Source organism: Podarcis raffonei, chromosome 13, assembly GCF_027172205.1.
Source record: "Podarcis raffonei isolate rPodRaf1 chromosome 13, rPodRaf1.pri, whole genome shotgun sequence".
Taxonomy (NCBI): domain Eukaryota; kingdom Metazoa; phylum Chordata; class Lepidosauria; order Squamata; family Lacertidae; genus Podarcis; species Podarcis raffonei.
In genome coordinates this window covers 9,623,511-9,910,139 of record NC_070614.1, presented here as the reverse complement: position 1 = coordinate 9,910,139, position 286,629 = coordinate 9,623,511, and the positions used below count along the sequence as shown (strand labels likewise).

Sequence of the window (286,629 nt, the reverse complement as noted above, 5' to 3'; positions counted from 1 at the left end):
CTGGACAAGGAAGTCCACATCTTGCCTTCCTTCAAGAAAACATATTGAGGGAGCTGACAGAGAGAAGAGGAAGGAGCCTATTATGAGAGGCAGGCCAGAGTGGTTTTCCTCAGAGTGGGAGACTCAAGAAGGAGATGTTCTCCCAGGTGGGAGGCAGGACGACTCAACTCTCTGAGGCCTACATAGATATATTTATAATTTTATGAGGAGCATATAAGGGCTATTATTCATGTATCTTTCTTTTTCTCTAGTTTTTTTCTGTTTGTTTTTTTATTATTCTTTTTAGTTTAGTTTGAATTTAATGGTCTATTAAATTTAATGGTCTATGTTTAGGGAAGTTTTTAATGTCTGATGTTTCAATGTGTTTTTAATCTTTTGTTGGAAGCCACCCAGAGTGGCTGGGGAAACCCAGCCAGATGGGCAGGGTATATATAAATAATACACTACACTACACTACACTACACTACACTACACTACACTACACTACACTACAATAATATAATATAGTTGAAAACCTTCAATAAAATTAAAAGAATTAAAAATTAAATGATGTGTGAGTGAGCTTTCCGAGCAAGCACTGACCTGGACCCAGACCCCGCACACTCTCAGAGCATCCCCTGGTTTCCTGCCATCCTATTTCTATAGGCTTGGCCCAAACACACAGCAGGGAGAACCAGCTAGACCTCATCCCCTGGTCTTGCCAGCCGAAGCCACCATCTTCTGCCCAGGCCAGAACTGCCACTCCAGCAAGCGTACCTGTCTGTGATGCCACACACGTTGAAGTACACCTCAAAGTACTTGCCGAGCCGGTGCAGACGGACCATGTCTAGCTCGATGGGCTGCCGGTCCACGCTGACCATCTGCATGCACCCATGGAAGGCCGTTTGGTTGGAGGCACAACCGGTACGAGAGGCTGGCTTGGGGCAGCCTAGGAAAGACGCAGCAACCATCAACCGAAAGGAAGGGGGAAAGTCCTCCATTACATTTCACGAAACAGAAACAAAAAAAGTGATTGGATGAGGAAATAACGTGATGCCCTGTGTATTATATGTGGGATGTGGGTGGGGCTGTGGGTTAAACCACAGAGCCTAAGGCTTGCTAATCAGAAGGTCGGCGGTTCGAATCCCCGTGACGGGGTGAGTTCCCATTGCTCAGTCCCTGCTCCTGCCAACCTAGCAGTTCAAAAGCACGTCAAAGTGCAAGTAGATAAATAGGTACAGCTCCAGCGGGAAGGTAAACGGCGTTTCCGTGCGCTGCTCTGGTTCGCCAGAAGCGGCTTAGTCATGCTGGCCACATGACCCGGAAGCTGTACGCCGGCTCCCTCGGCCAATAAAGCGAGATGAGCGCCACAACCCCAGAGTGGGTCATGACTGGACCTAATGGTCAGGGGTCCCTTTACCTTTACTATTGTACATTTAGTTTGCAATGCATTTTGCTTTTGGGCTTCTTCTGTCCTGTTCTTTTTACTTTGGAGGTGATGGCCCCCATTTCTAGAACAGTCCTCCTTAGTCTACGCTCCTCCTTTTCGTGACCGTGAGATTTAGCTAGGCCTCATTCCAACACCTTCAAACTTCAATTTGCACCTAGATTAAAATGGCTTAAAACAACTGAGCCGTTTGTTCCTCTTTTCATTTTTATTATTTATTAAATGTATGGTTCACTCTTTTCCCAAGGTAACTCAGAGCAGCTTACAATACATGTGCCTGGCTGCCTCCCCATCTCTTCTCAGGTGCCTCCCTTAATAGTTGTTCTCAAAACCAGTACATCAGCAGGCAGCTCCCGTGGACCCATAGAGCTTGCTGCTGTCAGGGGCTGGACTGAGGAGGAATGGTGGGGCTGCCCCACCTTCTCCTGAACCTCCCCGAGAACAAGAGGACATTATAGATTTAGAACAGCGGTTTGCAGAAGGTCACAGTTCAGAGGCTGCAGAGGGGAGAAGATGGGGAATATTGGGGGAGCAGCAGGAAGCAGCAGCACCAGGGGAGAGACAGCTGACAGACTCAGTGTCTTTGGAAAGCAGTCCTGACACCCCCCCTCCCAGGACCAGGCGAGCATTGAGGGTAGAAGAACAAAAAGGCTCAGAGGCAGAAAGCTCAGATTAGCCAGCGCAGGGGTGACATAGAATAGGAGAGACGTAGGGGGTGGGACTTTACTTGGAGCAACGCCACTATCTAGGGGAGACTGCATTCCTTCATGTCTCTCTGTGACTACTGAATAAATTACTTGGTGGGGGCTGCTAGGGGCGCCTTGGAAGATGCCAGACAACACCATCTCTCCGGCTCTCACGAGGTAATTAAGGGGCTGATGATGGGAGTAAATCAGCCTCCCGGAGTCTCCCTAGGGGATAGGGAGACACAGCCTTGTCCGCAGTTGCCAATAAATCACCCCCGAGTTCGAAAGAAGGAGGGGGTTGGGGGCACTGGACAGAAAGCCCTCGAGTGAGATTCTGGATCTCCCTGACGCTGCTTCCGAGAGCGACCTGGTTGCATTGCTTAAGATAATATAATCGGATGTAAGTAAATGCACATGCTTTGAGCGAAGGAAAGGGTGTTTTATCTGCTAATTAAATCTACTGATGAGAAGTGAAGAGTGATGGGATGGAACGAACAGAAGACTGCAGCAAAGAATCACAGCTATGTCGGTATGTGGAAACGGAATGGAAGGGGGAGGGGGAAAAAACTTCTTTCTTTTTCAATATGCTTTACTTAACAACCCCTCCCCTAGAAGAACCGTCACATGATGGATCGATAGCAAGTGAGATTGGAAAACAAACTGTGTGGAAATGAAAATATTAACTAAGGATTTTGTTTTGTGGAAGATCTGGAAAGAGAAAGTCTTTCCTCTTGCGCAGTTATGAGATCCGCCATTATGAGACAAACTTTGTTGCGATATCTATGGTCAAAGGGGGAGTTGGGCCACTGTTTTGCTACTATGTGAGGATTGTAAATCTGAATGGGCGAAAACTCCCCGGGAAAGACTAATTTATGGTGCAACTGGTCTGGGAAAATTAAGGAGCAGACGCTAGACTGTATTTCATCAGAACTGTCGAAAATGGTGCCTGCTGCTCGAACAGGACTTTTGGATCACGCTTGATTCAACTTGCTTGTGGAAACACTCGGAGGTTATTAAGAAGAAAAAGGATAACAGCAAGGAGATGGGAAGATGGGACTTGTGAATATCAAAGCAGCAGAAATATGAGATGATTAGACCCCTACTGAACTTGAAGCATGGGTACCCCCAACAAAAATTTAAAATTTGGCTAATTATTTGGAGTGTATTATGTATTGGTATAATTTGGTATAACTAATGTGATAAGATTGGTTTGTTAATTGGAAACTTAATAAAAATTAATTTTTTTTTAAAAAAGAATAAATTACTTGGTAAGAACTATTATTGTTTCTCTTCTTCTTGGCTGCTACATGGGAGGGATAGGATTCCACGAAGCCTGACGGCTGCCTATTAGTTAACCAACCATCAGCCCACCCTCTTGGGGAAAAAATGACCAGTTCCCCCTTTAACCAACCCAGAACGCACCTCCAAAGAAGTACTGGTTCCCCGTGCGCAGCTGAATGTCTCTGTCAACGCGGAAGCTGGCGTCATTCTGGTCATCGATGGTGATGACGGCCATGGTTTCGCGCACCATCAAGGCCACCGAATGCCAGAAGCCATCATTCAGGCGATATCCTGTGGGTGGAGGGACACGAGGGGATAAGATTCCTCAGACTCCTCACGTTGGAGCCACGGATCCCCACATCTGGGGCCACCAAAGCCCTCAATGAAATATCTGCTACCTTGAGTGATTCCGATGACACAATGCAACAGAATGCATAATTTTTAAAATAAAAACAAACCCAAATGGCACGCTAGGTTGCATTCCTCTGTTTTACCTCCAGGGCAGGCATTTTAAAGTTTCACCTCAAAGCAATTACAGTGGTACCTTGGTTCTCAAACTTAATCCATTCCGGAATTCCGTTCCAAAACCAAAGCGTTCCAAAATCAAGGCGCACTTTCCCATAGCAAGTAATGCAAAAGGGACTAATCTGTTCCAGTCTTTTAAAAACAACCCCTAAAACAGCAATTTAACATGAATTTTACTATCCAAGGAGGCCACTGATTCATAAAATGAAAGCAATAAACAATGTACTGCAGTCACACAATCAATCCATCAGTAACTGAACTGGGTTCCACACAGTCAAGAAAACAAAAGAAAGGAGCAAAAACAAAAATGCAAAATAAATAGCAAAAACGGGACAGATCTCAGCGTAACACTTGGAACGGAAGTGTGGCACTCAAATCGGAAGTGTGGCACTCAAAACGGAGCACGTTCGGCTTCCGAAAAAGGTTCGCAAACTGGAACACTTACTTCCGGGTTTGCAGCGCTCGGGTTCCAAGTTGTTCAACTACTAAGCCGTTTGAGAACCAAGGCACCACTGTAGAAGAAAATCGTCCCTCCTCTGTCCCCTCCTCATACCTGCCGCAAACTCCAGCTTCTTGGTCTTCGTTTTGGTTTTCGGCTGAGCGATGGTCACGTTGATCTGCCCGTCGCTCAGCACCATCTCGAGCCAGCCCAGGTCGTCTGCAAAGGACGTGTACATGAGCAGCCCCACAACATCCCAGGTGCGGAAGCTGAAGCTGACGGCCAGCTGATTGCGCCGCGGGTACCCGGGCACCTGCAAGAAGTTGTTGACCCCGGCAAAGGTGAAGGGGAACAAGAGGTTGTCTCGACAGTAGTCGCCCAAGTGGCCCTGAAACAAAGGAGGAGACAGCTAAGGAGGTGGCTTGGTTGCTGTTCCCTCACAGCAGGGCCATATGCTCCTGTGACTGCGCTGTGCGGCAGATGGACTTATTAACAGGCACGCAACTCTGCAGGTTGCAAATCTCTGGCTTCTTTTGGAATAAAATTAATGTTATCATGTTTTTGGTGCTAAGAACAGGGCAGGGCCTGAAGTAGCCTCAGAAGTAGGTAGAAACAGAGGCGTAACTCCACTCGGTGTTCTCATTCCATTTACTCCTTCAAATTTCTTTCCTTTTTTTAATAGGATTTTTATTACCGTATTTTTCACTCTATAGGATGCACCAGACCATAGGACGCATCTTGTTTTAGAGGGGGAGAACAAGAAAAAAAAATTCTCCCCCTCTCTGCTCAGCGCCCCTTCAGCAAAGCGGCAGGAGAAATGGAGCCCCTTCCATTTCTCCTCCTGCTTCGCTGAAGGGGCGCTGCACAGCTCTCCCTCTCTGCTGAAGCCAGGAGAGTCTTGCTCTCCGGGCTTCAGCGAAAGGAACCTGAAGCCTCTGGAGCGCAGTGGGAACTCGCGCTGCACTCCGAAGGCTTCAGGCGGCTATCCCTGAAGCCTCCGGAGCGCGGAGGGAGCGCTCCCTCTGCGCTTTGGAGGCTTCGCGTTGCTATCGCTGAAGCCAAGGAGCCTGCATTCGCTCCATAGGACGCACACACATTTCCCCTTAATTTTTGGAGGGGAAAAGTGCATCCTATAGAGCGAAAAATACGGTAAATTATATGTTTTACAATTTCAGATAAACATTTTACATACTTAAGGTATCCATGACTTCCCTTCTTCTCTTTCCGTGGTTCATTTTACATATCTTATATCCCTGATTATTTTACAAAAACTATACCAACCGGTTTGCCATCATTGCATCCACCAAAACTGTTACACAGTTGAATTTATCTTAATGCTGCCAGCGTTTTCAGCTGTGCATAATTATTTTCCATATATTCAAGAAATGTTTTCTAATCTTCTTTAAATGTATGTTCTTCTTGTTCTCATATTATATATGCTAAGTCTACAAGTTGTGCATATTTTGTCAATTTAAGTTGCCAATCTTCTTTGGTTGGGATCTCACTCATTTTCCATTTTGGGGCTAACAAAACACAGGCCACAGTTGTTGCATAAATAAATAACCTTTCCCGACACCTCAGAATTTCAGTCCTTTGACTTTCTTTCATCTACAAACTTTGTAAAACAAAAGCATCCAACATCCTTTAGGTGTCCTGACTTTGCAGGAGGTTTTCTTAAAAAACCTCCATCATCTCAGCGGGAAAATGTCAATGTCAACTGCAAGTCCTGCTTCTCAGCTGTTCAGAGCCTCAAACTTCAAAATGCAATTGCATCACCAAACGTGCAATCACAAAATACATGCAACATTTAGCACGGAATAAGGGTCCACCTTTCTGTTCAGGCATTATCCCTGCTACTTTTATCTTTTCTTACAGAAAAATGAGCAGCGGCCATACACTTTATACAACGTTGTCCTTTTCTCTCTCAGTTGCTCCCCCCTGAACAGCTGATGGGCAGCAGACCCAGAGGAAAATATGTCTGGGGGCTGAATATGCAGGCATCTCTATAAAAGTCTACTTGCTTCTGAATTTACTAGAGAGAGAAAATAACAGAAGTGCAGAGGGCTGCATGGTCAATGCAAGCCTCAAAATAGAATAAGTGTAAGCCGAAGAGCCCTACATTTGGACTATTATGGTGCTGGAGGAGACTCTTGAGAGCCCCATGGACTGCAAGAAGATCAAACCTCTCCATTCTGAAGGAAATCAGCCCTGAGTGCTCACTGGAAGGACAGATCCTGAAGCTGAGGCTCCAATACTTTGGCCACCTCATGAGAAGAGAAGACTCCCCGGAAAAGACCCTGATGTTGGGAAAGATGGAGGGCACAAGGAGAAGGGGATGACAGAGGACGAGATGGTGGGACAGTGTTCTTGGAGCTATGAACATGAGTTTGACCAAACTGCAGGAGGCAGTGGAAGACAGGAGTGCCTGGCGTGCTCTGGTCCAGGGGATCACGAAGAGTCGGACACGACTAAACGACTAAACAACAACAAAGCTGCTTCCGCAGTCTCAGCAAACATCTGCAACAGAGTCAGGGGCAACTAAACAAAGTTCTCTCTATTTTTGCAGACCACAGTAACACGTTCATCCTCACCTCGATCCTAATAGACGGTTTACGACGTCTTGCCAAGTTGCTGATATAGACCAAATTGTAGGCAATGTTTTCCATGCAGCCACGGAAGTTTGGCCGATAGACAAGGCGCTGCTTCTCATAGTTCATTATTCCCCCAAAGAAGATCTGCAGAAGTCAAGGAAACCCAGAAGGGATCAAATTATGTTAGGCTGGGAAACACTGAAAGGTACCACTGCCATGGAGAAAGGGAGAAGAACAGGGTTCAATTTGGGGCTTCAATTTAAAACCTCCAATCAGGGCATCGCAAGTGTAAACCCCTGGCAGAGCTGGGAGCAGCTGCCCAACATCCCATCCCAATCACCTCTTTGTCCAGGTCAAGCTGATCAAACTCTCCGTTAAGGCGGTACTGCAAGACCTCCCCGTCCAAGCTGAAATTGACAAATCGCCTGTAGCGGTCAATGCGAACTTGGTGCCAGTGTTGGTCATCCAAGAGACTTCCCAGTTTCATAATCGTCTCCCCTCCGCTCATGTTTAGTGAGCTGTTGCCTGGGGAGCAGAAACAGCATGTCAACAGGATGCTGGAGATATTGTCCCCAGAAGACAGCCAAAGAATGCTGTTTTTATGTACTGAAAGAGAATCCCCAGAAAACTGAGCAAAAGGTCAATTCTGAAGCTGCAACTCAGGAATGTGGGTGGCTGAAGAACACTGTTCCAGGAAACCTGCAGATCTCTGAATCGAAGGACTTTTTAAACTGATCCAACAGCTTTTAGGGCATTTTAAACTGATTTTTTTTATTATTTACATTATCATTAATTGTCATGTTTTTGGTTTCCTTTTTAAACAGCATTATTTGTTTGCCGTCCTGGGCTTCTCGGGGAGGAAGAGCAGGATACAAAATCAAATCAGTCAGTGAACTAAGGAAAAGTTAATACAATAATAGACCATTAATATAACAATATATTATTCTATTATTTATTTAATATCTGCAGGTGTGGCAGTGGATGTGTGATGGACTGCAGTCTTGCCTTGGTAATGGCCTGGACGAAAGCCAATAAACTGAAGTTCAATCCAGCTAAGACTGTTACACGTCCTCTGAAGGAGCAGATAAGATAGCTTGGGATCCTTTGCTGTTGCTTGAGGCTCAGTGGCCTCAGTGGCCCAGATTGCCTTCCATCAGCTTTGGCTGGGGGCTCAGCTGCGCCTCTATCTGAACAGGGGAAGCCTAACATCTGTTGTCTATGCTCTAGTGCAGGGGTACCCAAACTAAGGCCTGTGGGCCGGATAAGGCCCGAGGGACTCGTTTATCCGGCCCGTGGCGACCCCTGCTGCCCGCGTTATTTGCGCATGCGCAAGTGTTATTTCCAGTGCACATCTGGGTTGGACGAGGCTCGTGCACATGCACACAAGCTATTTCTGGTGCTCCTCCAACCCGTAAGTGCACTGGAAATAGTGTGAGCGCACGCGTATGGGCACACGCTCCCTGCCCTCCGCACGATCGGCGCTGGAGACACTGGCCCGAGGCGCGGTAAGTTTGCTGACCCCTGCTCTAGTGACCTCTAGGTTGGATTAGGTCTTCTCTTGTACACTATTTACTACAAAGCTCGATGACTAAGCTCTTTAGCAACGAAATGCCAGGTTACTGGAACAACGTCCGAGCACTGAACCACTGATACATTAAAAGTGGACCATTTATTACCACGTTTGCCATTGTTCGAGATAAAATCTATTTTGGAAAGAGAAGAAACGAGCACTGAACCGCTAACATATTACAAGGGAACTCTTTATTTACTGCGTTTGCTATTGTTTAAGATAAGACCTATTTGGGAAAGAAACTACTTTACCATTTTTGGGGACGTTTATTGTTTCTTTACAGAAACAGTGGTACCTCGGTTGTCGAACATAATCCGTTCCGGAACACCGTTTGACTTCCGAAAAGTTCGGCAACTGAGGCGCAAAGGGCAGTTTTCAATAGAGAAATTTGGAAAAATAACACAGCAGGAGTCGCTCGACTTCTGAGGCACATTCGAAAATGGAAACATTAACTTCCAAGTTTCTGGCATTCGAAAACCAAAATCTTTGGCTTCCGAGATGCTCAGAAAACCGAGGTACCACTGATATTAGGTAAAGGTAAAGGGACCCCTGACCATTAGGTCCAGTCGTGGCTGACTCTGGGGTTGCGGCGTTCATCTCGCTTTATTGGCCGAGGGAGCCGGCGTACAGCTTCCGGGTAATGTGGCCAGCATGACTAAGCCGCTTCTGGCGAACCAGAGCAGCACACGGAAACACTGTTTACCTTCCCACTGGAGTGGTACCTATTTATCTACTTGCACTTTGACGTGCTTTCCAACTGCTAGGTTGGCAGGAGCAGGGACCGAGCAACGGGAGCTCACTCCGTCGCGGGGATTCGAACCGCCGACCTTCTGATCGGCAAGTCCTAGGCTCTGTGGTTTAACCCACAGCGCCACCCGCGTCCCTTTACCACTTTACCACTTTACCACTGATATTATCTTGTGTCTATTCACAGGTGTGGCAGATGTGGGTTGCAAATTTTGAAGGGTCAAAGAAGTGTGGGGCCCTTACTCCAGCCAGCTTTATCCTCCGCAGACGCTTTCTCCCAGCTAAGCTCACTTTCGTTATCAAGAGTTTAGCTGAGATAAAAGTATCTGGGGAGATGGAAGCATGGGGATGAAGGGCAGCAGAAAGGTTTGGCGTGCACCCATCCACCCATTTGCATGCCCTTTAAATCTCTCACACAAATACACCCATTTCACATGCAAATGCGGTGCTCACATTTAAAGATGAAAGCCTATCAACTTTATGTCCTTTGAGCTCAAGATCATCTCTGCTTAGCCTGAGCTGCTTAGCGGGCTCAGCTGCCAAAGTCTTGCATGCAGACGTTGCAAACTGCACCACCTCTGCCAGAGAACTTCACAGGAGAGGTCTGCTAAACGAAATCTCAAATCTTAGCACCCTGAAACATCTACATGCATTGCTATGAGTTTGACTGCCTTGATTAATGTTATGCCTTCATTGTGCTTCTGTAGTAGTAGCAGGAGTAATAATAATAATAATAATAATAATAATAATAATAATAATAATGATAATTTATTATCTATACCCTGCCCATCTGGCTGGGCTTCCCCAGCCACTTTGGGCGGCTTCCAACAAAAGATTAAAATTACATTGAAACATCAATCCTTAAAAACTTAAATAAACAGGGCTGCCTTCAGATGCCTTCTAAATGTCAAATAGTTGTTTATTTCCTTTATATCTGATGAGAGGGAGTTCCACAGGGTGGGTGCTACTGCCAAGAAGGCCCTCTGCCTGGTTCCCTGTAACCTCACTTCTTGCAGTGAGGGAACCGCCAGAAGGCCCTCGGCGCTGGACCTCAGTGTCCGGGCAGAACGATGGAGGTGGAGACGTTCCTTCAGGTATACTGGAACGCCCACTCATTAGATGTCAAGGAGTTAAAGAACTACACAACTTTTAGAGCACATCTGAAGATAGCCCTGTATGGGGAAGTTTTTAATATTTGATGTTATATTATGTTTTTATATGTGTTGGAAGCTGGAGCAACCCAGCCAGATGGGCAGGGTATAAATAATAAAATTGTTGTTGTTGTTGTTGTTGTTATCAGTTGTTTACTCTCACGTCAAACAAGGATATTCACAAATCACCGTATTTTTCGCCCTATAGGACGCACTTTTTCCCCTCCAAAAATGAAGGGGAAATGTGTGTGCGTCCTATGGGGCGAATGCAGGCTTTCGCTGAAGCCTGGAGAGCGAGAGGCTTCAGGAGAGCCCCAGCGCCAGCCCCACAAGGTCGGGGGACAGAGGGAGGCAGAATGCCGCCATCCCGCTGTCTCCCGAAGTGGTTTGGAGGCTGACGGCGGGGAGACCCCGCCGCCAGCCCCGCAAGCTCCGGGGACAGCTGGGAGGCGCAGCGCGTCTCCCTGCTGTCCCCGGACCTGATCTCAAGGCGCTTCTCCCTGCTGCCGGCCCCACAAGCGCCTGGGGGGGAAATAATTTTTTCCCCCTTTATTTCCCCCCAAAAAACTTGATGCGTCCTATGGGCCGGTGCGTCCTATGGGTCGAAAAATACGGTAGTTATGTCACAACTACAGATCTCCACCCAGGTACCCAATCACTGCCTTCACAGCTTGTCACCATCTCCCACCAGTGTGGTCAACGGTCAGGGATGATGGGACTTGGAGCCCAACGACAGCTGAAGGGCACCATGTTGCCTATCTCTGAGTTGGGACTTGCATGCTTCCCCCCCTCCAAACTCACCAAGGCTTATGCTGAAGACCAGTTGGGCCTGCTGCAGTTCCAAGCTGATGTAATCGCCCTGGGCCCCCGCCGCGTACATTAAGATCCCCTCGCGTTCCATCGTCTTGAAGTTGAACCCAAGCATGTCTTGGACGGTACGGACCGTTCTGGTGCGGAACTTGTAGGCAATGGCATCGTCGCCATCAAAATATAAGACGTCAGACTCTGCGGGGAAGAAGAGCAAAGCAGATGCACAGCTGCTTCCAGTCAAGTCTCCTTTCCAAGTAAAGGTAAAGGGACCCCTGACCGAGCAACGGGAGCTCACCCCGTCGCGGGGATTCGAACCGTCGACCTTATGATTGGCAAAGTCCTAGGCTCTGTGGTTTAACCCACAGTGCCACCCATGCCCCCCCCCTTTCCAAGTATGACAGTACAATAGTAGCCAGTCCCATTGCCAATGCAATCTCATATTAGACCAACAGGATCTTGGCTGGTGCAAAGTTTGCTTGCATGTGACTCCTGATCAATACTAAGAGCCAGCGCCTCAGTTACTAAGCTATATTTTCATCTCAGGTTCCAATAATTTCCTGAATACCTTCCACTCTGAGAAAGGCTCTCCCTATCTTATCTAGCTCTCTCGCCTCAGCCCTAAATATGTCACACCTTGAAGACATCTGGAAAAACACACTCTTCCCCCTCCCCGCCCAGTTTGCTAAGAAAAAATAAACAAACCAATACATGCACCATATTTTCCTCTTTTAACCAATGATTGTGGGGGCCAATCAATTTCCAAACTGCTTCTCCACAAATACAAGTTTTTATTTTGAGTATGTGCTATGATTATGGATTTTTTTGTTAACGTAAAAAAAGGAAAAGAGAGTCATGTTGGTCCGTAATCTCAAACACTGTTTATTGTGAGAGTACTGGTACACAATACTCTGTCTTTGATGCTACTGGTAACTATTTTGTGATGATAATCAGCTAAATAGTTTGAGGATCTATACAACTGTGTAACATGCAGAAAACAGCATTCTTAGAGAAATCAGAGACTGGAACTGAGGGAAGCTGGGGGGGTGGGGGGTTGTGTGGGAGGGTGGGGGGAGGGAGGAAAAATGTGGGGGGGGGATAAGGATGATAGGTTTCCGGATAATATGTTTTGTTTTAATTTTGAATAAAAAAAAGTTTATAAAAAATAAATAAATATTTTGTGCTGGCACCCACAACACTTGGATTAAGATATGAATACCAGCACCTCATTCATTTTTTTCAATGAAAAGCACTGCCTATTAGGAAAACATATCGATCAAGGCAAATAAAAACACTGGGCATGTTCAAAATGTATTAACAAATGTATTGCCCTAATGCAGGAATTTCAGAGGGCAAAGTAAAATAATCTGACTAGAAAGATAACACACTTCAGATATTTTCAGGGTGTCCCCCACAAATCTTCTTTTACTTGGAAGGTATAAATAGCATCCAAGTATTTCACGTTTCTGCGAAGCAGTTGTTTTTAAAATGCCGTGGAATGTTAGCATGTGTTTTAATCTGGTTTTTGGCTTATTGTTGATACAGTGGTACCTCTGGTTACGTACTTAATTCGTTCCGGAGGTCTGTTCTTAACCTGAAACTGTTCTTAACCTGAAGCACCACTTTAGCTAATGGAGCCTCCCGCTGCCGCCGCCGCGCGATTTCTGTTCTCATCCTGAGGTAAAGTTCTTAACCCGAGGTACTATTTCTGGGTTGGCGGAGTCTGTAACCTGAAGCGTCTGTCACCCGAGGTACCACTGTATTTTTGAATGTTGCAAATAGGGTTTGTTAAACTATTTTTTACTGATAATGCTACTGCTTTATCCTTTTCGTAAACCGCTTTGGGATTTTTATCACAAGAGAGAGGCGCTGTACATGAATCTGAGGGTGGGGAAATAAAAATGAAATGAAATAAATGAAAGAAAGAAAAGTCGACATTCCCAGCTTGAATCACTTACGGTAGTAGCAGCCATAAAGGCCGACGCGTAAGCCAATGGAACCATGTGGGTTCCAGGCCACAGGGATGATACGGAGGTACCGAGCCAGGATGGGGTGGTGCAGGTTGTGGAGAGCCACGCCGCTTGCGTTCACATTGCCAAAAAATGTCTGCACAAGGGAAAACAAAGTGGTGATTGGAAGAGAAACTTATCAAGAGCAGCAGCACGATCAGCCACAGGGGGGCTGTCTTCCTAGGCACACAAACACTTTGTGGATTTCAGAACTAAGAGCCAAAGGGAGGGATGAGAAATTAAGGCAATAGAATGCAAAATCTCCAGGCAAGGGCATTTTTTTCTCCCCATGTAGGAAGTCCCAGGTTCGTTCTTTGCCATTTGCCATGGAAAGGAACTTGAAAAAAGCCTCTGCCTGAGACCTTGAAGGCACACAGTCAGTTGGGAAAAGACATATTTATATTCAATATTTACAAGCCACTTTTCACGGTAATGGCACAAGGCAGCTTCCGTACAGTATTAAGATGCAGTACAATGCAAACAAGTAAGAGCAAGCCAACTTACCAAGTCGTCCTACTACATAATAATAATAATAATATAACAATAATAATAATTTATTATTTATACTCCGCCCGTCTGGCTGGGTTTCCCCAGCCACTCTGGGCAGCTCCAACAAAATATTAAAATACGATAGTCTATTAAACATTAAAAGCGTCCCTAAACAGGGCTGCCTTCAGATGTCTTCTAAAAGTCTGGTAGTTGTTTTTCTCTTTGCCATCTGGTGGGAGGGTGTTCCACAGGGCAGGTGCCACTACCGAGAAAGCCCTCTCCCTGGTTCCCTGTAACTTGGCTTCTTGCAGTGAGGGAACCGCCAGAAGGCACTAGACCTCAGTGTCTGGGCTGAACGATGGAGGTGAAGACGCTCCTTCAGGTATACTGGGCTGAGACCATTTAGGGCTTTAAAGGTCAGCACCAACACTTTGAATTGTGCCCGGAAACATACTGGGAGCCAATGCACATAGGTCTTTCAGGACATAAAAACAAGCCATAATAGCAAAAGACTCCCTCAAAACCTGTATAGGGGCACAACACATTTTTTAAAAAATAGAAAGTTATATGTAATAGACAAGTCTTGAATGTCTGCTTAAGGGCCTGCAAAGAAAGAGCCACCCTCGTCTCACCTGGGAGGCAATTTCATTTTGGCGGGTGGGGCTACTGGTGAAAAGGCCATGCCCACTCCAGCCAAACTGATGCACTGACAGGTATACAAGGAGGACCTTCAAGGCTGATGTTAAAGAAGGGATAGCCAATATGGCAGCCTCCAGATGTTGTGGGCTGCAATCCCCATCGGGCCCAGTCAGCACAGCCATATTGTGGGATAACCAGCCTCATATAACCAACATGCTTAAGTCTAATTAATTCATGAAGGGGTTAATACCATAGAGTAAGCTGTCCTGCCAGGCTTAGCTATGTCCACTTCCCCTTACCTTGGGAAGGACTATGTAAACAAGCCTTTGTTCAACCTTAGTCTACCTGAGAAGCTCTCTGTGTCAAGAGGTTTGAGCTAGTTGCTCCAGCTCAACCGCATGGCTCTCACAAGCCACTCTTGACTTCCTACTCCAATAATTTAGGAACTTTCACCACTTTGTAGCTAAGCCAAGCTATACCGCCTGTGCAACTTTCTGAAGCACATGAATCTGACCTTTGGAGAGTTGATAAGTAAACCACTTTTTAACTTATCAACCTGTGGTCTTTTTCTATGCTAGTGGAAGAGAGAAACTTTGGAAGGAATTTGGAAGGGCATATTTTAAAGTCTGTATTTCCATGCTTTACTTTATGACTTTAAATCTCTGCTGGGATTCTCTCACCAAAGAGTACTGGCCCCAGATCTGGCTATTGGCATCCAGGGAATTCTCCTTTCTATATATGTATTTTGAACCAACACATATATTAGGGGTGGTGGGAACTGGTGGCTGAGCAAAACGAGTGTCTTCCTTTTTTGCACCATATAAAGATATGGGCACAGAATCTACAACAGGTGATTCTAGAGGATAAGTCTGGGAATCTCTACATAGCAAAGGATCGTTGTTTTCAGTAGCCACAAATCATGAAGAAAGCTGCATAGATCCCCTGCAAATCCACAACAGGAAGTTGAAAAGGCTGGTTTTCACCACCTGTGGTGCCCAAGTAGGAAAACACAGCAGTTCTGGAGCCAAGAAGCAGAATAAACGAGAGGGACTTTTCAGATGGAATTACCTAATTACCCTTCAGTATTGACGTGGGGAACCATTATCTCGTCAAACCCCTTATAAGCCAGGTTTTGGCAGGAAGGTGCCCACCCGCCAGTCACCTGATGTCACAATGCTGCCCCCTCCCTGTTGGAAGGTAGGGACAGAAACTCCTCTCTCACCCAATTGCTCCCTTGTTGAAAGTAAGGCTTCCAGTTGCTGGGATGGTCCCCGTAGAGCACAATGTAGCGTGTCACCCAGTTGTAACTATTGAAGGTCCCCTGAGTGGCGATGGCGTTGATACGGCATTTCTTGGTCAGGTCAATCTGCAGCCACGGTTGCTTGTCTTGTGGGTCAGGAGACCAGCCTCCGGCACCTGAAAGAGGGTGGGGAGGACAAGATACGGGAAACGGTTGCTTTCGTGGAACCCTAGAATTGTAGAGTCGGAAGGGACTGTGACGTTACCATATGAGAGTGCTGGAGGTGAAATAGTTAAACAAGTTACCCAATCAGAACCCAGGGGGTGGAGTCAGAAGGACTATAAAACCAGCTCTGGGAACCAGGGAAGTTCGTTGGGAGTTGGGTGGTTGGTTGGAGTGGGAGTGAATTGGGACAGAGTCTGGGGGTAGGTTGGGACCTACCACAGAGCCTAGGACTTTGCCAATCCTAAGATCGGCGGTTCGAATCCCCGCGATGGGGTGAGCTTCCGTTGCTCGGTCCCAGCTCCTGCCAACCTAGCAGCTCGAAAGCACGTCAAAGTGCAAGTAGATAAATAGGTACCGCTCCGGCGGGAAGGTAAACGGCGTTTCTGTGCGCTGCTCTGGTTCGCCAGAAGTGGCTTAGTCATGCTGGCCACATGACCCAGAAGCTCTACGCTGGCTCCCTCGACCAATAAAGCGAGATGAGCGCTGCAACCTCAGAGTCGGTTACGAGTGGACCTAATGGTCAGGGGTCCCTTTACCTTTTACTGTGGGTAGGTTGAGTTAGTGTAGCGAAATAAGCTGAGTCAGGAACAGTTAGGAGCTAGGAAAACAAGTAAATATCTGAGAGGTGGTTTAGTGAGTGGAAGTTATAGGTCTGGACAGGCACCCCATGATTGTAATTGACCGATACCATTTATGAAACCACATGCTTGTTAAACTGCAATAAATAAACAAAAGTTTATGTTCCAATTTAAACCTGACTGGACTCAGTATTGTACCAGGTAGGGCCTGGGTGGTGGCAGCGAGAAATAAAGTGGTGGTTCGAACCGCCGACCTTCTGATCGGCAAGTCCTAGGTTCTGTGGTTTAACCCACAGCACCACCAGCTTTGTGGGCCACATCCGATGGTTGGACCACCCTGATTTAGTGTGACAACCATAAGCACAAATCCAGCATTTAGAGACCATGTGCTTCTCCGGTGGCTGGATCCAGTATAGCAATCGTCGCCTACAAGTGACACATTTCACTGCTATGCATTGCTTGTGAACTGCCTTGGGACAGTGGGCCAATTTTGGAAGACAGTCAACAAAACCCAGTGGGCCACTGGCTTAGTCTTGCATCTGTTAATGCTACTGAGCTGGAGAGAGCGTGAAGTCTGTCCCTCCATTATGAACTCACCATAAATCCGAGCGAACGTGGCAGCGCGGAAGATGTTGGATCGGGAAGATGCTGCGAGATTCCAGGTGTAGAGGGGGCCAACCAGTTCATGGTCACAAGTCCCTGCAGGGAAGAAGGAAGAATAGGAGGAATGGAGTCTTTCAATGGGGGCACCTGTCCAAGGTGCGGCAACCTTGGGGCGGGGTTTTATTGCAATGTACGTATGGAAGTGAGAGCTGGACCATAAAGAAGGCTGATCGCTGAAGAATGGATGCTTTTGAATTATGGTGCTGGAGGAAACTCTTGAGAGTCTCATGGACTGCAAGAAGATCAAACCTCTCCATTCTTAAGGAAATCAGCCCTGAGTGCTCACTGGAAGGACAGATCCTGAAGCTGAGGCTCCAATACTTTGGCCACCTCATGAGAAGAGAAGACTCCGTGGAAAAGACCCTGATGTTGGGAAAGATGGAGGGCACAAGGAGAAGAGGACGACAGAGGATGAGATGGTTGGACAGTGTTCTCGAAGCTACCAGCATGAGTTTGACCAAACTGCGGGAGGCAGTGGAAGACAGGAGTGCCTGGCGTGCTCTGGTCCATGGGGTCACAAAGAGTCGGACACGACTAAATGACTAAACAACAACAACATATTTTCTTTTTTACATTATGCTTAATGCTCTTAAAAAGTTGCTTGGATGCTCCTTATGCTGAGAGTGACTTATAAACTGAAATCATCATCATAATCAGGGCGCCAACTTGAATTAAACATGGGAGGGGCCAGGTAAGCCCTGCATAACTGGTCACACAAAGCAGCACACATCCCCCCATTTGAATGGCAATGCCGGTCAACTTGGGGTGGGTGGGTGGCTCCCTCAAATATTTTATGGGGGCGGGCGAAGGGACCTCAGCGCCTAGGAGTTGGCTCCTATGGTGAGCTTGATGGACTAATGGCGAGACTCTGTTTGAGGCAACTTCCTATGTTTTTAAAGCCATCTAAAGCTGCAGTCCTCAACATAGCAGAGGGTTAAGTTCCACAGCGGGACTTACTTCTGAGTAAGCATCCAAAGCATGTCTACTCAGAAATGCTTGGAGGGCAGGAGCTAGTAAGCTTACTGCCACATGTATGTGTAATAGCTGTTGTTAATTATTTGATTTAATTGATTTATAAAATTTACCAGTGGTCTCAGGGTGGGTTTCAACAAATCAAATTACCACCATCCTCAGTTCTTCACTTGCCAAATGCCAGCCATAAAATATCTACACAATTCTCTGATTCCTCATTTCAAATTAACCATACCCATTCATTGCACTGATAACATTCCAAATTATAGACAGGTGCAATTCCTCATAGGCTTGGAGAAAGAGAAACATATTTACTTAGCGCCAAAATCCAGCCAGTGTTGACAACCGCCTCAGGACAGGAGAGGACGCCATGGTGCCATCACTGAGAAGGCCCAGTTCCAGGCTCTGGCCAACTGGACTTTGTTTACTGCTGGCATGGCCAACAGGACCTCCATGGCGGATTTCAATTCGCAGGCAGAACAGTTTAGGGAGCACCCCTCTTTGAGACAGCAGAGTCCCATCCTCTTCAGGGCTTTACAGTTTTAAGCCAGCGCCTTGAATTGGACTCAGCGATGAACTGAGTAGCCAGAACTAGCAGCGTATCACCACAGGCGGACCAACGAATTCGAACTCATGTCATGGCGCTCTGTACTAGCTGCAGTCTCCACACCATTATCAAGGGAAGCCCTACACAAAGCGCACTGCAGTAGCGAAGGAAAGGCACTCCAGACATGCTCAGATGATACGCTATCACAGGGGCCACCATCCCTCAGACCATGTGGTGGGCCGGACTATATTTTGAAGGGGGGAAAATGAATGAATTCCTATGCTCCACAAACAACCCAGAGATGCATTTTAAATAAAAAGCACACATTCTACTCATGTAAAAACACCAGGAAGGCCCCACAAATAACCCAGAGATGCATTTTAAATAAAAGGACACATTCTACTCATGTAAAAAAAAAATGCTGATTCGCAGGCCGGATTGAGAAGGCGATTGGGCCGCATCCGGCCCACGGGCCTTAGGTTGCCTACCCCTGCGCTATCACTACCTCCTGTGTAAAACAGGTTCCAGGGCAGAACCCCCTCCAGATTAAGCTGCATGCCTTTCAAGTTCAGTTTTCTTGGACGCCAGCGGCCAAGACCAAGCGACAAAGTGAGCAGCTCCTGTTTTCCTTCCAGAGATGGCAAGGCACACGCACATCAGGCAGGCAGCACACTGAGCCTGTCACCACTGCAAAATTGGAAGACCGTTTAACAACAGCAGCAGCAGCAGAGCTATCCACCGGCTCCCTCCCTCCAGGTTTATTATTTTTTCCCCCCTTCCACTGCAGAGAGTGGCTGGCACGCCCTTGCAGGCTCAGCTCCTGCCTGCCTCTATCTGCTAAAGAGCAAAATGGGGAAGCCCTCTCTCTTCAGCACCACCAAGCCAGCTATGAGACAGCAGAACAAGGCTTCGAGAAACAAATGGCCAGGGGTGCAAGGAAGTGGGACGCACTCGAGTTCCCTGAGCCAGTTCGAAAAGAGATGCACATTACATCAAGGACAGATGAAGGAAGCCATTGACCTGCCCAAGGGAGGAAAACAAATAACAGGCATCGCATCCCCCAACCTCAGGCAACCTTCCAGTAGCTCACTAGTGCAGAGCTCTCTGGTGGAGAGGAACCCCAAACTCCCCCCCCCACTCAACCCTGTTAAAAAATGAAGAGGGAAGCCATAGATTAGTGTAGAAGTCTGCAGAATCATCACACACACACCCCAAAAAAAAGCAGATGCAGAAGAAATGACCCAGACCTGTAACCTATTTTTGCAAGGCCCTGTATGGTGGGGTGGATGTGGGGAGCAGGGGGCTGGCTTTGTCCTGCCCTCCCAGAGCACCAATGTATGGAACAGGCTCTCAGCCATCCCCACAAACAAACTGTGCAGCCTAAGAAAAAGTGTGTATGTGTGTGTATGTGTGTGTTCAGATGGAAGAAACTACCATTCCCTGGGCCTCTGTCTTGAGAGGGCCCAAGATACACGCTCGCCCAAGAGCAAAGCCGGGATGGGGTGCTGTCAGGAAGCAGCTGATGAAGCCCAAATCTTTGGTACTGAGCCCCAGGTCCCTTGCCCCTATTTTGGAAAAGGCAGCAACAACTTTGAATGCTTTACCCAAAAACAAAAACAAACTTTGCGACCGCAAAGGGCACTGCTACCAGCCCCCAGCCCCCTTAATTTGCTCAGCGACCTAAATGTGCATCCACACATGCCGATCCGCAGGCGCAAAGGTTACGCCAAATGAGCGCCTGTGTCCCGGGTCTCCGGGAGACCCAGTAGCCGGGAAGTGCTGGATGGAAAGCCGCTTTCTCGACAGCTGGCCAGGATACCAACCAACCTCCAGCCCCAGCCCCGCCCGGCAGCTCCCCAAGTCGGGATTCCTTGCTAACACGGGATAAACACTCTGACCTGGGTGGCGGGGCAGGGGGGATGGGGGAAGAGACGGGGAAGGGGACCCAGGCGTCCTGTGCCAAACGACCCCGACGCAGAAGCCTCTCCCGAGGGGGTTTCGAGGGATGGGGTGGTGATGTCTCTCCTACAAGCGCGCGGCGCGAACCCCGCCCGCTCCCGAGGTCCCCAGGGAGCCGCTCCCCGCACCCAAGACGCCGCAGCCCGCGCGCAAACCCCGCGCCCTGCCGCAAGCCCCTCTCCCCAAACGTTGCGCGCTGCGCCGCGCGCCCCGGAGCGCAGTCCGCCTTGTCCCCGCCCCGTGACCTTTTTCCCCCTCTCCCCTGCCGGCCCGATCCGGGCTGCTTCTTCTTCTGCCGCAATGCAGGTGCCGCCACCGCCGCGCCAAGTCCCGGGACACTCACGCCAGAACCAGCCTCCGTGGCTGGGCTGCAGGAGAGCGGCGATGGAGAGGACGAAGAGCATGGCGCGGCCGCCCATGCTGCAGCCGCGGCGCGGGCTGCTTCAGTGCACTCCCGAGCCCAGCCGCCTGGCCATCGCCGCCGCACGTGCGCCCCTGCCCGCCTCCGCCTGCCGCTGGCCGGAGCAAGCCCGTTGCGCGCGCCTCCGACGCGGGGAGCGAGCGCCGGCGCGCCCCCGCCCGGGACCAGCCGGCGGCCTCGCTCTCGCTCTCTCTCCACCGGGCTGATCGTTCCCGCCCCTTAGGGGGTAGAGCGCTCTGCACAGGGTCAGAGGTAGGGTGGACACCTTTGTTTTGGTCAAATAGAAGGCAGGCGGACGCTTTCCCTTTTCATCTGGTGGTGCTGAAGTGACTTCAACGCGATCCATTACAATCTCTTGCAGCCTTGCAAGGGCGGCCCCTCTGAAATTTGTCACACACATATGAATTTGTAAATCTGTCTGTGCTGGCGACCCAGAGCTTAAAGACAGATCTTTCAGAGTCCTTTTTGTTGGGGATAATTCAGACGGAAATTCCCAGGTGTCAAAAAAGGTTATTTATGCATGCCACTACTGCGGCCTGTGTTTTGTTAGCCCAAAAAATGGAAAACTAGTGGTCCCAACTAAAGAAGAATGGCAACTAAAATTGATGGAATATGTGCAGCTTGCGGACCTAACATATAGAATAAGAGAACAAGAAGAACATACGTTCAGAGAAGATTGGAAAACGTTTATTGAAAATATGGGAAATAATTGTGCGCAGCTGAAAACGCTGTTTTCCTTTCCAGCAGATTTTTATATTTCTCCCAAACTCTATACAGATTCTTCCTAAGAATATGCTTCATAAAACTCTTATAAATTTTTGCCTTCCCATACCAAAGACATGCATGCCAGCCGAGTTTTAAGTCATGACCACCTAAGTCCAGGATGTCTGCATTATCCAGTGTAATCCATTCTTTTAACCAACACAAACAGAAGCAGTCTTTCTTCGCCAGGAATGGCCAGAGAAGATTGAGGCTTCGGCTCAGTCACAGCGATTGCTTCACAGCCGGCCCTTTCGTGGCATCGAACTAAAGGTCACCGGCGATCCACGCTGGAGAATCTGTGCGTCCCACGTTGTTGGACTCCATCTCCCGACAGCCTCCGCTATCACAGTCATGTCAAGGCTAATAGGAGTTGTAGTCAAAGCTGGGCTGCTGCAGGGCCTCCCTCAGCCATGGTATGTAGCGGGGTAAAGAAAGCATTTTACACATGCCTCACAGTACCCTGCCTCTTAAATTAGCCCAGGACTGAACGCTGCTGCAGAAGCCTTTAGGGCAGGAGTAGCCAACGTGGTGCTCTCCAGACAGTGCTGGACTGTACAGTCAGAGCCGGCCCAGCCATTAGGCAGGGTGAGACTGCTGACCCAGGCAGCAGAGGCCTTTGGGTGCCCTGCCTGCCCTACCGCCTCAAGCAGTGGTGGAGAATTAAAAGTTTGTTGAATATATTTCTAATACAAAAAAATTAGAAATTACTTGAAAGAAACAAATAGGCCCAGGATTAAACTAAGTTATAATTAAATAAATGGGATTTAGAATGTTAAGAAAAGTGAATAAGATGGACTATAATTGGAAATTGTTTTAGTTTAATAATGATATTGGAAAGCTGTTACTTTTAATTACAAGGAAACTCAGAAGGGAGGGACTTGAGGAAGTCAACCAAGATGTTTAAAAGGTTGGATTTGTGAAGAATTAAGTTTGTTGTTATTGTTTATCTGTTTATTGTTCCTTTCTCTCTCTCTCTTTCTGTTTTTGTGTATCATTCTGCTTTGTGGTTTGTGTTATCATTGTGGAAAATCTAATAAATAATAGAAAAGTTTGTTGAATATATTTCAAGACAGCCATCTGGATTTACATAATAGCGAATTAATAAGCCATTCATTACAAGCGGCGAGACACAACATAACCAGACACTGGAAATAACCTTTTTTGGCACAGCAATGGACAATTGGTACAACTGAGCTCTTCTCGAGAGATTAACATATAAATTATGGTTGACACGTGGACAGATAAAGAAATATGGCTTTACGCTGGTGTGACGTAATTTCAAAACATATGCCAGTATTCCAAGAAACGACCAAGTCCCCATGTCAGCATTTGCCTCAGTCTGGTTGATCTACAATTAAATTTAAGCATAAATCATTATCTTCACTTTGAACCCCACTCCCATGTTCATCGATAGACAAGCATTTTACATTGTTTCATTGGTAACATAAGGGGGGGTGACTTATTACTCATATTTAAGCACAAACTGAAGGGCTCCTGATTAGGCATTTAGCTACGCAATGCCGAGTGTTATCTGTTAACTCTGTTCTATTCTGTTTCCCCTTAGATTTAGATTTTATTTAAACCAATTCATGAACCAAGAACTTATACCAGGGGTAGGCAACTTAAGGCCCATGGGCCATAAACGGCCCACAGGGGTCGTTTAACCAGCCCACGAGCCACCCCCGAACCGAGCCGCCTATTTGGCGAGTCCCCATGCGCTACGCTAAACTGGTGCAGCGCGGCATGGGGACTTGCTTCCGCGGTGCCGGAAATCATGTCTGCGCATGCTCAGATGCCGAAAATCGCGTCTGCGCAGACACAGACGCCGAAAATCATTTCTGCGTAGACACCGGAAATCATGGCTACACGCACGATCCGATGCACAGAGGGATCTCCGCTGGGGTGAACCAGCCCAAGCGAGGTAAACCTTGCTGACCCCTGACTTATACCTGTACATTAACCACCAATAATGAACCGTGAAATGCTGTAGGTATTACTGCAAATTTATTTTTGCTATTTTTGCGGCGGACAAATGACGTGAGAAGGCTTGATCTATTTACAGTGGTACCTCAGGTTAAGAACTTAATTCGTTCTGGAGGTCCTTTCTTAACCTGAAACTGTTCTTAACCTGAGGTACCACTTTAGCTAATGGGGCCTCCCGCTGCCGGAGCACGATTTCTGCTCTCATCCTGAAGCAAAGTTCTTAACCTGAGGTACTATTTCTGGGTTAGTGGAGTCTGTAACTTGAAGTGTCTGTAACCTGGAGCGTCTGTAACCCGAGGTACCACTGTATTTGTACCATTTGTTATTCCTACGGCCCTTGTTTAGAAAATCCAATAAAAAGTTATTTTTTTAAAAAAAGCACATTTGTATATTGAAGAGTACACATGTTATCCACACTTACTATCATGTTAGCCATTTCCTAGAATGCAAATTGCCCCAATTTGGGCATTCTCTTTCACTTTATTACAGCCCCATAACTGGGGGTGGGGGCAGGGGGGGCTACACCCTCTGCTGTGTCTCTATTGTCACTGTCCATGTGTTGGAGGAGGGAGATTTAAAGCAGAGTGTCTGCATGTCACCTCCTCACATGATCACATTTCCTTGAACTTCTGTGCCCAATTAAAAGGGCAAGAAAAACAATCCCAAAAGTATCCTGGCAAAATCCAAGGTGAAATGGACAAAAGAGTTATAAACTGTGACATCCCAAACATTTGCTGGATCTGCCAGGAACCCACCTGGCTGGGTTTCTCCAGCCACTCTGAGCAGCTTACAACAGAATGCTAGGAACACGATAAAACATCAGACATTAAAAACTTCCCTAAACAGGGCTGCCTTCAGATGTCTTCTAAAATAGTTGTTTATTTCCTTGACATCTGATGGGAGGGCGTTCCACAGGGCGGGTGCCACCACCAAGAAGGCCCTCTGCCTGGTTCCCTCTAACCTCACTTCTCAGAGGGAGGGAACTGCCAGAAGGCCCTTGGAGCTGGACCTCAGTGTCTGAGCTGAACGATGGGGATGGAGGTGCTCCTTTAGGTACACTGGGCTGAGGCCGTTTAGGATTTCAAAGATTAGCATCAACACTTTGAATTGTGCTCGGAAACATACTGGGAGCCAATGGAGGACTGGTGTTATGTGATCTTGGCGGCTGCTCCCAGTCACCAGTCTAGCTGCTGCATTCTGGAATAGTAGTTTCTGAGTCACCTTCAAAGGTAGCCCCACATAGAGCACATTGCAGTAGCCCAAATGGAAGATAACTAGAGCATGCACCACTCTGGCGAGACAGTCTGTGGACAGGTGGGGTCTCAGCCTGCGTACCAGATGGAGCTGGTAGACATCCGCCCTGGACACAGAATCGACCTGCGCCTCCATGGACAGCTGCGAGTCCAAAATGACTCCCAGGCTGCGCACCTGGTCCTTCAGGGGCACAGTTACCATATTCAGGACCAGGGAGTCCCCCATACCTGCCCGCCCCCTGTCACCCCAAAACAGTACTTCTGTCTTGTCAGGATTCAACCTCAATCTGGTAGCCGCCATCCATCCTCCAACTGCCTCCTGGCACTCACACAGGAAATTTTGTCAGGAGTGTATTGCTTAGCATGTAGCTAACCCATGCCAAATATCAGACAGTTTGTACAAATCTATGGGGGGTTTATTAAGATTATTATTATTATTATTATTATTATTAATAATAATAATAATGTTTTATATATTTATTATAGTATTTATAGTATTATTATTATTATTATTATTATTATTATTATTATTATTATTATAGAATAATAATAATATCCAGGCTGTGGAATGCAGCCTTGACCAGCTCAGTTTACCTGTATAGGGAGTCTCATGCCTGTATAATTGCCATGACCATGAGGTAAAATTTGATACGGTGATATATATATTTAATCCACCTCAAATCCTTTCAGGGGAGAAAATCCCAAAGGAAGGGGAAGCAGCCTGCTTCTGGGATGAGAGGAAGTGAGGTCGGGGTTTAATTTGAGCCAGATGGAAGTGCTATGTCAACCACAGAATCCCATCCTGATGTCAGGTCTGGCATTTGGATCACAAGGACTTTTAATGCTGCTGAATGAAGGATTTGACATTTTGAAGCTCATCGTCTCGCTGAGAGCCACTGAGCTTGCCTCGTCACCTGCAGGAACAGAGGAATGGAGGGCAGTTGGTGTGAAAGGCAGAAAAACCCAACCAGTCACACGCCCTACAGAACAGCTAGGAGGTTCTCGCATGCCGGCTTCTTTAAAATGAGCATGAGATGGCCAGGACTGCTGCAATGGGTCAAGAGAGATGATAATAAACAGCCAGGGTGTGACAGCAGGGAAATAAATAGGAGATGTGTTAGTGCTAGCATCATCTGAGAAACCAGACAGGCTCTGGCTGCAGTGTGACAGATGTGTGGCTCGTTTGCAATCAACCAGCAGATTAAGCCTCGGGGGCTTTTAGGGGCTTGTGGGGTTTATTATCAGCTAAAGCAGTGAAAGCTACACGGAATTGATTCTGTTTCTGGTTCCTGTTGTCATTTTCACCCTCTCCGAGTCAGAGGGGTGGCTACGGTTTGGCCGGATGGCCTAGAAAACGGCCCCCAATCCCACCGCCCTCCACCAATGGCAAGGTCATCTACTGCCCTGGAACATGAGAGGGGGGGAGAGAAGGAAAGACATCCCAGCGTATTAATGGTTACGGAGCATGAGCCAAGTGGAAATCGTCACAACCCTGCAGTCCCTCGGGAGAATGGGGAGCGTCGAAATCCTAACAGGGGTTCCCTGGACCACTGTAACTAATTTAAATAGATTTTTCTACAGAGGAAAGGTTTTTTTTAACCACCCAGGGAATGGCCTAAATTCTATTCTTAGAGGTTTAGAGTCCCAAATGCATACTTCCAGAAGCAAACCTACAGAGAAAATGTTAGATTTCAATTTGTGTATCTTGACACGAGAGACGTCACCTTGCCAACTAAGGTCCTTATGATTAAAGCTATGGTTTTCCCAGTAGTGATGTATGGAAGTGAGAGCTGGACCATAAAGAAGGCTGATTGCCGAAGAATTGATGCTTTTGAATTCTGGTGCTGGAGGAGACTCTTGAGAGTCCCATGGACTGCACAAAGATCAAACGCATCCATTCTTAACGAAATCAGCCCTGAGTGCTCACTGGAAGGACAGATCCTGAAGCTGAGGCTCCAATACTTGGCCACCTCATGAGAAGAGAAGATTCCCTGGAAAAGACCCTGATGTTGGGAAAGATGGAGGGCACAAGGAGTAGGGGATGACAGAGGACGAGATGGTTGGACAGTGTTCTCGAAGCTACCAGCATGAGTTTGACCAAACTGCGGGAGGCAGTAGAAGATAGAAGTGCCTGGCATGCTCTGGTCCATGGGGTCACGAAGAGTCGGACACGACTAAACGACTAAACAACAACAACATCTTGACACGGTTTCTGTTACAGTAAAGGTAAAGGGACCCCTGACCATTAGGTCCAGTCGCAGACGACTCTGGGGTTGTGGCGCTCATCTCGCTTTACTGGCCGAGGGAGCCGGCGTACAGCTTCTGGGTCATGTGGCCAGCATGACTAAGCCGCTTCTGGCAAACCAGAACAGCGCACAGAAATGCCGTTTACCTTCCCACCAGAGTAGTACCTATTTATCTACTTGCACTTCGTGCTTTCGAACTGCTAGGTTGCCAGGAGCAGGGACCGAGCAATGGAAGCTCACCCCGTCGCGGGGATTCGAACCGCCGACCTTCTGATCAGCAAGCCAAAAAGGCTCAGTGGTTTAACCCACAACGCCACCCGTGTCCCATCTGTATTCTGTTTTAATATCCAGTTGGAAAGAACATTCTTCACTGTTATTTTATGGAGGGTGGAGCTGAACTTTACAACCCACTACAACTAGCGGCCTGATGGAGCGTCTCCACCCCTATCATTCAGCCCAGACAATGAGGTACAGCACCAAGGGTTTTCTGGCAAGTCCCCTCATTACGAGACGTGAGGTTACAGGGAATCAGGCAGAGGGCCTTCTCAGTAGTGGCACCCGCCCTGTGGAACACCCTCCCATCAGGAGATAATCATATGACTTTTTGCAGACATCCAAAGGCAGCCCTGTTTTAGGAAGCTTCTTATGTCGGATGTTTTGGTGTGTTTCTTTTTATTATTATTTCATATTCTTTATTGAAAAATAAAAAGTACTGGGGTAACACAGTCAGATGGGCGGGGTACAAGAAATAAATTATTATTATAATTCAGCTATTTGTTCACAACAGTTTCCTAGAGTTTAATTCATGGAGGGGTGGGGTATTTCTGAACCTCTAATAACCTATCTGTGGTATATCAGTGTCCTGTGGATATATTAAGCCCCCATGCGATACTCCCTGAAATGGTTAGCTGTATCCATTTATTTAATTTTGCTATTTTGTAAAAAAAAAATTATACGCTGCTTGATTGCAAAAACACCCACCCACACAACCACATATGAAAAGATAAAACAAGAAAATAAAGTGAAATTTGCAGCTGTACTTTAGAACATGCGAAAGTTGCAATTCTAAAACAGATTAAAATTACTTCAGCTTTCTAAGAATCTGGACAGAGTTGTCAAAACAAGAATGTTTTTAGCAGGTGCTGGAAAGAATACAGTGAAGAGGCCTGCTTGATCTTAACAGCTAGGGAATTCCAAAGTTTCAGTGCTGCCACACTCAACGACCGAGTTCTTACAAATGCGGAATGGGTATTTATATGGCAACTGTAGTTGTGGCAATTCCACCAATTGGAGCAACCGAGCGGGCAAATAAGACGAAATCATAAGTAAACTGGTCCCATGTTGTTAAGGACTGTATATTCTAATATAAGAGAACCGATGTTGTTTGATAACTATCCCTGCTGTGGTTGGAAATTATATTCATTTACTACTCGCTCAAGTTTAATGGTATCTGTTATCCATTTGTGTCCTAGGCGCCTGTTCCTCTTTACACAACTCTGCTCAGCCTTCAAGTCTGTGATGCTGTTGATATACAGTGGTACCTCGGGTTAAGTACTTAATTCGTTCTGGAGGTCCGTTCTTAACCTGAAACTGTTCTTAACCTGAAGCACCACTTTACCTAATGGGGCCTCCTGCTGCCGCCAGAGCACGATTTCTGTTCTCATCCTGAAGCAAAGTTCTTAACCTGAAGCACTATTTCTGGGTTAGCGGAGTCTGTAACCTGAAGCATATGTAACCTGAAGCGTATGTAACCTGAGGTACCACTGTATACCGTATTTTTTGCTCTATAAGACACACCAGACCATAAGACACACCTAGTTTTGGGAAGATGATAACAAGGGAAAAAATATTCTGAATCCCAGAAGCCAGGACAGCAAGCGGAGGCTGCATGCGGCTAAGGCTCCCCCAAGAGCCGCGCTCCCTTTAAAGAGTGTGTGAAGTGTGTGTGAGGCTCTTTAAAGGGAGCGCTGAGCAGAGCCTCCCGCCTGCATTCGCCCCATAAGACGCACACACATTTCCCCTTACTTTTTAGGAGGGAAAAAGTGAGTCTTATAGAGCAAAAAATACAGTAGATGGTTTTCAACCCCAAAGAAGCTAGCTCCAATGTACAAAATGAACCAAACAAGTGCTGGAAGTGTAAGGACAGTGAGGGGTCATTTTATCATATGTGGCAGGTGTGAAGGAAGTCAAAGGCCTTTGCAGAAGCAGAGCTAGCCGGCGGGTGTCCCAGGGGGGCGGGAGCGATGTCACCCCCCTCAGGCATGACACCTGGGGCGGACTGCACCCACCACACCCCTTTCCTCCGCCAGTGGTCCTTTGGGAACATGATATATAATGAAATTAAGAACATTTTAAAACTGACTTTTCTCAAGAGGGCCGAATCTTTCCTGCTGACGATATTAAACAGTGGAACCCCAAAGAAATCCTCAACGGTTTTTCTTTAGGACTGCCATAAGTCTGCATTTTCCCAGACTTTACTGGGATTTCAAAGGCAGAAATGATGCTTTGTCAATCGAAAAATTACATAATTTTTTTTGGCGTTTTTGTAAACAAAGCTCAAGAACCTTGGTTAAGGTCTTCCTTAAAATGTTCAATAATTTGGGGGGGGGTTACCTAAAAGAGGTTCAACCATTTTGGGGTCTTCCTTAAAAAAAAAGCTCAATAATGTTTCAAAATATGGCAACCCTAATTTATGTATGTGACCACAGGCAAGGAATCTCTGCACACAGAAATGGAAGCAGTAGAGAAGACCCTCAAAGGAAGATGGGTTAATGAAAATCCTGGAATACGCAGAGATGGCTAAACTGATGGTGCTGACAAGAGACACAAATTTAGAATCCTTTGAAGACAACTAGAAACCCTTTACTGTCTATTTAAAAAGGTATTTCCCATATGCGAAGACTACAGCAGGGTTTGAAATGTAAGAAAATAGCAGGTTTTATTAAGAAACATGTTAAAGCTGGGAATGTGTGTTGCTTTGCTGCTTCAAAATGTGCCAAGCCAGCTGTTAGGTACTGAGTTGAATAGGATCCAAAATGCAGCAGTCTGATTGGCCCTAGAACAATAGGATTCAGAATGCAGCAGTCTGATTGGTCCTAGAACAATAGGACCCAGAATGCAGCAGTCTGATTGGTCCACAGGAGCCACCCAATCCAGCTCCAGGTGGAAGTGAATCCGCAACCTGATTGGCCGACAAGAGAACCCCGGAATTAGCCAGTCACGTGGGGCCCATTGTGTATATAATGTATATAAAGTGGACATTCTGGGGGAACTTCCATTTCCTCCTCACCACTATGAGCTGAACAAAGAGCACGAAATCCACTCTCGACTCCGAGTATATTTCCCCAGCCTTGTTGCGTTTGGGTGCCATCCTGGCCGTGATGCTGAGGGCTGCAAAGAGTGGCTGTGGAGGTCTGTTCCAAAGTCCCACCTCCTCAAGCTGATACGTGCCAGACATCAATAGCCGCTTCTTTTCTACCCCTCCATTTCCACTGATGTTTCCTGTGCATTGATGGGGATGATGGGCCTTGAGGGTGAAAGTGAGAACAAAGAGTCCCAGGTGCTTGTGGTGTGTGATGGGGTGGAAGAACCAGCCGCTGTTCATGAAATAACAGCTGGTCCACAGTGGCGGGCAGAAATGCACTACAGCTCTCCACTTAGTGAATTGAATCAAACCTTTTAAAAACAACAACAACAACAATTTTACTTATACCCCGCCCATTTGGCCAGGCCTTCCCAGCCACTCTGGGTGGCTTCCAACAGGATACAGTGGTACCTCGGGTTAAGTACTTAAATCGTTCCAGAGGTCCGTTCTTAACCTGAAACTGTTCTTAACGTGAATCACCACTTTAGCTAATGGGGCCTCCTGCTGCCGCCGCGCCTCCGGAGCACGATTTCTGTTCTCATCCTGAAGGTACTATTTCAGGGTTAGCGGAGACTGTAACCTGAAGTGTATGTAACCTGAAGCGTATGTAACCCGAGGTACCACTGTATTGCAAACACAATAAAAGATCAAACATTAAAAGCTTCCCTAAACAGGTCTGCCTTCAGGTGTCTTCTAAAAGTCTGGTAGTTGTTGTTCTCTTTGACATCTGGTGGGAGGGTGCCACTACTGAGAAGGCCTTCTGCCTGGTTCCCTCTAACCTCACTTCTCGCAGTGAGGGAACCACCAGAGGGCCCTCGGCGCTGGACCTCAGTGTCCTGGCAAAACGATGGAGGTGGAGACGTTCCTTCAGGTATACTGGACCGAGGCCATTTAGGGCTTTACAGGTCAGCACCAACACTTTGAATTGTGCTCAGAAAAGTACCTGGAGCCAATGTTGGTCTTTCAGGACTCAACAATGAAATGTTCAAATGTTTCTTTGGTTGTTCCAGCCACGCTCCGTACTGGGAGCCTATGTAGGTCTTTCAGGACCGGTCTTATATGGTCTTTCAAGACCGGGGTTATATGGTCTCGGCGGCCGCTCCCAGTCACCAGTCTAGCTGCCTCATTCTGGATTAGTTGTAGTTTCCGGCTCACCTTCAAAGGTAGCCCCACGTAGAGTGCATTGCAGTAGTCCAAGCGAGAGATAACCAGAGCATGCACCACTCTGGCCAGACAGTCTGCGGGCAGGTAGGGTCTCAGCCTGCGTACCAGATGGAGCTGGTACAGTCTTATTAAATAAGACAGTATTGTAGATGATAAAAATGTAAATTACATTTTTTTCTTACCTGAACTGATGATAGTCATTGTTTGGATGGGGGGGGGCTTTTATCCATTTCTGCAGTCACACAATCAATCAATCAATCAATCAATCAATCAATCAACGAACAACAAGTCACAGACACAAAAATGAAAAAGCCACACCAACAAAAATGCAAAAAACAGCAAAAACAAAAGCACCAGATATCACCTCAGAACACTGCAATCAGAAACAGAAGGCTTTAATTATGATGGGAGGACTTAATTTTGCTGCTTAAGGGTAAAAACGGGGGTGGGGGGGAGGAAAGCTTATTACTATGTGGGGGGAGTTAAATTTGCTGTGCAACAGTAAAAACGGAAGCTCAGGAGCACGTTTGGCTTCCGATGTAAAGTTCGAAAACCAGAACACCTACTTTCGGGTTTGCAGCGTTTGAGTTCCGAGTTGTTTGGGAACTAAGCTGTTCGAAAACCGAGGTACCAATGTATATTTTCAGTTGTGAGCTTTACAACTTTTTTTGTGGATAGTTTTCAGAGCGTTTTTTTATAGCTGTGTAGATCTAGCCCCAGAGTGGATGGGGCAACCCAGTCAGATGGGTGGGGCATAATAATGATGATGATGATGATGATGGAATAGGATGTCCCTATTTTCAATGGGGGACACGGGCGGCGCTGTGGGTTAAACCACAGAGCCTAGGACTTGCCGATCAGAAGGTCGGTGGTTCAAATCCCCGCGACGGAGTGAGCTCCCGCTGCTCGGTCCCAGCTCCTGCCAACCTAGCCTTTATTCCATTATTATTATTATTATTAAAGGTAAAGGGACCCCTGACCATTAGGTCCAGTCATGGCCGACTCTGGGGTTGTGGTGCTCATCTCGCTTTATTGGCCGAGGGAGCCGGCGTACAGCTTCCGGGTCGTGTGGCCAGCATGACTAAGCCACTTCTAGCGAACCAGAGCAGCGCACGGAAACGCCGTTTACCTTCCCGCTGGAGCGGTACCTATTTGTCTACTTGCACTTTGACGTGCTTTCGAACTGCTAGGTTGGCAGGAGCAGGGACCGAGCAACGGAAGCTCACCCCGTCGCGGGGATTCAAACCACCGACCTTCTGATTGGCAAGCCCTGGGCTCTGTGGTTTAACCCACAGCGCCACCCATCTCCTTAATAATGGAATAGGACGTCCCTATTTTCATTGGAGAAATCTTGGATGGTATGTAAAGCTCTCAAGCAGAGGAGGCATGCCAGAAATGTTGTTGTTGTTTAGTCGTTTAGTCGTGTCCGACTCTTCGTGACCCCATGGACCAGAGCACGCCAGGCACGCCTGTCTTCCACTGCCTCCCGCAGTTTGGTCAAACTCATGCTGGTAGCTTCGAGAACACTGTCCAACCATCTCGTCCTCTGTCATCCCCTTCTCCTTGTGCCCTCCATCTTTCCCAACATCAGGGTCTTTTCCGGGGAGTCTTCTCTTCTCATGAGGTGGCCAAATTATTGGAGCCTCAGCTTCAGGATCTGTCCTTCCAGTGAGCACTCAGGGCTGATTTCCTTCAGAATGGATCGTTTTGATCTTCTTGCAGTCCATGGGACTCTCAAGAGTCTCCTCCAGCACCATAATTCAAAAGCATCAATTCTTTGGCCATCAGCCTTCTGGTCCAGTTCTCACTTCCATACATCACTACTGGGAAAATGCCAGAAATAAAAGGTGTCAAACCTGTTTTGTTGCTACTGGCAATCCGCACTGGTATTGTTTTCTCTTTCGGCAACAAAGGGGGGCCCATATGTTGCTCTGTTGCCAAAGCAGGGAGGTAGCTGGTTCCTCCCCCTTCGTGAAGCTGTTCTTTAAGGAAAGGAGGGCAAGGGTGGCGAGAGTGGGGTGGGGTTCATGCCTCTTTCAGGGACAGATGTGGGGGTCTCAGCCCTCCACTTGTTAAAAAGATGGAGGAAGAAACGCCTCCTTTATTTATGAAGGCCAAGTAGGGATGAGCTCTTTGGGGCCTGGAGAATGGGGGAAAGCCCGTCAGGATTATAACTTCCCAAATCCAAAAGCCTATTAAAATTAAAACCAAATTGATTTTTCAGCTGACATCGAGAGAAAAGGAGGGCTCCTCCCCACTACTGTTTAATCTGCTTGTTAACGGCAATGGATTTTTGATGTCTGTGTGACTGTTTGCTGGGGAAAGGTAATGATGCCCTCCCCCCACAAGCAAAACACAACCACTCTATAGTGAAATCTGAAATATAGGATTTACATCTGCCCCACATAGGGAAAATATGGGGCAATTCCTCACCTCTGTGATCCTCTTTCTTTGTTTTGCTCCGGTGTCAGGGTTTATCTGAGGAATAAGCACCCAGAATTAGGAGGTCAACATTAGACAAATGGAAACAAATATTGCAGTCCCTGAATAAAAATATTGTGGTTCACAGCTCCAGACAACTTGAAACAAAAGGTTTACAGTGCTGTTTGAAGCTCACTGAGAACGTTGGGGTTTTTTTGTTAGGAAAGGATATATAATGAACTGGAAAAAAAGTTTGTTTGTTTGTTTTTTAAAGCATTTTATTGAACATAACAACAATATAATATTTTAACAATAAAACATATCTTCCCCCCCAAAAAAATTCCCTAATTTTTTTCCTCCCCCTCCCCCAAAAAGAACCCCCCTCCCCTCCCCCCCCGGACTTCCCTCAGCTCCTCTCTCTGGTCTTCCGTACTTATAATTCTCTGCATATTGTAAAATTGTAAAGATCCTTAACTTATCTGTCTATGTATTATTCATAATAAATTTGTGGGTGTTTATTCAAAACCTGCCAAGGAGTCCAATTCATTTTGTTGTTTCTTTAAGTACTTTGCAAAAGGTTCCCATGCTTCTTTAAAGTCACAGTTGTCCTTGTCACGCAGTTTGTGTGTCAGTTTCGCCAGTTCCACGTAATCCATCAATTTCTCTTGCCACAGTTCTTTAGTCGGGGTTTCTTCATTCTTCCATCCTTGTGCTATTAAGACTCTTGCCACAGTTGTCGCATACATAAAGATATTCTTAAATTTCCTTGGCAGGTCTTTCCCAACAATCCCTAACAAAAATGCTTCCGGTTTTTTAACAAATGTTAATTGGAACATTTTCTTCAACTCATTATGTATCATTTCCCAAAATTTTCTGATCTTACTGCAATCCCACCACATATGATAAAAAGTCCCTTCTTTTTCCTTACATCTCCAACACATGTTTGAGCCTGTTTTGTACATTCTTTGAAAAAAAAATGTTTAAAATAACTTTTGTAAAAATACAACACCAGAAGCCTTCTTATTAGGAATTGTAGGTACCGACATCCCAAAGGAACAGAAAAGGCTCTTCATGTATGCGACAACAGCAGCACGGATGCTACTAGCCCAGAGATGGAAATAAGAAATAGTCCCTACCAGAGAGGAAGGGCAAATTAAGCTGTTAGACTACGCCCAAATGGCAAAATTTGCCGGAAAGTTCAGGGACCAAGACGACAAAAACTTCAAAAAAGAATGGGGGAAATTTATAATTTATTTAGGAGACCACTGTAAGCAGATGAAAACATTAGCAGGATTTTAATCTCACTTGTAATGTAACAAATACTATGGACAATATGGAGAGATATAAAATGTAGATTATGAAATGATATGCAGTTGAAAGAGTGGACAATAGGACCTGTGGAGGGGATGGGAGTCTGGAGATATAGAGGAATCTCTTTATATGGATATGTATTTGGTTTTGTTATAAATTTATATTTGTAAAATCAAATAAAAATGACTTTTTAAAAAAGAGAATGTTTTTTGGTGGTGGTGGTTTTATCTTTGTCACTGTTCTACATACAGACATACCTGGGGTTACATACACTTCAGGTTGCGTTTTTTTGGGTTACGGAACCGCCGAAACCCAGAAGTATGGGAATGGGTTACTTCTGGGTTTCGGTGGTTGCGCATGCGCAGGAGTGCTAAATCACACTTTGCACATGCGGAGAAGCACTGAATCGCAACTTGTGCGTGCGCAGACGCGTCGCTGCGGATTGTGAACGTGCATCCTGCACGGATCACGTTCGCAACCCGAGCATCTACTGTAGCATAGCTGTCAACTTACAAATTTGAAAATAAGGGACCAGCAGCCTCGAAAATAAGGGATCAGCAGCCAAAATAAGGGATTTTCAGGGCACAGGTATGTTCGACTTCTGACCCCCTCCGAGCCAAAGGCAGAAAGCCCAGCCAGCAGCCAAACGAAGCCTCAAGCAGTGGTTCCCATAGCGCAGCAACCCGGCAAAGGGGATGCAGCAAGGAAAACCACCGTCACCTCTACGCTGGGAAGCGCTGAGCAAAGGCGAGTCCCCAGGCAACATGGCTGATTTGATCAGCACAAGGCATGCAAGCTCCACCCCCCAGTCGTTCTTAGACTCCTTATTGGGTGAGCAACGCAGCCAAGCAACACAGTTGGAGCCTCCCTCCTCCCTGGCCGGCAGGGAGGGAGGGAGAGGAGCTGCTTCCTTTGAAACCCGGGAAATTTAAGGGACATCATCAATAAGGGACAGCAGCGGGACACGACACTGGGATAAGGGAGTTTCCCGCTAAATAAGGGACGGATGACAGCTGTGTACTGTAGTTCTAAAGGGATCTGTTTCAGGCTTTTTTGCTCTGTGGTGGGTGAGAACAGGGAGCATAAATGTTCAACCAGAACACATTCCTCTTACATCTCATAGTGAGAAGCAGCCATGCCTCTGAATGACAGTTGCTGAAAACCGCAGGAGAGGACAGTGCCTTTGCGCTCGGATCCTGCCTTTGGGCTTCTCACAGGTCAGCCACTGCGACAACAGGATGCCAGACTAAATGGACCACTGGCGTCATTTTTCACTGGAAAGAGACGCGATGTGATGGGTTTGAAGTTGTGTCTTCTATACAACATCACATTTTCATTAATCGGCCCTGAGGAGAGGGAAATTCCGCCCCATCATTCTGCACCCACAAACACTCAAAACAGATTTCATAACTTTGCTTACAAGCATGCCCCGAACAGGTGGAAACCCTCCCCCCCAACTTTTAAACTATGTGAGATTCACAACACTTTTGCAAATTATCTCCATCGCACGCACCATGTCGTATCTGCAAAGTAAGCCCAGGCTTGCTAGGTTTAGATGTGGTTAATGCAGCGCTTATTCTTGGCGTGTTTATCTCAGTATCAAGGAGGGGGCGAGCCCTTTCAGAATCAGCCACAAAATCACTCGGCAGAGCAGCCGGCGTATAAAAAAAACGAGACAGCCTTCAAGGATGTGACTGCGACACGATGGAGGGCAAAGAGCACGTTGGAGTTGAGGTAAGTGGGAGAGCGACTGGGGTATACTCCTTACAATTCCCCTTTTGAGAAAAGACAAGCAGGAGGAGAAGTTTGTGAAATTACGAGATAGTGGGTAGATAAATCTTTTCCTCCCTCTCTCGCAACCGTGGAATCTGTGGCTATCCAATGAAGCTGAACGCCGGAAGATTTAGGACGGATAAAAATAACTTATTTACACAGTCAAACTATGGGACTGACTTGACCAGGACTGTCCCCGACTTCGATGGCTTTAAAAGAGGATTAGACAAACTGTGCTAGCCATGATGGTTATGCTCTGTCTCCATCGCTGCAGACAGCAATGCTTTCGAATACCAGTTACTGGAAGCCACGGGAAGGGAGGGTGGTCTTGTGTTCGAATCCTGCTTTCCAGTTTCCCACAGGCATCTGGTTTTGCCACTGTGAGAACAGGATGCTAGACAAGATGGACCATTGCCTTGAACCAGCAGGGTATTATGATGTATTATTATGCAGCGGGTGGTGCTGTGGTCTAAGCCACTGAGCCTCTTGGGCTTGCCGATCAGAAGGTCGGTGGTTCGAATCCCCGAGACGGGGTGAACTCCCGTTGCTCTGTCAAACTAGCAGTTCAAAAGCACGCCAGTGCAAGTAGATAAATAGGTACTGCTGCGGCGGGAAGGTAAATGCTGTTTCCATGAGCTCTGGTTTCTGTCACTGTGTCCCGATGTGCCAGAAGCGGTTTAGTCATGCTGGCCACATGAGCCAGAAAGCTGTCTGTGGACAAATGGCGGCTCCCTTGGCCTGAAAGTGAGAAGAGCAGAGGGCCTTCTCGGTAGTGGCACCCTCCCACCAGATGTCAAAGAGAACAACAACTACCAGACTTTTAGAAAACATCTGAAGGCAGCCCTGTTTAGGGAAGCTTTTAATGTTTGATGTATTACAGTATTTTAATTTTTTTTGCAAGCTGCCCAGAGTGGCTGGGGAAGCCCAGCCAGATAGGTGGGGTATAAATTATTATTATTATTAACCCCATAGTCGCCTGACTGCACTTAACTGTTCAGGGCTCCTTTACCTTTACCTATTATGTTCCTATGGAATCCCAAGCGACAAGCACAGGACTATTCTAGATTAACCCCACCAGTTTATTCCTTGAGATCCTTCCCACCATCATAATACTTGTGTGTGTAACTGTTTTGTTTGTAACTATAGTTTGAATTTTTGTGTTTTTATATTGTGAAATGCTGAGTGGTCCTTGGATGAAAGGTGACGTATAAATTTATTAAATAGTGAAATAATAATCATCAGCACAAACATACCGGAATTACTTTGAAAGAGGTTGTTATTGGTAGGCAGTGGGGAGCAGAGGGATAGCAGCCCCACCACCCAGTGACTTGCAAAAAGGGAAAAATAAATCTACCACCATTTGAAATTAAGCATCCTGTTAGTCTGTACTTGTCGATACTTGCTGGTGCCTATAAAGCAATGTACATGAAGAGGTATCTAAAATGATGCATATTGTGGAGAAAGTGAATGGAGAGGATGTTTCGCTCTCTCTCTCTCATAATACTAGAAACTGGAATCATCCAGTGAAGCTGAATTGTAGAAATTCAGAACAGCTTCATACATCACAGAGTTACACTTTGCAATTTGCTACCCCAAGATAGGGACGCGGGTGGCGCTGTGGGTAAAACCTCAGTGCCTAGGACTTGCCGATCGTATGGTCGGCGGTTTGAATCCCTGCAGCGGGGTGAGCTCCCGTCGTTCGGTCCCAGCTCCTGCCCACCTAGCAGTTCGAAAGCACCCCTAAGTGCAAGTAGATAAATAGGCACTGCTTTATAGCGGGAAGGTAAATGGCATTTCAGTGTGCTGCGCTGGTGCTGGCTCGCCAGCTGCAGCTTCGTCACGGTGGCCACGTGACCCGGAAGTGTCTTCGGACGGCACCGGCTCACGGCCTCTAGAGCGAGATGAGCACGCAACCCTAGAGTCGGACACGACTGGCCCGTACGGGCAGGGGTACCTTTACCTTTACTACCCCAAGATGAGGTGGTGACCAGCAGCTTAGATAGCTTTAAAGGGGGGTGACACCAGGGACGGAGAACCTCCACCCCCAGGGTCAATCCTGGCCCGCCAGGGCATCCAAAGTTAACCCTTTTATTGCAGGGAGGGGGTGGAGGCAAAGGTGGAGACGGAGCATTTTCTGGGAGCATTTGTTCGGTGTGCACATCTTTATCCGTTTTGCAAACGAAAAGGTGCGCCCACGTCTAAGCCACGCTTTGCATGCATGTCACATGTCACTGCCCACTTTCGCCATGTCATCCACCCCTTAAAGCAGAATTCAGAATTCATAAAGCAGAGTGCAGAACTGAGCGGCCAGCTTGCTCACTGGAGCAGGACCGTTTGTGCATATTACACCGATCCTGCTCCGACTGTATTGGCTACTACTTAGTTTCTGGGCCCAATTCAAAGTGCTGGTTTTGACCTATAAAGCCTTAAATGGCTCTGGACCACAATACAGTGGTACCTCAGGTTACAGACTGTTAAGGTTATGGGTGAACATATCAGACGACACATCGATTCTTCAAACCGCTCTTGTTTATTCACAGGCCAGAACAGAACTGAAGTGAAGGGTTCAGCCAGCCTGCTTATATAAAGCTCCAGTACAACACAACAGTAACCATTTTCTGTAACTATCCAATCACTGAATGTCACTTTCAATCCCTTATTTGCATATGTGGACCTGAGTGAAAACTATCTATAGTATCCCCCTGCTGGCCCAGGGTGAGAACTTCAGTACATAACACAGATGCTTCAGGTTACAGACTCCGCTAACCCAGAAATAGTACCTCGGGTTAAGAACTTTGCTTCAGGATGAGAACAGAAATCATGCGGCGGCAGCAGGAGGCTCCATTAGCTAAAGTGGTGCTTCAGGTTAAAAACAGTTTCAGGTTAAGAATGGACCTCCAGAATGAATTACCGTATTTTTCGCTCTATAACACGCACCAGACCATAACACGCACGTAGTTTTTAGAGGAGGAAAACAAGAAAAAAAATATTCTAAATGAAATAGTGGATATATTATTTTTGTGGTTCATGCTGTGGCCACAGACATGTGATCTGACAGTGAGTTTGGAGTAGCCCAATGCAAAAATCCTGAGGATCCATGTGGATCCATGCTTTGTAACCACCGAGAAGGGGAACCATGGATCCTTTGCTCACGACTGCAGCAGATCCCCCCCGCCACCCGCAGGCGTTCGCTCCATAACACGCACAGACATTTCCCCTTACTTTCTAGGAGGAAAAAAGTGAGTGTTATGGTGCAAAAAATACGGTAATTTCTTAACCCGAGGTACCACTGTACTTCAAGGATTGCCTCTATCCATATGAACCTACTTGGACCCTGAGATCATCTTTCGAGGCCCTTCTTCATGTGCCTCCACCTTCAGAGGTCCAGAGAATGGCAACACAAGAAAGGGCCTTCTCTGTAGTGGCTCCCTGTTTGTGGAATGCACTCCCCAGGGAAGTTCGCCTGGTGCCTTCATTATATATCTTTAGGCGCCAGGCAAAAACGTTCCTTTTTAACCAGGCCCTTAAAAGGTAAAGGTACCCCTGACCGTTAGGTCCAGTTGTGGACGACTCTGGGGTTGCGGCGCTCATCTCGCTCTATAGGCCAAGGGAGCTGGCATTTGTGCGCAGACAGCTTCCAGATCATGTGGCCAGCATGACTAAGCCAGAGCGGTACCTATTTATCTACTTGCACTTTGACATGCTTTCGAACTGCTAGGTTGGCAGGAGCAGGGACCGAGCAACGGGAGCTCACCCTGTCGCGGGGATTCGAACCGCCGACCTTCTGATCAGTAAGCCCTAGGCTCTGGTTTAGACCACAGCGCCACCTGCGTCCCATCCAGGCGCTTGGCTGACCTAATCAACATCCTATACCCTTTACAATATGATTTTTTGTGGGGAGTGGGCTGTTGGGTTGTTTTTGTTGTTATTATGTATTTGTGGTTTTATATCTTGATATTATTTTGTGAACCGTCCTGAGATTCACAGGTATAAAGTGGAATAAAAATTCTATTATTATTATTATTATTATTATTATTATTATTATTACCATATTGGCCCAAATATAAGCTGCACCCGAATATAAACCACACCTTTAAAATTAGAGGGGGGAAGAAAAAATACCCAAATACAATCATACCTCGGGTTACAGATGCTTTAGGTTGCGCGTTTTCGGGTTATGTACGTGCCAAAACCCGAAAGTACTAGAACGGGTTACTTCTGGGTTTCTGTGCTTGCGCAAGCGCAGAAGCGCTAAATCATGCTTTGTGCATGCGCAGAAGTGCTGAATTGCGACCTGCGCATACGCAGACACGGCACTGCGGGTTGCGAATGCTGCGGGTTGCGAACGTGCCTCCCGCACGGATCACGTTCGCTACCCGAGCATCCACTGTATAAGCTACTCTGTTCCTGGCTGCATGCTGGGGGCGGGCCTGCGTTGACGACAGCCTTTTCCCTTCCTTGCTTCCTAGTCTTGGTGGAGAGGACGGGGGACTACACACCACCGCTTTCCTGTGCTACTGGCGCTATTTGCCGCACGCTCCTGGCTGCATACCATAGGGCTGTAAATATAAGTCACTCTTTTAACTTTTCATGGTCGGAATTTGGGAGAAAAGCAAAGCTCAGATTCAGGCCAATACAGTAATACAGTGGAACCTTGGGTTAAGTACCGTATTTTTCGCTCTATAAGACACACCAGACCACAAGACGCGCCTAGTTTTTGGAGGAGGAAAACAAGAAAAAAAAATATTCTGAATCTCAGAAGCCAGAACAGCAAGAGGGATCGCTGTGCAGTGAAAGCAGCGATCCCTTTTGCTGTTCTGGCTTCTGGGATAGCTGCGCAGCCTGCATTCGCTCCATAAGACACACACACATTTCCCCTTACTTTTTAGGAGGGAAAAAGTGAGTCTTATAGAGCAAAAAATACGGTACTTAATTCGTTCCAGAGGTCCGTTCTTAACCTGAAACTGTTCTTAACCTGAAGCACCACTTTACCTAATGGGGCCTCCTGCTGCTGCCGCGCCGCCGGAGCACGATTTCTGTTCTCATCCTGAAGCAAAGTTCTTAACCTGAAGCACTATTTCTGGGTTAGCAGAGTATGTAACCTGAAGCGTATGTAACCTGAAGTGTATGTAACCTGAGGTACCACCATAATAATCAAGCATGATAATAAGCACCCCCTGCTTTGCAGGAGCCGATTGCTTGGATGAATGAGCCAGCGGTCACCACCGAGTGGTACCCGTGGGAATACAACGCGTCGCCGCCAGACCTGCCTGAGTTGTGCGAGAAGGCGGCCCTCCGTGCTGTGGCTCACATCTACCTCCCCGTCATGGCCGTCCTCTTTTGTGTGCTGGGCGTCCTGGGCAACGGGATGCTGTTGCTGGTGCGCATCCGCTATCACACGGCCCAGTCCCTCGGGGACGTCCTGCTCTTGTACCTGGCCGTCTCCGACTTGCTGCTGCTCCTGACGCTGCCCGTGGGCGTGGCTGGGATGGTGGGCAGCTGGAGCCTGGGCACCGGCACGTGCCAGGCCTTGCTGGGCCTCCACGCCCTCAACTTCTACAGCGGCTTCCTGTCCCTCATGGGCCTCACTGTGGACCGCTACGTGGCCATCGTGGGCGCACCCGTCGCCCATCGCCTGCACTCCTCCGCCACCTGCTGGGGTCGGCTTTGCTCAGGGCTGGTGTGGCTGCTCTCCGCGGCTCTGGCGCTGCCCCACTTCTTGTACGCCCGTGTTGAGGACTACGGGGGCGTGAGCCTCTGCAGGGTGGCGGACGTCACAGCGGCCATCAGCCTGGTGCAAGTGGCCTTGGGTTTTGTGCTGCCGTTCGCAGTCATGGCGGCCTGCTACACAGCCATCGCACGCGCTCTCCTGGCCTCTCCATGCGCCCAGTCTCTCAAAGCCCTGCGCTTGATTTTGGCCCTGGTCTTGGTCTTCCTGGCTTTGCAGTTGCCCTACGCGCTGCTCACCGCACTGGACACGGCCGATTTGATGGGACACCAGGCGTCGAGCTGCAAAGTTATCCTCCGCCGGGACTTGGCCCTCCTCATCACCAGTGCCTTGGCCTTTGCCCGCTGCTGTCTGAACCCTGTGCTCCACACCTTCCTGGGCATGCGCTTCCGTAAGGACCTGCAACGGCTGAGCCGGGATATGGGCTGCCTGAGGCAATGGGCGTGCTGCGGTGAAAAACCCGGCAACTTCAGGCAGCAAGCATCGTTAGCCACCCATCTGGAAGGAATCTCAGGAGTGGCACCGTGAAAGAGCAGCACCTGAGTGCCACCCACCCGGGAAGAGTCTTGGCATCTTGCAAAACCCACATGCAAACACACACCCATTTCCTGCATTTTTTGACAATAAAGCCTTTATTTTAGGATGCTTTGTCGTTCTTAATTTCACTGTAAGCTGTGAAGACCACACGGGCCCTGGTCCTTTTCCCTTATGGGCCCGTATAGAGTCCTTATGTAGGTTCCCTATCGGTAGGAGAAAATGACAGAGGCCAAGCAGAGAATACCGTATTTTTTGCACCATAACACTCACTTTTTTCCTCCTAGAAAGTAAGGGGAAATGTCTGTGCGTGTTATGGAGCGAATGCCTACGGATGGCGGGGAGATCTGCTGCAGTCGTGAGCAGAGGATCCATGGTTCCCCTTCCTTCCCTCCTCCGTGGCTCGCTTTGAAACAGCAAAGCGGGAGAAGACACGCTGAGTGGGGAGGAGAGAGGAACAAAGAGCCTGCTTGTTTTAAAGGAGCAAAGCGGGAGAGGAGAGGAGCCGCTTACACAGGTCACCCCAAATTCACCAGCAGATCACATAGCATGTCCATGGCTACAGCTTGCACCAAAAAAATCACACACCCACTGTTGCCTGGGGCTGCAGTGGTGCAAAAACGTGGTTACAAAGCATGGATCCACATGGATCCTCAGGATTTTTGCATTGGGCTACCCCAAACTCACCGTCAGATCACATGTCTGTGGTCACAGCATGAACCACAAAAATCATACATCCACTGTTTTGTTTAGAATTTTTTTCCCTTGTTTTCCTCCTCTAAAAACTAGGTGCGTGTTATGGTCGGGTGCGTGTTATAGAGCGAAAAATACGGTATCATGCTCTACTGACTGAACTATCCAGGATGATTGTTCCAGTAATGCTGAAAATGGAGCTTGGCACATGTCCAGGTAAAATTTTTATTTAATATAATCCAAGGCTGGTATTGATAGATCCCCAACACAAATTCAACCCTGCTTCTTGCCCTTCTATAGCCTTCCAAATGACAAGTATTCATTTAGTTGGTGACAATACACCATAGGATGTAATGCAGATGCTTTCAAAAACTGTATTTTGCTGCCCCCACGTGGCCAGAGCTGGTTTCAGCTATTGCCTCCCTTGAATTCAGCTTTCCGAATTGACGCTTCTGAGATTTTGACTCCCTGATCCAAGAAGCTATGCTGCTCACCTCAGTGATTTGTTGAAAGCAGCTCCGTGTCCAGCAAGAACGCAGCTTGCTAATAACATGTCAGGTCATGCGTGTTCTTTTGGCATACTTATAATGCATGTATTCTCTTCAACAATAATGCATTATCCAGACTCGGGAGGCAACCCAACGGGTCCCAGCACAACTTCCGCAACTGCTTGAGGTCCCTCTTCCATCCGAATCCTTGATCTCTCTTCCCCTCCCTGCTTGGCTTCTCGCTGTTGATGTTACTTGGATGTCAAGATGGATGAATGATGCAGCGAGAAAACAACTAAAAAGGTGGCGCAGAATGCCAGCTGGTGGAGATACAGGTATCTGCTATGGCTGCACCTAACTCACTGCAAATAAGGACTGAATCTGGGCCCTTCTGTCTGCAAGGGAGACGCTTACCACGGAGCCACTTATAAAGCAGGAACATAGTAGTTAGGTTCTGTATGAGGTGGCGGCATAAGGCATGCCTCTCCCCTATGGCTTCAGTTCCCTCAAAATGTAGGAACCGTCGCCTTCACAATAAGTAAAGGTAAAGGGACCCCTGACCATTAGGTCCAGTCGTGGCTGACTCTGGGGTTGCGGCGCTCATCTCGCTTTATTGGCCGAGGGAGCCAGCGTACAGCTTCCGGGTCATGTGGCCAGCATGACTAAGCTGCTTCTGGCGAACCAGAGCAGTGCACGGAAATCCCGTTTACCTTCCCGCCAGAGTGGTACCTATTTATCTACTTGCACTTTGACGTGCTTTCGAACTGCTAGGTTGGCATGAGCAGGGACCGAGCAACAGGAGCTCACCCCATCATTGCGGGGATTCGAACCGCCGACCTTGTGATCAGCAAGTCCTAGGCTCTGTGGTTTAGCCCACAGCGCCACCCTTGTCCCTTCACAATAGAGATTGTCAAATCAGAGGGGTGTGTGTGTCGTCATTGCAAGGCTTTCCCCTAAGTACACTCACACCCTTGACATTATGGCTTAGAACACAGTTTGATAAAACTGCAAGGTTCTTTTTCTTCTTTTTTAAGTGGAGGAAAAGGATTTAAAAGAATTTTGAGAAAACTGCTGCTGCCAAAGCCCCCCTCGTTGAAAGAACAGGTAAGAGGAAGGAAAGATTTAAGACGACAAATTTCTAGTCCCAATGGGAAAATATGGTAAATATGGTAAAGCCAAAGTGGGCCATGTTTGCTGCACTGCAAGACTGCAGTCTCCTCCCCACAAGAGACAGTCTCCGCCTCTCTCTGTGTGCCATCTCTAGGATGCGTGGAATTAGGTTGTGGGCCTTGGGTTCTTCATCCCAGCTGTCACCTGCCTGGCCATGGTTCTCCAAAGGGTGGCAGGCAGCAGTTGCTCCCAGCCTGGCCTAGATATACAAAGGATGGACCCACCATTTTAGGCCATAGCCCAGCGCCTGTGGAAGCCCACAGGGTCAGTCCTCAGCATCCCCAGGTGAGGCTTGGGGAAACTCTGATCCCCAGGTGAGCTGCTGCCAGCCAGGCCAGAGAAAGACAGTCTGGAGCTCCCTGGACCCGGGACCTGGCTCCTGAGGCAGCTGTCTTTGCAGCCCAGTGGGTGAGGTCTTCTGCCAGGCAAAGGACCAGGCGCTTTCCTGCATGTTCACCTCTGGCGACTGAACCCTCCATGGCCGAGCTTCAATCTGTCTCTCTCTGCGCCTGTGTGGGGTTAGCACAGCAGGAGTGCCAATGCTTCTTGCATCCTTAGAATCAAAGAATTGTGGAGTTGAAAGGGACCTTGAGGATCATCTAGCCCAACCCCCTGCCATGCAGGAAGATGCAGCTGTGCCAGATGGGGATCAAACCTGCAAGCTGGGCCTTCTCATCCCCACACCTGAACCCAAGCAGGGAGTTGAATCCAAGCCCTTCTGGGTGTCCAGAAGATGCTCTGCCACTGAGCTATAGCTCCTCAGAAACAGAAACACAGGAAGGGGATTTAGGCCTTAGATTGCTCCGTCCACCTCAGAGCGGCTGGGGCAACCAAGTCAGATGGGCGGAATACACACAAACACACACACACACACACACACACACACAAATATATATATATATATGCAAGAAGATCAAATCGATCCATTCAGAAGGAAGTCAGCCCTGAGTGCTCACTGGAAGGACAGATCCTGAAGCTGAGGCTCCAATACTTTGGCCACCTCAGGAGAAGAGAAGACTCCCTGGAAAAGACCCTGATGTTGGGAAAGATGGAGGGCACAAGGAGAAGGGGACAACAGAGGACGAGACGGTTGGACAGTGCTTTCAAAGCTACCAGCATGAGTTTGACCAAACTGCGGGAGGCAGAGTGCCTGGCGTGCTCTGGTCCATGGGGTCACGAAGAGTCGGACACGACTAAACAACTAAACAACAACAACAACAACAATATATATGCCTACACTAACCAGCAATTGCTCTGGAAGGTCTCAGGGAAGCAGTATTTACACACACACACAAATTGTTTCCACACACATAAATTGTATTAGCCATTGAGGTTGTCCCAGCCACTCTGAGGTAGATGGAGCAATCTGAGGTTCAATCCATGCACGTTTTACTTGGGAGTAAACCCCATTGAACTGTTGGGATTTATTTCCAAGTAGAAGACAGCCTCCCGATCAGGATTGGAAACAGCCATTTCCCCTCAAATGGTGCCCCAATTGCTTCCTTTGTTTCTTATATATTGTATTTTATTGTATTGTATTGTATTTCACATTGAATTCCATAAAATGATACTCATTTTAAGTACAGTGGTACCTCGGGTTACAGACACTTCAGGTTACAGACTCCACTAACCCAGAAATAGTACCTCGGGTTAAGAACTTTGCTTCAGGATGAGAACAGAAATCGCGCGGGGGCAGCGGGAGGCCCCATTAGCTAAAGTGGTACCTCAGGTTAAGCACAGTTTCAGGTTAAGAACAGACCTCCAGAACGAATTAAGTTCTTAACCCGAGGTACCACTGTAAAATGATACTCCATCTTAAGTCTGCCTGATAGCTCCTGCAGTCCTGCATCAATTTTGAGCTTTTCCATCATTCCCGCTTTCCCTCCCCACTGCACCCCACCCTCTCTGCTTCCCCTCCACAGAAACATTCCTGGGTATTCCCAAATCTTATTCACCCCACTGTGACACTGTAGGTGGTGCTGATAAAGATATCCCCGAATGGCAGCTTTATTTCTTTCCCCCAAATGGACCAGGGCTCCTGCCCAGCCATTCCTGCATCCCCACGGCTGCAAGTATGTCCAGGAATCAGCATCCCAGAAGTTGCCTGCTTCCTCTTGCACTGCTTCCCAATTAGCATCCCTCTCTTTACACACGAGGTGTCCGAGGTGTTCGCTCTTTTAAATCAGAACCAGTGAGGGCGGTGAAGGTCCTGTGTGAGTGTCTGGAGGCGGTTGGAGGATGGATGGCGGCTAACAGATTGAGGTTGAATCCTGACAAGGCAGAAGTACTGTTTTTGGGGGACAGGAGGCGGGCAGGTGTGGAGGATTCCCTGGTCCTGAATGGGGTAACTGTGCCCCTGAAGGACCAGGTGCGCAGCCTGGGAGTCATTTTGGACTCACAGCTGTCCATGGAGGCGCAGGTCAATTCTGTGTCCAGGGCAGCTGTTTACCAGCTCCATCTGGTACGTAGGCTGAGACCCTATCTACCTGCGGACTGTCTCGCCAGGGTGGTGCATGCTCTGGTTATCTCCCGCTTGGACTACTGCAATGCACTCTACGTGGGGCTACCTTTGAAGGTGACTCGGAAACTACAACTAATCCAGAATGCGGCAGCTAGACTGGTGACTGGGAGTGGCCGCCGAGACCATATAACACCGGTCTTGAAAGACCTACATTGGCTCCCAGTATGTTTCCGAGCACAATTCAAAGTGTTGGTGCTGACCTTTAAAGCCCTAAACGGCCTCGGTCCAGTATACCTGAAGGAGCGTCTCCACCCCCATCATTCTGCCCGGACGCTGAGGTCCAGCGCCGAGGGCCTTCTGGCGGTTCCCTCATTGCGAGAAGCAAAGCTACAGGGAACCAGGCAGAGGGCGTTCTCGGTAGTGGCGCCCGCCCTGTGGAACGCCCTTCCAGCAGATGTCAAAGCGATAAACAACTACCTGACATTCAGAAGACATCTTAAGGCAGCCCTGTTCAGGGAAGTTTTTAACGTGTGATATTTTACTGTATTTTTGGTTTTTATGGAAGCCGCCCAGAGTGGCTGGGGAGGCCCAGCCAGATGGGCGGGGTATAAATAATAAATTATTATTATTATTATTATTCGCTGCAGCGGGCAAGGGCGGCCCTTCCCTGGGCACGCAGCAGAGAGCCATCTCAGTTGCGTTGACAGGTGGGGAGTCTCTTTTCTCAGCCAGCAGGGGGAAAGCAGTGCAAAGTGTGTGGGGGGGGGGAATAATAAAAAAATATAAGGTGCTGGAATGCCACCGGGACCATAGAACACCGGTCCTAAAGGATCTATGGTGGCTCCCAGTACATTTGCGAGCACAATTCAAAGTGTGGGTCCTGTGTACCTGAAGCAGGGTTGCCACCTGGTCCTTAAAAAACAGAGTTTTAAAATCTCATCCTTGGCAGCAAACTTGAAAGGAGAGGAATCAGGCTGCAAAACCTTGTGTTGAGCAAGTCCAGCCATGAAGCTAGCTGCCTCCCCCCCGCCCCTTTGCCCCACTTAAGAAAGAATCTGGTATCAACCTGGGAACTTTAAAAATAAGCTTCACTTACTTTATAATCATGCATCGGTTCACAACAAAATAGGCATTAAAAACTGTACAGGAAAAATACTGTTATACATTTGCAGGAGACTCCAAACCCTAGAAATTGATAAATGGTAGGATTTTGATTAATTGGGATATCAATGAAAGTATAGGCTTGCAGAACTGTGCCAGACAAGGAATCCCTGGGTTGAATTTTGCAAACCAGGCCGGCAGGTCTAGCAAAGAACAAATCTGTTAACACACCTGAGCTTGCTGGACACATCGCCCAAGGGGAAGTGGGGATGAGCCCCAAAGGTATGGCGGGTACACAGCCTATGGTTCCTTCCTTCCTTCCTTCCTTCCTTCCTTCCTTTCTTTTTAATTTTATTTTCAATGCATAATTACAATATAAAATACAAAAATAAAGCATAAATAAGAAAAATCAAAGGAAAAATAAAAATAAAGAAAAACAATATCAACAACAAAACATAACAATACATACATACATTTTGACTTCCTTCCACCCTTTTTAGACTTCAAATTTCCCATTTATCTTATTTGTTGTGTTATTTTATTTACATATATGTTACTTCTGGTTTTATGCCTTTTACAGCGGTTTCTTCATTTCACTAACCCTGCAAAAGTCATTCATTACATATCGATATATTTATTCCAGAACAATGCTTTTTCATGTACTCTTTAACACAGTCCCATTCTTTTATTAATTTTTGATCTGACTGTCCCCTCAAGACTGCCGTTACTTGTTGACTCTCCCATTCACATGAGAGCCCATACTGTATCCTGCTTCCTCCACAGGAATGGCGTGGCTCTCATATCCATGTCCTGAGGGACAGAGAGCAAAACGTTTCTCTCTCCCCTTTCTCCAGCCCAGGCAGAATTGCAAGGGGTCAGTGCATCTGGCTGGTAAGGAGATGGTTGGAGTTTGGAGCCCAGCCAGAGCTGGCTGTGGGCAGGATCCTGGCATTGCCGGGGGTTGGACTAGATGACCCTTGGCATCCCTTCCAACTCTACCATCAAGCAGCCAAAGGGAGGGGCGGGGGAGCAAGATGCAGAACCAGGGGAGGCACAACCACACACCCCAACAGCACCCTCTAGCCTGACCCACCGTGGCCTCATCCCAGCACACCTTGACCCCCTGATTTTATTTTTCTGAATTCATCTGCCTGACAACCCAGCATCCTGGCCCCTGTTTGCCAGCTGGTGTCACAAAGTGCTGCTTTGCAAGCAAGCCTTAAATTGCCCTGCAAGAGGGATGCCTGTCAGATGTTGGTGATAGACTTACGTGCCACCAACAAGGTTGAGAGGGATGAATTCTGAAGGTAAGAGGAGCTCCGAGGCCCATAGAAATAACATTATTATTACTACCATATGTGGTGGTCCTGTCTAGAGATACAAAGATTTTGGAATATGATTTATGAAGAGATAAAGAGATTGATAGAAACTACATTTAGCAAGAAACCGGAAGAATTTTTACTAGGAACGGTTTCAGATAATATTCCCAAAAATAAAACCAGGTTATTTATGTATGCAGCGTCAGCAGCAAGGGTTATAGTGGCAAAACACTGGAAAGATTAAAAAACACCCACTAAAGATGAATGGGTAGTCAAATTGTGCGAGTACCTGGAGCTGGCAAAGCTGACAGATGCAATAAGAGATAAACCTAAAAAGATGGTGAAAGAAGAATGGGAATCTTTAAATAATTATCTAGGGTATAAGGGTTCATCAAGGTTATGTTTCGAATGATACCGCATAGGGAAATGTTCTCTGATACTAAGATGAGGGATTCTATGGAATGCAGACAGAATTGATAAGAATAATGATCTGTTGTGACCTTGATGGAAACGTACAATGGACGAGCCTTCTTGTATTTTAGCTCATCTTCCCCCCCCCTTTTTCTGTTTTCTGTTTTCTTTTTTTCCTTCCTCCTCCTCCTTCTTTCCTTTTGTCTTTTTTCTTTCCCATAATGGCATATGTTCTATGCCATGTACTTTGATATTTTTTGTAGTTTTTTTTTTTAGCTTTTTTCATTATTATTATTAAGGATTTTTCTTTTGTAATTTTGGTTGTTTATATTTATCTGTATTTGTTTAAAGCAAAATAAAAGTATTAAATAAAAAACATTACTGTTATTATTATTACTAGCGTCACCCGTCACTGATGCGTGTGGCCTGGCTCCCTGGCTTGCCTTGTCCACAGATGTTGATAGCATGGCAGGTCCTCAGCTGTGGACCCCAGATGATATTTTCTGTTGTGAATAACTGGCTGGTAACTTCCTCTGTTTTTATTTTCCTTTCTGCCTCACAGCTTCTCAAAAAGGAAGGCGAATGCAGCGGCTGTGGCACCGTGGGGAACCACTGGAAGTCGTGGTATGTTAATTCCATGGGGAATCCATTCCCCACATGTGCCAAGGAGGGCTGGGCTGGGGGGGGCAGGCCCGTCTCACCCCAGCCCCTCGCCCCCCGCTTCTGAGCCAGGGGTCAGGCTGTGATGTGCCCAGGCAGGAGCAGCGAGTGTCAGCAGCCAGTGACGACGTGGGCATGGACAGCATGGCAGGGGTGCTTGTTCTGCCACCCTCCTTCCCTGGCTCAGCTGGCCAGGCACCCTTGCGGACGCTCAGGCTGTCCCCACAGTAGTTTGGGGGCTGCACCCCCAGGGGCCCTATGTCCCCACAGCAGGAGGGCCCTGGGGGAGCTGGTTCAGCTTCCCCTGCTCTGCTTCTGGGTCGCTTTGTGCCACGCAGGAGAAGGAAGGGTGTGGCTGGGGGGGGCAGCAAACTGAGGACGGGAGGGAGCTGGGAAGGCAGATGGGGGGCGAGGGAATATGGAGGGGGCTGTGCCCCAGAAGCAAACAATTGGGGAGGGCTCTGGGGACCCCGGTGCCCTAGAGTGGATGCTTGGCAGGTCCCCAGATGATATTTTCTGTTGTGCATAACTGCTTGGTAACTTCCTCTGTTTTTATTTTCCTTCCTGTCCCCCAGCTCCTCTGAGAGGAAGGCGAATGCAGCGGATGTGGCGCCAGGAAGCACTGCAAGTCGTGGTATGTTAATTCCATGGCGAATCCAGTCCCCACATGTGCCATAGAGGGCTGGGCTGGGGGTGGGCGGCAGTCCCTCCTCACCCCAGCCCCAAATAATTGGGGAAGGCCCTGGGGACCCCGGTGCCCTAGAGTGGATACTTATGCCAGGAAAATACAATGTCCTTCGTCTCTCCCAGGGCCATGGTTTGGGAGGAAAGGCTCCGGCCCACCACCAGAAGCAGCAGCCCAGCGGTGCAAGGGGGAAACTCCGAGTGTGCAGGTATGCTGTGATTTGATTCTACCAACCAGCAATATTAATAATCCAATTTTATTACGCAAATCCAAGAATATCTATGGTGATGCGTTGTTGCAGGGGCCGAGGGCCGGTGCCTGCTCTGCCCATTGGGCAATCTGGCTCTGCTTGGAGATGCATCCCAGAATTCTCCCCACCCCATACGTCCTTCCTTCAGACAGAAGCGGACATGGTGTGTGGAAGTGGACCAGGGGAAGAAGTGGCTGCTGGGGCTGGGGATTGCCATTTCCTCATGCCAGCAATGGGAGAGCCAGCTGGAGGAGGAAGGCTGGATTTAGATACCGTATTTTTCGCCCCATAGGGCGCACCGGCCCATAGGACGCACCTAGTTTTTTTGGGGGGGGAATAAAGGAAAAAAATATTTCCCCCCCAGGCATGGGGCTGGGGCGGGGGAAGCCCGAGCTTCCCCCGACCCCAGCCCCCAGAACAGGGGGCTCCTGCTGGGCTCCCACGCCTTGCGGATATCTGCCTGAAGCCCAAACCAGGTCGGGGGACAGCGGGATGGCGGCGTTCCGCCTCCCCGCTGTCCCCCGAGCTTGTGGGGCTGGCGGCGGGGAGAAGCGCGCTTCTCCCCACCGCCAGCCTCCAAACCAGGTCGGGGAACCGAAGCCCGGGGCACGCTGTGCAGCACGCCCCAGGCTTCGAGATGCAGGCTGCTATCTGCAAGCCTAGGGAGCCCGACGGGAACTCCCGCGGGCTCCCAAGGCTTGCGGAAAGCTTCCTGAAGCCTAAAGAGTGAGAGGGGTCGGTGCGCACCGACCCCTCTCACTCTCCAGGCTTCAGCGAAAGCCTGCGTTCGCCCCATAGGACGCACACACATTTCCCCTTCAGTTTGGAGGGGGGAAAGTGCGTCCTATAGGGCAAAAAATACGGTATTCCTGTAGTTTTACGGGAAGTGTTTCTTTGTGGTCCACTTCTCTTCCCCCCGGCTATTGCCTTGGGGAACAGCCCCTCACCCCCTGGAACTGACTCCATGACTATGGCTTCAGAACTGCATGAATCTATACCTGCTAGTCCATAGCTAAATATTTTGGGAAATAGATAATTCTCCGTGTTTGGGCTTCAGTTTAGGCATACAGTTGGCAGAAATATATTGCATTTCAGGTTCTTTCTTTGCCTTCTTAGCCCATATTTCTCCTAATTTCTCCAGGGATGAGGCTTCAGATCCGGCTCCCGGGACAAAGAGCAAGATACCATCCCGGCGGTTCCCGGCTGAGGACCCTCGCGCCACTTCCCCACTGCCCCGTCTCCGTGCGGGCATGGCTCCTCCCCGGCCCTGCCTGCCACAGAAGCAGCAGACAAGGTTTCCTCCAATTCAAAGAACATCTCGAGTTATTTCAGAGAGGGAGGAAACCTTGGCTGCTTCTTCTGAGCTAGGCCGGCCGGGGCGGATCCAAGACGCCCGTACGGAGGCGGAGGACAGGTTTGGGGAACTTGTAAGATCAGGTAGGAGGAAATGCCCCCTTCCCAGGTCCCCCACCCTCCTGCCCCAGACTGGGGCTAGCCTGGCTGGGAGCACCGGCTGATGTCTCCTTTGCTTTGCAGTGAGGGAACGACTCAGCCTGGGAGCCGCATCCCGGGAGGGACTGGAGCCCAGATGAAGGAGACCTGCCTCGGAGGTAATGGGATAGGGGAAGGAGGGGGAAGGAGATAATGGGACGGGGGGAAGCAGCCCTTAGCGTGGAGTTCTCCCCTGCTTTAAAGATCCCTTCTTTCTTGCAGGATCTCCCCCCTGCACCGCTGTGGCTGCTGCCCAAGCCTCCCCCCAGAAGACCATTATAGAAGATACTAAAATCTTTTGGAGGAAATATTGGGAAGAGTTGGGAGGAGAAAAGCTGACAGAGTGAAAGAAAGAAAGACAAGACTGAAATTTCCTACTACAAACGACGTGATTAACAGACTGTTGGGATACTGCCAGGGAGACAAAGTCCATCTGAGCCCCCAAGCTGGCTGCCGGACGTTCCATCGATCTCCCGTAGACAGGCAATATCAGCTATCAGCGACACGAAGCCTCAAGAATTTAGATTGCCACATTCTTAGGCTGGTGCACACTCTATCAGCAGAATTCACACAGCAAAAGATGCACAGCAGGAGAGCATATTTACAGTTTATTCAGCGTTGGTCAGAACAAAGAAACCATGACCGTCTGCTCCGGCTGCTCAGGCAACAAGAAGAAAACGAAAGCAACTGACAACATAAACATCCTGTGAACAGGAAATACGCAGACTCTGTGACTCACAAAGCCTGCTCCCTTTTAAGGTGGAACGGAAATATCCTAACACAGACATCAGCCTGGGAGCCACTGCATCCCGGGAGGGACTGGAGCCCAGGTGGAGGATACCTGCCTCGGAGGTAATGGGACAGGGGGAAGGAGGGGGAAGGAGATAATGGGACGGGGGGGAGCAGCCCTTAGCATCGAGTTCTCCCCTGCTTTAAAGATCCCTTCTTTCTTGCAGGATCTCCCCCCTGCACCGCTGTGGCTGCTGCCCAAGCCTCCCCCCAGAAGAAGACCGTAGGAAGTTCCAGCGGAACCAGAGACTTTTTTAATAGCTTTGATTGCTCAGCTATCAGTGGCTGCTGCCCAAGCCTCCCCCCAGAAGAAGACCATTGTAGGAAAGAGGTACCTCTGGAACGCCCTCTAGTGACGTACCAGCAGCTCCCCAACACACAGTGAGAGGGACCTGTTCCTTTGATCACCTGGGGCAGGGATTGCCCTACTGTTCTTACTTCCTCAGGTCCTTTGTGGATTCCAGGTCACTGTACCCATCCCTATCGGCCAAGACATGCGCTGGCACCAAGGCCTGTAGAATCCCCTTCCGGACTTTGCAAGCACCATGATGACCCTGACTCCGCCTCTACAGGCTCAGCAGGCTCTACAGGCTTGTCCTCTCCTCCCTTAAGTTGTCTAATCCTCTTTTAAAGAGGGACACAGTACAAGTTGAGCGTCAACGGGGAATGGGAGAAGAACCTTCCCGCATGAGAGCAGAAAGGAGATGCTCTCGTCCGCAAGTGGGTGGGCCAAGCTTTCTTTGGGAGCAAGGGCAGGGCAGGGGCATTGGGCATCCGTTCCCCACGTCTGCCAGGAGGATCCCAAGTCCTCCTTCCTCCACAGGGCTACGCTGCAAGAGATTGTTGTCCGTTGCCACTTCCCAAGCTGAAGGACAAGAGCGAAACTTTGTCATCCATGGTGTTCCAGTCCGGCCTTTCTGGATTGTAAAGTCCTTCCAAGTCGCTGGAGGAATCCATGCTGCTTGCATGTCTCCAGGGATGCCACGCATGATGTCTGAATGTGCCAGTCCCTGACAAGAGGAGAAGGGCATCACTGGCATTCTTTCAATAAAGAAATTGGAGGAAATTGTTGCTTTCGATATGCCGAGGATCAAATAATATTTATTAATAAATATTGTTAAAATGAAAAAATAATGAGCAGTTTTCTTTCCTTCTCTGACTGCTGCTGGGAGCTCTGCTTAGGAAGGCTGAAGCCAGCTGGTTCTCAAAAGCTCCTTTGTGTCCTTGAAGCTGCAAGTGAAGTCTCTCCACCATCTCCCCCTTCAGGCTGCTGTTCAGCAGGTGAAGCTGATTCCTGACCCATGACACTATTCGCTGCCCCAAGGAGCCCCTACTCCTGCCAGTTGGGTGCCAGCTTTCAGGGAGCAAGACGGTGGAAGTGTTGGACCAACCGGGGGGAGGGGAGGCATAGACATGGGAAGCATCTTCCCTGAGGATTTTCCATGAAGTCCATGTCCATGAAATTGGCCGTAGCCCACAATTTCTTTCTATTATAGCCCAGGTCTGTAGGGCTGGTTTCTCTGGAGGTGTTACAGCGGGTGGTGGACACAACCAGGTCCTTGGAGAGGTTTGTGTGAGGCATCTGGAAATTAGCAATGCTAGCCAAGCCCTGGCTCCATTGCCCACCAAAATCGAGGAAATTCTGTTTCTGGGCAGATTGCCAAAGCCCCAACATTCACTCTCCCTTTCCAAGTTGCTTGGGAAGACGGGAATCAGGCATAGCCCAGGTCTGTAAGGGGCTTCCCAGGCGCTTGGAGGGGGTGGTGCGAGGCATCTGGGCCTTAGCAGTACAAGCCAAGCCCTGGCTTTGTGGCTCACCTAAATTGAGGGAATTCTGTTTCTGGGCAGCTGGCAGAGCCCCTCTTCGCTGGGCATGGGACTGCCGCATGCCCCGGCCTCCACAGGAGACTCACAGTCCCTCTTCGTCTCTGTTCCTTTTGGGCCACTGTCAAACGAGGGCAATGGCGGCTGGACTTGTGATCCTAAGCTGAAGAGCTGTCCAGCCCAGCTTCAGGTCGTTCACCAAGTGCTCCCTTCTAGAACCCACCGTTCTCAACTGACTCAACTGCCTCCCCCCCACAACATTCACTCTCCCTTTCCAAGCCTCCTCCAATCGTCTCTTCCACCAGAATTCCTCTCTCTTCCCCCCTCCCTCCCTGCTTGACATTCCCTTGGGAATGCTAATAGCATCACCTTAATTGCACATCCCCGCGGCGGGGTGCGCTCCTGTTGTTCGGTCCCAGCGCCTGCCAACCTAGCAGTTCGAAAGCACCCCCGGGTGAAAGTAGATAAATAGGGACCGCTTACTGGCGGGAAGGTGAACGGCGTTTCCGTGTGCGGCTCTGGCTCACCAGAGCAGCGATGTCATGCTGGCCACGTGACCCGGAAGTGTCTGCGGACAGTGCTGGCCCCCGGCCTCTTGAGTGAGATGGGCGCACAACCCTAGAGTCTGTCAAGAATGACCCGTATGGGCAGGGGTACCTTTACCTTTACCTTTAATTGCACATAGATTATGGGGGGATCCCACCAAAAACTATAAATTAATAGATGGTAGGATTTGGGATTATTTGGGGTGTGAAGGGAGAAATACAAGCTACAGAGGAATTCCTGGGCTAGCCTAGGCAAAAGGACCTGGCCAAGCAAGGGCCTTCAAGAAAATTCAAGGCCTTGGAGAGTCTAGTGGGAAATGCCAGAGAACTCCGTCTTGGTGTGAGGTGGCAGAAGAAGAACGAGGAGGAGGAGGAGGAAGACAGTCTGGAATCTGACTTGGGAAGACTGGCTGCCCTGCTGTGGGGGTCAATTCCCTCCCGCTGTAAGATCTGGACCCCCTCCATGCAGACTGAAGATGTACACAGGTGAATAAAGCGTATTTCTTAAAGCAAGGACAGTCTCCGCCATGTCTCAGTTCTCTAACGGAGAGAGCCTGGAACCCCATGGGCTCTTGCCACCGCTTGGCAAGAGAGGGGAGGCACCCAACATATGGAACAATGTTTTATACACCCTGCTCCCTGAAACCACCCTGTTGGAAGTACTTGAGCTTTCCGTTCTTGGTTCCTAGGAAACCAGGGAAAGAAAGCTGCAGGTTCCTCATCCCTGTTCTAAAAAGCAGGTGTCTTCCCACAAAAAATCCTGGGAATTGTAGTTTGGTAGGGGTTCTGGGGATTGTAGGTCTGTGAGAGGGAAGCTGCAATGCCCCAGATTGTTTGTGGAACATCATGTGCTTTAAAGGCTCACTGGATGCCCTTTTCAACATGGAATTGTCGAGTTGGGAGGGACCGTGAGGGTCATCTAGTCCAACCCCCTGCAATGCAGGAGTATCAGCTAAATCATCTATGGCAGATGGCCATCCCATCTCTGCTGAAAAACCTCCAAGGAAGGAGAGTCTACTGCCCACTGAGGGATTTCTTCCCACTGTCAAACAGCTCTTGCTGTCAGAAAGCTTTTCCGGAAGTTGAGTCGGAATCTCCTTTTTGTAGCTTGAAGCCACGGCTTCAGGTCCTGGGAGCTTCTGGAGCAGGAGAAAACAAGCTTCCTCCCCCCTCCTTGTGACGGCCCTTGAGATATTGAGAGGGCTGCATGGCGCGGCTCTCATATCCATGTCCTGAGGGACAGAGAGCAAAACATCTCTCTCTCCCCTTTCTCCAGCCCAGACAGAATTGCAAGGGGTCTGTGCATCTGGCTGGTAAGGAGATGGTCGGAGTTTGGAGCCCAGCCAGGGCTGGCTGTGGGCAGGATCCTGGCATTGCTGGGGGTTGGACTAGAAGACCCTTGGGATCCCTTCCAACTCAACCATCAAGATGCCAAAGGAATGGGCGGGGGAGCAAGATGCCCAACAAGGGGAGACACAACCACACACCCCAACAGCACCCTCTGGCCTGATCCATGGTGGAGGCCAAGCACATTGACCCCCCTGATTTTATTTTTCTTAATTCAGCTGCCTGGCAACCCAGCAGCCTGGCCCCTGTTTGCCAGCTGATGTCACAAAGTGCTGCTTTGCAAGAGGGATGCCTGTCAGATGATGGTGAGGCACTTGGCAAGCCAAGTGTCCCCATCATCAATTATGAGAGTGAACTCTGAAGGTAAGAGGAGCTCTGAGGCCCAGAGGAGAGGAGTGGCATAGAAACATCATCATCATCATCATCATCATCATTATTAGCATCACCTGTCCCTGGCTTGCCTTGTCCACAGTTGTCGATAGCTTGGCAGGTCCTCAGCTGCCGTCCCCAGATGATATTTTCTGTTGTGAATAACTGGCTGGTAACTTTCTCTGTGTTTCCAGTGGTACCTCAAGTTAAGTACTTAATTGGTTCCGGAAGTCCCTTCTTAACCTGAAGCGTTCTTAACCTGAAGCGGACTTTCCCATTGAATGTAATGGAAAGTGGATTGATCCGTTCCAGACAATGAAAAACACCAGCTAAAACAGGAATTTAACACGAATTTTACTGTCTAACAAGACCATTGATCCATAAAATGAAGGCAATAATCAATGTATTGTACTATAAAATAATAAGACAGTATTTTAGATGAAAAAAATTGACTCCCCCCCCCCTTATATGCACTGATGGGGGGGGGCTTTTATCCATTTCTGCAGTCACACAATCAACCAGTAGCTGAACTGGGTTCCACACAGTCACAAAAACAAGTCACAAAAATGAAGTCACAAGCCACAGTCACAAAAACGAAGTCACAAGTCAGTCCCATAAAATGAAGAACTAGTCACAGTCAAAAAGCCACACAAACCAAAACGCAAAAAATAGCAAAAACAAAACGCCACCCCAATAAAACAGTACAAAATGAAAATGTGGTTTTTTCCTTACCTGCGCTGATGTTTGGATGGGGGCTCAGGGTTCTCCTCCACAATCACAATCAGCTTGGCTCCCAGCATTCGTGGTGGCCTCAGAGAGCTCCGTAGGGTCCGCGGATGTCGGGGCTTGGCTCCAGGCTTCTGCAAGCCCCACGGATGTCAGCCTGAAGTGAAGGCTGTGGGATGGGGAGTTGGTACAGAGAGGAGAACCCCATTGGAGGACAGTGGAGAATCTAGATTCTGCAGCCCAATGGTGGCCGACATGTCTTTGAGCAGCAGTAGCGGCAGCATTTGTCCTCCCTGTGCAGGAGGCTGAGAAGGTGACTTTGGGAGCTGATGTGGGAGGTGATATTTTGCATGGAGTGCCTCCGATTCAGAGCACTGAGGTTTCCCTACTAATTAACCCAAATCTGACTTTGAAAGGGTTAAGTCCTTGAAGCCTGCCAGAAGGATGGTAAATTTAGAAACCAAAACAGATAGATTTATTGCGGCCATTGGCCCATATCGAAAACAATACATCAAAATTTATCCATAAACAATACAATTTAAACAGTTCCAAGTTAAAACACCCGTATAAAACCAATTTTACTTCAGTTAAGTAAACACTATACACAATAAGCTCCCTCTATGTAAACCGCAATTCAAATCCATCAGATTTTGGGGGGTATGCGTCTTAGTTCTGGCACTTATTGATGGTTCTGAAGAAGTGTGCATGCACACGAAAGCTCATACCAAGAACTAACTTAGTTGGTCTTTAAGGTGCTACTGGAAAGAAATTTTTTGTTTTGTTTTGACTATGGCAGACCAACACGGCTACCTATCTGTGATGGTTCTTAAATTTAGCTAAGCTGTCAGAGTCATACAGTGATCCATTTCTAGAAACCAAAATAGAAGGAAGGAAGGAAGGAAGGAAGGAAGGAAGGAAGGGGGAGATAAGAAGAAATTCTGCTTCTCTTCCTCATGGAGCTTGGCCTCCAACATCCCAACAAATTTCGCATAACCCCTCAACCCCCTAGGAGCTCCAATATGGGAAGGTTATGGTGCTTTCATGCCCAGGGAATGGCAGGTGGAGGTGATGATTTATTAAATTTGCATGCCACACCCTTCATGCGGGCCATTTCAGCGACAGAACCCTCCAGGTCCGAAGGCCTCCTTTGCAGCCTCCATTCTAGAGGTGGAAAGGAGCCCAAAGACCCCTTAGACCCCCCCAGGGAGAGGCCGAGGGAGATGGAGCTTTGCAAGCAGAAGTTTCTGCTCCAGGAAAGGTCTGGCTGCTTCTGTGGGAGCCATTGGCAGCAGCTCCGCCCACCCCAGAAGAGCCTATTGGCTGATGAGCTCTATTGGCTAGCCTGGAGCGTCAATCAGCCAGCTAGGGAGGGCGCAGGTTCAACTTGCGAGGTGTCTAGCCAGGTAGGCTGTGCAAGACAAGCAGGTTAGGGTAAGGGGAAAAGCTTTTACATTTCATTTTTTTTGCCTTCAAAAATGTGACCAAAGGCATCCCAAAGGGAGCAGGGGACTCTGTGCCCCCAAAAGGGAACCAATCCATCTTTGGAAGGTGTTATGTACAGTGGTACCTCGGGTTCAGTACTTAATTCGTTCCGGAGGACCGTTCTTAGCCTGAAACTGTTCTTAACCTGAAGCACCACTTTATCTAATGGGGGCCTCCCACTGCCGCTGCGCTGCCGGAGCACGTTTTCCGTTCTCATCCTATTTCTGCGTTAGATGAGTCTGTAACCTGAAGCGTATGTAACCTGAAGCGTATGTAACCCGAGGTACCACTGTACTGAGTTGAATAGGATCCAAAATGCAGCAGTCTGATTGGTCCTAGAACAATAGGACCCAGAATGCAGCAGTCTGATTGGTCCACAGGAGCCACCCAATCCAGTTCCAGGTGGAAGGGAATCCGCAACCTGATTGGCCTACAGGAGAACCCCAGAATTAGCCAATCACGTGGGGCCCATTGTGTAAATAAGGTATATAAGGCAGACATTCTGGGGGAACTTCCGTTCCTCCTCACCACTAAGAGCATGAAATCCACTCTCGACTCTGAGTATATTTCACTGGCAACGAAGGTGGGATCCCGCTGAGCTGACCGTCACACACAGCACCGCAGTACCGCCACCTGCCGCACCGCTGCCTCACACCGTGTATCCAGGCTTCAGCTCCAGGCATAGCTGTCAACCTTCCCTTATTTGGCGGGAAAGTCCCTTATCCCAGCGCCGTGTCCCGCTGCTGTCCCTTATTGATGATGTCCCTTAAATTTCCCGGGTTTCAAAGGAAGCAGCTCCTCTCCCCCCCTCCCTGCCAGCCAGGGAGGAGGGAGGCTCCAGCTGTGTTGCTTGGCTGCGTTGCTCAGCCAGTAAGGAGTGAGCAACCCGATAAGAACGACTGGGGGGTGGAGCTTGCATGCCTTGTGCCGATCAAATCGGCCGCGTTGCCTGGGGACTCGCCTTTGCTCAGCGCTTCCCAGCGGAGAGGTGACGGTGGTTTTCCTTGCTGCATCCCTTTGCCGGGTTGCTGCGCTGTGGGAACCACCGCTTGAGGCTTCGTTTGGCTGCTGGCTGGGCTATCTGCCTTTGGCTCGGAGGGGCTCAGAAGTTGGACATACCTGTGCTCTGAAAATCCCTTATTTTGGCTGCTGATCCCTTACTTTCGAGGCTGCTGGTCCCTTATTTTCAAATCTGTAAGTTGACAGCTATGGCTTCGGGACCCAAGGAACTCAGAATAGCAACCGACAGTAGCTTCTCGCCGTTCAACCCAGCACCAGGAGACTGGGAAGTGTACGCCTCCCGTTTCACCTTCCTCCTAGAAGCCAAAGGGGTCACCAATGAAGAAGACGCCAAGAAGAGGGCGATATTCTTCAGTGTCTGCGGAGAGGAGACGTTCGAAATCACCCGGGCTCTCCTTGCGCCTGAAAACGTCGCTACTGTTCCTTACAAAACAATAATGGAACGGCTGAAGGGGCACACCTTAGCAGCCCCCGATTCTTCAGGAGGACCTCTGGGCTCCCTGGCCCTTCTGACCTTCTTCCGGGAGAGGCTGGTTCTCCATCCTCGGCCACCTGGGCCTTGGGACCTCAGCTGGAGTCCCCCAGGAAGTGGCAGAGCCTCCCTCTGTCTCTGCACAGCTTCTTCCTGGGGCGTAGACTCTCCAAGCGCCCTTCTTTTCCAGGGACTGTCCTGGATTTACAGAAGCCATCTCGGTTCCTGATTTGACCCCAGAATGTCCCACTTTTCCTTAGGACGTTCCTATTTCCATCAGAAAAATGTGGGAGGCTATGGAATTATGTGACCCCTGAGCCACGGAGCGAAGTACCGGTAACTATACAGCCTTTACAAGAGATCTGAAGGCAGCCCTGTATAGGGAAGTTGTTTAGTGTTTAATGTTTTAGTATGTTTCTATATATGTTGAAAACAGCCCAGAGTAGCTGGGGCAACCCAGTCAGATGTGAGAGTATAATAATAATAATAATAATAATAATAATAATAATAATAATAAAGTGGTACCTCACATTACATACGCTTCAGGTTACAGACTCAGCGGACCCAGAAACAGTGCTTCAGGTTAAGAACTTTGCTTCAGGATGAGAACAGAAATCGTGCTCCGGTGGTGCAGCGGCAGCGGGAGGCCCCATTAGCTAAAGTGGTGCTTCAGATTAAGAACAGTTTCAGGTTAAGTACGGACCTCCGGAATGAATTAAGTACTTAACCTGAGGTACCACTGTAATAATAATAATAATAATAGCCCAGAGGTCTTTGACTTTTTTGAGTCCACGGCTCCCTTGACCAACTACAGTCATACCTTGAGTTGAATGTGCTTCGGCTTCAGCGCGTTCGAGTTGTGCTCTGTGGCAACCCGGAAGTAACGGAGCGCTCAAAATGACGTCACGCGCATGTGCAGAAGCAGCAAAACGTGACCCGCGCACGAGCAGACGCACCGTCGCGTCTTGCGTTCCGTTCGGGATGCAAATGGGGCTTTGGAACGGATCCCGTTCGCATCCCAAGGTACCACTGTACATTCTTTCTGCGGCAGCCCTGTGAGGCTCAGAAGCCCAGCTATGTCACCCCTTGCCAGCAGAGCTGGCAGCCTCTCGTCCTTTTTCAAACTCCTTCCCTTGTGGAGTCTTCCCTCTTCCCCTCTCCCCTCTCCTTTGGAGTCCTCTGGACAATGTCCTCTGCTGCCCCTTACCTAAAGAGAGGTGCCTCTTCACACTGCCCCACAGGGGCCTTGGAAGCACCCCCAGGCCAGATCCAGAGGCACCATGTGCCTGGGGAGCTTGTACCCAGGGCTGCTACAATAAACAGCAGTGCAGGACTTTGGGAGGCAGAGACGCAAGAAGGCATTAAGGGGGGGGGGAGAGGGACAGAGGCCAGTGTTGTTTGCGGCGCCCTTGACCATCATTCAAGGCACCAAAGGGTGCCACAGCGCCCTGGTTGAAAACCACTGCCCACCCAACAAGCATCAGACATACATCACAGAGAGAGGCAGTCTTGTCTCCTGGCTTGTCTCTTGTCATGATACCTGACAATGCTTGCTGGTTGCCCTTTCCTGGCCAGTCTGAGCCGTTCCCTGGAAATGGTAAATACCTCAGTTCTTGAATCGATTGTCACAGATCTACTCCTATATATGTGAGAGGTTTATAGCTTGGGAAGGATTTGTAAGTGAAAAGAACTATTGGGAAAGGTATTTCTTCAACTGCAGAGTAAATATCTGGGGTCATTAAGAAGAAGAAGAAGAAGAGTTTGGATTTGATATCCCGCTTTATCACTACCCTAGGGAGTCTCAAAGCGGCTCACATTCTCCTTTCCCTTCCTCCCCCACAACAAACACTCTGTGAGGTGAGTGGGGCTGGGAGACTTCAGAGAAGTGTGACTGGCCCAAGGTCACCCAGCAGCTGCATGTGGAGGAGTGGGGACGCGAACCCGGTTCACCAGATTACGAGTCCACTGCTCTTAACCACTACACCACACTGGTCAAGATGGCTTCGGGATTGCTCTGTGAACTCAAAGAAAGTGTCTCTTTTTTCAGGGAATATTTTATCATTTTTGAATGGTGAAGGATTGGTTTTTCTCTAGGGTGCGTGTCTGCTATGTGTAACACCCATGCCAACTTCTGTTGCCCAGCACCTGCAAGTCCCCTACTGTGACATCATAGGATGCTTGCAGTGTTGTTGTTTTTCAAAACCCACCAGCGTCTGCTCAGCAGGAGCAGAACTGAGCAGCTTCTGTGAGTGAAGTGAAGGGCTGTTTCTCAGAAGGGGAAACCCTGGGAGAGACTAGGGTTCAAATACCTCCTTATTAAGCTGTGAAGCTCACTGGGTAACCTGGGGCCAGGTTGTGGGGATTAAACGAGAAGGCGAGAACTATGTATGTCATCTTGAGCTCTTTGGAGAAAAAGATGGGATATCAATTCAGACGCCCTCAGAATGTGGTGGACTCTCCTTCTTCGGAGGTTTCTTATATACAGAGGTTTCTGCTGTAAACTGCCTCCTGTGATGTATGTATGTATGATTTTGGGGTGGTCTTTGGCTAAGGGGCTGGGCAATGTCAAAAGTCTTTCAAGGTTCCTGCACGCTTTGTTTCAGGGTCTCTCGCACCTTGTAAGGGGGGGAGGGAACTCTGTTGCAGCAGAAAAATAAAGATCTGCCTTGTTTCCCACTGGATCCTGCCTCCATCCATTCTTCTCCGACTGATCATGGACTTAGGGGACTCAAGAGTCCCGTGGGGAGTTGGGCAGCAAAAGCCAGAAGCCAATTTTTACATCATACTGAAGTCAGAAGGATGACTAATATGCCCACATGGTTTGGGTGGCAATAATAGTAGTTTTTGCAATGTGAAAAGAATAAAATTGTGTACCACACAACTAGCTTGTTGTATTGCTTGCTGGCTGGTGGCTGCTTAAGCAGCTGGAAACGATAAATAATAATAATGTCAGAAAAAACATAATTGTGGACCTGACTGCCTATGATAATACAGTACTGGGCTGTGTGCAGTGTATTCACAACAAAACACAACACGGTGCTAACACAGACAGACAAGGAATACTGAACACAGCTGTAAAAAACAACTTACAAACTTTACCTAAACACTAAAAGCCAACGGAGTTTTCTGTATCATTTAGGCCACATATTTATTTATTTAAATATATTTAAAAGCATTTATAAACTTTTCTTTTAATCTCCAAGTAGTGTGCAACATAGAAACAAGTTCATTAAAGCAAAAATACAACACTATAAACACTTACGTATCCCTGGTATTTGCAATGTTTTGTACTAGTAGTGTAAGATTAAGCACACTTAGGTGGAATTAAGTCCGATCAAAATAAATAGGACTCCTTTTCTAAGTAACTATGTCATATAGACAGCTTGGAACTATAGCTGACCACAGGAAGAACTCAGTATCAGTAAATATAATCCATTTGCCCCAACAGTTTCTACCAGATTATTGCATAAATATGATGATAAACCCTCAGTCTCTAATTGATATGAAGCCAATCTGTGTTCCAAAGTTCTCGCCATCACGGACGTGAGAATAGAATTTATCAGGGCAACATGATGTACAGACAGTTACATTTTGGTTCTGGTCTGTTACAGAGTCATCCTGTATGTTCTGAGGCAGAACCCCTCCAGTCTCCAGAAGAATACTAATAAAGAAAAAGAAAAAGGGTGGTGGATTATTAAATTGACAGTTATTAAAGGGTAGTTATTATATATACACAAGATATTACTTCCAATAGCTTAGGGTTAAAATCTTTTCATATGGCACTAAGCCCCAAGACCTTCTTCCACATATATTGTGTTTAAAATTGGGAAGCTTTGATTTATAGAATGGGGATCATAAAGATAACATGTAACCTTAAACATGTAATATTAATATGGGAGAGTATATAGTGGGGGCCTCCGGCTTCTTCCAAAAACACCCCCAAATGTGGCAAAGGGGTGCAATGCTCCTCACTGCCAGAGAGGCCGAGATTCAATGCTGACCACCAAGCATGGCTCAGCAGAGCATGACTCTTAATCTCGGGATTGTGGGTTCGAGCCCCACTTTGGCCGACAGATTCCTACATTGCGGGGGGTGGGGGGTGGATAATCCTTGTGGTCCCTCCCAGCTCTACAATTCTTTGATGCTAAAGGAAAAGTTAAGAGCCTAAGCTCTGCCACAAGCTCCATAGCGACAGCAGCACCCCTTCTGCTATGCTTTCGTTGGGACTCCTAAGCGGTGGACATACAGTGGTATCTCGGGTTAAGAACTTGCTTCGTTCTGGAGGTCTGTTCTTAACCTGAAACTGTTCTTAACCTGAGGTACCACTTTAGCTAATGGGGCCTCCTGCTGCTGCCTAGCTGCCGCCGCGCGATTTCTGTTCCCATCCTGAAGCAAAGTTCTTAATCCGAGGTACTATTGCTGGCTTAGCGGAGTCTGACATTACCACCTTTCTGACACCAGATTGTGGTGGTGTTACTTGTACTAGTGGCTGCTAGGTTGCCTTTTGATTTGGTTTTTCCACAATCCTGCATTTCTGTTGTGCATACAGTGGTACCTCGGGTTAAGAACTTAATTCGTTCCGGAGGTCCATTCTTAACCTGAAACTGTTCTTAACCTGAAGCACCACTTTAGCTAATGGGGCCTCCCGCTGCTGCTGCACCGCTGCCACACAATTTCTGTTCTCATCCTGAAGCAAAGTTCTTAATCCGAGGTACTATTTCTGGGTTAGCGGAGTCTGTAACCTGAAGTGTCTGTAACCCAAGGTACCACTGTACTATCAATGGCTCATTGGCATGGATATCCAAGACCATCGCTATCAACAACGCCCTTTGGAAAACAGGACAGTGGATGGGAAATGCTTCCTTAGAGGGCCGTATGGTAAACTGGATGCAGATAGTACAGATAGTCAGAAGTGGCCCTTGGTTGTACAACTGATTAAAACTGTGGTGCCTGATTCAGCCAAGGAAAGCAGAAGGCTGCTTCTGCGGGGAAAGGGATTAGGAGGGAGACGAAGAGCCCCACCCTCTTCTTCTTCTGTAATGGGATCCATTAACCAAAAGGGAGCAAAACACACAGAGTGAATTTTTCACAGCCCCACATTTGTGATGTGCCAAACACCAAGAACTCTCCCAATTAAGAATAAGCAGAAGCAAGCTCACCGCGTTGCTCTTCTGAGGTCAACGTATGGGGTTGACGATTCATAAAGTCTTACGCACTTGGGATCAATCCTAAGAAAACTTTTTGCCGATTCCCGAGGCAGTTTAAAGCAACAGGGCCCAACCGACGGCCCCAGGACCACAAGGATATCCTTCACGTCGCAACCGTATTCAGTTACCATCGCGTTAATGACAGCCATCGATACTCCTAACAATGTGCCTTGCCAACCTTAGAAGCAAGGAAAGAAAAGGAAATCTTGCAGCTTTTAAAATTGAAAAGCAAAAGAAAACCCAACCTACAAAAGTTGCATTCAATGTATGTGAACTTTTAAATAGGTGTAAGCATGCAAAATAGGGCATGGAAATATGGGGTGATGGGCAGGCATGATGGAAGCAACAGTATTTGTTCTTTAAGGGTCTCTGCCACATTTATATATGATTAAGCCAGAAACTATCAACAGAATAGATAGCTAGCCACTATGGTCTGCATTGCTGACAAACATCTAAAGAAGCAGGTAAGTTTTGGCACTTTGAAGTCAGTGTTTTTTTATTCACACAACATTCCCAGTTGCGCCTCAGCTGTGTCATATCTATGGGAAACTGCCAAGAATAGACCCACATCCCATGTCATTCTGGCCTCCTTCGGGAGAAAGGGTGAAATATAAATTCAACAAATAAAATAACTATATTTTGATTCTTCAGTTGAACGGGTTAAAGATAGGACACAATCCAGTGGTAAATATTTTTTAAACCCCAGAAAAGTCAAAGGGTCTTATCTTTGGCTGCATCAGTCCATTAGAAAATACCATTACAGTGGACGCTCGGGTTGCGAATGTGATCCGTGCGGGAAGCATGTCTGCAGCCTGCAGCGCCTGCAACCTGCAGCGCCGCGTCTGTGCACACGCGGATCATGATTCAGGACTTCTGCGCATGCGCAAAGCGCGATTTAGCGCTTCTGCGCATGCACCGAAACCCGGAAGTAACCCATTCCAGTACTTCCGGGTTCGGTGCGGTGCACAACCTGTAATCACATAACCTGAAGCATCTGTAACCCGAGGTATGACTGTATAAACGTTATGCTATTAAATAGAGATTTAGGATTAAATAGTGAACTGAAAACAAAAAGGTACCGGCTCAAGGATAGCCATACCTGTATTTACCGTATTTTTCGCTCTGTAAGACGCACATTTTCCCCTCCAAAAATTAAGGGGAAATGGGTGTGCGTCTTATGGAGCAAATGTAGGCTCCTTGGCTTCAGTGATAGCAACTTGAAGCCTCCGAAGCGCTGTGGGAGCGCTCCCGCCACGCTCCGAGGCTTCGTATTGCTTTTGCTGAAGCCTGGAGAGCGAGAGGGGTCGGTGTGCACCGACCCCTCTCGCTCTCCAGGCTTCAAGGATAGCCACCTGAGGCTTTGGGTTCCTTTCGCTGAAGGGTAGGTGCCCCTTCAGCTAAAGCGCAGCGCCCCTTCAGCTAAGCGGGAGGAGAAATGGAAGGGGCTCCATTTCTCCTGCCGCTTCGCTGAAGGGGCGCTGCGCAGAGAGGGGGAGATTTTTTTTTCTTGTTCTCGCCTTCTAAAACAAGGTGCGTCCTATGGTCGGGTGCGTCCTATAAGCGAAAAATACAGTATATGGAATGAGGGGTGGGGTGGGGACTGACGGGAAAATTCAGAGCAAGAAAGCACACCCAGGGCAGGGACAGAGTAGAAACAGAGAAATGCATAAAAGGAATGATGGTTGTCCAGTGGGTTTCTTGACCTTTGCAAAGCAAAAAAAGGAGTCGTGTTACCTGAATGAGCAGCACCACATGCTTTCTTGACAGGATCAGCGAAAAGCACAGGGATGCAGTCTGCTCCAGGGGCAGCGAGTGTAACACCTTTCTGGTTAGTTACTATCCCATCATAATTCTCCGGCTCGGCCTTTCCCATGACCCAAACATCACTGGCGTGGTTGACCTGTTAACACCAAGGGAAGGCAAGGCAATCTGAAAAACTGAAGTCAGGAGTGCTCTTTTGCTCCTGTATTTCCCGAGGCAACACTTCTGCCTAGCAATATTGAGCAAGTCAAAGTGACACAACTGACTTCCGCAGCCTCGAATGGTCTGCAGCCAGGATATTTCAAGGACTGCTTACTGCCTGTTCTTCAGAAGTCCTTCTGTGTTGAACCAACACCAGCTCAGGTATGGTGGGGTGCACGAGGGTGGGGGAAAGTGGTGTCAATACTTTGAAATTCCTTTCCTGACGTCTACTCATTAAATTTTCACAGGTCTGTCACATCCTTTTTCTTTATGGAAGCGATGAAATACGGTAGACGTCTAAATAAGACTCTTGGACGAACGGAAAAACCCACATAGGACTACAAATTTGTTTCAACCCGCTTGTGGAAACTATCAGAGGTCACAAAGACAAAGAGAAAGGAAAAATATATGAAAACAATAAGAGATGGAAAACAACAAGAAAGGATTGGATAGAATTGTGAACATTATTTGGACAGATTTGTGGACATTAAAGCAGCAGCAACAAGAGGATTGGATCCCCTTCGGAACATGAAATGTGGGTACCCCCAACAAAAATTTAAAATTCGGCTTTGTAATTTGGAATTTCTGTGATTTGATTTGATTGGTCTGTTAATAAAAATTATTTTTTAAAAAAATCCTTTCCTGAGAAAGCTTCTCCGCTTTCGATTTTAATCAATAAATTAACCCTTTATGTGGCAGCCAGCCATTTATTTTGTAAACCCATTTAGTTCTGCTCAGTGGCATCCTAAGCAGAAGGACGTTTCAGCACAAGGACTGCTGTCACCGAGACAGGATGATGAGTTCTCAGATCTTCTAAAGGCTTTGTCGAAGAGGAGGCAGAAGGATATATCCTTACCAGGCAAGAAGCAGACTGGGGCATTATCGTTTTTTCCCCGTTTCATGAGAAATCTAAAGAACCATTCCGCTTTATCAATGTTATTACCACGAATACATTTGGGTTATTTTGGGTTAACTGCGTCAAATACCTGGGGTAGCTCAGCTGGTAGAGCATTAGACGCTTAATCTCAGGGTTGTGGGTTCGAGCCCAACGTTAGACAAAGGATTCCTGCAATGCAGGGGGTTGGACTAGATGACCCTCCAGTGTCCCTTCCAACTCTGCAATTCTTTGATTCTCATACAAATGCTGTGAATGGCATGTATCTGAGAGGCTGCGATAACCCACTAAGTTGCATCCTGCAGGGATAAATGCCCCACCCTGAAGAGAGACTGCTTCCCATCACTCATTTAGAACTCTAAGGGTTTGACAACCAGGAAAAAATTCTGGAAAAGGATTAAATCAGATGTTTGAGGCTCTGGGTGGGGATCTTAAAAAACCGTGTCATGGGTTGTTGTGACCCTGAATGGACTCCTGTGCCTTTAAGAAAAGCATAAACAGAAGAAGTCACACCTCATATTTCCCCCTTAAAAGTCCTCCCCCAGTTTCAGTTTTCTTTGCCTTACCTTTACCCTATGATATGCATCAGGGTTGAATCCAGCAGCGGCAGCTAGCCTGCGAAGGTTTTCCTTAACCACAATGGGTGGGTCACGTCGTTTGGAACTACTGAAGAGATTGAAAGAGCTCAGCGTCGGTATATAGGAGATGCCGCCCGTTCTTGTAGTGAATCCATGGAGGAAGATAGGATCTAGCGAAAAGAACAATGGGGGGAATCATGGTTATGCAGGCCTAATAGCACCCAAAATATGCTTCAGGGGAGCAAGAATTTGACTGAAAGCTGGGATGGGGGAGATAGGTTGGCGTAACTCTGGATGAGCTGAGGAGGAGGGAATTAAGCAAGCACTGGGAACCTCCTGAGATTCACTGAACCCAAACCTGCAGCAGATCCATAGCTGTCAACTTACAGATTTGAGAATAAGGGACCAGCAGCCTCGAAAATAAGGGATCAGCAGCCAAAATAAGGGATTTTCCAAGCACAGGTATGTCCGACTTCTGAGCCCCTCCGAGCCAAAGGCAGAAAGCCCAGCCAGCAGCCAAACGAAGCCTCAAGCGGTGGTTCCCACAGCTCAGCAACCCAGCAAAGGGGATGCAGCAAGGGAAACCACCGTCACCTCTCCGCTGGGAAGCGCTGAGCAAAGGCGAGTCCCCAGGCAACGCAGCTGATTTGATCGGCGCAAGGCATGCAAGCTCCAACTCCCAAGCGTTCTTAGACTCCTTATTGGGTGAGCAATGCAGCCAAGCAACACAGTTGGAGCCTCCCTCCTCCCTGGCCGGCAGGGAGGGAGGAAGAGGAGCTGCTTCCTTTGAAACCCAGGAAATTTAAGGGACATCATCAATAAGGGACAGCAGCGGGACACGGCGTTGGGATAAGGGACTTTCCCACCAAATAAGGGACGGTTGACAGCTATGCTGCAGCAGATCTCAGTCTCCAAATCTCTTCCCATCTCTCTAATACACAATCTGCTTTAAAACCAGCTACAGATAACTTCAACCTGCCAGTAAAAATTCCAGCAAAAAATCCCTCCAGCTCAAAATTTACACATTACTCTCCATTATTTTGTCCAGAAATATTTTGCTCTATTGAAAACACTAAAGAAAATGCAAGATTTTGAATCAGGCTTCTTCTCATGACCTTTGCCACCCGCTTTTTATACTCAGAACTTAGTGCCACCTGTAGGCAATAGTAGGCAAAATAGTAGGCAAAATATACAATTACTGGGGCAATCTGACTTTTCTTGCTGCAGAAAGTCCTGGTGGTTGAGGACAGATTGAAGTGCACGCACAGTCATGAATATGAACAAAAGCTGTTTTTCTAATGAAATGTGCATTTAAGAACCAAACAATTATTCTTTATTGAATGCTTCAACTGAGTAGACATGCTTGCTTTTTTTGGTGGAGCCTGACATTCAGAAGTCTGTTTTTTCCTCCACAAGCACAACCAGGATCATACCAGGTACTGAACAAGAAAAAAGGACATTTGACAAAAAGCAAAGGACTGCAGTGCTAATAATATGATTCTTGCACATATTTTTGTTACCTGGGATCAATGAAGACTTGAGAATGGTAAGTTCCCCTTTCAGACTAGGAAGGCTCTTCAAAAATATCGTTATCTCAATTTGGATCTTCTCTCTGTCTTGGTCTGCAAGTGGCATTAATTCACCTTGCAGTTCTGCAGATTTTCTGAGGTTGTTTTCTTCACAGTTCATCTGAAAATCTTTAAACTCAAACTGGTAAACACTAGTAAAAAGTTGATTCACGTACTCTCTCATTAACGGTTTTCTTTGCGCCGGCACAATTACTTTAACAGTGTCGATGTCTTTTTCATCGAGTTTTTGTTTAATGGTGTATAAGACAGCAACTGTATTTTTGGCACACACAACCTCAAGTTGTTTCCCTGGGCCATGAAAGCCTCGTATTGCTGTCTGAAAGACATCTCCACAATTCCCTTCACTTCCAAAGGTTTGGCAACACATAAGGTAAACCGGGTAGTTCTCCCCCAGAGTTTCTAATGTTCTGATCACCGACGCCTGGGTCCAGTTATTCCATGACCTGGGTCTGAAGATGCACAAATCAATCAAGACTGCCTTCGCCATATTCTATGGACAACACCTGATGATGGGAAACGTGGGGTGATTGGCTGGCTGGTGGAAGGAAAAGAGTAAGAGAGAGAGAATGCATTATCAAAGATCTGGCAGATCAAGCAGATAAAATGAACAATCCAGAAAGGGATTCACAATCCGATGACACAGAAAACAGCAGCAGCCTATCACTGAGTGCAGAGCAAAATTTTATCATATTTCGAGACCCACCAAGGACTTAAGAAGGGAAACGTCTGAATCAAGTTTCAGCTCCTTCAACTACACTGAAGGACTCTCTTACGAAGCTTAATAAAAGGAACAGATATTGTTTCTTAATGCAGAGGTTTGTGATGAAATCTTTTTGTTTAGGCAACTTTATCCAGACATGCGGATGTTGAAGCATTTCCATCTATTTTTAGTTTATGGCAGATTTTGTCTTTAAAATGTTTTTAATTACTAGGTTTTAGCTGTTTTTATTGGTAATTTTAATATTTCCTGTAAACCTCTGAGAGGTTTTGTTACAATCAACCAGTGTATATATATATATATATATATATATATATATATATATATATATATAGTAAATAAAGAATAAAATGAAAAACTCAGAGGCTAAATAGTATGCCTGCTGCTTACCTGGGAGTAAATCCCATTAATTTCAGCAGGGCTTACTTGCAGGGATACATGATGCGATCAAGCTGCGTGAATATTTGCTAGGATAAGACCCTTTTCTACTGTGGAAAGGAATAGAAAAATTCAATAAGCTGAAGCAGACCTAACTTGAACAGAATCTAATTTTAAAGAAATTATTACGTGAAGTCTACTAGGGCTGTCATCGTATGTGCATTATAAGATCCTGCTCCCACCAGAAACAACCAGTGCGGGGAGAGCATAGATAGGATGCATAGTTGAGGACAAGATCTGCCAAAAAAAACCAAAGAATCTTGCTGGCTAAAAATTGGAAAACACAAGAAGTGCCAACAGTGGAGGAATGGCAGATGAAGATGATGGACTTTTGGGAGCTAGCCGACCTGACCGGAAGAGTCCGTGACCAGAAGGAGGAGCAGTATCAGGAGGAATGGAAGAAATTTAAAGACTATTTAGCTAAATATGCTAAGATAATCTAAATAGAAATACTTGCAAGTACCAGATAGGCCTAGGATTTAAATATGTGATGCAATAGAATAATATGTCTAAAGTAAAAATGAAAAGAAAGATGTTAATTGACTAAGTAAATTATACGTGAAAATAGTTTTGGAAAACTGTTACAATGATATACATTGAAACTCTGCTTGGGGGAGTCGAGGTCATCCAAGAATGTAAAGAATGTAAAGAAAAGTGGAATTATTACACTTAAGATTTATGTTTGTTTGTTTGTTTGTCTGTTTGTCTGTTTATAAATATGAAAAATCAATTAAAAAATTGGGGGGGGGGGGAAGAATCTATTTATGTACGCTACAACATCGGCAAGAGTCTTGTTAGCGCAAGGATGGAAGAATGAGGAAATCCCAACGAAAGAACAGTGGCAAGAAAAATTGATGAGCTATGTGGAATTGGCTGAGTTGACATACAAACTGCGTAATAAGGACTACCGTGACTTCAATGAACCTTTTTACAGATGATCTAAAAAGACAACAACACGATTTGGACTCCTTGGCAGGTTTTGAAGAAACATCCACAAAGTTATCAGTTGACTATATGATAGATAAGGCAACGATATGTACAATTTTATAATATGCAGAGGATAATATGTGCAAAGAAATCAGGGAGGGGAGTTGAGGGAAGTCCTGGGGGGGGGCGAGAGGGAGGGAGGGGAAAAAAGGGGGGAATGTAAATGGTTATGTTGATTGATAATCTGTTTGTTAAAACCGTTCAATAAAAATATATTTTAAAAAATAGGATGCCTGGCTGCAATCTTAAACACAACTAGGATCTCAGTATCAATGACACGTTTAAGGGAACTTAGAACTGAAAAGAGTATATAAATAAAGCCATTAAACGCCCCCCACCCCGTGAGATACAGCCCCTATAGGAAACTGATGCATTTACTTACCGATCGGGAGAAAACAGTTTGCGCCTCCCCGAAGCTGCGTCCTCTTCGCTTCGTATAACGTGAGAATGCAAAAGCCACTTCCTGAAAATGCCAGATTGCAAAGGCCCGGGGGAATTCCAAAGTTTGCGCAGGGAGGCGCTAACCCAATTAATTTCCGCCAAGCGGCTGGACCAGAAGAGCAGGACTTCGCTCCCCAAAAGGGCGGCGAGCAGAGCGGGCCAGGATCCGCGCTTCTCCCCGGAGAGGAAGGCAGAGCTGCAGCCCGCAGCCCGCCGGGAAGAGCGCTGCAAAAAGGAGGGAGCCTCGGGGATCTTCTGCAATTCGGGCAAAACACACACACACACACACCAAAATAACCACCAAACCCGTTTCGTTTTGGAAGCCTGGAACAGCTGCTCTGCAAATGCTGGCGCCCCCGGGCGCTCAGCTGGAGAAGGAGGGCCGGCCCCTCTCCTTCCCAGTGGGGCGTCCCGACCAGAGGGCGCCCCCAGCGGCTCCTGGAGGAGCTGCGCCAATAATAATAATAATAATAATAATAGTAATAATAATTATTATTATTCTTGGCGCAACTCCTTGAGGAGCAACTGGGGGCGCCCTCCGACGACCGGGGTATATGGGCGGGGTAATAATAATAATAATAATAATAATAATAATAATAATAATAATAATATATACCCCGCCCATCTGGCTGGGCTTCCCCAGCAAATGCAGAAATTAATTCAATAGGGCTTGTTGGTTTGTTGTCCAGTGCCGGGTTTTACGTACAAGCTAGACAAGCTATACTTTAGGGCCCCACTCTTTTGGGGGCCCCCAAAAAAATTAAAGGGGAGAAAAAAACCCTGGATGTACATTTGCAAAATATAAGATAAAAAACAAAATAAAACCTACCTACAGCAACCGTGTTTTGTGTTGTGTAGGATCCTATGATGTAAGTCATGGGCCCCGCCTGCTAGCCTGCTCCCTAAAACTTTCTTGTGGGGAGTGGGGGGTTATTGGGTTGTTTTTTATTTTGATTACATATTTTGTGGTTTTATATTCTGATTTTGTTCTGTTGAAGCGCCCTGAGACCTCCTGGTATAGGGTGGTGTATAAATTCAGTTAAATAAATAAATAAGCAAGCCACAAAGTAACAGCCTGAGGTAAATACAGTGGTGCCTTGCAAGACGAAATTAATCCGTTCTGCGAGTCTCTTCGTCTTGCGGTTTTTTCGTCTTGCAAAGCACGGCTATTAGCGGCTTAGCGGCTATTAACGGCTTAGCGGCTATTAACGGCTTAGCGGCTATTAGCGGCTTAGCGGCTATTAACGGCTTAGCGGCTTTAAGAAAAAGGAAACAAACTCGCAAGAACTCGCAAGACGTTTCGTCTTGCGAAGCAAGCCCATAGGGAAATTCGTCTTGCAGAACGACTCAAAAAACGGAAAACCCTTTCGTCTAGCGAGTTTTTCGTCTTGCGAGGCATTCGTCTTGCGGGGCACCACTGTACGCCATTTTAACTGATCGCTGAATCTGTTGAAACGGACCCACCTGGGCCCATTTCAAGTGGTATCTTTTGAACAGCCGTGGCGACATATTACTGATTTTTGCTGAATTTGGGGTGGAAGAATTTGGGGTGTGTTTGAAGAACATGTTAAGATATTAACTGAGCCAAAATAAAAATAAAAATTGAGCCTATAGGCCCAAGGAAAAGGGGAGGAAAAGAGGCCACATTGGGAAAAATACGAGGTTTTGTGATGACCTCCTTAAATTTAAACTGCCACAGGCCTCAACTGGCTGCTCTTTCTTTACATTTATCGATGGCTTCATTTTACGAGGATAAGAGTACATGTGGTCACCAAAAGACAGATAATATTGTCAGGTTTTTTGACACTGCATTGGCTGAACCTCTTTTGCCTCTGAAATAAATGGCATGCAATTTTATTTCTAAACCCATGTCATTAACTGAGTCAACTCTTTTCTGTGGTTTTGCCACCGTGAGGAAGTCTTTGTGAAAGAAATTCTTTTTTCCTCCCCTCAGTCTGTCAGTTTTTGATGATAAGCTATTTTTCAGTTTACATAGAAGGTCTTGCCAAGTACTATTCTGTTGTGAGGGAATCATATTCCCACACAGAAACTGAAGAAAACTCACTCATGTAATACTTGTGCTGTCATATAGGTTGTGAACTATCTCAGCTAAGGTCTGGTTCAAATAGTCTCGGAAAGGCATTGAAAATCTATTTAATGTTGAAAAGTAATTTCTATTTGCATTCATTATTTTGAATCTCTCAGTGCCCTCATCATTGGATGTCCTATCATTATATTTGCTATTTTAGCTAGCTTGATAATATAAAATTATGAAATTAACAGTTAGAAGACCAAACAATGGCAAATTAATAATGCAATTTATTTGACAGAGATAATCCTGGAAAGTTTCAGAACAAAATGGAGGAAGGGATAAGCAATCAAAGGAGCCTCTAAAAATGAGTACTTTATAGAAATGTGCACTTTGTTTTTTTTATAAGATATTTATTAAAGTTTCCAATTTTTTATACAAACAAAAAACAAAAAGATTAAAAAAGACGTATAGTTCATAATACTTTTCAATAACATATTTCTCTGACCTCCTCATACCTCCCCTTCTTGTATTCCATTTCAAATTATTTGTTCAGCAAATCCTTAACTTAAAGCATTACAGCTTATAATACCACCTTATTTCCTATCCAAACCTTTTTTTCCATATTCCTTTATATCATTACAGCTAGAAACCACTCAATTTCAATCCAACATCATTCAACATTCCTTAATTTTACAATATTTCTGTAAGTAGTCCTTAAATTTTTTCCAATCTTCTTCTGCCGACTCTTCTCCCTGGTCACGGATTCTGCTAGTCATTTCTGCCAATCCCATACAGTCAATCAGTTTCATCTGCCATTCTTCCAGAGTGGGTAAATCTTGCGTCTTCCAATACTTTGCGATGAGTATTCTTGCTGCTGTTGTAGCATACATAAAAAATGTTCTGTCCTTCTTTGGCACCACTTGGCCGACCATGCCCAAGAGAAAGGCCTCTGGTTTCTTCAAGAAGGTATATTTAAATACCTTTTTCAATTCATTATATATCATTTCCCAGAAAGCCTTAATCCTGGGGCACGTCCACCAAAGGTGAAAGAATGTACCTTCAGTTTCCTTACATTTCCAGAAATGTGCACTTTGGGATCCAAGCCCATTTTTTCAAGAAAAATAATGTGTTCCTAAGGTTTCTGCAAGGAAAAGTCAACTTGCTAAACCCATCTTTGTGTGCATATGCACAATACCTTTAAAGCTTGTTTGAAGCTCATTTCTCTGCCTCAAAGAATTCTGGGTACTGTAGTTAAACCCTCAAAGAGCTACAATTACCAGCAAACCTTAACAAACTACAGTGCCCAGAATTCTCTGAAGGGGAAAATGTGCTCTGAATGTGCACAATGTATAGCGTGTATACAGACATGCTTTAGCATCTTCCCTCTGCAAAGGGATTTCTTCTGGAGAGGGTTTTCAGAGTGTAGGGCTACAGGGAGGGGGACAGGAAGAGAAAGATGAGTTGGGCAAGCTGCTTTTTGGATACAATAGAACATACTTTCCATATCATATTAAAATATATGCATATTTAACATTTATTCACAGGGTCCTACTTGTATGAACTCAACTTTCAAAGCAGCTCTTCAAATAGCAGGACTTATGTTAGATGTAGGGACGCTGTGGGTTAAACCACAGAGCCTAGGGCTTGCCGATTAGAAGATCGGCGGTTCAGATCCCCACAACAGGGTGAGCTCCCGTTGCTCGGTCCCAGCTCCTGCCAACCTAGCAATTCGAAAGCCCACCAGTGCAAGTAGATAAATAGGTACTGCTCCGGCAGGAAGGTAAACGGCGTTTCCGTGCTCTGCTCTGGTTTCGCTGGCTTAGTCATGCTGGCCACATGACCCGGAAAAACTGCAGACAAACATCAGCTCCCTCGGCCAGTAAAGCAAGATGAGCGCCGCAACCCCAGAGTCATTCGCGACTCGACTTAACTGTCAGGGGTCCTTTACCTTTTTATGTTAGATGTAGTTTTCAAAGCTGCTTCTCTCCAACTCTTTCTGTCTTTTCTTCTTCTTCTTTTAGACATGGCTAATCCAAGTTCATCGTTGTTAGATGAAGCTGTGCAGCAAATAGCAGAACAACAACATGCCCAAGCCTCTGAAATAGAAAGCAACAAGGCTGTCCTTATCAGGTTGCAGGTAATATGACTTTTGGGACGTGGGTGGCACTGTGGGTTAAACCACAGAGCCTTGGACTTGCAGATCAGAAGGTTGGCGGTTCGAATCCCCGCAACGGGGTGAGCTCCCGTTGCTCGGTCCCTGCTCCTGCCAACCTAGCAGTTTGAAAGCACGTCCAAGTGCAAGTAGATAAATAGGTACCGCTCTGGCGGGAAGGTAAACGGTGTTTCTGTGTGCTGCTCTGGTTCGCCAGAAGCGGCTCAGTCATGCTGGCCACATGACCCAGAAGCTGTACGCCGGCTCCCTCAGCCAATAAAGCGAGATGAGCACCGCAACCCCAGAGTCGGTCACGTCTGGACCTAATGGTCATGGGCCCCTTTACCTAATACTGTATGACTTTTAGAAAATAACACTTGAACAAAAGGAAATGCCATCCTGAAACTCTGCTCAGTTTCAGTTCATATACATGGCTTAGTCAAGAATTGTCCAAGAGGGCAGTTTTTAGGATTCATCCAATTGAAATTATAGTGGTACCTCGGGTTACATACGCTTCAGGTTACATACGCTTCAGGTTACAGACTCCGCTAACCCAGAAATAGTACCTCGGACTAAGAACTTTGCTTCAGGATGAGAACAGAAATCGTGCTCTGGCGGTGCGGCGGCAGCAGGAGGCCCCATTAGCTAAAGTGGTGCTTCAGGTTAAGAACAGTTTCAGGTTAAGAACGGATCTCTGGAACGAATTAAGTACGTAACCAGAGGTACCACTGTACTTCTGTATGACCAAACACACTTTGATCTGGTTGTGTCAAACCCAACCATAAATATGGAATGAATGTAAGCTCGTAATGAGGCATCTGATCAAGATCTGTATTTTAAAATGAACTTAAAAAATATATTTGCAGATGCTTGTTTCATGCCAGGCATTAAGCAGCTGGCTGAGTAGTCTGGCAGCTGTTTATCTTTTTTTTAGAGTGTTACAAAATGAAAAAAGAAAAAAGAAAAATACAAAATAAAAATAATTAAAAACAATTCCATCTTTCCTTTGCTTATCTTTCATTTGCTTATTTCCCGGACCTCCTCACACCTCCCTTTTTTGTATTCCAATTCAATTTATTAATTCAGCAAATCCTTTCCCTCTTTATTTATCCTAATCTTTCATTGCATTACCTTAATCTATTTTCATCTTATCTTGTAAAAAAACCTTAAAACTTAAAGCTTAAATCTTATTTTTACCAACTTCTCATAACCATAATATTCTTACCTAATTCTTTAAACATTTTTGCTAGAGCCAAGCAATTTCATTTCAACATCTTTCTAACATTCATCAATTTTATAAAACAATCCTAGTAACAAAAAAAGAAATAAAGACAATCCAATCTTCATCCAGCGTCCCTTCCTCCTGGTCCCGGGTTTTGTCAGTCCTTTTTATCCCATTGATCTAGTGCATTAACCTGGTAACCTTATATCCGAGGCCCTTAAGTCTCTTCCATGTCCCTTCCGCGGCTCTTCTTCATATTCTCCTTTCACTCGTGGGAACTCCAGCTTATTAATGTTTTTGGCCCTTTTCAACAAAAAGTCTATGGCCATACTACCCTGAACACGCCCGATCTCGTCTGATCTCGGAAGCTAAGCAGGGTCAGGCCTGGTTAGTACTTGGCTGGCAGCTGTTTATCTTCCTGCTCAGGGACCCCACTGATCTATAGCAGTACCTCAGGGTTGTAAAAGGAAATTACAGGCTGGGAGCAAAAGGTCATATTGACCATACAAATTACAGAATACAATCAAGCTGCAAAAACACTAATTAAGAGTTGGTAAATAGTAAGAATTATTGTGCCTCCCATCAGACTCAGCCACATCTTCCTAAGGTTAAAAGGGCAAGAGCTAATGGAAATAGCAGCTGGCTAGGGAAAGAGGGGTTGTAAACCGAAGAGGCTTCTCTCTGAAGTTGCTTTTGGAAAGTGTTTTTAAGTTTCTTTTTACTTTGAAAAGGCCTTTCCTTTCCTTCTAAAAAGCTATATATGTTAATGTATGAAATATATTGGCTTAAATGTAATTATGCAAAGGATTTAGAAAGTAAGAAATGTTAGATTCTTACGTTAGATTCTTATTTCATTGATGGTGTGTGAGAAGGTGAACCCAAGATCTCTGTTTAAAATGAAATTAAAAACCATGCACCATCTGTTTTAGCCATCTGTTTTGCAGTGAATAGGGCAATAGGGCAAAAGGTGAAATGTTAATTAAGGTGCCTTGTCGAGGTAAATGTAAGATATATGGCTACTTGTCTGCCATTTATGGATAGAAGGAAATATAGCTCTTTGTCTCCCATAAAAGGTAATAGGAAATGGGTGTATCTTTTATGATTGGTTCTAGCAAACAGCCAATAGGAATTTCAACCAGGCTGATTGGACAGAGGCAGCCAAAGGAGGAGCAAGGGGGCTGGGCTGAGGAAGTATAAGTGCTGGCCATCAGGGCTGGAATGGGCAGAGCTTTGGTAACCATATACCACTGTGTCTCTCATTTATTTGTCTGACAAATAAATTATTATTTTAATTTCTCTATTGCTGCGTTGAATATTTCATTCCAGCTAAGCGTTAACCACAAGCAGGGTGCTACAGTACGAAGAGCCTCCTGGATCAGGCCAGCATCCTGTTCTCAAAGTGGCCAAGCAGATGTCCTTAGGAAGCATGCATGCATGCAAGGCGCAAGGCCATCTTTAGCGGATGCAATGCTGGGGTGCAGATATCTGCCCAGTACCCCCAAATTAACACGGGTAATGTTGGGGTGGCTGTAGCTGCGCACTGCCGGCCATCTGGGGTGGGGACGCAACTCTCCCCCATGCCGTTGCGAGAAAGCGATCCCCTCAGAGGCTTGGGAGTGAAGTTGCACCCCTCCCAAGCCTCCGCGGGTGGAGAGCACAGCTTCCCTCCGAAGCCTCCTTGGGAGGAGAGCGATCCCCGCAGAGGCTTGGGAGGGAAGCTGCGTGCCCACCAGCCATATGGTTGGCGGGGCGCAGCTGACGGGTGTGCAGGGAAAGGGGAGGCCACCGGCAAAGCCGCGTAGCTCCCCCACTTGCTGGGGCGCTCCTGAGAGGCCTGTGCCCTGGCACAACGCACCACTAAGCCCTATGGGAAAGACGGCTCTGCCAAGGCATTTACAGCATTTACTTCTTTCCAGTTGTCTGTAGCGTATGGAGGATGATTTTAGGGAAAAGGTACATATTTTTTTCTTAGAAGAACAGCAATTTCATATCTGAGTTCTTTAAGAATTATTATTTTTTAAAAATAAATATTTATTGAAATTTTCAAAAAATAAAGAAAAAACAAAAAAACAATTAAAAACACATAAAATTTACATTCCTTACTATCAATAACCAATTTCCTTGACTTCCCCACACCTCCCCTTCTTGTATTCCAGTTCCAATTTTTAGCTCAGCAAGTTCTTGTCCCCAAACTTTACCTTATTTTCTTTAATTCATTTTAGTTAACCAATTTTAACTTATAAACCTCAGTCTTTATACATCAGTACTTATTCTTAAAAATCTTTTTCTAAGGTCGACCCCAATTCCCTTCCACGAATTCCCCATTTTTATATTAGTAACAAAACAAAATTAAAAGAAACAGAATATAATTGTACACCCTTTGAATTCCCAAAGCCCCACCCCCCCCCCTTTCCCGGTTTCGAACCCCAGCAAATGTCCATCAGTCTATCTGCTGTCAGCCTGGCGACCTCACGTCCGAGGCTCTTGATTCTCTCTCAATTCCTCTCTGCCGGTTTTTTTGATAGTCCTTTATATTGAACACCAAATCTCGAAGAAGCTCTGTCCCAATAAGGTCCATGTTTCTTCCAGCCAGGCCTCCATATTTAAAAGAGTTCTTTAAGAATTATAGGGTTGATGCTACTTGGACCCACCAACCTGTCAGTTTTATCTTGCCATTAAGGCCTGGAACCTCATCTCTTGTCAACACTATTTGCCCCAGTTCCTTGGACTCTCTCTTTCTGCGTACAGTGGTACCTCGGGTTAAGTACTTAATTCGTTCCGGAGGTCCGTTCTTAACCTGAAACTGTTCTTAACCTGAAGCACCACTTTAGCTAGTGGGGCCTCCTGCTGCCACCGTGCCGCCAGAGCACGATTTCTGTTCTCATCCTGAAGCAAAGTTCTTAACCCGAGGTACTATTTCTGGGTTAGCGGAGTCTGTAACCTGAAGCGTCTGTAACCTGAAGCGTATGTAACCTGAGGTACCACTGTACATTAGTTCAGGCACAAGGATACGCCCTATGTCTTCTGCCCTAAAGACAAGTGGAAAAAGTCATATGATTTCCTGCAGTCTCCTTGCCCCAGCACCCCAGAAGAAGACTTGAAATGCGGCAAATTGGTAGAAAGTTTTTATTTATTAAAATAATAACAATTAGATGATCTGCAGAATAAAAGTCAATTCGAACAAGTGTGGGCAGGTGAAGATAGTTTTTTCTCCTATTGGCATGTGTCCACACACATTTTGTTTTTTGTTTTTTTATAAAATTTTTATTGGTTTTTCAACATATAATATAAGACAATACAAACAACAAACACTGACAGACAAACATATAAACATGTATAATTTCATAAATTTTTTCGTATATCCAATTTCAATGACTTCCCCATGCCTCCCTTTTCTGCATCCCTGTTTTAAACTTTTTTCAGCAACCCCTGGTCTGAATTACTTATTAATTCCTTTCTTTAACCCTTTTCTTTCCTCTTGTCCAATCGTTTATCGCTGCAAATCTGCTATGCTTTACCCATGACATTTTAACACTCAATGATTTTACAAGAATTTTTAAGATAAAATTTAAATTTCTTCCAGTCTTCCTCCACCGTCTCTTTCCCTTGGTCACGGATTCTGCTCGTCATCTCTGCTAGTCCCATGTCGTCGATCACCTTCGTCTGCCACTCTTCCAGTGTGGGTAGTTCTTGTGTCTTCCAATACTTGTGCACACACATTTTGTGGCTTCTCAGCCAAGGACTGGAGTAAATTACCTTCCTTGCTGTTCTAGAGTCATTTAGGCTACCTGGAAAAGAAGTCTGTCATGTGGTAGAGGAGGGGAGGCAGATGCTGTTTGAGGAAGACAATTCCAAGCTTCCCTTGAATGTACAGAACTAGTCATGTTGATCTAGGGCATTGCGACAACATCACAGATCATTTTAATCAGGAAAGGCCAACAACAAAAGAACAAAATTATTCTCTTCAATTTAATAAATTGGAAAGCCAAATTTCTAGATAAATCAGAGTCATAGGTACTTTTTACAGTGCTATAAATTTTTATACTACTAATTATGCTTTCACAATTTTGTTTTCTTTTAAATAAATAAAAATAACTAGTTAACTAAACCTCAAGCAATTACACCATTATATAAATAATTTGGAGGGACGCGGGTGGCGCTGTGGGTAAAACCCTCAGCGCCTAGGGCTTGCCAATCGAAAGGTCGGCGGTTCGAATCCCCGCGGTGGGGTGCGCTCCCGTTGCTCGGTCCCAGGGCCTGCCAACCTAGCAGTTCGAAAGCACCCCCAGGTGCAAGTAGATAAATAGGGACCGCTTACTGTTGGGAAGGTAAACGGCGTTCCGTGTGCTACGCTGGCTCGCCAGATGCAGCTTGTCACGCTGGCCACGTGACCTGGAAGTGTCTCCGGACAGCGCTGGCCCCCGGCCTCTTGAGTGAGATGGGCGCACAACCCCAGAGTCTGGCAAGACTGGCCCGTACGGGCAGGGGTACCTTTACCTTTACCTTTACCTTTTATAAATAATTTAATGCTATCCACCAAAACTATTAACTTTTCACTGTATATTACTATATTTTCCCATAGACTCAGCTTCAGGATCTTGAGGCACAAATGAAACTTGTTATGGCAGACAGAAAGGCAACAGAAAGGCAAATGTTTCATCAAGATGAAGCCATAATAAGTACAAAAGATCACTGTGAAAATCTGGAGGTTCAGATCACAGCCTTGTATGCTGGGAATCTCAAGCTTGCATTTGATATGGAAACACTGCAAGAAGAGTATAAACTGATGCTTCAGAGAAACAGTGCCTACTATGCAAAAATGGCTGCTCATAGAGACCAATTTGTGGAGGCAGAAAACAAATTGCCACTCATGACTGAGCTCACTAAGAAAAGAGCTGCGGTCAAAGAGATGATTACAAACAAGGAGGAATTAATGTCTGTTCTTCAGAATCCAGAAGTACCGGTAAATACTATTAACCAGTCTCATGTCTACTTAATTGGCAATTCTCCTTGACATCTGGGGAGAGGGCATTCCACAGGGTAGGCCAGGGGTCTGCAACCTTTAAGACAAAAAGAGCCACTTGGACCTGTGTCCGAAGAAAAAAAACCTGGGAGCCGCAAAACTCGTCATTATAAAAATAACTTTTTTGTCACTTTTTTATTATTTCTTTGTTTGACCCCTCAGAATTACTCCTCCTCATAGAAATAAACGTTAAATTAACAAGTTACCTTTTTGTGTGTGTGTGTTCTATACTCCCCTTCAAAACAGTGACCAGCGTACATGCCCTCTTTCAATGCAGTGACCAGTGTACATGCCCCTTACAATGTAGCGGGTGGGCGGGAAGGTGACGTCGGGACGGTGCGTGACTAACGCACGCACTGCCCCCATGCAACGTCATAGCCAGTACAGCGCCCGCCACAGTGGGGAGTGTCGGGGCGCACAATGCGCCTCCTCCCCTCGCTAGTATCCGCCCCGGAGCCGCAGCAAAGGTGTAAAAGAGCTTCATGCGGCTCCGGAGCTGCGGGTTGCTGACCCCTGGGGTAGGCGCTACTACTGAGAAGGCCCTCTGCCTTGTCCCCTGTAACTTTACACAGTTAGGGAGCCACCAGAAAGCCTTGGGAGCTGGACCTCAGTGTCCGGGCAGAAGGATAGAGGTGGAGACATTCCTTCAGGTATACTGGGCCGAGGCCATTTAGGGCTTTAAAGGTCAGCACCAACACTTTGAATTGAGCTCAGAAACGTACTGGGAGCCAGCGTAGGTCTTTCAGGACTGGAATTATATGGTCCTGGTGGCCACTGCCAGTCACCAGCCCAGCTGCCACATTCTGGATTCGTTGTTGTTTCTGACTGACCTTCAAAGGTAGCCCTATGTAGAGCGCATTGCAGTAGTCCAAGAGTGTACCACTCTGGCGAGACAGTGCACAGGCAGGTAGGGTCTCAGCCGGAATAGCAGGTGGAGCTAGTAGACAGCTGCCCTGGACACTTCTTTGTGTATGTCAGTGTATGTGTTTGGGTGTTGTAGAAATAGCCCAAAGCCACAGCACGTGTAAATAGCCAAGTGGTGGCTGGCAACCTTTTGACTTAGCAATGTGGAATGCACAGTAGGAACAAAGTATGGAGTATACAGAGCATATCTAAAGCAAAAATTAAAACTGCTTAACTAATTTCAATATACCATATTTCTCGTTCTATAGGACACACTTTTTCCCCTCCAAAAATTAAGGGGAAATGTGTGTGCGTCCTATGGAGCGAATGCAGGCTCCTTGGCTTCAGTGATAGCAATGCGAAGCCTCCAAAGCGCAGAGGGAGCGCTCCCTCCGCGTTCTGGAGGCTACGCGTTGCTTTCACTGAAGTCTGGAGAGTGAGAGGGGTCGGTGCGCACCAACCCCTCTTGCTCTCCAGGCTTCAGGGATAGCCGCCTGCAGCCTTTGGAGCGCAGCGGGACCTCGCACTGTGCTCCAAAGGCTTCGAGTTCCTTTTGCTGAAGCCGGGAGAGAAAGATTCTCCCGGCTTCAGCAGAGAGGGAGAGCTGTGCAGCGCCCCTTCAGCCAAGCTGGAGGAGAAATGGAAGGGGCTCCGTTTCTCCTGTCGCTTCGCTGAAGGGGCGCTGAGCAGAGAGGGGGAGAATTTTTCCCCCCTGTTCTCCCCCTCTAAAACAAGGTGCGTCCTATGGTCGGGTGCGTCCTATAGAGCGAAAAATACGGTACGTGTCCTGCATGGGTACCACAGATATGTCCAAGTCCATGAAGAAATCAGGAATAGCAACAGTGCCCAAGGTTTCAGCTGTGAGAAGAAGTAACTGTACTTACTTATAATGTCCTGTTGCTGCAATCTGACCTCAAGTGATGACACTTTCTGTAGTAGCAGCTTCGGGTGTCATTTTGATCAGGAAATGAATTAGGGTTAAATACCCCTCAGAGCTGCTTAGTTTATGAGATTAGGAGCATCCCATAACTGCTTTAAAACAAAGAGAAAATATTGGGAGGTCCAATTATGGATCTCCTCTTTCACATCTAGTTTGGGTCTAAGAATCAACACGCGTGGACCTGGAAAACCACATTAGTTGCTAAGCACATTATTGCATGCTTGAAAAGCGAAAGTTCTGTTTCTGATGAAATTTGGGTATTCAACAAATTTAGATATTACTTTTAAGAGCGAGTTGATCTTGGGAGATCATGTGAGGATCATGTATCCTACCCATTCTATGTTTGTTTTTATTTTTTTCATTTCTCCTTTCGTTGTTGTTCATCTGCCAATTACTATTTAGATTCCATTTTGGCATTTACTTAAATCTTCTAGCACTGAATCTTGAAACAATCCCAATTGTTATTTAAATTCCAAAAAGATCCGTGAACATTAAAATGTTTTCATATTCTTTTATCTATCTGTAGGATGAAATCGCATATTTGGAAGCTGAAATTAACGCGTTGAAAGAAGCTATCAGTGGAAAGGAAAATGCACTTAGAGAGGAAAGAAATGTGCATGCTAGGCTTCGAAAAGAAATTCAGGTGATTTTCAGTCATTAGAATAGAATATGTTACCAGCTGTGTTGTGGTTCATGTCTTCTAGAAAAAGAACTCTTAATTCTAAAGCTTATACATTTTTTAAAAATCTCAGTAGTCTAGGAATATGAATAAAAACAAATCAATATTGCCGGGGCTCTCTTCGACCTCCATTCTACAAACACAGAACAACAAAAGCTGGTATTTTACTTTATTGCAATGTGGAATAGTTATGATATTCTGTTTATTATTATTTATTATTTGTCACATGAACAATGTGCTTGACAATTTGTATCAGTAGCACATGATGAGCTGGAAAAATATTGCTATGTTACAGAATCAAATGTTGGGTATCAATATTGTGAATATTGGGGTCTTACTGACTCTCAACATAGACCCTGATGGTTGTGTCCTCTGTTTCACTGTGTACTATAGACCAGCACATGGAGGAGCTAATTGATCTTTGCACAAATGACTACAACATATTGATTCCTGAAATGGTACATCTGTGAGTCAAACAAACCTTGTGTGTGGGTCCTCTCCACACTGGTTATTTTGCAGTAACCTGCCCTGAGACCTTCTGGGGAAGGGCAGGAAATAATAATAATAGATAACATGAGCAATGCAAATGGGGGTTAAATAACTGCATGCAAAGAGATTTTAATGAAGCTCCAAAAAGTTATGGTAGGTATCTCAAGATCTCTCTGTGAAGTCCAACAGGAGTCTGCCTTGTCCACTCTGGTGTGAAGTTTTGGAGTAGTCTGCTAGCAATATGCTGACAACACCCACTCTGTCTCTTTTCTGGCCTCATGGTTTTCCCGCTACACATTCAGAATGACCAATGGTCAGTGTCAGGGAACTGCCATCAGTGCTGGAGGGAGAGAGCAAGCTCCAAGGGGATCCCAGAGAGCGTCCCGGGAGTGGGAGAGGCAGCCCATCTTCTGGGGAAGGGAATCAGCGTAGCTCCAGTAGAGAAGGGGGGCAGATGGGGGAATCGGCGAGGCGGTCACATGACTCCTTGCCGGGGACCAGCGGGGAGAGGAAGGGTCCTCCGCTGCCTACGCCCTCCTTGCGCAGAAGGCTTCCGCACAGGGAGAGTAGGAGGAGACTGGGCGACAAAGAGCTTCTTTGCTGGAAGAAGTTTAAGAAACGCCCACTGACGGATTCTGCCAGCGATTGAGACAGCCACAGGTGAGTGGCTGTCCGGACAGGAAAGGTTCACTCAGGCAACCCAGCCAGGTGTTGGGACAGGCTTACGCACGAGCAACCCCTAGAACCATTACAGTCAGGGATGATGGAAGGGGCAGTATTTAATCCCATACATGTCAACTCAGAAATAGAACTGCATCCTAAAAAATCTTTGTGACCTTATATCTGTTTGCTGTATGTCTGTTGTGCTCAGCTGTGTTTACTCTTATTGTAACAGGTGCAGAATAAAAGATATGAAGCTATACTAAAGCGTTTGCATTGCCAAGTGAACAAATTTCAGTCCAGCAAAAGACAGCGGCACTGTAACCTTCAGCAAATGGAAGAAAAAGTAGCAGAACTAAGGAATCTCCTCGAAGCAACTGATTGATAGACTATATGCTCATTTTAAGGATACGGTCCGCTCTCTTTATGTAACAAACCGTTAAGTTTGTCTTAGACATACCGTTCATGGAGCTTTGCTATCTCCTGGTTCAACGTTTTCTTTCTGATACTGTCTTTTCCCCAGTTACAAATGCACTTGTTACCTACACAGGAGTCACTGTGATGCAGAGAAGCAGTGAACTAGGGGGAAAACAGAAGTTCACGCCACTTGCTTACTCTCTGATTTGCTGTTCTTATAAAACTTGGTTGTGCTAATTGAATTTAAGCCCCACAAATATAGTTTAAAAAAGCCACCAGATAGATCTGATTCTGGGCTAATTCTGTGACATGCAAAGCTATACCTAGTCTGAATCTGGGAAATCCATAAAGCAAAATATTTAATTCATCCGGATGGACAAAAAAGGTGAAGCGCATGGCTGCAATCCTAAGGTTGTTTACCTTGAATTAAATCTCAGCAAAATCACTGAAATTGGGGGCCTAAATACAGGTTATACACAAATGCATGTAAGTGAACCGTGAGGGTTGTTATATGTTTGGAACGCTATGGGACAAACTGGTGCATGGTAGTACTACTGTTTGGTACTCAAACTTGCCCCTTCTCTGAAGAAAAAGAGGGCAGAGGTGTTGTTATAGGCATTAGATAGGAGGACCTGCACTTAAATATTTGGGGTTCCAGTATCTCTGAACAATCTGTTACTTTCTGTTTCCCTTCTGAGGGACTGAATTGTTACTACCTGTTTCTTTGCTATTCCAGTATTAAAAGAAGACTTAAGCAGATTGGAATATGAGGGGGTTCCCTGTTTCATTACTGTGGCTGGGACACTCACGTGCCCTGTCTGTCTGTAAAATATTTTTCATGTGGTTCAGTCTATCAAACATATTTTTCAACCACATAAGTTTTAGGCCCTGTATAGCAGAGGCTGTTTGAAAGATATTGCCTGGACAGTGAAGTTTTGCACTACTCTCTATGTAAGAGCTAACTAAATGCCAAAGAACCTTTAAAAAGTGGATTAAAATTTTTGAAAGCCTTTTTCTTCCGAGCTACGCAGCTTATCCTTTTGTTTGGTGCAAGGCAGGACTGGCCCAAGAGATTCTGCCACCTGAGGTGAACCAGAAAATGGTGCCCCCATCTGGTATTCAGAAGTAGAGTGCCCCTGAAGTTGGGGACTCTATTTCAGTTAGGCAATCTAACAGCTCTTGCTAGAACCGCCCACCTCACCGCAACCCACCACCATGTCCGCATGCCACTTGCCTCTTTTTAAAGCCATCTGATCTAGCAGCAACTTCAATGCATCTTTAGACTGTCAATCCTACTAGTTCAAAGCAGAAAGGATCTCCAAGGATTTCATGCCAAGGATCTCCACTGCATGCAATCTCTCCCGCATGGAAGAGGCAGGCAGTGAACCTGAGATATACTTGGAGTTCAGAGTGGATTTCATGCTCTTTACTCAGCGCATAGTGGTGAGGAGGAATGGAAGTTCCCCCAGAATGTCTGCCTTATATACATTATTTACACAATGGGCCCCACGTGATTGGCTAATTCCGGGATTCTCCTGTAGGCCAATCAGGTTGCGGATTCCCTTCCACCTGGAGCTGGATTGGGTGGCTCCTGTGGACCAATCAAACTGCTGCATTCTGGATCCTATTGTTCTAGGACCAATCAGACTGCTGCCTTTTGAATCCTATTAAACCACAGAGCCTAGGACTTGCCAATCAGAAGGTCGGTGGTTCGAATCCCCGCGACAGGGTGAGCTCCCGTTGCTCGGTCCCTGCTCCTGCCAACCTAGCAGTTCGAAAGCACGTCAAAATGCAATTAGATAAATAGGTACCACACCGGCGGAAAGGTAAACGGCGTTTCTGAGTGCTGCTCTGGTTCACCAGAAGTGGCTTAGTCATGCTGGCCACACGACCCGGAAGCTGTATGCCGGCTCCCTCAGCCAATAATGTGAGATGAGTGCCCACAACCCCAGAGTCAGCCACGACTGGACCTAATGGTCAGGGGTCCCTTTACCTTTACAACTTACAACTTAGTACCTAACACCACCACTCTGAGCATGACAAGGGGCTGATGTCAATATTCCCCCACTTTCAGGTCACCCTCTTCCCATGCCCCAGTTCTCAGGATTTTATCGATTTATTCCCTGTTCTTCAAATGCATTGTTGCATTGGCTTCCAATAGAATAATATAAAATGCCAAAAAGATTATTAATGCATTAAAAGGTAAAGGTAAAGGTACCCCTGCCCGTACGGGCCAGTCGTGTCCGACTCTAGGGTTGTGCGCCCATCTCACTTAAGAGGCCGGGGGCCAGCGCTGTCCGGAGACACTTCCGGGTCACGTGGCCAGTGTGACGAAGCTGCTCTGGCGAGCCAGCACCAGCGCAGCACACGGAAACGCCGTTCACCTTCCCGCTATAAAGCGGTACCTATTTATCTACTTGCACTTAGGGGTGCTTTCGAACTGCTAGGTGGGCAGGAGCTGGGACCGAAAGATGGGAGCTCACCCCGCTGCGGGGATTCCAACCGCCGACCATGCGATCGGCAAGTCCTTTTTTTTTTTTATAATAATTTTTTATTACAAATTTTTATAACAACACAAACATATAACAAATGCGATCGGCAAGTCCTAGGCACTGAGGTTTTACCCACAGCGCCACCCGCGTCCCTTATTAATGCATTAAAAGGCACTAAAAGCAGCAACTATATAAAAGTAGCATCCATTTTAACATAGCTTCTAAACAAAAGTTTAAAGCCTGTAAGTCCAGGCCGGGTGCGTGGATGGGACAACCAAAAGATATAAGACTTAAATTATATTGTGAGGTTACTCTGCCTGCAGGTCAATTGAGAATGCTTATGGGTTCTGGATTACTGCACTGATGCAATTGAAACCAGCTGGAAGTTCCAAGTGCTTATTTAGGGCAGCCTCCCGCAAACTGATGCCCTCTAGATGTTTTGGTCTTCATCAGCCCCAATTAGCACAGCCAAAGATCAGGGATGAGGGGAGTTGTAATCTCCCAGGTAGGAAGAGCTGAGCTAGAGGTGGTTCCTCCTCTCGCAGTGAGGACTGAACCTTAGTAATAACTCAGTCTGTGACTCCACCTTGTGGAAAAGAGTTATGCCTGCACAGAAGTGTTTTTGGACAACGCTGATTTTTTTTCTCGTGGGAGTTGTTCTTGAGAGAGCGGTGCACATCTGTACAGGATATGTGACTCACCAGGCTGAAAGCATTCTACCAGCCACATGTGGTGGCTAACAGTGGTTTCACAACTCACCAATTTTGTTGCTTAGGGTTTTGAACTGGCATGATCCTGACAAGCCACAATGCCTGAGTGAATCAAGCTTGGCTTGTTATAATTAGAGCAGTTCTAGAACAACGACTTAGACGATCCAGTTAGTTCACAGCTGGAATGTGATTTGAAACTGGGCACTGCCTGGGCTCCAGATGTCAACATCAAATGGGTCGGGTGAAAGGGCCCTGGGACCTTATGGTGAAGGGTGGGTAAGAAATTGAGGAGAAGAAGAAGAACAACAACAACAACAACATGCATGAAATCCAACAGTACACCTCATAATCTCAAACACAGATCTACACCTCTTTGAATGAAACAAAGTGGCACTTGATAGGCTGGATAAATTAAGGACAATGAACCTGTGACGTTTGCAGAATGAGCAGCCCCAATGGTACCTGTACTGAGAGAATTCTCCTCAATTTGATTCAGCAGTGGACTCAGCAAGCCACACAGCTATTAAAAGTGGAATATCCATTTCACGTTTCCAACTTTGCACTCCTGATGACATAATGAGGATTGCGACAGCATGTGAATGCCTAACCCTACCCCCCCCCAAACCCACCAACACTGCATGTTTTCTTCACATTTACCTGGCAGCAGCTGGAGTAGTGGAATGTCAGGAATGGTAGTGCCCAAGGCCCAAGCATCCTTGGAAGTTTAATTTTCCCAGGGCATCTGAGTATTTAGAAAGCTTGGGGGAGGAGAGGGAGGTTCAAATCATTATGAAATCCAAAGTAGAACTCGCAGGACATACCGTGCTTGCTTTGTAATGTTCCTGAGAGCATTATGTGCTAGCCAAGTTCATGTTCAAAGGCCTGCATCTATGAACTTCAGCAATATCGCTAATGGAAGCAAGATGGCTCTGCGTACAACTTTGTCGTAATTTATGAAGTGCACTGATCTTTCAAATCCTGTATTTGGGGAGGAGATCTAAGAAGAGGCAAACTATCTCTCTTGTTTCACTTTTAGGGTGGAGCCCCCCCCTGCAGATTTTAGAGGGGTGCTGACCAGAGTTCCCAAAGATTTCTTGTTATGACACTCCATAGCTGTCAACTTACAGATTTGAAAATAAGGGACCAGCAGCCTCGAAAATAAGGGATCAGCAGCCAAAATAAGGGATTTTCAGGGCACAGGTGTTTTCAACTTCTGAGCCCCTCCGAGCCAAATGCAGAAAGCCCAGCCAGCAGCCAAACAAAGCCTCAAGCGGTGGTTCCCACAGCACAGCAACCCCGCAAAGGGGATGCAGCAAGGAAAACCACCGCCACCTCTCCGCTGGGAAGCGCTGAGCAAAGGCGAGTCCCCAGGCAACGCGGCCGATTTGATCGGCACAAGGCATGCAAGCTCCACCCCCCAGTCGTTCTTGGACTCCTTATTGGGTGAGCAACGCAGCCAAGCAACACAGTTGGAGCCTTCCTCCTCCCTGGCCAGCAGGGAGGGAGGGAGAGGAGCTGCTTCCTTTGAAACCCAGGAAATTTAAGGGACATCATCAATAAGGGACAGCAGCGGGACACGGCGCTGGGATAAGGGACTTTCCCGCCAAATAAGGGACGGTTGACAGCTATGTGACAGTCACCATTTTAGATTTTGAAGAAAGCCCCATTCTGAAGGGTTTTGGTGGTGATGGGGAACAGCGCTCCTTTTATTATAGCAGTCAGTCCCCTCCCATGCGCTTCCAAACAGCTTCTGTTGCTGTTCTGTTGAGTCTGCACTTCTGTTGCCACTGCCAACAGAACAGAGCATTAAGCACTCTGGTAAATTTCAGCAATTCAGTAAATTTGCCCCCAGCTCCCCATTTACCCTTTCCATGTTTTACAAATAGGACTACGGACAGAGGGGAGGGCATTCTTGCTTGCCAGCAAATTTGGGGTGAAGAAAGTGTTGCAATTATCTATCCCAACATGTTTGGATTTTGATTCATCATTAGCTAGAGGCCAGCTACCCACATGAGTCATGCTTCTCAAAGCCTCATACTTGACTCCAAGCAGTATCGTCCGCACACCAAGGGCTGTTTAATTTAAGTTAATTAACTGTAATTTTATCCTCCTTTCCAGACAAATAGTGTCTCCTACAGCGGCTCACATCAATGCAAAAAATGAGAGACGGGCCCTGCCTTCAGGTTAACAAGTGGGGAAAAAAGGACAAGTTATATCCAGGTATTCGCATGCAGCTGGGGCACAGCTGATCTTTGCTGGGATAAAGGTGCTGCAACCGACCCAGTGTTCCAAACACTGGTGGCATTACCTCCTTTCAGGAAAGAACTGGCAGTAAATCACACTGTGCAAGTTGGAGTTAACTCTTTATTAGCAAGAGTACTATTTGTACAGAATTGGCGGAATGTCAGGCCTAACGAGCTCAGCAGCTCATGTCCGGTAGGTCTTGCCCCATGGAACAGTTGCTGAGACTGAAAGTCCCAGCCTCCTTAAAGGTAAAGGGACCCCTGATCATTAGCTCCAGTCGTGGCCGACTCTGGGGTTGCGGCGCCCATCTTGCTTTACTGGCCGAGGAAGCCGGCATACAACTTCTGGGTCATGTGGCAAGCATGACTAAGCCGCTTCTGGTGAACGAGCAGCGCACGGAAATGCCGTTTACCTTCCCACCGGAGCGGTACCTATTTATCTACTTGCACTTTTTTGACGCGCTTTCGAACTGCTAGGTTGGCAGGAGCAGGGACCGAGCAACAGGAGCTCACCCCGTCACAGGGATTCAAACCGCCAGCCTTCTGATCGGCAAGTCCTAGGCTCTGTGGTTTAACCCACAGCGCCACCCGTGTCTCATCCTATTATTGAATAGGATGTCCCTATTTTCATCAGAGAAATGTCAAAGGGTATGTTATAACAATAATCTAGGGACCAAGGAATGGGAGCTCACCTCGTCACGGGGATTTGAACCGCCGACCTTCTGATCAGCAAGTCCTAGGCTCTGTGGTTTAACCCACAGCGCCACCTGCGTCCCTCCCTGCCTCCTTACAGCCGTCTTAAGTACCCTGCTCTTCGGGTTTCCCCCAAGCAATCAGAGACTATACCTGCGTGAAGCTAACTTCTCTGTCCTGTTCGCTCTGCAGTGTATTGTTCTGTTTGTGATTCCCCTTGTTTACTTACAAGAATATGTCATTAATGTGCCTTGGTATTTCTTTGGGCCATGCTGTCCCTAGCACCCAAAGTATTTTTATTCTACTAATAAAAATATTTAGCAACAACCATTATAAAAACGGCTTAAACAACTCGCTGAGCCAGAATGCCAACCATGCCCAAACATGCACTGGCAGCTTCAAAGCTCCTTGGCTTGTATGTCTATCCATGCAGCCTCTATAAAGATCCATCATAGTAAGGGTGGGGCTTGCCACAGCACGCTCATTTTGCCCAGTGGTAGCATCGTACATGTTCTACGGGAAGCCAGCACAACTAAAGATCTCGTGGGCTAGAAGTGAATGTACGCTTGGGAGTGAGCATCCAAAACACTTCAGTAAACACGGCTTCTTTCTCAATAATACAAAGAGACCCAGCTGAATGGAGTGTTTATATGTACACCTTTAAAGCCCATTCTAAGCCCACTCTTTCCCTCAAAGAATTCTGGGGACTGTAGTTTTCCCTCTCACAGAGTTACAGTTCCCAGCAAGCCTTAAGCCACTGTGCCCAGACCTCTCTGAGGGTGTACAAAGCCCAAGTTTTATATGAAAAGAAGGTTTAACGAACAATTCCACTGCGAAATACTACTTCCAGTGAGACTTCCTGCTAAGTCCTTTGTGCATGAGATGTATAAAGGTTTTTTGTTAGATTGTCTCATACATACCACCCAACGTTTCTCAGATGAAAACAGGGATGTCCTATTCCATTCTTCTTCTTCTTCTTCTTCTTCTTCTTCTTCTTCTTCTTCTTCTTCTTCTTCTTCACTCTTCTGACTGGGTTGCTCCAGCCACTCTGGGTGGCTTCCAACCTATGTAAAAACATAATAAAACATTAAACATTAACAAACTTCCCTATACAGGGCTGCCTTCAGATGTCCCAAACACATCATTGAGACTGGAGGCAAGTCTCCCTTCAGTAGAAGTACGGACTTGGCAAAGAACTATTAACTTCTGGCTCTGCCTAAACTCAAATCCCCCGGTTTACTATCCCTAGTACTTCAAGACTCCCATAAAAGTGCCTGGCTTAAAACCGGCTATCAAAAACTTCACTCTTGTGGCCTGTCCCCACAACACCTACTCACTATGCGCCCTACTAAAGCAAATCGTCTAATTGGTCGACGTCTAAAAGATATTGAGCATCAGAACAACCTGGCCACTATAAGGAAATTCTGCCCTTGGTATGTTCATTTTCCACCTCTCAATTTTGATTCTCTGGCCCCATATCTGCACAAACTTATTATCCCAAAATACAGACATGCTTTTACACTTGCAAGACTGGATGTTTTGCCATCTGCAGTACTTAAGGGTTGATTCCAAAAGATCCCACCTGAGAAACGTCTTTGCCTCTGTGGAGATGGTAGCACCGAAACAGCGGCACACGTCCTCCTGTCTTGTACTCTCTACAAAGATCTGAGGAACGAGATCATCACCCCACTCGTACTAACCATCCCAGGGCGCTCAACCACTGCCACAATGTTCTTTCTTCTATCAGATCAAAATGAGCAGATAACAGCAAAGGTTGCTAGGTTCATAGCAGGGGCAATCAGAATAAGGGCCACTAACTGACAGCTGATTCAGGACTTAAAATTGTGCTCTTATATCAAATTTCCTTTTTTGCATATACTGTAATCTTTTACTGTTGCTGTGGCAATTGGCTAACGTGAATAAAGTTTTATCTTATTTTATCAGATGTCTAAAGATTGTCTAGTCACTTATCTCCTTGGCTCGGGGGCCGCATAACCGTGCCATCCAACATTTCTCCAATGAAAATAGGGATGTCCTACCATGTTCTCCAACATACCTTCTGGGCTGAAATCAGGGCTGATGCTGGTGCTACTTCTCCACTGCTGGCAGCCTCACCTGAGTGCTGTCTATCACCAAGCCACAGCCGTTCCCCTCTTGTCCCAGTGGAAGGGTGGTACTGCATGTTGCTACTACGTTCGCCGCTGCCCCTGCCCATCCCAGAAAAGGAGGTGGGTCAAACATTGTACCCACCCATATCCACAAAATAGAAGAGTGGCATAGTTCCCCATTCCAGATTAAGGCAGAAGACTGGGGTTGCATGCACACCACAAATGTAAAGCACATTTAAAGCACGTTCCCTAATGGGAACTGTAGTTTGTTATATCACTCTATTAGGCATAGCAAACCACACATTATAAAACAAACACCGTATGCAAATTGTGGAAAATACGAATTCAGCATAGCAATTTGCATAAATAATACAGTATAACGCTATGACATCACCGACCAATCAAGAACCACTAAATCTCTCTATAATGGCCCAGTCTTTCCACATGGACAGCACTCAAAAATTTAGCCACTAAAAGTAATTTGTTAACGGTGTTGGGAATTTTACTTATTGATTTTTAAAATTTAACTTAGATACCACCCTTATTCCAAAGATCACGGGGGAGTTTACGGCATAAAAATACAAAATGGGAACACAAAATACATAGCAACCCCCCCAAAAACAATAATGCCCCCTGTAAAGCTCTGTGAGGGGTAAACTACCGTTCCCAAGATTCTTGTGTTTGCATGTGTGTACTCACACTTTAAATGACACCAGAAACCACTATAGGCCTATCTGATATTGACATGTAAGATAACTTTCAAGTCCACAATAGTTACAAAGCTGTGTAATTGTTCCATAGTCCACCCAACCCTACACATACATAGCTGTCAACCGTCCCTTATTTGGCGGGAAGCTCCCTTATCCCAGCGCCGTGTCCCGCTGCTATCCTTTATTGATGATGTCCCTTAAATTTCCTGGGTTTCAAAGGAAGCAGCTCCTCTCCCTCCCTCCCTGCCGGCCAGGAAGGAGGGAGGCTCCAACTGTGTTGCTTGGCTGCGTTGCTCACCCAATAAGGAGTCTAAGAACAACTGGGGGGTGGAGCTTGCATGCCTTGTGCCGATCAAATCGGCTGCGTTGCCTGGGGACTCGCCTTTGCTCAGCGCTTCCCAGCAGAGAGGTGATGGTGGTTTTCCTTGCTGTATCCCCTTTGCTGGGTTGCTGCACTGTGGGAACCACCGCTTGAGGCTTTGTTTGGCTGCTGGCTGGCCTTTCTGCCTTTGGCTCGGAGGGGCTCAGAAGTTGAACATACCTGTGCCCTGAAAATCCCTTATTTTGGCTGCTGATCCTTTATTTTCAAGGCTGCTGGTCCCTTATTTTCAATTCTGTAAGTTGACAGCTATGCACATATTCATGTTGTAGAACAGCAACAGCGGGCAGGGTAGGGTGGAGAAGGCAAAGCACTGCCCTAACCAATTTGTTCCCTTCTTCTTCTTCTTCTTCTTCTTCTTCTTCTTCTTCTTCTTCTTCTTCACTTATTTCTCCCTCCTTTTCCTAGACTCCCAAGTGGAGCCAGCCTGGAGCAGCAGGAGTGTTAGCCCCCCACATTGAGTTAAATGACAGTTCGGAAGGGTGGTGAGGAGAAAACCAATTTGTCCTCTTTACCAAGCATCCTCGGCTTTTGAGCATCTGGATCACAACACTGATCTCCAGCTGCTGTGTACTTTCAAAGCAAGCACACACACAAACATAAGTAACAACCCAAAGTACCCAGCTAGGCATATATTTATGATCTTGTGCTCATGTTCTGCTTACTAGTTTCCTACTGGCATCTAGTTGGCCACTGTAGATGGGCCATTGGCCTGATCCAGCAGGGCTCTTCGTACGTTCCTATATTCTTGTGTGTGTGTGTTAAGACTGGGATGTAGTCCTTGACATTCATTTTTTGAGCCACTACATGGATATGCCACAGCAAGAATTTTATTTGCTTTGAAGATTGCAAACACTGGGTGGCTCACCTGCTGTTTTGCTGAGAACTTTCCCTTCTTTTAAAGAGACTGTCCTCCTCCAATGTGTGCCTCTTATGGAGCGAATGCAGGCTGCGCAGCTATCCCAGAAGCCAGAACAGCAAGAGGGATTGCTGCTTTCACTGCGCAGCGATCCCTCTTGCTGTTCTGGCTTCTGAGATTCAGAATATTTTTTTTCTTGTTTTCCTCCTCCAAAAACTAGGTGCGTCTTGTGGTCTGGTGCATCTTATAGAGCGAAAAATACGGTAACTAGCTCAGCTGGAAGAAACCACCTTTAACCCTCAACTTTTTACTTATCAATATATATCCTTTAAAGCAGTGTTCCCCAACCTTGGGCCTCCAGCTGTTTTTGGACTACAATTCCCATCATCCTTGACCACTGGTCTTGCTAGCGAGGGATGATGGGAGTTGTAGTCCAAAAACAGCTGGAGGCCCAAGGTTGGGGAACACTGCTTTAAAGGATATATATGACCCTTTATAGAGTCGTATGGCAACATACGTGCAAGATTCCAAAGGTTCGAGGAGCTTACCCAGGGCTCGTGGTTACTTTTGAAAACGAGGTGCTTTATGATATATGGTTCATTTACACACATAGCTGTGGGTAAAAGCCTCAGCGCCTAGGGCTTGCCGATCGAAAGGTCGGCGGTTCGAATCCCCATGGCGGGGTGCGCTCCCGCTGCTCGGTCCCAGCGCCTGCCAACCTAGCAGTTCGAAAGCACCCCCGGGTGCAAGTAGATAAATAGGGACTGCTTACTGGCGGGAAGGTAAACGGCGTTTCCATGTGCTGCGCTGGCTCGCCAGATGCAGCTTTGTCACGCTGGCCACGTGACCCGGAAGTGTCTCCGGACAGCGCTGGCCCCCGGCCTATAGAGTGAGATGGGCGCACAACCCCAGAGTCTGTCAAGACTGGCCCGTACGGGCAGGGGTACCTTTACCTTTACGGCAACATACGTGCAAGATTCCAAAGGTTCGAGGAGCTTACCCAGGGCTCGTGGTTACTTTTGAAAATGAGGTGCTTTATGATATATGGTTCATTTACACACATATAACCTGAGCCTATGATGGAGGGGTTTACAGTATTAACCCCCCCAAGAGTCTTCTTTCTCCTATAGCCACAGCATTGGATTCAAGCACACATCAAACACCATGCTCAGACTCTTCTCTCCAGCTTGCTGCTTTGCTTCTAATTTACATCACACACACACTTTCTACTCTGGATTTTTCTGTTGAGGGCGCCCCACCCATTTGCCATCTTACACCAAGCTCCTTAATCCCCCCTAATGGCTCATCACCCAGGCTATCACCCCGCAGGAAGCTAGATTGTAGCACATGCTGGATCCAGGGATTGAATTATTATTATTATTATTATTATTATTATTATTATTATTATTATTAACCCCACCCATCTGGCTGGGTTTCCTCAGCCACCCTGGGCGGCTTACAGCACGTAAAACATTAGACATTAAAAATATCCCAATACAGGGTTGCCTTCAGATGTCTTCTAAAAGTCAGATAGTTCTTTATTTCCTTAACATCTGATGGGAGGGTGTTCCACAGGGCGGGCGCCACCACCGAGAAGGCCCTTTGCCTGGTTCCCTGTAAGCTCACTTCTCACAGTGAGGGAACTGTCAGAAGGCCCTCGGAGCTGGACCTTCATGTCCGGGCTGAATGATGGGGGGTGGAGACGCACCTTCAGGGGTCTGGCACCCAGTGTAACACTCCAAGCCTTGATTTAATTTTAACACTTGCTGTATCCAGGGATGAATTGAGGGGTCTGGCGCCCACAAACTCGCAACATCAACAACCATTGCTCTATGTTTGTTTTTCTGCTAACGCATGTACAAATATTTGTTTAAAAACTCTTTAATAAAAACTAAATTAAAACAGAAGCGGGATGTGGGGGGTCACAATTAGGGTTGCCACATTTGTTCTGGCAAAATACAGGACGGTTGGGGGACAATTTCTTTTCCCCCACCTGCTGCTTAAGTGACTTCAAAGCAATCCATTACAATCTTTTGCAGGATGGCCCCTCTGGAATTTGTCACACACTCACACGAATCCGTAAATCTGTGTGTGCTTTGCTACACGGAGCTAAAGTACATGACCTTTCAGACCCCCTTTCAAACACATGCATTTGGATAGGGTCCCTAACTTGGAAGAAAGATAGGTAGCTGTTTTGGTCTGATGCAGTCTATTAACAACAACAACAACAACAACAATAATTTATTATTTATACCCCACCCATCTGGCTGGGCTTCCCCAGCCACTCTGGGCGGCTCCCAAAAAAATATTAAAATACTGTAATACATCAAACATTAAAAGCTTCCCTAAACGGGGCTGCCTTCAGATGTCTTCTAAAAGTCTGGTAGTTGTTGTTCTCTTTGACATCTGGTGGGAGGGCATTCCACAGGGAGGGCGCCGCTACTGAGAAGGCCCTCTGCCTGCAAGCGCTTCTTGCAGTGAGGGAACTACCAGAAGGCCCACGGTGCTGGACCTCAGTGTCCAGGTAGAATGATGGGGGTGGAGACGCTCCTTCAGATATACTGGACCGAGGCCGTTTAGGTCTTTAAAGGCCAGTACCAACACTTTGAACTGTGCTCAGAAACGTACTGGGAGCCAATGTAGTTCTTTCAAGATCGGTGTTATGTGGTCTTGGCGGCCGCTCCCACTCACCAGTCTAGCTGCCGCATTCTGGATTAGTTGTAGTTTCCAGGTCACCTTCAAAGGTAGCCCCACGCAGAGCGCATTGCAGTACTCCAAGCGTGAGATAACCAGAGCATGCAGCACTCTGGCCAGACAGTCCATGGGCAGGTAGGGTCTCAGCCTGCGTACCAGAGGGAGCTGGTAAACAGCTGCCCTGTATGCTTTTGAATTCTGGTGCTGGAGGAGACTCTTGAGAGTCCCATGGACTGCAAGAAGATCAAACCTCTCCATTCTGAAGGAAATCAGCCCTGAGTGCTCACTGGAAGGACAGATCCTGAAGCTGAGGCTCCAAGACTTTGGCCACCTCATGAGAAGAGAAGAGAAGACTCCCTGGGAAAGACCCTGATGTTGGGAAAGATGGAGGGCACAAGGAGAAGGGGATGACAGAGGACGAGATGGTTGGACAGTGTTCTCGAAGCTACCAGCATGAGTTTGACCAAACTGTGGGAGGCAGTGGAAGACTGGAGTGCCTGGCGTGCTCTGGTCCAGGGGGTCACGAAGAGTCGGACACGACTAAACGACTAAACAATAACATACACACACACAGAGAGAGAGACTATATATAAATTGTCTCTAAGATGCTACTGGAAAAAGTTATATATATATATATATATAGGCAGAAAGGGAGAGAGAGAGAAGACCTGAAACACACGACAAAACTGTATCAATGCAGGACGAAATATTTTACATGGAAAAACAGGACCACCCTGAATTATACTGGCGGCAACCCCAGACTGACAACTCAGAGCTTCCCCAGCGCAGCGCTTCTCGTGCGCAGACACCAACCCGCGCGGAAAGGGCGCACGGCGATGACGCACGAACCGCCACCCGGAAACCCAAACCTCGGCGCAAGCGCAGAGGGTGAGCTAAAGCAAAACATTCCCTGTTGGTGTTCAGAGCTCGTTCCGGCCGCGGCCGAGGGCCTCTGCGCTTGCGCGGCAGCGGCGCGGCGTCGGCGTCGGGGGCGGGTCCAGCCCTGACGGCTAAGCCTGAGGGCGGGCGGCGCAGGAGCGAGCCGGGTCTGTCCGTGGCGCTGGCCTGCGGGTCTCGCGAGAGCTGCTCCTCCGCCTCCCTCCCCGCTCCCACCTCCGCCACTTCCACCGCGACGGCTCCAGAAGGTGACCGGCTGCGAGGCGGCGCGGGCGGGCCGGCGGCAGAGCGGTGGCGCGGGCGACCATGGAGCCTCCGCCGCCTCCTCTGGCGGCTGCCGCCCAGGCGGAGGTGAAGGGCGGCGGGTGCCAGGCGGACCCCGAAGGGCTGGCCAGGGTGTGCGACCTGCTTCTCCTCAGCGGCGAGGCGCCACCGCCGCCGCCGCCTCCTCACGGGCAGCAGCCGCCTCAGCCGCCGCCGGCCAAGCGGAGCTGGACCCGGCGTCGTCGGAGGCAGCAGCCGCCGCCGCCTCAGCCGCAACCGCCGGGCGGGGAAAGCGGCGGCGTCGGCGGCCACAGCAGCAGCAGCGAGAGCAGCGAGGAAGAGGAGGAGGACGACGACGACGAGGAGGAGGAAGATGAGGAGGAGGAGGAAGAGGAAGACGACGAGGACGACGACGAGGAAGAGGAGGAGGAGGAGGAGGAAGTGTCTGAGGTGGGTCGGGTGGGGGGGGTGGGATGGCCGGGGGGGGTCACCTCTGCCTCTTGCCCCCCCCCTGAATAGGTCTCCGGGGCGGGAAGGGGAGAGGGGAACCTCTCCAAACCAACCACTCAACCCCCCCCCCGTCTCTGATCTGGTTTCATAACCTTGTTTTTTTGCCCGGGTGGAAGGAGAGCGCAGCCAGGCGGAGGCATCTGCCCCGTTGGGCTTCTTCAGCGCTGCTGCCTGCCTCCCTGAGGAGGATCGTGGAATTGTGAAGTTGGAAGGGGGCCACCCCAGGGTCATCTAGCCCCCAACCCGCTGCAATGCAGAAGTCTTTTTGCTCAGTGTAGGGACCGAACCCGCCAGTCTACCTGACAGTCAGAAAGTTCATGTTGCCTGTGGGGCGGGGGGAGAGTGAGAGAGCATGAGTGGGGGTCCATCTGGACCCTGGGGGTGAAATGGGGTTCCGGCAGCCTGGATCCGCTCTGCACCCCAAAGCTGGCAGCAGGGCTTGGAGCTGCCGCCGCCGCCGCCACTCTCCCCAAAACAAATGTCCCAGCAGAAGCTGTGCTGTGCTGCGCTGTGGCAAGCTTCAAACCACAGCTGTCATCACCCCCGGTGGGAGTCTTACAGGCGGCAATGATCTTGGAAGTGCTTCTTCAGGACAAGGCCCCGCTGGGATCTGTTGGGTTTTTGCTCCATGGGAATGGTTGCAGCCACTTGCACATGTCTCTTGCTTTCTCCTGGGGTGGGTCAGTAAATTGAGTGGCCTCTGCTATGGGCTGGGGGAAAAGAAAAGGGCTCTTTGAGCTAGAAACATGCATAAGGCTCTTGGAGGCAATGTGAGAGAGGCCTGCTTGCTTGGTATGTTAGATGCGTTCTCTATCAGTTTCTATTTCGAAAGCTAGTTTCTTATCTGCTGCCTCCTAAATAAAGGCAGTTTCTGCATGTGCTGTAGAGGGAAGCAAGGGGCAGATGGGGCTCTTCAACTCATCTAGAAGGAGGAAAATTCTGATCCTAAAGCTGTGCTGCCTGGAGGAATATCTTCAGGAGAAGAAAAGGCTAAGGAGTAAAACCTACACAAATCCAGAGCGGAGACCCTAAGACAGTTGGATGGTGCCTTGTACGCTCCCTGTCAGCAACTCCAGCAACCAAGCTGGTGCCAAACTATTGCTCCGCTCTCCTTTGGACCACATCAGTGAGAACGAGAGGGTGGATCATCTGGCTAGCCTAGGACCTCTGCCCAGGACACACTGCTCAGGCATGCACCCTGGGGAGCTGCTAATGCAACATTTAACATCACCCCCGATGGTGCACTCCATTGTCTCTTGAGACTGATGGGTGCCAACAAAGACATAGGCGCCTCAGACTATTCTCAAGAGCTGTCTTTTGTACTTGCGTGGCATGCGCTTCCGTGTAAACTACAACTCCCATCATCCCTGACTGCTGTCTGTGATGCCTGGGGCTGATGCGAGTTGTAACTCAACTACATCTGAAGAGCCACCAGTTCCTATCCCTGCCTTAGGTGCTGGTTGTTCAGCCCCTGTTGCCTTCTGTCTTAAGCATGGCTGTTTGCTTTTTTATGAGGTTAATTTCCTAGTATGAATCCATATAGTTCCAGCCTTACAGCATGATTCTAACCTGATTCTAATCATAAGTCCAGTTGGTTCAGATTGCAGATAATTCCAGGTAAGTGTGGTTGCAATGGCTCCATATTTTAAAACTCAAATGGAGGTAATTCTTATCTGTAGGCATTTCCTCTGTTTTGACCAATTGATGCATGCTTGATTGGTGTGCTACAAAACCCATAACTACTTAATATACTTAAAAGTTTGATGTCTCTGAAGTTGTGACTCTCCCACCAATTTGATTTTTATATGTGCAATTGACTCTTGAGCCATATAAAGAAGTGCATAAAAACATACATATAATTTAAATAAATGCAAGCAGCATGCTGGTGGGAATATATTGTGTCGAGCATCATTAGCTTTTTTAAAACCAAGGTGTGGCTATTTATATAATAGAAACAGGCCATGTATAATTTAGCATAGATTTGTTCATATGATTCATGCACAGTTAATACAATGAAGTTCTTCCCTCACTGCCTAGCTCATTCCCTGAAGAAGAAAGCCTTTAAAGCATATCCCACTTAAATCAGTGAGCGTGAAGAATATGCCATATTCTATATGTGGATGATACTTGGCTCCTTTCCATAGAATAGCAAGGAAACCAGAGTTCCTGTGTATATTAATGGATGTGGGCTAAGACACTGAGGCTTAATTCAGACAAGACAGGTACAGCTGACTCGCATCTTGCACACATATAACTTGCGTGATCACAGCTTTACACACTTGGAGGCCAGCTGGTTGTGACTGCACAAATTAAACGTCAAGAGCTTAAAAGCACTTTCCTGGCACTGAAAGCACCTTTAAGCTCTCTGCCTTGCTTCCCAAGCTCTGGAAAGGTTCTGTGTGGACCCTGTGAGATTCCCAGAGCCCAGCGTGGGGGGTGATGCTAGCTTGGCGCACCAACTCCAAAATGGTAGGGATGGTTGTGCAGGGGCACTTCTAGGATTGTTCTGGCTAAATGTAATTTTGACTTTACACACAATCCCTGGAACCTCACCCCCAACGCTGGTTATGAAATAAATATTGAGATTAGACTTAAAAAGGCAGGAAAGGGAACATAGGTTAAGATTTAAGATTGATTACAGGGGCAGTATTGTCAGCTTCCAAGGAAATCAATTTCCTAACCTACCAGAATCTTGCTGACATGGATTTGACAGAATTGTAGATTTTGGTGGATAGGACAGAGGTATGTGGGCCACCGTTTATTTTCTCTGTGAAGAGTGCAGTCAAGAAAGCTAATTCCCAATGGGAATTGTGGGAAGAAGATAGTATCTATGATATGGAAAGCCCATGCTTCTTAGGGGTATACTGTATAGTTCAGTACTAACCCGTTTCTGTCTGACATAAACAATAGTTCGCCAATCACTCATATCTGCGGAAGCATTCGTGGCCTAAAAGAAAAACAGACCAGCCTTAGCAGAGTTTCCCTGCTTGGTCACCTGGAAGCAATTCTTACTCTCCCCAATGGCTAGGTGAGAGGCTGCTACAAGGTTGGTAGTGATATTTTGTGCAATAATCCACCATGAAGTGGCTCTACAGTACATCATAGAAGGTAGGCTGCTTTGTTTTACATCATATGCAGTTTTAAAGAAGTTTTTGGGCAGCCACATTAATTCTTTTCATACATGTGCATCTCAGTTTTCCTCCATGTAACCTGGAGCAGCATTTCAGCCTCTTGACATGTTGTGAAGTAGGTTCGACTGAGAGAGTGCTCATGGTCAACTCAATGCCATTGGCAGAGAAGCTATAATGTATTCCCAAGTCAGTATACCTATGTGATGAATGTGACGGCATGATGTCAACTGCATGTTTTTGTCCTCAACCCCATTGAAATGTGCACTTGGTTAATACTTCAATATTCAGCTGCTGGGAGGGCCACAATATATCTGTGCTGTATTGCTTTGTTAGAATTTTAAGGTAGGAAGCATTTGTCATTAATGCATGGTTTTCTTAAATCTGTGCAACTGTAGCATTTGTATTGAAAAAACATTCTGTATGGCCTTAAAATAGCTCCGTTTGTTTTAGCTAGGTTTCTTTTGCTCTTGATTCCCTTTTAGAAACTTGAGAGGAGAAATATCCTACCCTGTAGGTGTTTGTTTTAAGCACAGGACACCTACTGCGGAATACAGAAGGAGTGCTATTCATCTATTTTGCGAATAGGTTCTACAGGATAGATCTGAGTTCTGTGAACTAAACTTAAAACCAGGTGCTCTTAAATGTTCTGAAACATTATTAAAACTGATGGTAATTTATCTCCAGCATCTCTCAAAACCAAAGAGAAACAGTTTACATTTCTATCAAGCTATTGCTAGCAGTAGTTCCAAATGAAAACACAGTTAAAACTATTTTGTTACACTGTGAGTATCAGTCTATACAGAATGATCTAAATCTTCTGTCGTATTCATTTCACATGGATGGTATATTTGTCATCTCCCAGTCAGGCTCCTGATTTTCATCTATGAGAATCTTAAGTGTGTTGGAGCTTTCTTCCTACTGTGATAACTTATATTAGATGCACAGCACTACTGATGTGGCCTTGGACGGCTGCATCAACAAACCTATGATTTCTCTAGTGTTCATATACAATAGTGTCTCACAGAAGTCATTAATTCAGGCTCCTCCTCCAACTTTTCTGCATTCATCCTGCATTCTTTTACAAGGTACATCCAAATGCAAAGGAAAAATTGATGTTTATGGAATCACTATTATAATGCCTGTGGTCATGACGGCCCACATTTTGATCACTGGTTGCAGTTGAGGTGTTGCTCCATGTGGCCACCATTGCTGCAATTCTGGAATTTTTTGAGGGTGGCAATTGACATGCCAAGAAATCTTCACTGCAGGTTGAGGGAAGAACCACTAAGATGTTTTGATTATTGTCTTTTTAGTTTCTTTTCTTCGCTTAGACTTTCTTACAGTTTCCACTGCCTGAACTGTAAGGTAAAGGTAAAGGTACCCCTGCCCATACGGGCCAGTCTTGACAGACTCTAGGGTTGTGCGCCCATCTCACTTAAGAGGCCGAGGGCCAGTGCTGTCCGGAGACACTTCCGGGTCACGTGGCCAGCGTGACAAAGCTGCATCTGGCGAGCCAGCGCAGCACACGGAAACGCCGTTTACCTTCCTGCCAGTAAGCGGTCCCTATTTATCTACTTGCACCCGAGGGTGCTTTCGAACTGCTAGGTTGGCAGGCGCTGGGACCGAGCAATGGGAGCGCACTCCGCCGCGGGGATTCGAACCGCCGACCTTTCGATCGGCAAGCCCTAGGCTTTTACCCACAGCGCCACCCGCGTCCCGCCTGAACTGTACTTATAGCCAAATGTGGGAGTTTGGGACATGCATATATTTTTCTTACAAAATTGTTTTAGACAGTCTTCATCTTGGGATCTACTATCTTTTTTTTCCTGTGGAGCCTAGAGACCAGAAGCCTAACTTGTTTACTCACATTTTCTATGGTCTGTAAACCTTACCAGCAGCACTGACTCTTATTGTTCCTGTGATCTAATTGTTCCTGATTATTATGCTGCCTGTTTCTCCCTCCTGCTGCCAGTTAGCTGTCATACTCCGTTGGCTCCTGCCTGTGCACAGGAAATGCCATCAGGATGCAAGGGTCTTGAGACTTGTCGTTCTTGAGAGAGCATGTGACATAGGGTAGCATACTACTCTCTTTCTCACCTTCACAAACAACACGTTCTGAAGTGACAAGTTTTTGTCGCAATATCTGCTGTAGACCTATGTCAAAATATAGATTGATCGTTCTGTTGTGTGAAGACTAGACTACCTAATTCCTTTTGACATTTCTTTTGGAGGAAGGTCAACCACAGGGTAGAAGTGACAGCTGCCTGGTGGAAACAATGGGAAAATTTAACTGTAATTTTATTGCTTACCTAAAGTTTCTTAACTACTCTTCATTGGAAAGATTTCAGGGTGGCATATAAAAGTGTTAAAACAATACAGTGGTACCTCGGGTTACAGACGCTTCAGGTTACAGACTCCGCTAACCCAGAAATAGTACCTCGGGTTAAGAACTTTGCTTCAGGATGAGAACAGAAATCGTGCTCCGGCGGCAGCGGGAGGCCCCATTAAGCTAAAGTGGTACCTCAGGTTAAGAACAGTTTCAGGTTAAGAACTGACCTCCGGAACGAATCAATCCCTCTTGCTGTTCTGGCTTCTGTGATAGCTGCGCAGCTGCATTCGCTCCATAAGATGCACACACATTTCCCCTTACTTTTTAGGAGGGAAAAGGTGAGTCTTATAGAGCAAAAAATACGGTAAGTACTTAACCTGAGGTACCACTGTATGTACAACAGAAATGTAGGATTGTGGAAAAACCAAATCAAAAGGCAACCTAGCAATCACTAGTGCAAGTAAGAAAGTATTAATCTGAAGTCAGAAAGGTGGTAATGTCAACACGCGATGTGACTCCTTAGGGAGGGCAGTTCGGAGATGGGCACCTCAGAGCAAGCAGATGCTAGGAGAAGAGGGTGGGTGGGGAGGCCTTAGAGACATGCCGGGCAGATATATGTAGTGACTTTGATTACTAAAGCAGCTACTCCCGCCGTGTTGCTCTTCCCTCCAAGTGTATTTTCATGGGAACATTATTTTCTTCTGCTTGGTAGTTTGAATATTCTAGGGGGCAAACCACCCATCCAGAACACAGCCCGGGTTGCAGCAAAGATGGGCCTTGTTTAACAGCCCTCTTTATCCCCCATTCCAAAATGAATCTGCTGTTCAGCTGCATGCATAAGCTTTGCGTGCCATGGTTTTGCAAGCACCTTTAGGAAGTGGCACATCCAAGTCAAGCTTGGATCAAGGAAGCTGGACAGAGTATTGGACTTGCATCTTTTATAAATCTGTAGTTATACACTGCCATTTCTTTGGTTTAATAACTGCTTCTTGTTAGATTTTCTGGCACCAATCATATCTAGACACCTCTTTATAGATAAAGGAAAATACATTTGCGTGAACTTCCCTCAAGCCGATGTGGCTATTATTAGCCACATTTTCCCTCCCCATGAAAATTGTTCTCTTATATACTATTGAAATAATGATACAGTTGTACCTCTGCTTATGTATCCCTCTGGATATGTAAACTTCGGGATGCGAACTTGGCAAACCTGGAAGTATTTTTCCGGGTTTCACCGCATGCGCATGCGCAGAAGTGCTCTACGCGCCATGCACAGAAGTGGTCCTCCAGTTGCACATTCCTCGGGATGCGGCCAGATTTGGAACGGAACCCATTCACTACCGGAGGTACCACTGTACATCATGTCCAAGGCATCTTACAGCAATAAATATACAAATCAATAAATACTATACTTTATATGCAGATAGTATCAGAAACAAAGCAGATAAAAGAAGCAATTGAACAACAAAGCAGCTAAAAAACCCTGAAAGATATAATCTATCACTCAGCATTGGAAGGCACATTAACTTAGGTGAACAGCTTATTTGAACAAAGGCGGCTTTACATGCTGACAAAATTCCATCAAAGAAGGGGTCAGATGGGCCTCTAAAGAAAGGAAGCAGTATTAGAAACTCAGATATATGAGCTAGACGCCAAATGGCACCTTAAACCTAGGTTACAGTCACCACAATGGAATATCTATTCTCCAGGGGGGTTGGACTAGATGAACCTCAAGGTCCCTTCCAATACTACATTTCTACGATTTTTTGACCTCAACTACATTGCTTGACTGTAGTTTGCTTTTACAACAGTTCACTTGTCCCATTATGCAAGAAGGAGAAACACACACAGTGGAAATGGAAATGGTATTAACGGTTGACTAAGGCAGAGGTTTTTAAACTGTGGTCTGTGAATTCCATTTGGGTGGCTTGTGGAAAGGCTGCTGCACAGTCAAATATATCTGCAGTCAGCCCTGCACTTACTTTCCTTGATATGATGATGGAGGACTGAATTATCAAAAGGTTAACAAGGCCCTAGACCCCACGATTTTCATAATGCAGTGCTGGTTTTGATGATGATGGGGAAAACGTATTTTATTTTTCAAATATTTGTACAAGATGGGATTTTCATCGCTTGCTGCCCTCAAAAACAAAACTGTGACGACTGCTGGACCCAATCCAAGGCTAAAGAGACAACTTTTGCTGTGCCCAAGTCAGCTGACTCATCGGAGATGTCAGTCGCATTTGGACCTGCGACAGTAGCAACAAGTGCAGGTGGAATTTCGAACACTGGAAGGAAGTGTGTCACAGAGCCTGGGTGTAGCTATCAATAAAGTCCCCCCCTCCCCAATATCCCTGTGAGATATGTCCTAGTAACTGGTTTGGATTAGCAGTTGATCAGTAGTGTTATGAACCAGCTGAAGTTTCCAAATGATTTTCAAGAGCAGTTCCATGTAGTATGTTGTTATAACTCTGTCAAGATGTAACTAAGGTTGATTGTCAGCTTAGCCTCAAGGAATGGGCACAGTGCATGCATCAGCATAAGCTGTGCAAACCTACCCCTGGCCATCACTGACATCTGTGCATCTAGGCTTGCCTGTGGGTCCAAGAGTATACCCACAATACAATGGAAATTTTACGCTATCTAGCACAGGGTGAATCCTACCCGCTGCTCTAAATTTTACTGCCCTGGAGCACCTCTGTCTTGTGGAATACAGAACTTTACTATTTCTTGCCATTATATTGCAGGAACAGCTGGATCCGACCTTTGAACCGCAAGTTGCAACTTGTCAATGATATACCTTCAGGTTTCAGACTAACTCTGTCCACCCATGTTGGCCATTGGATTATTGCTGGGCATCAAAGAGTATAAGAGGACTTCCTTTTTCAGTTGAGTCTTGCTAGAGTAGCAGGGTCTTCCTGAGTTTTAGTGTTTTCCTAGTTATTGGTCCGGGGACGCGGGTGGTGCTGTGGGTAAAAGCCTCAGCGCCTAGGGCTTGCCGATCGAAAGGTCGGCGGTTCGAATCCCCGCGGCGGGGTGCGCTCCCGTTGCTCGGTCCCAGCGCCTGCCAACCTAGCAGTTCGAAAGCACCCCCGGGTGCAAGTAGATAAATAGGGACCGCTTACTGGCGGGAAGGTAAACGGCGTTTCCGTGTGCTGTGCTGGTGCCGGCTCGCCAGAGCAGCTTTGTCACACTGGCCACGTGACCCGGAAAGTGTCTCCGGACAGCGCTGGCCCCCGGCCTCTTGAGTGAGATGGGCGCACAACCCCAGAGTCTGTCAAGACTGGCCCGTACGGGCAGGGGTACCTTTACCTTTAGTTATTGGTCCGTCCTGATTTCATCCTTCTAGCCTTTTTTCTAGTTCTAACTTATAGGTCCTGACTGCTGTCTTGATCCCGTGACCCCTGGTTATAGCCTTCTGGTCACTGCAGACTGTTGCCTTTGGTTTAGCCTTGCTACAAAGATAGAATCATAGAATTGTAGAGTTAGAGGGGACCCTGAAGGGTCATCTAATCCAACCCCCTGCAATGCAGGAATCTCAACTAAGGCATCCATGACAGATGGCTATCCAACCTCTGTTTAAAAATCTCCAAGGAAGGAGAGCCCATCACCTTCCAAGGGAGTCTGTTCTGCTATCAGATCTTGCCATCAGAATGTTTTTCCTGATGTTTAGTTCAAATCTCCTTTCTTATAACTTGAAACCATTGGTTTGGGTCCTAACCTCCAGAGCAGGAGAAAACAAGACTGCTCCATTTCCCATGTGATAGCCCTTGAAGATGGTTATCATATCTACTCTCAGACTCCTCTTTTTCAGGCTAAACATACCCAACTCCCTCAACCATTCGTCATAAGGCTTGGTTTCCAGATCCTTGATCTTCTTGGTCGCCCTCCTCTGCACATGTTCCAGCTTGTCAATATCCTTCTTAAATTGTGGTGCGCAGAACTGGACACAGGACTCCAGGTGTGATCTGACCAAGGCAGAATACATTGGGACTATTAAGACACTATACTTCCATTGATGCAGCCTAAAATAACATTAGCTGCTGCTGCTGCTGCTTCTGCTGCTGCTGCTTCTGCATCACACTGCTAACTCTTTTTAGGCTTGTTGTCTTTTCACATGGTCTGCTGGCAAGCCAGATGTTCCCTATCTTATATTGGTGCTGCTGGTTCTTTTTCCCTAAGTATCGAACATTATATTTGTCTCTATTGAAAATGATTTTGTTAGTTTTGGTCAAGTTCTCCAATCTGTTATGGTCAACTTGAATCCTGATTCCTGCCCCCCCCTTTCTGGTAGTGATAGCTGCCCCTCCCACTTTGGTGTCACCTGCAGATTCAGTGAGCATCTCCTCAATTCCCTTGACTTTGAGCAGCAATGAGCCCAGGACATAACCCTGAAGCACCCCATCTGACCCCCTTTTTCCAGGATGATGAGGAACCATTAGTGATCACTTGTTGAGTTTGGTCAGTCAACACAATGCGTTGCTCTTCATGGTTCCTATTGTTATTCAAACTAGGTTCTAGTGTGGCTCCCCTCCAAAGGAAAAGGAGAATGAAAACTATCCTATGTATAATCTATACTGTGCCTCTTATTTAGGTTAATAAGTTATAAGCCTTGTGCCACTATGTGTAGCTTTATCTCTCAAACTGGAATAAATTCAGTCTGAAACAGTTTCAAGGGGTAGGATCACATTTATAGTTTAAGGCACTTGCAGTGTTTTGTAGCCAAGGGAACAGAATTTTCTTGGTTCTCTCTGTTAGATCTAATGCACACTATTTTAGTAATTCACTGGGCAAATGAACTATTAATGAAACATAAAAGCACAGTTATTTGCATGTTCCAAAGTCTTCATGACCAAATACCACATGTACTGCCTGTCAGAAGTTCTAAATAATTTTCTCTCTTTCTTAGAGGTGACATTGCCACCTACTTGCCCCATCCTCTTACACTCCTATTGAATAACAAAGTTTCCTTTGACCTTAGCCTGAGATAATTTCAGTAGTGATATTGATGCTGCTTTTTTATTTTAGAGATCTTAGTTTGTTTTGCTTTAATATCCTCCTTATTCCATTATGTGGGGAATATCACACTGAATATCTGTACCTAGCATGACCAGTTATTTCTTATTGTCTGCCATCCATATACTGCATTTTACCGTGTATAAGGACGGGATGCGGGTGGCACTGTGGTCTAAACCACAGAGCCTAGGGCTTGCTGATCAGAAGGTTGGCAGTTCGAATCTGCGCGACGGGGTGAGCTCCCATTGTTCGGTCCCAGCTCCTGCCCACCTAGCAGTTCGAAAGCACATCAAAGTGGAAGTAGATAAATAGGTACCGCTCCGGCGGGAAGGTAAATGGCGTTTCTGTGCGCTGCTCTGGTTCGCCAGAAGCGGCTTAGTCATGCTGGCCACATGACCCGGAAGCTGTCTGCAGACAAACGGCGGCTCCCACGGCCAGTAAAGCAAGATGAGCGTGCAACCCCAGAGTCGTCTGCGACTGGACCTAATGGTCAGGGATAACTTTGCCTTTACCTTACCGTGTATAAGATGATGCTTTTTTTATTTTTTTAAAAAAGTTTAAAAATGTGGGTTGTCTTATACACGGATATTGCAGAGGGTGGACGGGCGATTGGTTGCACCTGCAAATAGGAGATTGTCAGCGGTGATTTGATGGGTGATTGGTGACTGCTGGCAATTGGCTGCTGTGGCAATTGGGTGGGCAATTGGTTGCTGCGATAAGGCGGGTGAGCGGCAACCCCCCCCCCAAAGCTCAACAACTCTCGGCAATCTCTCCCCCATTTTTCCATGTTATACACGGAAAAATCCGGTATACATTTAAAATAAACCACTGCTTAATAGCATTAACTTTTGTGTTCTTTGTTACACAATTATTTATAGCAGAATTTAGGCAGCAATCTTATTCATACTTACTTCCAGCTAAGACCCATTTACCTCATTGGGTACAAGTATAGCATTACCCCGTTAATCACTTTTATTTTTCTGCACCACACTACGAAAAACCTTCATTTGGGACGAATAGGCATGGCGTAACACTGATTTAAAACTTGGAAGTATGAAACTTGCAGAGCAGTTCTGTACTAATATCACGCAGGGGAGGAGGGAGATGTATCACTCATCTCCCCCCCCCCGCCACCGTCCTATTCTGAAGCCAGCTGAAGTGAGATCACCCTAGTTATCTTCCATACCCTAGCAACAAAGAGATAACATATGTGATGAAGCCATGGCCTTCATTGATCAGTATCCTGAATGGAAGAGATTCTGAAAGGCAAAGAAATGTGCATAGGGTTGCTGACTGGCCACCCCAGCAACCCTTTTGTGCTTGGGACAGTGGTTTGGCAGCAGAGTAGGTTTTCCCAGTAGTTATGTATGGAAGTCAGAGTTGGACCATAAAGAAGGCTGATCGCCAAAGAATTGATGCTTTTGAATTATGGTGCTGGAGGAGACTCTTGAGAGTCCCATCAAACATATCCATTCTTAAGGAAATCAGCCCAGAGTGCTCACTGGAAGGACAGATCCTGAAGCTGAGGCTCCAATACTTTGGCTACCTCATGAGAAGAGAAGACTCCCTGGAAAAGACCCTGATGTTGGGAAAGATGGAGGGCACAAGGAGAAGGGGATGACAGAGGATGAGATGGTGGGACAGTGTTCTCGAAGCTACCAGCATGAGTTTGACCAAGCTGCGGGAGGCAGTGGAAGACAGGAGTGCCTGGCGTGCTCTGGTCCATGGGGTTACGAACAGTCGGACACGACTAAATGACTAAACAACAACAACATAGTAGGTGTAGTTTTCCTGATTGCACCAGCTTCATGGCAGGAACACTTACCTGTCATGGAGCTTGCAAGGGTACAGGCAACTGCCCTGAAGGAAGTAGGTTACTAATCCCATAAAGAAACAGCCAGGAGAATCCTGGTCCTTGCATTTGGTTGGACAGTTCAAACAACACACTATTGTTCAGTTACAGCAAACAAGACAGTCCCAGCAGTTAAATTTTGCAATGTGTCTTTTCCTCTTGCTTACCTGTGTTGGGTGCCTTCTCCTGGTACTCTTAGTTGTGGGAGTGGAGTTTGGTGTTGGGTCTGTGCCTGGGGTCCTGAGGCGGGTATCCAGTGAGGTTCTCAGCTCAGGAACATTAGCCATGTGGGCTATGGAAACCTTCTGTTTTGTGCACAACGCCCTTTCCTCATAGTTTTACATCACCAGAGTTCCTGCTTGCAAACTCGAAGTGTGAACTACATGAGGCCAAGGAATTAAAACCCATTCCGTAAACTCTTTATCATCTGAGTTGTGGTCTTCCTCTTTGAGGTTTATATATTGATGGTGATGTGTTGTGATTGGGTGCTGAATTGCACTACATCCTATGCTCTGTTGTGGCAACTATTTATGCAAGCGGCTGTTTTAGTTCTCCCCTTGCATTTAAGTTGATGGGAGCAACTCATTGGTGCCAGGTTCTGGTGTAAAGTTGCACTGTTTACAGGAACATGGTGTGATTGAAGGGGCATAGGGAATGATGTAACTGTACTTCTCTGTTGCCCATGAGTGCCCTGTTTAAACTCTTCTGCTGGCATATCTTTGCTGAGGAATTGTTCTGCAGATGTAAGATGCTACATTTTTTGTGGCAGTGGCGTTTCTGGCACTCTGTGACTGTAAAGGAGGCGTTCAGCAAATCCTGTTGCTTCTCAGCTGACATATAGTCAGCATAAGATTGCACCTTTTTCTTCTATGTAAAATTTCAGATAAGTTCCAAATAAAGACTTGCTGGTGGTCTTCTGGCAAAGCTACTTATTGGCAAAGGCTGTAAATAAAAAAAATGCAATATATGTCAATCATAATATCTTTGCTAACCAAATCAAACTCCAAATAAAATACCGAAGTGTTATCTTTTTTCTTAAATATGTTCTTCCAGAGGTCAGATTCTTATACTACTTGGGTTTTGTTGTTGTGATCTTAAAGAACTAAAAGTTCATTTTTGTTTACTTAAAGACCGCTTATTCTTCACTTACTGTATGATATCTAGAGTTGTGAAATTTCCAGAAATTTTGAAACGATGGGAACACCCATCCTCCCTTTTCTATGGGGAAAAATGGATTTTGGGGGAAATATTTTTTAAATGCAGTATGTTTTTTTAAAAAGTATTTTACATATCAAAAGCCACTTTTTGAGCATAAAATGTATTATGTTTACCATAGATATAATCTCTGGCATATTAAAAGTGCAGGTTATTCAGACAACAGTTACAGGCTGCTTAACTTTAAGGAATCTAGCAACTATTTGCTTGTGGCCGTGAATAAGGAGTAGGCAAAAAAAATAAAATAAAAACAGAAACCACTAATATTGTAAAACCATTTATTTTTTATTCTGAAAATTATTATGTCTTTTCTAACCCCCCACAGTGTCAAGCAGACATAAAAGGAGATGAGAAAAAGAGGGGAAATAAGTTTCAATGAACACAACATGAAATTTAATCAGTCTCCTTTTCTACATATAATCTGTTTTTATTTCTTTGTATTTGTCATCATGTTTATCACGGCCTTCTAAAATCTGAAGGTTTGCCCAAACTGAAACAAGCTTCTACCATTTCATATGTCAGGTCGTCCCCCCCCCCCAATTGGGTGTCTTTCCAAACATAGAAAGAAAACATGCTGCAGAAGATGGGGGAATCTGAGTTAGAGGTGGAATCTACACACACACAAAATCGCTGTGAAAAATACATTGAATTTTGCATAGCTCGCTGTCGCCATCTAGTGTCATGTTTGTATTGTGCACTTTACAACACATTTTAAACGTTTTATTTGCAGCTGTGCCGCTGAGTACAGAGGCTATGTTGTGCAGAGGTTTTGCCATCATTTTGCAGGAGGGATATCCTTGGCAGAATTCCAGACTGCATTCCTTGGCTAAATACCTGAAGATGTTCTGTTTATTTCAATGTATGAAACTACCTTTTGAACACCAGACCCTAACTGTGCTTCTTGGTTTGTAATCCATTCAAATGCAGAAGCAGTGCTATGCTCATTTACGTTTCTGCATTTGAAACTTGGATCCACCACCTTTGCAGCAGCAAAGATTGGCTGGCAACAAAATTATGTTGCTCTGTCCTTTTACCCCACTTTCCGTCAAGAGGACAGAAAACTCTACAGTGGACGCTCGGATTGCGAACGTGATCCATGCGGGAGGCACGTTTGCAACCCGCAGTGGCGCGTCTGCGCACGGGTGGGTCGCGATTTGGCGCTTATGTGCAAAGTGCGATTCAGTGTTTCTGCGCATGCGCAAGCGCCGAAACGCGGAAGTAACCCATTCTGGTACTTCAGGGTTCGGCGCGGTGGGCAACCCGAAAATGTGCAACCTGAAGCGTCTGTAACCCGAGGTATGACTGTATTTGTAACTATTGAGGTTCAGCTTATTGGGCTGGATTCCAGTTCATAATCAGTCATGAAGCTCCTTTAGTTGCTCAGTGCCACCCGCTGCCTTTAAGCCTTTCCCACCTTTCACTGTACATGGGTGGCGCTGGGGTCTAAACCACTGAGCCTAGGGCTTGCCGATCGGAAGGTTGGCGGTTCGTATCCCTCGACGGTGTGAGCTCCCGTTGCTCTGTCCCAGCTCCTGCCAACCTAGCCGTTTGAAAGCATGTCAAAGTGGAAGTACATAAATAGGTACCACTCCGGCGGGAAGGTAAACAGCGTTTCTGTGCGCTGCTCTGGTTTCGCCAGAAGCGGCTCAGTCATGCTGGCCACATGACCCGGAAAAACTGTCTGCGGAGAAATGTCGGCTCCCTCGGCCAGTAAAGCGAGATGAGCGCCACAACCCCAGAGTCGTTGGCAACTGGACTTAACTGTCAGTGGTCCTTTACCTTTATCTTTTTAGCTTTCACTGGTATGGGAGGATAAAAGCAGGGAGGGGGGTTTGTTGGGGAGAGCCTATGAGTATCACTCAGAGCTTCTTAGAGGTAGGATGTTGTAAATAAATAGTTCTGTTTATTCCGTTCGGCTTGTCAGCATTCTGTTCCCATTGAACATGAACATTTACTCTTTAAACATACACCCCTCCGTACTTTTGTCCTTGGCAAACCTCAGTTCCCACCGCTCCTCCCAAAGCATGCTGATATATTCCTCCAGTTACACTTTCTCAATCTTGGGTCCCCAGATGTTGTTGGACTACAATACCCATCATTTCCAACCATTGACCATGTTGGCTGGGGCTGATGGGAGTTGTAGTCCAACATCATCTGTGGACCCAAGATTTGGAAAACTAACTGTAGTACCATGGTTCTGGCATTTTGGCAATATAAGTAAAGGCATTTGAAGAAGTGATATCACTTTTAGTATACATGCTGATAATGACATCATTGTATAGAGAAAATATTTAGGAAGCCCCCCCCCCAGCTTTTCTCCCTGTACTTTCTTTAAAGAGTCAATAAGAGAGAGCCTAGACTGCTTTGATGGGAGTAATAAATAGCATCTATTTATTTAGTGAATGAAGTCAATATATTCCATTGCTTTGGAGCTAGAGAAATAAAAATAGCAAATGCGATTCTTAGTTTGGTTCCATGCTGACCTTGTACCACAGGCATAGGCCAACTCGGCCCTCCAGATGTTTTGAGACCACAACTCCCAGCATTCCTGACCACTGGTCCTGTTAGCTAGGGATCATGGGTGTTGTAGTCCCCAAACATCTGGAGGGGCGAGTTTGCCTATGCCTGTTGTACGGGTCAGCACTAATAATTTCACAAGTGCTGTTGAACCCCATATGATGCTCAAGCTTGACAAAAATACAGTGGTACCTTGGGTTACGTTAGCTTCGGGTAACGTAATTTCGGGTTGCGAACGCGGCAAACCCAGAAGTGTATACTTCCGGGTTTCGCCCCACGTGCATGTGCAGAAGTGCTCTTCGTGCATGCGCAGAAGTGTTCCATTGCGTGTGTGCAGAAGTGGCGCCTCTGGATATGGAGTTTTTGGGGTAAGTACGGACCCCCGGGTTGAATTAAGTTTGTATCCGGAGGCTCCACTGTAAAGTAAAAGGAAAAAATGACACTTATGTCTTGAATAAAAAATAATGGTTCACCTGGCTTTGTTGGTCTTTTACAGAAATACTGAAACCGTGGATAAAATAGCTTTCTCTTCTGAAATGGTTACAACTTCAGGTTTTATTCTCAAAACAAACATGTAAATAAAGCATTTGACTAAAATAGTGGAGGGAAGCTGACATCAGAAGTGCCATGTTTCTGCCAATCCCTTGCCATGCTGTTCTCCCTTTTTTTAAAAAAAATTTAAAATTACACATTAAGACTTGGGGTGAATGCCTTAGTCCATTCAGTTCAACTCCCTGCCCTAAGATGGAAGCCTTTCCTTGTCCTACAGTGAAGGTTTCCTTGCCATTCTAGGCACTTAGTACCTATTGAATTCCTCCTGCAGTTAATAAATCAATGTGTTCTTCCTTTTAGTAGAGATTTATACGGAAAAGGAAAGAGCACCCTGATCCTTAAAATATCTGAGTAGATAATCTATAGCCACCATAGTGCTGCCAAGGGGTGGGTGCAATGGCACAGCTGCATGACTAGGGTAGTGTAATAGTAGCTGTAGTGAGAAGAATGCAGTGAGGACCAACTTTCATTGCCAAGCAATTTGTAAGACCAAGTTAGCTGACATCTTGGGTGAGTAGCAAATAGTTGCTGGAAACTGCAGGAGGGGAGAAGGCCCTGGTGCTCATGTCCTGCTTACAGGTTTCCCATCAGGATTACGTTACTTCCGGGTTTCGACGCTCATGCAGGCGCAGGCGCTCAAAATGACACCACGCGCATGCACGGAACAGCAAAACGTGACCCGCGCAGATGTGCATGCATGTGTTACGTTCTACTCAGGATGCGAACGGGGCTCCGGAACGGATTCCGTTTGCATCCAGAGGTACCACTGTATGTACAAAGTATGTTGGATTTAATATCTGATAGACTTCAGGGTTCTCTGTATCGTTTGTTGGAAGCATGTAATTACCTGGCTCCAGTTATGACCTGGAAAAAACTCCAACAACGTTGTGTTGAACTCCCCCATCCCACCCCCAATTTCCAGGAGAACCCGCAGTCTATAGTAATTTTGAAACTGTTCACAGCAGCGACAGAAGGAACATAGTAAAAAAGATTACAACTCATTCTTAATCATAATCATTGTATTTATTTTATTTTAAGTATTGTTATCCCACAATTCGGGACACGGGTGGCGCTGTGGGTTAAACCTCAGAGCCTAGGACTTGCCGATCAGAAGGTCGGTGGTTCGAATCCCCGCGACGGGGTGAGCTCCCGTTGCTCGGTCCCTGCTCCTGCCAACCTAGCAGTTTGAAAGCACGTCAAAGTGCAAGTAGATAAATAGGTGCCGCTCTGGCGGGAAGGTAAACGGCGTTTCTGTGCGCTGCTCTGGTTCACCAGAAGCGGCTTAGTCATGCTGGCCACATGACCCGGAAGCTGTACGCCGGCTCCCTCGGCCAATAAAGCGATATGAGCGCCGCAACCCCAGAGTCGGTCACGACTGGACCTAATGGTCAGGGGTCCCTTTACCTTTACCTATCCCAGAATTCAGCCAAAACAAAGAGAAGTTTTCAAAGGTCACCTATAACAGCCTCTGCTCTCAGGTTTGCAGTAAAAAAATAAATGAATGGAATGGAATATTTTCAAGGAGAGGCAGAGGCGCCAACTTGTGCCCAAGACTGGGGGGCGATGGTACATGTCACGCATGTGTGACATTATGCTGCGTCATGTGCGTGCATAACGTCATATGCGTGTAGCACACAGCATCATATAATCAGGAGGAGACTGAGCGCAGAGGCCAGAGTAGTGCGGCTTCAGTGGCCGGCAGCTCCTCTTTCGCGTTTTTGTGGAGCCAGTCACTGAAGCTGTATCGCTCTTGACTCCGTGCTCAGCCTCCTTTGCCCACTTCCAACAGATTTTCTTGGTGGGCAAACACACCTCAGCCCCATAGGGTTATTTTACCTGAGGAGAGGAAGCAGCCCCCTCCAGTTGGGGACTAGAGTCAGTAAAGTCTTTCTGTTTGTCCTGTATATGCTTCAGTTGCACAAGGAACAGGCATAAGAATATTTCGTACATGTATGGTGGACCTGTGAAAAAATCAAAAGCTTCTGGAACATAGTATATGACGAGCTTAAAAAACGTTTAAGTATAGCTTTATAAAAAATACAGAAACTTTTCTACTAGGGATAATGGACGCAGGTATAGCAAGAGAAGATCAGAAAATATTCCTGTATGCTACAGGAGCAGCAAGGATCCTAATTGCTAAAAACTGGAAAAAAAGAAATTGTGCCAACAAAAATGGAATGGCAAGACAAACTGTTAGAGTATATCGAACTGGCTAGATTAACAGAGGCAATTAGAGATCATACTAGACAAGAATTTCAAAAAGCATGGGGAAAATGCAGAGAATACTTCACAAAACAGTGCCGTAAAATTCATACCTGGACTTGTTTCGATTAATGTCTGCAGGAGACTTTGTGGATATTTAAGTTATAATTAGAAAAATCTTAATAATTATTCATAAAGGAAACAGCTTATAAGAAGTAAATAAGGATGCCAGAAACAGGATAAAGGAAGTCTTTTATTTGGTTGTTTGTATTGTTGTAAATTATGCTTGTTGTTCGTTATGTTGGTGTCTGATGGGGGTGGATTTCTGTGTTGAGGGGTGGGTTGTGTTATGTTGTAAATAAAATTTCCAATAAAATTTTATTTAAAAAATTTTATTTTATTTTAAATTTTATTTAAAAAAAAAGAAGAAGAATATTTCGTTCTGAGATGGAGAAGCCAGGCAGTCCATTCTGCTTTCTTCTTCTTCTCTTGCTTTGTTCTGGTGCTATGTGAGCTGCTTCTAGCACGAGAGCTTTGCACTCTTCTGCACTCTTAGATGTACAGTGAGAATGTAGCAAGGGAAGGTAGGGCTCGTTACTTAATGACTCCCTGTGTCTTTATGTCCATGCAGCCTCGTAACAGCTGGCTTGTTTGGTCTTGCAAGGTGGTGCCTGAGGCCCACTGGTTACATCACCCTATCTTGTTCTGCCTATTCCAGTCTCGTATGGTGTCTGTTGCATCCTTTTTGCATAAATTTATGTAAGATTTGCTGGGTTTATATGTGCTACTTGGTCTCGTCTTCTTAGGGCCATTTTGTACAATATGTAGCAGCAAACCCAGGTTTCTCTGCAGAATGTACACCTAAAATAGCATGGTTTCAGGGCTGTGCCTCAGGTCTGCACTCTTCAGATGCTCTCCTTTCCTTTCCAGGTTGGGTAAATTACAGTTCGCCATTTACATTTGTTTTCACAAACCACAGTTGGCCTGCAATGCAGAACTGGAAGCCATAGCTTTATGGTTTCTAGTTCAGTGTTAGAGACCAACTATGGTTTGTTCAAACCAAGAGGTGAGGGAGGGAATAAAGAATACATAAGCCTGAGCCATGGTCCCGATGACTAAACTCAGTGGATTTGTAACTGGCTGACTGACCGAACCCAAAGGGTGCTCATCAATGGTTCCTCTTCATCCTGGAGAAGAGTGACTAGTGGGGTGCCACAGGGTTCTGTCTTGGGCCCGGTCTTATTCAACATCTTTATCAACGACTTGGATGATGGACTCAAGGGCATCCCGATCAAATTTGCAGATGACACCAAACTGGGAGGGGTGGCTAACACCCCAGAGGACAGGTTCACACTTCAAAACGACCTTGACAGATTAGAGAACTGGGCCAAAACAAACAAGATGAACTTTAACAGGGAGAAATGTAAAGTATTGCACTTGGGCAAAAAAAATGAGAGGCACAAATACAAGATGGGTGACACCTGGCTTGAGAGCAGGACATGTGAAAAGGATCTAGGAGTCTTGGTTGACCACAAACTTGACATGAGCCAACAGTGTGACGCGGCAGCTAAAAAAGCCAATGCAATTCTGGGCTGCATCAATAGGAGTATAGCATCTAGATCAAGGGAAGTAATAGTGCCACTGTATTCTGCTCTGGTCAGACCTCACCTGGAGTACTGTGTCCAGTTCTGGGCACCACAGTTCAAGAAGGACACTGACAAACTGGAACGTGTCCAGAGGAGGGCAACCAAAATGGTCAAAGGCCTGGAAACGATGCCTTATGAGGAACGGCTAAGGGAGCTGGGCATGTTTAGCCTGGAGAAGAGGAGGTTAAGGGGTGATATGATAGCCATGTTCAAATATATAAAAGGATGTCACATAGAGGAGGGAGAAAGGTTGTTTTCTGCTGCTCCAGAGAAGCGGACACGGAGCAATGGATCCAAACTACAAGAAAGAAGATTCCACTTAAACATTAGGAAGAACTTCCTGACAGAACTTTGCTGCCAAGGAGTGTGGTGGAGTCTCCTTCTTTGGAGGTCTTTAAGCAGAGGCTTGTCAACCATATGTCAGGAGTGCTCTGATGGTGTTTCCTGCTTGGCAGGGGGTTGGACTCAATGGCCCTTGTGGTCTCTTCCAACTCTATGATTCTATGATTCTGTGATTCTAAACCATGGTTTTGCTGTTATTTGTGAAGTCAGAGAATTCTTTCTTGACTATTTCAAACCATGTGAACTTGTTTAATATATCAGTCTTGCACTTAATGAGGAACATAGGAATCTCCCTTATGCTGAGTCATACCATTGAACCATTTGTTGTATATAGCAGCTTTCCAGAGTTTCAGATTAGGGTCTCTCCTAGCCATACCTGGAGATGTTTGGGATTGAACCTGTAATATTCAACATGCAAATCAGTTGCCCTACTGCTGAGCTATTTCTCTAGGCTCTCCTGTCCATTGCTGGTACTTCCCACAATCCTTGGGAAGTGACAAAGCAGATAGATTCCTGTGCTGATTGTCCATATATTTATATATAGAGAGAGAGAGTAGGAGACAGAACACAGGGGAAGATCTCTCTGTCCTTCAGCTGCCTTAAAAGGGCTAGTCGACATTAAAGCAGAAGGACACTGAGGTGTATGCCCAAGCATGATTGCAGTGGCAAGTTAAAATACTCACACGTGGCTCCACAAATTTTGGCTGGTCCTTACGGGGTCTTCGCTGCGAGATCACATTCATCCGGTGCTATATCAACTGCACTGGCTCCCGGTGGAGTACAGGATCAGGTTTAAGGTGCTGGTTTTAACCTTTAAAGCCCTATACGGCCTAGGACCCTCGTACCTACGGCACCGCCTCTCCTGGTATGCCCCACAGAGAAACTTACGGTCTTCAAATAAAAACATCTTGAAGGTCCCAGGCCACAGAGAAGTTAGGCTGGCCTCAACTAGAGCCAGGGCTTTTTCGGCTGTGGCTCCGACCTGGTGGAACACTCTGTCACAAGAGACTAGGGCCCTGCGGGACTTGACATCTTTCCGCAGGGCCTGCAAGACAGAGCTGTTCCGCCAGGCCTTTGGCCAGGGCACAGCCTGACTCCCTCCCTCGGCAATCTTCGCGGAGCTCTGGCCCAATAGTGGCCAGTGGCTTGAATTTAATTAATTTTATAATGAATGTTGTTTGTGTTGTACTTTTGTACTGTTTTATTGTTGTTAGCCGCCCTGAGCCCGGCTTCGGCTGGGGAGGGCGGGATATAAATAAAATGTATTATTATTATTATTAGTTGTCCAGCCAAAACTGGTGGATGCCAGAACCTTCCCTTCCCCTTCCCTTTGGCTTCACACTGCACCTGTGAACAGTGTCAGGGACACTGCCTCCCCATACTACCAAGTGTGAAGCTGGAGAAGGAAGAAATGTGGACCATCTCCATGTTTGTTCAACTGTGTGGATGATCCCTTTACTTCAGGTCCAAGCTTGAGTAAGTTGTTGCGGTGTGGAATCAGGGGAAGTTGGAACACTGGCTGTCTAGCATCCAGTCAACTACCCCCAGATTCTTTCCATAGAGCCAAAGAGAGAGGTTAGAGTTTATTTTTGTGTTGAGCAGGTAGGCTATCTATCTGAGCTCTCCAGTGCTCTGTGCTTGATGCCAAAGTCGGCATTCCCAAGCTTTGTCTACAGAGCTGGAGGAAAAGGCTGGACCTTATATTGGCACTGGATGGGCAGGCATTCTGAGTGCCCCCACCACCAAAGCTGCCAGTCTCAAGGGAAGGATTTTCTTTGTAACTGACCTATGCTCTTAGGTTCAGTACTGCAGGGGTGTTGCACTTTCCCTCCCTAGCCCTGAGCGAAAGTAGAAGGCTGGGACTCCTCATCACACGTCAAGGGATCGCTTGCCATGTGAAAGTGACTAGGGGGATGCTTCTCTTGAACTTTTTTCTGTCTCAATTTGCATATGCAGCAGCCTTAGTGCTGCCCGGTATTAAATACAAGGTGGTATATAGATCACTGTCCAGTTATTCACTGTTCCCGGTTTATTTCTTTTCAAGGCAAGAGGAGAAGAGCTGTGTTGTTTGCCACTTGGTGTTCACCTGATGCAATTGCTGCTTGCCCCAGGGGTGCAGGCAAGTTTCATATGGCAAGGCTGCATTAGGCTACTGATAAGTTGGCATGTAAAAACAAGTTGCAAGCAACTCACAAATAGAACATGTGCCATGAGCATCTAAGGTCCAGGTTTTTTGTAATCCTTAGCATTTCTGCTTTGGGAAGTGTGACAGATAAGGCTTTGTCCTGCCAGCTAGGGGATGACCATAAGGCAAAACATGGATAATTGTTCAGACCTGGTATAAATTAGGACTCTATCTCTGGAACTTTGAGACATCACTTGTTAGTGATCATGGACAGAACCTGGGGAGGGAAGGGTTCATGCTTTGACTTGACATGAGGTACCTATCTCACGGTGTTGTTCTTCAATGCGGTATCTCACAGTCTCCTCCCTACTTTGGGGACTGAGTGGTCAAAATGTCCTATAAATAGAAATGATGGATTATATTCAACTTTTACTCAGAGCAGGCCCATTAGAAGTGATGGACCCAAGTAAATCATTAATTTCAATAGGTCTGCTCTTCGAGGGACTAACATTGGCTACAACCCAATAATTCTCTGTGGAATCCAGTGAAATGTTTATTAGAACTGCATCTCTTTCACAGCAGCAAATATTTTCCTCTTCTTTTCCCACAAAAATTGATCACGTCTTCCAATACATGTAAATATTGGACAGAAGAGTGTTTAAAACGATGTTGCAACTATCATGTCAATCCTAATTAGCAAGTGTTGGCAGCAAACCACGCTTTAAACTCTCATTGATGCAATTATTATTCTTGACAAATATGTGTCCTTTAAATTGCTTCCAGAAGATAAGGGTTGCAGAAGTTAATTAAATGTGTTTTTAGGCATGCAACCCTACTTCAAATCCAGAAAATGGCCATTCAGACAGTATGGAAATCATTATGAATTTGGTTATTCTGTTTCCTAATTCTGTTTTTCATAATTGTAGAATGCTGTTAATGGAGACTTGTATATAAGGCTATGAATTACTCATCTCTTCTTCTCTCTGCCACCTGCCCCCGGTAGTCTATCCTTTTCCAAGTTTCTTTTCTGCTCTTTCCTTCTGAATGGATACACCTGAGACTGGAAATGCCCAGGTTCTGTCTGCTTCAGATTTTAAGCCTGGGATAACCCAAATAAACACGCATTGGATTGCAATCTAGGTCTAGAAGGAAGAGTTGCCTCACAGCTTTCAGAATGTAGCCTTGCCTTAGACAGGACTGTGTTTAATAGTCAATGTGTTGTAACTGTTGCAATGCTAGAGGCTGTAGATCTAAGGTTAAGCAGCAGGAAGGAACTTTTCATACAGTCTCCAGAATGTAGCCTTGTTTGACACTTGTTTTGGCATTCTGGAGGTCAGCCTTGGGACTGTTTCGTTCCTCTTTTCAGGGACAGCCTCTTGACCTTAGGACAGCATGGAGAAGGCTCACTTTGGGATGTTCTTGCATGGTACTGACAATGAAGGGACGCAGGTGGCGCTGTGGGACTTGGACTAGGACTTGCCGATCAGAAAGTTGGCGGTTCGAATCCCTGCGACGGAGTGAGCTCCCGTTGCTTGGTCCCTGTTCCTGCCAACCTAGCAGTTGGAAAGCACGTCAAAGTGCAAGTAGATAAATAGGTACCGCTCTGGCGGGAAGGTAAACAGTGTTTCTGTGCGCTGCTCTGGTTCACCAGAAGCGGCTTAGTCATGCTGGCCACATGACCCAGAAGCTGGACGCCGGCTCCCTCGGCCAATAAAGCGAGATGAGCGCGCAACCCCAGAGTTGGTCACGACTGGACCTAATGGTCAGGGGTCCCTTTACCTTTACCTTACTGGCAATGAAGTAAAGTGCGTATTTATGCTAAGTCTGAGTTAGACATCAAGGGTCCTTCAACACTACCGGGACTGACTTTGTATAAATAATCACTCTTATCTCATTTCTTCCCCCCTCTTTTCAGAACTTCTAAAAATGGATTTTTCCTGATTCAGAAATCATGTCGTACTTTATGGCATCAATCAGAAATACCTCAATACTGTACACACTTTCCCAATAAAACAATAGTGAAATATTATAAGGAAAAGAAGCAGCTAGTTTTCACCTGTATGCCATATATAGATACCTGTGGTACTACTATCTCATGTGCATTCTGGAATGGCAGTAGATTGACCAGGTGCCTCTTAAATAGATCTCTCAGGAAATATATTTCTTTTTTTAGACCCTTAGCGAAGTGCATATACTTTGTCTTCATAAGCCCTTATTACTAGATGATGCAACTGAGTCTTGCTTTTTTGTACTGTAGAATAATGCATTGCCTGGGCACAGAATTTTAAACTTTTCCACTGCAGAGTACGTATAACTCTGAGATTAGTTAGGTTTGTTGCAGAGAGGCGGTGTTTGTATTATTCTGTAGGTCAGCTTGTGTTAGGTATGAAATAATCTTAGGAAGAGAGCTATCCCATGTAAACACGTGAATGTTCATGTTTTAGAAGACTCAGGCAGTTCTGTCATTTGCTGTAATGGATGAGCAGAGTATTGGAAATTTGTCACAGATATTTATTAAGCACAGATTCATTCAGTGTCTGGTATTCTGTGGCATATCTGACAGAGCTAAGCAGAACAGCATGCAGGATGCTTGGGTGCAGGTGAATTGCAATTAAGTTTTAAAAAACGGTAATCCAGGATGGTTTGGTTTTTAAAAAAGAAGAAGAAGAGTTGGCTTTCTATTTCCAATTCAAACGCGCGTCCAGAAAAGGATATTGCAAAATAAGATAAATCTACTTGTGTTTGCTTTGTGTGCTTCCAGAAAAGAGCAGCTGTGTCTTTAAAAAAAGATATCCAGTGAGTCACCCCTGCTCTGTTGGTAGATCCCTGGTTTGCCAGCAGTAAAGCTGCTTGAGGGGTATAATAGAACATTCCATTTCCTGTTCCCTTGCTGACACAGAGGAGTGTTCCTACTGGCAGTGATCTAATCATAGTGCAGTAAGAATCATGGCAGTTTGATAAAACATGGTGGAGACAGCGGCTGAAATGGAAGCGTATGTTTTAGAAGACATTCTTGAGGTAGGGCTTGCTTTTTTTGCATATTGCAGGGTGCATTTGAAAGCCAATAATTTTAAAAAGTCCCTTTCGGGCGACGCTGTGCTTTAAGGCAAGTCACAGAGTCCTTGTTACGTGTGTGATGTGCTAAGATTAACTTGCAGTGCAGCTAGATCAGTCGAGAATGGAACATTCAGTGTTTATAAATTGTGGATGTGGAATATGCAGTGGGGGGGGGAGGGGGGAGGGAGGGAGAAAGAGGAGTCTGGGATTTCACATAACGCCTGCCTGCTTGTGACCTTTAGATTAACTCTTTAGAAGGTGGGGCTGCACATCGGCAGATAATCATGTTAGATTCTGAGTCCGACATACTTAATTATTTGGAAGAAAGCATATGCTTTTATATTTCAGTTTTGAGGGAGCAGAATTGTTTTTAATGCTGGTGGTTGACATCGATTCAACTGCAACAGAAAATTAATTACCAAGTAAAATACACGGCCACATCTTGACTGCCGTTTTAAAGGTGAAGTGCTGTTTAGCAGTGTCTTTACTAAGTAGGTGATGGCCTATGCACTGTGCAGTGACTGCAGACTTGCAAGTTATTACTTAAATATGACAGCTTGGCCGGGTGGTCAGGCAGGTTTTTTTTTTTTTAATATGTCTATAGCATGCCGACTAATAGAATTCTCAGTTACAATAATGCTGAGCTGGGAGGAGAAGAGGCAGTGCAGGAAATAAAGGCCTACTGCGCATTATAAAGTGCTGCATGATCAATGAACATTTTCTGGAGTCTGTGTGTGAGAGAGAGAGTGAGAGAGAGAGATGGGAATTGAGCGAGTGTGTGTTTTGTGGTTGGGGATGACACTGCAGCAGCAGTTTTATGCCTCTGTGATCTGGAGAATGAAAGCTGCTTCTGTAATTTATGTTACTGAATTTCCTTGGTTTTTTTTTTTTTTTTTACTAATCTGAATTTTTTACTCGATCTGAATCTGTAAAATAGTCCACCCCATACCACAGTCGTCAGACACCAATGGCTGAATGCCTCTCTGACTCAAGCAAGACTTTTTAGAAGTTCACTTCTAAAGGTGCATCTTCAGCGTGCTACGGAATACTTTTTAGCAATGCATGCACTTGATGAAATCATGGAAAATGAAAGTAGGAAAGCATTTTTGTATGCAGTTTCCCTTCTACAATTAAATGCCCTGTGCATGGCTAGCTTTTCTCTTGTAGTTGTACATGCCGTCTACAGTTTCCAAAACAGCAGTTGATTTTTCCATGTTTTTAAAATGTTAGTAAGCATCATAGTTGTGCATCTACTGTTGTGGTAGATTGAAGCAACTATGTTATGAAACTGCTTCCCAGTTTACAATTAATTTAAAGATTTAGGTACCAAAGATATGACATCTTCATATCTTGCTCTTGGATTATCACTACATCATGGGTTGGCATTGTAATTTTTATTTTCTGAAAATATTCCACAAGACTCTTGAAGCAGATTATGATATTTAACCCACAACAATACAATAACTGTGTGAGAATTAGAATCAAGCAGTAAAGTAAAACAATCAGAAAAATCCATAACCAGATAATCAGTAAAGGCAGTCTGAATCTCCCTCCATGGGGAGGGAGAAGTGTATACAGGTGAAAAACATCAGTGACTGTCAGATGCCTTGTGGGAAAAGCATGGGTGACAGAGCAATTATAGCAAGAATCCATCCCCTGTAGTTCTCTCCTAGCTTAGTAACTGTTGGTTGACTTGCATTTATGAAGATTTATATTTATATTTTTAGTCAGCTTGCATTTTTAAGCTTGTTTTTTTTGTAACGTTCCATAGGTTTAATTGTGTGTAACAAGTAGGAGGTACTTCCATTAACTGTTTCGCTCTGTTAATGTAAGTTAAAAAGGTAAAGGTACCCCTGCCCGTACGGGCCAGTCTTGACAGACTCTAGGGTTGTGCGCCCATCTCACTCAAGAGGCCGGGGGCCAGCGCTGTCTGGAGACACTTCCGGGTCACGTGGCCAGCGTGACATCGCTTCTCTGGCGAGCCAGAGCCACACACGGAAACGCCGTTTACCTTCCCGCTAGTAAGCGGTCCCTATTTATCTACTTGCACTCGAAGGTGCTTTCGAACTGCTAGGTTGGCAGGCGCTGGGACCGAGCAACGGGAGCGCACCCCGCCACGGGGATTCGAACCGCCGACCTTTTGATCGGCAAGCCCTAGGCGCTGAGGCTTTTACCCACAGCGCCACCCGCGTCCCTTAATGTAAGTTAGATGAATGTAATTTTGGTCCTTCCTGGTTTTGGGTGCACATCAGAAGCAGGAAATCAGCCAGGGAGGAGGTTAGAGTATTAGACAAAGAGGTGTAAGATATGTTAAAAGAGAATAGGGTGATTACAGAAATGCTGAATGAATTATTTGTGAATCTCTTCAGTGAGGAAGATGTAAGGCAGGAATGCTGAAGAACTGAGTCAAACAGAGGTGATGAGATGAGGTTTTGGGGCTTATCAACAAACTAAAAGTTAACAGCTCACTAGATGGCATTCAGCAGAGAGTTCAGAAAGAACTAGAGTTTAAAATTGATGGTCTTCTAACAAAAAGTGGATTCCCTGTCAGAGAATTTTAAAAATAGTTGTTATAACATTTTTAAAGGATCCAGGAAATTGCAGGTCAGCTTAACATTGAATATGGTTAAATTGGTGGAAAGCATTATTATTGTAAACTCCCCTGGAAGTTTTGAATTGAAAGGTAGAAAGGGATCATCTTTTAAACCTAGTAACTGGTTAAGTAACAGTAAGTGGAAAATAGTGGTAGATTGTGAGTTTTCACAATAGATGGGAGTAAGAAGTAGGTTCTTCCATGTATCTGTGCGGGGAGCTATGCTTTTGACTTGTTTGTAAATGATCTGGCATGATGGGGAAGCAGTGAGCCAGGATGACACCAAATCATGTCACAAGCACTCTGCAGAGAGCTCCAAAATGATCTCCCCAAATCGGATGAAAACTGGCAAAGGAGGATCAGTGTCAGTAAGTGTGAAGAAATGCACATTGGGGCAAAAAAATTCCAAACTTCACATATACACTGATGGGGTATGAATTGGTAGCGTTGAGCCAGGAAGGGCATCTTGGGGTCATGAGCTTACTGAAAACCGTAACCCAGCATGCAGCAGCCATGGAAAAAGGCAAATTTCATGCTGCGGATTATTGTGAAAGAAGTTGAAAATAAAACTGCTTGTATTGTAATGCCCATATAGAAATCTGTATTGTAGCCACACTTAGAATACTGTGTACAATTCTGGTTGCTCACCACAATAAAAGAAAAGAAAAAAAAGAGAAGAGAAAAGAAAAGAAAAGAAATTGTCAAGTTGGAAAATATGCTGAGAAGGGCAACTGTAATGAGTTGGAATATCTTTACTATGAGTTAAGGTTAAAGCATTTGGGACTTAGTTTTGTGGGGGGAAAGGTAAGTTGGGCATGACAGAGGTTTCAGCACATGCTAGAAACGTGGACAGTATCCTGCTGGCTATTTTAGATATAGGAAAAAGACTGCATTTTATATTGATTTTAGGTTATTTTATTTGCCATTGTTCTCTTTTGTACATCAGCAATTTTTAAAATGTTGAGTGGTTTATACTTTTCTTAGAATAAATCAGATAATAAAACTACTATAAATGGTGTGGAGAAGGTTGACAGAGAAGGCTTTTTGTCTTAGTGGCATGGAGCGCTTTTCATCGGCTTTGACTGGTGGCCCAGCTGTGCCCCTATCTGGACAGGGGCAGCCTAACGTCTGTGGCTTATGCTCTGGTAACCTCTAGGTTAGATGGCTGCAATGTGTTATATGTGGGGCTCAGTGCTGGATTTACATATAAGCTAAACAAGCTATAGCTTAGGGCCCCACTCTCTTGGGGTCCCCCAAAAAATTTAAAGGAAAAAAACCTGGATACTTCTTAATTGTATTTCAGTTCAACAATTACTTTGATAAAATACATATTTTGTATTGTGCAAATGGCTTTATATACCTATTAGGTCCATAAATTACCATATAGCATATATTCAACACAAAAAACAGCGACCATTTGTTGTTGGCAAAGGACAGCTGGACATATAAAGGGCCCCATTACCTTCAATAGCTCAGGGCCTCATCAAACCTAAATCCGGCCCTGGTGGGGCTGCCTCTGAAGATTGTTTGGAAACTTCAGCTGCTGCAGAATTCGGCTCACTGGGGTAAGACGGTTTGAGCATATTACATTGATCCTGGTCCAACTGCACTGGCTGCCAATTAGTTTCCAGGCCCAATTCAAAGGGCTGGTTTTGACCTCTATAAAGCCTTAAACAGCTCAGGATCGCGATACCTCATGGACCACCACTCCCCATATGAACCAACTTGGCTGAGGCCCTTCTTCATATGCCTCCTCCACAAGAGGTCCAGAGGGTGGCAACACGAGGATGGGCCTTTTCTGCAGTGGCTCCTCGATTGGGGAAAGCTCTCCTAGGGAGACTCGGCTGGTGCCTTCAGTTTACATCTTTAGGTGCCAGACAAGATTGTTTCTTCAAATAGGCCTTTGGCTGATTAACATCGAATGCCCATTTAAATGTGTTTGTAGGAGGGAGAGTGTTACGTGTTTGTTCTGTTCTTGTTTTTATTAGGTATTTTGTGTTTCTATTTTGTATTTTTATGGGGTGAACTGCCCTGAGATCTTTGGATGAAAGGCGGTGTACAAGTTTTACTACTACTGCTACTGCTACTACAACTACTACTTGAGTAATCCACTCAGTGCTTTGCCTAAGGTTGAAGACAGACCTGCTGCATGCCATCTTAAGACTGTGACTAGATGCAGATTCCATGACTTCAAAGTTGGCCAAAAGCAGTTAATGATAGCCGCTGGATAGGATGACTGTAAAAGGGGAATGGTTTATTGATGTAAGGCAGGGGTTAGCAAACTTTTTCAGCACTGCCCCTCAGACCTTGTGGGGGGGCCGGACTATATTTTTTTGGGGGGGGAGAACGAATTCCTGTGCCCCACAAATAACCCAGAGATGCATAGGCAGGCCCCACAAATAGACCAGAGATGCATTTTAAATAAAAGGACACATTCTACTAATGTAAAAACACACTGGTTCCTGGACCATCCGCGGGCTGGATTTAGAAGGCGATTGGGCCAGATCCAGCCCCCGGGACTTAGTTTGTCTACCCCTGATGTAAGGTAAAGTTGATCAATAGCTAGTAGCTATGGCTGCTGTGGGACGCAGGTGGCACTGTGGGTTAAACCACAGAGCCTAGGACTTGCCGATCAGAAGGTCGGCGGTTCGAATCCCCGCAATGGGGTGAGCTCCCGTTACTCGGTCCCTGCTCCTGCCAACCTAGCAGTTCGAAAGCACGTCAAAGTGCAAGTAGATAATTAGGTACCGCTCCAGCAGGAAGGTAAACGGTGTTTCCGCGTGCTGCTTTGGTTTGCCAGAAGCGGCTTAGTCATGCTGGCCACATGACCCGGAAGCTGTACGCTGGCTCCCTCGGCCAATAAAGCGATATGAGCGCCGCAACCCCAGAGTCAGTCACGACTGGACCTAATGGTCAGGATTCCCTTTACCCTTTACCTTTATGGCTGCTGTAGGCAACCTACAGTTTCAGAAGAAGTATGTCTCTGGAGTGACAGTCGCTGGAGAGCAGCAGTGGGAGAAGGCTACTTGTGGACTTAGCAGAGGCATGTGGTTGGCCAAAGTATATGAAACAGGATACTGTTCTAGATGGACTTCTGGTCCGATCTGGCATGCTGCAGTGCTTATGTATTTTCTACCACTAGCTATATCTCCTTGTTTTGCAGTGAAGGTTGCTCCTGAGGGGTCTGTTTTGATTAAGACAAAACCTTTCTTGCTGCTTTGCCTTGCTGGAATGTGAAAGTTCTTTCTAGAGGGGAAGCACATAACTGAACACACTAAACCTTGTAGTCAAAACAAGCCGTTCTGCCCTAATGTTAGAAATGCAAGAAGGAAGTATGAGGGAGTTGGTTATTTTATTTGGGGATTGTTTATGCCCACAGAAATTTGTCCTAATATGCAAACAAAGCAGACATTTGTACAGAGGGTCTTTCTATAAGGCAAGTTGCATTTATAACACTTAATAAAAAATTATTATCTTGGGAGCATCCCCTTTGATAGGGAGTTTGGTAGAGGGATTCTTTACGGATTTTTGATTTTTCAGCTGGCTTCTGAAGTACAGTCAAGTAAACGAGCATGTGAATGCATAACTTTTCATTCATATTAATTGTATTTGAATTCTCATGAAATGTAATAACAAAAGCACCAATCTAGCCTTGCAAGTGGCTACAACATTTAGTAGGCCTACATTGCCTTTTTACTAGACAAATTGCCTCATAATTTTATTTTATTTTTGATACACTGATTGTGTATTTTAAGACAAACAGCCAATTATTGCTTGCTGTGACTATTATAAGCTGGGTGTTTTTTTCCTTAATGTACAGACCATTGTGTTAGTTAGAGAGAACAATGTTCTTAGTGGGTTGATTTCTAGAGCTAAAATGTTAAGTATACAGTTCTTCATTGTCACATCTTTGTATATTATAGAAGTGGTTTTGAGATAAGGGTTGTATCCAGAGCCAGTCCTCCTCAGGGTAGACCCATTGAATTAATTCAGTCTGATTGGATACAACCATAATATGTTATGAAAAATGGCTTCCTTGGGTGGGTGCATCAGCAGAAAAAGACATGTTTTAATGTTAGTTGTACATGTCAGATACACTCTTCAAATTAGTTAAAACAGTTTTTGTTGTAATAAACGAGAAACATTTTAGGGGCAGTCTACCTAATATTAAGTATACACATTTTGTACTACTGGACTAGGATACAATCAGTGTGGGCTAATATAAAATTATTCTATCCTTTGTCTAGGTGAATCTAAATGATTTTTGAAATAAAATGACTGTACTTTATTCTGAGGGTACATTCTTGGGCACTGAGCCCCTAGTGGACATTGCCCTGGGCTCTTTTTGTGATGCTAAATCCACGCTGTGCAATGCATGCTGTGAATCTTATGCATATTTGTTCAGAAGTAAAGTCCAACACTGTTCAGTGGGACTTTCTCCAGGTAAATGTGCATACTGCAGATAACTCAGTCTGATGAATTTTGTAAACTCAGGCTTCATCTAAGTTGATAAATGTGATAAACACATGAAAAAGCCTATATACTTTTATTCTTTGATTCATTTCACAGCTTTTGAGAGGTTTCTCAAACAATTTGTTTTCAGGTTCAAAATCCAAACAGCTGTGCATGTGTGGGTTTTGATATTTAGATGCCTGTTTTAATTTCCTGACCACGAAATGTTATTTCTAAAATGACATAGTTGTCAGTTTCTCAGTGCAGAGTCCCTGAATGACTAACATTTTTTGTTGGACGAGATTTCGTAGACGAGAGTCTATTTATCATATGCAGTCTTTCCAAGATGGATTGTTGAAACTCTCTGGCCATGTGGTTTGGAAAAGCTGTACTCTGGATTTTATAATGAAACTATTTTTAGCGTATGGGATTATTCATTTAGCGTGCTGATAATGGTGAAGATAGTTCATGATTGGATTTCTCCTTTGCCGGCTTGCATGACACATGATATGTATGGTACAGTCATGCTTTCACAAGAAGATGCCACTTTACTCTAAATGCCTGCTGAGAAAATCCATAATTTGGTAAGCTGTTGAGCAAGTTTTACATGAATTATTGGTTGATAATATTGGCCTAAAAAAAGTTATTTTAAAGCAGTGAGTTGAAAGGATTTTAACTGTTTAAAAGGATTTGTGGCAGGTCTCCTGATTCATAGAACACCTTAAATTCCAGCTGTTTCTGAGTCAAAAATTTGGACTTTTCACCATGTCATTCTAAAACTGCAATTCATATTTTATTCAGAAGTAAGCACTATTAAGCTTACTAGTGCTTACTTCCGAGTAAACATGGATAGGATCTGTAATATATATTGAACATTGGTTAACAATATCTTTTATTAAGCCAGCTGCAGTACAGTCTATACATTTATGTTTGAAAGCTAAACAATCTTGCAAATAAGTTATATTACTTTGAACGAATTTTCTTCAAAAATCTTAAATCACTAACCCAATCTAGGAGCCTCATCAAGGTAGGGGGAGAAGTATAGAGGCTGTATTTTATTTTTTATTTGTTGGTATTTAGTACCTCACAGATCATACCAGGAATCTGAAGTATTAGAATTAAAGATGTTTTTCTTAGTGATTTGCAGACCGAAAGAGAGAACTGAATTCTACTCCATCCCCCAGCACTAATTTTTAAGCTGGAACCCCTGTTTCTTCCAATTGATTAGTGCAGATAAAATAAGTGAACAAATGTTCTCATGCACCTTGTGAATGTGAGCTAATCAGCACAAACAATAGTAAACTCTAAAGCTTGCCTGTGCCTTATCCTTATCTCCTCATTTCACTCAAGTCAGAGAAGAAGGGAGGATCACTCTCAGGAGCAGGGAGGAATGGTCACTGTTGTGATTGCGACCATGGCATTTGTGGAATCCTTACTGGAATGTAACTTTGGCTTAAATGGTATTGCTCAAGTAATGGCTGGTCCACTTGGTATTGCCTCATATTGTTGATGCCAATTCTATTCTTAAAAACCACATTTATCTGACCATTAATCTAACTATAACAATACCTCTATAATGCACCCCCCCTCTAATTTATAAAGCAGTACAGTGGTGCCTCGCAAGACGAAATTCATCCGTTCCGCGAGTCTCTTCGTCTTGCGGTTTTTTCGTCTTGCGAAGCACGGCTATTAGCGGCTTAGCGGCTATTAGCGGCTATTAACGGCTTAGCGGCTTTAAGAAAAAGGAAACAAACTTGCAAGAACTCGCAAGACGTTTCGTCTTGCGAAGCAAGCCCATAGGGAAATTCGTCTTGCAGAACGACTCAAAAAACGGAAAACTCTTTCGTCTAGCGAGTTTTTCGTCTTGCGAGGCATTCGTCTTGCGGGGCACCACAGTATTTTGGAAGTCTATGCAAGTAACTCACTCATTAAGAATGGTAAGGAAATCCTTGTGATCTAGGCCAATCATCTAAAGTTGTCTTAGATCTGGGACCTTCCTCCAACCCCAGTCTTTTAAATGGGTTTCACTCTTCTTCTTCTTCTTCTTCTTCTTCTTCTTCTTCTTCTTCTTCTTCTTCTCCTTCTCCTTCTCCTTCTCCTTCTCCTTCTCCTTCTCCTTCTCCTTCTCCTCCTCCTCCTCCTCCTTCTCCTCCTTCTCCTCCTTTTCCTTTTAGGATGTAGCTTTCTGATGACTGTGCCCTGGTGTGACTCACCTTACAAGGCCAGTGGTTTAGACCTATGGAAACAAATTACCTTCAGGCCCCAGAAGGATGCTGGGTACATGATACAAAATTAGAACATATTTGTCTGCACACCTTTTTAATTGTAAATTTTGCATTAGGTGTTACCAGGGAGTTGGGACAGCTAGGAAGACCCTTGCTAATTAGAAGGGGTCCTCCTTAAGTCCCTGCTGTCATCTTCTAGTGAGGAAATATGGTGCCATCTGAGCTGGACAAAACACTTCCCTCTATTATACAGTTCAGGGCTTACTATTGTGTTAGTGAGAGCTATTATTCCAGCCACATTTATTTATACAATATATAAAGAACTCTTTGTTTTCTCAACTCTCATTTTGGATTTTGTCATGAGAATCAAATTTGTGTAGCATAATTTGGGGGAGTTACGGGGGTTTTGTACGTTGCATGCTGCATTCAACCACCCTACACTGGCTTTTTATAGCAGCCTATGGGTTTTCGTTAACAATCCCAATAAAACTTACATGCTGCCCTCACAGTTGCAGAAATTTGAGTGCTGAGGCACAAATTTCTTTGTAGATTTTAGTGCTAAAGCAGTTGTTAACAGTGCACACTTCTTCGTATTAAGATTTACTTGAATAATCTGTTTATGCGGAATCTGTCAGAATCTGACAACAATCAAAAGAGAATTCCAGCTAGCTATTATATTTTCAGCTTTAAATACATGTAAGAATGTTGGTGGCTTTTGAAAAAAGAATGGGAGCTTTTCTGCTTAGGGATAGTTTGTATGACTAGGTGCTCCCGTCCCAAGTCACATTTTTTCACTTACATTCATTTCATTGATCATTGCCAAAGGAAAAGTGAGGTGCATATTTTACAAAAGCAGCAGTAGTGAATAAAGCATGACATTTGTATGCATTCTGAGAAATAAATTGTTTTGCATTAGTTAGTAATTGTTTAAAAATTTCATACCAAATTGTAAAATCTTAAGACGTATATACATAATGTGATATTTGCAGAATGTTGCTTAATGAACATATATTTGGGTTCAAAATGTGGTGTGTTTGGTGCAGAATTTGATTTGTGTTTACTTGGGTCACAGAATATCCTGTATTAAAGGAAATAAACTTGTATAGATGAGGGATGATTCCACTCTACTTTGCTCATTAAAATTGTTTCTTACCCATACTTCATCATAAGGTCCTAGTTACAAGCGTATAATCCAGTGACAAAGGAGTTCAATGAAACAATTTAAAACAAGTCAAAGAATGCACAAATGGAGGTAGTCCTACAGAAATCACATACATTTTACCGGCCCAGAAAAATAAATTGTGCCCAGGAAGGACCTAATTTTGCATGCAAAGCTATTTACCTGAAACCACACTCAATTGTCTCACACCTCATGTCATGTGTGGGGCACATTAAAAGGTAAAGCCTGCCTGCCAATTTGAAATCACACCACCCCAGCAAAGAAAATGGGCTTTGCAATAGCAGGCAGCTGCTTCCGTTGCCTGCAAGGTTTGAAATCAAACTGGGGGCAAAGGAACATTTTGTTTGCAATTCAGGCTGGTCTGTAAAAGAAAACACTTGAACTGATGCCATGGTGATGTCAGGTCATGGAGATCTGCCACTCTCTCAGTGTGACTCATGGAAGTTTGGCGAGGTCAGGATCTGGTCCACTGGCTGCATCCAGTTCCCTACTCCTGTCCTAAACAGTTGATGCTGCACTATGAATTAGGAGGCAGGCTTTGTTCAGCAGGGATGACTGAGGGCTGAATACAAGGCTCTTCCATGTGACTGCCATTTTTTTTGAAAGCAACAAGGTCATAAGCAATCCCATACAATATGTTCAGAGTGCTCACTTAGAAGCACAGAAAGGGTGGGTAAGCAGTCTTGGTCATCCCACATAGCAACCAGGGCTACCTCCTAGAATCTGTACAAGAGGCTATTTCCTTTCTAGTCTTAATTGGGCGTTGCCCTAAAGGGTGGCGGTGGTAAGGGAAAGCTTTTAGGAAATGACACATGGAGCTGCAGACAAGATAGCTGCTATATATTGCCCTGCCGCATGTCCCGCCGTTCTTAATTTAAAGCTGCATTTGTTTGCACGGCAGTCGCAGCATAAGACTAAGCGCCAACTTTTAGCCTTGTGGAGAGGGATAGCTGCCTCCAGGGGCATGAAAGAATGAAGAACAAGCCTCCCTGCAGCTTTTGAAGCACTAGCCGATCCCATGTTAAGAGGGCAGTACTAAGAGAGTCTAAACAACAGAGCCTAGGGCTTGCTGATCAGAAGGTCGGCGGTTTGAATCCCCACGACGGGGTGAGCTCCCGCTGCTTGGTCCGTGCTCCTGCCAACCTAGCAGAAGCGGCTTAGTCATGCTGGCCACATGACCCGGAAGCTGTACGCTGGCTCCCTCGGCCAGTAAAGCGAGATGAGCGCCGCAACCCCAGAGTCGTTCGCGACTGGACCTAACGGTCAGGGGTCCCTTTACCTTTACTGAGAGAGAAGGTACACATTCTTCTTTCTCCTAAGAGATAGCAGCCAGGCTACAAGAGGGGTTATAGCCCTGTACAGTTTAAAACAGGTATGGTTATAAAGGCTTCACGTGAGACCTCATTGTTGCTGCTATTCCCGACTTTGGGTTAAGCGCTCTACTGCTGTATGGGGATTGCCACAGGAGAGTCCACTGAGCACAAGCTGGGCTGCTGCCCCATTCACAGTTGCTTGCAGCCTGATCTACCTTGTATTTCAACTTTTTATATTTACACTGTTAAGAGGAAGCTACTGTTAAGCACCTTATATCTCCTGTTGTGCGGTGTGAAGTGATTTGGCCTTTTATGTGATTTCTCCACAGAGTGAGGAAGCAAGTCCAACTAAGCTAGTACATACAGTGCCGTTGAAACGTGGTTTTTATTTATGTCCTTGTTTTGTAGCTGCGCAGAGAAAAAACACTTTAGACACCCCCGCCATCCCTTCTTCCTGGTCCTTCTTTTATGAAGATGAAAGCAGGGATCCTTTTTATTTTATTTTAAACAGCTTACCAAGAAAATGACCTTGATCTTTGAGGCTGTCATCCTTCCTGCACAGGAAGCCTTTATTTGGCAATGAGATTCTGTTCTAACGCACAGAGGCAACGAGAGTGACAGTACTTGCTGTGGTAACTGAGCATTCAGCTTGGAGCAGACCTTGAAATCTCCCAGGTGATGTTTTCTAAGCCTAGGTAACTAGGTCTCTAACAGGATCTGGATGTTAGACCTTATCTCACCATTACCTGCCACATCTGAAATACATTCCACTTGTAGATGGAATAGGGAAGTTAAATTTGATAGTCTGGTTAATAGTGTCTGCTGTATCCATTTGTTTCGGGAACTTTTTGGTGGATTGTGAGGCAAGCCTGCCAGGATTGTTCCCTCACCCCATGTCCCCAAACTGCAAAACTCTACCTGCTATTCCAGTGCACCTTCAATACTAGCAAATGTATTATGACATAAGCTTTCGTGTACAGGAGTATTTGTTGTTGTTTAGTCGTTTAGTCGTGACCGACTCCTCGTGACCCCATGGACCAGAGCACGCCAGGCACTCCTGTCTTCCACTGCCTCCTGCACTTTAGTCAAACTCATGCTGGTAGCTTCGAGAACACTGTCCAACCATTTCCTCATCTGTCGTCCCCTTCTCCTTGTGCCCTCCATCTTTCCCAACATCAGGGTCTTTTTCAGGGAGTCTTCTTTTCTCATGAGGTGGCCAAAGTCTTGGAGCCTCAGCTTCAGGATCTGTCCTTGCCAGTGAGCACTCAGGGCTGATTTCCTTCAGAGAGCCAGCGTGGTGTAGTGGTTAAGAGCGATAGACTCGTAATCTGGGGAACCGAGTTCGCGTCTCCGCTCCTCCACATGCAGCTGCTGGGTGACCTTGGGCCAGCCACATTTCTTTGAATTCTCTCAGCCCCACTCACCTTACAGAATGTTTGTTGTGGGGGAGAAAGGGAAAGGAGATTGTTAGCCGCTTTGAGACTCCTTAGGGTAGTGAAAGGCGGGATATCAAATCCAAACTCCTCCTCCTCCTCCTCCTCCTCCTCCGCTGCTGCTGCTGCTGCTGCTGCTGCTGCTGCTTCTTCTTCTTCTTCTTCTTCTTCTTCTTCTTCTTCTTTTTCAGAATGGATAGGTTTGGGACTCTCAAGAGTCTCCTCCAGCACCATAATTCAAAAGCATCAATTTACCTGCACCAAATACTACTTTCTATCGGCAGTAAGGGTGATGTGGAAGGAGCACTTAAACCCGAGACTTGGGGGACCTCTCTCTCTTTTTCCTGCAGTGGAGGAGGGGTTCCATGAATGGGTTGTCTCCTCCCAATTGCTGCCCTAGGAGGGAAGATGCAAATGAGCAGAGCTCACCTGAGGGGCACAGACAACCTCTCCCCAGTTCACTTTCTGCCCATCTCAACCTTATGTGTTTGGCTTGGCTGGCTGTCAGCTTCGGCCCTGTATACCTGAAGGAGCACAGGGTCCTAAGCAGCGTAGGGTTTCAGGTGAGCAGCAGCACTTCAAAGCATGCTTGGAAATGGTCTAGAAACCTTTCAAAACTGACTAGGTATGTTCCTGCCAACCAGACTCAGTATTTTGAACAAACTGCAGCTTAGGAAGTCTTCAAAGGCTGCCCCCCACAGCACACATTGCAGCAGTAAATCCTAGATGTTGCCAGAGCCTACAGCCGTGGCCATTGTATCTTTGAAGGAGAGGCTACAGCTGGCACACTGGCCATAAACTGCTGAAAGGCACTCCTTGCCAAGGTGACTACTTGGTCCTCTGGTGATGCAACTTGATCTCGGAGTACTGCCAGGCAGTGATCTGGATCCTTTTATAGGGAGTGCAGTTTCATCTGGGTCAGGTTGAGCACCATCTCCCTGGATGGGCAGATCAGCTACCCACAGAATCTCCATCTTCTCAACTTTGAGTTTCAGTTTATTGCCCCTCATTCAGCCCATTACTGAGTCCAGGTAGTTACTCAGCATTTTGACTGCCTCACCTGACTCCTGAAAGAAAAGCTGAGTGTTTGGGGAAGCTTTTAATGTTTGATGGATTTGTTGTTGTTGTTGTTGTTTAGTCGTGTCCGACTCTTCGTGACCCCATGGACCAGAGCACGCCAGGCACCTCTGTCCTCCACTACCTCCCGCAGTTTGGTCAAACTCATGCTGGTAACCTCGAAAACACTATCCAACCATCTCGTCCTCTGTCGCCCCCTTCTCCTTGTGCCCTCCATCTTTCCCAGCATCAGTGTCTTCTCCAGGGAGTCTTCTCTTCTCATGAGGTGGCCAAAGTACTGGAGCCTCAGCTTCACGATCTGTCCTTCCAGTGAGCACTCAGGGCTGATTTCCTTAAGAATGGATGCATTTGATCTTCTTGCAGGCCATGGGACTCTCAAGAGTCTTCTCCAGCACCATAATTCAAAAGCATCAATTCTTCGGCGATCAGCCTTCTTTATGGTCCAGCTCTCACTTCCATACATCACTACTGGGAAAACCATGGCTTTAACTATACGGACCTTTGTTGGCAAGGTGACGTCTCTACTTCTCAAGATGCTGTCTAGGCCTGTCATTGCCCTTCTCCCAAGAAGCAGGCGTCTTTTAATTTCGTGGCTGCTGTCACCATCTGCAGTGATCATGGAGCCCAAGAAAGTAAAATCTCTCACTGCCTCCATTTCTTCCCCTTCTATTTGCCAGGAGGTGATGGGACCAGTGGCCATGATCTTCGTTTTTTTGATGTTGAGCTTCAGACCATATTTTGCGCTCTCCTCTTTCACCCTCATTAAAAGGTTCTTTAATTCCTCCTCACTTTCTGCCATCAAGGTTGTGTCATCTGCATATCTGAGGTTGTTGATATTTCTTCCGGCATTTTTGATGGATTACTGTATTTTAATATTTTGTTGGAAGCTGCCCAGAGTGTCTGGGGAAGCCCAGCCAGATGGGCGGGGTATGAATAATAATAAATTATTATTATTATTATTATTATTATTATTATTATTATTTGCACTTTACTCCAAATTCCTGAATAATCTCTCCCAGCAGTTTCATGGAGATGTTGCATACTAGGGGTAATATCTAATGCCTTCCTTCACTTAGGATAAGGATTTATGCTTCCACGACAGAACTTTGCCCCTCCTCTCCCCATATGTACCCTATAGCCTCCCAAAATCTGCTCCGGAAAACCCCTAGGACACATTTAGTGGGTGTGCAGGGGGAGTTCTGCTGCACAAGGGAAAATCCTAGCGCTGGTGAAATGTGATGGAACTGGCGCTGATGGAACTTAGCTCTGTTTCTGAAAGAAGCATAATCAATGTTTATTAACCTATAAAATAAGTGATTTCTACTTGAATGGTAATACGTCCAATTTATACAGAAGTGAATATTTTAAGTAGAGTATTCCAAGGCTGAGATTATTTTACTGATTTTATTCATTTAGGAACCACATCCCGTAAATAACTTTTGGATGTTTTAACAATGAAAAGCATAAATAAAAACAATTCAGGTCCAGTGCAGATTCAGACTGCGATAAATGTCTCCACTTAAAAGGCTTTTTGGTAAGGGAAAGTCTGCAAGAGGCACCGAAAGGGTAGAAAAGATGGCTCCTGTATTGGAAGGGAGTACTGTAGGTGCCGCCATACTAAAGGCCTGGTTCCTACGCTGTGCAGAAGGGACCTCCTGATGAAATGATTTGCATGGCGATTCCCGCCTCCCCCCAATTGGAATAAATAAAGACACCGGACACCATTGATTAAGGTTAATGGGCAAAAATTGGCCACAGCTTTATTAGTTACAGGTAAGAGCGGTATTGGGACGCGGGTGGTGCTGTGGGTAAAAGCCTCAGCGCCTAGGGCTTGCCGATCGAAAGGTCGGCGGTTCGAATCCCCGCGGCGGGGTGCGCTCCCGTCGTCGGTCCCAGCGCCTGCCAACCTAGCAGTTCGAAAGCACCCCCGGGTGCAAGTAGATAAATAGGGACCGCTTACCAGCGGGAAGGTAAACGGCGGTTCCGTGTGCTGTGCTGGCTCGCCAGATGCAGCTTGTCACGCTGGCCACGTGACCCAGAAATGTCTCCGGACAGCGCTGGCCCCTGGCCTCTTGAGTGAGATGGGCGCACAACCCTAGAGCCTGTCAAGACTGGCCCGTACGGGCAGGGGTACCTTTACCTTTTAAGAGCGGTATTGGCTTTAGGCATTGGTCCTATCAGACTATCCGGCTTCAGCCTGTTAGCATGAAAACCGGAAAGGGTTAACACCAGCAGGGGGAGCCCTGCTGATGCACATCAAATAGGTACTCCCCCAGGGGTCACTGCTCGGGGGCGTGCTTTAGGCCCTGGCCTCCATAGGTTTTGGACGAGGCAACGCCCCCCGGAATCCTTTACCGGATTACCCTTAAATATTTGGGTGAGGTGATGGCGCTCCTCCCCCCAACACATCTACATAATAATACCCTCTACCAATGCCTAACCACCATATTAAAGGCCTGGTTCCTACATTGTGCAGAAGGGACCTCCTGAAGAAACGATATCTGTAAAATGAGCTTGAATTGTATAATATGAGAGAAGGGGAAAAACACATTTCTATCTGCTTCCTCCACTCCATATATAATTTACAAGCTTTCGTCATAGTTTGCATTAGTTGTCTTTCAAAAAGCCAGAAATGCTTTATCTTATTGTAAAGATGTTCCCAACTCATTTCAGATGCCCTTTCCAGCTCTACAGCATCTTCTTTGTGATGGGGGCAGCCAGAACTGCACACAGTATTGCAAATGTGGTTATGCCAGAAATTTGTACAAGAGCTTTACAATATTAGCAGTTGGGTGTTCATTCCCAATCCTAATAACCCCTGGCATGAAATTTGCCCTTTCCCATGGCTGCTGTACATGGGACAGTATGTGCTGTACATGGGCTGCTGTACATGGGCTATCCGCCATGACCGCCATATCTTTTTCCTGCTTAATAACTGCCAGTTCAGACCCCTTCAATGCATATGTGAAGTTAGGGTTTGTTAGCGTATATTGACTTCTGTATGTGTCCCTACTCTACATGGTAAACCCGTTTGGACTTCATTGTGCCTTATTGTGTAAATAAGCTAGTAAACAATGCAGAAGATGAGATGAGCCCCGCAGTTATTCAGTTAGTCTTAATCTAAGACACTTTGATGAGATCATGGCTCACAATGACTAAGGTAAAGGTAAAGGTAAAGGGACCCCTGACCATTAGGTCCAGTCGTGGCCGACTCTGGGGTTGCGGCGCTCATCTCGCTTTATTGACCAAGGGAGCTGGCGTACAGCTTCCAGGTCATGTGGCCAGCATGACTAAGCCACTTCTGGCGAACCAGAGCAGCGCACGGAAATGCCGTTTACCTTCCTGCTGGAGCAGTACCTATTTATCTACTTGCACTTTGAGGTGCTTTCGAACTGCTAGGTTGGCAGGAGCAGGGACCGAGGAACGGGAGCTCACCCCGTTACGGGGATTCGAACCGTCAACCACTCCTAGGCTCTGTGGTTTAACCCCCAGCGCCACCCACGTCCCTCACAATGACTAAAGTCCCTTACTAATGGGAAGCTTTTGTTAGGCTAGAGATGGAGTGGCATGTCAGCTGGGTGTTCAGAAGTAGCTGTGCATGGTGTTTCTAGGTAGGAGTGCAAAAGAAACCAATACATTTAGAGACAAATAATAAGTATTGTAGTTAACTTGGTTGTTTTCATAAATATTGCTCAGTTGGTTGGAGCGTGGTTCCGATAACGCCACGGTTGTATGGTTGATCCCTGTAAGGGACAACTGCATATTCCTGCATTGCAGAGGGTTGAGCCAGATGGTCCTCAAGGTCTCTATGAAATAAGGCCAGTGTTTTGGAAGCAAGTCTGTATGAATGCTTTTATTGCCATTTATTCTCACACTATAATATAGCCAATTGGATATTGAAGGGCATCATCAGCGTCTTTTGATTTTTGTCACAGCATTGCAAATAGAGTATGTGTTAAAACGTTTTCCTTCCTTTTAGGTGGAGTCCTTTATTTTGGATCAGGATGACCTGGAAAATCCAATGCTGGAGACAGCTTCAAAATTGCTGCTGTCGAGTACTGCTGATGGTGCTGATCTAAGAACAGTAGATCCAGAAACCCAAGCTAGGTTAGAAGCTTTACTAGAAGCTGCTGGTAAATATTATTATTATTATTATTATTATTATTATTATTATTATTATTATTATTATTATTATTAGAAGCTTTATTCGAGTTCAGGATTTTTACATACATTATATTATCTCCTTCCAATTTTAAATTTCCCGTGCAATTTTTTCCTCCCCCCCTTCCCCCCCCTCCATTAGAAGGGTTCAAACTATTATCCTTAGCCACAGGCATAGTGTCTTTAGTTTCCACTGAATGTCTTTTGTTCCAGTAGTTTTTATCCAGTGAAGATAGGGGTTCCATCTGTTTGTTATCGTGGTGGACTTGACCTTCCACGTTGTTTCCTCTGACATGACTGCGACAATGTCCGACTGAATAAGTTCAAACAAATAACTATTCCATAGTTTATTATTATTATTATTATTATTATTATTATTATTATTATTACTTGTGTACCACTCTTTATTGGTAGATCCCAGGGTCATTCGCAACAGAAAACTACAAAATGAGAACACAAAATACATAATAAAACAAACCAATAACCCCCACACACTTTAAAAGCCATAGAATGTTAATCAGCTGAATGCCTGGTTGAAGAGAAACGTTTTCGCCTGGCGCCTAAAGATGTAATGAAGGCTGCAGGCAAGCCTCCTTGCGGAGAGGATTCCACAAACAGGGAGCCACTAACAGAAAAGGCCTGCCAAAAACTATTGATCTCAATTTAGATACTTCCTTACATTTGCCAGTGCCTTTTTGAGTTTTTAGGTTTTTAGCAAAGCACAAACTTGTTTTTTACCCGCTTAACATTTGCACAAACTGTTTTATGTTGTTTTATGAGCAGGTTCTATTGCTAATGCTGGTTTTATTTTCTGCCTGTACCTTGGTTGACAGACTTTTTTTGTTATATCTTAAATGTTAAGTTTATTGATTTGATATTTGCTTTGGAAATGTATTTTAAATTTAAAAACAGTGTATAAAAGGAGAGATTGTAGTAACACTATAAACGCAACCTGTCAGTTTCTTTCTCATAAGGTCTATACATATTTGGTTGTGTGGAGATTCTGGTTTCTGATTCAAAAGTCAGAATCGAGGACTGGTAGCGATCAGTAGTAACCTGAAATAAGAAACTATAAACTCATTGAAGCCAGGAAGAATGTACTAGTAACTTTTAATATCCTCAAAAGATTGATCTCCAGTGAATTTTCACACTGCATTTCCACCGCTGAAAGTTTGTTGGCCTTTCCCGATATGATAAAACTAGTATTTTGCCAGTATTTTGTATGGGCTCAAATGGTCTTTGTTCTTCTCTTTCCCATCCAAAAACTTCTTATCCACTGGCTTGTTGATCTTGGAACAAAAGGAATAGGTAAATTATCCACAGCCGATGGAAAAGCCTTTGCAGATCCCGAGGTGCTTCGCAGATTGACGTCTTCGGTCAGCTGTGCGTTAGATGAGGCTGCTGCTGCACTCACCCGAATGAGAGCTGAAAGTACAGCAAATTCAGGGCAGATGGACAAGTGAGTGTTTGCTTCGCCAGAGCCTGTTCTGACAGTCTTGACAGCTGTTCCTTGTGTTTCTGCGATGGTTGAAACCAAAGTGTCTGCTAAATTACCCATATTATTAATACAAATATTATTTCCTACTTGATCCATTTGGCACTAGGGATCTCAAGAAAGAGAAAGCAGTGCACTTTGGAATAACCTTGGAACCCCCAGAAGAAGGGGTGCCCAAATTTTGGCATGTCTTCATAGTCAGGCATTGTTTGGGGTCACCATCAGGGCCCACTCTTAAGTCCTCTGGCAAATATCTTTCATGGCTTCTGCATTCTGCAAAACCCAGCATGAAGAGAGAGAACAATCCTTTCTCTTCCCCAAGTTCTCTGCATGTGCCGCAGGACTCGGCAGCAAAGGCAGGATTAATATTTCATACCAGGCATAGTGAAATACCTCTCTCTCTCTCTCCAAGTACTCTGCAAATTGCTGAGAATTGAGGGAGGAAGATGTTTGTACATTTGGAGCAGAGGTACAGTGGTGCCTCGCAAGACGAAATTAATCCATTCTGCGAGTCTCTCCGTTTTGCGGTTTCTTCGTCTTGCGAAGCACAGCTGTTAGCGGCTATTAGCGGCTTAACGGCTATTAGCGGCTTAGCGGCTATTAACGGCTTAGCGGCTTTAAGAAAAAGGAAACAAACTCGCAAGAACTCGCAAGACGTTTCGTCTTGCGAAGCAAGCCCATAGGGAAATTCGTCTTGCGGAACGACTCAAAAAACGGAAAGCCCTTTCGTCTAGCGAGTTTTTCGTCTTGCAAGGCATTTGTCTTGCGGGGCACCACTGTACCGTAAATACTCGAGTATAAGTCGAAGCACCTAATTTTAGCACAAAAAATTGGCAAAACTTATTGACTCGAGTATAAGCCGGTTCGGTGGTGGCGGCAGTGGAGGAGGAGGAAGGAGCAGCCCAAAAGGGCTCCTTTCAGGCCACTCATCCCTCTGCCGCCTCTGCCACTCGCAAGAGCAGGTATAGGAGCCACGGTTGGGAGAGGCGCAGCGCCTCTCCCAACCGCGGCTCCTTTGCCTGCCCTTGCGAGAGGCGGGCGGCGGTGGCAGGACCAGTGGTGAGAAAGGGCTCCTTTCGGGCCGCTCATCCCTCCGCTGCCGCCGCCGCCCGCCTCACGTATAAGACGAGGGGGGCTTTTTCAGCATAAAAAATGTGCTGAAAAAGCCGGCTTATACTCGAGTATATACGGTATGTGAAGATTGCTACTGCCAGCCCTATCCACATGCCTAAAACTGTTAACATGATAGAATTCCTCTCTCTCTCTCTGTGTGTACGTGTATATACATATATATCACTGCACATGCAGGATCTATTTCTGCTATTTTAAAATTTATTTTGTTGAAGATTCCAAGACTGTAGCCAATAGTATTGGTCTAGTTATTGTGAATATTTTTCAAGACGTTCATTCAAGCTTTTCCTTTGTCTTCCTGTGTACTAGATCTTTTCCTCCGAAAAGATAATGTAAGACTTTGTTTTGCAAAAGTGTGTTGTGTTGTCTTGAAAGATTAAAAAAAAAAGGACTTGGATTTCATTTTCCTGTCTCATGCACAGTTTATGATTTGCCTCTTCAGTGCCTGCAAAATCTGCTTTATAGCAGAATATTTAAAGTTCAGATTGTGTTTTGAAACAATTCCTGCACCTCCAAAACGGAAAACCCTTTCGTCTAGCACCTCCAAAACGGAAAACCCTTTCGTCTAGCACCTCCAAAACGGAAAACCCTTTCGTCTAGCGGGTTTTCCGTCTTGCGAGGCATTCGTCTTGCGGGGCACCACTGTACTTGCACCCGGGGGTGCTTTCGAACTGCTAGGTTGGCAGGCGCTGGGACCGAGCAACAGGAGAGCACCCCGCTGCGGGGATTCGAACCGCCGACCTTTCGATCGGCAAGCCCTAGGCGCTGAGGCTTTTACCCACAGCGCCACCCGCGTCCCCTCATCAGATTTACCTTGGTGTAAATGACTATGTTGGGTTATGAGAGGGAGTAAGAGATGATTGGAGTTCTAACTGTAAGCTGCTGGAGGGCAGCAGATTGAGTAAAGTTGACCTACGACCATAGCCAGACAGTGTATTTTTTTAGCTCCATATTTTTCCCCACGAGGCCTAATTCATGACATGCAGCCATTCCTGATGTCCAGTTCCTTGAGCCCAAGGACAGTTCCTAGCACTCTAGTTATATTGCTAATTTTGGAGGAACCAGGGGCAAGTATTGTGATGACCACTATACATCCTATAGTAATCCTCACCTTCGCTTTTTAAGGCTTACCTGTTGTATTTCAGTGTATCCAGGTGGCATGCCAGGTCTGTATTTGATGGGGACCCAGTGCTGCCACTTCAAAGCACTGGTGTATAACCATAATTTCCTCTTTCTCTTTATAGCCGCAGCTTGGCAGAAGCTTGTTCAGAAGGTGATGTAAATGCTGTGCGAAAATTGCTAATTGAAGGGCGAAGTGTGAATGAGCACACTGAAGAAGGGGAAAGTCTTCTTTGCTTGGCTTGCTCAGCTGGATATTATGAACTTGCTCAGGTTTGTACCTTATGCTCTATTTTGGCAGAAAATACAGAACACTGGCATTTGACTTTCCTGGATTCATAACCCATCTTGAACGGGGAGGGGGGCATTTTTAATTTTTACACTTAAGATGCTTAAGCTCACTGTTGTTTAGAGCAGGGATAGCCAACTTCTGAATTGTTCTGTTTGTTTCTATACGCCCCCCTCCAATTATTGTTTTGAAGGTTGGAGCATTCCAATTTCTACACATATACCGTATTTTTTGCTCTATAAGACTCACCTTTTCCCTCCTAAAAAGTAAGGGGAAATGTGTGTGCGTCTTATGGAACGAATGCAGGCTGCGTAGCTATCACAGAAGCCAGAACAGCAAGAGGGGTTGCTGCTTTCACTGCGCAGCGATCCCTCTTGCTGTTCTGGCTTCTGAGATTCAGAATATTTTTTCCCTTGTTTTCCTCCTCCAAAAACTAGGTCCATCTTGTGGTCTGGTGCGTCTTACAGAGTGAAAAATACGGTACTTATGAATAGGGATCTGCTAACAGGTCATCTGGACTTCGTGGGTATAGATTTTTTGCACTCAGATGCTGGGATGTCATTGGTTGGGGACAGGACAGGAAAACTCGTGTGCATTGTGGAATCTTTAAGGAGTATATTGGCAGTGATTCTTTGCTGTTCCCAAATGTGTACAAGATGGCAATACAATAACTTCTGGCAAATACATGCAGAATTTCATTTCTGATTTTCCTTTCAAATCAAACGGCAAAACTCTTTCCTCACACCCTAAATTAGATGTCGGAGAGCCTCCATAAAATAATAAAAGTTGCTTTGAGCACCAAATCCAGACTAAAGTTTACCAGTTGGCCACCCTATGTTCTTCAGCTGCCTGTTACAGAATGCATATTCCAAAAGGGTCACCTACATTTAGAGTAGGTTAGACCTGGAATTATATTGGATTTGTGGTTTGGATGTTTGTTATATTATGATTTCTGGCTTTTTTTGATTAACTATGTTCGTTTTGCTTTCATTTTGTAAAGTGATTTGGGCTGATTTTAAGCTTAAAGGGGGCTAGAATTTAAGTGAGATGAGAATTAACTGAGATGTCCTCAGTTAATCAGAACATGAGGAAAGTGTAGATTTTCCTGCACCCCAGAATACAAACTCTTCCACCTTAATAATTAGTCTTTGCTTGAAGTTTCAGACTTCAATGACGTTTCAGCCACCTGCCCTGCAACCTTGCAATCGGTCCTTGAGCTCCAGGGACAAGTGGAGGCCACTGCGATTGCTTCCCATGAATCTGCAGTGTGGGAGGGAAGAGACCTTGTTTGTATCCTAGGGCTGCTTAGTGCCGGTATTGGCAAAGACATAACAATGTGCTCAAGGTTACTTGTGTGATAGCACACTATGTGGCAGATGGAAGGAATCATTTTCTCACAATTATCTGTATTTTTCAAAATTCTTTCCTTTATTTATTAAAAGTCCTATTTTTAAAAGAAATTACCCTCTGCCTCCATTTAGTTCCTGCTTCCAACCAAAGGAGGTAGACTTCATTTTTAACATCATTTCATTTTAATGTTGTTTTCTATTTTCTTTACAGTTACATTTTCAAATGGTTATCATTCCTTTTTCAGTCCTTTTTGTAAAATTATTCTTTTTCTGATTAGTTCTGCCAGTTTCCAGTTAAGTTTCCTCCCCCTGCCCCAAAAATTCTCCAAAGAAAAGTTTTGTTGCTTAGCAGTTATAGCCCACACTCTTCACTACTTCATGCTGTCTGCTGTGAGCTGTCTGGCACCGGATGCCTTCATAAGTACTCAACAGTGATGGTTAATCTTCAGGTGAACACTGACCTAATTATACTGATTGCAGCTCTATCTGCCACTTTGATGCCTTTGGCAGGAATTGGCAGTCCTAGTTGATCTTCGGCTGCCTGTGGCATTACGGGCAGCTTCCTGTTTAGCACTATTAATAGCGGCAAAACACACTTACAAAGGACACGTTTGGGAGTTTTTTTGAAACTGTGGTTCGGGAAAATAAAAATTGAGGGAGCCCAATGAAGGTTGGTAGACGGTAAAATGTTTTAAGGGTGTGTGTAATTGTATGTGTGCGGAATTTTGCCACCAAATTGTCAAGGCTGCTACAAAATATATGTGAACTCTGGGCTTGCCATCGCTGCAGCAAGGCATGTGGAAAGTATTTTACAGTGTGCACAGTGCTGAAGAGACCTACAGTGGTACCTTGGTTTACAACCGTAATCCGTTCTGGAGGTCCAGTTGTAAACCAAAAGAGGTTGTAACCCAAGCTGTGCTTTCGCTAATGGGGCCTCCAAAAGAAAATTGGTTATACAGTGGTGTCTCGCAAGACGAAATTAATTCGTTCCGCAAGTTTTTTCTTCTTGCGAGTTTTTCGTCTTGCGAAGCACGGTTTCCCATAGGAATGCATTGAAAATCAATCAATGCGTTCCTATGGAGACCGTCCGGGGACAGAGGGGAAGCGCCGCACGCCTTCCCCTCTGTCCCCGGACCTGTTTAAAGCAAGGGGCGGCGGGGAGAAGATTGCTTCTCCCCGTTGCCTGCCCCGCAATCTCCGGGGAGAGAGGGGAAGGCGTGCGCGCCTTCCCCTCTGTCCCCTCTTTTGAAGCAAGGGGCGGAGGGGAGAAGATCGCTTCTCCCCGTTGCCGCCCCTTGGTTCAAAAGGGGTCCGGGGACAGCGGGGAAGACGCGCTGCGCTTCCCCGCTATCCCCGGAGCTTGCGGGGCAAGCTTCGTTTTACGAAGCAAGCCCATAGGGAAATGCGTCTTGCGAAGTGGCTAAGAAAACGAAAAACTCCTTCGTCTAGCGAGTTTTTCGTCTTCCGAGGCGTTCGTCTTGCGGGGTACCACTGTAATCCAAATAAAGGGACACGCACTTCCGGGTTTGACATGGTTGTAATCCAAAACGGCTGTAATCCAAAACAGTTGCAAACCAAGGTACCACTGTATATTGTCCTTAAATACATATCTGCTTCCTAGTCAAATGTATGAAAATGCTTTGCTTTGATGATGACCTGTATCAGAAATGGAGATTGCATGACCTTGATCAACCTTGATAAACTTCAGAGGCCTACCTTCACATCCCCAGTTTGCAGAGTAGACTTCAGATTCCTTTGGTTTAACAACTGCAGTCTCTTCATCCTAGAGTCTTCTCTAAGATTCTGATGGCTCCAATTGCTGTAGGTTGGTTCCTAATCTACTCTTATTCTGTGAAGAAACTTCTAAAGGACATTGCTTTGGCCATCTTTGCTTGAGTAGCGTCACTGTTTCCTATCTCTGTCTCTTCTTCACCTCTACCAGAACGATGATCTTCTGTCAAGACTTTCCATTTCACGTGAAATGGAGTTTTGCACACACAGGCAAACATTACCCCTAGGACTCCTAGGATTCCAGGTTCAGTCACAGTCCATTGAACTCAATCACTTGAAGGATCAATATGACACTTCAACCCAGGAATTCCAGTAGAGAAACCCTCAAATGAGGTGATCACAACAGATGTCAACCAAGTGAATGGAGTGCTCACTGCAAAAGCATTTGGGCTGTTAGATTTCCCCTCCACCACCATAAAGGAGAAGAATATTAACATTCTGGAGCGTTCATACTGTTACCTTTCCCTCTAGCCCGTTCATCTTCTGTAACCCAAGGGAAGTTCATTAGTTTTTGCTGATATTGTCCAAGGTTGCTTCAGTCTTTCCTATGTTTTTCACTAATTTGGTCTGCTCCTTAACCTTTTCTTTCTTTCTTTGAAACAGTGGGGTGCTTTGCCAACTATGACTGGGGTTTGAGGTGAGAGGCCCCATTTCCTCTGGATACAGAAAATGGGGGGGTTGTTTTCATTGCCCTGATCGACAAGCTTATCCAAGGACTTGGTGCCATTTGCCTTGATAAGAACAGAATTTCACAGAAAAGTCCCAATAATTTCTGGGTTTTGTGAGCCTTTTTTGCAGTTGAAAAATCCACTTCAGTGTTGGGGTCATAGCTGCAAAACGCAATAGAAGTATTTTGCCTTGTCAGAAAGCATTATCCTGAATAGGATTAGTTTTCATATTAGATAGATAGCACAGAATATAGGTATAGTCGCTGCTTCTCTGCCCTTGCAACGCCCAGTCATATGTATGCATATAAGGGCAAGGTTTGCAAAGCTTATAGGGGATCAAATTTGAATTTTTGTGTGGCAAAAATAAAAAAGGAACAAATTCAGTCATTGCTGAATTAGCCACAGAATGGGATGGGAAAGAAGTTGGAAATTGGAGAGGAAACTGTGGGATTGCTTGTCTAGATCTTTCTCGGGGTGGGGGCAACCACTGTACTTTAATAATGTTGTCATTCCTGCGATGCAAACACTGCAGCAGCTGCTCCTTCTGCCCTGGGAAACAGTTTGTGTAACGTAATGTAGCCAAAACACTGCATAATTGAAGCACAAACATGCTAATATACCTTCTTGTTGTTTAGTCGTTTAGTCGTGTCCGACTCTTCGTGACCCCCTGGACCAGAGCACTCCAGGCACTCCTGTCTTCCACTGCCTCCCGCAGTTTGGTCAAACTCATGCTGGTAGCTTCGAGAACACTGTCCAACCATCTCATCCTCTGTCGTCCCCTTCTCCTTGTGCCCTCCATCTTTCCCAACATCAGGGTCTTTTCCAGGGAGTCTTCTCTTCTCATGAGGTGGCCAAAGTATTGGAGCCTCAGCTTCAGGATCTGTCCTTCCAGTGAGCACTCAGGGCTGATTTCCTTAGGAATGGAGAGGTTTGATCTTCTTGCAGTCCATGGGACTCTCAAGAGTCCCTCCAGCACCATAATTCAAAAGCATCAATTCTTCGGCGATCAGCCATCTTTATGGTCCAGCTCTCACTTCCATACATCACTACTGGGAAAACCATAGCTTTTACTATACGGACCTTTGTCAGTAAGGTCTCTGCTTTTTAAGTTGCTGTCTAGGTTTGTCATCGCTTTTCTCCCAAGAAGCAGGAGTCTTTTAATTTCATGACTGCTATCACCATCTGTAGTCATCATGGAACCCATATATACCTACTGTACATTTTATGTTTGAAGGTTCTTGCACAGATTATTTTACAAGACACAGTAAGCACCCAAGAATGGCACCTAACTGAACCAGTCGCTTCTACCTCACCAGTTTTTTTGTTCTCTCTGTCAACAGGTTCTCCTGGCAATGCATGCAAATGTTGAAGACAGAGGCATCAAAGGAGATGTAACACCTTTAATGGCTGCTGCTAATGGAGGACATGTCAAAATGGTCAAATTGCTGCTAGCTCATGGCGCTGACGTGAATGCACAGTCTTCAACAGGTAATGAACGTGTTACAATTAAATGTAAACGGAACATGTCGCAACCTGGAAGCTGTACCGCATTTCTTAAATGAAGGAGTTCAGTATTTTGCTGGCTATTCAATATTATACCAGTTGGGGGAATTTCCTCAGTGCTAAGTTATCTCCAATCTGAAGAATTTTGGCAGCGATTGGTTGGCACTAGAGTGCAGGCAACAGAGACGTTGCCACACTGGAGCAAGGAGGTGTTTCAAAAAGAAGTGAGTGCAGAGAAAGGGGAAGGGAATTTAATGCACTGTTCTCCCTCATCTGGGTCAAGAAGACATTATTTTTAAGTTTGGCAGAAAACAATGCAAAACAACTAGGTGAAGTTGGGATGTAAAGAGTGTAAAGAGTGCTAGCAGTTTCTCTGGAGAGCTGGCAACTTTGGTTCCGATGCTGGCAACTTTTCAATTTCAATTCATTGCCCTCCCCTTTTTTTGTTGTTGCAAAAACTGCACACACAAAAAACAGACATTGTATGATCACATCAGGGTACACACTGGCCACGTTTGCACTAGCTTAATCTGTGGCTCAATGTGAATGAGCAACAAGTTAGGGTTAGGTTACCAGATTTTTTTCAAAGAATCCGGGGACACTTTTTTTTTTGGAAAAGAGGAAAAAAATGGTATTTTTTAAAAGGGGTTTTAAAAAAATAAATAAATTAAGAAGTAATATCTTCTCTTCTGTGGTCTTCCCTGTCACGCGGCCTTCGTCTCTTGGAGCGCTAGCTGCCATGGAGTAGTCTCAGGTCAGGCCTGGGCTCGGCCATGTGTCCTTGCCTTCCCGGTGCTCTCCTAACCTTCCTCCTCAGCTGCGCAGCAAGGTCGGGGCTCCCTCTTTTTTCTCCTTCCTCTTTCTCTCTCTCCCTTCTCCTTCTCCTCTCCTCCTCTATGCCTCGGCTCTGGGGTTTTCCTGGCCTGGGAGCGCTGCTGGGCAGTCAGCCGGGTGGCTGGGTGCTCTTGCTCCCAGCTCAATTTGAGTCGCGGTGTGTGTGTGTGTGTGTGTGTGTCAGTGGTTCCCCTAGTTGATGCGCTAGATGTCCCCGGTTCCCCCTTGGCAGTGGCAGCGGAAGCTCTGGTGGCTCTGGCTGGCTTCAGGAGCTGCTCGCTGCTGTGGTGCCCGCCAGAAGTCCCCATATGATGTGTCTTGTCCCATTGAAGTAATCACGCAACATTCATTCCCTTGTAATAAATCTACAACACTTAAAATATAAATCCGGGGACATTAAATGAAATCCGGGGACATTCCAGGGATGGATTTTGTCCGGGGACAGATTTGTAAATCTGGGGACTGTCCCCAGGAAACGGGGATGTCTGTTTTGAATAAACATCCACAAAGTTAATAGTTGAATATGTGATAGATAAGGCAACAATATGTACAATTTTATAATATGCAGAGGATAATCTGTGCAAAGAAATCAGGGAGGGGAGCTGAGGGAAGTCCTTGTGGGGGTAGAGGGAGGGAGGTAAAAGGGGGAAAATAGTGTAATTGATTACTGTATTTTTCGCTCTGTAAGACGCACCAGACCATAAGATGCACCTAGTTTTTGGAGGAGGAAAACAGGGGAAAAAATATTCTGAATCTCAGAAGCCAGAACAACAAGAGGGATCGCTGCGCAGCGAAAGCAGCGATCCCTCTTGCTGTTCTGGCTTCTGGGATAGCTGCGCAGCCTGCATTCGCTGCATAAGACGCACACACATTTCCCCTTACTTTTTAGGAGGGAAAAAGTGAGTCTTATAGAGCAAAAAATACGGTATTTGGATTGATAATTTGTTCTGTTGAAATTGTTTGATAAAAATATTTTTTTTTAAAAAAAGGAAACGGGGACGTCTGGTAACCATAAGCTAGGGGCTACTGCTCAAAAGTTCCTGAGTTGCTTATTGCCCATTCCTGCTGCCATGCCAGGGAGGAAACAAACCAATCTGTGGGAAATGAGCAGCCAAGCCTTTCAGATGCATATTCTTGCTAGTTGGCATGAGGAGGGGCTGTATTTCTGATAGGCAGATCCTCAGACCACAGAAATACAATTGGTAGGGAGGGCTCAGTGTCGTGTCATTTCCCCTCCTCTCCTGGAGAAGGAGGAGCAGAGAGTACAGTACTTTCTGTTCTTCTTTCTTCATCTGACCAGTGATGGATGCAGACATGCCTCTGCTTGCTCCAGCTCCAGGCACATGCCTGAAGCTGATTATACTGTAGACATAAGTATGTTGCCTGCACAGCTTTCACTGCTACTGTTGCTGTGAACCGCTGCATGAATACAAAGTAAGTAAATCTTATTTTAAAATTTACTTTACCTGTCGTAGTCTGATTCTTTGTTAAGCGGCGAAGAAGGGGGAAGCCGGCTTTCTTCCTTAGGTGAACTCGCTGGAAAGGAGGCTTTGCAGCCCAATTCCTGGGCTGCTAATTTTGCTGCCAAGGATGGGATTTCGAAACGCTGTTTAACCCGCACATGTGGGGGCATGGAGGGATAAATTGCAATGAATTTCCTCTCCTCCCATTAAAACTCATCCCACACAGTCATGGCTTTACGTCATTTGCAGACTAACCTTGAAAAGAAGCCAAAACCAAACTTTGAGCAAACCAGCTCAAACGGCTTCATATAGTTTATATACAGTGAGTTAACAGTGACCTCCAGATTCACATTCTTTATCTGAAAATTTACAGTGCTTCACATTATTTTTCTTAATAAGTGATGTGTGCATTCACTTCATTTCACACCAATTAGTTTCCTTCCTGCTGTCTTTCTGTCATATGAGAAATAGTGAAATGTCTCTAGTTATCTTTTTTTTTCTAGCTTAACTTACAATTGAAACCACTTATTGGACTATTTGTTGTTACCCTTTGTTTCAACCAGTTGCATTTCATGTTACGATTCCCTTTAGTCTGTTTTTCTCAAGCTTTCTCGAGAGGGTGTCTTGTGGGACTAGGTTAAAGGCCTTCAACTTGCTTTCTTGTTTTCTTTTTCAAAGAAGAAAACTTGGTTGCATTGGTACAACGTACTCCATATTTTCCCAAAGATAGAAGCCATATTTTCCTTCTGTGTACCCTTCTCCAGTTATCTGGAAGGTGTTCTCTAATTCTTCTTAGCCCTCTATCAATTTTCATTTCTGATAACTAGTTCTTTTTCCAGCAAACACTTCCCAAAATTTTGGGTTGAATAAAAAAACTGGGACTGAGGCAAGATGTGCTTGGCAAGATTTGGGACACTTTACCACCAGGCACCCCCAAACTCAGCCCTCCAGATGTTTTGGGACTACAACTCCCATCATCCCTAGCTAACAAGACCAGTGGTCAGGGATGATGGGAATTGTAGTCCCAAAACATCTGGAGGGCCAAGTTTGGGGATGCCTGCTACTACTTTACGCTTAAGAGAAATGATCATGAAAACAAGAGTCGGTTTATTATCATTACTGGGACACATTTACTACTCACTTCTCTGAGAGCTCAGAGTGGCTTAAAACAGAATTATCAATAATAAAACCCTTATAATACAGTAACAATAAAACTTCATCTCATTTATACATCAGTCAGACCTTCACAGTAATATACAGTGTCCAAGGCCTGCTTGAAAACAACAATTTTAATTATTATTATTATTATTATTATCATTATTTATTATTTATACCTCGCCCTCCCCAGCCAAGGCTGGGCTCAGAGCGGCTTACAAGCAATAATAAAAACAAGTTGAATGATTACATCTTACAAACAAAATTAAAATACAACATTAAAATATTGAAACATTAAAATATTAAAATGTAGCCTCATTGCAGGAGGAGAAGGAAAGGAAAAAAGAAAAGAGAGGGAGGGAATCAAATTGGCTCCAAGCCAAAGGCCAGGCGGAACAACTCTGTCTTACAGGCCCTGCAGATAGAAATCAGTGCTCCCACCGATGAATTAGTGATCTATTGTTGCTTTTTTCAATCCAGAATTCTTGGGTCACGTAGAAGTTACCTCCGGATAACACTCTTGTTGTATGGCGATGTTTTTTCAAAAAAGGCCAATTAAACAGCTTTGATATTGCAGTTTAAAGGGTTCAAAGAGCTTCACATACCTCCCCTCTCTTGGCAGCAGTATTATTATTATTTCCTTATCTCACATGAGGTCTGAGGGTGAGTGGACTTTCTCTGGACCACTAATGAGCGGAAAGATTGGAATTTAGGATTTCCAATCTCATAGCTCAGCTTCTTAGCTGCAAGACCACCTGTTTTCTCACGAAAGCTCCGTGAAATAAAGGAGCAAGTGGCCAGGCAGGGCTAATACGAATTTGGGGGACAAGAGAGGATTATCCAAACTGACTTCAATGTATTTTCTTTTCTGAAATTAGGGAACACGGCACTCACGTATGCCTGCGCTGGAGGCTATGTAGATGTGGTCAAGGCCCTGTTGGAGTCGGGTGCTAGTATTGAGGACCATAACGAAAATGGCCATACTCCTCTCATGGAAGCCGGGAGCGCTGGGCATGTGGAAGTTGCCAGAGTTCTGCTGGAAAACGGAGCTGGAATCAATACGCATTCCAATGAATTTAAGGAAAGTGCACTAACACTGGCTTGCTATAAAGGTACAGTATCTCAGCTAAAGCCTTTCATTGATAAAAACTGACATCACTCTTTTGCGGAGCTTGCAAAGCCCCTCAGTCAACTTACGTTATTAGGATTGAATTTGGAGATCTTAATTCTCATTTGCTTCTGCACTTTTGGTTCAAACTAATAAAGTGAGAGTGGGATGCGGGTGGCGCGGTGGGTGAAAACCACAGAGCCTAGGACTTGCTGACCAGAAGGTCGGCGGTTCGAATCCCCACGACGGGGTGAGCTCCCGTTGCTCGGTCCCTGCTCCTGCCAACCTGGCAGTTCGAAAGCACGTCAAAGTGCATGTAGATAAATAGGTACCGCTCCGGCGGGAAGGTAAATGGCGTTTCCGTGCGCTGCTCTGGTTCGCCAGAAGCGGCTTAGTCATGCTGGCCACATGACCCGGAAGCTGTACGCCGGCTCCCTCGGCCAATAAAGCGAGATGAGTGCCGCAACCCCAGAGGCGGCCACGACTGGACCTAATGGTCAGGGGTCCCTTTACCTTTAATAAAGTGAGAGAGGCTGTAAATGGTTTTAATTTCTGACCTAATCCAGCCCTACCTTTGTTCGATGTTCAGCAGTTTTCATTACTCCCCAGCCCCCCTCCAAAAAAAACCACACCTACTTAAATTACACATGTTCAGTACCAGAACATGCTGCAAAATAACAGGGGCTGTTGTATTGAACATTGTGTAGTGTTCAGTAGTCATGCTATACTTTTGTTCTTTTCTGCTAAGGAGTGAGGTGCAGGTCTTTCCAGGGCTGAAAACAGGTTGAAGCAGTGGAGGACTTCTAAAGCAGATTATTAAGATTAAAATTATTAATATTTCAATTTTAAGCTGTGAAATATAGTGCCCCATGGAAAGAAAACAGCTAAAGATTTGAGGCTATAAAAAAAACCCATTTTCTGCAAGACTCACAAAGGAAGAAAGCTTTGTGTTCCTTTCTCATTTTTTTAGATTTTTTCAATGAAGTCGTCCTGTTAGTGCAAGGACTTACACCTGTGCAATGGAATGCCCTCTCATCTCCCTGTGCATAGCCTAATCTAGGCATAGGCAAACTCCGGCCTTCAGATGTTTGGGGACTACAATTCCCATCATCCCTGGCCACTGGTCCTGTTAGCTAGGGATGATGGGAATTGTAGTCCCAAACATCTGGAGGGCTGGAGTTTGCCTACGCCTGGCCTAATCTGTTCTGGTGGATCGCCTTCAGGGCAGATTTTCTTTAGGAGAGGAAGAAGAAGTCCTGTTGCACTGGCAGAAGCCCTAGCACTGATAGGATGACATTGTTGGATACAATCTTTTTCACTTTTCCAGGTTTTGTTCCCGGTTTCATTTTTGAGATTTGAAAGCTATTTTTATCGCGGCAGTTCAGTGAGTGTCAGTATGGACAAACCCACTGTTTTGGGTGTTGTTCATCCACTTTCCCTTGATTTTAGTAGTTTCAAGAGCAAATAGAAATTAACATTTTAGAAAGAGAGATTTTATTTGGATTTGTATTCTGCTGTTTCTTCATGGCTTATAGCAGGGGCGGCCAACTCCCAAGAGACTGCGATCTACTTTCAGAATTAAAATCTGGCTGTTATCTGCCCCCGTTTTTTGGGGGGGGAGGAAGGCAATGGAGTTTGAGGTTAAGTCACTCACAAAAACATCACTATGGATTAAAACAGCCACACAGAGGGATCTCCGTCTTCCCTTCCTGAGTTCTAATAACAATGGAGGGCTGGACAGGAACCAGATTTAACAACGCAGAGGAAAGGGAGTCAGAGATCGACCGCAATCTACCAAAACATCGCGGGGTTCTACCAATACATCGTGATCGACCTGTTGGACACCCCTGGCTTATAGCTAAACCAACACTTTCTCTCCCCCGCCCCCCCACAAAAAAAAGAAAAGTGTTCTCAAATTGCACCGTTAAAGAGAAAATAATATCTTTCTGAAATCATCAGTGGATGCCAATAAATCTTTGCTGCGTTTTGTTTTATTAAGATGTGTGTTTGTGTGTGTTTCAGGTCATTTAGAAATGGTGAAATTTTTGCTGGAAGCAGGTGCAGACCAGGAGCATAAAACAGATGAAATGCACACTGCATTAATGGAGGCATGCATGGTAAGAAGTACAGTAGGTGATGCCCAGAAATCAACCTGCTTTTGTGCTTCAATTTTTGGTATAAAGCTGCTACTCCTGAAAATTGATAGGAGGGGAAGAGTTGACCTCATGCTATTCACCAGACAGACAAACGTGTATTTTATCTGATGCCATACAACCTATGTTGATCTTGTCTGAAGGCAGAAATTTTGCGAGTGAGGAATTCCTCTTCCACAGCACGAGTCATTTGTGGGACTCAAACTCTTACTGGCTGGGTAGAGATGTGCTGCCTAGGTTCTGTTCCCAAGTAATTTTTGCACTTGTTAGACAAGGCAATATTACAATACATGTACATCTGATCATGACTCGGGATGCGTAACACATAACACGTGAAAAAACAATCCCCAGAAAGAACTATGAATATGAAATATAGCTACAGTGGGGGGTCTAATCTTAAAATTCATGAGCTAAATTCTCACTGTGCATGAAACTCAAAACTTAGCAGGAGACCAGTCAGTTTTGCTTTAAAACGATAAGAAATAAATGTTGATATGTATACTAGGGACTGCCACCCCTGCTCATTACACTTACCGGCCCCACCAAACCTTCCACCCTTTTGCCACTTCCTTCCCCTCAACCTGACCAACTCCCTTCCCTTTATACTTCCCCCCCTTCTCCCCTATTCCTTCACAGCTCAGAGAAACCTCCAACCCCTTTTAAAGGAGGGTGGGAAGCGTTTCAGAGAACGGTTTGGCAAACTGCTTTCTGAAGCTCCTCCCACAGTCTTTTAAACACTGGTCCAGCGATGTTTAACGGGGGGGGGTGTGTGTGTGTCCCAGGGTCATTTTAGAAAGCAATTATGCAAACTGCTCTCTGAAGCTCCCCCCACCTTCTGCTTTTAAAATTGCTTGCTTTTTTGTGTAACTGCTCTTGTGATTCGCCTCCCCCTTTAAGAAGAGCTGCAGGAATTGAGAGACGCATTGGCTGGCTTCACGGTTTTTCCAATATTGTGATTTTTGCATAGTGTGCATGCAGACCCCCCCCCCCCCCCGATTCGCAATATATTACCAGGTCAGAAATTATGAAACCAATATCACAATATGGGCTTCTAACCGGTTTTTGACGATATTATAATAATAATAATAACAATAATACATTTTTCTTTATATCCCGCCCTCCCCAGCCAAAGCCAGGCTCAGAGCGGCTAACAACAATAAAGTAACACAGCATTCTAAAATCAATTCATTCTAAAATCAATTCAAAATCAAACTAATGGCAACCATTGGGCTAGAGTTCTGTGAAGATTGCCAAAGGAGGGAGTCAGACTGTGCCTTGGCCAAAGGCCTGGGGGAACAGCTCTGTCTTGCAGGCCCTGCAGAAAAATGTCAAGTCCCGCAGGGCCCTAGTCTCTTGTGACAGAGCGTTCCACCAGATCGGAGCCACAGCCGAAAAAGCCCTGGCTCTGGTTGAGGCCAGCCTAACCTCTCTGTGGCCTGGGACCTGCAAGATGTTTTTATTTGAAGACGTAAGGTCCTCCTTGGGACATAACAAGAGAGGTGGTCCCGTAGGTACAAGGGTCCTAGGCCGTATAGGGCTTTAAAGGTTAAAGCACCTTAAACCTGATCCTGTACTCCTTGGAGCCAGTGCAGTTGGTATAGCACCAGGTGAATGTGATCCCGCGGTGAGGACCCCTTAAGGAGTCTTGCCGCGGCATTCTGCACCCGCTGGAGTTTCTGGGTCAGTCTCAAGGGCTCTACTGCCCAGGCTTGCACCCCAGAGAGGTCACTTTCCTGCAGCTAACACGGCCATTTGACTTCACTCCTGGAGGTGCACTCTGTTGTCTCTTGAGACAGACGGATGCCAGCAACAGTTTTCGAAAACCTGAACCTGCTGCTGTCTGCCAACTGTGCTTTGCAAAGCTTTGTATAACTGCCTCCCTTAGTGGTGTGAAGTAAGTTAGTGGGATTGAAGAAGTTCTTCATCCAGAGCTCATGTAGTTAACCTTTTATTTATTTGTCTGTTTTTGCTTTCTAGGATGGGCATGTGGAAGTTGCAAGGCTGCTCCTTGATAGTGGTGCCCAAGTGAACATGCCTGCTGACTCCTTCGAGTCTCCATTAACTCTGGCAGCCTGTGGTGGACACGTAGAGCTGGCTGCCTTATTAATAGAGCGAGGGGCCAACCTGGAAGAGGTGAACGATGAAGGCTACACGCCATTGATGGAAGCAGCCCGAGAGGGTCATGAGGAGATGGTGGCATTACTCCTAGGTCAAGGTAACTGTAACAGTATACAGTGGTACCTCTGGTTGCGAACGGGATCCGTTCCGGAGGCCCATTCGCAACCTGAAAAGAATGCAACTCGCGTCTGCGCATGTGCGGGTCTCGATTCACAGCTTATGCGTGTGATGTCATTTTGCGCGTCTGCACATGCGCGAGCTGTGAAACCCGGAAGTAACCCTTTCCGGTACTTCCGGGTCGCCGCGGGACACAACCTGAAAAAATGTACAGTGGTATCTCAGGTTACATACGCTTCAGGTTACATACGTTTCAGGTTACACACTCCGCTAACCCAGAAATAGTGCTTCAGGTTAAGAACTTTGCTTCAGGATGAGAACAGAAATCGGGCTCCGGCGGCGTGGCAGCAGCAGGAGGCCCCATTAGCTAAAGTGGTGCTTCAGGTTAAGAACAGACCTCCAGAACGAATAAATACTTAACCTGAGGTACCACTGTATCATGAAGCAAATGTAACATGAGGTATGACTGTAACAAGTACGATAATAGCGGCACTGAAAACTTCTGAATATACTGAACTGTATATTTTAGGAAGCGTCTTTTCAAGACTGAATTGTTTTGCCCATTTTTCCTATTTAACTTGTACTGCACATTCTATAAAAGCTCCCTTTTCAAAACGTAATATGTTGACTCCAGGGAATGCCAACCTTCCTATGAGTTCTGTTAATACCTTACATGTCAATCACAGCAGAAAATACATTCCTTAGAAGGTCACCTTAGAAAGTCCGTATTCTCTTAATAGGTGCACTTGGCAGACTCATATACTGGAGTACAGTGGTACCTTGGGTTACAAACACCTCAGGTTACAAACACTTCGGGTTACAGACTCTGCTGACCTGGAAGTAGTACCTCAGGTTAAGAACTTTACCTCAGGATGAGAACAGAAATCGCGCGGCGGCGGGAGGCCCCATTAGCTAAAGTGGTACCTCAGGTTAAGAACGGAACGAATTAAGTACATAGCCAGAGGTACCACTGTAATTGTAAAGAAGGGGCCATCATGAGATCTTGAAAAACTACCAGCCAATAACCTGAGGAAGATTTATCTTAATTGATTTAGTAATTCATCTTGAAAAAGACTTGATATCCGTGTACAAATACTGTCTCTCTTTCTGCGCTGTTTTCTAAGCTTAATTTCCATTGGTATGTTTCTTTCTGGAAGGAGCCAACATCAACGCCCAAACAGAAGAGACCCAAGAAACTGCCTTAACTTTAGCATGCTGTGGAGGCTTTCTGGAAGTGGCTGATTTTCTTATCAAAGCGGGAGCTGATATAGAGCTTGGCTGCTCAACGCCTTTGATGGAAGCTGCTCAGGAGGGTCACTTGGAGCTAGTTAAATACTTACTAGCTGCAGGTATGGAATGGTTCCCTTTGCACACATTTCTTCATGTTTCTAACTGTCACGGGGCTGTATTTCCCTGCTGCGTGTGTTTTAGTAGTCCATGCAAATATATGTAAAGTGGTTGCTTTGGAACATAATAACCAAGCACCCTAATACTTGGCTATTTTGAAATGTGATGAAATGTCTTGCTGGAGGATCAGGCACTTGCATATTTTCTAAGCTTATTGTACTTGTTTCAGGAGCCAATGTTCATGCAACAACAGCAACAGGAGACACAGCGCTGACATACGCCTGTGAGAATGGCCATACCGATGTAGCAGATGTGTTGCTTCAAGCAGACGCTGATCTGGTAAGCTGCCAGTAGAAGCTTTGAGCTTTTCTTACATTGTGTAAGCACCCTATTGGACTTGGTTATATTGATCCATCCCAGCTCTCACTTCTCCCAAGTATTGGCAGATAACAAAGTATAATTACCGCATTTTTCGCTCTATAGGAAGCACCGGACAATAAGACGCACCTAGTTTTGGGGGAGGAAGCAAGAAGAAAAAAATTCTGAACCCCAGAAGCCAGAACAGCAAGAGGGATCTTTCTGGGATTGCCTCTTGCTGTTCTGGCTTCGGGGACAGCCTTTGAAGCCTCCGCAGGACAGCAGGGTGAAGGCACCCCGCTGCCCTGCGGAGGCTTTGCGCAGTCATCCCCAAGCTAAAACAGCGAGACAGAGCGCTGCGCAGCGCTCCGTCTCCCTGTTCTGGCTTTGGGCTTAGCCGCACAGCCTGCCTTTGCTCCATAACACACACACACATTTCCCCTTACTTTTTAGAAGGGAAAAAGTGTGTCTTATAGAGCGAAAAATACGGTAAACGGATTAGAGGAAAGTTACATATTCGATCAGACAAAATGAACAGCTGATCGCCACTAACAAAAACTTTAAAAAATACAATGCTGGGGGCTACAGCTTCTAATGGGACATAAAAGGAAGGTTCAACAACAACAACAACAGCAGACAAGCATGCTTAATAATATTTTTAAAGACTTAATCAAGCAGACGTGCTTCCCTGGAGAAGAGAATTCAAGCGTTGATGCTTCAGCTCAGAAAGCCCTAGACCAGACGTGGGGAGCCTTCAACCCAGCTGGGCTAATTAGGCCTGCTGGGCTATTTTGGCCAAGCTCCATACCCCACCCCACACCCGACATGATATATCAGGTGTGGGGCAGGTAGGGACATGGCTGAGCTGAAAGTGGGTATGCGGCAACTGCCACTCAGCTGATTGGTGGAAACTGCAAAGCCCTGTGTACCTGACTTAATGGAGTCCGACAGTCAGCTGGCCTATGGGGCTTTTGAAGCTCCGGGCACAGTGCTCCAAAAGACTCTGACTGGTGGACTTGCAGAGTGCTATGAAAGGGGCTTGCAAAGCCCTGTTCGTGGGCTGTGCTTTTGCCTGTGTGGCTTTTATTTCTAGCCTTGCAAGCAAAGATGGATCCCCTGGTGCTGTTGTAACATCACAGCCCCGCTTGGTCTGCAGAAGGGGATAAACAACTCGGCCTTTCCCCACTTCTTCTCTAGACTTTCTTCCAGCCTCCCCAGCGGATCTTAAGGCACTTTAAATTGAGCCTAGAAAAAGCTGATAACTCGTATGACCTCTACAGGACAAGTGTCATAGGATCTGCTGCATTCTGAACTAGTTGTAGTTTCTGACCACACTTCAGAACCAGCTCTGCAGAGAATACATAGTTATTAAAGTGTGATTTTATCACGCTATGTATAATGGTAGCCCTGGCAGTGTCATTCTTGCCCAGAAAACAAAGACATTACTGGCATCCTTGGTGTCAACTGCCCCTTCAGTTATATTCCATCCGAGTCTGAACAGTAATCACAGGTCAGATATATTTGTGGGAAAGCTCCCAAGGCTCCAGGGAATTGTGCAGTGTCTGAGTGAATAGCACAGGACACAGATCAGGAAATCACCTCCTGAGTTTTTGGAGCAAAATACCTAGGCAATCCTGGAACTTGTTGGATCAATCCTGTAGAGAGAACATATAAGAAGCTCCTGCTCACATACCAACAAAGGAAGAGTGGATTTGTAAATTAAGTGGTAAGTAAATTAAGTATATAGAATTGGCAAAATTAACTTCAATTATAAGATATCAATCAAATCAAAAGTTAAGAATGGAGTGGAAGTATTTCAAAGATTATATGTCAAAATACTGTTCTAAAAATGACATGTTAATAGGCTTAGAATAAAAAATGTAAGCAATAACAAAACAAAGAAAGAAAAATCAGAATTTAACAAAAAGAATTTATTATAGAATGCAAGGAAAAAAGGTAGAAAGAAATATACAGAAGTTGAATTGCTGTGGAGGGAAGTAGAGGGTGGGTGATGGGTTTTATAATTAAGTGTATAATTATTCAACTGTTCAACTGTTGTAATTTAGATATTATATTTTACGCGAGGCAATCATTGGGAATTTTAGTTATTATGTATATATGTTAAGTTTCAATAAAGATCTTTGAAAATTAAAAAGAAGAAGAAGAAGCTCCTGCCAAAGCTTATTTCATCGCATCTTTATATAAAACCACCACTATAGTATACCAAAGTCCTGGGCGTGACTCTGGGGTGAAGTCCAGGGTTGCCTCCCTTCTAGTCGGTTTCATCACCAACTGTTCTAAAGCTGCAGTGATTTATAGGAGTCCATTCCTTTTGACTAGCTTTGGCAAACAATAAAAGGAGTCCTCTTCTTCCTGCTGTTGCGGCGGCTGCATAGATGAGACACTCTGAGTACTTAGGCCAAGCAGCAGCTAAATAAGCTCTTAAGTCTGGTAATTCCATCTAGAAACTTATGTTTCTGTTGCAAACTGCATTTCCCCCAATTGATGGCTTTGTAGTTGGCCACCTACTTATTTCTTGGGCTGCCTTCCTGAATCTTTTCAAGTTCAGCTCCAGCAGGTATATTGGAAGTACTGAGTTGCTTTTAGAACCTAATATCCTTCCACAGTGTGTTGTTCCAATTATTCTTTGCATTTATTGAACTATATGCATTCTTTCAGACATCTTTCTTATGGAGTAAGTGTGATGAATCTAGAGTTGCCCTCAAAAGAGTTGTGCTCGTATTGATTGAAGTGTATGTTTGTGTGTTGGGAGGTGACTGTCACTGATTCCTCCTTTCCAATTAGAGCGTCTTGTTCCCCTAGGAAAAGCTGCTCTGGAAGGGTGGGAGGAGGAATGAATGAAGATTGCCATCTATTTCCTTCCATTTCCTTCCTTCGGCGGGGAGCCTCCACTGGTTCCCAGTTCCTTCCATGAATAGAAGGAGCCCTTCCATTTGTGAAGGGGCAAATCTTGATCTAACCCAGCAAATTTAGTTCATAGAATCATAGAATCATAGAGTTGGAAGAGACCACAAGGGCCATCGAGTCCAACCCCCTGCCAAGCAGGAAACACCATCAGAGCACTCCTGACATATGGTTGTCAAGCCTCTGCTTAAAGACCTCCAAAGAAGGAGACTCCACCACACTCCTTGGCAGCAAATTCCACTGTCAAACAGCTCTTACTGTCAGGAAGTTCTTCCTAATGTTTAGGTGGAATCTTCTTTCCTGCAGTTTGGATCCATTGCTCCGTGTCCGCTTCTCTGGAGCAGCAGAAAACAACCTTTCTCCCTCCAAAGCGTTTTGAAAGCGTAGAAAGTTTCCATTATTAAACACTGCACTTTCAAATTTGGGCATAACTATTAGGTGAAACAGGGACGCGGGTGGCGCTGTGGGTTAAACCACAGAGCCTAGGACTTGCCGATCAGAAGATCAGTGGTTCGATTCCCTGCGACGGGGTGAGCTCCCATTGCTCGGTCCCTGCTCCTGCCAACCTAGCAGTTCGAAAGCACGTCAGGTGCAAGTAGATAAATAGGTACCACTCTGGCGGGAAGGTAAACGGTGTTTCCGTGCGCTGCTCTGGTTCGCCAGAAGCGGCTTAGTCATGCTGGCCACATGACCCGGAAGCTGTACGCCGGCTCCCTTGGCCTATAGAGTGAGATGAGCGCACAACCCCAGAGTCGGTCACGACTGGACCTAATGGTCAGGGGTCCCTTTACCTTTACCTATTAGGTAAAACAACTTTGAAAAATAGAGGTTGCATGAAAAACATTTAAAAAAACAACAACTAGGAATTTCTGATTTCCAAGTTGGATTCTATTTCTCTTTTCCCCCAGGAACATGAATCTGAAGGGGGAAGAACTCCTTTAATGAAAGCTGCAAGAGCCGGTCATGTCTGTACTGTTCAGTTCTTAATTAGCAAGGGTAAGTTTGAATAATGTTTCACCTTTTTAAGGATTTTCAGGTGTTTCTTTAATAGCCCAGCAGTGCAACTGAATCACAGTTGTGCAAAGTATAATTTCATTGATTTGAGTCTTCCAGAAATTAAGGGTGAAATTAATTTCTTTCACTTGCCTGTGATTCAGCTGAGGAAGAAAAATTGTCGTATATGCTCATGCTTTTTCTTCTATGTCAGACTTGCGTCTCCTTCAGTTACTTACATGACCCAGTGTGGCCTTGAATAATGGGAAAGAGTTCAAATTCCACTTAGCCTTGAAGCTTAGTGGGTAGATAGATCACTATTCATAGGCTGGTTGTGAGAATAAAATGGGATAAGCTTCTTGGTTATGTGACTTGGGTGCAAGTGTGATGAATATATTGCAACATAGCGTGCAATTCCAAAGAAATGTACAACTTTTAAGCAGCCTTGGTTGTAAATAGTCATGGTATAGGAGCCGCCACAGACAGCTATGGTTTTTTCAGAGATAGGGATGAGATTGGAATCCAGCCCCTTATAGGAGGAGATCAATGGGAAGGTTCTAACCTTAGAAGTAAAGGTGTGGTTTAGAATACAAAGTACTCTTCATCTTCTTTCTATGCTTCATGTCAGGAGCAAATGTGAACAGGACCACAGCTAACAATGATCATACAGTATTGTCGCTTGCCTGTGCTGGAGGCCACCTGTCGGTTGTGGAGTTGCTGTTAGCTCATGGAGCTGATCCTACGCACAGACTGAAGGTATGCAGTGTTGTGTTTTAGGGCAATAAACCAGTGTAACAGTGGGGAATATATCAAAACGACTTGATTATGCAGTTTGGGCATTTTTCATCCACAAATGGGTTTTGCATCAAGTTCCCCTCTAATTTTTTTTTATGGGGGGGGGAGAAATATGTAAGAAAATCTTACATGAAAAAAATTGGCTGTTATGCTATTTTTATATTCATCTCTGAATATAACTTCCTAGTAAACTTTCTGTCCACTGTACTGTTTACAGGCAGCTAGGGAATCTTGCTTAAGGAAGCCAAAAACTGATTAAAGTGTGGACAGGAGCCAAAATAAATTCATTAAATACTAGTTAAATTTACTCTTTTAAACATGGAGAGTAATTAAAAACAATTTGAATGTTTTGTAAAATGTTAGATATCATGTAACATACTGTTTTTGGGGTTTTTTTAGAATTCAAAACCAAAATACATCTTTCAGTGTGGCTCTTTATTTTAACCCATGATTTCTTTCCAGGATGGTTCAACCATGCTAATAGAAGCCGCTAAGGGTGGTCATACCAGTGTGGTTTGTTACCTGTTGGACTACCCTAACAATCTGCTTTCTGCTCCTCCGCCCGAGTCCACCCAGCTGACTCCTCCATCTCACGATTTAAATAGGGTAAGATTTAAAGCGGCAGCATGCTTGCCTCCTTTTAAAATGTTTTAGAGTCAATTTCTTAATGATGAATTTATTGCCTCTCATCTGAAAAGTAGGTGTTGTAGTCATCAGATATTATAGAAGTCCTGGTAATCTTCAATGAGAAACTGCTAAAATTCAGAGGAAATACTGCCGTCTTTTGTTAGATGTAGTTTAATCCTTGCCTTCCAGATCTGCAAGAAAACTATTACAGAGGACTCTTTGCTTGGAAAGAATATTTTGCTTATCACTTGGTTGGGCTTACTTGCGCCTCTAGTAGACCAAGGCAGGAGCGTCTTTTACAGGAAATAGGCTGGCCGCTTTTCAGCTTTTGCTCCTTCTTCAACAAAACAGTCACATTCTCCTTTGGCTCCTCTTAATCCTTCACCTTGGCTTGGCAATTTACTTCTTCTGTGATTCACTCTTTTTACGGTTCTTTTTCTGTATTTTCTAAAAATAAAAAAGATTAGAATCCTCCCTTTCCCTCCTTTCCACGGACTGGCTTCTGGGACAAGCAGCCCATCTACAATTTTTTTCTCGTATGGGCGAAGCAGTGAATGATCTCCCCATCCCAGGGAGCATTGGGTCGTCCTCTGTAGGCTGGTGGCAGTATACTGAGACCTACCGCCCCACAGGCTTTAATTTTCAGCCCTTACGGAGGCAGCTTCAGCTGGGGTGGATTCCTGGAGACATGTCCAGGCAGCACTAGTCAAGATATGGGCCATTCCCCACCCAGACTCCCAAGCCACAAAAGCATCCCACCAACGCTCCCAAGTAGGCCAGATTAGGCCTTTTGGGGCCCATGGCTTCCCCATAGCAGTTGTGTGTGGCATTCCTTTCACCACTGGAGCTCATATCCTCCGTTCTATGGAGAGATGGCAGCCTTGGCCCCACAGAAAGCCCCAATGGATGATAATGGAGCCTAGCAGCTCGGTAAGGACACATGCAAAACATGCACTTTCGAGGGGCTACTACCACCACAGTGGACAGGCAGGAAAGGAGGACAAGCAGGCTACAGACAGCAAGGCAGAGTGAAGGCATACAGGCCAAAAAAACAACCACCCTGGAACAAAACATGTTTTTCTTTGAAGGGACAGCAGGAGAGAGATTCAGCACCTTCAACCTTCACCAAGAACCCTCAAAACCACCAAAGGCTCCATCAGCGATAAAGTGTGTGTGTGTGTGTGTGTGTGTGTGTGTGTGTGGCTTTCAAGTATTCATACATAGTTGGCACCACTCAACGACGGATCAGTGGGTTCTGAATATCATCTACAGTTGCTGCCAAAAAATCATCAGTTATCCCATCACTCACCCTGCCTCACCCTCCAAATGCCAGATTGGTGTGTGTGTGTGTGTGTGTGTGTGTGTGTGTGTGTGTGTGTGTGTGTACAGCATCTCATCAACATGGCAGCAATAGATCCAGTACCCTCAGAAGAACACTCATCAGGTGTCTACTTAGTCTTCTTTGTAGTTCCCAAGAAAGACCACAAAGCCTGGAAGGCAGTACTTGATCAGAAGGATGATCAGTTGCTGGGTGATCAGAATTTTCTGGATGGAATCCCTAGCATCCATCAAGCAGTCCCTTCATCTCAACAACTTCATGACATCCATTGACTTACAGGATGCATACCTGCATCTTCCTATTAATCCCAAGTACCACAAGTATCTCCAGTTCTTCATTGACCTGCACCATTACCAATTCATAGCCCTCCTGTTTGAATTGTCCTCATTTTCAAGAGTCTTCGTGAAGATAATGGTTGCCCTGGTAGCTCACCTCCACCAACAGGTCAACCACAACTACCAGTACTTAGACAACCTTCTCATCCATTCTCCAACCATGAGCCAGGTAGCCCGCCATCTTTAGGGCATTTTGAGGACCCTCCAAACCCACAGATTCATCATCAGCCAGGAAGAGCCATTTCCTCCATATGTAGTTCCTCATACATCTTTGTGCACTGATAAATGCCACCTGTCTTCTGAAAGGATCATCAAGATCAAGGCAGCAGCCACGTTCCTTATATCTTCCAAAAGGATGGGCATCACGTTATTGGTTCGTATCCTGGGCCTATGCATGTCAGCCTCACAAGTCTCCCAGTGGACCAAGCTTCAAGTGAGACCACTCCAGTGGTTCTTTCTACCACACCAGTGGTTGATCATTCACAGCAAACACTGCTACATCTCAGTCCCTCCATGCCTGAGAGAGACCATGTGCTGTTGGAGCAGGGATTGCAACCTCTGAAAAGGAACCCAATTCAGAGATCCCCCAAAGACAACCATAACATCAGACACTGCCAGCCTGCAGGGCTGGAGAGCACATTGTGAGAGGCAACTGGTCCAGGTGGACTGGACACCTGTTGAGTCACAGCACAGCATCAACTGACTTGAACTTTAGCATAGCTGGCCACTTAGCACAGCTGGCCACTTAGCACTTCTTCCACAGCTTGCCTCTGTCTCACATCCTAATCAGAACGGACAACACAAGTGTTTGCTTCTATGTCAACGGGGAAGGCTGGACCAAAGCAGTGGATTGGTAACAGGAAACAACAATATTCCTGCTCTGGGTTTGAGAACTCCCTTCTCAGCGGAACATATGTCCTGGATGTCCAACACACAAACTGACTGGTTGAACTGCACCAGACTGAACCCAGGGAAATGGACACTAGACAATGTATTGTTTCGACACTTTCAGTAAGTCCTTGGTCCATTAGACATAGACCTCTTAGCCTCCAAGGTGAACCACCAGCTTCCTTACCACTACTCAATGTTCAAGGATCCAGGAGTGAAAACCTGGGTCTTGGGGTCTCCACTATGCCTTCCTGCCAGTAATGATTCTGCCCAGAGTTCTTTGCAAACTACAGGGGGGGGAGGCACAGCTAATCCTGGTGGCTCCCTATTGGGATCTTGACCCTGGCAGTGAATAAACCCCCCAATGGACACTTCTAACCAGACCAGACTTCATTTCACAGGGACCAGTCCTGTATCTGGACTCAGCCTAGCAATACCTAACTGCATTTGAATGGCAATGTCTGAAGAACTAGGAGCTCTCACTGATTTCCACAATTGTGCACTCCCGACACCCCTTCACATCTACCAGATGATGTGGAGGGCCTTTCTTAAATGGCCCAGGCGCAGGCAAGTTTCGGCAGAAACCACCTCCATCCCTGACTTATTGGTGTTCCTACAGGAAGGCCTTCAACAAGGGCTCAAAACTTATATGCCTAAACAACAAGTGGTGGCCATTTCTTCTATAATATTATTAATAATAATTTTCCTATTTATATATCACCTATCTGTCTAGGTTGCCTCAGCCACTCTGGGCTGCTCCCAACAAAATATTAAAAACATTCTATTCTGGCATGGCCATATATGCCCACTCTGACCACTCACTAGTAAAACACTTGCTCCATGGCTCTCCAGTTATTCACTGTTTTCCTTCCTGGGATCTTCACAAAGTGCTCTCAGCTCTCCAATGACCAGCTTTTGAGCCACTGAAAGAAGTACCATTGAAGATCCTCTCTTTTCATGTCCTGTTCCTGGTTCCATCACCTCAGCCCACAGAGTCTTCAAGATCAATGCCCTTTTGGTAGCAATGTGTCTCGGTGTCTTCCATAGTGACAGAGTGATTCTCCAGTTGGATACCACCTTCCTTCCCAAGGGGCTGTTTCATTTTCCGTACGAAGTCATCTTGCCCACCTTCTGCCCAAATCCATCACACAACTTGGAGAAGGCTTGGCGTTCCCTCGATGTTTGCCCATATATATATATTGCCCATACAACGGACATACGGCAAACTTCCTCCCTCTTTGTCTCATTTCACCCCTCCTCCCTGGAGCAGAGGGTGACACCAACTATGCTTCCCAGATGGATAAAAGTGTCCATTTCACTGTCCTACAAGGCACAGAAACTGCCAGTTCCCAAACACCCGACCGCCCATTCCATGAGAGCAGTGGCAACTTCTGCTGCTTTTTCTCCAAATGCCTCCTTGTTAGAAATATGGGGACCTGAGCGCCCCCAAGCACGTACACCAGGCACTTTTATGTTGGATGCCTTTGCTTCCTCTGAACTGGCATTTGTTGAGGGTCTTACAGCAGGCTCTCCCACCGTAATAACTTGTTGCAATTGAAACCCACCCTAGCTGGGTGATCTTCTGCACGTCCCAACCCAGTGATGCTATGCTAGCAGGCGAAATAGTACCATTGTACCTACCTGAAGGGTAGATCTGCTAGTCTAGTGTAACATCTCTGGGGCCACGCTTTTGCATGGTCCGTAACACCTCTTCCCACCTCCATTTGCGCAGCTAGCTTTCAGTTAATGGTTTGTTGTGAGAAATAGGTTAACGCTATTCCGAGTTTCAGTTGTGGACTGTTGATGCTTGTCGAGTACGCAAAACTGAAGAGGGGCCAGCCTATTTTTTTGTAAAAGCTACTCCTGCCTTCGTCCGCTAGAGGCACAATAAGACCCAACCCAGTGATACTATATTGGATGAGCAGATCTACCTTTCAGGTAAGCACAGTGGTACTTTTTACCCAGTTAACTCTCTTGAGATGCGTATGTGGACAATTTTGGGACTTCACACTTGTCTTAAAGCAATTTTCATTACACTAGGAAAGCTACTTCTGTTAGTACAAATCAAAGCATAAGCCATCTGAAGCTGTAACTATTGGTGCTGAGTCTATTGTATGAATTGTGAGATGTTTATACATGCCACTTCGTTGGAACAGTTTGTTTTGGTCATGTAGGACAACAAAGGATGTAACCTTAGTGTCCCCTCTTCTAGGCTCCTCGTGTGCCAGTGCAGGCACTTCCCATGGTCGTCCCTCCCCAAGAGCCTGACAAACCCCCTGCCAACGTCGCCACAACCCTTCCCATCAGAAATAAAGGTCAGTTGTAGTTCTACAGATTATCAGTAAAATACGTTTTGTAGGTGTAATGTGAGGATTGCTTTCAATTCTTCAACATCTCTCTAGTTTCTCTAGTGGGTATTTGTGGAAAACAAAATTATTAAGGGATGTTTTCCAGGAAATCTGTCTTTATGTATAAGTTAGCTAAATTGCTGGATTGGGTTTTCACATTAATAAGGAGACATTTTTCATGGTGGAGCAACTGAGAGATAATTGTGGTGTTAACAATTGTTCTGGCAGAATTTCTGGCTAGCACTACACCGATAAATTTTGATATGCGTGCACTTTGAATGTTGTCATTAAAATATTATTGTTAGGTATAATTTTTAACACATTTATCCTTTTTAAGATACACTTCTCTGTAAAGGATTGTTAATAACTCTCCTATATTTGGGAGAAAGGAGTGAACAACTTATTTAGAAACTGGGGTGCTTGCATTCAGATGAGGGGATGTTGCCTTCTATCTTACTGTGTTTTTGTTTGTCTATTAAAATAAAAGCGTAATTCTGTCCCTAGTGATGCATCTACAGCTAAATCACTGTAATGTTGCTCAAATTGGTTAAAAAAACAACAACCCATGAAAAGACTTGTAATCTAGCAGTTGTTATTCTGCAGTGATGGGATTATTTGCTTTTCAGTTCAGGAAACTCAGATTGGTGGCATGTGCAAAGCCACTTCTTACGTAGAACATGGAAGTGTACTCACTGTAGGCTTTTTTAATGATTTCCATTTTTGAAGATTGGGCACTGTGCACAAGCCCTCAAATGTTAAAAGGTAAAGGGGCCCCTGACCATTAGGTCCAGTCGCAGACGACTCTGGGGTTGCGGCGCTCATCTCGCTTTATTGGCTGAGGGAGCCGGCGTACAGCTTCTGGGTCATGTGGCCAGCATGACTAAGCCGCATCTGGCAAACCAGAGCAGCGCACGGAAACACGGTTTACCTTCCCACTGGAGCGGTACCTATTTATCTACTTGCACTTTGGTGTGCTTTTGAACTGCTAGGTTGGCAGGAGCAGGGACCGAGCAACGGGAGCTCACCCCGTCATGGGGATTCGAACCACTGACCTTCTGATCGGCAAGCCCTAGGCTCTGTGGTTTAACCCACAGTGCCACCCGCGCTAACAAGCTAACATTTTTAGTAAGGTACCAATATAGTGTTTAAACTTCATAGAGGCATTCAAAGAATGTGTTTTTGCATTAAACGATGCACACACCAGCCCCACTTCCAGCTTCCCTTCCCGCTTGACCTCTATCCTTCCCACATTGAGTATGGTGGTCTGAATGGGAATTCTTCATACATTTGGTTTGAACATGCTTAGTATCTCACTGCTGCCGAGAACCTCAGTCCTGCGGGTTTCCAGATCGCGAGGAAGATTCTAAGCACTTTCAGTCAAATGTCCATAGCCTCTTCCTTCGTCCCTCCCCAATCAATGCGGGAAGGTTGGGGGTGTAGTGTGGACATGGGAATGGGGTCATATGGACTGCACCCTACAATTTAAGTGCATGTGTGTTCTTTGAATGGCAAATAGGTTGCAAAGCTACTGCAGTTTATGTACCCTTTATCTGAAGTGCACAGCTATTGTACAATATCTGTATCCTGAAGCAACCAAGCTCTTTTGGTTTACAATCTTAATCCCTCAATAAAATGCTCAGAAGAAAAATAGGTATGTCTCTTTTCCCCATAGAGACAGTTCACCTTTTGTAGATTCCACAATGTGTTTGTGCTTTCTTGATCAGTCAGTCTGTAATGAGAATGCTGTTCACATGCACTTCCATTTGGTTCTGAGGGAGTTTCTCTTTCACACAGCCACTTCCAAACAAAAGTCCAGCAACCATTTGCAACCAAACAGCCCAGATGTACAAGGTTACATCGCCAATCAGTCTCCAGAGAGTATTGTTGAGGAGGCTCAGGGCAAGCTGACAGAGTTGGAGCAAAGGATAAAGGAGGCCATAGAGAAGAACGCTCAGCTGCAGTCTTTGGAATTGGCCCACGCCGACCAGCTGACCAAGGAGAAGATTGAGGAGCTGAACAAAACGAGAGAGGAGCAAATTCAGAAGAAGCAAAAGATCTTGGAGGAGCTGCAGAAAGTCGAGCGGGAACTGCAGCTGAAAACCCAGCAGCAACTGAAAAAGCAATACCTGGAGGTTAAAGCGCAGAGAATTCAACTTCAGCAGCAGCAGCAGCAGCAACAGTCGTGTCAGCACTTAGGACTTCTGACTCCCGTCGGAGTAGCAGAGCAGCTGACCGAGGGAGACTATGCACGCTTGCAACAGGTGGACCCGTACTTGCTCAAAGACGATCCCCAGCAAACGGCGGCCCAGATGGGCTTCGCTCCAATCCAGCCCCTTGCAATGCCTCAAGCTTTGCCTCTTTCTGCGGGTTCCTTACCTCCAGGGTCTATTGCAAATCTTACAGAACTGCAAGGTGTCATAGTTGGACAGCCAGTACTGGGCCAAGCACAACTTACAGGGCTGGGGCAAGGAATTCTGACAGACGCACAGCAGGGGTTAATGGTAGCCAGCCCTGCCCAGACCCTCAATGACACACTGGATGACATCATGGCAGGTGTGTATAACTTGTTACATACAAGTGCAATGTCGTATGCTTAAAAAAATAAAAATAAAAAAGCAGTTGAGGCATGCCAACATTTTTATTTTCTTTCAGCTTTACAAAGCCTGGGTTGTTTTGGCCCCTTATTTTAGAATAAGGAATACCTGAAACCAACATTCACATTTAAGTTTGCTTTTGGCGAGTTACGTTGTCCCTTTCAGTCCCAAGCTCCGGAAGTCAGAGGTTTTTGCCTTGATAAAGGATGCTGTGTTCCTTGCCCGCTCCCATGAATTAATTTCTCTTTTTAATTACAGCCCATTCATGTTTCTGAAATACATGAAAAATACTTTGAATTGGCTTGAATTAACACTTTGAATTGTAGAAGAACATTACTTTGGGAAGGAGGACTTGGATAAGAAATTGAATTTTCTACTTTTTTCACTTCCACAATAATGTTCTGAAGAGATCATAGCCAAGATCGATCTAGCCATATTAATGCGCTCCTTCCAGAGCTCTGGGGCTGCAACAGAGTTCTCCATTCCCTTCCATCCCCATTGCATAAACTGAACTAAACCAGGAAGGCCTTTTCTGCATGGACCTCCATTTGTGCAAATCGACTCTGGGTTTACACTGGCATTCTTTTGTTAACCTGAGTTCATGGTTGTTTTGGTTTAGCAGAATAGGTGTGGCCAGTTCAGATTCATCTGACCACTCACAGCCAGACAACGTCTTTTGGTCAACCCTTTGAACATGCGAGAAGCAGAAAGATAGCAGTAGTGAAAATAGGGTCATCACCGTAACCTGGCTTTTTAAAGATGATCTGTGCTGCCATTTGTAAATTTTACCGATTTACAAGTATTGAAGCTTCGCTCTTCAGTCCAAAGAGTTTACTGTGCAAGTCAAGCTGCCCTTTCTCCTTGCATCTGCCACAGGCCCTTCATTTCATTTCAGCAGCCTGACTCTTGGGTTAAAAAGGTAAAGGGACCCCTGACCATTAGGTCCAGTCATGACCGACTCTGGGGTTGCAGCGCTCATCTCGCTTTATTGGCCGAGGGAGCCGGCGTGCAGCTTCCGGGTCATGTGGCCAGCATGACTAAGCCGCTTCTGGCGAACCAGAGCAGCACACAGAAACGCCGTTTACCTTATTTGCCCTTAAATATGCCAACTGGTCTGTGACTTGGCCAGAAATCTGTTTTTTGAGTTTTTTAGAAAAAGGATAGGATTGAGTTGGAATTTCATTTACACAAAGAAGTTGTTTAGCACCTTTTCAGAAGCTTTGTGGTGATACTAATAGAATATTGGTAATTTTCATCTTCTGGTGTGTAGACAGCTTGTTTCTTGATACCAGTCATATTGAATCTGAGTTTGAGCAGTTAGTGGTCTTCTTGCCCCGTGCTCTCATAGTTATAGCCATGTACTGATACATAAAGATGTTAACCTTAATTATAGGATAAAAGGTATGAGAGACCACAACATGGTAATTTACTTGCTCAAAAAATTCATATTCTGCTGGCAGTTAAGATTTGTTTCAGTGTGTATCAATGTTTTCTAAGACAATTAAAATAAAGATAATGTGAGCTCTGACTCTGAATTTGCTATTTCTTGTTCGACATCAAATTCTCAAGGTTTTGATTTCCCCCTGGATATTTTTTTTTTGGTGAGAGAAGCTTCCTAAAGATATTTAATACAATTGACTTGATTCAAGGACTGGTTCACATGTCATCCTAAACCATGACTTCTCCGGGAGCAGGACTTGGGCAGGATTCCCCCCCTTCTTTCCCTGAATCCCTTTATGTCATTTGTACCCAGAAATCATGGTTTGTAACAAATTATTGTATTTACTTGAATGTAATGTGCACCTTTTTTGGCGAAATCACATCGCGAAAATTAGGATGTGCATAAGATACGATGGCGCTTTAGATTCGATTTCAACCTTGAAAAACACCGCTGACATAGCAAATACTTTTTTGGTTTCAAGGCTGTGGAAATTGAGGTGTGCATTAGATTCATTGGCACATTAGATTCGCATAAGTACAGTATAGTTAGCTTAAACTAGCTTCAGAAAGCATGATTTGAAGTCAGATTGTTCTGAAACTGATATGAGTTTGAAGAAGAGGCCCTGGTCCGGATGCCACAACAATCAAACTGTTAAAAAAGGTGAAAGTAAAGCAGTTGTAGTCCTCCTGGCCATGCAGAAAGTGTTGGAGCCCAAGACTCACAAAAATTCCTACGTATGGTTGTCTCACTAAAGCATGACTTTGTACGACATGCAAACTGGGCCAGTGCCTTCTATCCTAGGTCAGATATTTTGAGCATAGTTCCCTGAGTTAAGGAATCCCTATAGTTCTTCTCATTAAATACTCTGATCCATACATAATTGTAACTTTGTGGTTTTCGTTGAGTAGAAGCAGAAATATTTTAAGAGGGATTGGAGGATGGCTGTTGGGTTCTAACAATCCAGTCCCAGATAGCCATTTTTTAAATCTCTATTCTATCAAACCTTCCATTTCTCAGCAACTCTTCTCTGACTTAGCAGTACATTCCAAACAAGAATTAAATTGGTACAGACTAAATTTTGGACTGCTCTCATTAGGGCCAAATGCTGTCAATCTGCCCCCATACAGCTAACTCTTCTTGGCTATGTTTTTACCCCAATGAAAGAAAGGCAAGAGCGTGGCATGTTTTGGAGATTGATTCAGCCTAAAGAATACCGCGTTTCACATCTTGCCTAACATGCAGCTTTTAATTAGACCATTTTGAGAAACTTTCAGAAGTTCTAGCTAATCATGCATCTAATAAGCACAATTGTTCTCTCCCAATAGCAGTGAGCGGAAGAGCGTCTGCGGTGTCCAACACCCCTACCCACAGCATCGCGACGTCTGTCTCCCAGCCTCAGACACCAGCTCCGAGCCCTATCATTTCTCCCTCAGCCATGCTACCAGTCTACCCTGCCATAGATATTGATGCGCAGGTAAGCCAGAAATAAGCCATAGACTCGCATACTCACCCCTCCTCCAGTTCGAAGAAGTTTAAAGCTGCTTCTTGTGTTTTTGATCAAAGCGCACTTGCCTGTTACATCTGACTATCATGAGCCATGATTTGAACCTAACCATGGTTAGAGAAAATAATCCTGGTTTGTTAGATAAACCTCTTAATACACATGAAGATGGGAGAACACGAACCCAGTGTTTACCACAGGGTGTCCTTGTTGCATCACATCACAACTTATGATATATGAACTGGACTGGGCATGTACATTTACTCAGTTCTGAATTGTGCTTTTGTGTTTTGTTTTTGACATGGAGACAGTAGGAACATTTTTGGGAAGTATGACTCCCGGTTTATATAATAATAATAATAATAATAATAATAATAATAATAATAATAATTAATAATAATAAATTTGTTGATTTATTATTTTTTGTATTTGTATTTATTATTTGTATCCCGCCCATCTGGCTGGGTTTCCCCAGTCACTCTGGGTGGCTTCCAACAAAGACCAAAAATACTGTATTTTTTGCTCTATAAGACTCACTTTTTCCCTTCTGAAAAGTAAGGGGAAATGTGTGTGCATCTTATGGAGCGAATGCAGGCTGCATAGCTATCACAGAAGCCAGAACAGCAAGAGGGGTTGCTGCTTTCACTGCGCAGTGATCCCTCTTGCTGTTCTGGCTTCTGAGATTCAGAATATTTTTTTTCTTGTTTTCCTCCTCCAAAAACTAGGTGTGTCTTGTGGTCTGGTGCGTCTTATAGAGTGAAAAATATGCTACACTAAAATGTCACACATTAAAAACTTCCCTGAATTGGTGATTCTTTATCAGAGACTGAATTAGGTGGATTTCCTAAATTGCACTGTGTTTATTACAAAGCAGCTTTAGAAGCAGAGCATCTCGTCCAAAGACTCTACAGGCAATAATATTTCACATTTAATGATGTTTGTTGTAGTAATAGTAGTTAAATGGTGTACATTTCCTCCACAAAGTATAAGGAAAGCCATTAACGTGTTGAAATGGCCTTTGTCTTCCAGACTGAAAGTAACCACGACACTGCGTTGACCCTTGCATGTGCTGGTGGACATGAGGAGCTGGTGCAAACGCTCCTAGAGCGGGGAGCTAATATTGAGCACAGGGACAAAAAAGGTACATGCCTGCTGAAAAAGTAATGGTATAAACAGAGTTTTCTGTAGATGACAGATTTACTTATGCTGGTTTTGACCTTTAAAGCCCTATGCGGCCTAGGACCCTCGTACCTACGGGACCACCTCTCCTGGTATGTCCCACAGAAGACCCTAAGGTCTATGAATAATAATAGCTTAAAGGTCCCGGGCCCTATGGAAGTCAGACTGTCCTCCACCAGGGCCAGGGCTTTTTCAGTGATGGCCCTGACCTGGTGGAATGCTCTGTCCCACGGGACTAGGGTCCTGCAGGACTTTATCTCCTTCCGCAGGGCCTGTAAGACAGAGCTATTCCTCCTGGCCTTCAATTTCAATTAGCCTGATCCTCTTTTCCCTTTCCTCTTCTATGAAGAAACCCTTTCTGGGACCCCACATTTAAATTCTTGTTAACCCACCTCCTTGCTGGCCCTAGTAGGACCAACTTGGCCAGTTAGCCCTGGTGATCATTGTGTCTGGCCCCATGTCTACTGACTGGGGGCCCCCCAAAAAAATGACCCCTGAATTTTTGAATTTTATTGATATTGATGCTGCATTTTATGTTGTATTCTATGCTGTTTTATGTTGTTTTTAAGTCACATTTTAATCAGTGTTTTATATTTGCTGTTAGCCTCCCTGAGCCTGGTTTTTAAACCGGGAAGGGCGGGGTACAAATAAAAAATTATGATTATTTTATTCCCGTGGAAGGAGATCCTCCTCCAACTAATGTGTGTTTCTGATGTAGATAACATTTTCCACCTGCAAAATTAATTTGATTCCAGGTGTCCTGTATTAGGGTTGTTGTTCTTTTGGTTTCCTGTTAAAATTCGTTGTTTTCTTAGAAATGGGTGCAAGTCAAATATCCTTGAGCAGTGCCTATTTTCCCCTTCCAGGATTTACCCCCCTTATTTTGGCTGCTACAGCTGGTCATGTCGGTGTTGTTGAGATCTTGCTGGATAATGGTGCAGATATTGAAGCTCAGTCTGAGAGAACCAAGGACACCCCATTATCTTTAGCTTGTTCTGGAGGAAGACAGGAGGTGAAGTAAACAGTACCTATTCTTGCGTACTAACTGAAAGCCTTTCACTGTGATTAATGCTTGTCATATAACTCTAATCCTTGATTCTGAACACACTCCATGAAAGCTTCTTCAGCTGCTTCCAGTTAGAATGTACAGAATTCTAATCAATTTAAAAATAGGTGTTTCTGATCATCTCATCACTGCTGTACCTGAAGGGAAGGGAGAGCACACGAACTCCAGGCTCGTGAAGGCTAATGTTAAACATGTGTCTCTCAAACTGTTACTTCCAAACTGAGGTGCAGTATCAAAACGCCAGCTCAGCCCTAGACATGTAATATTTAACAGTAGTATTCTTTTTGCTAACCATATTTTATAACCAGTGTAATCTTCTGTTTTATGTTGTTTATTTGATTGTGCAAATTACATTGGTTCTTGTTTTCAGCAGCTTGGTATGTTGATGTAAGTCACCTAAAGACCACCCTCCAGTAGATGTCTTCTTTTTCATTATTATTATTATTATTATTACTGCTATTGGCATCTTTTTAATACTGTAACTGTGATTTAAGATATCTAAGGTAGAACCGGGTTAGGAGTTTGTCAAGTCTTCTCTGTTTACTCAGATTTTCCTTGGTACCCCAAAGGGCCAAAAAACAAGAAGTGCGTTTACTAGGTAAAATGGTGGTAGTTATCCAAAGAATTTTATGATTAGCTCCATGTATATAGAATCATACCACTTCAGAGTTGGATGGGACCCAAGGGTCATCTAATCCAACAAGTGACACTAATTTCAAAAAGGGTTCTCTGCTCCCATTTACCTTATAGAACATGTATTTAGGAAGCTTCTTCTGTGTTTCCTTGTTAATAAACGATGTCTAATTTAGGCACCATTTGTATATGAAGTGCCATTACAGCCCCAAGTCAGTGTATAACCATCTTGCATGGTTAAAGCAGATCTTCTAAGTGTTCATACCATGGCTTAGCACCACTAGCGTGGTACATAGCCATACATTCTCTCTGAGCCACGTGAGCAGAATTGTGCGTTCTACCTGGGGTAACACAGAGGTGGCAATAAGCCTCCATTTCCACGCTGTTGCCTGAGGGGCGTCTGACTGCAGTTCTGTGTTCAGGATGGGAGTGATAATCATTTCTCGAAGGTAACTATTTGTATTTTTACAACAATTCAGGTGGTGGAGCTTCTGTTAGCTAGAGGGGCAAATAAAGAGCACAGAAATGTTTCTGACTACACCCCTTTAAGCTTAGCTGCTTCTGGTGGTTATGTGAACATCATCAAAATACTGTTGAATGCCGGTGCAGAGATCAATTCAAGGCAAGTTCCCTTTTTAAGCTCCTGTTTATTTCATGCCGCTCTTGTTTCTTGTTATCTTCTTCCATTCTACCCTAGGTTCACAACAGGGTTCCAGGAGGACCCTTCTCATACCGAGAGAAGCTTTAGACTGGGCTCTTGATCCAAAGAAAGGGAAACAGAACAAATTATGAATGGCATCTATGCCCAGACCAGGTGTCCTGGTGGCCCTGTTGCTGCAATATAATTTAGTGGACTTCTAGTGCCTGTTGAATCCTATTGAGATAGATTTCTCTTTTTCTCTCCAGCAGCAATATGTCCTCCAACAGAATCGATTCCTTGTTATGATCCCTCTACCCTATCGAGTAATGTCAAAGCACCTTCTATGAGTCTTATTTTGATTTCATATGACAGCCCACTATTTACCATTTTACAGCTCAATGATGAACAGCTCAGTGATCCTGCTTGGAGATTGAATCCTCTCCTTCTACAGTGAAGAGAAATAGTTGATAGTCTGAAGCAATGGATAGGAGAGGGTTTTGTGCATAACAATCCTATTCAGTTTCCTGAGCCTTTGCTTTGGGAAACTCTAAAAGCAGTCATCTGGGGAGAATTCATCAGTGGATACTGTTACTGTAAAGAAAGAAAGGAACAAAACATGCACCTTACTGATCAAAGACATAGCTGAACTGGAAACTTAAATATAAATATACAGAGAGCAATCTGCTGTATAACAAATCCAAAGAGGAACTGAATTAAAAGCTCTTGAAATGATTATGATATTGGCTTGTAAATCTGATTATTGGCTTGTAAATTTACAAAACGTGTTTAAACCAATAGGTGCTAACCATAACTAATTACCCTTACAGGTACAGTGGACCCTCCAGATATGAACTTAATTCATTCTGGGGGTCCGTACATACCCCGAAAAGTCCTCATCTAGATGCGCTGCTTCTGTGCACAGCGTGATAGAGCGCTTCTGCGCATGCGCAGAAACCCGGAGGTATACACTTCTGGTTTTGCCGCGTTCACAACCCGAAAGTTATGTTACCCGAAGGTAACGTAATCCAAGTGTCCACTGTATACGGCCTCTGCAGCTCCCATTTAGAGGTCTACAGGCACCTATAGGTTCATATGTACGTGGACTTTCATATTACAGAAATAGGTAAATGCAAATTTAAAAATCACCATGCTATATAAAGTTAAAATGTAACCCGTGTTCATTTGTTTCCAGAACTGGTAGCAAGCTGGGCATCTCTCCATTAATGTTGGCAGCCATGAATGGTCATACTGCTGCTGTTAAGCTGCTGTTGGACATGGGTTCTGATATTAATGCACAGATAGAGACCAATAGGAATACTGCCCTGACACTGGCCTGTTTCCAAGGAAGAACCGAAGTGGTTAGCCTTCTCCTCGATAGAAAAGCTAATGTTGAGCACAGAGCTAAGGTAGGAAGTTCTTGGTTTAAATGTCTTCAGCTTAAATTTGTTAGTACTTCTATTACTTTTCACACTCCAGATGTTTATCTGCTCAGTCTTGAACGTACACAGCTATTCTGTGTCCACCGTCAGGGTAAACAAATTTTATTTGCTTCATTGGAGTGTTGACTTTATATCGTTCCTCGCTGCCTTGTGAGTAACTTTGCAAAAGGTGGGATATACACTTATTAAATACAGCAAAAAAAAATCATGCTTATTTATTTATTACATTTATATACTGCCCTTCTGGCTAGGCACCCAAAGAGGTTTACTAGGCAAAATCCTAACATGGAAAAATGGGACAGAATATTTTCAGGCAAATTTCAGGAGTTGATGCTGCCTCTAGCTCCCTGGCCTGTGTTTCTTCTCTTAAGCCTTTCCTCAATGTCAGGGAACTGCCATCGCAGCCAGGAGTGGAGGAAGGGCTCCCAAGCGATGCCGGAGAAGGTCCCAGCAGGAAATGAGGGGACTCAGCTACCGGGGAAGGAAATCAGCGTTACACCAGGGAGAAAGGCGGGCAGAGGCAGGCTTCGGAGAGGTGGCTCCAGGACTCTTCACCAGAGACTAGTGGGGAGAGTACGGGTTCTCCACTGCCCACACCCACCCTGCGCAGAAGACTTCCGCGCAGGGAGGCTAGGTGGAGACTATCCGTCAAGGAACTTTTATGTTGGAAGAAGTTCAGGAAACGCCCACTGACGGATTCTGCCAGTGACTGAGACAGATGCGGAATCAGGGCTGTCCAGCCAGGGGAAGGTTTATCCAGGCAACCTCGCCGAGAGTGGCGGCAACTTACGCACGAGCAACCCCCAAATCCCATTACACTCAAGGCCCACAGACTTGCCTTAAGCAGCCCCAGGGAAGGTGGGGTTGCCCCAGTAGTTATCTCAGACTGTTGATGGCCCTTTCTGGAGTTGGTATCCATCCATTCGAGGAGCACATGTGGTTTGTAGTCCTTTGCTTCTGTTTTAAATCATCACTATGGAAGATGAAACAGGTTTGATGTGGATGAGGGGGTGAGTTTTAAAAAGTAAGTAAAAGGAGGGAGTTCTTTATTCCCAACACATTCTATTTGGTGAGAAGTGGAATGGGTATAAAGTGATGAATCTGTTGGCTCTCTCTTCATTCAGCTATTAATAGTTGAATATTCCATACAGTAGAGTGCCTGATAATAAACATACCTGAAGGAGCGTCTCTACCGCCATTGTTATACCCGGACACTGAGGTCCGGCACCCAGGGCCTTCTGGCGGTTCCCTCACTGCAAGAAGCCAAGTTACAGGGAACCAGGCAGAGGGCCTTCTCGGTAGTGGCACCCGCCCTGTGGAACACCCTCCCACCAGATGTCAAAGAGAACAACAACTACCAGACTTTTAGAAGACATCTGAAGGCAGCCCTGTTTAGGGAAGCCGTTTAACTGACCATTGTATTTTAATATTTTGTTGGAAGCCTCCCAGAGTGGCTGTGGAAACTCAGCCAGATGAGCGGGGTATAAATAATAAATTATTGTATTATTATTATTATGATTATTATTATTATGAGTTAACAGTTGTCACTGATACTCTATAAACCAGAAATGAATTTTGCCTTCTCGTAGCTATAGATTTCCACACATTTCTAATGTATTCTTAACCTAGACCGGCCTGACACCCCTAATGGAAGCTGCCTCTGGTGGATATGCGGAAGTAGGCAGAGTTCTTCTAGACAAAGGTGCAGATGTAAACGCTCCGCCAGTCCCTTCTTCAAGAGACACAGCTCTGACCATTGCAGCAGACAAAGGGCATTACAAGTTCTGTGAGCTGCTTATTAGCAGGTACCATATTTGATACGATTTGAAGGGGAGGATCAAGAGGCCTAGGTTACAAAGAATGTCACTGGCTCTAGGATCCTGATATGCTATCGATGGGTGTTTACTAATGAGTTTCGTTGAGCCCACACAGAAGTTGCACTTACAAGAGTAGAAGAGTTGGTCTGATGAGAAAGTTTTGATTGGTGAATTTTTCAGGAAACAACTGTGTATGCTTTAAATTGTGCATCTTCATTGAAGGTCTGGCGTAAATGTTCCATTCCTCAGCGGCAATTCCATAATTGCAATTCCAGAGGCACTACTATAGAGCAAAGCAGGAAATTCTAGTTCTGATGTGGCACTACAAGTCCTCCTATGTTAGCTGCACGATGACAGAATTACGTTTTTATTATATAGGAAGAAAATGGCATCTGTTAAGATAGAAGGTGTGCAGATGCCAGGAGTTCATGTTTCAGAAATGAACTACCGTATTTTTCGCTCTATAGGACGCACTTTTCCCCCTCCAAAAATGAAGGGGAAATGTGTGTGCATCCTATGGAGCGAATGCAGGCTTTCGCTGAAGCCTGGAGAGCGAGAGGGGTCGGTGCGCACCGACCCCTCTCGCTCTCCAGGCTTCAGGAAGCTATCCGCAAGCCTTTGGAGCCCGGCGGGAGTTCCTGCCAGGCTCCCAAGACTTGCGGATAGCAGCCTGCAGCCCAAAGCCCATGGAGCGCAGCGCTGCGCACCCTGGGCTTTGGGCAGCTATCCACAAGCCTTTGGAGCCCGGCAGGGGTTCCTGCCGGGCTTCCAAGGCTTGCGGATAACAGGCAGCAGCCCAGATCCCGGGGAGTGCAGTGCTGCGCACCCCGGGCTTTGGGCAGCTATCCGCAAGCCGTCAGAGCCCGGCGGGAGTTCCCGCCAGACTCAGAAGGCTTGCGGATAGCAGCAAGCTCCGGGAGCAAAGGCGAGGATGCGCGCAACCTTGCCCCAGCTCCTGGACCCGTTCTGGGGTCGGGGGAAGCTCGGGCTTCCCCCGCTCTAGCCCCGCGGCTAAAAAGGAAGCCAAGATAGCGAGTGGGATCCATCCCGTTCGCTGTCTTGGCTTCTGCCAAAGTCGATTGCAGCCTCTCTCGGCTGGAGAGGTTGTGTGTGGCTAAAGAGGAAGCCAAGACAGCCAGCGGGATGGATCCTGCTGGCTGTCTTGGCTTCTTTGCTCTGGGGGGGGGGGATAATTTTTTTTCTTTATTTCCCCCCCCAAAAAACTAGGTGCACCCTATAGAGTGAAAAATACAGTATTTCAGAGTTGTTTAGAAATGGTTTTATGAAGAGCAGGTGATGTTCTCTAGAAGTGCTATCCCTCGAACTTCCACCACCTTTCTAAAGCCAGTAGCAATAACTAGTCCTTCAGTTCAATTTTGTGTGTTGTTGTTTTTTAAAATGGTAAAATATGCATTCAGTATTTTGATCAGGCTTTTTGATTTTTTTGTAGGGGAGCTCACATCGATGTCCGGAACAAAAAAGGAAATACTCCATTATGGCTTGCTGCAAACGGTGGTCATTTAGATGTTGTCCAGTTGCTAGTGCAGGCCGGAGCAGATGTAGATGCTGCTGATAACAGAAAGATAACTCCGCTCATGGCAGCCTTTCGAAAGGTAGAGTGAAAGCTTTTGCTTTTAACCCTCTTGATAAAAAAGAACTAATTTGTTGCAGCATGAATTTGGAAATATAACTGCATCACCCACACAGTGCATGGCAGAAATTTAATAAATGGACTGTTATGCTTCCCATAGCGTGCGGTTTTCAGGGGGGAGACTTATATAACCGTTGCAAAAAACAACATATTGGCAGTGTGTGCCATATTGCAATTGAATAAACTGCCCTCTCTGCTTTTCTGTATCTCAGAGTATTTTCAAATTCCTTGCTTTATTAAAGAAAACTGGAGTTTTTCCTTCCCTAGCTTCACAGATTGGCAATTTTTGTGTGCTTCTGAAGCTCCTGCTGCATTGGGGAATTGAGGTTGCTGCAGTTACTCTTTTCACTGAATTGTCTTTTATAGTTTAGTTATTTAACTCGATAGCATTTAAATGTGCAGTCTGCCTTCATGTGAGAGGGACTAATGCCTGAAACCTTCATTCTTAGGGTCATGTGAAAGTCGTACGCTACCTGGTAAAAGAAGTCAACCAGTTCCCATCAGATTCAGAATGTATGAGATACATAGCAACAGTTACTGACAAGGTAAGAATAATTCCCTGCTTAAATTACTCAGCAAAAGTTTGGTAAAACAAGTGTTTCCCAGTAAGCTGATGAATACATCATAAGTGCTTATGAAAACCTTGCACATCTCAACCCTGAACAGCATTGGACAGGCTCTTTTTCTCTGACTTTACACTCCCAATTCAGTTGTATGGCTTCATTCAAGAGCACACTATGTTTTAGTGTGTTTAAATATTTAACCTTCCTAATCCCAAAGTATGTTACACAGTTAAATACCACAGGAGGGGGGGTGGAATAAAATACAGACCAAAGTTACCATTATTAAATTTCTATGCCACCCTTCATCCGAGGATTCCAGGAAAGTTTACAATATAAAAACACAAAAATACAAAACAATAACACCCCACACCCCCACGCAGTTTAAAAGGTCATCAATAATTTAATTAGCCAAAGGTTGAAAAGCTCCTCTCCCTTCCCACTTTTTCGTATTATATTCATATCTGGTCTCAGCATAAGAAGTCCTTTCCTTGGTTCCAATGCCTTTTCCCCCAACCAAACTTTTTTCAGAACTAGAGGACTTCTGAATCCTGTTTTGCCATTTGGAATCTCTTGACTCCGACCCTGGAGAATTCTGTCCCTGTGGCATTTGCCATTCCACACAACCTTCCCAAAGCAATTACAACCCTTTCGTTTTTACTGGCAGAATAAAATCTCTCTCACAATGTGCTCTCTTGTTTGTCTCCTCTTCCATTCTTATACGAGGAGGCACAGCATATCCACAGTCATTAGCAGTTCAGCCCCTTTAATGCCACAGGAGCCTTCCAATCCATTCCTTTCATTTCTGCACTCTTGCCTGTTTGTTAAGCAGCTTCCCTTCCTTTGCAGGCCACAACGAGCCCCTCACGCTCCCTGTCAGTTCCCTCATTGCAGTGTTTGAGGCTGGTACATCCATTATTTGTTCAACTGCTTGTGCCAATTCAGAAATGATGTTCTTTTTGCATTGTCATCGCAGGAAATGCTGAAGAAGTGCCACCTCTGTATAGAATCAATTGTTCAAGCCAAAGACAGGCAGGCTGCTGAAGCAAACAAGAATGCAAGCATTCTTTTAGAGGAGTTGGATTTGGAGAAGGTAAGTAACGCTGCAAGTTCAGATTTTCGCTTTAGAACACTTTATAGGCTGGCTTTCTGTAGTTGCTCAAGGCAGGGCATGCAGGAATAGGAAAAAAATTAGCCATCAAAAACACTCCTTGTGGTGGAGTTGAGGAATCCCCCTACTGTAGGGGGGACAGTTTCCCGGGGACAGTCCCCGGATTTGCGAATAAGTCCCCGGACAAATTCCATCCCTGGAATGTCCCCAGATTTCATCTGATGTCCCTGGGAAACGCAGCAGTCTCAGCAGCCTGGAGCAGTTGGCTCTGGCTGGCTTCAGGAGCTGCTCAGAAGTTCCCATATGATGGTGGTGCAGGGGCTCTAAGATGCAGCTTCCGGGCTGCCTCCACCTTCCCTGACTCCAGCAACTAAGCTATGAAGGGAGGCTTCATGCTGCCTATCGGAGCAGCCTCCCAACTCCTACTTGCATGCAAGCAGGAGCAGGAGCAGGGATCTCTCAGCTGTGAAGGGAGGCTTCACGCAGCCTATCAGAGCTTGTGTGCAAGCAGGAGGGGGCAGGGATCTCTCAGTTAGGCATGGGGAAGCCTCCCTTCCCAGCTGAGGGATCCCTGTCCCCTCTGCTTGCACGCAAGTAGGAATGGGATTGGGGCTGCTCTGATGGGAAGGGAGGCATTGCGCTGCCCCAGTCTAGCTGCTGCCGGGGCTCTTGGCCCTCCTTCCCTGTCTTTCATGCCTGATCCACTGCACACTGCTTCCCCAACACCACCACCACCAAAGAACCAACAACTCAAGGGCTGCCCAGGCTCACGGAGAAAGGAGATAGAAGCCTTGGAGGAAGGCGGAACCTGGCGGTTGAGGTCAAGGTAGCGGCCGCCCCTCTGCCACTGCCATCGCTTCAGGATCAACGTCCCAAACGTGTCGTATTTACTTACTTAATTAATTAAAGGGTCCCGGATTCATTGAAAAGAATCTGGTAACCTTACCCTACTCTCTCCCTGAAAAGGAAAAGTTGCTAAAATGTTTAATTCCCAGCTGAAATAATCGCCCTGAATACACTGTGGGGCCAGAGGTTCAACCTCCTCCATGAGTGGAAAGCCTTTATGTTCAAATTTGAGAGGCTCTTCCAATAGAATCACAGAACTGTAAAGTTGGAAGGGACCACGAGGGTCATCTAGTCCAACCCCCTGCAATGCAGGAATCTTTTGCCCAATGTGGGTCTTGAGAACCTATGACCTTCAGATTAAAAGTCTCGTGCTTTACCAGTTGAGCAATCCCAGCTTCTGTGGCTCAAAGTGGGCCAGTGTGGTGTAGTGGTTAAGAGTGGTAGTCTCGTAATCTGGGGAACCGGGTTCACGTCTCTGCTCCTCCACATGCAGCTGCTGGGTGACCTTGGGCCAGTCACACTTCTTTGAAGTCTCTCAGCCCCACTCACCTCACAGAGTGTTTGTTGTGGGGGAGGAAGGGAAAGGAGAATGTTAGCCGCTTTGAGACTCCTTAAAGGGAGTGAAAGGCGGGATATCAAATCCAAACTCTTCTTCTTCTTCTTCTCATTGATAGACAGCTTGCCCACAAAGCTTGATTCTAGGCCACAGTGATCCATGTGACGGTCATCTCCAGGCTTGACTACTGTAATTCGCTCTACGCGGGGCTGCCCTTGAAGCTGACCCAGAAACTCCAGCGGGTGCAGAATGCTGCAGCGAGGCTCCTCACGGGGTCTCTGCCATGGGAGCATATTCACCCAGTGCTTTTCAAATTGTACTGGCTCCCGGTGGAGTACAGGGTCAGATTTAAGGTGCTGCTTTTGACCTTTAAAGCCCTTCACAGCCTAGCACCCTCGTACCTATGGGACTGCCTCTCCCGGTCTGCCCCATGGAGAGCCTCAAGGTCCATAAATAGCAATACCCTAGTGGTCCTGGGCCCTAAGGAAGTTAGATTGGCTTCAACCAGAGCCAGGGCCTTTTCAACTCTGGCTCCGGCCTGGTGGAACGCTCTGCCTCATGAGACCAGGGCCCTGCAGGATCTGATTTCTTTCCGCAGGGCCTGTAAGACAGAGTTGTTCTGCCTGGCCTTTGGCTTGGAGCCAATTTGATTCCCTCCCTCTCTTTCTTTTTTCCTTTCCTTCTCCTCCTGCGATGAGGCTACATTTTAATATTTTAATGTTTCAATATTTTAATGTTGTATTTTAATTTTGTTTTTAAGTTGTAATCATTCAACTTGTTTTTATTATTGCTTGTAAGCCGCTCTGAGCCTGGCCTTGGCTGGGGAGGGTGGGGTATAAATAAAAATTATTATTATTATTATTATATGATTTCCCCTCTGCTGGCTTCCACTTGGTCTGGATGCAGGATGATCGAATTAGCCACTTCGCCTTGGGCCTTTGACAGTGGGCTTGGGCAAGTTTCTCTTCCCACTAGCTCAGCCTTCCAGTGTGGGGAACTAGTTTAGAACTCTTGGAAGGCAAGGTGTTCTTATAAGTAACCAGCTGAGACTGATGCACAGCATCCAGTCCCTTCGTAATACTAAGCTGTAGTAGCCTTATCTGCCCAAGGTGCAGTTTCCTTTTGGCAGTTTCCTTTCCTCACTGTTGAATGAATTTGACTTGCAGCTACGGGAAGAAAGCAGAAGGCTGGCATTAGCTGCTAAAAGAGAGAAAAGGAAGGAGAAGAGAAGGAAGAAAAAGGAAGAGCAAAGGAGGAAGCTGGAAGAAATAGAGGCAAAAAACAAAGAGAATTTTGAACTGCAAGCTGCTCAAGAAAAGGAAAAACTAAAAGCTGAAGGTAGGTATTTGATTTGTACCCCATGGGCTGAGAGCAGGTTTCAGCAGTTGTCTAAAAAACACAAAAGATGGCTGTTTTTCCAATTTCAGCATCTCTCCTCTGAAACACAAGTGAATGCTAAATCATTAAATCCCGTCAGCTTGAATATATTCAATCAGTTAACATCTAATAGGAAATAATTACAAATAATTGAAGAAAATAGGACATTATCATAGATCAGTGTTAAAATCATGGGATAAAGATGAATGGCAGTCAATTACATAGTTTCTCTGCAACTGGTTTTTCCTTTCAACCGTCATGATAAGCATTTCACTAGCGGTGGGTTTTTTGTTTGTTGGTTTTGCAAAGGACTACCACTCTTGACAGAGGGACGCGGGTGGCTCTGTGGGTTAAACCACAGAGCCTAGGATTTGCCGATCAGAAGGTCGGCGGTTCGAATCCCCGCGACGGGGTGAGCTCCCATTGCTCGGTCCCTACTCCTGCCAACCTAGCAGTTTGAAAGCACATCAAAGTGCAAATAGATAAATAGGTACCGCTCTGGCGGTAAGGTAAACGGCATTTCCGTGCGCTGCTCTGGTTCGCCAGAAGCGGCTTAGTCATGCTGGCCACATGACCCGGAAGCTGTACGCCGGCTCCCTCGGCCAATAAAGCGAGATGAATGCCGCAACCTCAGAGTCGGTCACTACTCGACCTAATGGTCAGGGGTCCCTTTACCTACTTTACCTTACCACTCTTGACACGTGCAGTGGTGGAAACATTGCCTTTCATGAGCTTTTGGATAAACCACCTGGGTTGGGATCCAATGAGCTGCTTAGGTTCACACAAAGAGATTGAGTTCCCATTGGGGCATTTGACTACCTTGTGAGTAGCTGATCCTCCAAATCATCTGTCTAATTCTGATTGAACCTCTCTCTAAACAGCAGTTTGCCGCAAGGCACTCAAAGTTGTTGCTTGAAGTAAAATAAGTGTGGAGACTTGGACTTGTAGAAGTTGTTTTATGATTCTTTGGATCCTGGTTTTGAAGAGGTTGCATACAAAGGCCAATAGACAGAACATGACAGGCATTATTCACTGTTCAGTCCTAATTATAGTTGGTTCTCAACTTGCATACTAGTAAATAAGCATTTTTTATAAAAACAAGAGACTTGTGGCACAGTAAATACACATTTATTATGTCACAGATATCAGATGGACAAAATAATGTCCTGAGTTGCCAAAATAAATTTCTGCCATGAGACTCTTTGGGTTGTTATTGTTTGCTGAAAGCAACTAACATGGCTACGCCTCTGGAAAGTATCCCTTAGAGCAGTGTTGGCCAAACTCGGCCCTCCAGATGTTTTGGGACTACACCTCCCATCATCCCTGACCACTGGTCCTGTTAGGTAAGGATGATGGGTGTTGTAGTCCCAAAACATCTGCAGGGCCGAGTTTGCCTATGCCTGCCTTAAAGGTAAAAGGTAAAGGTACCCCTGCCCGTACGGGCCAGTCTTGACAGACTCTGGGGTTGTGCGCCCATCTCACTCAAGAGGCCGGGGGCCAGCGCTGTCCGGAGACACTTCCGGGTCACGTGGCCAGCGTGACATCGCTGCTCTGGCGAGCCAGAGCCGCACACGGAAACGCTATTTACCTTCCCGCTAGTAAGCGGTCCCTATTTATCTACTTGCACCTGGGGGTGCTTTCAAACTGCTAGGTTGGCAGGCGCTGGGACCGAGCAACGGGAGCGCACCCCGCCGCAGGGATTCGAACCGCCGACCTTTCGATCGACAAGCCCTAGGCGCTGAGGCTTTTACCCACAGCGCCACCCGCGTCCCTTAGAGCATATCAAAGTAGGAATCAGCCTTTCTCAATTGCAAATACTTAACTAAAATTGCTTATGTGAATACATTGTGGCTTATTCCAATATGTCATTATCCACCTATGCAAATAACCATTTGTGCCCATGTAAGCATGTTTCTAATCGAGAGTATTTGGAATCCCCTTATCCCAGGCCATTCAGATATGACTGTCCGCTTTTCCACAGGTTGCTCTAAGAGCTTAATCCTTCCAAACCCTCTTCATGTGGAAAGGCAATAAAGTTATCTTATCAATCAGTCCCTAAACCCAGGTGTTCCACTTCCCTGGATATTTGTAAATTACAATTGTATTAATTTAAACTGCTTTTAGAAATTGTGTGTGTGTGTGTTAGGCCATATGCACTAGGTAAATAGGTTTGAAATACGAAGTAGTATTAAAGGATGTTTGTGCTGTGTAAGTGACTTGCATTGATCTTCATGGGCCAGTAGCATAGTAAAAACCTGTTCAGGCAAGATGATTACTGTGGACTTTAGTCAATTCTTCTTCTCGTTCTCAATTAGATGAGCCAGGGATCCTAACAGAACCACCCAGTGCTACCACAACGACCACCATAGGTATATCTGCAACATGGACAACTTTGGCAGGTTCCCATGGCAAAAGAAACAATACTGTCACTACGAGCAGCTCTAAGAGGAAAAGCAGGAGAAACAAAATTGGCCAAGATACTGTTCAGATCATCTTTGATGATCAGCTCCCCATCTCCTATTCTCAACCAGAGAAAATAAATGGTGAATCCAAAAGCAGCAGTACCAGTGAAAGTGGTGATAGTGACAACATGAGGATCTCCAGCTGTAGTGATGAAAGCAGCAATAGTAACAGCAGCCACAAGAGTGACAGTCTTTCTTCCACAGCAGTCACTAATGCTCAGAGCAACAAGAAGCAGCCATCGGTGCTGGTCACTTTCCCAAAAGAAGAGCGAAAAGCAGTTTCTGGGAAATCTTCAGTCAAGTAAGCTACTTTAGCTTTTGCACACACACAAGTTGTTATCTCATCTCTTGGGATGTTCTCAATGCTTCCATCTTCTTCCCCCAGTGTTACTTCATGGACCAGAACTGTGAAATTATTATTTACTGTATTTTCTGCTCTATAAGACGCACTTTTTCCCTCCTAAAAAGTAAGGGGAAATGTGTGTGCGTCCTATGGAGCGAATGCAGGCTGCGCAGCTATCCCAGAAGCCAGAACAGCAAGAGGGATCGCTGCGCAGCGATCCCTCTCACTGTTCTAGCTTCTGGCTTAGCCCCTCAGTCTCTTCCCCCACCTCCTAGGAAAGCCCCCAAGAGCCATGCTCCCTTTAAAGAGTCGCGTGGAGCGTGTGTGCAGCTCTTGGGGGCTTTTCCCCAAGGAGGGAGAAGGGCAGCCCGTCAGTGATGGGCTGCTCTTCTCCCTCCTCGGGGAAAAGCCTGCAAGCGGCGCACACACGCTCCACGCGGCTCTTTAAAGGGAGTGCTGAGCAGAGCCTGGGATGCATACAGGCTCTGCTCAGCGCTCCCTTTAAAGAATATTTTTTTTCTTGCATCCCCCCTCTAAAAACTAGGTGCGTCTTATGGCCAGGTGCATCTTATGGAGTGAAAAATAATTTTTATTTTGTTGAAAAGTCTCTGCTGCCTTTCTTCCAACTTTGGTAACTCAAAGTGGTTTATCAGAATTATTAAGAACAAACCAGAATATACGATGCCAGTAGAACTGGCCATGAAGCAGCAGATAAAATAGCATAATCAATAGCTATTTGAGCAGCCAAACTAATTTGGCTTAGTTCTGAGTTGCTTAATTGGAGACCATAGTAACAGAAGACCAAAATTATAGGTGGGAACTTTTCAAGATCCTATCCCCACAGCAGAATCCCAGAATCCCTGCTGAAAATCGGGCTACATTCAAACACTGAAATTCCTGTGACGGCCCTCAGACGGCCCATTTCTGCTGATGAAGAGGGAAAGGCCCAATTTTGAGTTAGATTGTAATGAAGGTAGCGTTCAGTTGCATTCCACCGCTTGTGTTTTTACATATGAATGGGCTTTGATTATAAGTTGCTAGGTGCATTTCAAGCTAAGGTTTGCATGAAATGCAAGAGGAAAACTTTGTTTTCTTATGTCTTGCTAGTGTAGATTGCTTTGACTCTGTTCTTCGTCTGCCTCATATTTCCCCCACTGTGAATCTTGGAATACTGAGATTCATCCTCATTTATATCCAAATGTATTTTATTCTAAACAGGCTTAAAAACAAAACCAAGCAGACAAAAGCCAAGTGTGCTTTGTATATGATTGATCGGTTTACTTTTTAGCATGGTGTTAAATTTAATATTCTAATACAGTGGTACCTCGCAAGACGAATGCCTCGCAAGACGAAAAACTCGCAAGACGAAAGAGTTTTTCGTTTTTTGAGTTGCTTCGCAAGACGAATTTCCCTATGGGCTTGCTACGCAAGATGAAAATGTCTTGCAAGAGCAACTCATAGCACACGGTGTGGTAGCCTTTTTTGAGGTTTTTGGGAAACCATGCTTCGCAAGACGAAAAATTTGCAATACGAAAAAACTCGCAGAACGAATTAATTTCGTCTTGCGAGGCACCACTGTACTAAATATGTTATTAAAGGGCCGAACAAGAGTCTCTGCATTTGTCTTTTACGTTTTTCTCATAAGAGTTACGTTAACAAGCACTCTTTTTCCTCCCCCTCCCCTCCCCCTTTCCTCTGAAAGGTTGTCAGAAGTTATTAGCGAAGTAACTGGCAATTCCTTATCTACTTGCACAAAACCTTCTCCATCGCCACTGTCTTCTCCTAATGGAAAATTGACCTTAGCTAGCCCTAAACGTGGTCAGAAGAGGGAGGAAGGATGGAAGGAGGTTGTAAGAAGGTAAGTCCAATTCCGTGATGGTGGTAATTGCCGGTGATTCTCTACCTCATCCACCCACCCACCCCTAGTCCCTGCTTTGAATATTTTACTTTAAACCATACTTTGCATTGCTGGCAAAATTAGTCTTGGTATGGCCATTTCATTACTTGGTCGTCAAAGTCTGTAACTTCGAAGAGATAACATTAGAGCCTATTTTCGGTGCCAGCACCTGAGAAGGATATGAATACATTTCCCCATGCTAGTGTCTTCCTGTTTTCTTTTTCTCTTTCTCCTCTCTCGTCAGCTTTTTATGTAGACTCAGGACACTTTCACAGCTACAACTATTAGCTGAGTGCTTCAGTGCTTTGTTTCAGCCAAAGCTTTCTAACCGCAATCTCCAAAGGCCATGTACAGTGGACCCTCCAGATACAAATTAAATTCGTTCCGGGGGTCCGTACTTAACCTGAAAAGTCCGTAACTGGAGGCGCTGCTTCTATGCATGCACACAGTGTGATCGAGCGCTTCTGTGCACACACACACACAGCAAAACCCGGAAGTATACACTTCTGGGTTTGCTGCATTCACAACCCGAAATTTACGTATCCAGAGCGGTATGTAACTCGAGGGTCATTTGAAAGGTAAATGGACAGGAGAATGTCTCATAAGAATACCTTTCTTCTCCACTAAATATCTATAGGGTGAATTCCATTGATGTCTTGCTTGCGCAATGGGACTTCCAGTTTCTCTCTTTCGCCCCCCCAGCCCCCAGAGCGGATTTGGTGGGGTGCAGGGGACTAAAGGGGAGAGAAGAGAAAGAAGAAGCCCAGTTGCGCAAGCAGACACCTGCCTGTGCTACGTTGGATCGCATCCATAGCCAGCCTTTGGGCCTCTTTGATTTCAGGCATTGCATACATGTTACAAAGCTTACAAGCTGCTGGCGCATCTCATTGAATCATACATACTTGCTTCCGACCATGCGCTACCAAACTTTTAAGTTTGATGCAAGTATACTATACCTAATCTGTTCTACCTGATTGCCATAATTTTCTCTGTTTCTTAGATCAAAGAAGGTTTCTGTTCCATCAACTGTCATTTCCAGAGTAATTGGAAGAGGCGGTTGCAACATCAATGCTATCCGAGAGTTTACTGGCGCGCATATAGACATTGATAAGCAGAAAGACAAAACAGGGGACAGAATCATAACAATAAGGTAAATTCCTGTCCAGGCACTGCTTACCTTAAGTTACTGAATTGGTTCGGAGGACACCGTATTAATTTGCCTTTCAGTTTATATAGGAAACAAGATTTCAAACTAATTTCTGTTAGATGGACATTTATTCATTTATTCTATACAATTTATGCACTGCTTCAATTTATATACTGCTTGATTACTTTAAAAACAAACAAACAACCCAACAACTTCAAAGCGGTAAACATACCGTATTTTTTGCTCTATAAGACTCACTTTTTCCCTCCTAAAAAGTAAGGGGAAATGTGTGTGCGTCTTATGGAGCGAATGCAGGCTGCGCAGCTATTCCAGAAGCCAGAACAGCAAGAGGGATTGCTGCTTTCATTGCGCAGCGATCCCTCTTGCTGTTCTGGCTTCTGAGATTCAGAATACTTTTTTTCTTGTTTTCCTCCTCCAAAAACTAGGTGCGTCTTGTGGTCTGGTGCGTCTTATAGAGCGAAAAATACGGTACATGGGACTTGTATGAATCAGAATGTCTCAGTGATTCCTTACCCTCCAGCAGGGTTGGTCCTGTTCAGAACTCCAATAATAATAATAATAATAATAATAATAATAATAATTTTTATTTATACCCGGCTCTCCCCAGCCAAGGCCGGGCTCAGGGCAGCTAACAACCAATAATAAAAACGAGTTGAATGAATACAACTTAAAAACAAGATTAAAATACAACATTAAAACAATTAAAATGCAGCCAGCCATTCATTTCCAAGATACTATAAGTCTGTCACTTACCTAAGCAGGCCCATTTACTCTCCCCACCCACTTAGTCTGCTTTTTCCTATTCCATCTGTTTTGTAGCTTCTGGAGGCCACTGAGCGTGCTCAATCCTCCTCAAGCTTTTTAAATCTTTTTTTTTACTCAGATATATGCTGACACCCCACTTTTGTTTCTCAGAGGCCCCGTTGCAGCTGAAACATTAGCATTTTTAAAATGGAATCAGTCCAGTCTGCACCAAACCACCTAACCTTGCTGTCCGAGGGAACGGTTGTGTATTCAATCATTGCATCATAAAACCGTTAAATGTCATTCATGCGAAGGTTTTTACACTTGCATGCATTTTGCTAAAAAGGGGAAATATTTCTTCTTAAGCTTATCCACGAATGAAGAAATGGTCTTCATGCATTTATTTCCGAAGGGTGCATTTACCGTATTTTTTGCTCTATAAGACACACTTTTCCCCCTTTAAAAATTAAGGGGAAATGTGTGTGTGTCTTATGGAGCGAATGCAGGCTCCTTGGCTTCAGCGATAACAACGCGAAGCCTCCGAAGCGCAGAGGGAGAGCTCCCCCCACGCTCTGGAGGCTTCGCGTTGCTTTCGCTGAAGCCCCCGGAGCGCAGCGGGAACTCCCACTGCACTCCGGAGGCTTCAGGCAGCTATCCGCAAGCCTTCAGAGTGCAGCAGGAGTTCCCGCTGTGCTCCAAAGGCTTGTGGATAGCCGCCTGAAGCCTGGAGAGCGAGAGAGGTCGGTGCACACTGATCCCTCTTGCTCTACAGGCATTGCTTCGCTGGAGAGGCGCTGCACAGTTTTCCCTTTCTGCGCAGCGCTCCTTCAGCGAAGTGGGAGGAGAAATGGAAGGGGCTCCGTTTCTCCTAACACTTCGCTGAAGGGTCGCTGAGCAGAGAGGGGGAGAATTTTTTTTCCCCTGTTCTCCCCCTCCTATGGTCCGGTGCGTCCTATAGAGCGAAAAATACAGTAGACCTGAAGGATAGCTCAAGTCAGTAGAGCATGACTCTTAATCCCAGGGTTGTGGGTTGGACCCCCATGTTGGCCAAGAGATTGCAGGGTTTGGGGTGGACTAGATGTCCCTCGGGGTCCCTCCCAACTCTACAATTCTATTATTCTCTTGCAGGGGAGGCACGGAATCAACAAGACAAGCAACACAGCTCATCAACGCTCTGATCAAGGATCCCGACAAAGAAATCGACGAACTCATTCCAAAGAACCGTTTGAGAAGCTCCGCGGCCTATCCCAAAACAGGGGCGCACGCCAGCCCCACGACTACCCACAATTCCGTTGCTGGGAGCAAGGTGACCACTGTCGCAATCTCCTCCTCGTCTCAGATGGCCACAGCGCTTTCCGTGCCTGTCCTCCCTTCAGCACCGACGCATAAAGCAGTCAAGAACCCGGTGAATAACGTGCGGCCTGGGTTTCCAGTTTCTCTGCCGCTGGCCTACCCTCCTCCCCAGTTTGCACACGCGCTGCTGGCTGCTCAGACTTTCCAGCAGATCCGTCCGCCGAGGTTACCCATGACCCACTTTGGAGGGACTTTCCCGCCTGCTCAGTCCACCTGGGGTCCTTTCCCCGTTCGGCCCCTGAGCCCCGCAAAAGCTACTAACTCACCTAAGCCTCACACGGTGCCTCGCCATAACAATCAGAACAGCAGTGGTTCTCAGGTGAATTCGGCGGGTTCGTCGGCTCCCAGCCCAACAGCCACCACAAGTCCTGCCGTGTCTGCTGTGCCTGTTCCTCCTGCAAATGGCAGCCCCAGCTCCCCTTCCGTCCGAAGGCAGCTCTTTGTCACCGTGGTCAAGACATCCAGCACCACCACTACCACCATTGCAACCACGGCCAGCAACAACAGCACAACGCCCACCAACGCCACATACCCTTTCCCCACTGCCAAAGAGCACCATCCTGTGTCGTCCGCTTCCTCCCCTTCACCGCCAGCCCAGCCAGCCCGGGTTTCCAGAAGCAGTCCTTCAGAATGTGTCGCGAGTTCTCCGAGCAAAGGGGTGCCCTCCTCGGACCAGGAAGTCAGTAGCCCCCCAGCAGCGGAAGCAGCAAATCTGACCAGCAACAGGCAGGCGAATAGCGCCTCTGCTGGGATTCCATCGGAGCATCTTGCTCAGCCGCAGACGCTCGGGTCTGTTTCCCAGGAAGCAAGGCCACCTCTGCAGCAGCCTCAGGTTCCGTCACAAGATCCGCGAATGGCCGTGCCTCCAAACTTAGCAACTGCGAGTTCCGCTGCCCCGGTAGTTGCGCCTGCTAGTACGCCAGCAAACTATCTCTTGCCTCAGGCATCGGCGGGATCTGCTCAGCCGTCTCCCCCAGCTAAAATGGAAAGCCCCGCGATCAGGCTGCCATCCCATGGGGCGAACCCCGTGCACAAGAATTCCGCTCCCGTTCAGAGTTCTTCAGTTGCCGTCCTCAATATCAGCCACATCAAAAGACCCCACAGTGTTCCTTCTTCAGTGCAACTTCCTTCTACCTTAAGTACGCAAAGTGTCTCTCAGAATTCTGTCCATCCGGCAAACAAGCCCATGGCTCCAAATTTCAGCGCTGCTTTGCCGTTTGGGCCCTTCAGCACACTGTTTGAGAACGGCCCGGCCTCTGCTCACGCCTTCTGGGGTGGATCGGTCTTGTCGTCTCAGGCAGCGCCGGAATCCATTATGTCTGTGAAGTCTTCATTTCTGCCAAACTCGGATCCATTGCACCAGTTAGATACTTCCAAAGCCCCAGGTTTTAGGCCCCCACTTCAGAGACCAGCTCCGAGTCCCTCAGGTGAATATTTCTTTATATTCCGCAAGGATAAAGTGATCTTCGGGTCTGATTGCTCCATCTGTGTGTGTGCAGTTGGGCGGGGTGGGATGGGGGTTGCCCCAATATGCATATCTTTACACTTAATCATCTGCTGTTTTGCTGTCCATTCATTGTCTTGGTTTCATTGGTAAAATTGGTCACCTCACTGCTGACTCTAGTCCAGTTATGAGCAAGTTAAATAGCACCAGTCTCAGTACTGATCTTTGGGAGATTTCCATGCTTCCTTTGTCTCTTTCCATTACCAGTTACTAATCCATAGGAAAACCACGATGTTCCAAATTTATTTAGGGCCCTTGGTAAGGGATTTTGTCAAAAGCTTTTTGAAAATCCAGGTATATAATGTTGACTGGATCACATCTATCATATGCTTGTTAACATTCTCAAAGTAAAAGATGGGTGTGGTAGAACTTCTCTTTATACCAGGAATGCAGTGATTCTTCCCCAGAAAGGCTTGTTGTTTTGTAAGCTTCATGAGTCTATGGTTTTTTAAAGAATGATTTATTTTCCCCAATTTAACCAAAACAGTTGCTAGGTTAACCAATGTAGAATTTTGGATGCCAACTGGAGCAGGTGACTTGTTTGCAATCTGCCAGTTTCCCCTAGAACTTGCCATGTCACTTCTTTTTGATTCAGTTCTTCATATGCTAGATTTTGATCTGGACATAGGTAATCCCATTGAGGATCATTTGCAGTGAAAACAGATGGAGGAGTGAATTGGGAGATTGTACACGCATTCTTTGCATCTTACAAGAATAGATTCCGGTTGTGCAGTCTCCTATCTATACTCCTCCATCGCCAGAATGCAGTTGCCACATTCCAGCATAGGAATTGGTTGAAAGACGGGGTGAGCTCTGTAGACCAGAGTAGCCCAGTTTGGTGGTGGGGGAGAAGCCTGGTCACCTGGAGGCCCTTGAGGTTCCCATCTTCTTCTGACTTTTGATTTCCCCTGCACCCCCACTTTTTTCAATAATAATAATAATAATAATAATAAATTTTATTAATATCCCGCCCTCCCCAGCCGAAGCTGGGCTCAGGGCGGCTAACAACAATAAAACAATACAAAAGTACAACACAAACAACACTCTAAAATCATTCATTATAAAATTAATTAAATTCAAGCCACTGGCCACCATTGGGCCAGAGCTCCGCGAAGATTGCCGAGGGAGGGAGTCAGGCTGTGCCCTGGCCAAAGGCCTGGCGGAACAGCTCTGTCTTGCAGGCCCTGCGGAAAGATGTCAAGTCCAGCAGGGCCCTAGTCTCTTGTGACAGAGTGTTCCACCAGGTCGGAGCCACAGCCGAAAAAGCCCTGGCTCTAGTTGAGGCCAGCCTAACTTCTCTGTGGCCTGGGACCTTCAAGATGTTTTTATTTGAAGACCGTAAGGTCCTCTGTGGGGCATACCAGGAGAGGCGGTCCCGTAGGTACGAGGGTCCTAGGCCGTATAGGGCTTTAAAGGTTACAACCCTTTGAAATCATCCCTTCCCTCTCTACACATTTCCGAAGTCAAAGTTGCATTTTTATTTTTGTAGGGAATCTGGGATGGAATTCTCAGAGTCAGCTGCTTTGCACGTAGTTGGCAGGCTTGGCATAGAAAATTTATCTCCACTTCTTCTGACTGAGAGTGGGCGGCAAGGGTACATCAGTCCAACAACTTGGCTGCTGAGTCGTTCTCTCTTCTGTAGCCCAGCTGGAAACAGGAGCACCGCTTGCTCTACTGCCCTTTCCCCCTTTCCCCCTAAGTTTGCAATGCAAACATTATTAAGAGATTTTGACTTGATTTTGGCTTGCATAACATATTTTCTCTAACACATAGGCAGTTTTTATACTTTATAGAGCAACTCGATACTGGCAAAAGAGGCTTCAGTGTAGAATGAATGGGGAAAACAAATGGAAATGGATGTGAATTAAAAACTAGAACAAAATTATAACCCATTGGTGCTATGCTTCATGAGAGGATAAGGCAGATGTTTTATTTGTTTGAAAGTATGCTGGAGGTGTAATTTTCAAAGAGATGGTTTTAAATGTGGGTTACTGAGCATCTTGTCTAATTTCAAATAGAATCACTGATCCATTGAGATATATTTGAATGGTCAAACCGTAAGAATACAGTATTATAAGGAAGCACATAGTCTCAGGAATCAGTGCCATAAAAACATCTGTTACAGAAAAGCAGTCTGGAACAAATTAGTTTTCCAGGATCAATAGAAGAGAATCATAACTATTTTAGTCTGAACTGGAAGCAAACTGTACAAGATGCAAAAGTTAAGTCCCTTCCCTACACCCCCTGCTTTGAATGCTGCTATTTTTCCAGAAAGTACTGACGTTTTGCCTACCATTCTGTAGGTATTGTCAGTATGGATTCACCATATGGTTCTGTAACACCACCTTCTGCGCACTTGGGTACCTTTGCCTCGAACCTTTCAAGCAGTCAAGTATATGCACCAGGAACAGCCCTTGGGGGAGCACCGGCAGCTGCTAATTTTAACAGACAGCATTTTTCTCCACTGAACCTATTGCCTCCATGTTCCTCTGCATCAAATGGTAAGCTGTTAAAAAAAACACAACCGCACTATTTTGTTGCTGTAATATAACTCTGGGTGTTCCAACTTCTGAATTGGATGACGCAGGGAAGAGTGGGATGGTTGTTGCTGTTGTTGTTAAATTTTGTTTGTATCACCCAGCATCCAAAAATCACAGGGCGGTTCACAACATAAAAATACAAAATGAGAACACAAAATGCATAATAAGCAAAAAGACACTAATAACACCCCCCCAAACACATTTAAAAGGCCATAGAATTTTAATCAGCCAAAGTCCTGATTGTACAGACATCATGGAATCATAGAATCATAGAGTTGGAAGAGACCACAAGGGCCATCGAGTCCAACCCCCTGCCAAGCAGGAAACACCATCAGAGCACTCCTGACATATGGTTGTCAAGCCTCTGCTTAAAGACCTCCAAAGAAGGAGACTCCACCACACTCCTTGGCAGCAAATTCCACTGTCGAACAGCTCTTACTGTCAGGAAGTTCTTCCTAATGTTTAGGTGGAATCTTCTTTCCTGCAGTTTGGATCCATTGCTCCGTGTCCACTTCTCTGGAGCAGCAGAAAACAACCTTTCTCCCTCCTCTATGTGACATCCTTTTATATATTTGAACATGGCTATCATATCACCCCTTAGCCTCCTCTTCTCCAGGCTAAACATGCCCAGCTCCCTTAGCCATTCCTCATAAGGCATCGTTTCCAGGCCTTTGACCATTTTGGTTGCCCTCCTCTGGACACGTTCCAGTTTGTCAGTGTCCTTCTTGAACTGTGGCGCCCAGTTTTTGTTTTTGCCTGGTGTCTAAATATATGTAATGAAGGCGCCAGACAAGCCTCCTTGGGGAAAGCAAGTGGGGAAACAGGGAGCCACCACAGAAAAGGCCTGTTCTCATGTTGCCACCCTCCTGACCTCTTGTGAAGAAGGGCCTGAGATGCTCATTGCAGGGTCCGGGTCAGTTAATAATAATGATAATAATAATAATAATAACATTGCAGATCTGATGTGCAAACCCTGGCTCATGAATTTCTCTCCAAATAAACCTTGAGCAGTAATCAAGTTCTTGGCTTACTACTCCTGATTTGTTTGCAGGAAAAAAACTAGAAACATCACAACAGGCCAGACTCTGCCTTGTTTTCAAGCAGCAAGAGTAGAGCAGAAAGAACTTTTTGTCAAGTATGTACAGCACACTGAGCATTCACATTAAACCACAGTTCATTTTTGACTGTGGCTTAATATGACTTGCAAATAAGACCATCCTAAGTAATCATTTTTTAACATATTGAGTTCTGATAACTCTGACAGTGATTTTTGCAACTGACAAAGATTCATTCCGTTGTACATTGATTATAGAAAGCCAGTTATAAAAGGTTTAAACTACTGGCTCAATGTGGCATAATGTGGCAAACCTCTAGTAGGCTTTTTGTAGCTAATGCTATTTTAATACTGCAGTCATGAAATTTCCTGAGCCTGCCATGCTACTTCTGCTGAGACTGGTGTAGAGAGAGTATTTTTGAATGCCGTCATATTGCCTTTAAATACTAGGACGGATGTCTGTAACTCGTTCAAATATTTGTTTTCCTCTAGAACCACCTGCTCAGCCAGTGTCTGCTGGAGTTCGAGCACCATCTCCAACCCCTTCGTCTGTTTCCCTGGGGTCAGAAAAACCCAGCAATGTCTCTCAGGACAGAAAGGTCCCTGTCCCAATTGGAACAGAGCGTTCTGCGCGTATCAGACAAACTGGAACGTCTACACCCTCTGTTATAGGGAGCAACTTGGCCACTCCGGTGGGGCACAGTGGTATATGGTCTTTTGAAGGAATAGGAGGAAACCAAGCTGGTATGTATTGCACCTGAACAGACATACTTGTTTATCATCTTCTGATTTTCTGTTAGAGGAGAGCTAAGACAATTGATTAGGTAAAGGTAAAGGTACCCCTAGCCGTTAGGTCCAGTTGCGGACGACTCTGAGGTTGCACACTCATCTCGCTCTATAGGCCGAGGGAGCCGGCGTTTGTCCACAGACAGCTTCCGGGTCACATGGCCAGCATGACTAAGCCGCTTCTGGCGAACCAGAGCAGTGCACGGAAACACCGTTTACCTTCCCGCCAAAGCGGTACCTATTTATCTACTTGCATTTGATGTGCTTTTGAACTGCTGGGAGCTGGGACTGAGCAACGGGAGCTCACCCTGTCGCAGGGATTCGAACCGCTGACCTTCCGATTGGCAAGCCCTGGGCTCTGTGGTTTAGACCACAGCGCCACCCATGTCCTAAAAGGACAATTGATTAGGACAACTTAAAATGCAGAAATAACATTCCCACTACAAATGGTAGCCTTGACAAATCTGCATTGCAGCATGGTTCATGAACTGACTAATTTAAAGTTCACAAATGATTTAATCCTGCTTTAAGAACATAATTTCTTTTTAGTCTCACCATGAAGCTGCCACTAAGTATACCTTACTTTACCAATGACCAATCTAACTCTGGACTTCTTGTTTAGATGGTTCTGCCAAGCGTTCAGGACGCTAACTGCTGCTACCACAACTGAATAATTTAGGTCAAAGCGTGCTACTAACGGGTAATACCCACTTCTTTCTTGCCAGACAAAGTAGATTGGTGTCACAGTGGAATGGGGAACCATATGATTCACAGACCAATGTCTGATCCAGGTGTATTCTCACAACATCAAACAATGGAGAGAGACAGCACAGGAATTGTAACTCCTTCCGGTACATTCCATCAGCATGTCCCCGCTGGATACATGGACTTCCCTAAAGTTGGGGTAACGATCCAAATGTTATTGTTTTTTTGCTAGAAACTCGGACATAGAAGCTTTCTAATATGCATACCCTGTTTAAAAGCTACATCATACTTTGCTTTTTGTATCGGAGCTTTCATTACCTTTGTCATTCCTTTTTAGTAGTTTTTGGTGGGCCTTGTATTATAAACCACTTTATAGCCAGAGGGTGAGCAAGTATCAATTTGCCTGACTGTTCCTGGTTACTTTCTTAAATGGACCAGGAGCAGCACTAGAGTTTCCTGGGAGCCACATTTGGGCCACCTTGACACACGCAGAACTATTAATTCAAAACGATGCAAACAAAATCATTTCGCAGAGAAGTTGTGAAACAAATTTCTTTGGCCGATTAAGTATGTTGATTTTATAATTGGGATGAAAATGCGCACACTTTTTGAAATTTGAGAGATGAATGTGAAAAGGATCTAGGAGTCTTGGTTGACCACAAACTTGACATGAGCCAACAGTGTGACGCGGCAGCTAAAAAAGCCAATGCAATTCTGGGCTGCATCAATAGGAGTATAGCATCTAGATCAAGGGAAGTAATAGTGCCACTGTATTCTGCTCTGGTCAGACCTCACCTGGAGTACTGTGTCCAGTTCTGGGCGCCACAGTTCAAGAAGGACACTGACAAACTGGAACGTGTCCAGAGGAGGGCAACCAAAATGGTCAAAGGCCTGGAAACGATGCCTTATGAGGAACAGCTAAGGGAGCTGGGCATGTTTAGCCTGGAGAAAAGGAGGTTAAGGGGTGATATGATAGCCATGTTCAAATATATAAAAGGATGTCACATAGAGGAGGGAGAAAGGTTGTTTTCTGCTGCTCCAGAGAAGCGGACACGGAGCAATGGTTCCAAACTACAAGAAAGAAGATTCCACCTAAACATTCGGAAGAACTTCCTGACAGTAAGAGCTGTTTGACAGTGGAATTTGCTGCCAAGGAGTGTGGTGGAGTCTCCTTCTTTGGAGGTCTTTAAGCAGAGGCTTGACAACCATATGTCAGGAGTGCTCTGATGGTGTTTCCTGCTTGGCAGGGGGTTGGACTCGATGGCCCTTGTGGTCTCTTCCAACTCTATGATTCTATGATGAAATGATGTTTATTGTGACTGTAGAAATATAAAGCATGTTGAACGACTAGCTCTTTTCCCCCTTACAGGGCATGCCTTTCTCAGTGTATGGGAACGCAATGATTCCTCCTGTCGCACCCATTGCAGATGGTACTGGGGGGCCTATATTCAATGGAGCTCATGCTGCTGACCCCTCTTGGAACTCCCTTATAAAGATGGTTTCAAATTCCACAGAGAATAATGGCCCTCAGACGGTAAGCTCAGGGGTCGCATAGTCACTTTCAAACTACAACATTACTATTCCACCTCCTTTTCCAAGTTAAAAGTGTTGATTGGCTGGGGGGGCGGGAGTAGGTTTAACGGGAGAATTCCTGGATGCCGAGATCCAAGTTAGAGGCAAGTATTCTTTGGTGAAAGAACCCCAGCAGAGATTTAAAATGGCAAAATACGCAGCAAAGTAAAGCATGGAAATGTAGGCTGTTAGACCTTTAAAATATGCCCTTGTGAGTTCCAAAACTGCCAGTGTGGTGTAGTGGTTAAGAGTGGTAGTCTCGTAATCTGGGGAACCGGGTTCGCGTCTCCGCTCCTCCACATGCAGCTGCTGGGTGACCTTGGGCTCGTCACACTTCTCTGAAGTCTCTCAGCCCCACTCACCTCACAGAGTGTTTGTTGTGGGGGAGGAAGGGAAAGGAGGTTGTTAGCCGCTTTGAGACTCCTGAAAGGGAGTGAAAGGCGGGATATCAAATCCAAACTCCTCCTCCTCTTCTTCTTCTTCTTCTTCTTCCATATTCCACCAAATGCCGAAACAGGCTTCTGAGCAGTTTACAAGTGTTGTACGCATGCTAAGATTATTTCACACATGGTTAAAAATAAAAGTAAATTGAGATACGTACAGTAGTTTGTCCTTGAAGTACACAGCCAGGCAGTATATTGCAATCCATTTTTATACCTAATATGAAACAGCTGGTTCTGCGTAGCTTAACCCGCTTCTCTTCTCCTTCAGGTATGGACTGGAACATGGACACCCCATATGAACAGTGTGCATATGAACCAGCTGGGTTGAGCAGGGGAGGTCTCTTCAGATGGCCCGGAGATTTCCTTTCGGCTTGGAGGAGAATGCAAATGGCAGCACCGTTTTCCTCGTCTCTCAGATCATTCTTCTGATAGGTTGGACTGATGTAGGCTTTTGCAGAGGAGCGTACTAACTGACCCTTTTCTGTGAACATTGTGACTGCCCATTCCCTGCCGCCATATGGTTCCACTTAGCCTCTCTTAGTTTCATTTTTCTTTCCCCTTTGATTATTATTAATTTTGGGGACATAACTTTCTGTTGAAGCTGTTCTTTGGCTGGTTGGTTTTTAGTACTGTAAGCTGCTTCTGGGCATACACAGAAATTTAGCAAAATTATGTAAACTTGATCCCGAAGTTTTAGAATGGCAAATAAATGTACAATTGTTTACATAACAGAAATGGCTACGCAGAAAGTAAATTTTTTCAGTATGTCAGGCTCTACTTAATGTGACAGATGTATCTACATATACAGCAGTCTGGATGTTTCCTTCATACATTAAACTATTAATAAGCATAACTTTTTTTTTCTACTTGTGTAATTTTAAATACAGCATAAAACTGGGCATTATTTGTGGGGTGCCCCACAGTTTTATACTACGGAATTTGACATCGATTCAGTATTGTTTAATTTTGTAACAGAAATATGAGGAATTAGTTCCCCTGCTCCTTTACAGACATTGAGCAACACAACACATGAACACAAATCTCTCGTCTCAACTACTGTTTCTAAGCTATTTTTTTCCCTTCGTCAATAAGCTTCGCTGTTATTTTGAGTGATTTTGCAGCTCTGCAGAGATCTCCTCTAACTGATCTCCTCCAAAGGTGGGTTTATGAAGCCTGGTGAAGAATGCCCTAAGGTGTGTTTGAGCAACGTCCTCCATTGCTTTCTCTTGTCATCCATCGTTGTTGCCATATGTCCTTTTAAAGATAGCTCGCCCTGAAGGAGGAGGTGCATAGATTGGGTGTGCTCCTTGATCCCACTGCTGTCACTCGAGGCCCAAGTGGTCTACTGCAGCCTGGTGTAGCCTGGCCCCAGTGGTCTGTGCTTTGATAACACAGGCTGGATTACTGCATAATGTATTATGTGTGGGGCTGCCCCTGCAAACTGTACAGAAGCCACATCAGTTGGGAAGGAACTATGTAAGCTGCCCATATGCTAGCAAGCCCAATTCAAGGTGCTGGTGCTTACCTATAGAGCCTTAAACCACTCAGAGCCCGGATTTCAGAACAAGCGTCTCTTTCCATACCAACTTTCCTGTGTATTCAGATTGTCAGAGGAGAGGCCCTTCCCTGTGTTCCATCTATAGGAGGACTACACTAAAGAGAGGGCCTTCTCAGTGGTGGCACAAAAGAGAGGGCCTTCTCAGTGGTGGCACCCTGACTTTCAAATTCTCATTGGTGGCACCCTGACTTTCAAATTCTCCTGCAAGGGGTGGTAGCACCGACGCAGTATTCTTTCTAGCAACAGGTTCAAACGATTCTATTTGCCCAGGCATTTAAAATGCTTGCTTTCAGCTGGCTGAATAGTTCTTTTCCTCTTGATTATGTTGCTTTTTCTATTAATTTATGTCTTAATATTGCATTGCGGATTTTAAATTCTTATGCGTCCCGCCTCTAAAATCTATTTTGGATTCAAGTGAGTTTCATTAATTCTTTAAATACAGTGAAGCAAGCAGCCGTGTATTCAACAACTTGCTGGGTAGCCATAAGCAACCAGGGATTCCATGCAGGTGAGTAAGGAGACTGGTGGACAAGGGACAGCTCTTTCTTTTCCTCCCTCCACCTGTCCGCTTGGTTTCTGTGCTAGCCACAGAGGAAAGAAATCCCCTTCCATCACCACAGCGTAGAGGTCAATCGAACTGGTGAAGGAGGGCTGGACACTTCTGACTTCTCCTGCATGTAAATACAGGCTCGGGGCAGATTGAGTGGACGAGACCCCAGGCTATTGTCCTCTTAGCAGGCTAGTGAAACATTTTGCAGGCTAGCAACTTTTGAAGACTGGATGAGCATGATCTGCTAATAGAACTTCACTATCGGGCATGTCCCGAAAACAAGCATTATTCAGAAGACCTTGGTCTACTAGGCCAAGAAAACGATCTATTCTGAAATGAAACGGCTTCGTTGCTCAGTTGTATTGATTTGCAAGATTCCAATCTAAGATGAATAACGTGGCCACCTTTAGTTACTTGCCTCACCTAGAAAGCTGGATGGCATGAAAGCATCAGCGTTCCAATTAAGGAAGAAGCTGTTTAGCTCTAGAGGAGATTTTAGAAGTGCCTGTGGCAACTGGTGACGCCCAATTATCTTAACGGAAGACCCTACATATAACTGATATGTCTGTGAATGTGTGATGTGTATTTTAAAATTTATAAACTGATCTATTAACCATGTTTAGTATTGCATGTTAGGATACAAACAGTCCATTGTCTCTTTCCTTTGCTAGTTTGAAGAAAGTGAACTGAAAGTCTGTTTTAATGTTACACTGGCACTCAGATTAGCTCTCTCTCATACAGAGGTAGTGGCACTAACTCAAGATTTGGATGAATGGAAATCCCAGATTACCTAGACTAGCTCAATTTCTCAGCCATAAAACTCGAGCTCTAAAATGCTTGCTTCACCTGCAAAGCCAGCAAGAATAATTCTTTTCCCAAAGAACCCTGCAGCCTTCTGATTGCAACTTAAAAGATGTTGAGAGGCTTGTGAAAAAATACCAGTTCATCTGTGTACGTGCCCTCTGTTGGTGCTCTTAAAATAAAATAAAAATAACCTTTCCATTGTCATGTACTATTCCTACTGATACGTCTGAAATTGGTTGAAGCAAAATGAATGCCTAACCTAACCAAACAGCCGCTGGTGGAAAGGAGGGGGAGAGAAACAAATTTTCAGCACTTTACTACGTAGGAGGGGGGGAAGTAACGCTATTCAAGTATTTTATATAACACCACTCCCCTTTAGTGTATGCAAAATGCCTCTCCACAACTAGCTAGGATTATTTTTGCTCACGTGAAATAATCCTTCAGCTTGGAGTAGATGCTCAGTATTTATTACAACAAAACTATATTGTCAGAATCAGCTGAGCTTAATTTCTTAGGATGTGGTTTCTTATTAAAGCTATCTGTATTTTATTGACTTGGAAGCAAAACTGTTAATAGGAGAACAACGCCCCGTGTCTTGTTTCCTGGATGAGGCTTGTTGAACAAAATATTTGGGGCGGGGTGGGGGTGTGATAGAAGTCTGTACTAGCAACATTTTTGGAACACTTTTTTATATTTCAAATGTAATGCGTACTTGACCAATAAAAACAAGGAACATCCTCTTCTGAGACCTTCTAGGTCTTCTCTATTTTTTAAAACATACTCATTTATAACATACAAGAACTGTGTACAAGCAGAATTCCACCCCCCCCCCCGTGTGATTTAGGGCTGATGTGGTATATTTTTAATTTGCTTTCTTTTGGTGTATGAAAGAGGAGCCCCACATTCACTCCTTAAAATCTCAGCACGCTAAATGTGGCTCAACTTGCTTCATAAACCCACCCAGGCACTTTAAAATCCTAATGTGCAGAAGTGCATTTCAGACCACATGTGGTATCTAACCTGCTGTTTTCTCTGTACCTAAGGGACTTGAACATGTCTGGGTGAGTTTTTAGCTTTCTCCATTTTGAATGGCAGACATAAACATACCACAAACTGCAGAGGCTGAGAGCCTGCTGTTCAAGAAACACAAGTCAAAACCTCCCTTGGGCTCTTGGAAGGAGTTGCACAGTTCTTTCGAACCAAGTCCACGACCGTGTTCTTACAGTTTCCACTTCTCTGTTTCCCATTTTAACCTGTTATTAACCGCTGCTCAACACAATTCATAGCAGGAGAGAACCACGTGAAGTAATACTATTTATACAGACTAATTAAAGTGTTCCGATTGCCTACATTATATGAGAACAATCTCACGAAAGTTGTATAACATATATTGGCATTCCACATGCGGTCAATGGCATCCTTCCTGCAGATCTCAGGATTGGTACTGGCAGAAGCTGAGGAGCAGGCGTATTGCGATTCCTGAGATCCCATCATTTGCCTCCCCTGCCAAGCTGACTGGTGACAGGTACTTAAGATTTTTCCCCCAGCGCCAGTCAGCAGGACACTGGGAGTATTGCAATATCAACATGCCAGAATGAGAAGTTTTATAGTTTCCTCATCTCTGCTTCTTGAGATGGGAGGAAAGGCTGTACAGTCATACCTCGGGTTACAGACGCTTCAGGTTGCGTTTTTTTTGGGTTACACACCTGCTGAAATCCGGAAGTACCAGAACGAGTTACTTCCGGGTTTCAGCAGTCATGCATGTGCAGAAGCGCTAAATCGCGCTTTCCACATGTGCAGAATAATAATAATAATAAATTTTATTTATACCCCGCCCTCCCCAGCCAAGGCCGGGCTCAGAGCGGCTAACAACCAATAATAAAAACAAGTTGATTGAAATACAACTTAAAAACAAGGTTAAATACAACATTAAAATATTAAAATGCAGCCTCATCACAGGAGGAGAAAGGAAAAAAGAAAGGGGGAGGGAATCAAATTGACTCCAAGCCAAAAGGCCAGGCGGAACAACTCTGTCTTACAGGCCCTGCGGAAAAAAATCAGATCATGAGGCAGAGCATTCCACCAGACCGGGGCCAGTGTTGAAAAGGCCCTGGCTCTGGTTGAGACTAATCTAACTTCCTTAGGGCCCGGACCTCTAGGGTGTTGCTATTTATGGACCTTAAGATCCTCCGTGGGGCATACCGGAAGAGGCGGTCCCGTAGGTACGAGGGTCCTAGGTCGTGAAGGGCTTTAAAGGTCAAAACCAGCACCGAAGAGCCGAATCGCAACTCGCGTGTGCACAGACGCAGTGCTGCGGGTTGCGAACGTGCCTCCCACACAGATCATGTTTGCAAACCGAGCGTCCACTGTATTTTGAGAGCTGGGTAGTTTGTCCACCTTTGAACGCCACCCTGCACTCAGCTCTCACCTGTGGCTCCTAGAAACTGTCCATATGTGACAGCAGCCACAGCCTGGGAACGGCTTCAGCCCGCCAGCTAAACCCGGTGAGGTTAGTTGATGGGTCTTAAACCCTTGGTGAGTTAGGGACTTCCCCCGCATGCAAAGACAGGCTCTGGCAGATTGAGCGAATAAGGCCAAACGTGGGTCTGGCGGTCAAGCAGGCAGTTTCTGCATGTGCTGCAAAGCGGGCAGATGGGGCTGGTCAACCTGGGGAGGTGGCCTGTCTAGGAAGAGGAAAAAACTGATACCAAACCTCTGCTGCTTTGCGGGCTATCAAAAGCCTAAGGAGTAAAGCCAACACAAATCTGGGGTCCCTAAGATGGTTGGATGGTGTCTTGCATCCTTCTGGCAACTTTAGCAGCCAAACTGGTGTCAAACCTATTGCTCTGCTTTCCTTTGGACCACATCAGCGAGGCCAAGAGGGGGCTGGTCTTATCTGAGCAGCCTAGGATCTCCAGACACACTGCCCAGGCTTGTGACCCAGGTATATCACGTCAGAGCTGCCAACACAACAGTTTGACTTCACCCCCGGAAATGCACTCTGTTGTCTTTCAAAACAGATGCCAGCAACAATTCCACCTTGGGCATACAGTGAGCTGAGGCTGACAGAATAACACTTCCTATTGGATTTGTGATGATATTTGAAACAGCAGCTTCCCAGGTTCATTTCAGTTATACTGGTGCGAGAAGCAAGGGGGTGGTTGCAAACCAGCAACAAAAGGTGGTTCACTGGAAAAAGTACCATATTTTTCGCTCTATAAGACGCACTTTTTCCCCTCCTAAAAAGTAAGGGGAAATGTGTGTGCGTCTTATGGAGCAAATGCAGGCGGGAGGCTCTGCTCAGCGCTCCCTTTAAAGATCCGCGTGGAGCCTGTCTGCAGCTCTTGGGGGCTTTTCCCCGAGAAAGAAGAAGGACAGCCCGTCAGTCCCTTCTCTCTCCTTGGGGAAAAGCCCCGAAGAGCTGCACACACGCTCCATGCAGCTCTTTAAAGGGAGCGCTGAGCAGAACCTGGGATGTATACAGGCTCTGCTCAGCGCTCCCTTTAAAGAATACTTTTTTCCTTGCATCCCCCCTCTAAAAACTAGGTGCGTCTTATGGCCGGGTGCGTCTTATGGAGCGAAAAATATGGTGCGTTCTACTGAGTCATGGTCATAGTCACAGTGATGCTTTTGTTGTAGAGAATGTTTTAATCTTCCCATATAGAAGACAAGATGGGAAGCTTAACCTGGATGTTTTCCTACAGCAACCTTATTGCTTGCAAAGCAGAAAAGTGAAAGAGAAACACAACTTGGGACGGCCACTTTCTGTTCCCAGGCCGAGATACATTAATGCTTTAGTTCAGTGGTTCCCAATTAGCTAACTGCTGTGTTTCAAAAGCCAAGTCATGGAAACCATACTTCTGAAAACGTTGATATTTCCGTGGTAGTTTTTGTTGTGTGAATGGTGCCACCGTACCCTCCAACATGCCCCAGTGCAAAGCTGGGATGCATGTGCTCCTGCGTGAGTCACGTGACCTGTGCGAGAGCACAGCACCCCCCAAAAAACACCTTTGGGGTGCTGTGCTCTCATATTGAGACGTGCATCCTGCTGCAACCCTGCACATTTTTGGGTGCCATGCTCTCGTGTGAGAGCACGCCCCCCCAAAAAAACGGGATGTCCCGGATAGTTGGCAGGTATGTGCCACCATCCATGCAGTGTGAACTCCCGGTGCCCAAGGGCACATACATACACACCCATGCCTCTTAGCAATGTTTTGCCACCATGTGGGTGCCATGAAGCACTGTATCTGTGACATAAAACAACAACAGCGCCATGTGCAGACACAGATATGATCTGTGATTTGACAGTAGTTTGGTGGGATCCTATGTAAAAATTCCATTAGCTACAAGTAGAAATTGTAAAGAGATTTTGATACGGTTTTTCTGAGCATTTAGGGTCAAAAGAAAGCAATTTAAAACAACTGTCGTGGAGACAGTTCATTCCGAATCTGCTAGACAGAGGATGATGACAGGTGTGTGTCCTGTCCCCACTAACATAAATCCTGGCTACTCCCATGGGATTATCTACTTGAGATTCCAGCATTGCAGGGGTTTTCGACTGGTTTCCCAAACTTGGGTCTTTGGCTTTTGTTGGCACTACATCTCCCATTGTACTTAGCAGGACCAGTGGGATGATGGGAGTTGTAGTCCAAAAAACCACGTTTGGGAAACCCTGGACTAGGGTCCCTTCTGACGTTCAGGATGCAATCAGGGCCGGATTTAGGTTTAATGGGGCCCTGAGCTCCTGAAGGTAACAGGGCCCTTTATATGTCCGGCTGTCCTTTGTCAACAACAAATGGTCACTGTTTTTTGTGTTGAATATATGCTATACAGTGGTACCTCTAGATGCAAACGGGATCCGTTCCGGAGCCCCGTTCACATCTAGAAGCAAACGTAACCAGCGACGGCACGTCTGCGCACGCGTGTGTCACTTTTTGCTGTTTCTGTGCATGCACGTGACGTCATTTTGAGCATCTGTGCAAGCGGCGAAACCCGGAAGTAACGCGCTCCATTACTTCCGGGTTGCCGCAGAGCGCAACTCGAACATGCTCATCCTGAAGCACATTCAACCCAAGGTATGACTGTAATAATAATAATAATAATAATAATAATAATAATAATAATAATAATTTATTTATACCCCGCCCATCTGGCTGGGTTTCCCCAGCCACTCTGGGCGGCTTCCAACTGAATATTATGGTAATTTATGGACCTAATAGGTATCTAAAGCCATTTGCACATAACAAAATATGTATTTCAGCAAAGTAAATGTTGAACTGAAATACAATTCAGAAGACGTAGATTAATAGTGAAATACAATTAAGAAGAAGTATATTAATGGTGAAATAATTATTAAGCTCTAACTTAAAATGATTTTCTTATTCATAACAAACACAAAAGTTCCTTTAGAAACACAGTTTACAAAGACTCCTAGTCTAGTCTCTAGAAACTTGCTATAACCTGAAATTATAATTGTAGGTTTTATTTTATTTGCTTTTTATATTACATTTTGGAAATGTACATCCAGCTTTTTCCCCTTTAAATTTTTTGGCCCTAAGCTATAGCTTGTTTAGCTTCTACGTAAATCCGGCACTGCATGCGATTGGGAAGCAACTTCCGAGGGTTGCGCGCGGGCCGTTTGGGGCGCTCCAACCACGGGGCTTGGAGGAGGAGCGCGGGGAGGAGCGCCACCGCGCGCCCGGGGCGCACGCGCTGCGCGGTGACCAAGATGGTGCCCTGCGCCTCCCCTGCGCTCCTGGCTGCCGCTTCGGCCGCGCGCAGCTTGCGCGCCCCTCTCCGCCCGGGCCCGCGGTTCCTGCTGCTTTCCCGCGGCTGCTGCGGCGCCTCGCGCGCCCTCTGCGCGCCCGGAGGTAGCGGCGCCGGCGGCGGTGGCCGCGGAGAGCCCTCCGCGTCCTGGGCCTGGTACGAAGCTTTGTCGACCTCGGCGCCCGTGGCGTGGATGGAGTCGAGCCTGGTGGCGCTGCAGGCCGCGTCCGGGCTGCCCTGGTGGGCCGCCGTGGTCGCCGCCAGCGCCCTCCTGCGCACCGGCGTCACCCTCCCGCTCGCCGCCCTGCAGAGCCGCGTCCTCGCCAAGGTGAGCTCTGCGCAAGGGCGCACGGAGAGGGGGCTCCTGACCATGTGCAGAGGGCTGCTGCGCGCGCCCGGAGCAAAGGGGCGCACGGAGAGGGTGGAACGTGTGTAAACTGGGAGGAAAAAAATAGAATGTACGGCAGGACTTTCCGTGGCAGGGGTCGGAGTAGGTCGGTGCTGTCCGTGCGAAATTTAAATAAACATCAGATGACCCAAATCCGGCAAAGTATTTCGAGTCCGGTAAAGCTTTTAAAATGGTTAAGCCTGCCCATATACACATGATACTTCAAAAGTTATTTTATTTTATTTATATTATATTTTTACTGGTTTACAAATACAAAAAAGAAAAGAAAACAAAGTTGTACATTCAAACTTCTTAATTACCTCTTAATTCCATTTTTTTGACTTCCCTCAATTTGTCTGAACTTCCTTCATTTTATAACGTTTAACACAATCCTACTAATTATTATTTATACTGGTAGCTTCAATTTCATTGTTTATACTTATTATTAGCTTTTCACATCACAGGGCTTCCTTAAAACTTAGAAACGTAATCTGGTTATCACTTAGTTTTTGCAAATATTGAGTAAACTTCTTCAAAAGTTATTTTAATGCGTATTTGTGTAAGGACCAGATTAATATTTTTTTTTGTCCAATTTGGAAATGTTAGGTTAGGTTATAATTAGCTTAAAGGTTTTCTTAAAAGTGCATGTATGAAAGTTGCCGCCTTGCAGATGAGCTCGTATAATTCAATATGTTTTTGAGGGGGGAACAGTTTTATCTAGATGCAGGATGAAGTGTGGGAGATGCTTTTCTCTGTCAAATGAATCACTGCTCTTGGCTGCAGAGCTCCTTGCCCAGATTGTCTCATGGCCTGGAATTGGGGTTATTTTTTGGCTACTCCATGTAAAAAATAAAATAAATCTAGTGTACACCTAGGAAAATGTCATATATATCAGTCAGTATAGTTGTTGTTGTTGTTTAGTCGTTTAGTCGTGTCCGACTCTTCGTGACCCCATGGACCAGAGCACGCCAGGCACTCCTGTCCTCCACTACCTCCCGCAGTTTGGTCAAACTCATGCTGGTAACCTCGAAAACACTATCCAACCATCTCGTCCTCTGTCGCCCCCTTCTCCTTGTGCCCTCCATCTTTCCCAGCATCAGTGTCTTCTCCAGGGAGTCTTCTCTTCTCATGAGGTGGCCAAAGTACTGGAGCCTCAGCTTCACGATCTGTCCTTCCAGTGAGCACTCAGGGCTGATTTCATTAAGAATGGATGCGTTTGATCTTCTTGCAGTCCATGGGACTCTCAAGAGTCTTCTCCAGCACCATAATTCAAAAGCATCCATTCTTCGGCGATCAGCCTTCTTGATGGTCCAGCTCTCACTTCCATACATCACTACTGGGAAAACCATGGCTTTAACTATACGGACCTTTGTTGGCAAGGTACAAGGCTCTTAATCTCAGGGTTGTGAATCCAAGCCCCAAGTTGGGCAAAGGATTCCTGCATTGCTGGGGGTTAGACTAGACGACCCTTTTGGTCCCTTCCAAGTCTACAATTCTATGATTTTATGTCTCATCATCCAGACCATTTAGCATAGCTCTTCAGCAATTGCTCATGCAGATATTTCACTACCTATATAGTCTTGAAGCACTTATATGGCAACTTTATAACTTGCACTCTTACATGAGGATACTACTGTTCCTAGCAAAATACTGAGCTGTACTCAGTGGTAGTCCCCAGTTTTAATCCCTGGTATGGCTGGGAAAGAGGGACGCAGGTGGCGCTGTGGGTTAAACCACAGAGCCTAAGGCTTGCCGATCAGAAGGTCGATGGTTCGAATCCCCGCGACGGGGTGAGCTCCCGTTGCTCTGTCCCAGCTCCTGCCAACCTAGCAGTTCAAAAGCACAATGTGCAAGTAGATAAATAGGTACCGCTCCGGCGGGAAGGTAAACGGCGTTTCCATGTGCTGCTCTGGTTCGCCAGAAGCGGCTTAGTCATGCTGGCCACATGACCCGGAAGCTGTACGCTGGCTCCCTTGGCCAATAAAGCGAGATGAGCGCCACAACCCCAGAGTCGGCTACGAAAGAGCCCAACCTGAAACCCCAGAGAGCTCTTCCAGGCAGCATAGACAATTGTTGTTTAGTCATTTAGTTGTGTCCGACTCTTCGTGACCCCCTGGACTAGAGCACGCTAGGCACTCCTGTCTTCCACTGCCTCCTGCAGTTTGGTCAAACTCATGTTAGTAATTTTGTGTCCAGCCATCTCGTCCTCTGTCGTCCCCTTCTCCTTGTGCCCTCCATCTTTCCCAACATCAGGGTGTTTTCCAGGGAGTTTCTCTTCTCATGAAGTGGCCAAAGTCTTGGAGCCTCAGCTTCAGGATCTGTCCTTCCAGTGAGCACTCAGGGCTGATTTTCTTCAGAATGGATACGTTTGATCTTATTGCAGTCCATGGGATAGACAATGCTCAGATAGACAGAGCCATGGTTTGACTTGTATTTATATTGCCCACTTACTGCATTTCTATAGTGATGCTAGTAAGCCTAGGTCTACATTTTGGCAGGTAAGCAAGAGTAAACCCTTAATGCTAAGGGAGTGCTCTTTAAGGGACAGTGCTGGGGCGGGGTGGGGGGGAGAGAAGCACTTAACTGGTTTATAACTAAGTCGTCCGTGTCTTTCCAGCTAGCTGGAAAACCTGAAGCCTGAAATCCACAGCCTAGCCAAGCACCTTCGCTATGAAGTTTCCGTTTGTGCGAAACAGCGGAGTTGGTCTGAAAAGGAAGCCAGGTAAGAGCATTTTGAGCGGTATCTCAGCTCATCTAGCTAGAATAATATTCTGTGGCATTAAACATTTCTCTTCCTTGTGGCCACTGCAAGCCACGTAGCAGTATACAGTGACACCTTGGTTTTCAAACATAATCCGTTCCAGAAATCCGTTCCAAAACCAAGGTGCGCGTTCCCATAGAAAGTAATGCAAAACGGATTAATCCATTCCAGACTTTTAAAAACAACCCCTAAAACAGCAATTCAGAGACCACTGATCCATAAAATGAAAGCAATAATCAATGTACTGTACTATAAAATAAATAAGACAGTATTGTAGATGATAAAAATTAAAATATTTTCTTTCCTTACCTGCACTGCTGATAGTCATTATCCGGATGGGGGGCTTTTAGCCATTTCCGCAGTCACACAATCAGGCAATCAGTAGCTGAACTGGGTTCCACACAGTCACAAAAACAAATTAACCGAAAAAGCCTCCAAAACAAAAACGCCAAATAAATAGCGAAAACAAAAGCGCCAGACTTAATCCTTTCCGGAAGTCCGTTTGACTTCTGAAATGTTCGAAAACCAAGGCGCAGCTTCTGATTGGTGCAGGTGCCCTGGAAACAATAGCCGACAGATGCATCAGACGTTCGGCTTCCAAGAAATGTTCGAAAACCAGAACACTTAACGTCTGGGTTTTTGGCGTTTGGGAACCGAGGCATTTGAGAACCAAGGTGCCACTGTACTTGTAAGATTCCCATGTGAATAGTGGTTCTGTGGGGAAGGTCTACCAAGCTTGTCTTTTGAGCGCACGCTGCTTTATGGAAGCGAGTTGTGGGCAACTTAGACCTGCCAGGAATGACTCCACATGCGTTGCGCCAGGAGGATTTTGGGTATCAAATGGCAGGACAGAGTCACAAGCAATGATGTGCTCTCCCAAGCCCACATTCCCAGCATGTTCGCACTCCTGTCTTAGCAACCTCTACGCTGGCTTGGTCATGTCCACAGAACGGAAGATGGCAGGATCCCCAAGGATGTGCTCTGCGGGGAGCTGGCTTCAGGCACCAGGCCTACTGGCAGACCCAGACTCTGTAACTGCATTACAGAAATGTTCGCAAACGTGATATGAAGGCTGCCGTGTGGGTGTTGGGATACTGCCAGGAAGACGGGGGCCTCAGGCAGGCCCCCAGCTGGCTGCAGCCAGCAGCCGGTCTCCCTTGGAACAGCATCATTCAGCGACACGAGTCTCAGATACGTTTAGAGACCCGTGCACGCTCTGTCAGCAGAGTGAGTAAATCATCTCACAGCAGAAGAGGCGGACAGAGAGATGTGCAAGCATAATGTACAGCATTTTATTCAGCGCAGTTCAGGAACAAAGGAAAACATGTCTGCTACCCTTCGTCTCCAGCAAAACAACAGCAATACAAAAGCTATATACAAACAGAAGTTCCCAGCGAGTGCTGGAAGTAAACAGGCATGTGACACACAAACCTGTACACATGCCTGTACCCTTTTAAGGTGGAACGGAACTACACTGGTACCTCAGGTTAAGTACTTAATTCGTTCTGGAGGTCTGTTCTTAACCTGAAGCACCACTTTAGCTAATGGGGACTCCTGCTGCCGCTGCACCACCAGAGCACGATTTCTGTTCTCATCCTGAAGCAAAGTTCTTAACCTGAAGCACTATTTCTGGGTTAGCGGAGTCTGTAACCTGAAGCGTATGTAACCTGAAGCGTATGTAACCCGAGGTACCACTGTATATCCTAACAGTGGGAACCCCTTGCACATGAATGCAGGCAGTCAGGTCATGCATCCATAGCAGAGGAGGACTGACCGCTGGGAGGAGTGCAGAGAGAATAAATGCCCTGGTTCAGCAGCACAACCGGACGCCTTCCTCTGCCCCAGCTGCAAGAAAACATGTCTCTCCCTTATCGTTCTCTACAGCCACAGCAGGCGCTGTAACTCTCCAACGGTTTGACTTCATCCCTGAAAGCGCACTCCTCCATTGTCTCCCGAGACAGATGGATGCCAACCAGCGTGTGGCGCATAAGGCAACAGAGAGAGTCTCTTCCTTTGAATTCCTAAGAGTTGATCTCAGTGAAGACCTTACTTGGAAAATAAATACAACCCAGGTGGTTAAGAAAGCCCAACAGAGACTCCATCTCCTCAGAGTATTGCGGAAGAACGATGTCAATTAACATTTGATGATCTCCTTCTACCGGTCAACAATAGAAAGTGTCCTTTCATACTGCATCACGGAGTGGTACACTGGTTTGACAACAACTGATAGGAAGTGCCTACAGAGGGTGGTGAATACAGCACATTATGGGCTGTCCCGTGAATCCGCTGGATGAAATAGCGGAAGAACGTTGCCTCAGGAGAGTGAGGGAAATTCTCAGGGATGATTCACACCCTGGCCGGCACTTTCTTGATCTCCTGCCCTCAGGCAGAAGATATAGAAGCAGGGTTAGTCGCGCCAACAGGGTAAAGAACAGCTTCTATCCGTGGGCTGTTAGGCTCCTGAATGAAAAGATAACAACAGGGCAACTGACTTTCGGGTTTGGTGGGTGTGGGTCAGTAAACGAGGGGAATTAAGACTAAGAGAGCTGAGTGGGGGGTGCTTGTGTAATCTCACTGTATACAAGTTGTACAAGTTACAATAAGGTAAAGGGACCCCTGACCATTAGGTCCAGTCGTGACCGACTCTGGGGTTGCAGCGCTCATCTCGCTTTATTGGCCGAGGGAGCCGGCGTACAGCTTCTGGGTCATGTGGCCAGCATGACTAAGCCGCTTCTGGCGAACCAGAGCAGCGCACGGAAACGCCATTTACCTTCCCGCCAGAGCGGTACCTATTTATCTACTTGCACTTTCTTTTTTTCCTTTTTTTTAAAATAATTTTTATTCACAGGCCAATCACATCACATTATTCAAATCACATTAGTTCCAAATTATACAGCCAAATTTTAAATTTTTTTGAGGGTACACATACATCAAGCTCTGCACGAGTCCAAAATTCCGGATAACTCCAGGCATCACTTATTTTACTGCTTTAATTAGACAGTTCTATCCAGTTCGATCCGGATAGTCCTTTATTACTTTCTTTCTCATCTTGTTATCATATATTCCTTTCTTTGCGATCTCTGATGATTCTCACAAGCAGACTGAAAACTGACATCTCTGTGTGGGTTTTGTACTCTTCAAAAACCAGAGACAGCCTCTGTTCAGCGCTTCCATAAACAAAGTTAATCTTCAGTCTGTCCTTTATTTTTTCTCAGGCTAGCCAAATAAATCAAATAAATCAGGGGGCTCTGTCAGGTCAAACTTGTATTCCAGTACTCCTTCTCTTTCAAACAATCCTGATTCTCCTCCCCCTGTCCTTCTTTCCCCGGCAAGCCTGTCTTGGCGAGACACCATTTTTAAACTGTGTCATAAAAATTTTCCTCTTTCTCACCGTTCACCAGTCTTCTCTTCTGTTGTAATCCATCCCCACACAGTTCTTAAAATCCTGCTTATGATTAATAAAAACGCGATGATCTTATTTCTTTTTGGGGTGAAGGGTTATTAATATCACATTGTGCAAAGAAAAAAAAAGAGTCTTTTCCTCCACCCCCCCCCTTCGTTCCAAACATACAGTCTCCTAGTGGTGATTCATCAGAAGATTTACTTATCCATCCGTCACTCCCGGTCACAGAGATCCATTAATCAGCAGCCTTATCTGTCGATCTTTACTTGATGTATGTGATTCAGCTTTATTTCCAATATCTACTTGCACTTTCATGTGCTTTCGAACTGCTAGGTTGGCAGGAGCTGGGACAGAGCAACGGGAGCTCACCCCATCGCAGTTATTTGAACCTCCGACCTTCTGATTGGCAAGTCCTAGGCTCCGTGGTTTAACCCACAGCGCCACCCGCGTCCCCTCCACAATAAAGTATTTCAATTCAATTTCAATTGTTCTGCGATTCACCTTTCAGCACTGCCCACAGACCTGTCTACGGGTTCTTCCACTCCTTCTCTGTTCCTTTATATTGCCCACTTACTGCATTTCCATAGTGATGCTAGTAAACCCCTTTATAAAGATCACTGTAACCTCCTCCTGGTTCTTCCCTCACTTCTGTTTCCCTCTGCCCAACCAGGTTCCATTTCAAGAAGAATCTGAAAAGGATTGTTTCCGAGTTGTACGTGCGAGACAATTGCCACCCTTTGAAGGCCACTTTGCTCGTATGGATTCAGATTCCAATGTGGATCTTCGTTTCCATGGCTTTGCGCAACTTCAGCATCGGCAGAGCAGCTGCTGACGGTAAGGCTTTTGAACTGGTGTCGTGAAGTGTTAGGAAGTCATTCTTCAAAGCAACGGGAAAAGATGCTTGTAGCTTTAAAGAAGTTTTCTTTAAAGGCTAGGAGTGACACTCTAGGCTGATTGGTTACAATAAATAGGAGGAAGTTGCAGGTTGCACTTCCCTGCACACGGTGTGAGTTACTAATAATAATAATACTAATAATAAATTTTTATTTATACCCCACCCTTCTTATTGGCTATTTACAGTTTAGTTGCACTGCAGAAAGCTTTCTGGGGAGACCACGCATTACAAGGAACTCAAAAATAACTTTAACAAGGTTTTAATAACAAAAACAAAAACTCCTTTTACACTAAATATCTCAACAAGCATGACCCCAACCACCAACCCATCCCCCAGGGTACTAAGAGAGCTAGGTGCTGCTCTTTATATACTGTACCCAATTGCTGACATAGCTAAACTTAGCAGCACCTGCTATACTGTTTCACAGCTGTAAGACTGGGTCTCGTTATTTGCTCTGGCCCTTAAAGACATACACATCTTGTGGAACAATATTGAACTTTCACATTTAAAGAGACCATTCAACACTTCTCAGTTTAAAAACCAGGCTCAGGGCGGCTAACAGCAAATATAAAACATTGATATTTGCTAACAGCAAATATAAAGCATTGATTAAAATGTGACAGAAAAACAGCATAGAATACAACATAAAATGCAGCATCAAAATCAATAAAATTCAAAAATTCAGAGGTCATTTTTTTGTGTGTGTGGGGGGGGAACCCAGTCAGTAGACATTTAATGATCACCAGGGCTAACTGGCCAAGTTGGTCCTACTAGGGCCAGCGAGGAGGTGTGTGAATAAGAATTTAAATGTGGGGTCCCAGAAAGGGTTTCTTCATCGAAGAGTCAAAACAAAAAAATTTTTTTTCCTTCCAGTAGCACCTTAAAGACCAACTAAGTTAGTTCTTGGTATGAGCTTTCGTGTGCATGCACACTTCTTCAGATACACTGAAACAGAAGTTGCCAGATCCTTCTATATAGTGAGAAGGTGGGGAGGGGTATTACTCAGAAGGGTGGTGGGAATGGGTGATTGGCAGATAGCTGTGATGAGCCTGTTGACGACTCTTAACGACTGCAATAGGTCTTACAGGAAAAAGCAAGGGGTGAGAAGGTGAAAAATGGCTTTGTCATGTATAATGAGATAAGAATCCAATGTCTTTGTTCAGACCAGGTCTCTCCATGGTTTTAAGTTTGGTAATGAGTTGCAATTCAGCAGCTTCTCTTTCCAGTCTATTTCTGAAATTCCTTTGTAGTAAAACAGCTACTTTGAGATCTTGTATAGAATGTCCTGGGAGATTGAAGTGTTCTCCTACTGGTTTCTCTGTCTTGTGATTCTTGATGTCCGATTTATGACCGTTTATTCTTTGGCGTAAGGTTTGGCCTGTTTGTCCAATACTACTGGACAATACTACTGGACAGTGCTACTGGAAGGAAAAAAAAATTTTTTTGTTTTGACTATGGCAGACCAACACGGCTACCTTTCTGTAACTGATTCATCGAAGAGGAAAGGGAAAAGAGGATCAGGCTAATTCAAATTGAAGGCCAGGCGGAATAGCTGTGTCTTACAGGCCCTGCGGAAGGAGATCAAGTCCTGCATATACCAGTTATAGGCAAACTCCGGCCCTCCAGATGTTTGGGACTACAGTTCCCATCATCCCTGACCACTGGTCCTGTTAGCTAGGGATGATGGGAATTGTAGTCCCAAACATCTGGTGGGCTGGAGTTTGCCTATGCCTGGTTTATCCCGTGGTGGAAAGATGTATGTAAATAGTTTTGTATATAAAGGTAAAGGGACCCCTGACCATTAGGTCCAGTCGTGGCCGACTCTGGGGTTGCGGCGCTCATCTCGCTTTATTGGCCGAGGGAGCCAGCGTACCGCTTCTGGGTCATATGGCCAGCATGACTAAGCCGCTTCTGGCAAACCAGAGCAGCACACGGAAACGCCGTTTACCTTCCCGCTGGAGTGGTACCTATTTATCTACTTGCACTTCGACGTGCTTTCGAACTGCTAGGTGGGCAGGAGCAGGGACTGAGCAACGGGAGCTCGCCCCGTCACGGGGATTCGAACCGCCGACCTTCTGATCGGCAAGTCCTAGGCTCTGTGGTTTAACCAACAGCGCCACCCGCACCCCAGTTTTGTATATAGTCGCAACTAAAATGCTTGTGAACCAGCCAAGAAATAAAGTAACTCTTGACTGAGTATTTTGTACAAGTCTTGTAGTCTCTTGCCGCAAGGAAGGAACTCTGCTCTAGGCTGTTTAAAGCGGTTTTACAGAGGAGCCATTACACCAGCAACAAGCGTAGTAGAATTGTGTGGGCAGCAACCTCCAAAATAAAATTTACAGTAGAATCTCTACTTATGTCCCGCTCTACTTAGGCCCGGTCCAAGTTGCGACTGCGGCAAACCCAGAAGTAAACACCGGGTTTGCTGCAATTTACGCATGTGCAGAAGCGGCTGCCGCCCTCTGCAGATGCACAGAAGCAGGCTTCCGCCAAATGTGCCTGCGCACAGCGGCGCTTCTACCAGCGACCCATTTCGCCATAAGGACGGGCCTCTGGAACGGATTGTGGTCGTGAGCAGAGGTCCCGCCGTCTGCTGTTTCCCCAAAACCTATTTCTCATCCCTTGGCTTAACTGAATGCGTCTCCTTTTCCGTACAGTGGTACCTCGGGTTACATACGCTTCAGGTTAAATACGCTTCGGGTTACAGACTCCACTAACCCAGAAATAGTACCTCGGGTTAAGAACTTTGCTTCAGGATGAGAACAGAAATCGTGCTCTGGTGGCGCGGCAGCAGCAGGAGGCCCCATTAGCTAAAGTGGTGCTTCAGGTTAAGAACGGACCTCCGGAACGAATTAAGTACTTAACCCAAGGTACCACTGGGTTAGCTGTTCAACAGCATGAACTGTTGAAAGGACTCCTTAGCTACGGCTGCCAGCTTGACTTCCCAGCTGCAGGGATGGATCTAGCGATTGCTAATCTGAATCATGGAGAAGGAGAAAGGTTACGTTCCAGAAGTTGTCAGTCATTTATCCAAGATCTGCCAACAATGTTATCTTGTCTGGATTCAGCCTTGCCTGTCCTCAGCCGAATCTGCTAAAGTGATGGATGTTTAAGGTAACAAAATGTGCCAACCGTGTGTGTGGTTTTTCAACAGGGTTCTTAATTCAGGAGCAACTTTCCACAGGAGGTGTCCTCTGGTTTCCAGACCTCACTGTACCTGACTCAACTTGGATTCTGCCAATCACGCTTGGACTCCTCAATCTGCTGATAGTGGAGGTATGGAAGGCTGACTCTGGGACCACCATCAAATCCCATCTACAACTATTTGGCCGACTTGCAATTTACTATGCAGTGGTACCTTGGTTCTCAAACTTAACCCATTCCAGAAGTCCGTTCCAAAACCAAAGCGTTCCAAAACCAAGGCGCGCTTTCCCATAGAAAGTAATTCAAAATGGATTAATCCGTTCCAGACTTAAAAACAACCCCTAAAACAGCAATTTAACATGAATTTTACTATCTAACGAGACCATAGATCCATAAAATGAAAGCAATAAACAATGTACTTCAGTCACAAAATCAATCAATAGCTGAATTGGGTTCCACACAGTCACAGAAACGAAACATAAAAGCCACAAAAACAAAAACGCAAAATAAATAGACAAAACAGACAGGCCTCAGTGTAACACTCAAAACGGAAATGTAACACTCAAAACTGAGCACGTTTGGCTTCTGAAGAAAGTTCACAAACTGGAACACTTAACTTGCGGGTTTGCAGTGTTTGGGTTCCAAGATGTTTGAGTACCAAGGCGTTTGAGAACAAAGGGACCACTGTATTGTAAATGAAATAGCACAGCAGTTTGTCAGCAGAGACAGATAAGCAAACGCTGTAATGGCATTTAATTTCTGCTTTGGAATAGAATTCCTAAGCTTCTTAAAAACAAAAACTGTTCCAGTTAACATTGCCTTTCGACCGTTAGATACAGTTTTTAAAGGAAGTGAGAAGCTTGATATATAAAGCAGATTGCTGGCCACATTGGGAGTTCTCACACTTTAAACCTGGGAAGGACTTTAAAGCGTAGATAATAACTTGCATTGACCTGTACGCACCAGTTCCTGAGTTGCATATTTGCCTCCTCGACGCTCCGGCTGACATTTTGTTCCCCAAATTTCTTACAAGTGAATTTTGTCTCTCCAGATTTTTGCTTTGCGGAAAACTGAACTGTCTCGGCTCCAGAGGTATGGCACTAACTTCTTCCGAGGTGTCTCAGTGCTGATGATTCCAGTCGCTGCAACTGTACCATCAGTAAGTAACCTAGAAGAACATTGTGTGTGCCATCAAATGCCAACAGTGCCCTTCAGCTCTCTATATTGGACAAGCAGGACAAACCCTATGCCCAAGGATAAATGGACATAAATCTGATATCAGGAATCACAAGACAGAGAAACCAGTAGGAGAACACTTCCATCTCCCAGGACATTCTATACAAGATCTCAAAGTAGCTGTCTTATTGCAAAAGAATTTCATAGACTGGAAAGAGAAGTTGCTGAATTGCAACTTGTTACCAAACTTAAAACCATGGAGAGACCTGGCCTGAATAGAGACATTGGATTCTTAGCTCATTATACATGATAAAGCTATTTTGAGCCATCTCATCCCTTGCTTTTTCCTGTAAGACCAATTGCAGTCATCTGTCGTCCCCTTCTCCTTGTGCCCTCAATCTCTCCCAACATCAGGGTCTTTTCCAGGGAGTCTTCTCTTCTCATGAGGTGGCCAAAGTCTTGGAGCCTCAGCTTCAGGATCTGTCCTTCCAGTGAGCACTCCGGGCTGATTTCCTTAAGAATGGAGAGGTTTGATCTTCTTGCAGTCCATGGGACTCTCAAGAGTCTCCTCCAGCACCAGAATTCAAAAGCATCAATTCTTCGGTGATCACAGTCATTAACAGTTTTTAAGACGGCTTCGTAAATTTGGAAGAGCCAAGTTTTGTGGCTGGAGTGAGGCCTCAAATTCCCCTCAGCCTTGGTGATTGGACCATCTTTCACCCTAATGTACCTCAGGAGGTGGTTAGGAGGATAAAATAGGGGACTGAGAGCACTTTGTCACCCTGAGCTTTTTGGAGGAAGGTAGGCTGAAATGTATCCCATCAAGTTTTCCACATATAGTGGTACCTTGGTTCTCAAACTTAATCCATTCCAGAAGTCCGTTCCAAAACCAAAGCGTTCCAAAACCAAGGCACGCTTTTCTATAGAAAGTAATGCAAAACGGATTAATCCATTCCAGACTTTTAAAAACAACCCCTAAAACAGCAATTTAACATGGATTTTACTGTGAAATGAGACCATTGATCCATAAAATGAAAACAATCAATGTACTGTACTGTAAAATAAATAAGACAGTATTGTAGATGATGAAAATTAATATTCATTTTTTTTCTTAGCTGCACTGATGATAGTCATTATTTGAATGGGGGTCTTTTATCCATTTCCTCAGTCACACATTCAATCAGTAGCTGAACTGGGTTCCACACCATCACAAAAACAACCGAAAAAGCCTCAAAAACAAAAACGCAAAATAAATAGCAAAAGCTCCAAACTTAATCCATTCCAGAAGTTTGTTTGACTTCTGAAATGTTCAAAACCAAGGCGCAGCTTCTGATTGGTGCAGGTGCCCCGGAAACAATAGTCGACAGATGCATTATACGTTCAGCTTCTGAAAAACGTTCGAAAACTGGAACACACACTTACTTTTCAGAATTTGATATTCCTAAAAGCGGAAGATAGTGTACGTCCTCTTGGGTGGTTACGATACTTTTTCAGCATCCTGGCTTTGTTGAAAGTAATGCTTCTTTCCTCTCTGGTTTCAGGCAATGGCTTTGTACTGGGTCTCCTCGAGTTTCATGGGCCTTTCGCACAACCTCCTGCTTCGTTCTCCTGCTTTCCGTAGACTCTGCCGCATACCCCGGACCAAGTCTGATTCAGACACTCCTTACAGAGATATTGCTGCTGGAATCTATGCAAAGTATTTCCCAAAGTGAAACACTCTTTCAGAAGACCTGTGCTATGTTTAGATTTGGAATTGAGCTGTGCTCTGCTATAAAAGACTTATTTAATGTGGCTCCATTGGACTGATGAGAATTATGACACCGTATTTATTTTCCTAATAAAAGAGTACATGTTGTTACATTGGGAGGCCTTGTGGCTAATATGTTCGCAGAGTGGGGAAATGTGTTGATCCTTCACCACTACCAGTAATAATTTCACCTGTACATTTTGTTCAGCTTCTAAAACAGGCACCCCCAACATGCGGCCCTCCAGCTGTTTTTGGACTACAACTCCCATCATCCTTAGCTAACAGGACCAGTGGTCAGGAATGATGGGAATTGTAGTCCAAAACATCTGGAGGGTCAAAGGTTGGGGGTGCCTGTTCTAAAACATTATGCATGCTTTCAGATTGTTTTGGATTTCTGAAAGTCCCTCTCTTTGTATTAATCTGCATTTTAACAAACGCTGCACTGAAATTCGTGATTAGATGCATACTTAAGTTTGTAGCTTATCTGCATACATATTTAAATACCTATTTTATCACAGTGTATGCGTCTCTGTGTATTCCCAAAACACACATCTTTAATCTTTTTCGAATCGCTTTTTGAGATGAGAGGTGTATTGCAGAATTTTGGGATGTACAAAATCTGAAGAACAATTATGTTGCAATCCATATATTAGATGGGGAGATGTGAATTAAGTCAGTTCGTTGAAAAAACCCAGACAGAACAAGATTCACATCCATCCTTAGAACCAGGCTGAGAATGTCTCTCCACTAGCAATCACAGTGCCTCCTAGCTATAATTCCTTTAGGGTGGTCTCTAAATAAGCAAGACCACCTAATATTATCTCATGATGCAGTTATGATGAATTGGAATAAACAAAAAATATTTCCTCTTGTACTCTTATTAATAAAAAATGCCTGATACACAAGATATCAAGGGTAGGATCAAATGCATCCCCCCCCCCCAAAATGTATAAAACAGGATCTAAGATATGTTGGAGATGTAAAGAGAATGATGGTACTTTCTTTCATGTATGGTGGGAATGCAAGAAGGTTAAAGAATATTGGGAAATGATATATAATGAGCTGGAAAAAACCTTTGTTAAAAAACCAGAATCTTTCCTGCTTGGAATTTTAGATCATGATATAAGAGAGGGAAATTGGAGATTGTTTATGTATGCGACAACAGCAGCGAGAATTTTATTAGCACAAGTATGGAAAACAGAAAACACCAACAAAGGAAGAATGGCAAGCCAAACTTATGGACTACGCGGAACTGGCTAAGCTGACAGAGAGGATACATGAGAGAGAAAAATACTGATTTCAAAAAGGAGTGGGAATCATTTATAAACTATATAAAAAGACAGTATAAAGATTTGGACCCATTGGCAGGTTTTGACTAAACTTTCACAACTATGTAAGAGGTAAAATCAGCAGGGTATAGAATTCGTTTAATAAATCAGTACGGAAATACGGGGGAAGCCAAAGAGGGGGGGGGGAGAAATAATGGGTGTATAAATTGTTCAGTTAAGATTTGTGGAAAATTTGTTATAATTTAAAAATTAAATAAAAATATTTTTTTAAAAAGGATCAAATGCAGTTGGACATGTTAATTCAAACCCAGGTCTCATCCTGTTTCCCACACTGACTTGTTTTCCACCTCGTCCCATCCTTGCCACTTTTTGCTTCTGCTCAGGTATATCTGTTCCTTCTCTAACTTGGCCATCCCATATTTCTACAAGCAGAGGTTGGATTTAGGGCAGTGTGATCAGTTCCCCCGCACAGGGCGCTGAGCCGAGGGGGCACCTTCCCACAGGCTAGTTTACGCTTTCCCATCTTTGAGAAAGAGGCGGGAGAAGATGGCGTGTGACACAGATGAAATTGCAACTCTTGGGGACACAGGAAAAGTAGGGGCGAAAAAATGGAAGTAGAGATGCTGTCCAGGACATGATCAGAACAGGAAGAATAAAGAAAAATGGGGGGGGGGGGGCAAACATCTTTCATGAGGTGGCCAAAGTATTGGAGCCTCTGCTTCACGATCTGTCCTTCCAGATGAGCACTCAGGGCTGATTTCCTTCAGAATGGAGAGATTTGATCTTCTTGCAGTCCATGGGACTCTCGAGTCTCCTCCAGCACCATAATTCAAAAGCATCAATTCATATAGCATATATTCAGCACAAAAAACAGCGACAATTTGTTGCTGACAAAGGGCAGCTGGACATCTTAAGGGCCCCATTACCTTCAGGAGCTGAGGGCCTCATCAAAACCTAAATCCGGCCCTGGTCTCCGCAACAGTTGCTTTACTTCCTATGGACCCCAAGCACTCAGCAAAATCTTCAGTCACTTGAAAACTAGGAAGTGAAATACAAAAGCAAGTACAGTCGTACCTCGGAAGTCGAACGCCTTGCGAGTCAAACGTTTTGGCTCCCAAGCGCCGCAAACCCGGAAGTGAGTGTTCCAGTTTGCGAACGTTCTTTGGAACCCAAACGTTCCGCTGCAGCTTCCGCGGTTTCCAGTTGGCTGCAGGAGCCTTGGTTGCCGAACGTTTTGGAAGTCGAACGGACTTCTGGAATGGATTCAGTTCGACTTCTGAGGTACGACTGTACCTCATGCAGTTAACAAGTATAGTTTGCAAAATGACAAAGAGCACCCCTTTTTTTTGGTCTTATTTTTTTAAAAAAATCTGAATTAAAGCAAGTTTATTTGGATTTGCTGAAAACTACCCCAGAAGGAAGAAATATCAACAACCTCAGATATGCAGATGACACAACCTTGATGGCAGAAAGTGAGGAGGAATTAAAGAACCTTTTAATGAGGGTGAAAGAGGAGAGTGCAAAATATGGTCTGAAGCTCAACATCAAAAAAATGAAGATCATGGCCACTGGTCCCATCACCTCCTGGCAAATAGAAGGGGAAGAAATGGAGGCAGTGAGAGATTTTACTTTCTTGGGCTCCATGATCACTGCAGATGGTGACAGCAGCCACGAAATTAAAAGACGCCTGCTTCTTGGGAGAAGGGCAATGACAGGCCTAGACAGCATCTTGAGAAGTAGAGACGTCACCTTGCCAACAAAGGTCCGTATAGTTAAAGCCATGGTTTTCCCAGTAGTGATGTATGGAAGTGAGAGCTGGACCATAAAGAAGGCTGATCGCCGAAGAATTGATGCTTTTGAATTATGGTGCTGGAGGAGACTCTTGAGAGTCCCATGGACTGCAAGAAGATCAAACACATCCATTCTTAAGGAAATCAGCCCTGAGTGCTCACTGGAAGGACAGATCGTGAAGCTGAGGCTCCAGTACTTTGGCCACCTCATGAGAAGAGAAGACTCCCTGGAGAAGACACTGATGCTGGGAAAGATGGAGGGCACAAGGAGAAGGGGGCGACAGAGGACGAGATGGTTGGACAGCGTTCTCGAAGCTACAAACATGAGTCTGTCCAAAGTGCGGGAGGCAGTGAAAGACAGAGGTGCCTGGCGTGCTCTGGTCCATGGGGTCACGAAGAGTCGGACACGACTAAACGACTAAACAACAACAACAACAAAACCCCAGAAGGCACCTGATGTGTCCCCCACCAGAGGCACTACCCTTCCAAATACATTGCCATAAAATTCTGCTAAGACCTTTAGATGCAAAGCTGAAATTCCCCATGCATTTCTTTTCTTTCTTTCTTTTTCTGAATTTGCATTTTATTTATTTGTTAACATTCTTATATAACATCGGTAAACGTTGTCATATTACATTACAGGACTTACTATAATATAATTTCCAACATGTATACAAAAATTATATGCAAATTTTATATACCTAGAAAGAAAATGAAACAAAAGAACAAAGAGAAAAAATAAAAAAAATCCCCCAAAATCATATACATACCAACACACTAGACTTCCTGTCTTTCCCGTTGCATATTCCTTTTTTACAAATGAATGTGCTCTTATTATTGTATATATCTTTACATATTATCTAATACATCCCTATATCAATATGTGCTCTTAGTCTTATTTCTCAACTCAGTCTCACTCCAACGTCAATCAAATGCTAGCATAGATAGTGAACCTTTACTGTATTTTTGAACATATGTTTCATATCTATCCCATGTTTTCCATAATTTTTTGTTTTGAATTACTTGAAATTCCCCATGCATTTCTTGCTGTGGACACGCAGTGGCAGTATTGCCTACCGTAACGTGTAGGCCTAGCAGTTTAGAGGAAGCTTTCTACCGTAAGCTAGTTAGACTGCCTTGGACCAAGCAGATATATTTCAATTTTGCTAGCTTTCAGGGCTTCTGATTGTTTCCTCAGCATGTTAAGTTTAGGCAGCATTTAGTCTGCGCATGTGCAGGTTTCCTGTGAAGTAGTCAGTCTTCCTCAGGGGCAGCAATACAGAGCCTTTTGAACTTGGAGCTCCTCGGTCCAAGGCAGCCTTCCTCACCAACTTGGTGTTTTGGACTACAATTCCCATCAGCCCAAGCTGGAAAGGCCCAGGGGTGATGGGTTTTGTAGTCCACATCATCTGAAACGGACCGGATTGAGGAAGGCTGGACTTTGCAAACTGTATCTGTCGTGATATCCCTCATTCCCTGCACCTGCGCCTTAATTTCTGCTTATTTGAGGCCACACATCTGCCTCTGAGCCACATGGCTCTCCTGTGCCCCCAAATCGAGACCAAACCCTGAAAGTTTTGGAGGTGCCATTTAAATGTTTTTTTACGCGGCTATTACTATTGGGGGGTTTTCCTGTGATTGTTTTATTTTTTATTATTATTATGGTATGCAAATTATGTTTTTTTATTATTATTTTATTTATGATTTTCAGTTCCATACATTTCAATAATTTTACAACCATTTTAACATTTCAAAAATCGATTTCCTTCCCCTTCTTTCTGCGGTTCCTTAAATTTGTCCAGCCCCCCGCATATTCCAAATTAACTTAATTGACTCATTTATTCATCTGCTTTAAATATATACTCTTATAAAACTGCAGGTTATTGCAATAATCCTGCCCACGTTCTTATCTGTTTACAATTCATTTGTAAATATTCAATAAACCATTTCCATTCTTTTGTAAAAAGTTTGTTATCTTGATTTCTTATTCTTCCAGTAAGTCTTGCCATTTCTGCATATTCCATAGGTTTTTGTATCCATTCTTCTTTTGCTGGGAGTTCTTCTTTTCCATTTTTTTGGAAAATGGAAGAAGAGGAAAATGGGTGTGGGTGTAAATTGCGTTTTTAATGTACACCGCCCAAGGATCTTCCAATGAAGGACAGAATATATATTTTATTTGCAATTTCTTCCAGCCCCATAATAAATAAGAGAGGGGACAGAGGGCACCCCTGTCTCGTACCCTTCCTGATCTGCCCTTTGGTCCCCGGATTGGGTCAAAGTGCCCCATGCCTCATCTGCCCCAAATTGGTGCCTGAAGCAATTCGGGGACAGGGCTATGGGTTCTTCAAAATCCTGTTTTAGAAACGCAGTCAGTAGTGGTGAACCGGCATCATGCAAGATTGGATCCTGACGCTTAACAGGATCCAATCCTGTGCCCTGTTGCTTCAGGGAAACAACATCAAACCTAGCGTTACGTAAAATACATTCAACAGACCCACAAAACGTAACTGGCTGTGCATTCACATAAACAATGCTCTTCTGTATTTATGACAGTATCAAATATTTCTCTTGCACATAATCAACACATAATGTACAACAAAGTAAACGGAAATCCCAATAGATCAGTTCATTCAGAGAGTCCAAATATTTGCTAGTTTCTGTTCCACGTATGTCTTCGTATGTTCATAAAATCCAAATGGGAGCTTACTACTGTTCCACAGAATATTGACAAGGATTTCCAGAATAATGCCTTGTTTCGCGCTCCTGGGCTTCATCAGTTGTTTCTGCAGAAACCACCATGTCATACCTTATTTTTCGCTCTATAGGACGCACCTGACCATAGGACGCACCTTGTTTTAGAGGGGGAGAACAAGGGAAAAAAATTCTCCCCCTCTCTGCTTAGCGCCCCTTCAGCAAAGTGGCAGGAGAAACGGAGCCCCTTCCATTTCTCCTCCCGCTTGGCTGAAGGGGCGCTGCGCAGCTCTCCCTCTCTGCTGAAGCCAGGAGAGTCTTTTTCTCCTGGCTTCAGCAAAAGGAACCCAAAGCCTCTGGAGCGCAGCAGGAGCTCCCGCTGCACTCCGGAGGCTTCAGGCGGCTATCCCTGACGCCTGGAGAGCGAGAGGGGTCGGTGCGCACCGACCCCACTCGCTCTCCAGGCTTTAGTGAAAGCAACGCGAAGCCTCCGGAGCGCGGAGGGAGCGCTCCCTCTGCGCTTCGGAGGCTTCGCATTGCTATCGCTGAAGCCAAGGAGCCTGCATTCGCTCCATAGGACACACACACATTTCCCTTTAATTTTTGGAGGGGGAAAAGTGCGTCCTATAGAGCGAAAAATACGGTAAGTTCCATTATCTTGATATACTACATACAAATGTACAACTGATGAAGGTAAACAGCGTTTCCGTGCGCTGCTCTGGTTCGCCAGAAGCGGCTCAGTCATGCTGGCCACATGACCCGGAAGCTGTACGCCGGCTCCCTTGGCCAATAAAGCAAGATGAGCGCCGCAACCCCAGAGTCGGCCACTGCTGGACCTAATGGTCAGGGGTACCTTTACCTTTACCTTTTTTCCCTGGGTTATGTCAGTCTGGCTCCTGACCCTTTGATAATCTCCAAAGACCACAAGAGGGAGCTTCAAGCTAACCCAGTCCAAAATCCTGCAACAGCTTAGTGATGGGGCAGATCATATTGTTCTCCACATTCTCGTTTTAAGGAAAAGGAGAGCGATGCTCCTGCAGAGGGATGCTCTTTGAAATGAAAACTCGCAGCTGGTCCTGCTCCTCCCAAAACTTGCTAATCTGAATTCACACGAATGCAGAGTAATAATGCTTTTGAAAAACATAACACAGTTTTTCATTTGAATTTATGTTGAAAGGTAATTCTGTGTATGTGGTTGTAACCAAGATGACTGGTTACTTCAAAGAACCCTATCTTCCGCAGACTTGTGAAATACGTTCTCTGAGCAAAGAGTGGAGTTTCATTTTATCTTTTCAACGTCTGACAAGGCTACTGCCGCTAGCAAACTCTCTTTACCTTGCAGGGTGATAAAACTATTTTTAATTCTGTTGTTTGTGGGTGGTTAATTCTGTTGTTTGTGCTCTCTGTTGTGTGAGCTGGCTAAGCGTTGGTTACCACAGTGCTTGAATACAATGGGCCTCCTGCACACAAACTCCCCACTTCCTCAGTACACGCTGTGCGGCTTCATTGCCGGTTTTGAACATATTGTACCTTCTTTATAGAAAAACAATGCTTCGAGAAAGATGTTTTAACATAATTGAAGAGTACAAGAACCATAAAGTTAACTTTCTGTGTGAAAATGCGCTTTTTAAAAAAATGAATGAAATAAGTCGAAGATAAAGAGCATAAAGGAATACTGCCATATAGCAGGTTGGAAGATGTACCTTTTATCATTACTTTCCTAAAAGCTGAACCTTATCAACAACAACAACAACAACAACAACAACAATAATAAATACCCTGCCCATCTGGCTGGGTTGCCCCAGCCACTCGGTGCTTTACAACACACATAAAAACATAATAAAACATCAAATATGTTTTCAGAATACCTTCGGAATACCTTCAGATGTCTGCAAAAAGTCATATAGTTGTTTATCTGTTTGACATCTGATGGGAGGGCATTCCACAGGGCGGGCGCCACTACCAAGAAGGCCCTCCGCCTGGTTCCCTGCAGCTTCACATCTTGCAGTGAGGGAACCTCCAGAAGGCCCTCAGTGCTGAACGATGGGGTGGATATGCTCCTTCAGGTACACAGGGTGAGGCCATTTAGGGCAGGGGTAGGCAACCTAAGGCCCGGGGGCCAGCTGTGGCCCAATCGCCTTCTCAATCTGGCCTGCAGACGGTCTGGGAATCAGTGTGTTTTTACATGAGTAGAATGTAAATTAATTAAAATGCATCTCTGGGTTATTTGTGGGGCCTGCCTGGTGTTTTTACATGAGTAGAATGCGTGCTTTTATTTTAAATGCATCTCTGGGTTATTTGTGGGGCATAGGAATTCGTTCATTATTTTTTTCAAAATATAGTCCAGCCATACCACATGGTCTGAGGGATGATGGACCGGTTCACGGCTGAAAAAGGTTGCTGACCCCTGGTTTAGGGGGTCAGCACCAACACTATGAATTGTGCTCAGAAACGTACTCTTGTAGTGGTGAGTCAAACCAGCAGTGAAGGCAGCTGAATGGATAGACTCCTGATATTCCAGTGTGCTTCATATATAATGGTACCTCAGGTTACATACGCTTCAGGTTACAGACTCTGCTAACCCAGAAATAGTACCTCTGGTTAAGAACTTTGCTTCAGGATGAGAACAGAAATCGTGGCGGCGCAGCAGCAGCGGGAGGCCCCATTAGTTAAAGTGGTGCTTCAGGTTAAGAACAGTTTCAGGTTAAGAACAGACCTCCGGAACGAATTAAGTACATAACCAGAGGTGGTGGTTGTTGTTTAGTCATTTAGTCGTGTCCGACTCTTCGTGACCCCATGGACCAGAGCACACCAGACACTCCTGTCTTCCACTGCCTCCCGCAGTTTGGTCAAACTCATGCTGGTAGCTTCGAGAACACTGTCCGACCATCTGGTCCTCTGTCGTCCCCTTCTCCTTGTGCCCTTCATCTTTCCCAACATCAGGGTCTTTTCCAGGGAGTCTTCTCTTCTCATGAGGTGGCCAAAGTATTGGAGCCTCAGCTTCAGGATCTGTCCTTCCAGTGAGCACTCAGGGCTGATTTCCTTCAGAATGGAGAGGTTTGATCTTCTTGCAGTCCATGGGACTCTCAAGAGTCTCCTCCAGCACCATAATTCAAAAGCATCAATTCTTTGGCGATCAACCTTCTTTATGGTCCAGCTCTCACTTCCATACATCACTACTGGGAAAACCATAGCTTTAACTCTACGGACCTTTGTCGGCAAGGTGATGTCTTTGCTTTTTAAGATGCTGCCTTTGTTTGTCATTGCTTTTCTCCCAAGAAATAACCAGAGGTACCACTGTACCAATAAGACCGCAGTTGCCCTCTCTTACAGGGTAGTAAACATCGTGTGCCAGATCTTGCTAGGCTGAAGCCTAGGGGGAACTGTTGACCCTCCAGAAGTTGTTAAACTACACCTCCCATCATCCCTAGCCCCTAGCTGTGCTCCTGGGAGTCATAGTCTATCAGCAATGAGGGCCACAGAGACCCCGTGCCTGGCTTAAACTATGGTACTTGCATTCAGAGTAACTTAGCGCCATTGGCCTCAGTGGGACAAAGTGGGACAAAGTGTCTGTTCACGCCATCCATGAATTGCATATCAATGAGGAATAGCAATGTGGTAGTAATGAGCAGCTTTGCAAGAACTGCAAAGTATGTTGTACACGAATCGTGCTAAACACATGATGAACAAACAAGGCCAGCCACCATTCCTTTAACACATTGTTTTACAAGACAGAACCCCAAGGAGCAAAAGGCAAACTTTTGATAGCAATGTGTCAGGGAACTGCCATCAGTGCCGGAGGGAGAGAGCAAGCTCCAGAGGGATCCCAGAGAGCGTCCTGGGATTGGGAGAGGCAGCCCATCTTCTGGGGAAGGGAATCAGCTCAGCTCCAGTGGAGAAGGGGGGCAGATGGGGGAAACAGAGAGGGGGTCCCATGACTCCTTGCCGGGGACCAGCGGGGAGAGGAAGGGTCTTCCGCTGCCTACGCCCTCCTTGCGCAGAAGGCTTCCGCGCAAGGAGAGTAGGAGGAGACTGGGCGTGAAATAACTTCTTTGCTGGAAGAAGTTTAAGAAACGCCCACTGACGGATTCTGCCAGCGATTGAGACAGCCACGGGTGAGTGCCTGTCCGGACAGGAAAGGTTCACTTAGGCAACCCAGCCAGGTGTGGGCACCGGCTTACGCACGAGCAACCCCTAGAACCATTACACAATGCAAAGTTCTTTTTTTAAAAAAAGAAAAAGAAAATGGGCAGGGGGCAACATCAGTCATTTTCTGCATTTGATATACAATGGTACCTCGGTTTACAGACACTTCAGGTTACAGACTCTGCTAACCCAGAAATAGTACCTCAGGTTAAGAACAGTTCAGGTTAAGAACGGACCTCAGGAACGAATTAAGCTCGTAACCAGAGGTACCACTGTATATAAAAACATAAGTAAACATTATACAGTGGTATCTCGGGTTAAGTACTTAATTCGTTCCGGAGGTCTGTTCTTAACCTGAAACTGTTCTTAACCTGAAGGACCACTTTAGCTAATGGGGCCTCCTGCTGCTGCTGCGCCGCCAGAGCACGATTTCTGTTCTTATCCCGAAGCAAAGTTCTTAACCTGAAGCACTATTTCTGGGTTAGCGGAGTCTGTAACCTGAAGCGTATGTAACCTGAAGCGTATGTAACCCGAGGTACCACTGTACAATAAAAAACCTTCCCTATACAGGGCTGCCTTCAGATGCCTTCTAAAGGTTGTATAGTTACTGTGGTTCCTTGGGTTACAGACGCTTCAGGTTGCAGACTCCACTAACCCAGAAATAGTACCTCAGGTTAAGAACTTTGCTTCAGGATGAGAACAGAAATTGTGCGGCAGTGGCAGCGGGAGGCCCCATTAGCTAAAGTGGTACCTCAGGTTAAGAACAGTTTCACGTTAAGAACGGACCTCTAGAACGAATTAAGTTCTTAACCCGAGGTACCACTGTACACTGAAACTGACAGTGCCAGCACTCTCTGTGGTGCTTCAGAAATACATTGTGTTTCCTGATAAATGCTGAAACGCGATTATGGTAGTGGAATAGCAATAATGGAAAATGTTGCCCATCCGTACCTTCCCCCCATATAGAGCTCTTGCAGTTGTTGCAGACAAGGTAAACCTTTTACTTTTGGGGGGAGAAAGCATTTTTGGACACTGGAGTAAGGCAACTGCAATAGGCAAGTTAATTTTCATGACCCGTAAAGCTGTCTGTGGACAAATGCCGGCTCCGTCGGTTTGAAAAGCGAGATGAGCGCCACACCCCATAGTCGCCTTAACCGACCAGGGGTCCTTTACCTTTTTACCTTTTATTTTCCTGAACTGAAGGCAGTTGCTCTAAAGTGAACAGAATTCACTGCAAAGCAAACCAGAAATATAGTATACCCAGCAAAGATGTCCTTCTGTCTTGTTTTCCAGTATAGTTGAATGGCTACCTTCTTTGCATCAACAGAGAGATCTGGGATTGATTGCCACCAAAGACCACAAGGCACAAAACAGATTTGGAAACTGGTGGGCTTTCAAAGAGGGTGCAAAAGAGGTTCATATTCTCCTAACACATCAGTATGAACATCTGCAGGGAGGGGGCTTTCATCTTAAGGGTGGAGGAGAAAATTGAGTCTCTTCACATTGAAAGTTAAATCTACATAAATAGCACTGTCTGAAACAAGATGTGAACTGAAGCACAACCATCCTTCAAGATTTGTACTTCTCAAAATTTTGCAGTGCAAATCTCAAGCCAAGTAATGTGTACGGAAATACATATACAGTAGTAGAGGGTAAGTGTGCATAAAAATGCATACTAGTGAAAATAACATACAGAAATGCAATATATTAATGAAAATTGCTTGCAGGAATGCATGTATTTGTCAAAAAGTGCATACAAGAATGTGTTTCTTAGGAGAAATTTCCACTAAAATGCTGGTGAATTTTCATAAGGATTCTTTTAACTAAAATTCACAAATTGCTATATAAATGTGGAACACTTACATTAAGATTTGAAAAATGAGAACCAAAATTGACTTCTTTGTCCATCCCTAGTGTACACAAGACTAAATCAAAGTATTATATGTTTCATTCTCCCCCTCTCTTGACAAACGTAAACCTTCCTCTTCAAATGCATTTCTTCTGGAATACTTTCAGGTCACAAATCTGAGAACTGCTGCAAAAGAACAGATTGATAAGTCTTGCCATACTGAATCCTTCTGGGAGGTTTTTAATGAAAGTGTTTCTCTTCAGGAAAGAGCAAGGCACAACTTATTGCAATCATTTCTTGCATACACACAGACACAATTCCCCAAACAGACATAAATGAAATTTACAAGGGGCTTACTGATGTAGATATGAATAGGTTTATTTTCTAAATATCACTGATCTAAGCAGTCCTCTAAATATTTTAAGAGCGCAGTCCTCTTCATGTTTACAAAGCAGAAAGCTCCTTGATATTAATGGGGCTTACTCCCAGGTAAGCGAGTTCAGAATTTCAGCCTATACCTTTCCCATTTAAATCTCTGAGACTTGAAGTGTTTTGCTTTGGCTGGGCCAATGAAACCTTACACTTGAGACTCAACTGTACTGTTATTGAATGTGGATAGTAGAGCCGGCCCTACCATGAAGTAGTCTGAGGCAGTTGCCTCAGGCAGCAAATTATGAGGGGTGGAAAGTGGCTGGAAGAGTGTTCCATATAGCCTGCCCTGCAGCCTCTAAGCTAGCTTGCTGCCTTAGCATGGCTGGCCACCAATAAGGCAACCCGCCTCACGCGGCATGTTCTTCAAACCCCATCGGGTTGTGGCTGGATCTGGGAAAGGGGAGTGTTGACGGCATGCCTTGCCTCAGGTGTCAAAAGGTCTTGGGCCGGTCCTGGTGGATAGAAACCTTTCTTTTCCTCCATTAATTCTCTAGTGTCCATATGACGTCCTCCAAATCACTGCCTTCCCACACATTCCCATCCAAGTTTCCTCATACCAGGAATACTTTGGAAAAGGAGAGGGCCTGAGAAAATGTGGAGGGGGGAGTGTAAGGAGGCAGTGATTTTGAGGAGAACGTTGAGTGGACTGGCTGTTGTTGGGATATTGCCTGGAAGACGAAGGCATCAGGCAGGCCCCCAGTCGTCTCCGGACGATCACCGGTCTCCCGTGGAACAGCACCAGTCAATTAGCGACACGAGCCTCAGAGACCCGTGCACACCCTTTCAGCAGAGTCTCCACAACAGAAGATGCAGACAGGAGAGCATATTTACAGCTTTATTCAATGTAGTTCAGAACAAAGGAAAAACATGACTGCATGCCTCCGTGTCCAGGAAAACAGCCGGAACAAAAGCTATATACAAAAACGGAAGTACCCAGCGAGAAGCTGGAAGTAAACAGGCGTGTGACACGCAACAGCCTGTTCCCTTTAAGGTGGAACGGAACTATATCCTAATAGCAATGTCCCCTGAGCCAGGTGGACCACTGACCTGCAGTGGCGGAGCAAGCCGATCGGGCGCCTAGGGCGGAGCTCGTGCCCTGCGCCCAGGGGCAGGGCCAGCTGCGGCAGGACGCTCCGTGGGGCCTCTGAGGAGTCTGCCTGCCTCCTCCCCCTCAGCCGCCCTACAGCTGAGGGGGAGGCAGCGGGCGGACCGTTTGGGGCAGCGCAGAGCCTGCGTGCAACCAAGCCGCCATGTCACTCCCAGGAGAGACGCGTGGCTGGGGCACGCTGCAGGCCCCGTGGTGAGGTGACACCCGGGGTGCACAGATTCCTGTCTTCCTACCATTGCTCATGTGTGCATCATACTTTCCGTGAACGTGCATAATGGAGAGGGAGATTACAGCAGCAAACTCTGGCCCCAGAAAAGGCGTGTTTATTGCACCATGTGCATAGTCCTTACACTGAACAGGCATTGTAGGTAAACAAAACAAGTTTTGATGTTGTGACTCCATTTCCCTAACTACCTCAACATGCTTTTACTCATTCTCTTTTCTATAGAATGGTGTTTTGTAAGGACCATGTGTATTCTTTTATCATTACATAATTTATAATTATAATATTTAATAATTATACTGCATAGCTGCTAACTTTTCCCTTTTCTTGCGAAGAATCCTATTCAGAATAAGGGAATTTCCCTTTAAAAAAGGGAAACGTTGACAGTTATGTTATACTATATATATATATATATATATAATTTCTGTTTGGATATATTGCTTTTTATTATCATTTTATGAATGTCTTTGGGATCGTAGTGCTCAACATGTTACAAACCTTCAATAAAATTGTTTTAAAAACAAAAAAATATGCATTTACTGTACAGTGGTACCTCAAGTTACATACGTTTCAGGTTACATACGCTTCAGGTTACAGACTCCACTGACCCAGAAATAATACCTTGGGTTAAGAACTTTGCTTCAGGATGAGAACAGAAATTGCGCTTCAGCGGCGCAGCAGCAGCGGGAGGCCCCATTAGCTAAAGTGGTACCTCAGGTTAAGAACAGTTTCAGGTTAAGAACAGACCTCCGGAACAAATTAAGTACGTAACCAGAGGTACCACTATATTGCTTTTTATTATCATTTTATGAATGTCTTTGGGATCTTAGTGCTCAATATGTTACAAACCTTCAATAAAATTGTTTTAAAAAACAAAAAAAAATGCATTTAGTGTATACCTGATAGTCACCTGGGCAGTTTTTTTTTCTTTTTCTACCTATCATGATGCTGCCAGATTAGTAATAGACAACCCATTAGGAGTTTTAGGCAGGATAGGTACCACTTCCGGTCTTCCTGGGCTGCAAAGAATTGTTACACTCACATTGCTGTAATTCAGGCTTCAGTCCCCTCTCTGTCCACTGGACTCGAGGGGACTTACTTCTGAGTAGACATGGAAAGGCTCGCCCTGTTAGCTTCATCTTTCTATGAATAAAGACACTTGGGAGATTATGTTTATGACATACTCTGAACACCTGAGACACTAATGGTTCTGTTTCTTCTTCTGGTTCAACGTTTGTTGTCATGCAGTCAGCCTCAGCTCCTCTTCCGAGACAGAAACCCCGTTGGGTGCTGCTTGCGATGGCTCCAGGTGCATTGCGGCTTGGGGTTTCGGTTCCTCAAAATGGGGCCCTGGCTGATACTGTTGCCTTGGAGATCACTAAAACTGGCCGGTGAGCCCACTCCCTTGACATCTGTTTATACTTTCGAAACACGTCAGGGCGAAACCGTAACCTGCAGAAAATGTTGGTGCACTCTTAAGAAAATTGGCTTATTCTCAGTAGAGGACAGATGTCACTGGACTTTTATGGTCCCAGCCCTGGGTGGGTGGATGAGAGAGGGGGGCCGCCACACATTTTCGATTCAGATAAATGTCCACTATAACCGTTAAATTTATAGTGTTTCTGGACTGTGACATTCTGGTGTGCAAGGCTATCCAATTTTTCACCCAACGAAGCGAAGCAAAGCACAGCAAAGCACATCTCCTTTCACTGTAGGCCAGGGAACCATTTAGTTGTGGTTCTAGTCAGAGAGAACAATCAGCTCCCAATCTGTACTTCCATTTGTAAAGGGATGCTGGGAATTGTAACGCTGTGAGGGCTAAACTTCAGCGCCCACAATTCTCTGAGGAAAACAATGTGCTTGGAATGTGCTTTAAAAGGTATATAGTATGTGCACTGCCAACATACAGTGATTCCCCAGAAGCAGCTATATTACTGGGTACTGTGAAGTATTTAAAAAGGTGGGAAAGTCTTTGGCATAAAGACATTAGGTTCGCCGCTTGTTATGTGATAAAAGAGAATTTTAAGAAGATGTTTTTCAGGTGGTACCAAACGCCATCTAAGCTTGCCAAAATTTACAAACAGAAATCCAACCTTTGCTAGAAATGCAGGAAAGTAGAATGAACATTTTCCCCTGCCTGGTGGACTTGCGAAAAATCTAAGATATATATTCACGAAGAACTTTTAAAAAATGCTAAAAGTGTGTATACAGAAGAAACCAGAGGCATTTCTATCACTGGGGAAAGATATACCCCAAAAAAAGAAATGAATTTTCCTATATGCTACAGCAGCTGCCAGGATTGTGTTTGCCAGCAAGTGGAAGAATGAGACAATACCTACAAAAGACGGCTGGTTACATAAATTAAGTGAATTTATGGAAATGGCAAAACTAACAGCATACATAAGAATGCATTCAAATCAAAAACTTAGACAATGCTTCGAATAATATATGGATAAACACTGTTCAAAAAAGAATATGCTGATATGTTTAGATTAAAGGAGTAAAGCAGAAAAGAAACCATTAATAAGTTATAAAGAGATTAAAATACAAAAGCCAAAAGATTGCAATGTTTTGTACCAAACTGAAAATATATGGAAGTCAAGGTGGAGGGTAGCGGTGGGGAGTGGTGATGGGTGGTCACAGGGATGGGGCAAATAAATGGTGTTTGTGTAAATAGTAGCCTATTTCTGTTTGTTTACGTATTTTTCTTTTTTCTGTATCATCAAAATTCAATAAAGAAAATTTATATCTAAAAAAAAGGTAACCATTATGTGTTTTTTGAATGCACTTGTCTTTCCCCCCTTTTTTGCAGCAAACTGCAATCCTAAACATCAATCAATCAATCAATCAATCAATCAACCTTTATTGGCGTACAGAGAAGAAAGAGCTCTACAAATCGACAAATAAAACTTGGCATCTGTTCATGGGAGGAGATGCTCTGGGACAAAACCATACAGGCTTAGCAGAGTTGTTAGCGACATAGTTTCATAGCTTTTCTTTTCTCAGATAGCGTGCTATACATATTTACCAGGGAGTAAGCGCGTTTCCGTGCACTGCTCTGGTTCGCCAGAAGCGGCTTAGTCATGCTGGCCACATGACCCGGAAGCTGTACGCCAGCTCCCTCGGCCAATAAAGTGAGATGAGCGCCGCAACCCCAGAGTCGGCCACGACTGGACCTAATGGTCAGGGGTACCTTTACCTTTAAGCCCCATTGAAGTCAATGAGCTTCACTTCTGAACTGGCATGCATAGGATCGTGCTGTTAAAGTTGGAGAGTAGGCCTTTCGTGCGCTACACTCTAGGACAGGCACCTCCAACCTGCGGCCCTCCAGATGTTCTCCTAGTCTTGGGTAGGGGCCTGGGTGTCCTACCTCAAAGGACAGGGCAGGGCTGATTACCCAACCATAATTTGTGTGATGGGGCTCCAGTACATGGGCCAGTATGAGCCCTCAGGAAAGAGCTTTTGTATCTTCCACCCTCTCCTGAATAGGTAAACATCCATGCTCCTATGTCTCTCTTTTCCTAAGTTCCTTGGTTTATTGACTTTCTCTCATGTTCCTTGTGCATCATCTAAGTCATTTAGATTTTGAGTTTGGCTCAAGTGCACTCAGAGTTAGACCACTGGACCAAAAAGGACGCCATAGCCCAGGGTTCCCAGTAACCCCTGCCCAGAGACTGGCAGGTGATGGGAGCAGGCCTGCCATAAGCATGCCAAGCCCTGTCAGAGCTGACACTGGTCACTGCAAAACCATTTCTCCTCCTATTGTTTTTAAAGGACATTTTACAGTCAGGAAAAGGCTGGCTGATCGTTGAAATGTAGCCTTATGAGGCTTTGCCCTCGGGTGGGGTGGGAAAAATATTGCGCCCGGGAAAGGGAGATGGGAGTCAACCGAGACTCAAGGAATAGTTTTGGAGAAAAAGCTTTATTTCTACCATCCATGAACTGGTAGAAGGAGCAAGTGTGATAACTCACAAAAAGCATGCACGGGTTCACAGTCATGTGCACAGAGCATATATTCCCCTTCCAATTCCCTCCCCTTTCTCCTCCCTCAGGAGTCCTGCCCACGAGTTCCTCTGAGCATGAACAGAAAGCTCCCCTGTCTTGGGACTCTTGGACTCTTGGCACCCTTCCCAGGAAATGGGGGTGAGAGCCAAGGGGTCGAGGAGCCCTGGTGGTTCAGCATGTCCAAGATGTTGCAACCGAATGAGATAAGATTCAGTTCTCAGGCCTGCTGTGACAGAGTCTATTCATTAGCTTTTTGAAGCCTTCTTGTGCTGATAAAAGTAACGGTTTTGCCTTGCAACAGCAGAGCAAATGAGCAGATGCTTAGCTGCTGAGAAAATGATTTTGAGAAGCTTTGAGCCTGCTTTGGGGGGGGGTGACTTCGGGCCTAGGTGGGGTCACCTGTCCGCACCTCCTTCACCATCATTTTTGCATTAAAATATATTATTCTTCTCTACAAAAAAATGGTGCTTCCTCCTAAGGAAATGTGTTCAGCTTCCGGCCAGCAGAAGCAATCCTTATTTTATTCCTATCGGCGTGATTTGTGCTGTGATTTCAGTGAGTTTAAAGGCTGAACTGTAATGCTCAGCATCTACCCCCCCAAATAAAAGAAGGACTGGCAAACTGGTGGTGGTTGTTGTTTTACTCTAACATATTGGACATGTAAAAGTATGGAATGGAGGGGGTGTTCATTGTCTGCTTTGCAACTGAAAAAATAATGCTCAGAGCCAGTGGTGGCAAGGCTTGGTTGTGGTGCCTTGTGCAAAATACATTTTGGGTGGGACTCCCAATTTAGTTTGATTATATACCCAGTTACATACCTCGTGTTCAAAGATGAAAACAGTAACCTGAGAAAAGGAAATTTAATTACCGGTAACTATGAAGTACCTACCGGTATCTTCAGCTTGTACAATGGTGCCTCGGGTTACAGACGCTTCAGGTTACATATGCTTCAGGTTACAGACTCCGCTAACCCAGAAATAGTACCTCGGGTTAAGAACTTTGCTTCAGGATGAGAACAGAAATTGTGCGGCGCAGCGGCAGTGGGAGGCCCCATTAGCTAAAGTGGTGCTTCAGGTTGAGAACAGTTTCAGGTTAAGAACAGACCTCCGGAACGAATTAAATTCTTAACCCGAGGTACCACTGTATATACATTACAGATGCATATCTATATGTAAAATTAATTGACACAATGAAGTCATATTAGAATACGTTTGCAGGAAGTTGCATGACATAAGACGATGATGTCAATGCATCAGTGCATGCCGTAGCTTCTGGGAAATTTCTAACAACACACAGCACCCTTAACAAACTGCAATTCTGAGGATTCTTTGGGGAAAGCTATGACTGAAGTAGCATGACACTAAATTAGGGTTGCCATCAGTCCGAGATTCAGCCCTGCAAGTAGCGTCCTGGAGCAAATCTGGACATACGCCAACCAATGTTGTAAGTCTAGATTTTGGCGGATTTAAAAATAGTTTTTTGAGAGTTTGCAAGAAAAGCTCAACAACTTCAGGCAAAACTAAAAAAAAAAAAAAGGCCAAACAACTTTGCCAAAAAAAGTTCTTAACTCTCAACTCTTGCGTCCCATATTTAAATGCTCTGTCATCACATCTAAGCAGGCTTCAGGGTAATCAATACATTGAAAGACTCACAAATCTGATCTTAGTACCCATTTTGCTGAACTGAGCTAGCAATTGAAGCAGTGGGGAAAATAGTACCATAAAAATGGTTGCCTTGCCTGCAATGGAAGGATATTTGTGTTGCTTTGCAAGAAGAGCCTTAAACACCAGAATCTCGGAAAAACCTATAACAGTATAATGTTATATCTGAACTGAAATGTGTGGGGAGCTCTCTCTCATCCAGCCGGTAGCGAGAGCCAAAAAGTCCAGTGACATCTGTCCCATACTGAGAATAAGAGAATCAACATTTTCTACAGGTTACGGTTTCAACCTGACTTGTTTCGAAAGTCTAAACAGGCCTCAGGGGAGTAGCCGCAGCGGCCAATTTAGAGATCACCAAGGCAACAGTATCAGTCGGGGCCCTGTTATGAGGAACTGAAACCCCAAAACCGCAACGCACCTGTAGGCATCACAAACAGCACACCAGTCTCGGAAGCTGATGGTTGCTCAACCAGAAGAAGAAGAAGAAGAAGCATTTTAGGTGTTCCAAGCATGTCACAAACATTATTTCATATTTACCCACAGAAAATCAAAGCTAACACTACAATGCTATCAGAAGTTAGTCTGAAGTTAGAAGTGGGCATAGGATCATTGCCTGAAGCATTATAATGTGTTAGTAGCAATTAACTTTTTTGCCCAGCCGAAAGGAAGATCTGGAAGAAAATGGTTCTCCTATGCCTGAGATCTTCAATGGATTGCCTCTTCCTTTGCCAGGCACTATGACTCAGAAATTTATTATTATTATTATTATTATTATTATTATTATTATTATTATTATTATTATTATTTATACCCCACCCTCCCTGGCCAGAGCCGGGCTCAAGGCGGCTAACACCAGTAAAATTACAATAAAAACATAATAGGGGGGAGAAGAAGAAAAAAAACCAATTTAAAATACAATTTAAAATGCAGCCTCATTTTAATAGTAGCCCATAGATCAAAACCATAAGGGGAGGGAAACATAAGGGTCAGTCCAAACTAAAGGCCAGGCAGAACAGCTCTGTCTTGCAGGCCCTGTGGGACTTGACTGTGACAGAGCGTTCCACCAAGTCGGGGCCAGTACTGAAAAGGCCCTGGCCTTAGTTGAGACCAATCTAACCACCTTGCAACTTGGGACCTCCAAAGTGTTCTCATTTGTGGACCTTAAGGACTGTTATGTTTGTTTTTAAAATCTACGAATCCCCTTTCAGACATGCTTGTTTTTATCAAAATGGAAGCACAATAGAAACAAAATATTATGAAGACCACTAGAAAAGTTTAAAAACAGTAAGAACTTCTATGGCTGGGGAGAATTTTTTAAAAAGGAATTTGGCTGGAGCAAAACATGCGAGCATGTTGGTTCCAGGTGAGTCTGCCGGGGGTTGCCGCCAACAACGAAGCTTTGGTCAACCCCCTGCCCCCTGACTTCGTTTGGTAGAAGCACTCAGAAAAGATCTTCTGAAACATACCTCAACATGCTAATAGGGTGAGCCTAGGGCCTGCCGATCGGAAGGTCGGCAGTTCGAATCCCCGCGATGGGGTGAGCTCCCGTTGCTCAGTCCCAGCTCCTGCCAACCTAGCAGTTTGAAAGCATGTCAAGTGCAAGTAGATAAATACCGTATTTTTCGCTCTATAAGACACACCAGACCACAAGATGCACCTAGTTTTTGGAGGAGGAAAACAAGGGAAAAAAATATTCTGAATCTCAGAAGCCAGAACAGCAAGAGGGATCGCTGCGCAGTGAAAGCAGCAAAAAAGAGGGAAGCAAAAAAGAGGGAAAAAGGGAGTCTTATAGAGCAAAAAATATGGTAGGTACCGCTCTGGCGGGAAGGTAAACAGCATTTCCGTGCACTGCTCTGGTTTGCCAGAAGCGGCTTAGTCATGCTGGCCACAAAACCCGGAAAAACTGTCTGCAGACAAACGTCGGCTCCCTCGGCCAGTAAAGCGAGATGAGCGCTGCAACCCCAGAGTCATTCGTGACTGGACTTAACTATCATGGGTCCTTTACCCCCCCTTTTTTTAATACGGTGAAGGTATTCCTTCAGGTTCCCAGGTATCAAACAGCATAGGGCTTTTAAGGTAAGCACCAACCCATTGAACTCAGAAACAGACCAGAAGATCTTCAAGCACCTGGAAGGTATCTTCCCAGTGACTGGTCACAGTTAGCAGCCAAGGGCCGTGTTGCAAATCAGATGCAGTGCCCAAGCAGTCAGTCTTCAATGCAAGCCCCACATACAACACTGTGCAGTAGTCAATTCTGACAGCTCCCAGAGCATGGATGACTGTGGCTATCCTTGCCTAAAATAGGTTAGTGCACCAGTCTAACCTGATGAAAGGCACTCCTCGCCATAGAAGCTACCTGGATCTCAGGTGTGCTCCAGATGTGTTGCTGAACTTCCAAAGATCCAGTCAGCTTGGCCAGTAAAGGTAAAGGGACCCCTGACCATTAGGTCCAGTCGCGGACGACTCTGGGGTTGCGGCACTCATCTCGAGGGAGCCGGTGTACAGCTTCCGGGTCATGTGGCCAGCATGACTAAGCCGCTTCTGGCGAACCAGAGCAGCGCACGGAAACGCCGTTTATCTTCCCACCGGAGTGGTACCTATTTATCTACTTGCACTTGACGTGCTTTCGAACTGCTAGGTTGGCAGGAGCTGGGACCGAGCAACAGGAGCTCCCCCCGACACGGGGATTCGAACCGCCGACCTTCTGATCAGCAAGCCCTAGGCTCTGTGGTTTAACCCACAGCGCCACCCACGTCCCTAGCTTGTCCAGTAGTCAGAGAATAATACTAATAATACTGATGCCAATACTGCTACAGTACTCCTAGGCTTAATGCCAAAGTAGGCTCAACGCCAAAATGGGGATAATGAGTGTTAATAGTTCAACATCATGGTACCAGCTTGAGGGAGGGTGTTCTGAAAGGAGCCCTAGACAGTGGCTCTGATCCTACTGTTGGAGTGCAGTCCTTTCAAGAACAGGTTGAATACCATCTCCCTGAGCAGGAGCAGAAGAATTGCCTTCCCACATAACCTCCATCTTGCTAGGATTAAGGCCACTGGCGTATGAAGGGGGGCAGGGGAGCATGCTGTACCATTTTGGGAAAGGGTGCCATCGCGACTGCCCCCGAGATGCACACCGCTCGCCGCACCCTCCTGGGACGCACCCCACGCCCCCATGCCACGTGTCACGCCCGCAGGATGCACGCCAGCCACGCCCCCACCTGTTCTTCACTCCAGGGGGTGCACCATGTTGCTCTGCCACTGATTAAGGCCCCATGTACATTTTACATTTAACACTGTAGCGTGTCACTTTTAAAAAGTCACAGCTTCTCCCCTCACAGAACCACAATTCCCAGAGTTCCCTGTGAAGAGGCATTGATTTTTGGACCGCTCTGAGAATCGTAGCCCTGTGAGAGGACTATTGGTCTCCTAAGAACTATCAGTGCCATTCACCTCCTTAAGCCTATTCAGTGCCATTCACCTCCTTAAGTTCCCATGATGTTTAAAGTGGTATGAAACTGCTTTAAACACATAATGCAGACGGGGCCTAAGTTTCCCTTTATTGATCCTCTTCCAGTCTATAATAGATTCCAGGCACCAGTTCTTCACTTACCTTGCTTCACCTGAATCAGAATAGGAGAAATAGAAAGTTGAGAAATGAGAACTATGGCTGTCACCACCCTATTGAGGACACCACACACACACAACATTGCAAAAGGAGTTGAAAATTTGCTGTCAGAAAAGAAAATATTAAACTCGTGGACCTATAGAAAATATTTTTTATTCCCAATCATTGGGAATCAGGAAAAATACACTTAGGCAAAGTAAAGACTATAATAATAATAATAATAATAATAATAATAATAATAATAATAATAATAATTTATTATTTATACCCCGCCCATCTGGCTGGGCCTCCCCAGCCACTCTGGGCGGCTTCCATAAAAACCAAAAATAAAGTAAAATATCACACGTTAAAAACTTCCCTGAACAGGGCTGCCTTAAGATGTCTTCTCAATGTCAGGTAGTTGTTTATCGCTTTGACATCTGCTGGAAGGGCGTTCCACAGGGCGGGCGCCACTACCGAGAAGGCCCTCTGCCTGGTTCCCTGTAGCTTTGCTTCTCGCAATGAGGGAACCGCCAGAAGGCCCTTGGCGCTGGACCTCAGCGTCCGGGCAGAACGATAGGGGTGGAGACGCTCCTTCAGGTATACTGGACCGAGGCCGTTTAGGGCTTTAAAGGTCAGCACCAACACTTTGAATTGTGCTCGGAAACGTACTGGGAGCCAATGTAGGTCTTTCAAGACCGGTGTTATATGGTCTCGGCGGCCGCCCCCCAGTCACCAATCTAGCTGCCGCATTCTGGATTAGTTGTAGTTTCCGAGTCACCTTCAAAGGTAGCCCCACGTAGGTTCAGGCGTCCAGTTTAGCCTCTTTCATTTATCAAATGTTCAGCTTCTTTGAAAGATCGTATATCAACATTATAAAATGTTTAATTTTAAAGGTGTGGTGATACCATCAGTTTTATGTGCCACTGTTTGTGGGAATTAATTAACCACAACTAATTAAGACGATTGGGACGCGGGTGGCGCTGTGGGTAAAACCTCAGTGCTCAGGACTTGCCGATCGCATGGTCGGCGGTTCGAATCCCTGCGGCGGGGTGAGCTCCCGTCTTTCGGTCCCAGCTCCTGCCCACCTAGCAGTTCGAAAGCACCCCTAAGTGCAAGTAGATAAATAGGTACCGCTTTATAGCGGGAAGGTAAACGGCGTTTCCGTGTGCTGCGCTGGTGCTGGCTCGCCAGAGCAGCTTCGTCACGCTGGCCACATGACTTGGAAGTGTCTCCGGACAGTGCTGGCCCCGGCCTCTTAAGTGAGATGGGCGCACAACCCTAGAGTCGGACATGACTGGCCCGTACGGGCAGGGGTACCTTTAATTAAGACGATTATTGCATCCTGAGTCGTGTTGGTGGATTCCTGATACTCAGTGTCGTAAAGGAGATGAACCAGCAAGAATTTCAACTCACCAAATGAAGCTTTTGCATTTGGTCCTAATTAAATGCCGCATATATTCAGCCTATTATGAAAGCTACAGACTCTGAGCACTATTCAGCTGGTACTCTGGAGAAGCAGCGTACTTCACAATTTTGTCTCTTCATTTGACAAAAGCAGTAAAATTAAAAATAGGTTGGCTAAAATTGTGCCACTGTCCTCCTCAGTAACTAGCGCCCTTTTAAAATTATATAGCTAGACAAATGTAATCAAAGCAGCAATAATAATAATAATAATAATAATAATAATAATAATAATAATAAACCCAATTCATCACTATTCCTACTTTATCTTCCCCCATCAAATGACTTTTCATATTTCGTCTATTATAACCTCTATCCAACAACCAGATATTATATCTAATATATATTTTTAACCGGAGTAGAACCAGATTGCCGGTGCTTAAAATGGAAAAGGGGGAATATCAGCTACGAAACTGATCCCTGGGGGAAAGCCGACAGATACTGAGGAGTGTTGTCCAATTCAGGATGCATTCTCCCTAAGGGTGAAAATGTTAGTGTCTGTCTGAACACTGCAAGTGCAAGGCAACATTCAGGGAGGCCAACGAGAAAACCCCTGTGCCAGAGATATTTAGGGCTTGTCCACATTGACCTTGTGGATTTGAAACTGCCTGGGCCTCTGTGTTTTGTGTGGCAGCCACATGACGTCATCCTTATCCAAGCGGCAGCCCACACATTTTAGTCACCAACAGTGGCGTAGCGTAGGTTGTCAGCACCCGGGGCAAGGCAAGTAATTTGCACCCCCTAACCTGTGGATTTGTGCCCCCTAACCCGTGGATTTGTGCCCCCTAACCCCCAGATGTTGTGCCCGGTGCGGCCGGCCCCCCCTGCACCCCCCACGCTACGCCACTGGTCACCAAATTAGGATTTTCCTGATCCACAGGTAGACACACAGTAATGCATTGTGTGGGAGATTTAAGTTTTAGTGTGCAGTGACATTTCACGGAAATTTCATGCACACCTTTCCATCATGTTTCCGGCAATAGCCGAAACAATTCAGGGTGCCTTTCTTCACCAGTTGTAGCTGAAGGCAGGTTTGAAGTTCATTTATTTTATTTCTAAAACAGCTCTTTCACGCGGAACTGCTGTTGAGCAAAGCACCTTTATTAGAAAGGAAGTTTGCCTTGCAGATACAGGAGGTGGGGAGGAAAGGATTTTTCACACAAGTGACTCAAAATCATTGCCTGGGTTATTTATTACCATAGGTGGTGGTGATGGTTTTTCTGTTCTTTTGTGTAAATGTTTTATTTCATATATATTTTAAATGTGCGCGTGCACACACACAAATACCTGCATGCATACCCACAACAGACCTCAGGTTTCCAGAAGTTATGATGAGCACAAAGTACTAACTGAGGAAAAGGGACAGCAATATGCTGCACGAATACAGTGGTACCTCAGGTTACAGACACTTCAGGTTACAGATGCTTCAGGTTACAGACTCCGCTAACCCAGAAATAGTGCTTCAGGTTAAGAACTTTGCTTCAGGATGAGAACAGAAATTGTGTGGCGGCAGCGGGAGGCCCCATTAGCTAAAGTGGTACCTCAGGTTAAGAACAGTTTCAGGTTAAGAACGGACCTCCAGAACGAATTAAGTACTTAAGCCGAGGTACCACTGTACAACACATTCAGCCCCCCCACTAGTGTGGATGGGAAACATCAATATAGATTTTGGGGGCGTATAATGGAAAGCGCTCGTGTGTGGATGACGGCGCACAAACACACACAAGCAGCTACCCACATAAAGTATTAACGCCCTAGCATTAGAGACGAGGAATTGTCCTTTGTTAAGGGTTCTGAAATTTGTTAAGAGAGCCCTCTTCCCCTCACAGAGCTACTGTTCCCAGAGTTCATTGGGAAGAAGGGCTGGTCGTCAAACCACTCTGAGAATTGTAGTTTTGTGAAGGAAATAGGGGTCTCGACAACTCTCAGCACCCTTAACAAACCACATTTCCCAGAGTTCTATGTGGGAAGCAGAGCTATGAAACTACAGTCATACCTCGGGTTAAATACGCTTCGAGTTGAGCACGTTCGAGTTGCGCTCCGCAGCAACCCGGAAGTAACGGAGCGCGTTACTTCCTGGTTGCGCCGCTTGCGCATGCGCAGACGCTCAAAATGACATCACGCGCATGCGCAGAAGCAGCGAAAAGCGACGCGTGCGTGCGCAGACATGCCGTCGCTAGATACGTTTACCTCTAGATGCGAACGGGGCTCTGGAACGGATCCCGTTCGTATCTAGAGGTACCACTATACTTGAAATATACAATGCAGAAGAGACCTCAGAATCATCCCCGCTCCTCCAGGGAACCCCGAACATTGTAGGGTGTGTGTGTGTGTGTGTGTGTGAGAGAGAGAGAGAGAGAGAGAGAGAGAGAGAGAGAGAGAGAGAGAGTGCAAGCTCCAGGATTATGTGGATTTAACTGAAATAAATGGATATAGGTTGGCACTGTAAATGTAATAATAATAATAATAATAATAATAGTAGTAGTAGTAGTAATAATAATAATTTATTTATACCCAGCCCATCTGGCTGAGTTTCCCCAGCCACTCTGGGCGGCTCCCAATCAAGTTTTAAAAACAATACAGCATCAAATATTAAAAACTTCCCTAAACAGAGCTGCCTTCAGATGTCTTTTAAGGATAATATAGCTGCTTATTTCCTTCACATCTGATGGGAGGGCGTTCCACAGGGCGGGTGCCACCACTGAGAAGGCCCTCTGTCTGGTTCCCTGTAACCTCACTTCTCACAATGAGGGAACTGCCAGAAGGCCCTCGGCACTGGATCTCAGTGTCCAGGCTGAATGATGGGGGTGGAGACGCTCCTTCAGATATACAGGACCATTTAGGGATGTTTAGGCCATTTACCCTCTAACTGTGCACCATGGCAACCAAAGGCACCAACCAACAAATTCTCACCCGTTCAGTGGATAAAGGAATGTAGGGACCATAGGAGGCCATATTTGCTGGGCCTTGAAAAGTCATTTCAGAGCAAGTGGATGTTTTAAGACCTTTTACCAACCACGCCTACGGTTTCCGTCATATTGATTCCTTACAATTGATTTATTATGCCTTAGGATCAATAGCAAGCAGCAACCTGCCCTCTCCCCTCAACCCACCACCCCATTAAGTATTATAATTAATCTGATTTTGCTTGATTTCCATTGATTGCGACCTTGAAAACAAGAAGCGGAGGGAGACACCATGCTTTTCAACATAATGCGTTTATTTCTGCATTTATATCATTTCCCAAGGTTAACGTGATATCAGTAAGAGAAAAAAGGACGTGGAAGAAGTTACAGACTGCAGAGAAAGGACATGCAATATGAAATATTTCCTACAGTTATAATACTAGGGGGATTTCTGATAGGGATGGTAAACAGGGGGATGACTATAAATGACCAGTAAAAGAAGAGCCTGCTTTATAGAGGGGCCTATCCGAAACACTCAGACCTCCTAAAACTCTTCACAAGAGGACTGGACAACGTTTTGTGCGTCACTTCACAACTGTATAATTCGTGGGTGTTGAAATCTGATGTAGGGAACGTCAGGGTGCTGCTCAGCTTATAGGTGTTGTCTGTATCTGACGCTGGGGGGCTGGTTTGGACGCCCTCAGTGACTGGAGTGCCGTCCACTTTCCAGACCACGGTCAGGCTGCTTGGGTAGAACGTGCTGACCAGGCACACCGCAGTGGCTGAATCCGTTTTAAGTTGCTCCGGCGAGGGTGGGAAAATGAACACCGATGGGGTGGAATCTTCTCTGCCTGCGTAAACAAACAAGAACACGGAATATTGCATCATTCAGGTGTACCAGAGGGCCATTGAAAGACCACAGTGCTAGTTCAAAACATTTTGCTGCAAATGGCGCCGCTGTCCAAAAAATTGTGAAGGTACCAAGTGCCTGAGGCAACGAAAATCCACAAGATTCCCCTCCACTTCTTCACCCCCCCCCAATAAAGTAAGTGAAGTATTTGCTGCTGTTTCATGACACCCCCTAGTTGGACGCCTTGATCAGACCAGAAATGCAAATAGCATTCAGGCTCAGATTTGCCATCATCATCATCATCATCATCATCATCATCATCATCATCAATATTATTATTGCTTCCCCCACACCTTTAGCGTCTCCACCCCCATCATTCTGCCCGGACGCTGAGGTCCAGCTCCGAGGGCCTTCTGGCGGTTCCCTCGCTGCGAGAAGCCAAGTTACAGGGAACCAGGCAGAGGGCCTTCTCGGTAGTGGCACCCGCCCTGTGGAACGCCCTCCCACCAGATGTCAAAGAGAACAACAACTACTAGACTTTTAGAAGACATCTGAAGGCAGCCCTGTTTAGGGAAGCTTTTAATGTTTGATGTATTACTGTATTTTAATATTTGGTTGGAAGCCACCCAGAGTGGCTGGGGAAGCCCAGCCAGATGGGCGGGGTATAAATAAATTATTATTATTATTATTATTATTATTATTATTATTAAGCAGCCCAACATTCAGAAACTGATTGGAGGTATAATGCTTTTATTCTTGCTGATGATCTCTGCAGATTAAACAGCTTCAAACTGCAACCCTACGTCCCCTTATCTGGAAGTAAACCCTGCTGAATTGAGAATGTCTCATTGCCATGCAAACATGGACACGGTTGTTTTGAAAACCATAGAAATTCAAAATCCCACAGTGTTCGTGACAATGTCTGTACTGCAGGAAAATAAAATTTGGGCTCAGCAGACTCTCAGACAAGACACAGTGCAGAAAACTGATCTAAAGTTTGGCAGATGTCGTTGTAAAAGAAATAGTTTGACACATTTTAAAAGTGAACGTTTTCCTAGTCGTATCTTTCAGTCTTTACTGAGTAAAGTAAAAACTGGAGAAAAGACTCCACGGGCCAGTATTCATATCTGGGTGCTGCAAAGGGCATTACAGCCCTGTCCTCTGGCTGGGATAGAGAATTTGAGCTTGTGGAAAGCTGCAAAATTAGAAATATTCTGCATTACTTTGGCTTGGATAATTGGTGTGTGGTGCATTGTTATAAATTTGGCTACAGTGTAAGTGCAGATATTTCTTTACTTCTTCATACATGGTTCTTACATTTTATATCCTATAAAAGAAACGTGCTGTTTAAACCGTTCGCTAAGCACCAATACATGAATCACATAGGAGAGTTAAATTCTATATTCCATCTTAAAACTTACGTTTTTACCATATTTTACATTGTTTCTCCTTTCTTGATTACTTCAGAAATGCCCAAGTAACTAACAATGGCCCAAACCAGTAAAATATGAAGTCCCCGTATTAATTTCAACGACAAATAATTAAGCATGTGCTAAGCATTCAGTGGGCTTAACACTGATCAGCTTGTGCTCTAAGTTTCGTAAAGGACATATATTTCATTTTACTTGCTGTAACTGATCTGTGCAAAGTATTGCACCATCAGATTGGTAGGGACAAAATAAATACTATATTCGCTTTGAAAATAGCCTTGAAATTTCACTCTTTTTCTTTCCCCCCTAACTTTCCTTATTGCAGAATTCTGTCTCTGCTATAAATTAATAGCATCTTCAATCCCAGTTGCCTTTGACAGAGCACATTGACAAAATGCCTGCTTATTATTATTTTTTTAGGTTCCTCTTGACTTATCTATGATAGAACAGATTTTGATTTATCAATGTATTTGTTGATCAATCAATATATTTGCACAGCGCCATCAATATGCATGGTACACCACAGCCAAAAGAGGGGGAAAAGGGCTTTACTGTGCCATTTGGGCAAAGATCCTCCAATTACGGTAGTCTATAGAGCTATATCTATATCTATTTCTAACAGGTTTTTGCAGAACAGTCAGACTAAAATCCCTGTGAAAATCAATGATAGAGTATTTCTAGCATCTTAGTTACAATGCTAGGCTTAACTACAGACAAATATGATCTTACCTAGAAATACCTGTATTCTCAAATGAATGAGTCCAGAAATCATCTGTTGTGTTCTTGCTACTTTATCAAGTGCATAAATCACTGTTCACTGCTCCGAAGGGATTCTTTTCCATTCATTCAGATGAATGTGTGCTATATTGATACCCAGTGGTGCCATACAACCCAATCCTATGCAGATTTAATTGAATCCCCCCCCCCCCAATAAGTTTACATATGCTGGCAGGTTTGGTTCTATGCAGTCAAGCCCAGGAATTACCTAATTTTTACCACCCAGCCATCCATTGGGACTTAAGGGTACCAAAATATTCCAAATTGTGCCCATTTACATTGAAATAAATTCCCCTAAAATGAACTGGGCTGGTTTCCAAGTGCTTGATAGTGCAAAAAAAACCCATTCCCTCCCTACTGTAATTTATTTCAAATAAAGCGCTTTCTATGAGGGTTACATGTTTTTATTAGCAACTGCTGAACACCCAGTGTAAAAACCTGGTAAAGTACAGAAAGGGGAAATATGTTTCAACTGAGTATTTAATTCTTTTTTTCTGCACTTCTCTGTCTGTGATCTGGATTCTTCATCAAGTTTTCAGCAATTAGCAGTTTTTTAAAACAGTAAGTCTGAATTGTTATTGGTTTGTCTAGAGGCAACCCAATTTAGCTTCTGGGACGACCCCCTACGTTCTGAAAACCTTTAAACTGTTTCTTTAAATTGGCTCTCCTTTGGAAATCACGTAGTTTATACCAAATTAGACCAGTTAGATGTTATTCCCATCTTTACTGCAGCTTTGGCTAGAAATTCTGCTAGCATCAATTTCATGCAGAGCTCAAGACATTGTGGGTTAAGAGGCAGAGGTGACACAAGAGAACAATAAAATGCTCACTCTTTTATCTCCCGTTTGGTCCCATTGCTGAGAGTGAATCACAGCATTTTCCCGCACGTTTTTTACTGACCACCCAACGGAGCTCTTAGCAGCTTCAGTTAGGAAAAAAATACAATCCCAAACCCTACCTCAGTTTTCTGCCATCATCGTCCATTCCCCAGCTTGTGTAGTTTTTCTCCCAGTGCCCACATGCTTGCCAACACTCAACAAAAATGAAAATATAGATTTCCAACACACTGTACCCCAAAGCAACAGAGAGAGAAAACAAACTTACGCTTGATTTCTAAATGGGTCCCGCCACCAAAAGTGAACCACAGTGGTTTGCCATTGCTCATTCCCTCGGCAAAAACCCAAGTCCCTCCCAACTGTGGCCACTGAAGGGAAGATTTCAAAGTTTTTACGAGTAAGCAAAATGGTTTCGCTCCTAGAAATCTGGAAACAAGGTACCTACCAGTCTCACGACAAACTGAGTGCCTACAAAGTGGAACGTTAAGCGTAGTCGTTAACAGAGAAAAACGACGTCTATTTTCTTCACTTAGGTAGCAGTCTTAAGCTCACCTAACTGGAAGCAAATGCCATTGAACTGAAAAGTAAACCCACAAAGGGTTCCAAACATATCCCAGCAAAATCTGCACAATTAAAGCTGATTTGAAGCTGTTGCAAAACAATCCCCGTCCCACAAAAGATAGGGCCTTTTCCTGCAAGGTAAACGCACAAATGACACAACACTGTCTAAACTTACAATGGGTTTAACTCTGACCACTTTTTGTCCTCAGCTCCTTGAAGGACTTACACGTTTTACCTCTTGCAACGTACACTTTCAAATGATGACGACCTCAGGTTGATATATCTGACACCACAGGGATAAGAGGCTCACTTTACCCCCTTTGAAAAGAACTTCACCGGTTTACGATTTTTATCTGAGGTCCAGCGCCGAGGGCCTTCTGGCGGTTCCCTCGCTGCGAGAAGCCAAGTTACAGGGAACCAGGCAGAGGGCCTTCTCGGTGGTGGCACCTGGCCTGTGGAACGCCCTCCCACCAGATGTCAAGGAAATAAACAACTATCTAACTTTTAGAAGAGATCTGAAGGCAGCCCTGTTTAGGGAAGCTTTTAATGTTTAATAGGTTATTGTATTTTGGTGTTCTGTTGGAAGCTGCCCAGAGTGGCTGGGGAAACCCAGCCAGATGGGTGGGGTATAAATAAATTATTATTATTATTATTATTATTATTATTATTATTATTATTATTATTATACTTCCTTTCCTTATCGCACCAGTGATCAGAATTCTGCCTCTGACAGAGTTAACTCTGGGCAAACATGACATTCCCTGGAAATACCTGATTCGCAAATTAATGTATCGCTGTAGAGTTCAGAATTTCAGCTGTGGTCTTCTCATACTCCTAGAATCATAGACTTGGAAGTGTTGGAAGGGACCGCAAGGGTCATCTAGACCAACCCCATGCAAAGCAGGGATCTTTTGCCCAATGTGGGGCTCGGACCCACCACCCTGAGATTAAGAGACTCACGCTCCTCCAACTGAGTCAGGTGAAGTATGTGCTTTCACAAGTTCATACCAGCTCAATCTATTACAGAAGTCATTCTAATCTTCACCTCAACTTTGGCTAGAAATTCTGCTAGCATTATTTTCATGCAGAGCCCCTAGATGTTGGCGGATGGGGGAGAAAAGAACGTACACTCTTTTTCCCCCCTTGGTCCCATTGCTGAGAGTGACCCACAGCTTTTGGCCCATGGATTTGCCCCACATGCTGACATTTTTCACTGCCCGAGCAACTCGAAATTCCACTGCAATACACTGTTATCCATTCCCCATAATGCGTAGAGGGTTCGCCTCACTGCTTTCCAACACTGATCAAAAATTACAGCCAAAACATAGACTTCCCACACGCAGCACCCCAAAGCAGCAGCAGGAAAATCAGACTTACGTTTCACTTCTAGCTTGGTCCCGGCACCGAAAGTGTAACACAGTGCTTTAGCAAGACCTGCTCCCTTGACAAAAAGACCAAGTTTTCTTTCAGCTGTGACCCCTGGAGGAAAGCTATGCAAACCAGAACTTAAGAGTATTTGCTCCTTAGAGCATTGCAGAGCACCAAAAATGGGGCACAAGGCACAGGACCAGCTGAACTGACTAAAAGATGGTCTTGCCTTGTCTTTTGCGTGTCGAGGTCCCCTCAAGCCACCCCTAAATAATTCACAATTCACACATAATTTTTGTTTAAGGTTTCGGGCATAATTTTGGCCATAACTTTATTAAAATACATAAATGTGAGTGGTTGCTTAGGCATTGGTTCTGACTTTCTGTCCCCCGCCCCGGGACAGAACTAACTTCCAGATTCCAGTGAAACCAGTAAGGGAAAACAATATTGGGGGGAGCATGGAGCAGGCACCAGACCCTCACCTCTCCCCGCATGCTCCCAAGGGTTTGCGCGGCCCAAGCACCATTCAGGGGTACGGACGAAAGAATGGCAAGCCCCTGGATTCCTTTAACGGAATTCCCTTTCCGCAGCAGCATTGGAGGGGCAGGCACAGCCAACCCTTACCCCTCCACCAACCAATTTTTAACCAATGCCTAACCGCAACCTTGGGACATGGGTGGCGCTGTGGGTTAAACCACAGAGCCTAGGACTTGCCGATCAGAAGGCCGGTGGTTCGAATCCCCGCGACGGGGTGAGCTCCTGTTGCTCGGTCCCTGCTCCTGCCAACCTAGCAGTTCGAAAGCACGTCAAAGTGCAAGTAGGTAAATAGGTACCACTCTGGGGGGAAGGTAAATGGTGTTTCCGTGCGCTGCTCTGGTTCGCCAGAAGCAGCTTAGTCATGCTGGCCACATGACCTGGAAGCTGTACGCCGGCTCCCTCGGCCAGTAAAGTGAGATGAGTGCCGCAACCCCAGAGTCGGTCACGACTGGACCTAATGGTCAGGTCTCCCTTTACCTTTACTAACCGCAACCTTACAAGTTGTGACGATTTACTACGCAGTAGGCAAAAACCAAATGGCACCAGCCAATCAGCCAAATGGACAAAATTCCTACCAGGCGCCCCTGCCCCAAAAGCTGACGACCCCATCACACCCATAGCAAAGTCAACGCAATAGCCCTAGATTAGGGAGGGTGGGAGGGTGATCTGATGCACGCAGCAAAAGAGCCCAGCCAGTGCTGCGTGACTTGATTTTATAACCTTTGGTCCATCCCCATAAATGGCTACACCAAAATTTTCCCAGTAACCCAACTGCCCAATCACTGTGGATGGTCATCCATACTAACCCGCCCAGCAACAGAGGGGTGGCCTGTCAGACCCAACCGCAACACGTGCTCTCCATGAAGGAGAACACGCTTTAACAAAGAAAAACATCTGTTTTCTCCACTTAGGCTACAAAACTAAACATGGCTATCTGGGAGAAATCTCACTGCAATTCATGGGATTTACTTCTGAATACACATGAATAGGACTGCACCTTGTTCTTTATTATGATGGCCAAAATTCTCATTAGGACTTTCCTACGTACATCCATGATAAAAGATTTTAAGAAATATGACGAGAATGGACTTTATTTTTTTTTTGCCAAAGGTCAGAGGCTGTAAACTGCTGCTGCTAAATACACTCTAAGCCTACCTTGGGTCCCCAGATTTGGTTGGACTACAACTCCCATCATTCCCATTCACTGGTCCAACTAGCTAGGGATGATGGGAGTTGTAGTCCAAGCACATTTGGGAGCAGACACCAAGTAGGCCCTAGATCTACCTAGGATTAAACCAAGGTTTAAACCTGAGGCACATGCAATTCTCCTCTTGCACACCTGCGAGGAAGAGATTGTAAGATTTCACTTCCATTTTTAATGAACTGCAGTATATTGTTATGTCTGAATCCTAAACTGTGGCTTGCCTAAACTGTAGGAAAACAAGCCAGCTTTATAAACCATGGTTTGCTGCTTTAATTTTGGTTTGCAGCAGCTAGACTGGTGACTGGGGGCGGCTGCCGAGAACACATAACATCGGTCTTGAAAGACCTACATTGGCTCCCAGTACGTTTCCGAGCACAATTCAAAGTGTTGGTGCTGACCTTTAAAGCCCTAAATGGCCTCGGTCCACTATACCTGAAGGAGCGTCTCCACCCCCATCGTTCTGCCCGGATGCTGAGGTCCAACGCCAAGGGCCTTCTGGCGGTTTCCTCACTGCGGGAAGCAAAGCTACAGGGAACCAGGCAGAGGGCCTTCTCGGTAGTGGCACCCACCCTGTGGAACACCCTCCCATCAGATGTCAAAGAGATAAACAACTACCTAACATTTAGAAGACATCTGAAGGCAGCCCTGTTCAGGGAAGTTTTTAATGTGTGACATTTTAATGTATTTTTCATCTTTGTTGGAAGCCACCCAGAGTGGCTGAGGAAACCCAGCCAGATGGGCGGGGTACAAATAATATATGATGATGGTGATGATGATGATGATGAAGAAGAAGAAGAAGAAGAACCATAGCTAATACTCGCCACAGTTTGTCTGGGTTTGGATATAAAAGCGCAAATGCGATTAGTTAAAATGGAAGTCAAATTTTCCAATCCCTCCTCACAGCTATGCTGAAGGAGAGAGGATGGGGTGAGCTTATGAAATCAAGGCTAATTCTTGGAATACCAAACCATAGTTTAACTTTCTATCCAAACTAGGCCTTTGTGAGTATCTGACGTGTGTCTGTATGAGAGAGATGAGCCACTTCTCTTTTGTGTGAGTGTCCCTGCGTGGATTCATTTCATCAACAGCACATGACATCGCTGACTTCCCTTCATGATCTTCTTCACCTTAGTGTTCAATTGTCTATTACGGTTCTCTTGTTCTGAGGCTTGGCTCACAGTTTTACATTATCAACTTTGCATGGGTTTTGAGTACTCTGCAACTGATTGTATCACAAAGGAACGTTGAGAGTATTAGGCTGATTTATGTTGGCCTGATAACAATCTAGGTATACTTCGATAGAAGGAAACTTGCAAACATGCACAATAAGTGTACACTTTGGAGTCATATAATGTTTACCACTGGGCTTGGCCAACAGATGAAAAATTTCCTGAAAGACTCATGGCATGGAAGAAAATAGTCTTCCCTGAGAAATGCACACCAATGGCAGCGGGGGAAATAAAATATACACACTTAAAAAAATAATAATCTAAACTTACTTGCTTACTTGGAGAATATGATATGTATCTTGTATGATTTAGCTGTCTGGTACATTTGCATGGACATACAGAGAACTGTACTCTCAGGTAAGGCTGTATAAGAACACAGCTGTAGAATAAAAATGCATTAGTTTTATTAAAACAATATCTTTTTAAAATTCCCAGTATTAAAGATGGTCTTGCAAGCTGCTACACCGTAAGGTGTGAAATTAAGTATATATACCAAGAACATTTCCCCCTATTTTTCTTTCAGCTGGGATGATAAGCAGGGAAAGAAATCCTTAGAAATATATGTATCCTGTAAGCTGCACTCGTTTTAATTTGAAATTATCCAGGAGGGAGCCTGATTAGTTTGCAAATGACTGTTTTTTATTGGTATCCCATCAAATTGTGAGTCTGAGTAAATGTGCATAAGATTGAGTTGGCTCTCTTAATTTTATTTATTTTTTGAAGCATGTGAATGCGCGCGCCGTCTAAGGTGGCGATCCTTGGCGTGCAAACAGTGCCCTTATCAAAAGTTCACAAGCGTCCCTATTTTCACCAGTGAAATATTTAAAAGCCATTGCAGTGCTGGAAGGTTGCTCAAGTAATCTGTGCTTGCCATGACATCCTGAGAAGTTATTGTTCAGAGAGTTTTGTGGTTCACTCATATGTGACAGAGCTAAGAAGAGTCTGCTGTTCTCTACCTGCCCCCTGTTTAACAAGCAAAAATAAATAAATATTTTTTTAAAGTTTAATTTTAACTGCATTTGCTGATTCCCCACCCCCCCACCCCCACAGCTGTTCTCTTGAAAGACTTCTGGGCTATGCAAATAAGATACTGCTCTCTGCTCTCTATCTCTGTACATTACAAGGACAAAGTACTGTATTTTCCCGTGTATAAGACTATATTTCCCCCCAAAATTTTTAAGTTTATAATTGGGGATCGTCTTATACATGGAATGTTAAAAATATTTATTTCTTAATTTTGGGCTCAAAAAAATAGGGGTCGTCTTATACATGGGGGCATCTTATACACGGAAAAATACGGTAGGTTACTTGTTCCAAGTTCCTTACTTCCTTTAAGGTTTGAAAATGAGCTCGGCCAGTAAACTTAATAAGGAACTTAATAAGGAATTTTTCTTTCAGCTGGGATGATAAGCAGGGAAAGAAATCCTTAGAAATATATGTATCCTGTAAGCTGCATTCGTTTTAATTTGAAATTATCCAGGAGGGAGCCTGATTAGTTTGCAAATGACTGTTTTTTATTGGTATCCCATCAAATTGTGAGACTGAGGTCTGAGTAAATGTGTATAAGATTGTGTTGGCTCTTTTAATTTTATTTATTTTTTGAAGCATGTGAATGAGATGTGAATGAGGATGAGATAGGGTTGTGGACCCCACAGAGTTTTGGCTCAGAATCACACCCAACCCCATGTTTGGGCACAAGACATGGCCCAGGTCATGTGACCATGCCAATAATATACAGCACCATGCTTAGAGAAATAAGCAATGGGAGGAATGAGCCATCTATGCCTCCCTTTTAAAAAATAATATTTTTATTCATTTTCCATTTTATAACATTTAATCACATCATCATTATTCACCGCTCTTAAGAGCCTATTGATTCCCCTCCTTCCCGCCTCATGGTTTTCAAAGTTAACCTCTATATCAGAGCATTTGTGCATTTTCCAATTTACATTCTCTCATTTGATACGTCAAAATTTTAAATAAATATAGAAAGCTAAGTATAGTTAACATTACAAATCTTCTTACAACCCTGCCAGTGTTTTTAAATGTTTACAACGATCCTTCAAGTATTGTATAAATTTACTCCCATCTTTTTGGAATGCTTGATCTCATTGGCTTCGGATTTTCCCGGTCAGCTTTGCCAATCTCGCAAAGTCCATCATCTTCATCAGCCACTCTTCTTTCGTTGGAATTTCATGTTCCTTCCATTTGGGGGCTAAAAGAGTTCTTGCTGCAGTTGTTGCATACATAAACAGTTTCTTATCTCTAACTGATATCTCTTCACCAGCAATACCCAGAAAGAATGTTTCTGGTTTTTTGACAAAAGTATTTTTAAATATTTTCTTTAACACATTATATATCATTTCCCAAATGGTTTTTACCTTTGTACATGTCCACCACATATGAAAAAATTCCCTTCCTTTTCTTCACATTTCCAACACTCCTTAGCTCTTGACCTATACATTTGTGCAAGTTTGGTTGGTGTTAAATACCATCTGTACATCATTTTCATAACATTTTCTTTTAAGGCACTACATGCGGTGGATTTAATACTTTCATTCCATAGTCTTTCCCATGATTCTAACTGGATATTATAACCCAAATCTTTAGCCCATTTTATCATTACCACTTGAACCTCTTCATCTTTAGTATGCCATTCCAAGAGTAATTTATACATTTTTGATAATATTTTTCTTTTATCCCCCAATAAATCTTTCTCCAGCCTGGATCTTGCTGTTTCAAAACTCTTACTCTTTTTTGTCCTCATCAAACACATCATTTATCTGATGCCTCCATCCATGCCTCCCTGAGCTCCTTTTAGGACTCTTAGAGGCTCGATTAGTTTTCGAAATCTGCATTAGGGCAATTTAGGGAACCCTAGATGTCATAACCAGACCCTCCAAGTGTCCCTATTTTCCAGGGGCGTGGCCTGATTTAAAGAAGCCATCCAGGTTTTTTATTTGGTCCCAGAATGTCCCGCTTTTCCTTTGTTGTTGTTTAGTCATTTAGTCGTGTCTGACTCTTCGTGACCCCATGGACCAGAGCACACCAGGCACTCCTGTCTTCCACTGCCTCCCACAGCTTGGTCAGACTCATGCTGGTAGCTTTGAAAGCACTGTCCAGCCATCTCGTCCTCTGTCGTCCCCTTCTCCTTGTGCCCTCCATCTTTCCCAACATCAGGGTCTTTTCCAGGGAGTCTTCTCTTCTCATGAGGTGGCCAAAGTATTGGAGCCTCAGCTTCAGGATCTGTCCTTCCAGTGGGCACTCAGGGCTGATTTCCTTCAGAATGGATAGGTTTGATTTTCTTGCAGTCCATGGGACTCTCAAGAGTCTCCTCCAGCACCAGAATTCAAAAGCATCAATTCTTTGCCGATGGTCCAGCTCTCACTTCCATACATCACTACTGGGAAAACCATAGCTTTAACTATACAGACCTTTGTTGGCAAGGTGACGTCTCTGCTTTTTAAGATGCTGTCTAGGTTTGTCATTGCTTTTCTTCCAAGAAGCAGGTGTCTTTTAATTTCGTGACTGCTGTCACCATCTGCAGTGATCATGGAGCCCAAGATTTTCCTTAAGATGTCCCTATTTTCATTGGTGAATTGTTGGAGGGTTTGGACCTGAAGATGCCAGGCATCTAATCTGCAACCTTCTGACTGCAAAGCAGATGTTCTGCCACTAAGTGCTGCTGCTGCAAAACACCGACTGCTGTCTCTTTTTGGTATCTGAGACTACTGAGCTTGTTTTTGTACTGAAGTGTATCACTGTGTAAAGGTAAGCTTTGGCGTTGTCCACAGTAATATTCTGCTTCATCCTCGACGTGGACGCCATTGATGGTGAACGAGAAGTCAGTGGTGCCGTAGCTGCCACTGAAGCGATCTGGGGTCCCTTCAAAACGGTTTGTAGCATCATAAATCAGTAGCTTGGGTTTCTGTCCTGATTTAAACTGATACAAGACTGTATATTTAGTGACAGAAGAGGAAGCTTTGCACTGGATGGTGACTGTGTCCCCAGGACTTGCCTGTATAGAAGCTGGTGTCTGAGTGATGACAATCTGCCCGCTGGATTCTGGAAGGAAAGGAATAAAGCACACGGGTGAGTCCACAACATTTGCCTGAGAAACTCGGACAGAACAAGGAATGTAAGCTCCTTTTATATGCAATAACAGCAGCAAGAATATTACTGGCCCAAAAATGGAAGCAAGAAGAATTACCGACGATTGAAGAATGGAGAATGAAGTTAATGGACTATGCAGAACTAAATAAACTAACAGGAAGGATTCGAAACCGGCGGGACCATAAATTCACGGAAGACTGGAGTAAATTTACGGACTACTTGAAAAGTATTTGTGAAGATCAGACGACGTTTGTAGGTTTGCAAAAAGTTTTGTGAGGAGTATTATTGGAAGTATCGCAAAAATGGAGAAGGGGAAGGATGATTTGTTAAGAGATGTAAAGGCAATATAGAGTTAAGAAATGCATAAGAAGTGGTTAAAATGGTGGATCATCAGGGGTGCTGATGGAAGTCTAAAAAGATTGTATAAGTGATAAGTTTTGTGGTACATTTTATGATTTATATGTCAAAATCTATCTATCTATCTATCTATCTATCTATCTATCTATCTATCTATAGAGAGAGAGAGAGAGAGAGAGAGAGAGAGAGAGAGAGAGAAACTTGGACAGAACAACATCTCTCTTACCGTCCAAGAAACACAAGATGATCCAAATCAAAGGAATCTGTAACATGATGCTGCTGTTTATGAAACTCTTTCTCCTGTGTCCCAGATGGTTTCACCACCAGGCAGTCCAGCTTCGTAATGAAGGGGGTAACTGTGGAGGAGTTATTAAGTGTTCAGCATGGAAATCTATGCAAATGAGGAGAAGGGGTGCCAGCAATAAGTGTTGCTTCATGGTTGTGCTTCAAGGCAGAAGAAACGCTTGTGGATGAAGTTCCAGGTCATGAAGCAGAAGGAAGCTCAGGAAGATGTGCAGTAATCTGAAGGAGAACAATTCACGAGAAGTTCTCTCATCCTGAATTGTAAGATACAGTGGTACCTCGGGTTAAGTACTTAATTCGCTCCGGAGGTCCGTACTTAACCTGAAACTGTTCTTAACCTGAAGCACCACTTTAGCTAATGATGCCTCCTGCAGCTGCTGCGCCGCTGGCACACGATTTCTGTTCTTATCCTGAGGTAAAATTCTTAACCCGAGGTACTACTTCCAGGTTAGCGAAGCCTGTAACACGATTTCTGTTCTCATCCTGAAGCAAAGTTCTTAACCTGAGGTAGTATTTCTGGGTTAGCGGAGTCTGTAACCTGAAGCGTATGTAACCTGAGGTACCACAGCAGTTTGATCTTTCCAAAAATAAAGATAATAATAGGAAGAGATTTTGTGCTCCAGTTTTCCGGGTGAAAAATATCCCACCTTCTGGCTCTCTGAATTAGAAATCAAGAGATAACCCCGAGTTCGCTGAAGCAAACGTAAAAGAACAGCAGAACAGAGAAAAATTGCACTCTGCAACATAAAAGATAATATCTTTATACTGAAACACTTTTGGAGAAAATATTGGTTAGGATAGTAAACAGAAACCAAACTCAGATCTCAGGAAAGCCAACCAGCCCCATACCCCCAGGTACATGAACCCCTTAGTGGCTTTCTGTGGGATGGGTTTTAACGGGAAGAAGAGGATACAAAAAATGCAATTTGTGGATCGAGGGCCCGACCCCTGCTATGTGAAATAAACACACAAGGACACGTGATATAAGGTTAATGGGCAAGAAAAGGCCACAACTTTATTGATTACAGCAGTGAAAAGGTATTGGCTTAGGCATTGGATGACTATAGGAGGTGGGTTTATTCAACAGTAGGTGGAGCCTGTTGGTGCTAATCCAACTATAGGCTCACCCCCTGATGTCACCGAGGGTCGTGCCATGGCCTCCCGCCAAGCAGGCATCGGACGGAATACACGACCGCCAGATTCCTTTAACGGAATAACCCACGGTAGATAGCATAGGCGATGGCCACACCTAGCCCTTGACACACATGAATCCAATGCCTAACCTACCCACCAAGACCACAAAAGTTGTGACGATTGCTACGAGGTAGGCGAAAAAACCAAAAAGCCTAATGCCAAATGGAAAAATTCCTACCAGGCCCCCCAGACAACCGGGGCGACCAACCTAAGGTCCATAGCAAGGCCAAAAAACCTAGACCCTGAGCTAAATGGGAGTGGAGGGTGGGTGACTCGCTGCGGGACGACGACGACTGAGGAGGAGGCGGAGCTGGAGCCGCAGCATTAAGCTGCTAAACACGCCCCCCAGAGACACCTGGTTGGCTGCCTCCGGTGGGCGTGGGCGCCAGCCAGGTGAGGAGGGGCGGGGGCTAAGGCCGCCGGCCAGGGGCGGAGCTCGGGCTCCCGCCCACAACCACTCCCCTCTCTTCCAGGGAGGAGAGTCTTTGCCCCTCCAGGTGCCCCTGTGTGTGGATTGAACACAGTTTCAAAATCCCATCCACGGCAGCAAAATTAAAAGCACAGGAATTAGGCTGCAAAACCTTGTTTTGAACAAATCCACCTATGAAGTAGGTTGGCTCTACCTTTCTTCTCCCACTTCACAAAGGATCGGGCAAGAACTTGTAAAGTAAGTTTAAAAATGGTATTTACTTACTTTAGAATCATGCATTGGTTCACAACAAGAGTACCATGTCCCTAAAGCTAGAGCAAGCAGAGGGGGCACCACTTTGTGGTTCGCCTCACGTTCCAAAATGTCTTGGGCTGATATAACATTAAACTATGGGAGTTTTGTCAAGAGCTGGTGATATCATGCCATGTGGACCGGTGGCAATGGCTGAGTGTCAGTTAAGAAACTGGCAACTGCTTTGCCACCTGCCAAGAATGGCAACGGAAACGATGCCATCTTCAGGTCATGGCTCCAGCTCACAAATCAGGAGAAACACCTGGGAGTCAATTCATGTAAAGAGTCGTTCTCTTAGAAGGTTTTACTATGCTTGAGATTTTTAATCAATTTTGCCAAAGCATTAAAAAGTTATAGGCATTTGTTGGTTTCCTCATTGCGCACCCAGGCGCCCCCCACCCGACGGACTGTCTTAAACCACAAATAACGAAGCACGACAAGTTCTATTTTGGGTCAAACCAGGACACAACTTTATTGACTACAGATGTAAGAAGTTTGGCATAGGCCTTAGGTAGACCGCACCCCTTCTGGCCCTCCGGCTGGAAGTACCTAATATGGGGTCAACCGGAAGAGAAGGAGTTCTTTACCTACATCAAAGAGTCGTAAGACTTCTGGGTTGTACTTGGAGAGTGTGGTGGCCCTAGTGCCCACCTGGGCGTCCAGACAGAAGCATCTCACCTGGATCCCTTTAACGGGATCGCCCACTTTCCGGGGGGGCAGGCAGAGGCTACAACCTCCCCTCCCTCCAAAACTAGGCCTACCCAATGCCTAAACTGCCCCAAGTTGTTCCACTTGCACCATTCTACCTGAGAAACTCAGCGTGGGAGGAGGTTTGAGCTGGTTGCTCCAGCTCAGCCAATTGGCTCTCACAAGAGAGAGGCGTTTGGTCAGGTGCGGAAAAAATGCAGAGGAATAGGCATGGTTGGAGAATGGAGAGAGCAGTGTGTGTGTGTGTGTGTGTGTGTGTGTGAGAGAGAGAGAGAGAGAGAGAGAGAGAGAGAGAGAGAGAGAACTGAAGAAAGCATCTTTGATAGCCCTACAAAATGGCACTTAATTTATGACCTTATGGGACTGTAGGAATTTTGTCCAAATGTGGCAATATGAAGCCATGGTGACTTGTGGTTAGGGAATGATGGTTCTACTGCTTTTGCTTTTCTCTGTTTCCCTATTTTTCCATCTTGAATTCAGTTTGCCAAACTTCTTCTCCAATTGGTTAAGCTTTTTTTTTTTAAATCCTCATGATAATTCACTAGACTTTTGTGCTAATCTCTCATTATAAATTCATTTTAGAATACAGCGGTACCTCTGGTTACATACTTAATTTGTTCCGGACGTCCGTTCTTAACCTGAAATCGTTCTTAACCTGAGGTACCAATTTAGCTAATGGGGCCTCCCGCTGCTGCTGTGCTGCTGGCACACGATTTCTGTTCTCATCCTGAGGTAAAATTCTTAACCCAAGGTACTACTTCCAGGTTAGCGGAGTCTGTAACCTGAAGTGTTTGTAACCCGAGGTGTTTATAACCCGAGGCACCACTGTATAGCTTTGAATAATGTAATGCAATGTACGTCATCCTCACATTTAATCCACACTTTCTCATAATACATGCACCTTTGTATACATCTTGGGTAGGCAAACTAAGACCAGGGCCAAATGTGGCCCAATCGCCTTCTCAATCCGGCCCGTGGACGGCCCGGGAATCAGCGTGTTCTTCCATGAGTAGAATGTGTCCTTTTATTTAAAACGCATCTCTGAGTTATTTGTGGGGCATAGGAATTTGTTCATTTCCCCCCAAAAAATGTAATCCGGCCCCCCACAAGGTCTGAGGGATAGTGGACCAGCCCCCTGCTGAAAAAGTTTGCTGACCCCTGGTATACATTTTTGGGCTGGAGAACTGCTTTGTAGAATCAACTTCGGCGTGAACTGAACCTAAACTCTTCCCCAACCCAAGCTGTGACAATGGCTGGGTAACAGTTCAAAACCTGACAGCTGCTTTGCCACCCGCAAAGGCGGCGCGAAAATGCAGCAGTCTGAACCGTTTGTCACGGGGGATTCCTGTGACATAATCTTGAAGGGTCAGCTGCAAATCTCAAGAGTACCAGCAATCTGGGTTTCTAGCCAGTTAGTAGGAAGCAAGTGTGTGTGTGTGTGTGTGTGTGTGTTAGTTGTTGTTGTTTTTTAAAGTGAAGTGATACTTGCAACAATATACAAAGAACCTAAATAAACTTCCTGCTGTTTCACACAGACATGACTAAAGCATCATCGCACGTCAGCGATGGGAGAGGATGGGGACTTCATCCCATGCCAATGAGGCGAATCTCATCAGTGGACTTCAATCTGTCCATGCTCAGAAAAGGGGCAATGGTGTTTTGGAAGCATTTCTGAAGTCTGAAGAGAACTTGAAGCCATGACCTCTTTCAACTCAGTCGTATGGGATTGGTCTATTTCTGTACACGATGTGGCCCAGAATTCCAGGAGGAAACAGCGACCTAAAAACTTTGGGGAAGGAGAGTCTTCAGGTCAGGAGCCATCTTGGATTGAGCTGCTCCACAGACATTGGTGTCCAGTTTTCTTTCTCCTGTTCCCTCACAGTGGTGGCTCTGGCTTGCCTCAGAGAAGGTCATGTCCAAGCTTCCCTTCTGTTGGTTGACCTACAGATGCCCATGACCCTCAGCCCAGTTCCCATCTCCATCCCACCTGTTCCCATTCTGCAAGCTGAAAGGTGGGTGCTGATGCAAGACACAAACTTCCATTTCTTACTTCTGTCTTAGGCTGCCGAGCTGGTTTTTGTACTGAAGTGTATCACTGTGGAGAGGAAAGCTGTAGTCTTGGCCACAGAAATAGTCTGCTTCGTCCTCGACATGGACGCTGCTGATGGTGAATGAGAAGTCAGTGTTACTGTAGGTACCACTGAAGCGATCTGGGGTCCCATCAAAACGGCTCGTAGCATCATAAATAAGAAGCTTGGGTTTCTGTCCTGGTTTAAACTGATATAAGGCCATATCATTACTCATGGAAGAGGAAGCTTTGCACTGGATGGTGACTGTGTCTCCAAGACTTGCCTGTACGGAAGCTGGTGTCTGAGTGATGACAATCTGTCCCCTGGATCCTGGAAGGAGAGGAACAAAAAGCGCACTGTAAAATCCACAACATTGGCCTGAGAAACTCAGGCAGAACAACACACCTCTTATGACTTACCCTCAAAGAAACTCAAGACGAGCCACATGAAACAAATCTGTAACATGACGATGCCGTTTATAAAACTTTTTCTCTGGTCTCTCAGATAATATTGCCACCAGGCAGCCCTGCTTCAGAATGACAGGGGTAAAACTGGGAGAGTTATCAAGTGCCAGGGATGGAAATCTATGCAAATGAATAGTGGGCTTGCAAGGGGTGACTGTCACTTCTTGCAAGGATTGTGTTTCAAGGCAGAACCGCCACCTGTGATGGAAGTTCCAGCTCATGGAGCAGGAGGAACCCAAGGAGCCAATTCATGCAAAGATTTGCTCTCTCAAACTAACAAATAGTTCAGTCATTCCAGAAAGTAAATATTACATGGAGATTGTTTTCAGCTCCTGTTTCTGCATAAATAATTTCCTGTTTTCTGACCTTTTAAATTATAAATAAAGAGGCAATCCAAGTTTATTTATGATCCAAATATGAATCATTTACGAATCAATTTTAAGTCCCTTGTTTCTTGCTGGGAGAGAACAAAATGGTGGTTTGTCCCACACAGATGATGAGGAAGAGTCTTCGATCTCCATGTTCATGCTCCCACAATTATTTTAAATGATCCGCAGGGTGTGTTTCAGAATATAACAGCATCTTATTTATCTTATCACTGCCCTAAAAGGAAAGGAAAAACTGGGCACTTTCTTTGCCATAAGGTGTTGTTTATTTCATATGCCAATAACAATGATAAAACAATTCAGAAACTTCATTAATCTGACAATCATAAAAATGTATGACGTACATTTTTCCTCCTTTGAAATGTCATTTTCAGCCTCGATCACCTGCCTCCTCCTCCAGCTGTGTGTTAGTGGGCAGGGCCAAGAAGGGTTTGGGATTTCAGTTTTGGATGACGTAGGCTGGGAAGAGTTAGTTATTAGTGTTAGCAAGGAGAAGGTGGAGGAAGAAAACACTATTTGGGCTGGCTGGGACAATGACACAGAGACCATGGCTCACTGCGTGGACAGGTGGAGTCCCCCAAACCCTGGGCGCCCCCCCATGTGGAATAAGAACTCAAGACAACGTGCTATGGGATTAAATTGGCCACAACTTTATTATATTTCAGATGTTGGTAGACCTTGGCTCAGGCACTGGGCGTTATCCCTCCCCGGGGATCTAGGGAACATCAGGGTTATCCAGTGGGGGGGGGGGATAGGCCAGCTCTGGAGAACATATGTTCAAGCAGAGATAGCTGCCCCCGTTACACCGCCGTCGCAGGGGAGAGCAATGACGACCTCTCGGCGTACGGTCAAAGCCTCCCCTCAGAAACCCCTTTAATGGGGAACCCTGGTATCGCCGCTGCAAAGAGGAAGGGGGCGTGGGTCACCGCTGCACGCCCCCTCCCCCCATTCAGGAAGATAGCCTAAAGGATTCCGCCCAAGGCCTGATACCGCCAAAGTTGTGACGTTTTGCTACGGGAAAGGCAAAACCTGCCAATGCAGGGGAATTCCTTTCCAGCCCTTCAACAGCGACCTTGACGTAGCAGCACCCGCATACCTGTGAAGAAAAGGTTAACCTGCAAAATAAGACATTAACTGAGGGTGGGTAGGGTGGGAGAAGCTCTGGAGCCAACTGAGGATTCCCAGGTAAGATCCTCCCTCTATTGTGTGGGCAGGTAATTCCTCCCCTACCTGGCCTGGTCTCCTTGGCAACGCTTCCCCCAGGCGGGATTGGACAACTGACTGAGGTAGGCGGAGACCTCCAGGTACCCCACCTGGGGGAAGGTGAAGCCAAGCCTGTGCTGATGGAGCTGCACCGGGTCCAGGGGCTGCGCGCGTCCACGCAAAGGGCGCCCCCCGTTTAATGCGGGGAGCGGTCATTTCTCTGCTTGCAGACCCAAGCCTGCTGTGCTTATGAGAGAGCAAATGACCTTCTTGGCATCTAATGCTGGGATTCTCTTCCTTCAAGGCTCAGGTGTAAATGAACCATATATGATAAAGACACCACAGTCTCTGCTGTGCCTCATGTGTCCAAAAGATAACACACACCCTGGGTAATGCACGCCTGAGACCTCTGGCATCTTGCACCTCATGGATATTGGGGTGGTATATATCAATGTCATAACGGCACCGCATGCTTGTTTGACCTTCATTCCAAGGAAACCAAACCCGGAAGTTAGCGCTGACACTCCTGGAGTCTCTCCCTGCTCGGAGATTGGGGTGAGTGCAACACATGCTTGAAATTGAGCTGGACAATTAACTTTTTAAAAATGAAAATAAAAATGCATATGCTCATGTGTGCATGCTCTCTCTCTCTCTTTCTTTCATAACATTTTATTAATTTCCCAACAATAATAAGAATAAAACAAACAGCAATAAAAACAAAAACAAGACTAAACAGATTGACTTCTTTGGTTCCATTGTGTATCAATGTACTACATGTCCATTGCAAAGTTTTAACCATTTGAATCATAATAAAATTACCAGTAATCTTAAAACCATGCCAATGTATTAACCTGGGTACATTGCTTCATGTGTGCATGCTCTCAGGCAGCGATCCTTAGTGTGAGAACAGTGCTCTTCTCAAAAGTTCACAAGTGCCCTGTGAAATGTTTAAAGGTAGAATGGGGGGCGGGCGAGGCTGTTCAAGGGATTTATGCCTCATTGGCTGCCAGGACATCCGGAGAAGTTACTGTTCAGAGAGTTTTGTGGTTCATTCGCACGCGACAGAGCTAAAAAGAGTCTACCTGCCCCCTGCTTAACAAGTGGCCGATATATCAGATGCAAGCTTCTGAGGAAGGGTTTATGTATTGCTTTGAATCACTGTGGAGAGGCAAGCGGTCGCTTTGCTGACAGTAATAATCTCCAGCATCATTAGCTTCGAAGTTACTAATGGTGAAGGTGAAATCTGTATCGTAGCCACTGCTGCTAAACCGATCCGGAACCCCACTTTGGCGTTTATGCTCTTCGGCGATGAGGAGTTTCGGGGGTTGTCCTGGTTTCTGCTGGTACCAGTTGATATCATCATCGATGTTGAGAACGGTCTGACATTTAATTGTAACCGTATCTCCAATGGATAAGGAGAGTGATTTTGGAGACTGAGTCAGCACCACAACATCCCCTCTGGCATCTAGATATAGGGAGAAAAATCTATATGACTCCTCACATGATAACAGTTAGCACTGGAATAGTCTTTCAGAGAAATCAAGACCAACAAGAAATCTTTGACAAATATCAAATACCAGATTCATTAAAAATAATCAAATCCGTTTCAACTGTTCCTCTTACCTTGGATCCAGAAAAAGAGACTTATGGGGAAAAGCATTAAAACCCGCATGGTGTTCACTGCCTAGCCTTCAAGGTCCTTGCCAATGAAGCCCCAGAATGGCACCCAAGGATTTATTATCACTGCCCAGAGCTGATAGGAATGGAATATGGGTGGAGCAAAGCAAATGAGGGCCTTCAGGCCTCGTCTCCAGCATATTATTTGCATTGCGAAACACTTTATTACTTCTGCTTCTTCAGACCTCACACTTCTAGGAAAGGGTGCCTGGTGGTCTTCGCTTGTGTTATTGTCCTGTCCTGGTATTTCAGAGGGGCTGGGTCTTTTCACAGTCCTGAGGCCTTGATCCATGCAAACAACAACAAAAACAACAACAACAACCCAGCCCAACCAAACACCCTTCCCTTCCTTGAGTCAAGACCCATTTACAAGGAAGAACCATTTACAAGCAAGATAAGTGCAGATGTTTGTGTGTGGTGTAGTGGTTAAGAGCGGTAGACTCGTAATCTGGTGAACTGGGTTCGCGTCTCTGCTCTTCCACATGCAGCTGCGGGGTGACCTTGGGCCAGTCACACTTCTCTGAAGTCTCTCAGCCTCACTCACCTCACAGAGTGTTTGTTGTGGGGGAAGAAGGGAAAGGAGAAGGTTAGCTGCTTTGTTGTTTTTTTAAGAATAATTTTTATTAACCGACCAATCACATCAAATCAAACCAAATTACATAAATTCCAATAAATTCCAAATTACAAAGCCGAATTTTTTGTTTTTGTTGGGGGTACCCATATTTCAAGTTCCGAAGGGGATCCAATCATCTTCTTGCTACTGCTTTAATGTCCACAAATCTGACCATATGATGTTCACAGTACTATCCAGTCCTTTCTTATTGTTTTTCCACATCTCTTCTTGTTATTTTCATATATTTTTCCTTTCTCTTTGTGACCTCTGATAGTCTCCACAAGCAGGTTAAAACAGTTTGTAATCCTGTGTGGATATATATAT

General features: G+C 45.4%; 7 protein-coding genes and 1 long non-coding RNA gene across 19 annotated transcripts in view; 4 read left to right on the top strand and 4 right to left on the bottom strand.

The window, feature by feature from the left end:
* CNTNAP1 (contactin associated protein 1) overlaps positions 1-21,064 on the bottom strand; it is a 46,527-nt gene extending 25,463 nt beyond the window's left edge. The window contains exons 1-10 of the mRNA XM_053361916.1: positions 20,888-21,064; positions 17,001-17,102; positions 15,583-15,776; positions 13,182-13,329; positions 11,218-11,421; positions 7,289-7,473; positions 6,949-7,092; positions 4,472-4,745; positions 3,535-3,684; positions 757-928 (exon numbers count right to left, since the gene is read on the bottom strand). Coding sequence (XP_053217891.1) covers positions 757-928; positions 3,535-3,684; positions 4,472-4,745; positions 6,949-7,092; positions 7,289-7,473; positions 11,218-11,421; positions 13,182-13,329; positions 15,583-15,776; positions 17,001-17,102; positions 20,888-20,963 — 1,649 coding nt within the window. The 5' untranslated portion in view covers positions 20,964-21,064. The remainder of the gene's footprint in view (positions 1-756; positions 929-3,534; positions 3,685-4,471; positions 4,746-6,948; positions 7,093-7,288; positions 7,474-11,217; positions 11,422-13,181; positions 13,330-15,582; positions 15,777-17,000; positions 17,103-20,887) is intronic.
* A 21,370-nt stretch (positions 21,065-42,434) lies between these two features.
* Positions 42,435-43,562, top strand: CCR10 (C-C motif chemokine receptor 10). Its single transcript, XM_053362147.1, has one exon. The coding sequence runs from the start codon at positions 42,446-42,448 to the stop codon at positions 43,496-43,498; it is 1,053 nt and encodes a 350-aa protein (XP_053218122.1). The 5' UTR covers positions 42,435-42,445; the 3' UTR covers positions 43,499-43,562.
* A 22,379-nt stretch (positions 43,563-65,941) lies between these two features.
* Positions 65,942-76,553, bottom strand: LACC1 (laccase domain containing 1). 4 transcript variants are annotated; one of them, XM_053362143.1, is made up of 7 exons: positions 76,452-76,553; positions 75,564-75,877; positions 72,970-73,573; positions 71,438-71,619; positions 69,749-69,914; positions 67,967-68,192; positions 65,942-66,468 (listed from the first exon to the last, which is right to left on the bottom strand). In XM_053362143.1, the coding sequence occupies exons 3-7, from the start codon at positions 73,523-73,525 to the stop codon at positions 66,294-66,296; spliced, it is 1,305 nt and encodes a 434-aa protein (XP_053218118.1). In that variant the 5' UTR covers positions 73,526-73,573; positions 75,564-75,877; positions 76,452-76,553; the 3' UTR covers positions 65,942-66,293. The 4 variants fall into 4 exon arrangements, with proteins under 4 accessions (XP_053218118.1, XP_053218120.1, XP_053218119.1 ...); XM_053362145.1 differs by lacking the exon at positions 75,564-75,877; XM_053362144.1 differs by lacking the exons at positions 75,564-75,877; positions 76,452-76,553 and adding an exon at positions 74,147-74,255.
* Positions 75,528-90,201, top strand: CCDC122 (coiled-coil domain containing 122). Of its 4 annotated transcripts, none has more exons than XM_053362154.1 (5): positions 75,528-75,622; positions 79,676-79,791; positions 85,611-85,991; positions 88,421-88,537; positions 89,958-90,201. In XM_053362154.1, the coding sequence occupies exons 2-5, from the start codon at positions 79,678-79,680 to the stop codon at positions 90,105-90,107; spliced, it is 762 nt and encodes a 253-aa protein (XP_053218129.1). In that variant the 5' UTR covers positions 75,528-75,622; positions 79,676-79,677; the 3' UTR covers positions 90,108-90,201. The 4 variants fall into 4 exon arrangements, with proteins under 4 accessions (XP_053218129.1, XP_053218130.1, XP_053218127.1 ...); XM_053362155.1 differs by lacking the exon at positions 75,528-75,622 and adding an exon at positions 76,414-76,491; XM_053362152.1 differs by lacking the exon at positions 75,528-75,622 and adding an exon at positions 76,603-76,702.
* Positions 77,746-87,343, bottom strand: LOC128400127 (uncharacterized). Its single transcript, XR_008327312.1, has 3 exons — positions 86,007-87,343; positions 78,727-79,750; positions 77,746-78,025 (listed from the first exon to the last, which is right to left on the bottom strand). It is a non-coding gene; the product is annotated as an uncharacterized LOC128400127 (long non-coding RNA).
* A 13,870-nt stretch (positions 90,202-104,071) lies between the features above and the next one.
* On the top strand, positions 104,072-215,198 carry ANKRD17 (ankyrin repeat domain 17). Of its 6 annotated transcripts, none has more exons than XM_053362139.1 (34): positions 104,072-104,629; positions 148,935-149,088; positions 150,419-150,575; positions 152,987-153,134; positions 158,299-158,446; positions 162,792-163,025; positions 165,044-165,138; positions 167,152-167,389; positions 168,567-168,758; positions 168,986-169,095; positions 172,947-173,034; positions 173,660-173,787; positions 174,289-174,432; positions 179,228-179,330; positions 181,158-181,916; positions 184,724-184,872; positions 185,929-186,040; positions 186,945-187,090; positions 188,257-188,399; positions 189,610-189,823; positions 191,486-191,661; positions 193,124-193,286; positions 193,774-193,869; positions 194,861-194,977; positions 197,564-197,735; positions 200,090-200,537; positions 202,282-202,437; positions 203,477-203,626; positions 205,517-207,168; positions 209,549-209,746; positions 211,332-211,583; positions 212,351-212,529; positions 213,700-213,864; positions 214,614-215,198. In XM_053362139.1, the coding sequence occupies exons 1-34, from the start codon at positions 104,231-104,233 to the stop codon at positions 214,671-214,673; spliced, it is 7,845 nt and encodes a 2,614-aa protein (XP_053218114.1). In that variant the 5' UTR covers positions 104,072-104,230; the 3' UTR covers positions 214,674-215,198. The 6 variants fall into 6 exon arrangements, with proteins under 6 accessions (XP_053218114.1, XP_053218113.1, XP_053218112.1 ...); XM_053362138.1 differs by having other exon boundaries at positions 104,072-104,638; positions 184,727-184,872; XM_053362137.1 differs by having other exon boundaries at positions 104,073-104,638.
* A 7,772-nt stretch (positions 215,199-222,970) lies between these two features.
* LOC128400122 (cytochrome c oxidase assembly protein COX18, mitochondrial) lies at positions 222,971-237,477 on the top strand. Its single transcript, XM_053362148.1, has 6 exons — positions 222,971-223,351; positions 226,033-226,133; positions 230,246-230,409; positions 233,625-233,746; positions 234,666-234,773; positions 236,332-237,477. The coding sequence occupies exons 1-6, from the start codon at positions 222,986-222,988 to the stop codon at positions 236,500-236,502; spliced, it is 1,032 nt and encodes a 343-aa protein (XP_053218123.1). The 5' UTR covers positions 222,971-222,985; the 3' UTR covers positions 236,503-237,477.
* A 26,521-nt stretch (positions 237,478-263,998) lies between these two features.
* LOC128400126 (immunoglobulin kappa light chain-like) lies at positions 263,999-285,769 on the bottom strand. Its single transcript, XM_053362157.1, has 4 exons — positions 285,639-285,769; positions 285,175-285,480; positions 269,537-269,581; positions 263,999-264,556 (listed from the first exon to the last, which is right to left on the bottom strand). Exons 1-4 carry the CDS (start codon positions 285,685-285,687, stop codon positions 264,228-264,230), a joined length of 729 nt encoding a protein of 242 aa, XP_053218132.1. The 5' UTR covers positions 285,688-285,769; the 3' UTR covers positions 263,999-264,227.
* Between the last annotated feature and the right edge of the window lie 860 nt (positions 285,770-286,629).

Excerpts from the sequence above, each read along its gene's own strand:
- ANKRD17 (XM_053362137.1), top strand. The coding sequence starts at position 104,231 with ATGGAGCCTCCGCCGCCTCCTCTGGCGGCTGCCGCCCAGGCGGAGGTG. Across the intron at positions 153,135-158,298 it reads GATATTATGAACTTGCTCAG|GTTCTCCTGGCAATGCATGC; the intron begins GTTTGTACCTTA and ends CTCTGTCAACAG. Across the intron at positions 169,096-172,946 it reads TTCAAGCAGACGCTGATCTG|GAACATGAATCTGAAGGGGG; the intron begins GTAAGCTGCCAG and ends CTTTTCCCCCAG.
- LOC128400126 (XM_053362157.1), bottom strand. The coding sequence starts at position 285,687 with ATGCGGGTTTTAATGCTTTTCCCCATAAGTCTCTTTTTCTGGATCCAA. Across the intron at positions 285,481-285,638 it reads TCTCTTTTTCTGGATCCAAG|ATGCCAGAGGGGATGTTGTG; the intron begins GTAAGAGGAACA and ends CCCTATATCTAG. Across the intron at positions 264,557-269,536 it reads GACCAAGCTAGAAGTGAAAC|GCAGAGAAGATTCCACCCCA; the intron begins GTAAGTCTGATT and ends TTGTTTACGCAG.
- CCR10 (XM_053362147.1), top strand. The coding sequence starts at position 42,446 with ATGAATGAGCCAGCGGTCACCACCGAGTGGTACCCGTGGGAATACAAC.
- LOC128400122 (XM_053362148.1), top strand. The coding sequence starts at position 222,986 with ATGGTGCCCTGCGCCTCCCCTGCGCTCCTGGCTGCCGCTTCGGCCGCG. Across the intron at positions 226,134-230,245 it reads TGGTCTGAAAAGGAAGCCAG|GTTCCATTTCAAGAAGAATC; the intron begins GTAAGAGCATTT and ends CTGCCCAACCAG. Across the intron at positions 233,747-234,665 it reads TCAATCTGCTGATAGTGGAG|ATTTTTGCTTTGCGGAAAAC; the intron begins GTATGGAAGGCT and ends TTGTCTCTCCAG.
- LACC1 (XM_053362143.1), bottom strand. The coding sequence starts at position 73,525 with ATGGCGAAGGCAGTCTTGATTGATTTGTGCATCTTCAGACCCAGGTCA. Across the intron at positions 71,620-72,969 it reads CAAGTCTTCATTGATCCCAG|ATCCTATCTTCCTCCATGGA; the intron begins GTAACAAAAATA and ends TCTTTTCGCTAG. Across the intron at positions 68,193-69,748 it reads ATGTGGTGCTGCTCATTCAG|GTTGGCAAGGCACATTGTTA; the intron begins GTAACACGACTC and ends CTTGCTTCTAAG.
- CCDC122 (XM_053362154.1), top strand. The coding sequence starts at position 79,678 with ATGGCTAATCCAAGTTCATCGTTGTTAGATGAAGCTGTGCAGCAAATA. Across the intron at positions 79,792-85,610 it reads CTGTCCTTATCAGGTTGCAG|ACTCAGCTTCAGGATCTTGA; the intron begins GTAATATGACTT and ends ATTTTCCCATAG. Across the intron at positions 85,992-88,420 it reads TTCAGAATCCAGAAGTACCG|GATGAAATCGCATATTTGGA; the intron begins GTAAATACTATT and ends ATCTATCTGTAG.